This window comes from Callithrix jacchus, chromosome 3, assembly GCF_049354715.1.
Source record: "Callithrix jacchus isolate 240 chromosome 3, calJac240_pri, whole genome shotgun sequence".
Taxonomy (NCBI): Eukaryota; Metazoa; Chordata; class Mammalia; order Primates; family Cebidae; genus Callithrix; species Callithrix jacchus.
The window spans coordinates 159,457,330-159,745,687 of record NC_133504.1 but is presented as its reverse complement, the minus strand read 5'-3'; the positions used below and the strand labels follow the sequence as shown (position 1 = coordinate 159,745,687).

The 288,358-nt window shown below is 34.0% G+C and overlaps 1 long non-coding RNA gene across 7 annotated transcripts; it reads left to right on the top strand.

The window, feature by feature from the left end:
• Positions 1 to 51,236: 51,236 nt before the first annotated feature.
• LOC118152331 (uncharacterized) lies at positions 51,237 to 270,889 on the top strand. Of its 7 annotated transcripts, none has more exons than XR_004741005.3 (11): positions 51,237 to 51,446; positions 54,258 to 54,332; positions 65,478 to 65,599; positions 79,350 to 79,418; positions 114,613 to 114,666; positions 148,703 to 148,740; positions 165,804 to 166,102; positions 170,384 to 170,548; positions 171,295 to 171,367; positions 174,145 to 174,268; positions 270,623 to 270,889. It is a non-coding gene; the product is annotated as an uncharacterized LOC118152331 (long non-coding RNA). The 7 variants fall into 7 exon arrangements; XR_008480265.2 differs by lacking the exons at positions 114,613 to 114,666; positions 148,703 to 148,740 and adding exons at positions 122,739 to 122,787; positions 134,584 to 134,795 and having other exon boundaries at positions 270,623 to 270,887; XR_004741001.3 differs by lacking the exon at positions 65,478 to 65,599 and having other exon boundaries at positions 270,623 to 270,869.
• The last annotated feature ends 17,469 nt before the right edge of the window (positions 270,890 to 288,358 follow it).

The window sequence follows — 288,358 nt, the reverse complement described above, 5'->3', positions numbered from 1 at the left end:
CTAAGCAAGAGAAATTGGCTGTCACTGACTGCACTAAGTATAAGCCTGGCTAAAGGGGAACCATACAAATGTATGATGGAGGTGACTTTTCTCTGTCTCCTGCCAAATAAAGAATGATACTGGCTCCCTCTAAACATAAAAGGACGAGTGAAGCTGAAAAAGCACCAGAAAAATGTTAATGCTTGCAAGTCAAGAACTCCTTTGAAAAATCTCTCCTAAAGGGGGAAAAATAGACAAAAGATACATATTCACGTTTTTCTATCATTTTTTGCCGCTGAACAGACCCCTGCCTGCAGCAACAATTTACGGACCCTAAGTTAAAACTTTTTTCATATAATAAAGGAAAATGTTAGAAAGGAAAATCTTACATTCTTTACCCCAGTTTTAGATCCCTAGTTAAAGCATAATAAAAGATTGAAAGAAAAAAAAAAATGACCTTCTTGGATGGAATTTTACTGAGTCACAGTAAATTGATATATTTTTTCAAATCTTTAAATTTATTTGTTTATAAAATAATTCAGTAGAAGTACAAATTTAAAGTCAGATTGTTAATTTCACATATAATAAACAATTTTGCTGGTAGAATTTAGAAATTAAAGGTGCAAACCAATTTGCACTTATCCTCAGCTAGGATTTAGGCTACTCTTGTCTTATCTATCCAAACTGCCTTTCTGTATGAGAGGAATTAGGTTACAAATCTCATATTCATGCATCATGCATATGTTAGGCAGAGAAGCCACCTGCTTATTTTAAACAATAGAGTCATGCACTACATAATGACTTTTCAGTCAATGACAAAATGCATATACAACAGTGGTCTGATAAGCTTATAATAGTGTATTTTTATGTAGCTTTTCTATGTTTAAATATGCTTAGATACACAAATACTTACCAGTGTGCTCAAATTGCCTGCAGTATTCAGTTCAGTAACATGTCGCACAGGTTCGTAGCCTTGAGGAATAGCCTAGGTGTGTATCAGGCTATACCACTGAGTTTTGTATAAGTATTTTCGATGATGGTGACACATTGACAAAATCACCTAATGGCACGATTTTTAGAACGTATTCCCTTAGTTAAATACTGCATGCATATATATTTTATATCTTATATATTATTTTTTTTCAAACTTGTTTACAACTCATTATTTATGTGATAGTACCAGTGAAGAAGTTTTATCATTATTGTTTCTTCTTGGCTTCTTTACACAGAAGACTATATGTGCTAAAGAAAAAAATACACAACTTTTATTATACAATTAAAAATATCCTTTATATAAGATCTCTAGTCAGTTAGAATGTACATAAATTCTAAAAAAAGAAAAAAAACCTTTATAAAATAAAACCAATTTGGTTGGTCCTGTTAAGTGGAAACATGACTTATGAAATGAAAACTCCATAAGAAAAAGGAACTCTCCCACTTGGAGTGATTTTTTTACACTGATGCCATTAATGATCTTACAATAACTAACGCTTATTATTTTGGCACTAAGTTTCTGGCTTCCTCAGAAATAAAAGCTTATGATCCCTCGGGGACATGGACTCAACACAGGAGTTCAACTCCACAGCCGCTCAGTGGGCAGAATGTGTCAGAATGCCAGACTGTGAACTTGAAGTAAGAATAGAAGAGAGGGAGATCACCAGTCTTTGTGAATTTGTTGCCATAGAGTCACATTTAGTATGAGAGTTGTGTTTACAAATTATATATGACACTCAGAAATATCCTGACTAAAAAAGAAGTCACCCTTCTATCAGATTAAAGTTTTTCAACTTCAGTTTTTAAAATACATTTAACTTTTCCTAGGAGCCTTCATAAACACTTCTTTTTCCAAGTAATTGCCTTCCATTAAATTTTAATATGACAATTATACTGTATATTTATTTACTATATTTGCATCTATACTTCATACAAAAAAGAGTATAATCTTATTATTGCTATTATTTTACATAGTCAATTTTGGTTCCTGGGGGACAATATAGCTTCCATTACTCAACTGTTGCTTGACAGAAAGAGAAATTATCCCTTATAGGAGTAATACTTTTTTCTCTAGATTCTGGATACCCACTGTTTTCTTCACTTTTTCTTAGCCAAGGACAACTTTTATTGAAAATCTGTTTCTCAAAACAATCATTTCTAGTTAAATATTATATAGTTACTCTAAATTCAGTAGAGTTTGACTACTAACTGTGCATTGAAAATTGCTAATTCTATACCTGTAGCTTAGAATCTTGTTAATTCTATACCTGTATCCTAGAATTTTTCTGTATATTTTAGTGAACACTAAACATCTCTACTTGAAGAACCATCAGCTACATTAAGGCAAAATATGCACTGTACTTTTTTCCTATAAAACTGATCTTTGCCAGAACTACTTCTTCTCATTTATTCACTACTTCTATTTGTCCTATAATGTGTACACTGACACCAGGTTTATAATCTCTAAAAGTTTTTATGATTTCTTATATTTATTCTTTCCTCATAATTTACAATATACCTGTATTAAATCGACTCTCCTCCTCCCATATCTACACTATTGAATTATTCTGTTATCGCTCTGACTCCAGTTTTGACTACATGAACTCAGTCATCTTCACTGTTTCTTGGATAATTTCACTAATAGACAACTATTTATGATTTCTCTTTTTTGAAATGACCCCCATTTCTCAAGAAACAATGTTAAATCACTTCAGCTGAACATATGGACCTGACCCTGGTCTGACACGTCCAGCTTCATATTTAACCATTTCTTTTAAATTTTAAAGCAATATTAAATTAATTAACTATGTCAATTTCTGCAATTATTCCATGTGGTTACACTTTTCTGAGGCTTTGTATATGACTGCCAACCCCTGGTCTCCTTAAGTCAGCCTTTACAACCTTCAAAGTCCAGTTTATGCCCTATTTATATGAAGCCTTCCTCTACACTCTAACTGGAATTTAAGCTCAAATTGTGCTGCTTTGATATTTATCAGTGACTTCAACTATAACAATTATAACATTTGTCAAATATTTTTATGTCTGTCTCAATTATGCTTGATGGCAAAAAAAATTTAATTCATTTTCATGTCTATATCAAGTAGTCCATTCAACGTTTACTTACATACGAAGAAAATGAATTAATTAATAAATGTATTATCAATAAATGAATGACAAAATTGGGAGGAGAAAATATGGCTAGAATGAAGAAACTTAACAAAAATCACAACAACAACAAAACCAAAATAGCAAAAAGTCACTAAGCAATTTAAATAAAATTATTTCTATACTAATAAAATTCAAAGCAATATTATATTGCCTCTCTAAGTTCATATAATCTCTGGGCTTTCAAAAAAAAGCCAAATTATTCTTGTCATTGATAAATGAATTATGCTTTCTTAATGGGGGATATAGTAACCTTGTAAATGTTTAAATCCATAAGCCAATGAGGCTTTTCACAAAATTTAACAGTCTGTTTGCTAATGTGCTGAATACTTTTACCGTATGCTTAGCACTTATAAAAAATATGTGCCTTAAAAAATGAAATGTCCCAAAAGATGTACTGGAAATATTCAAGCAAAATAAAAGTATTTTTTGTTTTCTAGAGTTAATTCTAGTATCTCATGTTATCCCAAAGATAAATGAGCCAATTTTCTATAAAATCTATTATTAGGCCTACCAATTATATATAAAATACCAAATGTCTGATATCATGTATTACCTATTTAAGCTAGAATAAGGAACTCATTAGACTAAAAGGATTTGCATTTACAATTGATACTTGTCCCTGGAGTACTTGGACCCAAGGATTTGTTAGTTTTATTTTTTTTCCTCTTAGTCACTGTGTGTCTTAAACATATTTCCCATCTAAGCTTCATTTTGATAGTTATGAGACATTTTGATTATTCTTTTGAAAATAAAACATATCTAGAGCCTGTCAAATCTCTAAAGCTTTAGTCTGACATGGGTTTTTAAAAGGAACTGAATTTTTAGGTGTACAGATGATTAATGAGAGAAGTCTGTGCACTGAAGCACAAAGAAGGAGGTTAATGGCACATACATGCTTAACTGGAACGTTATGGAGGAACTGGAAAATGTCACATATGGAACAGATACAGCATTCATCCAAGTTTCCCTGAAAGTTATTCATATAACAACTTTAAGGTAATAAAAGAAAAACAGAAGGCATAAATTGAAAATATAGAGATGAAGTTTAAAAATTAGTAAGATTAGTGATTAAGAAAAAGAAGAAAACTTCCATTAGCAGTAGTATATATCCAGAGTTTGTGTAGCTAGATAATACAAGGAGATCAACTGTTATTTAGTGTCATCTATTCTTCTGTCAGCTCTGAATTCAGAGCAAGAAGAAATCTGAAAAATAAAAAGAATTATGAGAGCACACTATGTATGCAGTTTGTGGTCTAATTTTATTAAATTATTTGTACTCCAACTGAATGTCAAAATTTCTCACTCACCCAAATTGCAAGTTTACATATCAAGCATGCTTTCATCATTATCTATATCACCATGTCCTATATTGTTGAGATTTAATATCTTGATGCTAATTATCCTTATTTTATGTCTCTCCTCTTTTGAAAGTCTATGTCTTCTCTCAATTCAGGTCCTATTTTTGTTGACCTCAACTTTTCTGTTCTATGTTTAGAAGTGAATACAAAAAAAATGAATACGGTCAAGTTGCAAGCCAAATTTCAAAGCAGAAAAAAAGCCTGAGATGTATAAACAATTTATTACACTTGATATAGATTCGTTATTTTTTCATGAATTTCATGTATTTTAACTATTTCTCCCAATTCTTTTCTTGCTAGGACTGCATGTGAAGCCTTTAAGCTGTAGCTTATTTTTTAAAATATTAAACCAAATATATTTTCTTCTGGAACACCTTGACTTACTTTATCCATTTTCAATATAAAAATAGTTTTACTTAATATACAGCAAGCTATGATGGGACATATGGTTGAGATGTATGTGGAAAGGGTTAATCAAAATCACCAATGTATGTAAGGATGAAAATGTATTCAAGAAAAAACAGGAAGATTGTCAGTAATTAGGCAGCCCAGGGTTGATTTCCTTCCTGTACCAAACAATCTAGATGATTTCTAAAATCTCCACAGCAAATGTGAACAAAATTATGAGGCAGAAAAAAACATACGAAATAATTAGGCAAACACATCTGCTAGTGACTGCCAGATAAAGTACCTTAAAGAAGTTGGGAGAAACTGTAGTCACATGTATACTTAACTTTGAAATTTTAAAATATGAAAAAATATTCACATGAAAAATATAAATGTATCACTACATTAACTAAATAAAGTCAATTATATTGAGATTCATTTTCTCTATTGACTACCTACTGAGTTAAGTTGCTTCCAGTTTTACAATATTTTGTACAGTCATTCCTAGACTCATATCTGGACTGTTTCACAGTATTGACTTTAGAGAATATAGAGGGGTAATCTTCGAAATACAGAAACAACATTATTCATTGATTTTAAAATAAGATATATATCCAAATAGTCAAAAAGTCATTTTAACTAAAATGAATCCATGCCAATGAAAATAACAAAATGATACCATCAATCAAAAAGAGATGAGAGAATGGGGGAAATGAATACTGGAAAAGAGACTCACTGACATAATTGTTGGATTCCTCATGAAGCAGGTAAATAAACTAAATTATTTTCTATAGAGTTATCCTATCTAGGGCCATATGTCTTTAACCTGATGCCAACAAAATACTAAATTCATATACAAAACATTGTTTTATTGATTCCATATTCATCAAATGATTTTCTGGTATAAATTTGGGTCCTCATGTAACTTTGCCTATTTAGAAAAAATGATTTTGTAATTTTAAAGAAATATTTTAGTTCATACAGCATTTATTTACATTAATTGGTTTTAATACCACTCTCCATTAGTTAATGTTAGTATACCCCTAACAAAAACTGGATTAATAATCAGATATCTGGGTAGGAAATGCTGGGCCTCAGGGTCTACTAGTAGTGAATGAGTAAGAAAATGATTCTTTGTGTCTTTCTGTAGTAAGGCATTCACAGCTTCTGTTTTACAAAGCATAATTATAGCTACCAATATTTTAGAGCCACAGATCATCAGTAGAAGGCTATATTTGTATGCAGAATATTTGATATAAAAAGTCAAGTCTTCTAGTCTTATTTTATTTTCTGTTATGATCACTTTTCTAATTACATGGTATTATATTTTCAGATATGACTACATCCAATGAAAACAATGAAAAAAACAAAATTACCATTCACAGTTTGCCTTATTTTCATCAAATTGGTCTCGTGTCATATAAATGTAGTTTATTTTAGATATGAAGTGTTCCTTTGTATTCATAGCATTATCACTTAAGATGATAATTATTATGGTGAACATTTGGGTCATTAGACTGGCTTACAGTTTAACAGATTGCTATGAAATTGGATCTTAACCTTAAGCTCCAATGTCTGTGTGGCCCTGATAATGTTGAAAATGCAGTCATCATTGCACCTAACCTTAGGAAATAAATAAATGGCTTTTCAGAGTCCTGGCTCTCTTTGTGTTTTTATATTTCTGAGGGCATGATTTTAGAATACTACACTGAATATGTCAAAGACTAATTGTGAAATATTTGAATGTAAGGTGATTTGGATGTTCCTGATTATACAACATCTACATGTAAGATAATAAACTATTTTCAATTATGATTTTGTCAAGTTCTCAAAATACAGGATTGACTTTTAACTGGAACTATTTCTGTGTGCTGGCATAATACAATTTGTGCTATTTTCTTATATTTATTCTGCATATTAAAAAGGGATATTAACTAAAAGATTTCTGTTCTTACTTTAGACAATAACGAAATTTAGTATGAAAGTTTACTCATAAATATGCTGGATAGTCCTTTCATAATATAGTATGACATTCTTTTATTTATGTCTCCCCATGGGTAAAGATCATTCAAGCAGAAACATCTCCTGTAAGAATCAGTATTTATCCACCTAAATAAACTGTTTTGGTTAAATTTTTTTTTTTTTTTTTTTTAGACGGAGTTTCACTCTTGTTACCCAGGCTGGAGTGCAATGGCGTGATCTCGGCTCACCGCAACCTCCGCCTCCCGGGTTCAGGCAATTCTCCTGCCTCAGCCTCCTGTAAAATCTTATTAAAGAGTTATATTACTGCATGATTTTATATATGCATGGATTTTTTGTTGTTCAAAGTAGAGTGGAGATGTAGTTGACATGAAGAGATATCTGCTTAGTTCACAAAAGTATCACCATGAAAATATCATGTCTATGATACCCCCTTATTAGAGAGCTTACACTTTCTCACTCCAATCTTGAAATTCTAGTGTCAGAGATTATAGTACCTGTTTCCATGTGCAGTACTTTTTAATTCAAGTAATAGACCCATGATCTGAGAATAAAGTGCATCTCTTAAGATTATTCAAGAGTTGGAGAGTGTAAAGGTTTCACTTCTGATGGTATACATTGGAAGAATGAGTTTGTATCTGTCAGTGCCAAATTAAATAAGAGGGAATAAGAATAAAGCTGATGCTCAGAGAAGGTTAATGAGAGTTAGAGGAGGTACTATTGACTATTTAAAACCTTTCCCGAGATCAGACTCACAACTCAATTTTTTGTTCTTTTATTTCAATACTGATAAAATCTCCTTTTTTGCTTAATGATTACAAATTAGTTTATTTTTAAATTTCAATTGAAATAACAAGTTCAAAAAAAAAATCACAAAAATACCCTTTTCCCCTTGCAAATGTATTTCTCTGAAGCTACACTGATACTAGAATACTAGAGGTCAATCTAAAATGATCTATATTACTCACACCTTCATTTTTAGTATATTTTCCTTAGATTTTACAAGTGGTAAAAACACTCACACTGGATGTGTTACCTTTTGGATTGCTTTTGCTCTTGCTATCTGGTGTGTGTGTGTGTGTGTGTGTGTGTGTGTGTGTGTGTGTGTCTGGGAGAGTGGAGCATGATGGAAAGACTGAAAATGATTCAATTTCAAAAAGCTGTTCTTACATTTTGAAGCCTAGCCTCAGAGTAAAATGCCAACACTATAATGCAAAAAACTTACTAGATTTGCACCAATTACAAAGAAGTTGGAAAGCTAAAAAGGCTTATGAGGTTCTATAAGAAGAATCTTATTAGTACTTAATACAGGTAAAGGTAAAGTACAACGGTAATAAAATGCAGGAAATCATTGAAAGTCTGTCTTTCAGGTACAGAATACTTCTCCTCTAAAAGTCCTTTCTCAGTCTCATGGACACATCTTATCTGTATATTATGAACCTTCAATATTTGAGCTTAATATAGTAATTTCAGAGAAGTTCAGACAAATCTTTATAACAGGCTCTCTCATACATTGTGGATCACATATAACTCAAGCCAAGCTGTGTAAACCATTAACTTAAACATTCTCAACAATGCAGACAACCTGGAACTAAACTTAAGCAACATGTTATGAATCATTAACTAGCACATGCCATTTTCATCTTGCTTATGGGTCAGTATTACACTTCCAGTGCATCTCCAGATATAAATAACAAGGTGTTCCAATCCAACTGTAAGAGAGTCCTCTCTTATATAGCCACACATTAAAATCTATAAAAATATAAGATGTGTTGAGAATAAAGTATCAAAGGACTGAGAAATCTGCATTAATTTTAAAAATAATTAAGAAAAGGCCAGGCTATATTTAATATCATCAAAAATAAGTCTAGTGCATTGGCATTACTTCTTTACATGCCTTTTCTTTCCTTTCCCCTTTATTGACTCTCTCCTATCTAACTGGTTTTAATCAATTTTATAGAATGACAGTTTGCATATAATGCACATATTATAGTTCAGTTCAATGAATTTTTCAAAGCTAATCGCCACACAATCAAATATAGAATATTCCCTTCCCCCTACACATTTATTGCATGCTAATGAAATTCCTCACTTCAACCCCAGAAAAGTTTAAGGCATCCTGTCTTTACATAGTTTTAAATCTTGACTACCTGAAAGCATACAGTATTTACTCATTAGTATCTGCCATTTTTCCTTCAGTGTAATTATATAATCAAAACTCAATTTTAATGGTTTGTTTTTGTATGAAGGAATGACAACTCTTCAATTGTAAAAAGTAAAGAAGATGCCACCCAACTAATCCCATGGCTTAGGGTATATTGCTGAAAAATAAGATTATATATTTGAAAAGCAACTTTATTAAAACTCATATATATATATGTGTGTGTGTGTGTGTGTGTGTGTGTGTATTTATATATATATATTACACAAATACAATACTAGAAAACAAAAGTATGTTTCCAGAGGTCTTTTTGTTCATCCATCTCAATCCAAAAATGAAAACAGAAACTACTGCCAATAAGTATTTGCCATGTTATATGTTAAGCATTAATTCAAGTGTGGACTTGTTTTTAACTCTGACTTTAAAGTTAAATTACATATAATCTTTGCCATTGAAGAATGACTTGGTCATGATTATAAATGTGTCATTAGTCAATTCGGACTATGGTTATATTTCTTAATATTTTTTCTTCTTAATATTATGCTACCTAGGTTGGGTTATATAAATGTAAATTCAACGTACGGGCAAGTATAATTCCTTTCCCTTTGGCAATACTAACTCAAGCCTGTCTGTCTAAAGCATGTGTCTCTTTATTTATGTAGCTTTCTATTTTCTTGTTCTTTTTACTCAGATTCTGAAGGATCATATGCTAATTGATGAAGCACCCAGTGTTTTGTTTATCTGGTGCATTTATTTTATTTTAAGCTGGAATTTTTATGTCATTTGTATATATTTTTTTTATTGCAAGCATGGCAAGCAACCTAATAAATATGAACTTTCAGTTAACTTATTTTCTAGAAGATACTGGAATTAATAAACATGTATTTATAATATATTTAGCAATAGTTAGTGAGAAGGGTCATAGAGTAACATTATAACTAATCGGAAACTACTGATATGGAGTTATTTCCCAGAGAAGGGAAACTGGTTTTTGCTTGGTGATAAACTAGCAAGATGTGAATATGACACAATTACCAGGTAATAAACTTGCAAAATGTATATACTACAAAATTACCGGTGTCAAATGACATTCAGTAAAGCATAGTGATCTTTTTGGGGTGTTGTGGGAACAGGGTCTTTCTCTGTTTTCCAGGCGGGAGTGCAGTGGTTCAATGTTGGCTCACTGCAGCCTCCATCTCCCAGGCTCAAGTGATCCTCTCATTTCAACCTCCTAAGCAGCTGGGACTACAGGTGTATGCTACTATTCTCAGATAATATTTCTGAATTATTTTTTGTCAAGATGGTGTTTCGTTATGCTACCCAGTCTGATCTTAAACTCCTGGTCTCAAGCGATCCACCTGCCTCACCCTCCCAAGGTGCTGGGCATGAGCCACTGTGCCCAGCCCTGTGTATTTCCATTTCAACTGTAAAATTAACCATAATATACTGTCCAAGCACTCCTCTGGAAATTGAGAGCCTTCAGTAGAGTACAGAGAGAGTTCTGTAATAGATTTTGCTAGTGCAATCATTGTCTAGGTAGGCAAACAGATTCCTGGTGCTTCCTACTCTATCATCTTCCCCGAATCCTGGATCAACGGAAATTTTATTTTTGAAATAGTCATCCTTTAATTCTTTTATAGTTTAACTGCACACCCACTGCCTTACATAAACATACACTGTACCAACACTAGACATATTAATAACAATATTTTAATTATAAATATGGGATGCTAAAAATTTTAAATGTGAGATTATTTTGTACATACCAATGTATGTGTCTTTGCATAGCTAGAAAGACTTTCATATTTTAAAAAATCTTTCAAAATCTCTCTTTATGTACATACATGTATTATTTGTGTGTGTGTGTATGCATATGTGTTACTTTACATTTAAGGTTGTCAATCAATATGGAATTTATTTTGAAATATGGTGTCCAATTGTATTTTCTTTAATATAGAAAATTGTATTTTTAATTAATTATTGAATAGCAGGTAATCTTACAATATAAGAAATTGATCACTTTGTAATTAAAGCAGAACCAAAAATACAAGTAAAATATCTGTAATATAAGACCTTTTATCAATTCAGGACAGAAGCATAAAAAAAGTGAATGAAAATTATAATAAATCAATTTGATAAGATAATATATCTAAATATGTAATTAATAAATTTTTAAAGCTTAACATTTCTAATAGATAAATGCAAATAAAAATAGCAATTGATACTACTTTTAAGTTGGCAAAAGTTAGATTAAAAAAGATTACCCCTACTTCTGGCCAGGAATGATAATAATAGGGTACACTTTTACATTTGGTGAAAAGAACAACTATACCATTTTGGAAGGTGATCTGGCATTTCTACTAAAATGAAATTGTGTTTTTTAACTCTTTAATCTCACTTACACAAAATTACCCTCATAGATACAAGAATACAACAGTATAAGAATATTTTGTACAAACAGGATTATTTCAGTATGATTTGGGGGAAAGAAAAAGGAAAATGAAAGTTCATCAGTACAAGAATGGTTGAATCCTGTTGATATATTACAGTATTAACTGCGAGGCAACCTCAAAGTATAAATTGACTTATAGGCAGTTATGTATTAAAAGATTTAGAACGAGTATGTGATATCACTCATTTTTTCCTAAAGTAAGCAGTAAGAATTCCGCAATTCTGTATTTGCATGTCCAGACATGTTTTTATAACATTAAGAACCTGAAGAATGCTATGGATAAATCGAAGAAATGTAAACTGTGTTTATAGGATGGTTTTATAAATGTATGCATGAGAAGTAAGAGAAACAATGTATGATCTGACTTCATTGGACTAAAGCTGCGCTTGTGTGCATGTGTGTATGCATAAGGAGATACATGAAAAACAGCCATGGAAATTACAATTGTTTATTGTTGAAGTGGGGTTTTAGGGTATTTCTATTTTTTTTCAGGATGTTACATATTTCCAAATGTCTCCAAAAATCCACTTACTTATGTTATCAGAAAAAACTACTCTCATTAGTGAAACGTGAATATATAACGGTTAATAACTGGATACATAAATAGAAAAAACTTAAGGCTACTGCCACAGATAGCTCTAAAAATGAGACAAATTTCTTGTACTTTTATTTCCTTCTATGCAAATCAATAATGACTAATATTTTTAGGTATCAAACATTCTAATAAAGACTGTTTTATTATAATTGTTTTTAATTGTAAAACTTAATTGAAAATGTAGTATTAAAGGATATTTGAACAAGTTTGAAGTTGTAGCTCAATTCCTAATGGGAAAATCATTGGCTAAAATGATTTCAAACAAACAAAAATTTTGTTCACATAAAGCCATATCTTTATTGAGTTTTCCCAAGAACAAGAGAATTAAATTAAAAAAAAAAAGATGGAGAGAGAAAGAGCCCCTGAGTACTAGATTATTAAATCAGTAGCTTAATTGCATTTCCATAAATTGTCTCATGTATTTTTATTGCCCTGGGGTGCTGGCAATATTAATGAAGCTGTGACAGAAGACTTTCCTACGAAGTAGCAAAAGGCACTATAGAAATAAGGTACACATAACATTGTAAAATCTTCTGCATTAATATAATTACATTTTTTCCTGATGAAATACTTAAATTGATAAGACATAGTAATTTAAAAAATTAAGTTTGTCTATGGTCATGTCTAATTCATTCTTTTTCTGATAAGATAAGATAAGTAAATGGATTTGTTGGATAGATGAAAGTGCCTCTTTGGCACTTTAATTAATAAGAAAACAACATATGAAAATGATTAATAGGACATTTCCAGGCATTTCATGGAAACTTGGATGCATTTAGGGAGTGCATTATGCTATGAAATGCAGAAAAAATAGATTATCAGTAATTGTAATTGGTGGGACATACCCACTTTTTCACATTTAGGGGGTAGCTTCCATTGTGAGTGCCCTATGTAACTTAAAAAAATCAATCATCAGAAATGGCAGTGTACCCTACAGTTAGGCTGCATAATGGTCAAGGTTAACCAATCTTGTGTAAAATAATGCTTCAAATTTTGTAATTGCTTTTCATAAATAAAATCTAAATGAGTACCTATATTAATAATAGCCATATGTTTTGTAGGTGTCTCATAAGCAGAACTCGCTTTAATAAAATTAAGCACTTTGATAAATTTATTTGCAAAAACCTATAAAATTAGAAAGTTAGAAAGTCCCCTTGCTCTGATATAGTTGGTGTTTATATTATAATGATGGTACAGGTTAATATTATTTTCAGATATTTATAAACATTTATATTAACATTTGAGGAAAAAGCAATATTGCATGATATAAAATAATCACAATATAAATAAACTGTATTATTACCAATGTATAAGTAAAATAAGTTCATTATTATTTTGTTCAGTCAATTAGGTAACTACTAGTAGTTATTAAACACCTTTTACATACCTGCAATTGTGGCTGATCTCCTCAGCACTATTATGAGGACAATGCTATTAACCATCCAAATTGTAGATGAAGAGATAACTTTTCCAAAGTCACAAATTCAAATCCCAGTTCAGTATAAGGAATTCTGTAGTTCTACACCATGCTGCAATAACTCTCAAAACTACATATTTTAAAGCTTTTAAAATATGTAGTCTAATTAACATATCTCATATGAAATCTAAATAATGTTTATTTCATGTATAAAGATTGTTATGGGAAGAGATATTTCTATAGAACCTTGACTTTCTGTAAATGACAGCAATTATGAACATTATTTAGTCCCTTCAGGTAAAGGAGGACACACACTAAGTCACCTTAGGCTTAACTGTTCTTAGTATGTTAATATTGTATACAGAAAGAAGTATTTATCTATGCAACTTATTCCTTAAATCAATAGGGCATTCCTTGATAGAAGATACCACATCTTAAACTTTAAAAATTTCCCACTAAGGGTTTGCACAGTTTATAAGAGTTAACATTAAATACATAGTTAAATTCAGTTGTTAAAAATATATTTTTTAAATGTACAGTGTGCATATGTTGTTACTTGTATTGTAAACCAGGCAGCTTTTCCTACAAAGGATGGCTCTTTCTAACAGAAAAAGCAGATAGAGTAGGCTCAAGCAGTTTGAAATTTCCAAATGTATATTCCTTATCTCATCCTTTTAAGAATATTAGTTTTAGAATAATTAGATGTACAATAGATACAAGTCAACTTTCTGCATGATATAGCTTTTTCCAGAAGACTCACAATAATCATTGATATATTAATGCTCTGAGAAGTCTTTCACAAATTGGATTCAATGTATTTTTTTCACACTTAAGTTAATTGCAGCAAAAAATTTTCCTTGTTCATATGGTGGAAAATATAATAAGAACTTTGGAAATATTTTCACTAAAATAATTTCATATATAAGAAATATTTATTAATGTAACTTAACAAACATGTGAATCATTATTAGCTGAGTGAATAATGATTTCTCCTTCACTACTTCATTTACTTTGGAGAAAAGTGTCCTGATTTTTCTTTAATTTGAATAATAGGGTTAGATATTACTGGCTTAATGTTTTCAAAAAGTGCCTCAGTCATATTGTCCGTGATTGTTAACAGTTATTTTCCCATTATTAAGGTGAAAAGTGAACCTAAATATATATATGTCAATTACACAGTCAAAAGAAACTACTTACAAAGGGTTTGTTTTGTGCCTCATTTGAAGTATTCACTAAGTTGTCAAAAGTTGAAAAAAAATGTAAAAATGCTGATCAACTTCTTTTTTTTTAGTGAATTGTGGAGAGTTCAATTGTGAAATAAGTTGGAATTTTTGCAATCAATCATCGACAGTGGCAGGCCGATTTTTCATCTTACTTTCCAGTGATAATCTCTGGCAGCCCACGCAGCACCCTATCGAAGAGAGTACACTCCTGAAGTTAATTTGGAGACAAAATTTTAATCTTAGGATCCTAACAATGGTGTGACGTGTTGTTGAGGCTTTGTACATGGTAATATTTTTCCACCAGAAAACATTTATCTTTTCAGTTTTCAATTCACATATCTCCACAATTATTTAAAAACTGTTAAAATCTCCTAGACATATTCATTAGGCAGAAATGTATGAAAATGAGCTATTACACATTTATGCTTATTGAGAATATTTGAAGGTAAGCAACATGGGCAATCACTGTTGTTTTTCCCACAATCCTGTGTGGGAAAAATGCTATTGTAAATTACCTTTCTCATATGCAAACTTTTTTCTACTTTCATAAGCCTTTAACCAACCAGTATCTAACGTATAATGCCAATTGTAAGGGAGAATTGACATACTAATGCTCTGAGGAGTCTTTTCACAAATTTGGTTCAATATATTATTTTTCATGCTTAATTGCAGGAAAAACTCCTTGTTCATATGGTGGAAAATATGGTAAATCCAGTCTCTGATATGTACTTACCTTTTATATTATGACAGTCATAGTTCTTAGAGACTGGTGTTGGGAAAGCTGAACTCACAGGAAGAAATGAGATTAGAGAAATACTGTTTTCTGATCCACTCTTAAGTTCTCTTTGAGAGACATATGTGGCCAAGAGAGCTGCACTCTTCTGGCCAGAGTTAGTCTTTTTTGCAGTGCTAAAAGAAAAGGTATGATGCTCCCATTGGTATAAAACCTACGTCATTCACTTCGCAAAATCACTGCTGTCATCTCTGAACTATCTGGTCATGGTTTGCTTCCTCAAACCATTAGCACTTTTCAGTTTCTAACCCCTCATTGGATAAAAACTCACTTCACATAACTATACTGAAGGACTAGTTGAAGAGCAACCCCTGTCTTAAAGGCATCCCAGGCAACTCTCTGTTAACTTTACCTACCTATTAATTCTAAAATATCTTTTAGCCATAAAAATATGGACATAGCTTACAGAGTTTACCTAAAGAAAAATGTTGTACTAGTGGTATTCTTCTTTTTTATTTTTATTTTTTTAAGACTGTCCCATCTGATGACCCACTATTTATTAGCCAATTCAGTTTACCTGGACTTGACAGAGTACAGCAGTTCAGGTCATTGTGGTGGAGATAGAACAGAAAACCAAAATATAAAATGACAACTGACATGCCATAATAAAACTATATAAACACGTAGTGAAGTGTTAAAAACACTTTGAAAATAGGATAGAAATAGAGGGAAAGATGGCTTTGAAAAATGGAAATACTTTGGCACTGTTCCAAAAGATAATGAATTATTCAGGTAGGTAGGGGGAGTGGGGCTTTTTAGGTGGAGTGAAGAGCTGAGGCTGAAAGAAAATACAGGTGGTTATTGTTAGATGATAGTGTGTTAGAGAAGCAATGCGAGGTGAAACTGAAGAGGTAAGCTTAGACGAAACATGGATATAATACTCAGGAATTTGAAATTCTTACTTTGGGAAAACAAAAATGGCTGGCATGTTTAAGTCAGCAAAGAATATAAAAAAAAATGTATATTTTTCCAGGTTATTCGATGGGTAATGAGAAAGTTACCTAAAATGACTACAACACATGAGACAGTACAACACTTACACAGCTGGTACAATAATAGGTATTATATTCGCATTTATTCTTTCTCTCAGGGATAAGTTTTGAGACATCAAGTTTGTATTTTTTCTTTTAGATAAACATACTAAAATAGAAGGGCCATTATAATAGTACATAAATGATAGCACCCATTCTAAAGATTTTCAGTATGTGATTGTGCTATGTAGACAATTCATGGTGAGAAACTTTGTTATTAATAGCGTCCATGTAATTGAGCACTAGCATTGAGCTGTATTCTATGCATTATTTTCCTGTGTCTGCTTATGTAACCCTCAAAAAAGGCAACATTATGATTATTTAAATTTTACGGATGGGAAAACTGAAGCCCAAATGCAGAAGTTAGATAACTTATTCAAATTCAACAACTATTAAGTATATAAGGATGGCAGGATTTTAACAGTCAAACTTTTTTTTTAGGGGATATATATATATATATATATATTGCATTTTAGGTGTGGGGTACCTGTGAAGAACATGCAAGACAGTGGCAGTGTGATTTGCTGCCTTCCTCCCCTTCACCTATATCTGGCATTTCTCCCCATGTCCCTCCCCTCTCCCCCGCCAACAGACCCCAGTGTGTAGTGCTCCCCTCGCTGTGTCCATGTGTTCTCATTGTTCAATACCCGCCTATGAGTGAGAACATGCGGTATTTCATTTTCTTTTCTTGTGTCAGTTTGCTGAGAATGATGTTCTCCAGGTTCATCCATGTCCCTACAAAAAACACGAACTCATGGTTTTTGATTGCTGCATAATATTCCATCATGTATATGTGCCACATTTTCCCTGTCCAGTCTATCATCAATAGGCATTTGGGTTGATTCCAGGTCTTTGCTATTGTAAACAGTGCTGCAATGAACATTCATGTGCATGTGTCCTTACAGTAGAACGATTTATAGTCCTTTGGATATATACCCAGTACTGGGATTGCTGGGTCAAATGAAATTTCTATTTCTAGGTCCTTAAGGACTTCATGACCAAAACAACAAAAACATTGGCAACAAAAGCCAAAATAGACAAATGGGACCTAATCAAACTCCACAGCTTCTGCACGGCAAAAGAAACAGTCATTAAAGTGAAGCAGCAACCAACAGAATGGGAAAAAATTTTTGCAGTTTATCCATCTGACAAAGGGCTGATATCCAGAATTTACAAATAATTAAAACAGATTCACAAGAAAAAAACAAACAAGCCCATTCTAAAGTGGGCAAAGGATATGAACAGACACTTTACAAAAGAAGACATACATGAGGCCAACAAACATATGAAAAAATGCTCATCATCACTGGTCATAAGAGAAATCCAAATCAAAACCACATTGAGATATCATCTCACGCCAGTTAGAATGGCGATCATTAAAAAATCTGGAGACAGCAGATGCTGGAGAGGATGCGGAAAAATAGGAACACTTTTACACTCTGGTGGGAGTGTAAATTAGTTCAATCATTGTGGAAAACAAGTCAAACTTTTAATCATACTACCCTTCAAATGTTCTATTAGAGAGGTAAACACATTTATAATAACAGGGGTTACTTTCATATCTCAAGTAATGGGATATTTTTCTACCTTTCCAAAACCATATTCATCATCAAGAACTTCAAGGCATCTTTTAAGGCCCAAATCAAGAGTCACTTCTTCTTCTAAGAAGTTTCTTTTGCACTGCTGTCTAAAAATATAAATAATTTATCCTTCTGCATTTCCAAATCACAATTCTTCTATTTGTTTATTCACTCTTTTATGTGTTGCATAGAGTATGCTATTTATTCAAATGGATATTATTTAGACCTTTTCTGCGTGTGTTACTATGGTAGATTTCTACTTTCTGAGGAAGAATTTTATTAACACTATTGAGAGTTTTGTCTTTATCATGAATGTGTAGGTCTTATATGTTATTTATTGTGTTTCGTATTATTTTTAAGAGAAACTTATGTGCAATACTAAATGTATATGCAATAAATTTTATCTAATAAAGTTATTCAGATTCATTAGCTCAATGCCAAGGAGAGTGAAGATAACCTTGAAATGGCCTTGCATTTATCTGTAATATAGGTTCATCACATTCCTATGACAGACTTTTACGGAAAAAAACACTGTAGAGAATTATAGTTGTTTGGCTGTATCTACTTTTTATAAAATGTTGATTTGTTTCTTGAGCCAATTCCTACCTTATCACTTAGGAGGGAGGAACTCTATGCTTTCATGAATCTCTCATTTCCTTTTTATTTTATGGAGAACAGTGAGGTACTATCTGGTATTAAAATGGTGTCTGACACAATCGTAGAAGCATAGCTAGGCATATATACTCTATCATCTACTACCATTGAATCATTATATTATCAGAACAGTGCAAATTCTGACATTTAATTTAAAATGTATATACATGCATATATAAACATAAACATATACATACATTATATTTGTGTGTATGTGAGTATATGTCTGTATATTTCTTTTATTGGCATATACACACATAATTTTAGTGAGCCTTCTATTTTGTGGATAGCTCTCAGAATATAGAGGTACAAGTATTTGAAGGAATTGTTCTTTGTCTACATCCCCACAGAAAAATTTGTTTTCTAATTTGTAAGATTATAGCACTAACTTCATGTAGGTACCCAACTTCTGACTAATAGCTTTGCATAACAGTCAGATGAGGATATTAATTTATTTTGACCTAAATATTTCCCCAAATGTGTGACCAAGCCTGTGAGTGTGCATATATGTATGTTGAGATGAGAAAGAAGAGGTGGGCTGCTTGAAGCTATTGGATAATTTATCCCAGCAGCACTAGAGACTGGGTCTGGGGAGCAATAAAAGAATAAAAATATCAAACTTTTTAAAGCTCAGCTATTACAAGCACAAAGTATTTGAGGTATACTCACTGCATTCAGTTTCACTACCTTCTTCTACTTCAGAAATACTTGTTGGACAGTTATAAAAAGTCAGCTCTATCTCTGTGCTAGATGTGCTACAGTACAGGCAAAAAAATAATAATAATGATAGCATCTGGTATTTTATAGTGAAATTGATAATTAGTCTAAAGTAAACAGAGAGGAGATGAAGGTTGATGCATTAGGATAAAGCTCCAAAGCCATGAGTATATGTCATCGACTTCATCACAAATCAAAGAGGGCACGATACATTTATACTAAGGTATCATGATTATTATTCATTTATTCATCATCACTTTTCAACAACTACTGTATGTTAAATAGTGTAATAATGCTTGTGATACATACAAAAGTAGGACCCGGTTACAGTGATCATGGAGTGTTCCCATTAGAAGAGAAATAATAGACTTTTGTCAAATGCATAGTTTGTGAATATTTTCAATGAATCTGTAGGCTCTTGGTTTACTCTGTTGATATGTCTTTTGCTGTGTAGAGACTCTTTGGTTTAATTATGTCTCACTTGTCAATATTTGTTTTTTGTTGCAATTGCTTTTCAGGACTTAAACATAAATTATTTGCCAAAGTCAATGTTAAGAAAAATATTTTCTAAGTTTTCCTCTGGGATTTCTATAATTAGATATCTAACATTTAAATCTTTAGTCCATCTTGAGTTAATTTTTGTACATGGTGAAAGGTACGGGTTCAGTTTCATTCTGTTTGTGGCTATCTAGTTGTCCCAGCACCAATTATGGGATAGGAAGTCTTTTTCCCACTGCTCACTTTTGTCAACTTTGTTGAAGAACACATGGTTGCAGGTATGTGCCTTCATTTCTGGGTTCTTTATCCTCTTCTATTGGTCTATGTGTCCTTTTTTGTATCAGTAGCGTGCAATTTTGCTTACTGTAGCCTTACAGTATAGTCTAAATTCACATAACGTGATGCCTACAGTTTTGTTTTGTTTTTCTTTTTTTCTGGTTCTATACAAAGTGTAATTTTTTTTTAATTTCTGTGAAAATGTTGTTACTTTTATAGGAATGGTATTGAATCTCTAGATTGCTTTGAATGGTATGGCTGTTTTAATGATAATGATTCTTCCGATCCATGGCATTGAATATTTTTCCATTTATTTGTGACATTTATTTCTTTCAGCAGTGTTTTGTGTGTTGTAGTTCTCTTTTTAGAGCTCTTTCACCTCCTTGGTTAGATGTATTCCTAGACAGTTCATTTTATTTCTCATTGTGGCTATTGTAAATGCCACTGTGCTCTTGAATTAGCTCTCCATTAGATCATTACTAGTGTGCGGAAATGCTACTGATTTTTATACAATGATTTTGCATCCTGAAATTTGACTGAAGTTGTTTCTTGGGTCTAGGAGCCTTTTCGTGGAGTAGTTAAGATTTTGTAGGCAAATAATCATATAATCAACAAAGAGAGATAGTTTGATGTCTTCTTTGTTCATAAAAATTCCATATTTATTTATTTATTTTCCTTTATCTTCAGTGATCTTACAGAACATGCAGGTTTGTTACACAGGTATATGTGTGTCATGGAGATAGGCTGCACCTCTCAACCCGACATCTAGTTTTTAAGCCCAGCATGCATTAGCTATTTGTCTTAATGCTCTTCCTCCCCTCACTCCACCCCCTGACTGGCCCCAGTGTGTGATGTTCTCTTCCCTGTGTCCATGTGTTCTCATTATTGAACTCCCACTTATAAGTAAGAACATGCGCTGTTTGTTTTTCTGTTCCTCTGTTAGTTTGCAGAGGATGCCTTTTATTTTTCTCTTACCCAATTGATTTGGCTAGGACTATGTTAAATAGAAGCAGTGAGAATGGACATCCTTATCTTGCTCCAGTTTTCAAGGATAATGCTTCCAGTTTTTGCCTGGTCAGTATGATGTTTGCTGTGCATTTGTCCTGGTTGCCTATTATTAATTTGATACATGTTCCTTTGACGTCTAATCTGTTTAAAGTTTTTATCATGAAAGAATGCTGGATTTTACCAAAAGCTTAATCTGTGTCTATTTAGATGAACGTATGGTTTTTGGTTTTGACTCTGTTTATATGGTGAAATATATTTATTGATTTGCATATATTGAACCACACTTGCATCCCAAGAATAAAGCTTACTTGATTGTGGTGAATTAACTTTTGGATGTACTTCTGGATTCAACTTATTATTTTGTTGAGGGTTTGGTGTCTACATTTATCTATTGGCCTGTACTTTTCTTTTTTTTTGTCTCTGCCAGAGTGTGGTATCAGGATGATGCTGGCTTTATGGCCTAACATTCAGAATCTATGAGGAACTTCCACAGATCAAAAAGCAGAAAACAAATAATCCAATTAAAAAATGAGCAAAGGACATAAAGAGAAACTTGATGTCTAATCTGTTGAAGATTTTTATCATGAAAGAATGCTGAATTTTACCAAAAGGTATTTAAGGGGCCAACAAGCATATGAGAAATGCTAATCATCACTAATCATCAGAAAGATGCAAATCAAAACCACGATGAGATGCCAACTCACAGCAGGAGAATCACAATCATTAAAAAGTTAAATAATAATAATAATAAAGAAGATGCTAGCAAGGCTATAGAAAAAGGGAATGCTTATCCACTATTGGTGGGAATGTAAATTAGTTCAGCAACCATGGAGGGTAGTCTGGAGATTTTTTCAAAGAACTCTGAATAAAACAGAATCACTATTAGATCCAGCAATCCAATTCGTGGGTATATACACAGATAAAATTAAAATCATTCTACCAAGAAGTCACATGAACTCATATGAGTAAGTGGTAGCAAAGACATACTCTTTGTCAACCTTAATATACATTAATGGTTTATTGGATAAAGTATGTGGTACATACACACCCCATGGGATACTAAACAGCCATAAAAAAGAAGAAAATCATCTTATATGCAGCAACATGAATGCAGCAGGAGGCCATTATCCTAAGTGAATTAACACAGAAAAAGAAAAATAAATTTGTGTTCTCACTTAAAAGTGAGAACTAAATATTGGAGCTAAATATTGGGTACACATTAATGTAAAGGTGGGACCCATAGAGGGTAGAGGGAGGAGGGGGATGTGGGCTGAAAAACTAACTATGTTCACGACCTTAGTGACAGGATCATATGTACTCCAAACCTCTGTGTTACACAATATGCCCATGTAACAAACCTGCACATGTACCCTCTTTATCCAAATAAAAGCTGAAAAAAGTAGATAATACATGTTACTGAGTTTCATGTTGACAGGAATAAGTTTAAATATTTTATTAAAATTTAAATCACCGGATATGACACTTATATAAAGTTACTTTCATATATTTCAGAAAATCTTCTTTGACTGTTATGCATTCATTCATCATGTATTTTAACTACCTATATTACTGCAAAATACTAGAATGAATTTTGTTGACATATTAGAGTTGTAAGAATGTGAAAGTAGGGAATAGCGCAAACTGAAGAAAATGTAAAACATTCAGGATGTCGAGCATTTCAGGTTATTCTTGAAAGATAAGAAATAATTAGAAAAAAAGGAAAATTCCATCTTAAGGGATTATGTAGACAAAAGTACAGAGACTTTCTTGAAAGTTTATGCCATGTTCACTTTATGGAATCAGAAGGTACATAGATGAAAGAAAGTACAGATGATGATACTGGAAAGAAAATTTGGAGCCAAATAATTAAAAACTTTATGATATGGAAATCATTTTCAAGCTTGTTCTGCAGATAAAAATAAACCTAATAAGAAACATGTTCTTCAAATCAAAATAATATTTATTGAGTACTCTGCAGACAAAAGCACAAAGGAATAACAAATAAATTTAAGGATGGAAATTATTGCAAATAATAATGGCATCAGAATATTGGTTGTGGAACTAAGTGACTAAGTACTGAATTTCTGTACCAATATGTTTGGACTTTCATGGATGTATTTTTTAAAAACAAAAACAAAGGAAATGTTCTGGATTTTTTTTTTTTTTTTTTTTTTTTTTGCCAATGTTACCAAAAGGCCAGCATAATAGTATCTATCTGTATATTCTAGGAAGTCTAAAGCATGACTCTCACTTCTGACACTGTTTGACACTGTTGCAAGTTTGGGGACTCCCCAGACTACCCATAGGTTCAATAATATACTTGGGGATTCCCCTGACTACCCATAGGTTCAATAATATACCCTAAGGACTAATAGTTTGCTGGGGGATTATACTCACGTTTATCATTTTCTTAATTATAAAAAGACACATCATAATTAGTCAAGGGAAGAGGTAACTGTGTCAGAATCCATAAGAGTTACAAATGTGAAGCTTTCAGTTTTCCTCTTTTAATTGAGTCCTAGACAACAATAACTTCTCCAAGCCCAGAGGTATAACATTCACAGAGTATTATCAACCAGAGACTCTCACCTAAGTCTTGATGTCCAGTGTTTTTACTGGGGTTCTGTCATGTAGACACAGTTGAGTAATCACATAGCTTATATTTCTAAGTCTTCCAGAGGGTTAGCTAATACAACAGGGCCCAAAGTACTCATTGTAAATTCCAGCTAGCATCAACTATCCGGCCTGGCCAAGGCCCACCAAGTAAATAAAGATACTTCTATCAGGTGGGAAATTTCATGATTTTAGAGATCAGTGTCCCAGAGCTAAGGACAAAAGACACACCTTTCTTTGGGCAAAGTTAATTCTCTACTGCATTAGTTTATTTTTGTTTCTTAGGGCTGTCATAACAAAGTATCACAGACTAGGTGGCTTAGAGTAACAGAAATATATTATCGCTTAGTTCTGGAGGCCAGAAGTATGAAAACAACATATTGGTTGGATCATGGATCATGGTCTTTCTCTGAAGGCACTGGAAGGCCCTCTGTTCTATGCCTCTCTTCTAGATTCTGGTAGCCCCAGGCATTCCTTGGTGTATACATGGCCATATTCTCCTTGTGTCTCTTCAAAACACCTTTCTTCTGTGCATATCTGTGTCCAAATTCTACCTTTTTATAAGGACATCAGATACTGGATTAGAGCTCAACCAAATGGCCTTATTTTAACTTGATTCACACTATAAAGACTCTATTTTAAAATACGTTTATATTCTGAAGCACTGGGCATTAGGATTTCATATTTTTTTCAAGGAGACACAAATGAATCCACCAAAACCTCATTGGCTTGTTGTAATGATTGCATGAATTAATATATGTAATATGCAAATAATAGTACCTGGAAAATAGCTAACAATTTATAATAAAATTAAAACAAATCCAAGATATCTGAGGCCTAAGATGTGTTAGTTTGTCAGATGGTTGAGTGTAACACAGATCAAGATAATAGTCTTTGATAGAGATGTACATATTACTGAGCAGAAGATTATAGACTGATGAAGTAAATTATAATCAGCTTTGAAGATGGTATGAGTACCCTTTAGATCTATAGATGATAATAAGGATATGTCACAGATAGTGTTGAATTAAAAGAAGTCAGATTGTCTTTCAGTAGTACTTATTTATTCAAGTGTATAAACATTTATCATGGTTTGTTGCAATGTCATGAGTGTTTGTTTACCCTGGATAGGTTGTGTTTTAATAAACAGCAGGGATAAGTTCTGTATTGGCAAGTGATGTACCTTCAGTGTATGGTACATGTTGGTCATTCCACTCCATTTTTTTAAAAAATAATTAATTGATTAATTAAAAAATAGTTCTAGAGCTGTAGAAATGGATGACAGTAATCACTTTCTTTCTTTTGTAAGTCAGAATTTAAAAAAATTATTGGTATAGGAAAAGGTGTTAAGGGGAATTATACAAGGTCAAACATGCTATAGCCAAAACATGGAAATGGGTGGATCATTTGTAGAAAAAGATTTAGAGGTACAAAACCACTAAATATATAAGGCAGGATAATATTTTCTGTCCAGTAGGTCAACATTTTTATTTTGTGACTATTAAAATTTTGAAGAGAGTACTTAAGGAATTTGCATGTGTATGTGTGCAAATAATTGGAGATCCAGGAATTACCTGCTCATTTTCAAATAAAAATAACTTATAAATGAGAAAAATGCTTAGAAACAGAGGTTATCCTTACTTTGTGGTATCCACATGCTATTTCCTCTTAACAGTATTCTTTGTTTGCATGGATTATAATCATCATTTTAACTGAGTCACTTGGAGCAAGGTCTCCCTATTAACAATTATCTTTCAGTCTATATAACCTTAAAATCAATATTGCCATAGCAAGTCAGTGAATATTTATTAAGTGTAAATTATCCACAAATATTATGCTGAACTACTTGTTGATGTAATCACAGAGGGAAAGAAAGCCAATTCCTCACTTATATAAATTTAAATACAGTTGTTATATAGAAAGATAACATACCCAAGTTAGATGATTTGCACAATACTGGTCTAAACACAGTGAATAAAGGAAACAAAATATACTTTCAATATGTGTCCAAATCTCCAAAGAGCACATGACCTCGAGCCTATTCCATCATCATTAATTATATATAAGGCAGACTTTTTAAAACTGTATTTGACAGCCTATAAGTCCTGGTACTCTCTGTCTTCACTTAGTCTGGTCTTTTAGATTTTTGAACAAAATAAGCAGTGTTTCCACAGACAAAAAAAAATCATATAGTAGTGTCTGTTAAGAAAATATTCAAGATTAAACAATATAAGGACTTGTTTTGCAGACTGGAAAAGATCACATAATTTGATACAAGTAATTATTTGATGTTCATCCTTATTCTCTAACCTAAACATAGAATTGTCTGATTACATGATGTTCCAAACAAGGATCTACAAAGTCACATTGGGGAGTAGGGGTGTATGTATATCTTAGAATATTATTGGATATAAACAGAAAGAATTTTTAAAAAACTGACTTTTGGCTATTTGACTTTCTACCTAAGAAAAAGCATATAGAATCTTGGCTTACCCTTCCAATATTTCTTTTCACAGTCCCTTTTTCTTTCGTTCACAATATTAAGGCTAATTTTTCATCCCGAATCACATTATATAGCTCTCTCTGGTGATGTTAATGTTTTAAGGAATGAGGGGGAAAAAAAGACAATTTAAAAGTGTCTTGCATTTGACTGAGATACTGGTAAATACAAAAACAATATAACACAAGGATAAATGCTTTTTTTCATCCAAAATTAAACTATTAGTAAATTTCCAGTCTAATTTATTTATTATACTACCTTAGAAATTCATGCAGAAGAAGAAGACAGGGTTATCGAGGGAGTATATAATGTTTAGAAACTTAAAAATGCTGTTAGATATTTTTTTCTAATATAAAGTAAGTCTGGTTTGGCTGCTTGACCAAATTTTTATGACATACTGTTTATTTAAAGCATATACCATGTACATGATGCAATCTGCAAATATTTAAATGTATAATAAAATATTAAACTTCAATGTAAAATGTGTTATGAATTTACCCAAAATTATATTAAGGAGCATAGAAACAGAAATGGTTTGAAAACCACAGACTACAGTTTCTTCTAATATTAAGATGCTGTTATTGCCTGAGGCAGGGAGGGAGTGCTTAAGAAGATCCTCATATTTTTCACATTGAAAAAAGGAGACAGAGCATTATTTGAACCCAAAGACTCTGCTCTATCTCTCTTAGTGTATGTGATCTTCTTCAAGTTTAGAAACTACAGTGAAATGTCCACCTCTTTGGCATCTTTATTTTTATATATTTATATTTTATATTTTTCTTTATATTTTTACTTCACAGGAGATTTAACCAGCTTTCTAGCTTTCAAGATGAACATCTCAGAGCACACAAGAAGAACAGTTATGGTTCAGAAGGCAGACAGAGCCACTTGTGATTTATAATCAAGTAGATCAAGGAGAATAATCACACATGTGACAGAAATCTTCCTTTGGGGAAAGGGAGAGTGGTTTAAAAAGTTTTTGTTAAAGAAGACCAGAACAATCCAAGTGTTAATGAATCTATTTTTTTTTTTCTGAAATGCATTAACAATGTTTATTCAGTTGGTATGGACTTAGACTAAAAGCGATTATATGGAATTTCTATTTGAAGGATTTTGAACTATGCCATGCCAGCTATGTTAATGATAAAGCTATGGCTACTGAGGTAAACTCATTTAACTTACATGGGAGCCTTAATATAAACAGCCTACCAAGAGAGATACACAGACATGCAAATATTTGCGGGGGAATTTATTACATTCTATATGAGAAAACAAATTAAAGTAGAGGAAAATGTACATAAGCCTTTCAACAGTGAGAAACATTACCTAAAAACCAAAGCTGTCAAAAACCATATTCCCAAGAATGTGGAGGATGATTACAGGTTCCCAGAGCTGCAAAGTGAATCAAATACATTTTATTTTGCTATTTAGTTGCTGTGAGTCAAATCTTTCAAGAAGAGCAGGAAATATTTCCTTTCCTTTCTAAATGTTACCTTCACTTTATTTACTTGAAGAGGCTGTTAGGAAACAATGAAACTTGGAGCCTACTTGAAAATACCAGATTTGTATTAATCAGAAATTTATTTGCCTACACTAGTATAATAGGCGTATAAGGGAAATTAGTGGACTAGGAAAGATTGAAGACAAGAAGCATTTGTCTAGGCTAGACAGCCCTGAGAAGGTTCAGTTCTAAATATGGCTCTCAGGTTTATCATTGTTAATAGTCTTGTTAATATAATGACCTAATCTAATTCTGAATTTTTAAGTTAGATGGATAATTTAACTGAGCTCCTCTCTCTCACAGCTCTAAACAACAACCTACTGCTTTTGGTGATCAATGCAACTACAATTTTCTTAAATTCACATTTTCATATAACATCCAATGCTAAGACATGTCTGTACCAGTTTGCTCATTGCGGGACAATAGACAATATTTCAATGCCTAAGTAAAACAGATTTAATTGCTAAACAAGATTTCAAGGAACCGATGTTCATTTTCATCACAAACAAGCTGCAAGGCAATTTTCAATTACAGCAAGCTTTTTATTTTTCTCCAGCTGTGTGTCCCTGCTGATTCCCGAAATTACATGTAAGCTGTCCCAGATTTTGAAGTGGTATACCTACTGAGGTTTTTCTTTTGTCAGTTGATGAAGTATCTGTGATTAGAATTTAAATAAATTGGCATTTATAAGATGCATTACCCCACCCTATATATTTTAGGACATGACAATTGAGCATGAAGGAAGTCTGAGATATCCCCAAGTGAAAAGAGTATTCTTAATTAGTCTGCTGGTATTGCAATTATTCACCTCTTTCTCGGGAACATCAAAAGATAATGTGGGAACAAAGCTCTAGAAAAAGAAATCTATTGGGTATTAGACAACCAGGTTAATAATGCATTATATTTTCAAAGTTCTACAAAGTTCCAGCTTTTCAAGAAATTTGCCATTTGAAGCTTGGTGTTTATATCCTATAATAATTGTTTTGCTACAAAGCCTGAATGGGGGAAAAGTTGATCCAGTTGTACTTAAATTTAAAAGGACCAAAGGAAATCTATCTCTTAAGATAAATCAAAGATAGCATTCTTTAAAGGGACAAGGGAACAATGTTAATGGAAACCAGAACAAAACAATCCAACTTGCAGTTTACTTGGCTTTCCTTCCTAAGGTAATTGCTATTTCTCTGTTGCTTCTCCTTTGCCTTTTTATTTACTCAATAATCACTCACTAAATATGTAATTGATAGTTACATGAGAAGACTTTATGACTTTTGCTATGTGTCAATCTATATAAAGATACTTAAAAGCAAGTGGGAGGCCACCAATAGAAGGTAGGAAGATCAAGACTATCCCAACAAGACAAAGTACACAAAATATCTCAATTAGATAGAGAAAAATAATATTAGCTCACTCTAAGTTAAATTTCTTATCTTTTTGAATAGACATGAAGTAGGTGGTAGTTTATCCTAGAATTGAGGGAATAGCATAAAGGCACAAAAGAAAAAAGAAAACAGCAATTGAATTTCAGGATTTTAAGTAACAACTTTAAGACTCACTGTTGACTACAAATGGTAAGTCAGTGTATAATTATGAAATCACTATGCTCTCAGCAATGAAAATCACTGAGAAGATTTAACAAGAACATTTAAGTTCTGAGAGAAGTAATTAAGTTATAGTATCTATATACATTATGGGAGTTGGAAAACAGGAACAGGAAGGGCACTTGGGAGAAATTTTTCTAAAATTCAAAGTAACTTAATGGTTGATGTAGGTGTTGACTGCAATAGTTAATGGATCTGTAGGTGTTGACTGTGAGACTTCAGGATGAGGGATAAAACTGGAAAGTGTGTAAAGAAATAATTAACTGGAAATATGTGTTGATGGGTTGGAAAACAATGCTAATTAAATTATATTATATATGGCATCACCTTGCATTTGAAACTCCAAAGCCATACTTATATTTCTTATAATAAATTGTCTTGACCAAATATATATTACAGCATACATAAAATATTAAAAAATTGTACAAGTGTGAATTTTCACAAGTTATGACTTTGAAGAAGTAAAAAACGAAGCTATTTTTTCTATAACCTGTGTTGTTTCTCTGTTAAGTTTCCCTACTCATTTCCCTACAGCAACATCACCAACAATATCAACTTAAGAGCTGCCCCTAACAACATGGATATCAAGACTACATGAAGACTTATGAGTTCTAAAGAGGGTTCCTTGACATTGAAGCCAGCTAAACTAACTTTGCAGAAATGCTCAAAATGCTTGTAAATTTTAATTTACACCAAATTTTCTGTCTCAATATGTCCCCCAATCTTCTTGAATGATTGCTGTGTTCTACAGCTTTAACCCAATTTCCAGGTAACTCTGCATCTTATTCATTTCTAATCATAATTTGGACATATGGCTTTATATTCCACTATCTAGTGAATGCCTATTTCTTAATCATTATTTCTAATTCATTTGATATTTTTATTGTAGTCAGATTATTTCAGGATTATCCTTTAAAAATGAATATATGGATGCCAAGTGAAATATACATATATATGGATTTAGGCATGCAACTATATCACTTGTATGTGTGGGTGTGGATGCACTTAAAATCAAAGTGGGATGACATAGGAAGAAATGCCTGAAGAAAGTGAAGAAAGCACTGATCACTCGGCAGACATTTAGATGTCTCAGCTTATCAGAATATCTGTAAGAAAATACCTTATTTTTTTCATTGTCACCCTAGTTACTTCCTTATTGTCTCCCTATATTTTTTAAGTAATCTCAGTTCCTGTGAATTAATTCAGCTTCCAGGAACATTTAAACTGTACGTAAAACCTAATAATTAGCAAATGGTAATGTGAAAAACAGTGCTCATGGATATTTTATTTTTAAAATGTTGTTCATTGATATTACTTTGTGAGAATTATTTCTTTATTTTATGCTAAAAGTCACTCAGTAGTGCATACTCCTGTTTAATTCCTGTTTTTTTGTTGAAAAACCAACAAAAATAATCTAAAACTGTAATTGAATAAATGTATTGCAAATGGAGTACAGGAACTTTTATTCAAAGTATTCTCTTTCCTCATTAATTTCTACTTTCTTAAAATCCATCAATTAGATATTTTATGTTCATATATTACATATAGTAAATGTCAATTTCTGTGTGCCTGTGTGTGTATTATGAAATTAATCTTACAGGAACTAGCTTTAGCATGAAATGAATATCAATTTACTATGTTTTAGAAGTTCATATTTCACTGACAGACCTATTCTGTCAGTGACTATTTTAATAATGAATTTTAATAAGTAATTCTTGATATAACTGACAGTATAATACTTATTTTTGGCATCATAAACTTTCTTATAAACGATAGGGTGAACAATAAATAACCTAAATTGTACGTTAGCTTCTACTAGGTCACAATGCTTTGTAAAATACTCATTAAATATTAGATGTTTAGTGATTTACTTGTATTTTTCTGATATGGTTTGGCTCTGTGTCTTCATCCAAATCTCACATCAAATTGTACTCCCCACGTGTTGGAGGAGGGGCCTGGTGGTAGGTGACTGGTTCACGGGAGCAGCCTTCCCCTTTGCTGTTCTTGTGATAGTGGTTCTCACAAGGTCTGGTTGGTTTAAAAGTTTGTAAGCATGTCTCTCTTTGTTCTCTCTCCTGCTCCAACGTGCACTTTCTTCCCCCTCACCCTCCACCAAGATTCTAAGTGTTCTGAGGCTTCTGAGCCATGCTTCCTGTACAACCTATGAAACCATGAGTCAATTAAACTTTTTTTCTTCATGAATTACTCTATCTTGGGTAGTTCTTTACAGAGAGTAAGAACAGACTATACATATTCCTGTCAGAAAAAGTAAATGAAAGAGTAAAATATCCTATGATATCACAATGAAGATATTATTACAATGGATTTTATGTTTGCAACAAGCAAACACAAATAAACAGTATTAACTTTTAAATATAAATCTCCCTTATCAGTCAGTTCTCATGGTTGTATGCAAGAAAATCTAAGTCTAGTTAGTTTAAGAAGAGAATAAATATTGAATATTGAGGGGAACTGAATAGTTAAAAAATTCAGAGTAGATGGAGGACCAGGCTTGAAAAATATTCAGGATCTGAGGGAAAGTTTACTAACATAAAACAAATAAGAGATCAAGTAAAAATAAATGTTAAAGGCTCTGCAGAGAGCATAGCTACCGTTAGTTTCTCTCCACTTCATTACAAACGGCATCATTTTACAAGGGCTGTGTGATTTCTCTATTTTCCTTGGTATTCAAACCATGGCCTCGAGATTCATAGCACATAAAAGAAGCATCTTACTGCTCAAGCCTAGGACATGTGCCTGTGACCAGGCTAACTAGAAAGAAGAAATACCTATCATTTTTTATTTGAAAAATTCAGTCTTGGAAGAGCACTAAATCAAAAAAAGATATTCCTAGACGGTTTATTAAAATATTAGATAATGAGACACTGTTAAGTACAAAGATGACGAGTGTACCAAAAACAGACATATCACTTTACATTTTAATCAGAGTATTATCAAAAGGGCATGCAAAAACATCTAGTGCCAGCTGCCTTCTAACATGGTAAGAGCTTAGTTGTCATTATTTCTATCCTTACAACATGAAAAGCTGAACACTGAAAATCAATGACTTTTTTAAGCTATAAGAAAATAGGTATTAGAGAAAAATGCCATCCCAAAATCTGAAGAGAATGAATCTACAGAGATGAGAGCTGTTTATCTAGAGGGGAAGCTGCTGAAGCCATAAGTTACTAGAAACAAACAGTAATCTTGACAAATCGATGGAAGCTGAGTGTGGACTGGCATGAGGGTGATAAACTCTTGAGGCTGACATCTTAGGGGGCATTCCTTCTATGCATTTTTGCCTCCAGATACCCCACCAAGTTCTCACAATAAAAAGTCAGAAATACTCCCTCATGGCTCTTGCAGAAGGAGAGGACAAGTAATGATTGTGAAATAAGTCCAGAGCATTTTTCAACTCAAAGATTTAGTCTTCAGAAAAAGACTTTATTACACCTTATCCCACCTCAGGGAAGGGCACTTCTCATGCTTCAACACCATCTAGACTTTCTTTTTCACCTGAGGGGATGGCGGTGACTGGATGCATGTAAAGAAACAGTTATGAAGGTCACAATTCAGGGATCTAAGCCCACTAAAATACTGACATTTCCACATAAGACCCATAGAGCTTCAGTATAATAACAGTGAATTGCAATAGAAATAAAACCAGTATAATAACAGTGAAGTGCAAGACTCAATCTCTCAGAAGTCTTATACTTGGAGAAGGCCAAAGTCAACATAATGGAGAACCCTAGTGGCAATTCAAATTGGCACCTACAGCTACAGCAAACAATTAACACAGTGGGACTCCTGTTCATGTTAGCATAAAACCTCATACCTCATGTCTATTTACCTCTATTTCTATCATCTAATACTCACAATTGACTTTCAACAACAAACAAATATTAGGAATGCTAAAATATGAGGAAAAAATCAAAGTTTGAAGAGGCAAAGTAAGAATCAGATCTAGGGTCAGACATGACAAATTTCCATTATATATCTTAAAATGATCAATATGTTAAGTGCTCTACTAGAAAAAGTAGACCACATTCAAAAACAGACATGTAATATAAGCAAAGAAATAGAGATTCTAAGAAAAGAAATCAAAGGGAAATGAGAAAAATTATTTAAAAAACACTTAAACACAAATAAAGAGAGGCTGGAATGTGCATTTCGGTATTAGGTTGGTGCAAAAGTAATTGTGGTTTTTGTAATGGAATGAACATTACCAGTAAAAGAATCAATGAACCTGAAAATACGTCAACAGAAACTCCCCAAACTAAAATGCAATGAGAGAGAGAAAAAAAAAATACATAGAAACCCCAAAACTATGGGGCAATTTCAAAAAGGGTAAAAACTTATAAGAGTTCCCTTCTCAATGCAGCAATCATTATTGCTTTAGTGAGCAGAATGTCCTCTGAGCCCTCCCACCGAAGAGTGCAAAGATTGGTTTTATTAGAATTTTCATTCTAATATCCGCACTTCTCTGAGCCTTTTGATCCTTTTGTCTACCATATGCCATCCATTTCTAGCATGTCAATTTTACTGAGCAACATTGCCTTCTCCAAGCTTTCAAGAGTTATCTTAGCAGCATGTTAGCACAGCTCCCAGAATCCTTGTCAGGGTGCAAAATCCTGTGTTCTGGCAGAGCAGTACCATATCAAATAGCTTATCCAACCTTATATAACTTCCCAGCATCCTCAGGATCCAATCACAAATATGGCTCCCCAGCTCTTGCCAGAACACTTTGGCTTGGCCCTGCAACTTCCTCAGCTTATAGCCCCTTTCTTCCTCTATCAAGCTGTGTACTAGCTCGTTCAGATTCTGTTGTGTATTGACATCAGTTATTTCCCTGGAAGCCAGAAGGGCAGGAGAAATAGAATAGTTCATATTTTATTTTATGTATTGTTTGTTTGTTTGCAAAAGAGAGACTGTGTACTGTCTCAAATAAGGTGAAAATTAGCCATTAAAACAGGAGTTGACCACTTTGGTACTTTGGTAGACTCAGAGTATTCAGGTTTATCTAAGGTTTCATGATATCTCAATATGTCAGTCCTTATGCCCCATATACCAACTCTTACAGTTTCATTTTTCCCCGTAAAACACCTAATCTTGACATAACAGATTTGCTGGATTTGAGACTTTAAAGTACTTCAGCATTCTGTTACCCTTTTTAAGTAAATCCTAAAACTGATCCTCATTTTCATTCTGCCCTTTTACTGAAACACAGTATTGGCTCTTTATATGGTGCCAATTTGACCCTCTGATTTTCACATTTTGTCATAAATTCGTGATTATTTACCTTCAGCCCTTCATTGCATTTCTCTAATGAATGTATAAACAACAGCTACATTATTATATAGTCCTTATAATCAATATTTCTTATATCTCTTGACATCCTAAACTACTACCTCTGACAACGCATACACTTACACCACTATCTTGTCCCAGTTTGTCCCCATTTACAACTTGTACATTTATACCATTACAACACACCTGGAGCTATCCATAGTCCACCCACTGCCAAAGACAAAGTCCTCATTGCCATCCAGCAGCAAAATACCATTTTAGAGTGTTTCCCCAAATCACAACTGATGTTAAGTGTCACAGTCAGTTGGAGTTTCTCAGAAAACAGACTTTTAGATAGAGATTTGTATGGAAAAAAATTATTTGGAAGTGCTCTTGGAAATAACATCTCAAAAAAAAGTGAAGGAGACAGGTGTTAGTAGAAGTTGAATTGTAATGCTGTTGTAAGAGAAAATTTAACCTCACGGGTAGCCCTAGAGCAAGGATGACCTTTTAGAGTTGATGCAAATAAACACAAGAAGATTTTAGAATATATCCATTGACCAGTTACTGTAAATGAGCTGTATTAATAATGTAATGGCTAAAGACACAACATTTTTTAAAGCTTATTTCCCACTATTAAGACCCTCTATTATAAAGTCTAGAAAATTAAAAAAAAAAAAATAGAATCCTGATCTATAGTGTTTTCAGATTTTAGTGGCATATATATTCCTACCAAAACCAATTTTAAATGTCCAGTATAATGTTGAGAAGAAATGTGCAGTAGCACATGGGTATAGAGATACAAGAAATATAAGTATAAGAGAAAAAGAAGTCTAATCACTAGGAAGCAATGAGTTGTGATTATTTAATACACTTTAACATGTTCTTTATTTAATTGAGCTACATAAATTAATTTTAAAACATAACTGTGTCCAAATACTGCCTCACACATTCTCTGAATATTTAAAAATTGCCTTTTGCAAATGACTAAAAGCTATCTTGAGAGAACTAATGGCTCCCATCATTAGACTCAATGATCATATGTCCCATAGTCAACTCAAATGGAACATATATATTTTTTCTTCCTCCAGATGGCCACTTGTGTTGGAAAACTAACAAAGTATAAAGCCAGGCTAAAGGCACTTTTTTGAATTATTTTAAGTAACTGAGTCCCTCAGTTTTTTTCTCTAAAATAGAGATGACCTGGAAGTGAGTTTGAACACTAAAATTGTTGTCAAAAAATGCATGTTTTAATGTCTTTTCTTCTTATTTCAAGATAACGTATAATTACTGTAACTTTAATTTTGTGTTTTAGAATAGATTAGAACACTTATAGCCCATGGCACACAGAAATAAGCAGCTAGAGATGTGGTCTGTGAAATGGGCATGAAACATGAATGATAGTCCTCTTGTTTGATCTCCCTGACATTGCAACAGCCACATTTTTTAGAAATTAGATGCACCAAAATGATTTGAGCAAATTGCCCCAAATGAGCAGTGGAAGCAAGATTAAATAACAGTTATATCAAAGTAGAAGCTTACCAATTTCATGTATTAATTACTTTAATCAAATGTATTATTTATACAGGTTTTAATCAGCAAGATAAAATGAAAAAAATGTATGTGGTATAATTAACAATAGCACTGATTTCAGTGGTTAAGTTTAAATAGAAACTGCTGTTAGCATATTGCAGCTGCCTTAACATATGGTTTGAAAAAAAATAGTAAATGTAGTGATCAATTGTGCTTCTAAGTATTTACAAATAAAAAAGCAGACAGATTAAGTAGCATTTCACATATTTCAAAACATGCTACATGTGACAAATATGTGAAATTTTATTAGTCAATAAAAATTGATAAATAAGATATCCAAAATATAATAAAATACACATCTTAAAAAATACATAGCATTCTTACATCTGCTATCATGGGAACCAAATAGAAAACACCAAAGTTATTACTGGTGAAGAGTTAGTAAGGTATTTAATAACCAATACCAGGCACATTTTAACTTGGTAACATAAATAAATTCTGGTAGATTCTGTGGTTTAAGGCAATGTTCTTGAAAAGTTGGATCAATATCATTGATCATTTACATAATTGTATACTTTTTGGTGAGTAATCTTGTTCAAAAATTATGTGCAAGTATCAGTAGGAGGGGGAGGTACATCTCTGAAAATAAGACAGACAATACTTATATAATGAGGAATAGCTAGGAATTAATTTTCCCTTGATAGTCTGTTAGTGATCATATTTTCAGGCACTTACAGAAATGTAAATCTTAATTTAAAAAGCAATATATTATCTGTGGGCACATGAAACACCAACACCATTTCATTGTGGTGACTGATAAATGTGGAGAATGACTTTCAAACATGTTAATAACTAAATTAAATGAAAAATCACACCCTAAGGAAAAATATTACAAGTGAAACTTTCCAAGAACACTGTTGACATAACTAAATATTGTTGAGTGCTAAAAATTAAAGAACAATTATAGATTTTAAAAAAGAGAACAGTACTATCTTGTTACATCCCATTTTTTCTCTCCCTAATTCTTTCTATTTATAGTGCTATCAATTGATAAGTGCAAACACGTGTCAATGAAAATTGTCATCATATTAAATACATAAATATCCATATTGTAAAATGTAGATGGTCACATATATTGTCCACATATTTATTTTGAACATGACTTCCAGTACTTTTCTTACTTAAAATAAATTTTGTGTGAGTATTGATAATGAACAACTCTCTGAGCTTTTGTTGCAGCCATAGCTCCCTTACAAGCCACATACTTGTAGGGAACGAGCCCTACATCACCTGTGGATACCCCAAGTTTGGTGGAACAAAGGAGTGAGAAAAAGACAGATTAAGAAAGAAAGTGGGACCAGATGGCCATCATTGTATTACTTTGGAGGAGACAGTGAAAGCCCCGAGCTCTGATCATCCACACTATTTATTGGTTACAATCACTTCGATCTATAAGGTAGACGTGGAGTGATGGTGGGGAGAGAGTGATGTAAGGGAGTGAATCAATGAGCCAGAACTGAATCAGTGAGCTGGAACTGCTGTGTCAGTCTAAGGATTGATAACAGTGGTGGTTTGGGAGTTTCACAAAACAAGAACATGTGGTTATCTTTAGATTATTATGTATGTACAGTTGGTGGAACGTGGACCTTACAAGTCTGGCTACTTATAGTGCTATGAAGGAGTTTTACATCCTTGAGCACAGTGTTTATGGTAACAGAGCCGAGGTTACCCTGCACCGGAACATGAGGCATGGAGAGGCCTTCCTCCACTGAGGACTCCTGCTGTCTTCTGCAGTTTGTTGTTCCTTGTTTATATGTTACTCATATCCTATTTACGTATGCACTCTGTAAGTCCTTTCTCTTTTGCTCCTTCTCCCAACAGTTCTCAGACATGGTTTCTTGCATGTGTTTCATGCCTTAGGATCTGATGACCAAGAGAATTTCTTCAGACCACAGATTGTTGCTTGATCAAAAGTTCATTAAATATAAGGGAAGCCAGTAGCTTTAAGAGGAAGACTGGCATTAAAAATCTTTAAACCTACCCAATCAAATATCTCTTTCTATTAGTTGATTAACATCAGACAAGAAGGCAATTTTTACTGACAGTGTCTGGAGTAAAACTCGTGATATGCAGAGGAAGCACTGCAGAAAAAAAATTACATTTTTCTGTAGAAACCAAGAATAACTAGAAGTGGAAGGGTAGAGCTAGGGCTAAAAAAAAAAAAGAGAGAGAGAGACAGAGAAAAAGAACTGACAAGCAGATACAGTAGACACCACAGAACCAAATTGCATGAGTTTGAGTTGTGAATTATTTTGGTGCCTTTAATCTGGATATAGTATTATAAATAACACTTTATATGAGCTTAATGTTTTCACTTTATTTGTTGGAATGTTTTCTTACCCTTTCTTTCTGTGTAATTTTGTGATAAAAAGCCTACAGTAGTAGCAGTAAACTAAACATTCCCAGTGCTTGATATCTAAGTCAAATCAATACAATATCAATGTAGATACTTAAAAATACATACATATGCATACATGTTTGCAAATGTGTATTAAGGAATTTGCATTCTAAAATTATTACAGAGCACATATGTTACTTCATCTGTTTCTGGGAAGAGATTTAAAAGCTCTTTTTAAAGAGTTGCAGAGACCCCAGTTTTTTACAAATTTAGAAAAAAAGTTGGATAATTACATTTCTTATCACCAGGTCAGCATAGTCATGCAAATATGTAGGTTAGCTCTACAAATCTTTTCATGCATCTCCTAGAACTTGGTATGTTTGCTCAAATTCCTAGGCTGTCTTCTTTGGAGAAAGAAACAATACAGACACCACTAATATCAAGGGATATTATTATCAGGGAATGTTACTGAATTCCATTTCTCCTTCACAGCAAGGAAGAGCAGCTATTGGGTGAGTGAAGGCATAAGCAAAATGAAAGGAAAGATCTAGTTAACCTTATTAGGGTGAACTGGTCCAGGAAATCCGAAAAATTGCTAAGCTTCTGAGAAATTCTTAGAGACCTATCATCTTAATGTTTCCTAACCTAACCAAAGGCTTATGGCTTATCTACACACTTCCGGGCTTAATGGGAACAGCTTCTACTATATCAAACGATATCATGGAAAATGTTCCAAAAACAATTTTTATAAAGCCTAGATTTTGGCAAGTGTTTATGTCATCAGCAATAATTTAGGGCCATATTCTAATTTTTTGGTTGAGAAACATGAAGTCCAGAAATATCTAATAACTAGCTCAAGATCACCAACCTAGCTAAACTGAAGTACAGGAAAACCATGTACATTTCTGGATTTTCATATCAATTTCTATTTCATTGCCCATGTTTTCTTCATCATTGTATAGATTCAACCACTTCTGCCTGATGATACAAAGATACAAATCTTCAACCGATGTTCACAGGTTTATATTTGTATTTGATTTAAAATTTGGTCAGCAAAACCTACTACTGCATAATAGTAAAACTTTCATTTAATGAATGCTATGCTACAATGATGAATACTAGGTTATAGTGCATTGCTTTCATAATCCTATAAAGATCACAAAAACAAGTAACACAAAACAAACCTTAAGAGGCAACTACATTCATTTATATTATTTTATAGAGCAATAACTTACATTTCAAGGAGCTTAAATAAATTGCCCTTTGTAAGAAAGCTGAAAATTTGGAAAAGTGTGACTTGTGTATTTATCTGATTCTTTAGAGCTACCTCAGTTAAATTCAGTTTTTTCCTTGTCTGCATTTTTGTACAAAATTCAATTTCACTTGGTTAGATGCTAAATATTGTCTTGATGGAGACTGACCATAACTTCTTATTTTGAAGATTGCTGTCTTTTATAATCTTTCATTCTTTGAACTTGAGGGTAGTTTAGAGCAACAGAACAATGGAAACTCTTTGTCAGAAATTCTAATCCTTATCACTTGTATTTTTTGCATTTCTCAATCTAGACTCTTTTTTTTTTTTTTTTTGCCATGGAAGAAGGTATGCAGCAATTGTGTTGACGGGATTATAGACTATTTTATGTATTTAATGGCATGCCTTTCTAGGAATAGATAATAAAATTTAGGATATAAATTCATGGGCTATGCTGGAGAAATGATAATCTTATTTGTTTCAAAGCATAAATCCTCCAAGATGATTGAAGGATGAAATTTGTGACCAAAGGAAGAAAAAATTTTTGCTTTAGAGTTTGCAGTATTCTCCTGATTCTCAAAACAAATTTAAAAAATGTATAAACATACATGAATGAATAAAAAGATGGAACAACCAATCAAGGAAACATGCAAATACCCTCATTACTATTTTATTTCCTCAATCATTCACTCAATGAATATTTTCTAAGCTTCAATATATAAATGACAATAGGGTGAATGTTGTAGCATATTTGAGGCAGTGGTGTTGTATACAACTCACTTAGGTTAGAAATATGAATTGTGGCACAGATTCATAAATTATGACACATGAATCATTATAGGTTAATATGTATAATAAGAGGAATGTAATGTTGATGGCTACCCACTAGAGAAACATTACTGGAGCTAGAACAGGTAGTCAGCTATTAAGATCTACCAAAATTTGGAGCATTCTTCAATAGTATACGGAGTCATTTAAAGTAAAACAGTAAAAAAGATCATTTTGAAAAGTAAAGCAGAGTATAAAATCACATTAAGCATTATATCAAAATGACATTTTTCTCCCAATACTCTGCTTTCTAAATGATGCATTTTAGAACTGATAACACCTAAAATGACAAAAAAATATTTGATATGTGCAGATAATAGTACAATAAAAGACTTTGGATTTACCAGTTTATTCATGTGCAACCTGTAACTTAGAGGTGATTTAAACAATTAAAAATAGAACAGTTGTGGTCCTAATTACTTTACAAGTTATAGGCCCTTTAGTGAAAAAAAAAAGATGACTATGCATTGTTAATGTAATTTCTCTGTATCTTCCTAAAACATTTCAGGTATTATTTAAATATAGAAAAAACACTGTAGTTTCCAGAAATAAATGGAGTAAAATGTTTAGATCTTTATTGGAAATATTAAAAATTATTACATAATTAAACTTGTAGAATGGGTCTACATGAGATACTGATTCAAATATTTTATTCAGGATCTTCTGTGTAGTAATAAACATATTCAGCCAAAATTTGTGTCAATGAGATTTTCTAAATTCAATAAATCCTAATTTTCTCAATACCTTACAAAGCATCACATTTTTAATGCTTTTGTATGTAGTTAATTAACTCCCATCAATCGATTAGCAAGTTGAAGCTTCTAAAGCAAGTAAAAACGGTAGTCAAATCGATGTTAATATATTAACAGAATTTCAAATGCCTTCTATATGTTCCATTAACCATTACTCATCCAGTTTTTTTCCCATTTGAAAATACTTTCACTTGTCACTTTATCTCATAAAATTTCTTCTTTCAAACAGTATTATACTACTTGTAATTCCCTCTAAGGATCATAATCAAAGAGAAACATAAGAAATGCAACATGTGTTGGAAACACAAACATATTAAGCATTTAGGCCACATTACAAGGGACACTGCACAAATACATCATTAAGCATAGTAACACCTACATTCATGGTAAAGGAAGAAAGATGAAAAGTAATCCTGGTTACACATTTCATTATTTTCTTTCTAGAACAAATATGAAAGTGATTAGAATTCTGTAGTGTAATTGAATTTTAAAAGTTCCTTTAATTTTAGATCAGCCTAGTTCTTCAGTGATATGTTAATCTATTCACCGATGATAGATTTATTTAGAGGCAACTCTGAATATTTGAGGATGCACTCTTCATAGTTTTGAACATTCATTCATTTATTTATTCAGTATTTTTATTCACTCGTTCATTTAATATGTACCTAATTCTTGACTAGAATGCGTTATTCTAGACATTTGGTATAAATAGGTTTAAAAAAAAAAGAAATAAGACGTGACCTCTAAAATCAAATGAGTCCATTACAGTAAAAAATACTATTTAGAAAAGCTACAAAAATGAACATTACTCTCAAATTTTTTGTTAATGCTTTATAATTTGGTCCTTAATTAATTAAACAATTGAATATTGTTAATCTTCGTTTTTAATAGCTTATAACATCTAGTATTTGGGGTGCCAGATGCCAATATTTTAGCACTGGGAATAATTACTTTGAATAGAAAATTTGCTTCTCAATAGTAATTATGTAAGTAATATATTACAATTTGTTTTCTGTTAAAAAAAGACAAAAGTGAACAGTAAAATCATTCATATAGTTTGAACTGATACTGTAAATTTTATTTGAGTATAGAACGGGAGAACTTTCTATTTTTTTCTTCCAGTAATAATAGTAATGGTGAAAGGAGGAAGAATAAATATTCTCAAATTTACTCCCAAATTTTTTGATGTGCAATATTTTGAATGTCTTGACCCATAGAAGAATAATTCTTCATGTACTTTGAAGGATTTCACAATTTTATATGGATTAGTGGTGGGAGAATAAAAGAGAATTGATCAGCTTTGATAGAGGAGTTTATATGAATAAGTAGAAGATGATTGAAGTGAACATAAAGCTAAGGAGATGAATGTACAGTTATGTGTCATTTTATGACAGGGATTTGTTCTGACAAATGTGTCACTGGCAATTTTGTCCTTGTGCATACACCATAGAGTGTAGTTATACTAACCACATTCTACTATACATCTGGACTATCCAGTATAGCCTAGTGCTACAAACCTGGATAGCATGTTACTGTACTGAGTGCTGTAGGCAATTGGAACACAATGATACGTATTTTTGTATCTAAACATATCTGAACATAGACAAGGCATAGTATAAATATTCTATAAAAGATTTTAAAAAATGGTACATCTGTTTTACAGTTAACTGATTTTTCTTGGTAAGTACAAGGAATATATTCGAAAATTGCAATAAAGAACTATAGTAAATATATACACCATGTATTAGGTCGTTTTCACACAGCTTATAAAGACATACCTGAAAGTGGGAACAAAAGAAGGTTTACTTGGACTTACAGTTCCGCACAGCTGAGGAGGTCTCAGAATCATGGTGGGAGGCAAAAGGCTCTTCTGTTGCGGCAGCAAGAGAAACTGAGGAAGAAGCAAAAGCGGAAACCCCTGACGAACCCGTCAGATCTCGTGAGACTTACTATCACGAGAATAGCAGGGGAAAGACTGGCCCCAGTGATAAATTACCTCCCACAGGCTGCCTCCTACAACACGTGGGAATTCTGGGAGAAACAATTCAAGTTGAGATTTAAATGGGAACACACTAGCATCATATCACATCAGTAACAGTTATATATTATCTTCATCAAGAATTATGTCCTGTATATATGTGCCTGTGCTATACTTGCATGCAACTGACGGGTCAGTAGGTTTGTTCATACCAACGTCACCACAAGTTCCTGAGTAACTTATGGATTGTGCTATGACGGCTAGGATGGCTACATCATCAGCAAATAAAAGGAATTTTCAGCGCTGTTTTAATCTAATGGGACCAGCATCATATATCCAGTTCTTCATTGACAGAAATGTTGTTATGAGATGCAAGACTGTACTTTGACTCCAACTGAAGAACGTGATATAAAGATTATAAAATCTATGAGAATGTTAATGATTCAAAGGCAGAGAGGAAGAGGTAATAATGGTTTAAATAATAAAACAAATTATTTAAATTCAGTAATTTTTAAAGTATAGAAGTTCTATTTGCTTAACTTAGAAATTTTTAAGTAAAAATTATGTAGACAAAAAATAAACATTAGATATTATTCTATTCCTGCAATGTAACCTCCGTTAACATTTTGTGGTTTGTTCCTCCGTGGATATGTCTATTTAGCACAGATTAAGTGATTGTTTTCCTGTATTTTATAAAAGTGGCATCTATCTTTAGCTACATTTTGAGTTCAGATTGTTTCATCATTTTTCTCCAACAAGTATTTTATATGTGGCTTAACTTTGCTGTAACCATCCCTTACAATCTTTCTTATTGGAAGGAAATAACTACATAGCTTTGTGATTTTTGCAGGTTTGTGTATGATGAAAGTTAGACATTAAATCTTAATTTTAAAAAGAGGAACTTGATTTTTATATTCAAATATTAACCCAATAGGTTATGAGATGAGTTGCTTCAAGTTTCTTGGCATTACAACCTAACTACCTAATTTGTTTTTCAGATTTATGATGCCTTTTGAGTGACTATTGGTAGCCTCCAAGAGTTAAAGATAACTAGGAGCTGGATATTTTCTCTTCAAAAACCTTACTATCACTAGCTATGCTACAATAAAACCCAAGTCTCAGATTATGTTCCAATGTATTTGTTAGCAAGCAAACGTGTGTGCTCCATACACGTGTTTGCACACAGCTGTGCAAACTTTTCTGAAATCCTGACGATGTCTCTCATTTCTGCCTTTTTTAAACAGTCAGGCAAATTCTTGGTGTGAAATTTTTCAGCATTTAAGTATCCTTTAAAAAATATCCTACGATAAAATAATTTTCTATGTTTATTTAAGAGAGGGCAGAGTCTAAGCCTAAGACTCCATTCTGAGCAGGACTTCTGGGTCCACTAGACCTTTAACTTTTCTTATCATAATCGATGTTTCTGCAAGTGTTTTTTTGTTATCTGCATATTTTTATACTGATCATTACCAGGGAAAATTATTTCTAACATTCATTATGTTAATATGTAAGCCCTTTAATGTTGAGTGGATATAAAAACAGTTGTAGTCTTTATTTCTGAGCAAAATTTTTAATTAGATATTTTAATACTAAATCAGACTAGTATAGAGATGATCTATATCTATATCTCTCATCTACATCTACATTTTGCCAACATCCTTATCTATACTTGTAGACACATGTATTCCCTATATTGAAACATCTTCAATTAAATTACTTGGAATATAAAAACTGAGAGTTTATTTTCAGTACTTGAGGCTAATTGACACCTTCATTCACAAAGTCCATTGTGGGAATCAAAAATAAGGTGATACTATTCCTAAGATTGCCCAAAGATCTGCTGTAACTTGAATTAAGGGAAATTCTACTTTATAAGATTTTCATGGAATTGTAGCATCTTATGTCTACCCTGAGATAAACATCACACAGTGTGCTCAGAAAAATGTTCAGAAGGACTTTTCTCCAGCTGTTGGATATTTCTTGCAGTGAACTGCCCTCAACGCTTAGTCATTTCAATAATTGTCTCAGTGAAGAAACACATCTTGGCCAATGTCATACTAATTTCCTATGGTGGCCACTTTAAACAAGCATGGAGTATAAAATGATCTGGCCCTCTTTCCCCTACAAGGGCCATTTTAGCTCCAGAGGACCCCAAGGGGTTGGCAGATGCTGCCATTGGGCCTACATTCCTATGCAATTTCTCTACCTGACAAATCATACCACCTTCTCTCTTCTACAAATATTGATTCTGTAATTGATTTCCAAAATCTGATGTCCATGCCAATCTATGTCAGATTTTACTTTTCAGAGAACCCAACACATATTCTAGTCTTAATCATTAACCGTCTGTCAATAAGATCAATAATACACTTCAATTCATAGACTTAAAACACTACACTATCACTTATAGTATATTAATGTCTAGTTTCTCTGTAATGTTCTACGTCACCTCTTGAGATTAACTCAAACTCTTTGAGACCTGGGGTAAAATTATTTTTTCACAGCTCCTGATGCTTAAGGTAAGCCTTTATATTCTTTATATATATAACATTGGTTATAGCAAGGAATGCATTTTCTTACTTAAGGCTAACATCCAAAGTATTATTTATATTTTTTTCTTTTATATTATGCCTATTTTGGAGAAGTATAAAAAGGTTCAATAATTATTTTCAGGTCATCGAGTTAAGTACATATCTGAGCTGGAATAAACACTATGATGTGCAATCAAGGTGGAACTGGAATTTTAAAGCTTACAATACATATAAAACACTCAAAGATTGATAACATGAACTATAAATTTCCCATGTGCTAAAAGCAAAACTTCCATGGAAGTATCAAAAGAGCCTACATATCTTGAAGGATTTAAAAATGTTCTGCTTCAACATTAAAATATTATCTAGGGCCGGGCGCAGTGGCTAACGCCTGTAATCCCAGCACTTTGGGAGGCCGAGGTGGGTGAATCACGAGGTCACGAGATCGAGACCATCCTGGTCAACATGGTGAAACCCCATCTCTACTAAAAATACAAAAATTAGCTGGGCATGGTGGCGCATGCCTGTAATCCCAGCTACTCAGGAGGCTGAGGCAGGAGAATTGCCTGAACCCAGGAGGCGGAGGTTGTGGTGAGCTGAGATTGCGCCATTGCACTCCAGCCTGGGTAACAAGAGTGAAACTCTGTCAAAAAAAAAAAAAAAAAAAAAATTATCTATGTGTTAATCATTGTCTTTGATATATGTCATTTTTAACAGAATGGAAGTATTTAATATTTTAAATGTAAACCGTAAAATGTTTATAGCTAAAAATACCACTCTGTGTTACTTAGACAAATAATTTTCAGTAAAATGGTTTTGCTCAATTTTTTGTTCTCATAGCAAAACGATTTTAGATTTTATATCCTTCTGGGAGAGAATCTTAGTTGGTCTTTTTAATCTACCAAACAGAGCGTTTTTGGAGTGTAACATTCATAATATCATGTTAATAATATATCAAAACCAAGATAGTACCTGGAAAGAACAAGTGTAACAGTACATGCCGAATCAGAATTGGCCATAGAAGGAGAAATTGAAAGCTCAACTGAGGCCAAAGAGAAGAACAGTATTCTGAGAGAAACCTCAAGAAGAAGGGCCAAAATGGGCAACCTGCCAGAGCAACTGCTAGTTTCCACTAACACCTAGAGTTTTGATTTTATTTTTCCAGTGTAGCTATTCCTCAAGGACCTAGAAATAGAAATTCCATGTGACCCAGCAATCGCATTACTGGGTATATATCCAAAGGATTATAAATCATTCTATTATAAGGACACATGCACACAAATGTACATTGCAGCACTGTTTACAATAGCAATGACTTGGAACCAACCCAAATGCCCATCGATGATAAACTGGACAGGGAAAATGTGGCACCTATATACCATGGAATACTATGCAGCCATAACAAAAAATGAGCTCGTGTCCTTTGTAGGGACATGGATGAACCTGGAAAGCATCATTCTCAGCAACCTGACACAAGAACGGAAAATCAAACAGCACATGTTCTCACTCATAGGCTGGCATTGAACAATGAGAACATGTGGACACAGGGAGGGGAGCATTACACACTGGGGTCTGTGTGGGGCAACTAGGTGAGGGACAGTGGGGAACAGGGAGTTGGGGAGAAATAACATGGGGAGAAATGCCAGATATAGGTGATGGGGAGAAGGCAGCAAACCACACTGCCATGTGTGTACCTATGAAACAATTTTACAGGTTTTTCACATGTACCTCAAAACCTAAAATGCCATAAAATATAAAAAAAAGAAAGACAATTAAGATGCAAGGTCTAAGAGACTATGAAGTCAACTAGCTTTATTATTTTGAATTACAGTAGAATGCAGCATAAAATAGAACAGTAACAAGAAAACAAATAACAAACCTTGCACACATTAGAATGGAAAGTTTTGAGTTCCCAGAATAAATTATAAAACCAAAGCGGTATTTTAGTTTTGAATAAAATACATCTTTGTGTTTAAACAATGATAAAATCAACTCATTCAAAGTGTTAGGGTGTATATAAACACATACATTCACACCACACAACTATGTACACAACATGCATACATAAACACATATTTAAGAAACTAGAGGTTTTCAAAGAGCCTTCACTTTTCCCATGTGACTTTTGGGTCAATTGAGAGAGGAATGCAAAATCATGTGAGAGGGAATTTGATTATCTTTTGTATTAGAGGTGAATGTTATATTGAAAGGCATGGCTTACGTGTATGGCAAATGAAGTTGAAAACCCCATAGTAAATAGTGAGGAACAGACCTGGGTACCTATTTTGTTCAGATAGACTTTAGTAAGAAAATGATAGAAGAGCTGATCAATCTGAGCACGCTCACTCTATTTATCCAGTTAAATTAATCACATTGCTCATATCTCACCTAGTCAAAAGAATAAAGGTTGATGACAGGGAAAGACTTATTCCAAATTTCCTTTACATGGACTATGACAATTCCAGAATAAGAGTCCACTCATGTGCATGTATTTGCATGGATTTTTATAAAGAGAAAACTCCTCCCAGTGTTTTCAATGTTCTCTGTTTTGGTTCAGAATTTCTTATTGACAGGGCTTAATGAGTGGATAGTGGAAAAATGTTGTATATATTATTTCTATAAAAACCATCTAATATCTTACTGTTTCTTTTTAGTATTAATCATATGAATTCATGGTATTCATATGACATTACAAGTCACTACTCTCACCTATAAGTAGATTAAAAATTAAATTAATGTCAGTGGGCCTTTTGTTTGTGACTACAGACTTTAGTGTCAAGAAGAAAAGCAATAGATTTTGCCTCATCTTTAACAAGCAAACTTATTTTTCAATAAAAAAGTGGAAAAGGTTTATAGAGAGTTTCAAACTTTAATTATTTTAGCATCAACATAGTTATTTATCTACAACTTATTCAATCGATAAATGTATCTCAATTCATTAATTATCTACTGGGTACCAGATAGTTCAGTAATTACTGAGACTACAAAAAGAGGATACAAGATATGGTATGTAAATTAAGGTGATTGCAATATAATCTAGTGAATGCTGAGAGGAATGGTTATTTTCTTTCTGTGTTATTAAAGGAATATAATCTAGGTCCTTCTATATAAGGGAGATAGGTTTGAAATGGGCATCATCATACTCTTTCCAGCCCCTCACTCTTCCACATAATAGAACTAATATGTTAGTACTAATTGGAATAAGAAAAATCTAGAATATTCACTGGCACATGGCTTTATTAGGAGGTAGAGTCACACTTACTAGTAAGGTCATGTGTTCTAAATCATTAACTCTTACACTGGAAACTGTGTGCCAGTCAAGCACTCAATACTCAAAGGAGCTGGATAGTAGCTATTTGACTTAATCTTTCATATTGATCAAATTCACCCACTTCTGATGGTCTACATTTAGACTTGGAGTAGGAGGCTTTATCATTATTTTTGGTATTTTACCCATTGTGTTAAGAAGTACTGAAGGTTAGGGATTATTGCAAATTTGCCTATAATAAAGCCAATATTTTTAATGTTTATTTTTCTTTATCTTTTTTCACTTTATATTTTATTAATTCAAAGAGAGCAATGTATGATTTGTATCAAATTAAAACATTCTAAGAAACAAACTGAATAGGGTAAATGTAAATTGAAAGTTGTAAATAAAAAATGGAATGTGTGTCTATTATTTCAAGTTAGGCTTTTTGCTGAAGAGTCTCAGGTCTGAGAATCAGAAGTACCTGGAAATGGTCATAGACTATATGGCAGGCAAAGTATTTTTGGCTATGTGGATAATAAGAATTAATATTTGTGCAGTACTTATTGCAGATTACTTCTATGCTAACTGCTTTAAATGTAATATGTCATTTGCACAACCAAATATGTATAACAGTGTTGAAAGTAACATCTTAATAAGTGTTTCAGATGTGCTAAGACTATTCTAAGTAATATAAGGAACGATCACATTTAGTTCCCCAAAGTGCTATGTGAGGTAAGTACAGTTATTATCTGTATTTAACAAGAGAAATATTGAGGCATAGAAATTAAGTAAATTGCCTAAGATTACACAGCTATTACTTCTAAGATGCTCTGATGTCAGAAGGTCTACTATAAAATATGATTTACAAACTCTCATGAACATATAAATGTAGCACAATTGATAATCTTAGCTTTAGAAATGACAGTTAGAAAACCAGAGAAATATCAGAGATTGGAGAAAAATGAAAACCAACTTTGAAATCTTGGAGATCAAACTAGTTTTATGTGAAAGGAAAAAAGAAATACACCCAGAATGATATAGCTGGAACTAACGGCTTTCAAATGTGCAGCTAGGAAGGAGGATATTTTATTCATGACAAAAATCAGTGAGGATTACTAGGGCTCAGAGAACTCTTAACAGAAGAAAAACAGGAAAATCTCAGAGAGTATACAAAAATGTTCCCCTAAAGGGAAACTATATCTAAAAAGTTATTGAGAGGCAGTATCTTAAAGTTAAGATAGGAAGTCAATAACAAAGCAGGCAACTAGAGAATATCTATCGCATGACTAGGATAGTTATATTTGCCACTTCCATCGCATTTGAATGAATCTGTGAAGGGAAAACTGGGAACTCCAGTTAGAATATCTCAGAAAATTGTGATTACAAAAGTTATACAGTTAGTATAGATCAAGTCTCAGATTTAAAAAGTAACAAGACATTTATATATAGCAAGTGACTCTTCATAATAAGTGAGTATCAAACTAAGTTAAAATTTGGACTATTGGAAGGATGCACCCAGTATAGAAGTATCCTACAAAGACAGGTTAAAACATCATAATTAGTTTCCACAATAGACATGTTGGGCTGGCCTACAACTTTTTTACTTTCCATTATATATTGCAGAAGAATTCACTAGGCTATTTTTGACATAGTATACTAACAAAGACTGTACTTTAAAAAGATTTTTCTCTTAAAGCAGAAAGAAAATCAAAGCATCTTCATCTTAAAAGATTTGTGTTATGAATATATATACAAACTGAATAAGGTCTAAGAAAGAAAATAAGGTGGTACTCAAAGACGAAGAATAAATCAAGTTAATCTGATAAAAGTATATAGGTAATAGAGAACTGAAAGCTGTTGGACATAACTGTTTTGCAATAGAACAGGTATGAATCAACTGTTGCCATAGTAACATTGCATAACAAACCATTCCCAAGCTCAGTGATTTACAGCACAATCATTTATTCTTATGCAGTTTGGCAGTCAACTGTGTTTCAGTTGACCTAGGATTAGTTTGGGTGATTCCTCTTCAGATTGTGGATCAATTACCTCTGCACTAGGCTGTGATTCGTTTTATTTTGGGTTCTAGATTGAAGGGAATGTGTCTACCTAAGGCACATGCCTCTCAGAATATAAAACCAGATCGCAAGTCTAGGTAAGAACTCTGTTTTGAAAAGAACCGTTAACTTTTCATTACCCAAAGCTGGTCAAATATTCAAAGTCAATATCAATGGTACAGTAATATATATTCCACTCTCAGTAGGATCAGAAATGAATAGATACTTGCTCAGTAATAATTTAGACTATTATAAGACAATAAAAGTTTACAGAAGGATAAAATTTCAAGGATTCTAAAACTAAGATTCTTTCAGATTGAATATCTATTCTGGATTAGATGAACCTTAGTCTCAGAAGACAGAGTTGATAGAGCCATTACGAAACACATGAATCTGGCAAATGGAGTCACAGATAGATACAAGGCTCACTGATATATTTAGAAACAAATGTGGTCAAAAGGACTAAGTCTTGGATCTCTTGTATTTAGAAAATAAATCCCAGAGCCATGGAGAAAAATCTGTGTTTAAATAGATCTAATCGTCTAGCTCAGTGGACTTTAAATTTCACTGAAGTGCTTTGATTAGATGAATGGAACTTACTCTACAGAGAATGAAACTATTGGGTCAAGGAGACAGTGGGTGCTGTGGGAATTAAATAAGGATATTCAAAGACAATTCAAGTGACAAATGAGAGTGGGGTAACATTGAGTAGATATTGGAGAGCGTAAAATTAACAGCTTTAGGCAGTCTGAAGTAATGAATTATAAACATATATTGACCTCATAGACAATACAAACAGAAGTTGTTAGAGGTTAGGTGATGACACTGTCAAAAGTATGTAGGACTATAGGAGAAAATAAATGAAGGAAGGAAGAGAGGATAGAAATGGGCATGAAAGGAAGAAAGAATAGAAAAAAAGGAATAAAAAAGCCAGGAAAACTGATGGAAAATTTAGTTAACTCTAAAGATAGGTTAAAGGTAGACCTTTTTAGTTTTTTAACACTAAGTTGACAAAAAAGTATATAACTTAAAAATGGTAAGTGTGTGCATATGTAAATATATATATAGGAAGAGAGTAAACTGATAACTTCCAACTTCTTAAAATCTACTAAACTGAAAAAAAAGTGTTTTCCTTTGTAAAAGTGATCCAAAATCAGTAACTGTAAAAAGATTATTTATAAATATGCTCATATTTAAAATAACTTTTACTCATTAAATGTGCATATAAAGAATAGAAAGATAAAGAGTGGAAGAAAATAATATTTGTAATGTGTATATCTGTTTATAATATGGAAAAAACCCTAATACCTAGAAAATATAAAGCTATATTTAAGAAGAAAAAGCTTCTCCTGATCCTGGTTTAAGAAGGAAAAAAAAAAGGAGAAAAAGCTAGACTATCAAAAAAAAGATAAAAAAAATACTTGAGCAGGCAACTCATGTACACATTTGTGCACACACGCATTAAAGAAAATAAATGTCTACATGAAAAGACATCCAATTCATTAGAAATAAGAAAAATACAAATTAACATAAAAAAATAATATTTTACTCCCATCAGGGTGGGGAAAATGTAAAATCCTAAAAATGCCAAGTGCTGGCAAGCATGTTATATACTAGAAAATTCCAAATATTGATAGAAAAAATTTTGCATCAGTTTTGAAAAATTACATAATTTTATTTATGAAATTTAAAGGTTAACATAGCATGTAACTCAGCAATTTAACTTCTATGTATATGTCATAAACTTGTACTACTCAATAAAGTAGCCAATAGCTGCATGTGACAATTTAAATCAAATCAAATTAAAAATTTAATTACTTAACTTGGTTACACTTACCACATTTTCAGCACTTGTTAGTGACATATGGTTTGTGGTTACCATTTTTGACTGCACAAATAAAATTATTTTTAACATATGAACACTGAGACATTTACAAGAATAGTCTTTGCAATATTATTTATGACACACATAAATGGAAATAACACAAAGGTACAACAATTTTAGAATGTATGAGATTGTTGTAGTATATCCATACAATTCCATACTCCATAAAAAAAATGTAAGATAGTGCTACACACGAGAGTGGATAAATATTTAATGAATACAATTGTTAAAATTGCATTCATATAAAAGTCAACCAAAGGACAAAACAAAACAAAACAAAATTCTGTTTTATTGATTGGCATGGAACACATGGATGGAAAATTACCTAAAAACTTAAGAAATGATATACCTAGACCTGCACACACACACACACACACACACACACAGAGAGAGAGAGAGAGAGAGAGAGAGAGAGAAAGTAAGAGAGGGAGGGAGAGAGAGAGAGAATAAATATGAATATATGAACAGAGAAAAAAGATAATTAATATGAATATATATAAATGGTTGTATAGTGATTATGAGAGGGATCCATATTATCCCAAACTTTCCAATCTCAGATAACTGTCTGGAATTGTGATAGAGGAAAAAGTAAGGTTTTTTTTTTTTTCAGATATATTAAGTTTAAGGAAAGATTAGGATATACAAGTCAAAATACTCATCAGGCAGCTGTAAATTTAAAGCTGGAATCACAGAGATTGGTTTGGACTGAAATGGTAGATTTAAGTAAGGGATCAGCCATAAGTGATAACAGTTGATTCTGTGAGATTAGGTGAAAGTCTTAAAAACTACGGTCTAGGAAGAACAAGTCATAAAAGGAGACAGAATGGAAAGACAAATCCTCTTAATGGACTTGTAACAGGCTGCCCAGAGACGTTAACTCTGCGTGTATTCAGTGCACCAGTGCCATAGCTTTCCCACGTTGCAATGAAATAAATGAATCTGAATCTCCTCAGCTTCTGGGAAGAAAAATTGACATTGAACTCTGCATGTTCATGTTCAATTCTTCTTTTTTTTTTTTTTTTAGCGACAAGAGAAATAATTCCTAATATTTCAAAGTCAGCTAAAACTTCATTTTCCAGTGCCCCCTGGTCTAATTCAGGTATGTTAATAATTCTCTTTTACTTCTTGGTAGCAATAAGCATAGATTGAAATAAGAAATCTACAGTATGAACATTATGGCTTTACTATGATTGCCTCCATTAAATTCTACAAAAGCGAGGAAAGTATCATTTTATCTCACCATTTTATCACTGGCTTCCATGCAAAAGAGATGCAAAATATGTACTTGTTGAACCACCATTCAACAGAATAAATTATTAGTTAGAACCTTGCCTATTGTCATGTGTGGCACAGCTATGTAAAAATTTCTTTCGGTCATGTATTGACTACTTGACAAAGAAATGTGTATAAAGAAAAGCAGGGATCCAATAAAATAAATCCTCTTTTTACTTCTGAGGTATTTCTGGACATTTTCTATAATCATGAATATATGTACATACAACTCTTATTTCTACAGGGTGCCGACACAGGATATAAATGCACACGTAAAAAAAGAGGAGATTCAGGTCTAGGTAAAAATGTAGACTATAAATAAATTGAATTCAGAAGTCCTTGTCTTCTCTTTCATGTTTTTCCGCCTTTAAAGGCTGGAGCTATCACTCATAAGAGCGTTTTACCTTATCTTTTTAATTGTAGAACAGGTGGTGATAAAATAATTGAGCATCTCTGAGAAGTGGGCTTTAAGTTCCAGGAAGGTTTCCTAGGGATGAGATATATATATAAAACACGATTTTCTTTGGAAGAAGGGAATGTATTGTGGATACGTTTCAATTCATTCCTTATTTTGTGGATATCAATTCTGAAAAGAAAAAAGACTGCTTTTAGAATTTTGGAAATATTATTCATTTTTTTCCTTTGTAATTGCAGGGTAACTGTTGATAATTGTTGTACTAAGCCCGTCATTAAAGGTTTACAAAATTAAATGTGAAGATTAGGCGTTTACCAATTCCCAGGCTTAGAAATAATCCAGTATGTACATAAATTGAAATTGGCATATACATGCTTTCTACTCCACCAGATGTTCTGAGAAGTCTTTGGAAACTTGGGGATTATCACCATAATATTGATTTGGTAAAACTCATTTGGCTAGATTTGTTAGAATAAAAAGGTTTGTTCAGGATTTTTTGACAAGGAAATTTAGAAAAACTTGTATAAGTGACACTGTATGTCTTTTAAGGTATTTTGTGTTCTTTCTGCTAAAATCCGATGATACAGGGTAGTATATTTCTGACTTTCATTTTGCATAAAAATTACAATTTTCTCAAACATTATTTAATATTATATATAAATTAAATTTAAAGAAAGAACAGTGTTCAAAGTTCTATAACCAAGTTGATCAGAAGATATTTATACTTTTATAAATATCTATGTAAGATTAGGCCTGGATGGACAGATTTTTGTAGAAACACTCTGGGTTTCTACAAATTCTGATATAATGTGACAGTTGTGTAATGACTGATGCAAGAATTACACAAAGAGAAAATATTTGAGATAGGATAATCGATTGTTGTATTTTCTTGTTGTGATGTTAGAGATGAGTAACTGAATATTATCTTAGATATTGATGAAGATAATAAAGCTAAATCATGCGTTGTAATTTTATTTTCTAAAGAGGAATTATATAAAAACTGTGGGCAATGGCCTGGATAATTTGCTTGTAGGAGCCAGTCTTCAAATCAGTGAATTCAGTTTTACATCCTTTTAATACTGAAATTTCTTGTTCCTTGGTTACCAATGGTAGTGAGAAATTGCAAAATAACCAGAGACATGTTCCTTGACTAAGTATTCAGACTCTTTTCTAATCACAGACATCTATGTCTGACCTAATGGGCTATGCTATTACTAAAAGTGAATGTCACAATAAAGGCCTTCTACTAATCCTGCTGTTTTATACGGTTTGTTTGCTTGCTTTGCCTATTTTTTTTATATCTATCATATCTATTCATTTATGCAATGATTTGAGGTAGCATAAATTTCAATAAAAGCAACTTTATCAAATAAGAAATATAAAGGACAACAGGAAACTCAGTTAAAGTACTTATTTTGAGCTTTATCGTGTACAAGTTAAGATGAAAACATAGCTTTGTGTCACAGGAGAAAGTTTGTCAGCTATTTATGAAACTATTATTTTCCAGAGATGCTAAAGAAAAACATCTCATGTAAATATTTACGTTTCAGCAATTTTAACGGGATACTTTTAGCAATACAGATATAAATTTCAATTATTTAAATAGTCTCAATATGTGAAATTCACTGAAACCAATTTTATAATGTATGTAGATTTATCTATGCACATTTGCAATGCCTTTTTTATTGCAAGTCAGTTAGAGAAAAAATATGCATCGTTTTTCTTTATTCTATCTTCAGACTACAAGTTGTATTGGGAATATTAGGTGTGAATATACAGCCTAGAATTACAGCCCTGAAGAACATGCTAAAGTGACTGAAAGTGCTTATTGTTTTAGTATCCTAGCTGTTGGAAACTCTTTACAAACTACTTATGACTGCCTTCTTGTGGATATGCTAAATTATTGGTTATGTAGTATTTTATGCAAAAACTAGATTATATTCTTTGAGTACCAGAAGATGTTTATTAGCAGAAGGTAAACAGGGTTGAAATTAAAATCAAAATTTTATAAGAAGTTATGAAGAAAGACCAATTTATAATTATTAACAGCAGGACCCAGCAACTTCTTAAAATTTCAAGTAAATTATTTTAGGGCCTTAATATATCTGGAATATTTATCAATTTAGTTTACTTAGGTACTTATATAATTTTTAGTATTGGACACAAAATTGATACTTGCTTTTAAATATAAATGAACACACTTTATATGTAGAACAGTTTTAGAGTTATAAAAAATATTACAGGTACTAAAAAAAGTTTCTATATAAAAATATGAGAATTTCGTTGATTTTTCTCAAACTTCATTTTGAGTAATCATCGAAGGCATTCCTGGAGGTGAAACCCACAAAAATATGAATGGTAACATCTAGACGTTCATTTATGAGTATTTGATTTTATTCACTCTTTTGCTTTCTTCTTAACTGAGCACATGAGGAATTTATAAATATATTTTTTGTTGTAAAGACTATATTTTTGACTTAGTCATCCTTTCTATTATTTTTTATTATTTCCTATTTCTTTAATTTTAAATTTTAACAAAATTATTTCTTCCTTTTTACCATCTTGGCTACTGCAGTAGCCTTTTTACTAATTCCTTAAAATTAATATTAAGATTTTTTTATTAAGTTATGTGTTTCTATTGAACAATTATTATTTTTTTTAATTCTTTAATTGCAGCTTTTGCTGAGAGCCATAGATTCATAGATTTTGGTTTTAAATGTTCTGATTTTGATGTGTTTTTTTGATACTTGATAATTGCCTCTTTATTCATAGGTTCTTTGATCCATGAGTTATTTACTATATATTTTAAATTTTAATATAGAATAATTCCTTCAGTTTTATTACCCATTTTATATTCTATTGAACAATATTTAGTGATTATGTCCTACAGCTTTTGTATTTGTAAAATGTATTAGAATTTTATCTGTGATTAAGTGGGTGACTTTTATTTAATATTCCCAAGATATTTTAAAAGTATTTCTTTTTTTATTTGAAATATGTATACATATAAATTTATTAGATAGAGCTGGTTACATAATTTATTTACTTTCATTTCGATAGCTCTAGTTGTGAGCCAAGTATGTGAGAATCTCTGTATAACTGCGTACTCCTCACATTTTAATTCTGTTTTTATCCTTTCATCATTAGTTAGTTGTTCTATCTTCCTTAAGAATAGTGACTTTATATTTTAATTTTTCAAACTCTTTATTGTGAAATGAACACAGATTCAGAGATTCACTTAACAAAAATGTATATCTTAATGAATTATTATAAGGTGAGCCCTTGTGGAATTATAACCAAAAAAGAAATAACGTGTTGCTGACTATCCAACAATGATCTCCCTTCCCTCAAAATTGATCACTATCCTGAATTATATAGAAACTACTTCCTCATATTAATATAATGCAAGGAAGCTTAGAAGCGTCCATTGGGAAGGAAAAAAAAAAGATTTGTCTGTCATCTCTTCATTCTATATATCAGTATCTATCACATTAATTTTCTTAATATTTATCTGTTGCATTATCCATTTGACCTGGGGAGATTTTTATAGGCCAGATGTTGCTGAGTGCAAATTCACAGTGCAGTTCAGTTTGTAGCTCAGACCTCTGTGTCTCCTGAAATCAACAGCTAAATCTAGATCATTGGTCTAATTACAGTCCCTCTGTCAAGACATTGGGAAAATGATTTTCATCAGAAAAATAATTCTAATTATCCTCATGTTTTTAATATCAGCAAACCATTGAAGCTCAATGCCTAGATATATTAATTCATTAGGGTTTTCAATATAGTGATATTATAATTGAACTATTCCTTTTTCATTCATTAGTTGAATTTAGTTAATACATAGTCACAATTCCTATACTATATGGTTACAGAGTGATATAGAAATACAGACTAAATGATTCATTGATTTTCTTTTTTTTTATTGCAAGTTCAGTTTCAGACTACCACAATAAAGCAAATATTGCCATAAAGTGAGTGATTTTCTTTACTAACTTTTAAGATAATAATTGATTCCCTATTATCCAAATATAGGCTTTTAAAAATCATTGGCAGAGAGCACAATTAAGCATATTAGATTGGTTTCAGTCCATTATAACCATTATTGTTCTTGAAGCATTTTGATCAGTGGAGCCTGTTCAATACAGGAGTTTATATATATTTATTCATTTCTGCTTTATTCCTAATCTTGATATCTTATTGTTTTTAAAAATTATAATTTTTACTCAAGTTCTGTAATGTTCTGTGAATTTGCCTCACTCTTACTTCTGTGAACTCTGTGAGTTTGTCTCCCAAAGTTACTCTTTTCATGTCTTCTTTATTTTATTCAGATTTGTTAGCCTGTGATGAAATAGCAGGTAATGTTACCTACATGCTTTGCACAGGCCTCTGGTGTATTCTCGTCTGTAGGGATGCTCTTCTGTTTCTTTTCTTGGGATCTTGGTGTTTGTTTGCTCTTCCTCAGGACCTTGGTGTTTGTTTGCTGTTCCTCATGTATGCTGAAGCTGCCCAACTCTTTTGTGTCTTATTGCCCAGCAGCATCTAGAGTGTGCCAGGTCTTGTCAGCAATCAGAGACAGGCAAGACAGATGCTAGTACTCTGAGCAGCCCTCTTGAAATGTCAGAACATTACATCTATAATACTGTCTTTTTTTCTACCTCCCCAGGAAAAATCCAGGAACTAGGGGTTTCTTCCCAGTCATGTGGCATCCTGCTAGGAATCAAGACTATTGTGAGAGAGTGTCACAGATTTTCCTACCAGACTTGATGTGACTGATTTCACACTTGCTTTGCTTTAAAAGCCTCTTAAATCTTTTCTGGATTTTCACAAAGGATATCGGTCCATGTATTGCTGTTGAATCAATATCTCCCTTCAGGGAGGATGTCAGATCTGGGGTTTCCTATTCTGCCAACTTGCTGACATCCAAAACTTTCAAAAGTTCTTTTTTTTGATTCCTTATTTTGTTAAAATTAATTTTTAGCCTTGAAGAAGATTCACATATATCTGATTTCATGGTTTTCTTTATTAAAAAAAATTTTTTTGAGACAATCTTACTCTTGCACAGGCTGGAGTGCAGTAGTGTGATCTTAGCTCACTGCAATCTTCGCCTCCCGAGTTCAAGTGATTCTCATGCCCCTGCCTCCTAAATAGCTGGAACTCCTAAGTAGCTGGACACACACTACCACATCTGGCTAGTTTTTTTTTTTTTTTTTTCTCTCTTTTTCATAGATACAGGTTTTTATCATGTTGGCCAGGCTGGTCTTGAATACCTGACCTCAAGCTATTCACTTGCCTCGGCTTCCCAAAGTGCTGGGATTATAGGTGTGTGCCATCGTGCCTGGCCTGATTTCATGGTTTTCTAGGAGAAGGAGCTTTTAGTATTTTAATTCCATAGTGGCAAATGATAATATTACCAAATAAGTGAAAAAGGGTCTATTAGAGGAAAAATGCCCTGAAGATAAAATGTAAAAAGTTAATTAATATGTTTAACATCCAAAGAAGACTTGTAAATTAATCTGAAATGCATGCTACTTAATATTAAGAGGTTGAGTAAAGAACAGAAATAAGGAATATATGGCAGTGCAAATGTGGATAGCTAATGTTGAAAAGATACTGAACTTTCCTATAAGTTAGGGAAACTTAAATTGAAGGAACGGTTATAATCCCTACTTCAAAGGATTGTTTTGTTTGAAACAAAATAGTTTAGATCTTTCAGTTTAGACTGAATTTCATTTTATGCAACCACTACATGATGTTAAAGTAAATAATGATTTTGCTTTCCTCATGAAAAAAATCCCTTGTTGTTTGCTAATTCAGAGTTAGTACAACTGCTTCATTGGTGCTATATATTAAAATACCTTGTATACGTATACTTGTATATGTATATGTAAACTATATATATATATATTTATATGTAAACTATAAAATACCTTGTATATGTAAACTATAAAATACCTTGTATTTGTATAAAATACCTTGTATATGTATAATATTTGTATAATACATACATTATATGTATATTTATATATACATATATGTATATAAATACATATATTAAGATGTATTTTTATGTTGTAAAAAGGTAAAAGAAAATGAGCAGTAGAGCATGATTTTAGAAATGTTGCTCAAGTCTAGTTTCAATTACATATTTGATTTTTTAGAACTGGATCTCAGAATCATTACAAGTTTCAAAGGAATCTAAGATCAATGTTTTCAACTAGGTATGATGTTGCTCCTCAAAATATTGGAGTATTATTACGATTACAGGATGTAATGCATATATATTTGTTAAAAAGCAATGTTTGCTTCCTTGTGTTATTTTAAGGTTTCACATTTTAGCTGCATACTTCTGAAAAGCAAATGTTGGATCTTATATTGTACTTTTCAAGCTAAGCAATAATCACTTAAATTTCTGTGGTCAAATTTCAGACAAGATAGCTATAGTCATTTTTATATGTAGTACAGATACTATCAGTGAAATAAATTATAGAGCATAATATAAAAAAGAAGATGATCCACTGTTGATACTTGGGAAGGGAGGATACATTAACATTGGTGAATAATTTCCAAGATGAATGAGAACAGTTTTGTAAAATGTAATTTTAGGTAAGTAGAGATATATTTTGCTTTTGTGCATAAGTTTCTTTTGCATAAATATTGCATATTTGAGAAGTCACTAATATATGCAGAAATTTGTTGGCATTTTTAATGATTTTAATTATGATAAAATGTGATCGAATTATTCTTGACTATAATAATATTGTTATGCTTAATAATTACTAGGTAGAGGTGAATCAGCTGCAGCTGACATGATACCTACTGGAGAAAATTAAAAAAAAATATGAGGATGAAGACATTTCTGTAATTTAGCTGGGCTCAGTGATAGGCTAATGTGTAACCAATACATTCTTTCAGAATGGCTAAGAAACAGATAGAAACAAACATAGGCTGAAAAGCACTATCTTTCACTATGTCTTCATTTATTTGTCCTCTTAAAAAGCATTTGCACATTTAGTATAGACTTTTAAAGTATTGACAGAATTGCAAAGTGGATCATTTTGGTTTTGGTATGCACCTATCTTCCATTTTCATTACATTTTACCCACAGGAATTCAGATAGGAAGTAGAGATAAAAACTGTGTCATCCTTATAAGGATATTCGTCAAGACTCGTTTCTCCATCTTAGCATTGCCAAACCTGGATAAAAGTGTACGCTATGGTATCAACTCTCAGAGAATTAACAAGCAGAAACAAGCTCTGTATTAGTCCATTTTCCACTGCTGATAAAGACATATCTGAGACGGGGAAGAAAAAGAGGTTTAATTGGACTTATGTTACCACATGGGTTGGGAAGCCTCAGAATCATGGCAGGAGGCAAAAGACATTTCTTATATGGCAGCAGCAAGAGAAAATGAGGAAGAAGCAAAAGCAGAAACCCCTGATAAACCCATCGGATCTCATGAGACTGAATCACTGTCATGAGAATAGCATGGGAAAGATCGGTCCGGTAATTCAGTTACCTCCCATCTGGGTCCCTCCCACAACATGTGGGAATTCTGGGAGATAAAATTAAAGTTGATATTTTGGTGGGGACACAGCCAAACCATATAATTTCACTCCTGGCTCCTCCAAATCTCATGTCTTCACATTTCAAAACCAATCATGTCTTCCCAACAGTCCCCCAAAGTTTCATCTCCTTTCAGCATTAACTCAAGAGTCTGCAGTCCAAAGTCGCATCCAAGACAAGGCAAATTCTTTTCACCTCTGCGCCTGTAAAATCAAAAGCAGGTTAGTTACTTCCTGGATACAGTGGGGGAACAGAAATTAGGTAAATACAGCTATTTCAATTGGGATAAATTGGCCAAAAGAGGCTATAGGTCCCATGCATGTCCAAAGTCCCATGGAGCAGTTAAATCTTAAAGCTCCAGAATGATCCCTTTTGACTTCATGCATCACATTCAGGTCAAGCTGATGTAAGAAGTAGGTGACCACGGTCTTGGGCAGCTCCACCCCTGTGGCTCTGTAGGGTACAGTCTCCTTCCTGGCTGCTTTTATTTACTCATGTTGAATGTCTGCGACTTTTTCAGGTGCATCGTGCAATCTGTCAGTGGATTTACCATTATGGTCTGGGGAATGGTGGGGTCTTCACACACCTCCATTAGGCAGTGCCCCATGAGGGACTCTGTGCATGGGTTCCGACCCCATATTTTCCTTCTGTACCATCCTAGCAGGACATCCTAATCCATGAGGGATCCACCCCTGCAGCTAACTTTTGCCTTGACATCCAGGCATTTCTATACAATTTCTGAAATTTAGGCAGAGGCTCCCAAACCTCAATTCTTGATGCTGTGCATGCACAGGCTCAACATCACATGGAAGCTGCAAAGGCTTGAGGCATCTACCCTCTGAAGCCACAGCCCAGGCTATACATTGTCCACTTTCAGCCATGGCTGGAGCGGCTGGGACACAGGCACCGAGTCCCTAAGCTGCACACAGCACAGGAACGTGGGCCTGGCCCACAAAACCACTTTTTCCTCCTAGGCCTCCAGGCCTGTAATGTGAGGGGCTGCCATGAAGTTCTCTGATATGGCCTGGAGACATTTTCCTCATGATCTCAGGGACTAACATTAGCCTCTTTGCTACTTATGCAAATTTCTGCAGCCTCTTTAATTTCTCCTGAGAAAAATGGATTTTTATTTTCTACCACATTGTCAGGCTGCAGATTTTCCAAACTTTAATGCTCTACTTTGCATTTAAAATGGAATGCTTTTAATAACACCCAAGTCACATTTTGAATGCTTTGGTGCTTAAAAATTTCTTCTGTCAGATAACCTAAATCATCTCTCTCAAGTTCAAAGTCCTACAGCTCTCTAAGGCTGGGAACAAACAGCACCAGTCTCTTTTCTAAAACATAACAAGAGTCACATTTGCTCCAGTTCCCAAGTTCCTCATCCCCATCTGAGACCACTTTAGCCTGGACGTTATTGTTCATATCACTATCAGCATTTTTTTGTCAAAGCCATTCAACAAGTCTTTTGGAGGTTCCAAACTTTCCCACATTTCCCTTTATTCTTCTGAGCCCTCCAAACTGTTCCAACCTCTGCCTGTTACCCAGTTCCAAAGTCATTTCCACATTTTTGGGTAACTTTTCAACAATTCCCCACCCTACTGCATTTTCATGCTACTGATAAAGACATACCTGAGACTGGGAAGAAAATGAGGTTTAATTGGACTTACAGTTCCACATGGCTGGGGAGGCCTCAGAATAATGGCAGGAGGTGAAAGGTACTACTTACATGACAGTAGCAAAAGAAAATGAGAAAGCAGCAAAAGCAGAAACTGGTAAGAAACCCATCAGATCTCATGTGGCTTATTTGCTATCACGAGAATAGCAGGGGAAAGACCACCCCTCATGATTCAATTACCTCCCCCTTAGCTCCTTCCCAAACAAGTGGGAATTCTGGGAGACACAATTCAAGTTAAAATTTGGGTGGGGACACAGCAAAATGATATCGAGTTCTTAATTTGTAAAAACAAGAGTGGCCATTTACACCATATCAGATTATACATTCTTTATACACCACGTCTATTGAACTATATTCACAACAAGTTATAAAACATTGCAGACAGTGTTTTTCTTTTGAGCACAGAGAAATAACAAAGATCTCTTTTTGTCACCACATTTCCACTTGCAAAACAGTAGGTTAAAAAAAAAAAACTTTTGTGTTATTTTGTTATACTCTATGACTCTAGTATAGCTGTGGTTGTATTTACTATTTTTTTCTGTCTACTCTTGTTTAAAGGCCAGTAGTTAGCAGATTTTATTTGAGCTAAGGCCTTAGTAATAAAGTGTCTTTGGCTGATACCCTTTTTGACATTTATGACATGCCAAATCAAACTGGAGTTTTATTAAAGCTTTCATACTCACTGCTTTTATTTTATTCAATTGATCCTTTTTTATAATTTTGATATTTGCAAAACACACCTATTCAGTAGTATTTATTGATCCATATCTAAACTGTTCAATTTCAGTTTTAAAATTTTGACTTTATGTATTTTATGGTCTAGGTTCAGGTGACAAATCATAAGAAGTTGTGCCAAACTCCATTAGGGTTTCGATTTTATGTAATTTTGATAGACTAGAGTTACTTTCTGTTATTCTGAAGATGCCCAGCCATTTAGCATCCCATGGATTTTGCCAAGAAACAACAGCCCATCTATAGTTTTCTGGTTATGCAATTTTGGGAAAATCACTCTCACACAGCAGGAATATGCTGTTATTATTTGTACTTTTGACTTGGTTCCTATAGAAATAATTGGCGTCACTTTCTTCCTCATCCCTTGAATTATAGTTGTACAAATGCAGTTGGATATCAGAAGTTTAAAATTAGATGCCCTACAAACCTAGCACAAGCTTCTCCAAAAAACTTAAGTTAAAACTCATTTTATTAAGCATTTATAAGTCTGTTTCTAATCCTGTGTCTTTCTCTTTCTGTTAAAGGATACAATGCTTCTGAGTTAAAATATCTGCACTAACCTTGACTTCTTTCTTTACAGAATTTTAAATCATCTCTGATTTTATCTTCCACCATCCTCATAACTTCATCTTCTCACAGCATGAGTTTTACCCAGTTAAAACCTACAACATATAATACATGTACAGGGGCATAGAGACAATTGTGAGTTTTTAGTAAAACAGCAGGTTTGAATATAAATTTTGTCATTTATTTCCATTGTGATAAAAATATATTTACTTTGATTATATAAGAAAAACCTATCACATTTAAAAAATTATTTTGGTATCAAATATTTATTTAATAACCTGTTATGCACCAGACCTATGATCTATTTAGACCTATGATCTATTTAGCATTCAACAAGTAATGAATAAACAAGATTACCACTTTCATGGGCTACAGAGTTAATGAGTAGAAAAATGCTAAATAATCTGAGCAAACAACACAATTACAAAGAATAAGTGTGCTGTGAATTTTAAGCATAGATGCAATGAACATATATGACATTAAGGTTTGTCCTAATTTTGGAAGAGGTAGTTTAAGATCAGGATAACTGGGTTGTGGTTATCCAGTCATAACAGAACATAAAAAGGCCCAGAAGTGAGAAAATTCTTGGCATCTTTAATGGCTGAAAGGTCTTGTGCTTTTGACAAAGAGAAAGAGTGTGGTGTGCTCCTCTTTTAGGACTTTTTTGTTTATTTTTGTTTTCTTAGATGTTTGAGCTTTGGTGTAACGAGTTCAAATCCTCTTGTATGATTTTTTTCTAACGATAGAATGGAGCCCATCTCAACAAAATAATTATTAATCTAAAAAGATTGTACTTAAAATATGTGCAGGTATACCGCACTGCTTTAGATTTTTAAATAATATTAAATAATTCAATGTAGTTTACAGAGATTTCATTAAGTGTATATTTGTCTGAGTACCTAGCAATGTGTCAGGATTCTTTTACAGTAACTAAATAAATTTTAAATTAGTGTGGTTTGCTGTACTACATACATTTCAAAGAAATAAATTTTAAAAAATACTTATGGAACTGTGATTTTAAAATAACTAGTTCTGTGTATTTATCTTTGTCAAACAATTGGATAGTTCAGTGCTAAATAAAAATCTCTGATTATTTTAATCTGTTTTGTCAAAATCACCAGTATAAATGACACATTAAATATAAGTATTAAAAAAAAAGAACTATTGCAGGCTCACACTCATAAGCACTATGTTTAGTTAACAATGGAGTCTGGGTGTGGTGGCTCATGCCTGTAATCCCAGAACTTTAGGAGGCTAAGGGCTAAGGTGGGCTGGTCACTTGAGGTCAGGAGCTCAAGACCAGCATGGCCAATACAGCAAAACCTTGTCTCTACTACAAATACAAAAATTAGTGGGGTGTGGTGGCAGGTGCCTGTAATCCCAGCTATTCAAGAGGCTGAGGCTGGAGAATCTTTTGAACCTGGGGGGTGGAGTTTGCAATGAGCAGAGGTTGCAGCACTGCACTCCAGCTTGGGCAACAAAGAGTGAGACTCACCTCAAAAAAAAAGTCATGATGATTAACTATTATGACTAATAGCTTTGGAAACAAAAGCAAATGGATTAGTAAATCATCAGGTACTCTCCACTGTAAAAATTATATTCAGACTAATGAAATTCTCACTCTTTTCCTTTGGTTTCTTCATTTGCCTACATATGGTTCCTGTGATAATGACTCAGACTCTGCTGTATATTTGATATGATTACATATATTAATGACTCATTTTGACATATCTAAATCTATTGAATCTCAATATTTACATTTGCTTGCTAAAAATCTATAAACTATCTTGAGCTATGCAAATTTTAGGTATAATTTCATGACTTTTAATAAATCAATGTTCTAATTAATATCAAAAATTTTAGATTTCTACATGTGTCTATTAGTATCATTGATGCCTTAAGTATGATTCCATTTTACAAATATTATATGAACAAATCAGCTATCAAAATTTTATTTCTAAATATTATGTTTTTAGTATAATTTATGAGCAAATACATTTCTTTTAGATGTCAACTAGAATTATATGCAAAGATCAGGGAAAGGCATAATGTGATAACTTCCAAGTCTATCTATCCATATGTGTATGTATGTGTATGTGTGTGTGTGTGTTCTGTATATTTTTCCTGAGGCAAATATATTTAATTAATGTAATTTAAATTTAATGTATTTTTTTTAAATGCAGTGATTCAATAATCTGTTTATCTGAATTTACATGCTCACTTAAAAAAGTAAACTTGAAACATGCTATCTGTTAGTATTATCTTTAGTTCAATTTGCTGAAAGTCTGGTATTCTTTTATTTTTTTTTTTTAAAAAAAGGTTTAACAAGATGAAAAGAGAGTAATGGGGAAGTTATGTCTTTTTCCCTTTGCTCATGCAATTATCCAGGAGAATTCAATGCCCACAGATCTGTAGAGTGCTAAGCCATTCGTATTTTTGTCTTTCATGCCAGATCAATTACATAAGCCAGCATAACATAAGCTCCCACAGAATTAGCCAAGTTCTTCAAAAGTTGCACGTTTCGCTATACAGAGTAGTGGATTAAGTCTGAAGCCGCTCTGGTCTTCATCCTGGATTTGTCATTCTTGCACTTTGTGTGATCCAGGTCAAATCACAATGTATGCCTACTTGAGCATTTACGGCTGTGGAGAGAAACTGCTCTTATAGATGCTTCACACACTGCATGAACATTTTGAGCTGAAAATAATTGAAGTTAGCACATATCTTTGCAAGATATTATTTAACAGGAGATTAAAACTTCTGATAGAAGTTTCTTATAAACTGTTTCTAATATTTAGATACAATCTAAAAGGAGAATTGTGTTTATTAATATCAAATGCGAATCTAAAGTGACTTTCTAGTGAAGCATATTAAAGTTATTAAAAAGATAATAGGCTTTATATATTTTTTGATAGTTGGATGGAAAACTGTATTGATTTCTTTTTGCCAGGTATTAACAGTTTAAGTATTGAATACTTGATTTTTCTGTTTTTCTTATTTTGAGAAAAGCTAGAAGCACTTGTATAATATTCCCATCGTCTCCATAGGTGGTATGGTATACAGGGCAGAATTAAAATCCAACACTTTCTAAATTGTGCACTTACCCCCAAAATCTACTAGTTTGGGTTGATTGAACTTGGACAGACTTTGTTACTTCTCCAATTTAATCCATTCTTACCCTATTCTGTAGTAGATAGTATAAATCTTAGCATAGATTTACAAGATCTATCTGACACATAATTCAGTAAGTATGTGCCTTTCACATTTCACTATTAACTTCATATTTATGATCATGAATATACATTTCAAAGTAGCAAAACAACATCTTTTATAATTTCTTCTCTTCCCATATGTTGATTTTCATCTTTAACACAGGACCTATGGGTGGTCAAAACTGCCAAATAATATCAAATTGAGACCGTATGCTGCTATTAGACATGCTAATATTAAGTTTAAACAAGATAAGAGTTTAGTAAATAAGGCTAATTAGAAGCTTCCCTTTATACCCATTTTATGTGTTTTCAATTATTCCCATAGCTTGCAGAATAAAATTCCATCTCTTCTGTATCATTTATTAATAACGTAGAGTCTGTCTTTCCATCTTTACATCTGCCAACTTCTATTTTGCCATACAATCTAATAAGCGTAAACTACATATACTTTCTCAAATATTCTAATAGGGTTTCTATTTGCTGATTTAATTTGCCTCACTGGTGTACCTTTCCCTCTTCACTCACTTTCTTCAGTTGGAAGACATCGGCTCCTCTGGAATGGTAACTCGGCCTTTTAGACTGAGACAAGTGCCCTTCTATCCTCCTTCTTAATATCTCTTCCAGCATTGTATTAAAGTCATCTCCTTATATGTCTCTCATACTGGAATATAGACTTTGTATGGATTATATCATCCTATACCTACTAGCTCCCTGGTAATTAACTCTAAATGGACATGAGTTGATTGGTTGCAAGACTAGTCTAATGAATGCCTTTCAGCACATGGAATAAAAATACATAGACTGTTACAAAGTCAAAATTAGCCAAAAAATGTTCTATTAATTGAATTAGCTGGTATATTGGTAAAAGTTAATTGAACAACTCATGGTTTCAACCTTTTTAACAAAAAAAATTCTAAAATGCATGTTATTAATGTGTATGTCTGTGTGTGAATACATAATGGACATGGTAATGCCTTTCAGGTGATTTATTATCAATATTCTGTCACTTAATACATGCACATTCTGTAGATTTTAAAAACATGTGATTTTGAGTTAGTTGTTTTGTTCTTAATTTTCTCTGTCCAACAACTTATAGATGTGTAATGGTATAAGTGCCTCCTATATCAGTCCTTCAGTTAGTCAGCAGTCTTGGTCAGAATGGGCTCACTATCATTAAGAGATATAAGGGGAATAAGAATTAAAAGAGTATGTACTGTCCTTTTAGAGACTTGATAAAATAATACATTTCACTGCTACTCATATTTTTTTTTTGCCAGGATTTGGTAACATCACTCTTCAAAAGATATTTGAAAACATTATATTTAAATGGAAAATAATTTTTAAGTCATGAATGAAGGCAATAACACACGCTAGGCATCTACAAGCAGATATCATGAGTAGCGTCCAAATACACAGCAAGTACCAACTAATCAACATTGGTATCAATATGACTTATTGTATCACTATTCAATTGTAGCCTAACAAATTACCACAATATTTGGGGCTACAAACAAAACAAATTCATAGAGGAAAATCTTATTTATTTTCTATAAATGTTTATAAAACTATGTTTTTGTGATGGTTATATTTTTCTAAAAGTTAACTTTTTTTCATAAATTCAATTATTTATGTGCTAGTCTCAAAAAATGCACTTCTTTTCAAATACTTTAAATAGCTGTGAAGCTGTTAATTATGTAGCATGTCCTCCTCTTTTCACACAATGAAGCATTTCAAAAGTAAAAACAGATCAGATACATTAAAATCTTTAATTGTGCATGTATGTTTTCTAACTCTAAAGAAATGGCTACAGATTTATGTATTTTGTTATGTCAATTGAATGTATATTAAGTGTTGATGTCTCATTTCAAACATCAAAATGAAACCCAATGAATATTTCAAAGTTTCAACCTCTAATATTTGTTAATTCTAAAAATATTTCCATCTTTTGCTCTTTCTCCAGAAATCGAAGGATGTGGTTGTGATAATATATAAAATACAAGTTACTATTAAAGTGTTCGCCTATATAAACACCCATATTAATGTGGATTTCAATTTAATAAAATAAAGTGTTTTCCTAGGTAAAAGAACTCCATTGAAATTTAAATAATAATTTTAGCTCAAATATAGAAAACATTACAAACACAAAGGAAACACTATTTTACAGTTCATAAAGAACAATGATAGCTGCCTCTAGCTTGTATCACTAAATAATACTGTAGAATATCTGTTTCAGTGGGTAGCGGGTCAGACATAAACAGGACAGGAGAGGCCCCCCACCATCAACCACCAGGAATGCCAGGTGACAATCAGGTGACTGTAAGGTGGTTTGTTAACTGTCTCTTTAAAATAATAATAGGTTGCAGCCACCACCAGCGAAAGGCAGTCTTCCAATAGCTAGGAAAAACATGAAACTGGTAATCCATAGTTTCCCAATAAGATCTTAATAGTTGGTGTTTTTTAGTAGAGACGAGGTTTCACTATATTGGTCAGGATGGTCTCGATCTCTTGACCTCGTGATTTGGCCACCTCAGCCTCCCAGAGTGCTCACATAGGCACACTAACATGCAAAATGGAAGAGTTTAACGGATATACAATCTTCTAGGAACATTTGGCTGGTAAGGAAAGAATACCTCAAGTGAGCATGTGTATAACTCCAGTAAACACACTGTGCATGCTCATCTCCCAATTGCTAAGATGCCACTGCACATATGGACAGCACATCCCAAAGGGAAGAATCGGGGGAAAAGGGACCCAAAACCTCAGCAATATGTAAACATATGAAACCCCAAGTCAAAAGGTCAAAGCATGCACTTGTCCTTCAAGTCACCCACTTGGCCCTCTTCCAAATATACTTTCCTTTCTTTTGTTCCTGCGTTAAAGATTTTTTACACACTTTCTCTGCTGCTCTAACACTTGCCTCAGTCTCTATTTCTGCTTTATTCCCCTCCATTGAATTCTTTCTTCTGAGGAGGCAAGAACTGAGATTGCTGCAGACCTGTGTGGATCTGCCACCATTAACATGTTTTGGTTCCGTGTGACTCAGATACTTCCCACCATTAACATGTCCAGGAAAGATGCATTAATGCTCTCTACGAGAAGTGTGCTGGATGATCACAAGTATATTTCCTGTGATTATATACAGACGTGGCCCTGGTCACATTGATTTGTAATGCAAACAGCCATTTTAGATCAAATTGGAGTACAATGGTGCTAAATATGTTAAATTTAGCCAGTTAATATGATATATGGACTAGATATTCTGAGCTCACAGCATCCAATGCTGAGTTATTTTTTTTCTCATCAGCCTTTGAGGAGAAGATTTTGACTGTCTGATCACAAGATCAGAAATATTAAATAAACAGCATTTATTAAGCATTTGTTATAAGCCAGGAATATATTAGTGCTTTTCGTGCATGGTTTCAATAATCCACAAAATACCTTAAGGACTGTAGTGTAACTTTCCTGTGGGTAAGGGTTGTAATGTAACAAAGGATCATTTAGCTGGTGTTAGAGTTGGCGTTGGAACTGAGTATCATCTCCTTTTCAAAAGGAGATGGCTTGACCTATTGCAATAAGGGCATTGGTGAGAAGCAATAATAAGAGAAAGTTCAGCTATAATGTTTAATCCCACTGAAAAAGGACAAATCCTGATGCATATCTTCCCTGCTGGGATCAAATTTCTTTCAGTCAGATACAACGGAAATCCTAAGCATCATGGGGGCTTCATCACTTTCCCAAAATAACACATAGATTGAGGATCACAACAGATTTTGTTTCAGTTGGATCAGAAGAGATCCCTAAACCTTGGAAAAAGAAACACCTCCATAGCCTGTGTTTGTTCTGTTCTAAATGGTGTATTCAATATTGGTTCTTATCTTCTGGAGTTTCTTTGGACTGTTTTGGAGTTGCCTACCAACTTTCCTACACCTTCCATTCATATTGGGCTTGTCTGAAATAGTATTCCAGTTTATTGTGGAATAGTCAGTGTGGTGTTGTACTTTTGTTGTTGTTCCTGTCATTCAGATATGCGAGTAATCTAGCAAACTTTACAGAGTATATTTATATAAGGCTTTTTTTAAAGGTAAAACATACAGAACAGCAATAAAAGTAGAATTCAGAGAAGTATCAAAAGTCTTAAGGGATAATCTTTACACACCTGAATTGTGCTGAAGCTCTGGCTGAGCTTCCAAGTCTGTGTCAGGAATCTCTGCTTCAGGAAACATCTTGGAAAAGCTCTCAGTAGTTCTTTAAGTGGTCAATCTAGGCTGGGCAAAGAATTTGAGCCAGTTGCAAACCAGTAAAGAAACTAGCCTTGCTGGGGCAGGATTGTCAGGAGAATTTCTGAGGTGAAACAGCACACTGTAAATTCTTCTGCCTTTATCTTGGGTATAAGTCACATAAGCCAGCATCTAGGTATCTCTAGAGACAGTGAGAGCTTTACTACTTCAGCCATAAATCAGCTATTCTAAGGCACACAGACCTATATTCTGGAGCTTATATATATGTCATATATATATATGTATATGACATATATATATGACATATATATATATATATGACATATATATATATATGACACTAGTAAAGTTTGCAGAAGTTGTTTAAATTCAATCATCTGTATTTTGTTTTTATTTTTAAATTTTTTATAGAGGAAGGGTCTTGCTAGGATGTCCAGGCTTGTCTCCTGGCCTCAAGTGACACTACTGCCGACCTGAGCCTCCCAAAGCACTGGGATTAGAGGTTTCAGCCACTATTCTCAGCCTGCGCTACTTTAAATATCCATGAAAATTCAACGTCTGAGCCTAAAAAATCCTTGGCTCACCTAGTTAACAGTGACAGATAAACATGTAAACAGTTCTTGTGAATCTGATGGGCCAAATTGATATTGGCTTACTTATTTTAAATATGGATCACATATGTACACTCTGCCATGATTCTAAAATGCCACATATAACCTCAAGGTTTTGTAGGCCAATTAGACATTTATCCAATTCTAGTTAAGCATAAGAGCCAGAAATACCATCTTGAAAGACACGTCGGAAGAAACACTTGGCTGAAGTTCTGAATAACCCTTTTTAATATCCAATACAAATTCCAAAATTAAGTCCAATTATTTAATGTGTCATCAACTTCTTGTTTTGTGTATATTGTTCTTCCATTATAAACTTTAAACATAATATTAGTGATATTGTTTTGTGATTATGTTGGCCAAAAGCCAGTACAACTCTACAAATCAACAGGAAATATTCAAAAGCAACCAAAATTATTACTTTGTCTCACAATGTGAGATTAATACTACCAGGTACAATGAATAATCTCATTGCTAATTTGAATAAGATTAAATTTTAGATCAGTCTTCACAAGATATTAATAAGCCCACAGTTAAATCAGGGTTCACGAACACCAAAGAAGGGAGTTACAAATGTGGAAAGGGGAAGAACTAGAATAACCTCTGTGTTCTGTGATTTGCTTTGAACAGATCATTTACAAACTTGTAGGCTTTAAATATAATTGGTAGATATCACTAGCTGTATCTGCTAAGAGCATATAGAAACAAAGGAACTCTGATACCATGGTCATATGTAGCCCACAGATCTTGGTTTGTATGTTCCATTCTCCAGGGCTCCTCGGAGAAAGGGTTGACATGAAATAAGTACACAAATGTAAATTTATTTTATAAAGGAAGAAATAAAGGATTGGAGAGGTTATGTCACTTACACAAAGTTACAGGCATCAGTAAGCATCAAGGAGAGCATGGATTTCTCATTAAAACAGCACACCGTGGGCCCGTGTCTGGGTTAAGATCTCCATATTCTTCACTTGCCAGTTTTGACACCTTGCTCAACTTTCATCTACCAGTCCTCAATTTTCTTAGAAGAAAATCTGTCTAAAAATAATGATATCTGTCTCATAAGTAGAGTTGTTGTTAGGAGCCAATTGATATAATAATATATGTGAAGTACTAAAAACACAGAACACTGTAATTAATACATAGGGATTGACATTTTGTTGTCACTATAATTTTTCTTATTATGGTAACAGTTTTATTATATGAAACCATGACTACCTGAATTAACAGTATATTCACATTCTATGAAAAAAATCCCACTGGATTAAAGCAAGCACATTACCAATGAGTATTAGCAAATGGATTTAAATGTCTCATGTAATGTTAGTGAGAAATTAAACAGGACTGACCTAAATAGTATGGAGTTTAAGAATTGAAGAGGTGTGGGAAGACTGGTTTGACAGACAAGTTGGGACCAGAATATACTGACCTGTGAGAATGAACTATCTATGACTATTGCAAGAGCATTTTTAGATAGTTTAGCTTCATATCAATATGCAAGATATTTCGTTGTGTGGTGGGAAAGGAACTGCCTTTATGCTATATATGAATAAAAAATAGTCATTGAATAATTAATAATAACTAAACAGAACTGAAAAAACTCGAAGAAGGCCTCATAAATTCAAAATCATTGGCAGTGAATTCAAATACAAAATAGGAACATGTCAGAACTGTAGAATATATAAATGTTTTAATTTTAACTTTATATAGTAATTTAAATTGATCTAATAAATGATTTCATGTGGAGGCCCTGTAGGGTGTGACTTTAATTGATATGTGACTAATTTGCATGATTAGAAATCCTTTGTTTTATATAAATAATTGATGTGCTAAAATTATTGCAAGTTTCTCCTACTGGGTATTTTTAATTGTCTCCTTTGGAATCTTTATGCTGTTAAATGACTTGGCCATTTTTTCCCTAGTGCAATGCAAGAAAAAAATTTACAAAGACAAAGTAAGAGAACAAAAATTACTGTAACTATTTAAATATAGTTTCATTTTTAAAAAGCTAGTAATGACAACATAATATTTATTTATATTTTATATTTCATTGTTTTTCCTTTTCATTTTCTGCTGGCACACAGCCAAGTATCAAAATGTTAGGACAGGAAAAAAGGGAGAAGAATTAAAGGTTTGGAATAATGAGGAAAATGGACAATCACTACTAGAAAATTGAGAGTGAACTTTATATCACTGCTAAAAGTAAAGCAACATCATTATCCCTATACTTCTGCAAAAATATGCGTGGGTCACTTAGAGGTATTTCTATTCTTACTTATTAAAGCATGGACCACTGATCTCTAGAAGAGAATAGCTAGATTTGGGGGTTTAATGAAGGTTTAAATGAGAGAAATTAAGGAATGAAACTTACCAAACCTTGCATGTGAAACTTCATTTGACCTAGAAGCACTACTTGTAATTCTGCAAAGTCAGAAAAAAGCATGTAAATTGGAAGGAGTGTATTACTAAACATAATTTGGTCCATTTTATTTTGAAATTCTTGTTCTCTTATTTTAAACTTCTTTTTTATAGTAAATGTAAAAGTCAAACGTTTCGCTAGTTAAAAGATACAGTGGTGGCCAGATCCCCCCAAAACAACAGCATAAAATTTAGGATTTAAAAAAATAACACAATAAGGTATAGATAGTCTAATAAAAAGAGTTTCTATTTCTCAAAAATATATACATTTTTTCTTTCTAAATAGAAATCTAATAATACAGCCATTCCTAAGTATTATTATGGTTTCTTAAGAATGGGGACTTCTATGATGCCCCCATGTCCTAGTCTCTTATTTTCACTCTGTGGCAGTCATCAGGAAAATAAGATTAACCAAATGCTATAGTTCCAAACACAATACAGTGTAAATACAAATACAAGGAAACAGATAACTGGGCTTCTAAAAATTTTTGACAGGCTGTAGAGCTACTCATAAAGTAATTTGATTTTGTCACAATTTTCATCTGTGGTCGTGGTTGTGTGTGTACTTACAGTTAGGGTGATATAACATCTATTACATTCTAAGTCTCTTCAGGTATTCTTTGTTCTGCTTTCAAGTTTTTCTTTTGTTATCTTTAGTAGGAAAAATCATAAGAACTGTGGACATTTTTGAAAGAAGCCATTAGAAATACAGAGCGGGGTTTGACTAACTCTGACTAAGATGTTGAGGAAAACAATATCTATACTTTTGAAGTAATGTTGAAAAACTCAATCTTGGAGGAATCGGTTTTTATAATTTTGGTAGAAATTAGATGCATTTTTACTTGTTAGTTATCTTAAGTCATGTCCTGTGATCCAACTGCTTTTGAAAAATTCAGTCCAGTCCATAAACCCCCTTCTGTCTATTCCACTGTACTCCTTCCTACATAACCCAGATGCAGGGCTAGGTTTGGGAATATCAACAAAATGAATAAGGGCCCAGTCGCTCATTATTCAAATGAATAAGGGCCCAGGCGCCAGTAATCTCAGTGCTTTGGGAGGCTGATGTAGGAGGATTGCTTGAGGCCAGGAATTGTGTTGAGTGTGAAACAAAGTGAGATCTGTCTTTACAACAAAATAAAACAAAAACACATTAGCTGGAAGGTTGAGGTGGGAGGATCACTTGAGTACAGGAGTTTGAGTCTGCAGTGAGATACAATTATGTCCCTGCACTCCGGTCTGGGCGACAGCATGAGGTCCTGTCTTAAAACAAACTAACAAATACACAAACAATAATTATAGCTTTCCTTTTTTACTTTATTTATTATTATTATTACTTTTATTTTTATTGTACTTTAGGTTCTGGCCTACATGTGCAGATCATACAAGATTGTTGCATAGGTACATACATGGCAAGGTGTTTTGCTGCTTCCATCCCGCCATCACCTATATCTGGCATTTCTTCTCATGTTATCTCTCAAATAACAATCTTGTAGAGTCATCTGAAAACAAAACAAATCAAAACAACAAAGAAAAAAACCCAGATAATTACAAAACTGTTGGATAAATGTGATGATACTCTTAATTACAGAGTTTCAGGAGAGTGCTGGGGGTGTGAGTGTTCGGTGTTAACTGAGGTGCTAGAGACCTGGGAAAGAATAGAACTGAAACATGGTGGGCAAGTAAAGTCAAAAGATGGGAGGAAAACAGGCAGGAATTTTAGGCACAACAGTGTGGATGCAACAGACCTGAGACATGAGAAAACATGATGCACTGGGAGCATGTAAAATGAATTCACTTAGCTGGAGAATAGAATGTTTTCAGAAGTATATGAACATACAAGTAACAATCACATATATGATTTAAAAAAAAAACTTGCTAAGCAGAAAGGATGTATTACTTTGATCCACATTTTATTTAATAAAACAGTCACTCTAAGAGGGATTTGAATGTTTTATAAGTCTTCAACCATATTGCTAGGTTTTGAACTCATTTTCTTCTATTGCCATAGAAAACAAGTTAAGTATAGTAATAAATACTGAAAGATATTGAAGAAGTTTTAAAGCATGAAACATAGTAATAAAACCTGATGCTTACATGGTGATTATTTCATGCCAGATGCTGATAAGAGCTTTCCATATATTATTAAACTCATCTCATCCTCACCACCTAAGAAATAGTTATCACCATCTTGTGGATTAGGAAACCAAGACATAGAGAGATAAACCCTCACTAATTTATTCTACCTAATGATTAGTGAACTAAGGCATGAATCCAAACAGTTTAGCTCCAAACCCCACACTCTTAGTTCCTGAACTACTGCTTGTCTATTTTACCATATCATTTGTGTATAGAAGTCAGTGATTACAAAACAGTGTAAGGTAATCACAATTAAGGAGAGTACTTTTATATGGCCTCAACCTGTAAAATTTAGAGAGGAGAGTCTTAGTATTTGGGATTGAAACAGTTGGTATTGAAAATAGAGGGGTTAGCAGAATAATTGGCATTCATAAGCAATGTGGTGTTCTGCCTTGATCCTCCCTCTGAACGGAAGTATTATCCCACCTTCCACTGTTGGGAATGCTGTCTGCTGAAGGTTGGAAACTAACTACGTCCTTTGGAATTGTCCATGTCTGAAGGGAGCTGCATCACTCAGAGTTAGACAAAGTTATACCTCTTCTTATATAGCAGACCACAAATGATGATTGATTGATGAGGTATACAGTCAAGTTAAGGAACTTAGCCAAGGTCACAAAAACTCAAAATGGACGAATTTGATCCCATGCTGGGTTAACTCAAAGTCCAAGACATTTCCCTTTTACTATATTTTCTCCTATAACTAAACTTTACGGATGAAAGTAGTTATTTTATAGGGACTAACAAATTTATGTACATCCATTTTATGCAATCTTTAGACCTCTGTCATTTCAATGTGGTTTCATAAATAAGTTTTCTTTAATCTTTAACATAGACCCCAAATATAAAGGAAACAAGGAGTGATATAAAAGGATGAAACTATTTGACATTGAAACATGGGATCATAAATAGTATCCTGTGTTGTATATTAAAAAATATATATATAATATACATAAAGGTACATATATTTTGTAGCTTAATATGTGTTTTTGATATTGAACATAAAATGTTGTGAATCTATGTGTCACAGAGATGAGAAGAATCTTTTTGAGCATCTAAGCTATACTTGGTAAATAGTAAGAATTAGTAGCATTGCAATCTAAGTTTTTATGTGTCACTGGATCTTTTATAGTTGTTGAAAGAACTGGAATATCTATTATTTGAAATACTGTATGTAGAAGAAAGTATATCAGTTGTGCTTCAACTGCTTCTACTAGAAAATCTTTAGAATATTGCTAAGTCTTTAAACAAAGTTTTTTTGGTTTTTTTTCAGAATTTTTCCTGCTGTTGAATCAAGACATTTCCTTGTTCTATTCAACAACAACTAGTTAGGCTCAATAAGGTAAGAGTTAGAGCAATTGAGAAACTCCATATGGTGTGTTTCTAGCTGACAGCATGAATTCTAGCTTGAGGGCTCTGATCTACGAAACCACATGTTCCGATCAAAGCAGTGTTCGCTGGCAATCATGATGGGAATCCCTGTTTATAGAATTGCAGCCTTGTGAAATACTTGCATAGGTCAAAGAAAATTAAAAGAACTAATTCCAGTGAGGGCTACCTTGCAAGGCCCACATAAATAGAACTGTTACTGCAGCAATTATTTGCCCCTCTATCAAAGGCACTGCAGCCCTGGGCTCCAGGTTTGTGGAAAACTACATATGTCATGAAACAGCTGCTCTTTCAGATGCATGTTCAGTTACAAAGGAGTACTTTTAATGGTGAAGTAATTCAGTGAACACTGACTTTAAAATACTCATGAACTGCCCCCTGGCATCAGTAAATTTTGGAAACTTTTTAACAAGTCACATATTAATTTGATATATTGATTATATTTAAAAAATGAATAAATAGCAATCTGTCCCTCAAAAATCTAGAAAACTTTGAAATATTCTCTAGTAGTAAAAATTATGTTTTGAATTTTTGAAGTTATGTTACATTTAGTCATATAAGCTAAGAAAATACTGTGTATTATTGTCCTTAAAATGCCCAATTATTTCAATGAGTGCTATTGTGAGTATCACTTTTCTTATTTGCAGAAAAGATTATATGTATGACTGTACTATGATTGTCTTTTAAACACAATTTGCATAAATAATTATTGTTTTAACTCTGAGTTTGATTCTCGTGACAGCACTTCCTTAGAGGAGATACCATAATGGGCATAATTAAATCAATTATAGTTTCCTTGGCATTAAATGTTATAGTTGCTAATAGCAATCAACCAATGCTTATGCAGTTTGAACTCACCTCTGTAAAAATTAAATTAGTTCATGTGTTGGAAATGGGCATCACTAATTTATAGACACACATTATCATATAAAATATATTCTATATCTACCTATATATACAACATAGCAACAAAGATTCTTAGTAATGTGATGAATTTAGTGAATATCTAAAAAATAACAGTAACTGGCACTTATTAACATTCATACAATGTGTCAGGTCCAAATATTTTATATGAGTTAACTTGATTAATCTTCACTTCAAATCTATGAAGTGAATATTATTTTCCAGTTTTGTAGAGATGACTAAGATTCAGGATGGTTGAGTACCTTGTTCTAAAGACTAAGTGAGGGTTAACAAGTAAGAAAGGGAGGGTTGAAATGTGGCATTCTCTCACTAAAGTGGTGTTCTTATCCTCTATATTAAGGCGTTTGCTGATCCTCAAACCTAAAAGCAGGAGGCCCATGTTTTGCTACGGCCTCTACTGAATTGTTTCTAGGTACCCGGAATAAGTCAGTAGCCTATCAGGCCTCAGTTTCATCAGATGTCAAATGAGGGGATCAGACTCGGCAGTTTACCAGGTTTCTTTGTCTCCCTATATCCTGGAATTTAGAAACGTAATTCTCTCTGACTATGTGATAATCTATGGCTAAGGCAAATATGACAAGAAAGTCTCACTATGTTTTAGACATTCACAGGAGAAATTCATGGTTAGTTCTCAGTATATATTGAATCAGCATCCTGGGGAGAGAAAAACAAAAATGTAAATAAGTTATTATATTGTATCATAGAAGTTGTTAATTTTAGTGGAGGAAAACAAGATAAAGAAGGGATGGAGAAGTGTGGGGGTGGAGATGAGGGTTAAAATAGGGAAAAATGAACTGTGGGAGTGCTATTTGAAGAAAAACTTGAAGAACCTGAAGAAGGAAGCCATGGAAAACATCTGCAAGGAAAGCATGCTAGATATAAGGAAGAAGAACTCAACTCAAAACAGGAGTGTGGCCAGTGTGTTACATGAACACTAAGGAAGTCAATACAGGTACAACTTGACTTACAATAAGGTTGTGTTCCAATAAATGCGTCGTAAAGTGAACATACTGTATGTTGAAAATGCATTTAATATACTTAACCTGTTGAACACCATAACTTAGCCAAGTCTACCTTCATGAGCTCACAACACGTATATTAGCCTAAAATTGAGCAAAATCATTTAATGCCAAGCCTATTATGTAACAAAGTGTTAAACATCTGATGTAATTTATTTAATGTTGAACCAAAAGTGAAAAACACAATTTTGGTATGAGTACTAACTCTTTATGTACACAGCTGAAAGCACACTGAGCCTGAAGAATGTCTGAAATATTGAATCAAAATCAACTGCTGGATGTTGAATACATTATAGTGACAAGGTCTTCAGTTTCTCCCTGCTGTGATAAAGTTCAAGAATGGCTGGTAGAAGTCACTGGAGCCTCAATACCTGTTGATGGTTTAGCATGCAAAGATTTAGGAAGATATCAAGTATTGGTTGTTTATGCTCGAGATTGTGTGGCTAAGAGCTGCAGCTTCACTGTCACTTCCCAATATTGCAAGAGAGTATCATACTGCATATTGCTAGCCCAGGAAAAGATCAGAATTATACATCTGAAATACAGTTTTTATTGAATGCATGTAGCTCTCTCACCATCGTGAAGTTGAGAAATCATAAGTCAAACCCTTGTAAGCCTGGAACTATATGTATAGTTAGAGTGGTGAGAGACAGAAAGCAGTAAGAGTTGAATTCAGGGAAGTAACAGGGGCAAGATTGAGTTAAGCCTTGGAAGTGAAGGAAATGGGAAGCCATTGGTAGGTTTGGATTAGAGGAATAAAATTTTCTGACTTAAGTTTTGACAATATTATTCTGACCATATGTTGAGAATTGATAAACTCTTTTGTAGGCAGAGCCACCATAAAGCCAACATAACTCATCTCTAGAGCATGAGTGGGCAGAGGATGTGGCCCAGATTAAAAGAAATAAACCTCTGGTTTCTGTAAGAATGTGGACCATTGCGATATTCTATCCAAAACATCTGCTTCATTACAAGAAATATAATTTATGTAAAACATGCAATATAATTGTGCAGATACTGTCAACTCTGTATAATTTGACATCACTTGCAGAATCCTCAGCACACTGTACTTTCAAATATTTACTTAGAATAACATCAGTAACTGTTATAGACCATGTAAAATATAAAACCTGAAATGATTTCTTTCACTACAAGAGAGGGCACTTATACTCTGGGAAAAGTGCCTTGTGAACTCTTGTTTGGATTAACCAGGCCACAAAAGAATTCCAACAGTATTTGGGCATTTCAAAAACTGTGTTTAAGGCAGATCATTTGGAAACAATGAGTTACCAATGATTAATGGCTACTAATAATATAATCAATTTGTACTTATGGAAGAAATAGAAAAGAGATATGATAAGGGCCAAAAAAATTTTTAAAGTTTGTATAAAAGAGAATGACTAAGTTAGCTTTCTTTCTTTTTTTTTTTTTTACATGGAGTCTCGCTCTGTCACCCAGGCTGGCTGGAGTGCAGTGTCACAATCTTGGCTCACTACAACCTCTGCCTCCTGGGTTCAAGTGATTCTCCTGCCTCAGCCTCCCAAGTAGCTGGGACTACAGATGCATGCCACCACGCCTGGCTAATTTTTGTATTTTTAGTAGAGATGGGTTTCAACATGTTGGCCAGGCTGGTCTTGAACTCCTGACCTCAGGTGATCACTCGCCTCAGCCTCCCAAAGTGCTGGGATTACAGGTGTGAGCCACCACGCCTGGCCAAAGATTAGCTTTGTTTCTGAATGAACTTTGCCTTTAGCCTTGTTAGCTCAAAACCACCCTGGCTTTCTTTGTGACACCATCATTTAACTGCAACAAATCAAATTTGTCTGATAGCACTGCTTGACAGGAACCATAAGTAACTGCCAGGAGGTCTGACTACAGCTGTTGCTCTCCTAGAGTACACAGTTGTGCTGTGTCATTTGAATTTTTGCTTCAATGCATCCTTAAAACATTTCAGTGGAGTAACGCGATTAAAGTTGTGTCCTGACTATTCACTTGACTGCTGATGCTTAAGCCTCCTACTGCTAGACACAACCCACAAGTATTAATCCCAGAAGAAATATTTTTCGGAACAAAATGCTTATAAAAATGCATTTCTAACAGTCTTCATTTCATTAATCCCCCAAATTTTTATCACCGATATCCGAGCGTTTCTGTCTACTCACTTTGGATTAAATGCAGCCTATTTGCCAAACAAAATCTGTCCTCTTAATAAGCTTTTGTTCATTGAATTACCCCCTGATTCTTTATTTGCTATCCTCATTCTTTGTCATTATGCCTTTTGTAATAGTTTCACTCACAGTCTTTGCATGGTCTCCTTGGGATATTTCAAGCACTTCCAGTATGTATTTTCAGCTAGGCTGTCAAAGTCCTCACAGGAGAGTATAACACAGTTATATGTGTGTTTCACATAATGATGGGGATATGTTCTAAGAAATGCACTGACAGGCAATTTTGTTTTTGTGTGAACCTCATAGACTGTACTTGCACAAACCTACATGATGTAGTCTACTATACACCTAAGCTACATGGTATAGCCTATTGCTCCCAAGGTGCAAACCTGTATAGCATGGTACTGTACTGTACTGAGTACTGTAAGCAATTTTAACACAATGGTAAGTATTTGTGTGTCTAAACATATCTGAACATAGAAAACAGATAGTAAAAATATGGCATAAAAGATTTTTTTGGTACCTATCTAGGTCACTTAACCCTGATTGGAGGTTTTAGGACTGAAAGTTGCTTTTGGGTGAGTCAGCGAGTGAGTGGGAGGTGAATGTGAATGCTTAGGATATTACTGTACACTACTATAGACTTTATAAACACTGTATACTTACACTGCCCTACAGTTATCAAAGAATATATTTCTTCAGTAAAAACCTCAGCTTTCTGTACTTTTTAAATTTATAAACTTTTGATTTTTTGAATACGTTTTATTCTTTTGCAATAATACTTAAAACACAAACACATTGTACAAATGATATAAGTTTTTGTCTTTATATTCTTAGTGTAAGTTTTCCATGTTTGAATTATCTTTATTTTTTAGTTTTATGGTTTAATGTTTTTGGTTCAACACTAAGACACAAACACACACATTAGCTTAGGTCTGCACAGTGTCAGGATTACAGATACCACTGACTCCCACATCCACATTTTGTTCCACTGGAAGGTCTTCAAGGGCAGTAAAGCACATGGAGCTGTCTTCTGCTTTGAGGACAATGTCTTCTTCTGGAAAACCTGTTGATCTGCCTGGGGCTGTTTTAGAGTTAACTGCTTTTATTTTTTAGTTATCATTATCAAGTATTATGTTCTATACATAGTTGCATGTGCCAGATTTTATTCGACCATCAGTGCAGTAGGTTAGTTTACTAAATCAAATCACCATGAATACATGAGTATTGTGTTGCACTGTGACATTACAACGGCTACAATATTGCTAGGTGTCAAGAATTTTTTATCTCCATCACAACCTTATGGGATCACCATCAGTCTGTTATTGACTAAAATGGCATTATGTGGCATATATATATATATGTATATATCTACGTATATATACATATATATATGTATATATCTATGTATATATACATATATATGTATGTGTTTATATATATGTGTATATATATATATATAAACATTCAGAAAATATTTTCAGGGTTGAATATATTTTGGGAATCACAAAATAACTTTATCTGGTATGTATCACCACTGTCTTATAGATTGGCTGCAGAATTGGTATAACCTCATATTTTGTGTATTACATGGAGAATTAATATTTCATAGAGAACATCTCACCAAAAAAACGCTGTCTTTCTTCTAGGGTGTCCCTCTTTTTTATGTTGGTATTGGCAATTCTCCCCATCATCACTCATTCTAGCTATAAGTAGCTCTTAACTTTTCTGAGCCTTCACTTATCATTTCAAAATATTTTCCTTTTACTGTGCTAAACAATTTAGCATATTTTAAAAATTTAGGCACTCATTCAGATTTGTTCCACCACACTTGCTAAATTATTATTTTTTTTTCAAAGCTCTACTGCTTGCAATGACCTTTTCTTGGTCAAATTGAAGTTCCAGACATTATAAAACCTGTGTTTTAGAAAGAAAAAAAAAAATTTCAAAGGCTTCTTGAGATGAGACAAACACATTTAGAGAAGTTTCATGACATAGCTGAATTAAATAAAGTAAATAGTAAAGACAACAAAATAGGTAAAATCTTTAATATTTTTTTGTAATGAAGTTAATTATAGAGTAATATAAAAGTAGTATTTGTACATAAAGATAACCATATTTGGAAAGCCATTTGGTAAAATAGTTGAATAATCTACTGCACATGAGCAAAAACACCTTCACACCTGGGTCTTCCAGGACCCTGAAGAAAAATGCATTATGAGAAAACTATGAAAGCAGCATTTAGAGAAACTGTACCTCCCTTAAGGACTGCCTGAAATAGTCTAAATTAAACATAATGCATATATTTGAAGGAATATAAAATAAATAATTATTCCATATTTCTATACTAAAACAGAAAAGAAAATGACAAATGTTTGGTTTGCTAAAAATAGTGAAGATCAACTATAACATTGTCTAAAAGCTGGGTAACTACTGTAAAACTGAAAAAAGTGATAGCATCTGAATTTTATTTGAGAGGTTGCTGAGTTAGAAGTTCTGTCTGTTCACTAGTGAGTCAATCTATTATCAAAGATCTTTACTTACAGAACAAGTGTCTGGGACAAATTCAGCTACTCAAATCCAGTTTTGATTTTCCAATTATTCTTACTGACTGGATGGCAGAGATTTTCTCAAAAGACAAGAATAGACAGTAAAATCATTCTGAAAAAGACAAAGTACAGAGAGGTAAAGATACTTGCAGTAAAATAATTATCATAGAATTAATATCACAAATATATAAAGAACACGTAAAAATAAATCATAAGGCAAAAGCAATTGGATAAATAATATATGTATTTAAATAAATTTTGTATCTGTATCTTTTCAGATAATTGCAAATTGAACTAGCCATAAGATTAATTAAAATGAATGTCTTTTAACATCAAGCACAAATATTCCAATAATTCAACTTAGAGAGAAACACTAACATAAGTGCACAGAAAAGATGCTCATAGTAGCACTGTTTGAAATATTGAAAATGTGGGAAAAAGTTACTGCCTCCTAGTAGATAACAAGGTCAATAAATCTGTAATTGACTCACAAAATGGAAAATTTCATAGCAGTCAAATGAACAAATTAGGGCTATAGGTCTCAGAATATATTATTTTTCAGTTAAATGTCACAAAAAACCACAAATTACAAGAAAAATACTATAATGTATAATATCATATTAAATTTTAAAATATATATTTTATGTTATTCACATTTAAATACAAAGAAAGTAAACATTCTAAAATATGAAAAAGGTTGATAGTATAGAAGACAGCAGAGTAGAAAGAACTTAAGACAGCATATTTAGTATCACAGTTATTCCAGAGCTGAAAGGAGAAAAAGATAGTTGAATGTGGTTAACAGTGGTTTACTCTTGGTGGTAAGACAAACAATAGATATACTAAAAAAACATAAAGACAGGATAAATGCACCAAAAAATTTTAAGAGAGCAAATGGATGGGGTAATTGAATAGGCATCTGGTATTCAGAGAGAGCCCATAAGGAGGAATATTTCCACAAAGGTCAGAGTGAACTGGATATTCTGGGAAAATAAAATAAGTCAGAGTAAAGACAAGTGAAGTTGTAAGCTTTCTCTTTCTTTCTTTCTTTAGCTTTCTCTTCCCTCCCTCCCTTCCTTCTTTCCTTCCTTATTTTTGAGACAGAATCTCACTCTGTTGCCCAGGTTGGAGTGCAGTGACACAATTTCTGCTCAACGCAACCTCTGCCTCCCAGGTTAAGTGATTCTCCTGCCTCAGCCTCCCAAGTTGCTGGGGCTACAGGCATGAGCCACCATGCCCGGCTATTATTTGTAGTTTTAGCAGAGATGGGGTTTCACCATGTTGGCCAGAGTGGTCTCAAACTCCTGACCTCAAGTAATCCTCCCACCTCCACCTCCCAAAGTGCTGGGATTACAGGTGTGAGCCACCACTCCAGGCAGTAAGATTTCCTAATATTGTTTGAGGAACATCAAGCATGGATATCTGAGTAAGGTGAGCATTAAGACAAATGAAGCCCTCCTGACTATAACTATTTGGGATTTTGTTCAAAATGTTATAGGTTATCTATTTCTCAAGTGAGTTTTAACAGCCTGTGGTATTAAAAAACTGTTCTATTTCATACAGGTTACAAAATACGTGGGCATAGATTTATTTGCAGTTTTTTCTTACCATCATTTTAATATTAATATAATCAGTAGTCATGACATCTTTTGTTTTAATTTTTAATACTGGTTGTTTGTATCATCTCTCTTTTTTCCTAAGGTTAGCCTCATAGAACTTTATCAATTTTATTGATCTTTTTCTCAAAGAACCATTTTATTGTTTTGTTAATTAACCATTTTTTTGTTTTGTTTTGTTTTTTCTTTTACTGTATTTTCTGTTTTCAATTTAATCAATTTGTGCTATATGTTTATTACTTTTACTCAGCTTGAGTTAGGTTTAATTTCCTCTTCTTCCTCTAGTTTCTTGGTATATAAATTTAATTATTTTATATCCCCCACCTTCCCTAATATAGGATCATAATGCTGTAAATTTCAGTTTAGAGACATTTTTAGTTCCATCTCATAAATGTTGATGTTATTTTTCATTTTCATATGATTTTCATTTTAAAAATAATTCTTTAGATTCGTCTGACTTATGAATTATTTAAAAGTGTCTTATTAAATTTTTATATATTTTGAAGGTTTTTCATTATCTTATTAATTTCTAGTTTATTTCTGTTATGAGATCATTAACTTTGTATGATTTATATTATTTACGAATTTTTAAGGTGTACTTTATGCCTCAGAATGTGGTTTGTCTTAGCGAAGGTTCTATGTGAGTGTGAAAAGTTTGTACAGTCAGCTGTTGTAGGATGGAGTGTTTCATAAAATTTGTTAGACGTCTAGTTTCTGTTCCAACACATAAAGGCTTTGGAAGTTGTCACATGCATTCTTACAAGAAGCAAAAAGATAAACAAACTGAAAATCAACAACCCTCACTATATTAATGAAAGAACTATATTTGTCAAAGAATTGAAAATTGGGGCAAACTGCTGCTTGCCCTAAGAAGTGGAGAGATAAGCAGATACAAAGCATTATAATGTACTAGGAGCAGAAGCTTATAGGCAGATCTAGTGTCAATACAAACACTTTAAACTGAAACTGATGAAAGGCTAGAGGCTCTGTGAGGACTAACATGAGTGTTTAAAAACTCTGACTTACTGCAGCCAAAATAAGGCACATACAGGTTTTCAATCTTAAGCCCTGGGAATTGTACTATGTGCTCCTGGGTGGAGGAGGGGTTTTTCACTATGCTCTCCCTAACAAGATCTTTCCTCAAGGGAATCTATTCTACCAGAACCTAACTGAGGGGTTTTGCCAAAGCCTAGCTGATTTCTTTTAAAATTTGAAAGAGGGCTTGTTATCAAACAAGTAACCACTTAAGAGAACTAAGTTGCAGAACTAAGAACTAAGAGCCAGGATAGAACTTGAGCCCAGAGCTATCCAAACCAAAGAAAAGGGAGTATTATCACATTGTTCTAGGTACTTATTGTGGTGTAACAATCTACTCCAAAATATAGTGCCTTCACAGAATCATTTTATTTCTAAATGGATATATTGAGATGTAGTTGACATACAATAAACTGGACACATTTAAAGTGTACAATTTGTTATATTTTAACATGTGTATATTCTGTGAAAACATCACTGCAAGGATGAAAAAATCTCTATAACCTGCAATGTTTTCTTGTGCCACTTATAAATTTTCAAATATTAAACCAAATTTCTATATATTATTGGACTCAACTTGAGAAATTATTGACCAGAAGTTTTTACATCTACAAGAGAGATATGGATCTGGAAAAATTTGTGTAGAATTGAAATTATTTCTTTCTTATAGGTTTGGTATAACCCGTCAATGAATCCGTCAAAGCTGAGTTTGCTTCCTGCTTAAGTATATTTTCGCTAAGGGTTCAATGTCTTTAATAGATATCAGCCTAGTCAGAGTCTTTATTTCTTCTTCAGTGAGTTTTTGTAGTTTGTATCTTTCAAGAAATTTGTCTAGTTCATCTAACTTATTAAATATATTGATATGAAATTGTTCAAAATTTTGTTTTGAGTCAGACTCTGGAATAATTCAAATAAGCAAAAGTTAAAGCAGGGAGACTTATTGGAGATTTCTATCTGGGAAAAGTTCATGACGGATCAGATTAAAAAGAATCACTAAGGTGTCATTTGATATTGTTATTAGTAATAGAGAGCAGTCATTAATAAATGGATAAATTATATTAGTATACTGTTTTGAAGAGAGTAAGGCATTAATTCAGTCGAGATTTACTAGCACATTATTATTAAAGATATTAACAAATTTTTAGCTAATTATATTGAAAATTAATTTATTATTTACTTACACATCTTACATTTTTTAATTGGGTCTTCCAAGAAGTCATACATACATACACAAATAAGTAGTTAGAAGACCAACTTCAAACATGTAGTTAGAGAATAATTATGAATTAGACACAATATCACTTAAAAATAAAGGGTTTCTAAGGAGAGTGTGGCAATTCCTCAAGGCCTTAGAGAAATATTATGCAGCAATCAGAAATGATGAGTTCCTGTAGTTTGTAGGGACTTGGATGAATCTGGAGAACATCATTCTCAGCAAACTGACACAAGAACAGAAAATGAAATACAGCATATTCTCACTCATAGGCAGGTGATGAAAAATGAGAACACATGGACACAGGGAGGGGAGTACTAAACACTGGGGTCTAATGGGGGGGAAAGGGGAGGGCCAGTGGGGCGGGAGCAGGGGAGGGATAGCCTGGGGAGAAATGCCAAATGTGGGTGAATGGGAGAAAGGAAGCAAAACACACTGCCATGTGTGTACCTATGCAACTGTCTTGCATGTTCTGTACATGTACCCCAAAACCTAAAATGCAATAAAAAATTAAGAAAAAAAAAGAAAACCAAATGCAAAAAAATAAATAAAATAAAGGAGACAGAGTATAGGACTAGTCAGGGGAAGACTTCTGACTGCTATACAGGTCTGCATTCTGTGAAAGGAGGTTACAAAGGATAAAAGGTTGACTAGGAATAGCCCCAGAAAATGATGCAGCATTGAAAACAATCCTAGCTAACCCAACAGGGAACTACAGTGCTAACATGTTTTTGGAAGATTCCCACAAATTCAGAAATGCTGAACTCTGGTATCATGGTGATGCTAAGTCACTGGATGGGCACAGTCATTCTGTTGTGTGCCAGGAAACAAAAGCTGAGATATAGCCGGAAAGAATCTGCAACCGGAGGCTGTCAGCTAACTGTCCTTTTGGTAAGCCCCAATGAGTAGAGGTCAGAATAACACATAACAGAAGGGTTGCCCTATGAAGTTTTCTAATATCATAAGACAAAATTGATGTGGAAAGATACAAAATTTATTTCCTAAAATAATAAAATGAAGTCCCTATAGAATGTTACATTAAGTATCATACTACTTAAAAGAATATTAAATAAGAACACTGGATTCAAATATTATTTTAATCCTTATTAACTATTTGTTCTGATTTATTCTACTATATTCTTCTGTATGTAAAGCCTAGTATTATTAGAAATAGCAATTGACATTTACTGTTTTTAAAGCTTTACTTACCAACCCCACATTTATTTTGAGGTAAAACTTGAAGACTATATTTTTATGGACATGTTATAAACAAAATATTTCTTGGGCTTGTTCACTATCTTAATGTTCACAACATGCTTATGATCAGACCCTTAGATTTTTACTATATTATAGACTTAGAGAATTTTGTCTTTGTATTTATCAAAACAATTCAGCAACACTAAATTTTTAAAATATAGTTTCTATAAAATGAAAAATTATATATTTTACAAAATTAGTATTGGCATAAACAAAGTATTTTGGATAACACGCAGAATTGGGATGGCAAAAAATTTAAGAAAGTTTTGTTTTAATAAGAAATAACACAAGTTTTCCAAAAGTTTTATGTTGAAAATTAAATACTTAATAAAACATTGTTTCACAGTAAAATTACATTAAGTTTTTATGAGGTTTCCAGCTGTTTTCAAAAGAGGTAGATAGCATGTAAACTAGATTTAAGTGTGTGTGTGTGTGCACGAGTGTGTGTATTTTCATATTGGCCTACTTTTGAAGATGGATTATTTTCTTTTAGGATTATTCTTTAATTATTGATGTCTCTTTATATTTTGATTACAGTTTCTCAGATCTCTGTTTGCTAATTAATAGGCTCTTGAACAGAAATACAAGATGGTTTTTCTTTCATCCCTGGGTTCTGTCAAGTAGTAACTGATCTCTAAATAAACAATGAAGTGCACTGATGGGAGAGCAGTACTTAGTATTTAGAAGAAAACCTTTAACTTATTATTTTGAGCTTTAATTTTGTGTATCATTATTTTTACTATGACATTCTGAATCATATGTTTTTAAAATTTGCATTTAGGTCAGGTGTGGTGGCTCATGCCTGTAATTCCAGCACACTGGGAAGCCCAGGGGGCAGATCACCTGAGGTCAGGGGTTTGAGATCAGCTCAGACAACATGGTGAAACCCTGTCTCTACTGAAAATACAAAACTTAGCTGGACGTGGTTACATGCACCTGTAATCCCAGCTACTTACTCAAGAGGCCAAGGCAGGATAATCACTTGAATCCAGGAAGTGGAGGTTGCAGTGAGTTGAGATTGTGCCACTGCATTCCAGCCTGGGTGACAGAGCAAGACACCTCTAAAAAAAAAAATGAATTCCAAGTTAACAGAATTTTATATTTTAGCAGTAAAATTATTACACAATTATTTAAGAACCCACAAAACAAAACAAAAAAAATACAAAGCACAATTAAGATTTTTAACACAAATTTTGGAAGATGTTAGCAATTTTACTTATCAGATTCATAGCATTTTGTGTGTGTGTGTGTGAAAAGCCCAGTTTCTGGCCAAGTTCCATAGGTTACTTCTCTTTCTATGGCACTAACCTCTATTTAGTGTGAACATTCAGATATATTAGATCTAGTCTGTACATATATATATAATTGCTCACATATTCATACAGAAATAACCTAAGGGATTGGTTTTGTGTATTTATAAAAGTCAAATAATGACATTTCTTTACCTTTATAAAGCATTCTTCCTTTCTCGTTTAACATGATGGTTTTGAGAATTACATAGCTCTAGTGCATTAATCAGTTAATCAATTACTGTGCAATATTCCCTAATATGAATTAGCTGCGTTGATTTTTCTTTTACCACCGAATTGAATTTTTAGGATGTTTTAGCATTTTCACAATTACACACAAGTGTTGCCTAATCACTAGTGGCTATATTTCCTTCTGTACAAATACAAGCATTTTTTTCCGAGTAAATTATTGAGAATAATTTCTGTCCATTTTTAATTTTGTTAGGCATTGCCCATTTCTCTTGAACTTATACTATCAGAAAGTAGTATAGTGTTCTTCTTGCCCCATTTTTCGTATTTAAAATTTTTAATACCATATTAGCCAAATTTTAAAAAATTTATAATCCTATGGGTGTAAATTATTTTTCAGTGTTGTTTTAAGAAAGTTTTGAAAATAAATGATTAGTTCGAGTATCTTTCATTTGTTTATTGGTCATTCAAATTTTCTCTTAACAGACTTTCTAATATTTATCTTGGTATATTTTATTGTTCTCATTGATATAAGAATCTGTTTTACATATTCTGGAGTAAAATCCTCTTTCGGTTATGTATGTACTATATACCTTCTTTCAGTGTATAATTTGTTTTTCTATTTTGTTTGTAGTATCTCATATCATTTAAAATTTTGATTATGCTGTGTAACATTGTGTACTGCATTCATTTGATTGTATGTGTATTGTTAAACCCATGAGACTCTAAGCCACATGACAGAGGAATATTTGTCGGTAATATTTATTATTGTATGCTAAGCATCTAGAAAAATGTATGTCAATTAAGGTGAATTAGAAAAAGTTTGTTAATTAAAATTTTAATTAGAATTTTGCCTGTATTATATATAATAACATATTTAACAGATAAACAGCAGTTTAAAGTTATTATCTTATGTATCTTTAATACACCTGAAATTAAATTTTTAATATGAGCACCGTGTTGAATTTTTTTTTGTTTGTGAGTGTAGTATGTATGAATGTATGTATAGATATACACACAGATGGACAGATACATATCGATCAATACTTAGCTAATTTTTGAAGATTAAAAAACTTTTTTCAATATACCTGCATTTTATCTCCCCTATTTTCTCTTATGGTTTTCGTATGCACCTCTCTATGTGCAATAGACATGACAACTCAATGTTATAATTGCTTTATATAACCTTGTAATGGTAAAAGAAGCTAAGAGAAAATATATTTAAAAATAATTTTAAATTTACCAAAATTTCTAGCTGCTTTTATTTCTTCCTATGAGTGTGAGTTAGCTGCCAGTATTATTTCTTTTCAGTTTGAAGGACTTCCTTAAGAATTTATTCAAAGACATATTATGCTAGTAATTAATTCTCTTTATCATCATGTTTCTAGGAATGCGTTCATTTCACCATGTGTTTTTCCATAGCAGTTTTCCTAGTTATAGAATTCGTGCTTGTTTGCTTGCTTTTCTCTTTCAGCATTTGAAACTTAATGCAATTTCAATACATTGTAACTTCCTTTGCTTTATATCAAAAATAAGTGTTAATTGTATAGATTTCTCTCCTTACATAATGAGTCATTTTCTCTTACTGCTTTCAAGATGGTCTGCTTGTCTTTGCTCTCAACAGTTTGACTATGTTGTATCCAGGTATGGTTGTCTTTCTGGTTGTCTTATTTGTAATTCATTAAAGTTGGAAATGTGTATAATTTTTTTCCATTAAATTTCAGAAGGTTTAGGCAACATATGATTAAATATTTTTTTCTCTTATCTTTTTATTCTCCTGGGACTCACATTACATATATATCAGTAGGCTTAATATTGCTTTTCTGTACAGTTTTATCTTTACTTCTCTCCCTGGATAGCTTCTATTAATCTACATTTATATTTGCTTAATTCTTCATTTGTAAGCTCAAATATGTTGTTGTGTCACTCTAGTAAACTTTATTTCGGTTATTTAGTTTTTTAACTTCAGAATAACTATTTGATTATCACATGTAATCACTATTCATTTGTTGATATTTTCTATTTTTTAAATAACTATCATTATACTTTCTCTAATACATAAATTATTTAATAGGTGCTTTGAATTTGTTGCATACTATAATAAATCCAACATCTGAGTACATTCAGAGAGATTTGTATTGACAGACTGCCCCTTCCACATTGTGACTAACTTTTCTATTTTCGTGTCTCTTGATTAGAAAAACAAAACATTTTCAATATTATATTGTAGGAATTCTAGATTCTCAATGTTTCTCCCAAAGTTTATGCTATTTTTGTTTTATTTCATTATTTATTTAGTAAGTTGTTACTTTTTAAGCTAAATCTGTACAATCTGATTCCATTCTGGTGTGTGACTGCTGATGTTTCTGCTTTTTTTTTTTTTTTTTTTTTTGACAGGTTCTTTCTCTGTCACCTAGTCAAGAGTACAGTGGCACAATCTTGGCTGGACTCTTTCTCTCCTCTATGCATCATCACAGTTTTTTTGACAGCCAAAATAATATGTAGAGAGCTTAACAGCTTGGGTCGTCTGTTTTGGTCTTCACTTGCTGCAGCAATCAAGTCAGTCAGGGAACTATAGATACATTATCAAGCCACTCTGCCTCATCTATAAAATCTTCCTTTAAAAAATTCAGCAATTTTAGTGTACCATTGCTCCTCCTGGCTAGAATACAAGAATAAACTGGCTTGTCTACTAAACTTTCTCTCTTCATTTGCTACTGAAATTGATAATTTCATGGACATAACTGCTGGGAGTGAATATGCTATTTTCTGTTCCTAATTAAGTTATTTCCTTCAGCGAGTAGGGTGCTGCCTTATAGAATTGCTGACCAATTTGTGGGTGATAGTAATAGCCTGGGTAGGAACACCAACAATCATTGTGAATAAATGCTTCTCAATTTATTGTATGCATTTGGTTAATTCCCAGATGCCTGCAACATGTGGGTGCTTTTCTTAATTTTTCCCCCAGTTTTAAAATTGCTTTTTGAGATGACCTCCTATTCTACAATAACAAAGGTCACTCTGCCTGTGACATTGTAAAAAAAAATTAATTTCTTATCTTGAATTTACTGAGCCATGTAAGTGAAATACATTGCACTCTAAGTAAACATGAAATACTATACCAGAATATTTATCCTTAAAAGATGCATTTTCCCATCATAAATTCTGTAAGTAACAAGTGTGTTTGTCTCTTGCTGGAGAACTGATTTACCTGTCTGAGTTTACAATGGCTTTGTTATTTTCTGTATAATCTCACCACTAATCATGCTTTTACAATTTCCTCACTCTATAATGTAACATTTGCATATATTATCACTCAGCCTGTAAAATTTTCAAGATGTCTTCTTGATAATTTCTTTATTAACTAGTTTTTGCTCAAAAGGCATCATTTTGATGAGGCCTATTCTGATCACCCCATAGTATTGTAACTAGTCTCTGATAACTTACTTTTTGTTCATGCATGGGCATTAAAATTTATGCTTCCTTCTAGAGCAAACTCAACATTTTACTGATTTCTTAGGATCTCTCATCTCCTTAACTTCAGGAACATGGGGAACTATCATAGGCTTATAAGCATAGTCCAGTTCCTTTTAATAAAATTTGTTAAACTTTACTAACATTTCTAAATGTTGTGAGTCATATTCCTACAACACAAATTTCATAATACTGTTTTTTCACTTGGCCTAAGTAACAGGATACATCACAGACCATATTTTTAAAGATTTCCCTGGGTGTAAGTTATAAAATTTTACCTGTCAAAAAGAAGAGTAAAGAAAATAGCTAATGGAGGATATATATCTCCCCATGTTTTAAATTCAGGTGACAAAATACTTTAAGTTATATTGGGATTACAACTGGTATCTGCCAATCAACTACCAATTAATAATTTATATGATTATATTTTCTGAGTTATAGTTTTCCAGTTTTCAAGTTAAAATTTTTAATTGTTCAGGGCACAGTGGCTCACACCCAGAATTCCAGCACTTTGGGAGGCCGAGGTGGGTGGATAACTTAAGGTCAGAAGTTTGAGACCAGCCAGGCCAACATGGTGAAAACCTGTCTCTACCAAAAATACAAAAAATTAGCCAGAGGTGGTGGTGCATGCCTGTAGTCTCAGCTCGTTGGGAGGCTGAGGCAGGAGTATCACTGGAACTGTGGAGGCAGAGGTTGCAGTGAGCTGAGATTGTGCCACTATACTCCAGCTTTGGAGACAGAATGAGATAACTTTTAATCTAGTAATCATTATAGGTTATCCAAAAAGATAAATTATTATAACTGACTCTGCACAAAACTTTAATCCAAAAGATAAAAATGATGAAAAAGAGGATAGGAAGAAGAAAGCTCACTCATTTTTGGATATAACATGGTGTTTGTACATGTGAAATACTGAGTGTAATTTTGGTTGCAGTATCTCAAAAGCATAATACCAAATGTTTAATGTATTAGAATGACTTTTTAATGATGTTCAATTACACTTAGCCTTAGCTATGTAAAGGAAGTCTGTGAAGTTGTTAAGAGTATTTAAATTGTATTCTTTACCTAACTATAACATATCAAGTACATTTTAAAACAATTAAAATAGTATAGTTGGACTGGATATGACACACAAGATAATTGCTTGAGGAAATGGAAACTCCACACTCCATTATTTTATTATTACTTATTGCATGACTTTATCAAAACATCTCATGTACCCCATAAATACACATGCTATGTACCTAAAAATTAAAAATTAAAAACATTAAATAAAACCCAACTTCCCCCATACCAGATACAAATGCTAACTTTTAAAACAGAGAAATCTAAGGAATACTATAAAGAGAAGTGGATTAAAAAAGCAAGAGACTTATTATATTTTAGGCATTAATGATTTTCCATTGATTTTTGAATAACAAAGACCAAAGACCTATTTGATGATTATATGTCTTTGATTCTAGCATTGAGAGTGTGACATTAGATGAATGAAATGGATAACATCATTAGTGAAATGTGGGGCATAGGCTTCCTACCTGAGAATGTATGTAGAGAAAAGGTTTAAACCGATAGTCCGTTTTTACTGTTAGTGGAAGAATTATTGGAAGTTCAGTCAGTATTTTTCTGTTTTCTTTGGTTATTATATTTGAGGTCTTCCACCTGTATTCCAGATCAAATGTGAAAGCAATTATAACAGGCATTATTGTTTACTTATTTTCAATATATTATCAGTGTCAACACTAGTATTAAAATTATAATTCCATCACTTTTAAAATCATAAACGTTTTGAAATAATCTCAAAAAATTAACAGAACATTAATATAGATATCAAACAAAAATTTATTCTGCCATTGTAAGCATATAAAAGTTATATATTAATGGAGAGGGTATGAATTGCTTATATGTACTTTAATTTTGAAAATTGCGTTTTTCATAATTAAAATACTCTTCTGATAATATTTCACACTGCTTTATGTTAAATATAAAACTGTATGAGAACAGAGCCAGTGCGTCATTAGATAACCACTCTACCTCTTAGCTGATGTAACCCTAAGACATATTACTTTTATTAAAATACTTAAAAGAACAACATCCTGTGAACTTCAATAGAATCAACACATTTTTGTGGGAAATGAGGGTTGCTTATCTGGTTTTGCATTTTGTACTGAATAAACAGTAAGATACTTTTAATAAAAAGGTACATGCATTAATACTATATTCACTAAAATGATGTATACATGCAAAATACCTAAATCAATAATGGAAGTTCTTTTCCTTTGTCTAATTTGAACAATTTGATGTATATTTGAAAAGAAAAAAACAGATACATTTCTGATGTATCTTCAGTACAAAGTAGCACATGGTTTGAACATCTCAGCCAAAATTAAGCCCATGTATTCCAACTAAGACCATATCTAGAAATGTACAAACAGATAATGTTATAATCCTCTACTGCTTTTTATTCTCTTGTCTCCTGACAAACTCAAAATAATTTTGATTTAGTTTTTGTAATTGCCATTCAATTCCTTAAAACTACTGCATAGAGGCCCGGAGATGATTTTCTCTTCATGCAGTTTTCAAATTTTTCAGTAATTCCTTTCTAAAAAGAGTGAAATAAAAGAAGTTTTGCTAGTTCTATATTTACCCAGAGCTTAGTCTGAAGATAGATATAAAGTAACTTCATCATGTGATAATCAAAAAGTAGAATATATTACTTTTGGACCAAGTTAGGTAGGAGAGAGTTTGCATTGCATCAATTACAAATTTCTTATTATAAGCTGTATTACTTGAACTTGGTCTGCACTGGTTGCTTAGACAGGAAGACTTAATGATTAAACAGAAAATGATTTGGTTTCCTGTCAGTGAGTTATAAGTTAAAAAAAAAAAAAGATACATTTTCAAAAAGATTATCTGCATGCTAAAAGATCTTAGGTTACTTATGAAACACTGAATATTGAAATAGAACATATAAGGAAAATAAAAGACAACGACAATTATAATAGTCATAACAGTAATTAAAAGGATACATTTATAAGGATATTGGTTTTCAGATTTATTTTCTTGTAGTGTCTGTCTGTCTTTGGTATGAGGGTAATGCTGGCCTTGTGAATTTAGAAATGTCCTTTACTTTTTAGTTTTTTTGCAAGAATTTGAAAAGAATTGATATTAATTTTCCTTTACATCTTTGGTAGAATTCAGTCATGAATAAATCTGGTCATGACTCTTCTTCGATGGGAAATTTTATAACTCATTCAGTTTTCTAACTCATTTTTGGTTAATTTGGATTTTTGATTTATTTATAATTCTGTCTTGGTAGGTTATATATTTTTAGAATTATATCCATTCTACATTTTCTAATTTTTTAGCATTTAATTGTCCACAGTAATCTCTTACGATTTTTGGACATATGCGTTATCAGTTGTCATGTCTCCATTTATTTCTGATTTCATTTATTTGAGTCTTCTCTCTTTTCTTCTTAATAAATGTAGCTAAGGGTTACTCAATTTTGTTAAGCTTTTCTGGAAAACTAACTCTTAATTTTTTTTGATCTTGTATTTCTGGAGGCAACCCACTACCTGAAATAAAGTACAAAGCTCTAGTAATCAAAACAACCTTATACTGGCATAAAAACACAAACATTGACAAATGGAATAAGAGGGCTAGGCATAGTGGCTGACACAATCCCAGCACTTTGGGAGGCCAAAGCGGGCAGATCATGAGGTCAAGAGATCGAGACCATCCTGGTCAACATGGTGAAACCCTGTCTCTACTAAAAATACAAAAAAATTAGCTGGGCATGGTGGCGCATGCCTGTAATCCCAGCTACTCAGGAGGCTGAGAAGGAGAATTGCCTGAACCCAGGAGGTGGAGGTTGCAGTGAGCCGAGATTGTGCCATTGCACTCCAGCCTGAATAACAAGAGCGAAACTCCGTCTCAAAAAAAAAAAAAAAAAAAAAAAAGGAATAAGACAGTGAGCCCAGAAATAAACTAACATATATACTGTCAATTTATTTTTGGCAAAGGTGCCAAGAACACACAATAGGGAAAGATGAGTCTCTTTAATAAATGGTGTTGGGAAAATTGGCTATTCACATGCAAAAGAATACAATTTGAAGCTCATTTTACTGCTAAGAATTAACTTAAAATTGATTAAAATATAAGACCTGAAACTCTAAAACTACTAGAAGAAAACAGAGAAAATGCTCCACAAAGTTGGTTTCACCAATGATTTCCTGGATATCACCCAAGAAGCACAGGCAGCAAAAGTAGGGATAGACAAATTATGTCACGCTAAAATGCTTCTGCATAGCAACAGAAACAACTAACAAAGTGAAGAAACAAACTATATATTTGGGAGAATATATTTGAAAATCATACATCAGATAATGGTCTAATATTGAAAATACGTAAAGGACACAAAGTACCCAATAACAAGAAACAAAATAACCAAATTTAAAAATGATCAAGGGACCTGCATAGAAATTTCTCAAAAGAAGACATATATATGGCTAGTAGAGACATGAAAAGATGCTCCAAATCACCAGTTACTAGGAAAATTCAAATTAAAACCATTATGAGCTACTACTTCTTACTTGTTAGAGTGGCTGCGATCAAAAATATGTAAACCACTATAGACATTTTTTTGTTTTTTGAGATAGAGTTTCACTCTTTTTGCCCAGGCTGGAGTGCAATGGTGCAATTTCTGCTCACTGTAACCTCTGCCTCCTGTGTTCAAGTGATTCTTCTGTCTCAGTATTCCAAGTAACTGGGATTACAGGTGTCCACCACCGTGCCCAGCTGATTTTTGATATTTTTAGTAGAGATAATGTTTCACCATATTGGCTAGCCTGGTCTTGAACTCCTGACCTTAGGTAATCCACCCACCTCGGCCTCCCAAAAACAGTATGGAGGTTTCTCAAAAACTAAGCAGAGAATCAGCATATGATACAGCACTCTCACTTTTGGGTACATAGCCAAAAAACTGAAATCAGTACATCGAAAACATCCCCATGTTCATTGCAGCACTACTCACAGCAGTGAAAATATGGAAACAATCTAAATACCCATCAATGGATAAATGGATAAGTTTCACAAGGAATATCTTCAGCCTTTTTAGAAAAGAGGAAATTCTGTCAATTACAACAACATGGATGTATTTAAGGCCATAGTGCTAAGTGGTATAAAACAAGCACAGAAGACAAGTACCATGTTTATCTCATTTACATGTGAAATCTAAGGAAGTAGTAGTAGAAAGACAATTACCATAGGGATTGGGAGGATAGAAGAAAAGGAGACATGTCCAGCTAAAGGGTACAAAGTTTCAATTAGACAGGAGGAATAAGTTCCAGTGATCTATCACGTAGCATGGAAACTATAGTTAATAACAATATATATTTCAAACTTACTGAAAAAGGAGATTTTTAAATGTTCTCACTACAAGGAAAAGCTAAAGATGTGAGGCAGTGGTTGCATTAATTTGCTCGATTTAATCATGCCACAATGAATACATGTATCATAACATCACATTGTAGTCCATAAATGTATGCAAATATAATTTTCTTTTATATTTCTTTTTAATTTTGTGGGTACATGATAGGTGCCTCTATGATGGGATTCATGAGATGTTTTGATACAGGCATGCAATGTGTAACAATCACATCTTGGAGAATGGAGTATTCATCCCCTCAGGCATTTATTGTTTGTGTTACAAACAATCCAATTATCCTCTTTCAGTTATTTTAAAATGTACTATAAAGGTATTATTGATTATGGTAACCCTATTGTGCTATCAAATAGTAGATCTGATGAAATTATTATTTTCAATTTAAAATAAAATAAAAATTTAAAAAGGATATTTTTATAAAGCCCTGAATAAGTATATCAACACATTTCCCCAAAAAGAAATATTTACAAAACCCTACATAACTTTATAAACATATTTCTGGATTCCTTAATTTTCAGAACCTTTCAGTTTTTTTCTTAATAAACAAATGTCAAAATAAAATATTCATTTCATTAAGAAAGTTATTTTGTCTTTTTGATAAGAGTAATTTTATACTAGAGTGAGGTGATATTTTATTGTGGTTTTAATTTGCATTTCCCTGATGTTGTAATGTTGAAGTGTTTTTTAATATCCTTTTTGGCCATTTGTATGTCCTCAATAGATAAGTATCTATGCAGGTTTTTTTGCTCCTTTTTAAAATCAGGTTTTTTTTTTTTTTTTTTTTGTCTACTGAGTTGAGTTTCCCACATATTTTGTTGTCAGATTTATGGTTTGTGAATATTTTCTCCCATTCTGTATGTTGCCTCTTCACTCTGTTGATTATTTTTACTGCTTTTTAGTTTCAGGCAATCCTATTTATTCAATTTCACTTTTGTTGCCTGTAGTTTTGAGGTCTTATCCAACAAATTTTTTTTTTTAATTGTACTTTAGGTTCTAGGATACATGTGCAGATCATGCAGGGTTGTTAAAATTCTTGCCTATACCAATGTAATGAAGCATTTTCCTTATGTTTTCTTCCAGTAGTTTCATAGTTTCAGAACTCAAAAGCTAAGAGTTGTTGAAGTTGTAGAAAAGAAAACTCTTACATGTTGTTGGTGGAAATGTAAAGTACGAATCTCCTCCTCTGCTTCAATGAATTCTCATCAATTATTAAGCTGAATTGATTCTGTAATTTATTTACTTATTCTTTTGTTCATGCGTCACAAATATATTGATCGGACTAAAACATGGTATATGAAAAACACTGACAAAATTTTGGATAAATTGGTTGTGAAAAAATATACACAAACATATTTTTTCCTTTTTATTTTTTAAGATGGTGTCTTACTCTGTCACCCAGGCTGAAGTGTACTGGTGCCATCTTGCCTCACTGCAACCTCCGACTTCAGGAATTAAGTGATTCTCCTGCCTCAGCCTCTCAAGTAACTGGGATTACAGGTGCTCACAACTGTGCCTGGCTCATTTTGTTGTATTTTTCATAGAGATAGGGTTTCACCAAGTTGAATGAGGCTGGTCTTGAACTCCTGTCCTCAGGTGATCTGCCCGTCTTGGCCTCCCAGAATGCTGAGATTACAGGCATGAGTCACTGTACCCAGTCTATTTTTCTCTTTTTGAAGGTATAAGGCCTTATAGCCCCAAATAAGTAATAGATAACTGCTGTACATTGGACAGACTGACAAAACCATCAGTTAGTAATATCACAACGACAAGTCTCTATGGACAGTTTACAGCAGAATTCATACTTTCTTGTCTCTCTAAGCTTATACCAACTGACTTCTGTGTAAACTTGGTTACACACTTATCAAATGGAAATATGAATTTCTTTGGGTTGATGTGAGGAGTAAATTCAGTAATGCTGGTATGTGCTTACTCGGTGGTAGTTACCATGACTCATCTAAATTAAAAACAGGCTCTTTCTGTCTTGTTCCTGTATGTTCTGTCATGTCTCAATTTCATATTTTGATCCAGTATTATTAGCTATTATGTCACCAACAGCGTTATGAATATGTAATTTATTATCTATGTATGCATACTTTTGACTATGAAAAGGAATAATAAATATACAAATAGATAATTTTTGAATCTTTTGTTTATAGAATGACTTACTGTTCATAGAGCATAAATTTATAAAATTTAAAATGAAAACCCATCAAAAGATTGTTTCCACAAGTTCACATATTTTTAAAAACTCTTGTAAAATTTTAAAATCAAATATTGTACACCACTTGATCCCTGTCATTATTTAATGTATTTCATCCTCCTTATTTGAAAGAATAGATTTTTATGTCCTTCTGTTTCAGGAGACTTATTTTAAATAATTTCAATTGTCTGAAAACTTCAAAGGTGATTTTGTTTTTGTTATTGCTTCTAATTCATTATTCACTATGAAGAGCCATTTCCAACTACTTCAGAAATGTAATCATAATTTATAAGACTAAACTACGATACTAGTTTAGTATCATAGGAGGGCTCTTACTTTGATAATTAAATAGTTCCTCAGAAGCACAGATGTTTTAAATTGATAAGCTGTGAAAAGAATAGCTGCATATTGCTATGCTTGAAATATTTTTCGCATTCAACATCAGATTTGTATGTGTCTGTGTGTAATCTATAAATAAAATGCACTTATTTTGTGAATATTTTAAAATATTTGAAAATTTGAAAAGTATAGAGTCCAATATATATTATATTTTCACCACAACCAATTCCATGTATATCCCTGCTTGACAGATGTTTAATCAGAATGTTGCTTTAACTGTGATACCGTGCTTTGGTCAAATTTATATACATAGTAATTTATAAACCTAGGTAATTTAATCTAGAATATTGATTTATGAAACTGAATTATAATTGCAAATTTATTTTCATGTCAGATGTTTCATCTTTGGCAGGATGAACTTCTAAGTTTATTTTAAGTCATGAATTTGGTGAAAAACTTTGAGCCATCATTGGCAGTAAGTGAATTACTACAGAAGTAATTGATGACATCCTCTTGCGTAATTTAACGATTTTGACTTTGTATTTCTGTTAACAGATCTTATACACTAATACATTCTAGTTCAATTTTTAAATATCCAGAAGAAAACTTGAAATTAAAAATTAGCAAAAGTAATTTAGAGGAATCGCTTGATCTGAATAAAAAGTTCACGAGTAACAAAGTCATATATAAAAACAGCTCTTGCAGCTGAACATTTTCATTATCTTTGTTTTAAAATGACTAACTTTTGAAATATTACTGATGTTTCTTTAACAGATATGTGTCTTCATTTTCATATATTTATGTTGCTTGCAATACTATCATAAATTTCTTGTCGTATAATAAATATTTGTTAACCCGGGCGCGGTGGCTCACGCCTGTAATCCCAGCACTTTGGGAGGCCAAGGCGGGTGGATCACGAGATCAAGAGATCGAGACCATCCTGGTCAACATGGTGAAACCCCGTCTTTACTAAAGATACAAATAATTAGCTGGGCATGGTGGCACGTGCCTGTAATCCCAGCTACTCAGGAGGCTGAGGCAGGAGAATTGCCTGAACCCAGGAGGCGGAGGTTGCGGTGAGCTGAGATTGCGCCATTACACTCCAGCCTGGGTAACAAGAGCGAAACTCCGTCTCAAAATAAAATAAAATAAAAATAATAATAAATATTTGTTAACACTTTATTGGAATAATTAGTCCATTAAATATACATATTAATTATTTTGTGCTAATTGATATTAAAATATTTCATTACAAAATTTCAAATGTACTTAAAGAAAAGTTTGTATCTTTATAATATTTTATAAATGGCAAATATCCACAACAGCTATTACTAAATAACTTTCTATAAAATGCACCACAATCAATTGAGGGATTGATCTCAATTACTAACACATATTTCCTAGATATCGAAACTATATTCTACACCATATAAAATGATTATATGTAGAAATTTCTTAAATTTAGAAAATACATGATTCAATATCTAACTCCTGATTATAAACTAATATATTTTTTCTCTACTCCATCAATTCCCTATAATTCCTGATTTCAGACCAAATTAAAATGAATTTTTACTTAATATATATTTTCTTTAAAGATTAAGTCTATTTCCCTCCTTCCCTATTTTAACCTGCCCATTATCTATCACATAAGCCTTATCTCTTTCACTATTATTTCTATGTAGGCAAACCTGACTCTGAGCTCAACAATACCATATGACTTTCCTTTTGTACAGAAAACACTGATCACTGCTATTAAAAAAAAAATACACTTTGAACTGCAATAACATCTGAATACTGTCTTGAAATTTTCATATTTTCCTAAAAAAATTCCTATTTCTAGCTTCCAGGTTTATTCTTATAACTCATTTCTCAAAATATATATTCATGTTCTAATTCCCTTGCAAAACAGAGCGTTGAGAAACTTCACCTTACTGCTGTCTACACCTCAAAATTTTACCTACATGTTTCATCATGCTTCCTTGCTTACAATTTAGTGGAAACAGAGTTCCTTGTCTTATTGAAGGTCTGTATCTACTCTCTGACCTAACTGGTTTCTGTTTCCTCAGGGAATTTCTTCATCTGCTCTTTCATTTTTTCTTCTGTTTTGGACAAGAAAGAGTAAAAGCAAAATAATAATAAATATAGCCACAGTGAATGTCTTACCGTCAACTCTAGTTCTGAGTATCTAGCTATTACTCATATCAACCTTCCATTTAGTGCCTAGCTTTCAAATCAATTTGTCCACATTTACTGTATTTACTTGTTAATTTTCCACTTATCTATCCCAGCAGATCCCTGACACTAACCTGTGGTGTTCACTAATGACATATTAGTCAAGTATTTTCCATCATCCCTTGGCATGTTTAGCAACTGACATTGTCAACTTTTCCAAGTTTTTGCAACTTTAGATTTCCTGGGTGGCTTCATTCTCTGATTACTCATTAGTAATTGCCTTTGCAGAATCTTTTTTATTTTTATTTCTAACAGTGGAAATTCTGAAAATTTGAAAAGAAATCAAATTATAAAAGGAGGGCTAAAAATGGTTATTAGATTTGTTATAAGAGTGATGTTAATACCTTTGACAGGTGCATTTTCACTAGTAGTGATTAGAAAATTACATAGAAATCATTGAGGGGTGAATGCAAGGTAAAGGTATATTTTTCTCTTACTATAAATTGTAAGAGAAAAATATACCTTTAGATAATAAGTATACAGGGTCAAATATCTTTTTTAAAATTCATATATATATATATTTTGGTATATATATGTGTGTAATTTTAAAATTTATATATATATATATATATATATATATATATATATATATACCTGTTTTATAATTAGAATCATTTTGGAATGCTTAAATCCCTAAAAGAACTAAAAACTACATCAAGATTTCAATTCAGAATGGCATGGATAATCTTAGATTTTCTACTTTCTTTTACCATCCGTTGTCTTTTGATTTCTAACACTAATTAACGTTTCAAATCTTGCTACTTCTAACATATTTAGTACCTTAGTATCTAAAACATGTACCTTTCCAAATTAAAATTATAACATCTGACATTTAGTTCCGATTTACTTTAGAATAAAATCCAAACTCCTTAGTATAGAATAAAGCATCCTTCATTAATTGGCTTTTTTTTTTTTTTTTTTTTTTTTTTTCAGTGGTGTGATCTTGGCTCACGGAAACCTCCATCTCCCGGGTTGAAGCAATTCTGGCTCAACCTCTCAAGTAGCTGGGATTACAGGTGTGTGCTACCACGCCCAGATAATTTTTTTTTTTTTTTTTTTTGAGACAGAGTTTCGCTCTTGTTACCCAGGCTGCAGTGCAATGGCGCGATCTCGGCTCACCGCAACCTCCGCCTCCTGGGTTCAGGCAATTCTCCTGCCTCAGCCTCCCGAGTAGCTGGAATTACAGGCACGCGCCACCATGCCCAGCTAATATTTTGTATTTTTAGTAGAGATGGGGTCTCACCATGTCGACCAAAATAGTCTCGATCTCTTGACCTCATGATCCACCCGCCTTGGCCTCCCAAGGTGCTGGGATTACAGGCTTGAGCCACCGCGCCGGCCACGCCCAGATAATTTTTGTATTTTTAGGCAAGACAGTGTTTCACCATGTTGGCCAGCATAGTCTCCACCTCTTGACCTTGTGATCCACCTTCCTCGGCCTCCCAAAGTGCTGCGATTACAGTCGTGAGCCACCCGCGCCCGGCCCAATGAGCACTTTGCTAACACTCAGATCCACATTTTACTACTCATGCTTTCTGTATCTATTTACAGATATTTGTATCCATAATCTTCAGAAATGTTGATATAAGCACTTTTTCTTTCTGAAGTGTCTCTTCCTCTTTTTACCAGTTTAGTTTATTCTGCATACTTTGGAACATTTATTTATTTTACAAAGATTTGTTGTGAGTGTATGAAAATATTAGGTGTTGATGACTGGTGAAGAAAAACGTAAGAATAGAAAGATAGTGATATGCCTGCATGTTGCTGAGATTCTGGTGCAGACTGCTTATAACTGATAACTATAACATAAATATGTAATACAACAAGCATTACTATTATGGGGAAAATTACAAAATACTATGCAATGTATTAGCCTTAGCCTTTTGGAAAGGTTTGCAAAGAGTATGTAGTCTAAATTTTATTTATTAGAATTAATGAATTAATAAGATAATGAAGACTTGAGACATGATAATTCAGTAGCAAAATCAGAGTGGGAAGGATTTACTAAAAGTGCAAGAAGAAAAAAAAGCTGTACACTTCAATGATTTAACTGGAACTTTGAGCATTAGCAAAGTAGACGGAAAGCCAGAGTGGTTGGAAAGAAATTTGGTAGGGAGAAAAAAATAATGTGAGCTTAGTCTAGAAATAAAAACCAGAGTGTAATTTTGCAGGAGCTTACAGACCATAATAAAAATAAAAATAAAGTTTTTTTAATCAGAGGAAGTATTTTCATATGTTTTAACACAAATTTGTGCTATGATCACATATAAATGTTTAAAAGACAATTTGAGATATTGCCTATAGACCAGATAGATGGCGTGTATGCCAGAGTCAGTGCAGGGAGACATTAAGAGACTACCGTATACTTCATATAAAAATTATGATGAGTTGACTAGGATACCGGAAGTGGAGATGAAAAGAAGGAGCTGACTGAAGTATTTTAATACAAGAGTTTTATAATTCATTCAATAATGGAAATAGAGAGGAAATAAGATTTTAATTTTATCAGAATATGTACTAGAACCCTCTAGTATAGGTGAGTGCTAATTTATATGCATTTTGGGTTTACCTCACTTTTAGAATTGACTTCATGTAATTGTCATTATTTATCTTTCTTCTCTTGAGACAATAAGCTATTAAGAGTAAAAATGTATCCTCCTTTTATTGCTATATTTTGAGTGCCAAATATAATGTCTACATTATTTTTTGTTTAATAAATGTAAAAATTTGGGGGTAGGAGGCCATTTTGGAAATTATAGGTACCTTTGATTTTCTGGGTGCTCCTAACAATCACCTTGCCCCCTGCTCTTCTTTGTTCTTGGACAAGTCTGCATGTGTATGTACAAAGACTGAGAACCTATAATTTTTAAAACCCATATGAATAGCTCAAGTCAAATTGACTCAGGAAAATTATTGTCTCTGTAAACTCCCACTTGGAGAGAGAGTGACTTAGATAATAGCAATGATGATGTTTAGCAGAAATGCCTTCAAATAACAATGCTGTGGGTTATAGAAAAGAAACCCTATATTGATAATCAATAAACCTTGGTCCAATACTGAGCAGTTGTGAGTTTTTGAATAAGATGAAGGAATTAACATTTGCAAAGAAAATTTTACATTTCCTTGTTCTTCATCTTACATATGCAACTGTTCTGCCTCTTTCCTTACCTCTCCTATGCTATTCCTATGGCTACCGTCCACAGAGAGTTCCTAGGCACCTCCCAGACATGAATAAGAGAATCAATTTCCATAAATGATACATCCAGAGGAGTAAATTCAAAGACTTGGAAAACAGCCAGTTCTCTAGGTTTGCAGCAATGCTTCTTGCATTGCAAATCTGCTGGTGCTGAGAGCATGTGGAGATGTGAAAACAGCAGGCCTCTTAGTCATCTGCAGACTGCAGGGCTGTGGTGAGCCTACCACAGGCTGTATGGCTAGAAGGTGCCCTTTAAAAGACCCTGATGTACTTGAAACCATATGGCAAAGCTGTGAATATTGGGAAATAGGAACAGCAGCAGAGCTACCTGTTGTGCCCCAGTTAGAAACCCAGTGATTTCTGCATTATCTAAAAGGCTCAGAAATAAACGCTATTAACCTAAACAAACAAAAAAAGTTAATATTTATAGATAAATATTAATGTGCTAGTTAGTTTCACTTTAAATTTTATGTATTTTAACTTTTTCTCTGATCAGATGTGTGGCCGGCCTCTTCATGGACCAATAAAGGATCATTTACATATCCACTATATGGAGAAAAAAATTATCAATCTACTATATGCAATTAAACAGCAGTTTACAACAAGTAAATATCATTCACTATCTTACCCAAGCACCATATATTAAACACATTAGAAATTATGTACTGATGTTACCATTGTCACTATTAATAATGGAAAATAATAGACATAGAAAAACATATTTTCAATTACTTATTTAGAAGGATGTTTATTTTGATTGTTCCTTTTGTTTTGTTTAATTCTTTCTGTAACCTAATTAGCTCTGCCATCTGCAAGACCTAAGTTTATGCCTTAGAGTAATGATAAAGAGAAATTCAAATGTTGAATTTCTCAAACACTTGAGTTTGTATTGTCACAAAAGCTAAGCTTAATTGCTTCTAGCTTAGTTTTAAGGCTCACTTGATAACTCTGGTTGATGGTATATCTCAACACTTCTTCCCATAGAAACCCTGTGCTAATATTTCTGAAATAAGCTCATAAATTCATTAGAACGTCAGCCAAAAAAAGTAGGAAATGTTTATATGCACACACCTGTTTTTATGAATTTGGGTAGATTGATTTTAGGGCCAGATTTTTAGGTAGGTTATCCATTTTTATTATTGAAAAATATCCTCTTTTATTAATACATCACAATTTTCTTACCCATTTTTCCATGTATTGACTGTTGGGAGGTTTATAGTTTTTTTTAAAAAAAATCCTGATATGAATCCATGAATTTTATAATACATGTTATACCTGAGTTTAAAATAAACTGGATGACAGTCTATTTTTTTATTGAGGTATAACATGTATTATAATATTTAGCCTTGTAATAGTACAGTTTTTACTATCATGAGATGTATAAGTAAGCCACATATATGTAAAATACAAAGAACAGTTCCATCACCTCTCAAAATGCTAAAAACTTTGCCTAAGCCAAAATCATGGACATTTTAGTCTAGTTATTTTATAAAAGTTTTATAGTCTTTCATTGTACATTTTGGTTTATAATTCATTTTAAGATATTCATTATGGTATGAGATATAGATCAAGATCCTTTTTTGCATAGAGATATCAATTATTTCAGTATGATTTGCTTCAGCACCAACTTTTCCAAATGCTATTTGTCGTTACCGATTTGCCTTTGTATCTCTATTAAAATTAAATGACTGGACACGTGGACTTATTTCTTGATGCTCTAATATATTACATTGAAACTTGTGTCTACATAGTTTTTCAATACTGCAATTCCATTACTTATTGTAGTTATGTCATAAGTCTTGAAAGTAGGTCATATGAGTCTTTAACCAGTGTTATTTTTTCACAATTTCTTTGACAATTTTAGATCCTGTTGCCTTCTATATAAATTTTTTAAATCAAGTTACAAATTTCCACTAAAATTCTCCATTTAGTCTTCAAAAATTAAGTATAATTTTGTTTATAGTGTTTTGTAGTTTTCTTTTATCACATTGAGAAAAAAATTCTCTTTTAGTACAAATTTCCTGAAAATTTTATCCTGAGTGGATATTGAGTTTATCCAAGCATTTTTTTTTTCTGTTAAAATGACCATGTTGTTTTTCACTTTATTCTATATATGGTGAACTACATTGTTTTTTAACTGTTAACTATTATAGCTTTTCTACCAGAGAGCCCACTTAATCATGATATATTAACATTTTTTAAATTTTGACGAATTTATTTTGATTATATTTTGTTCAGGATTTTTGTGACTATGGGAGGTATTAGTCTATCATTTTCTTTTCTTTCAATATTTTTGTCTAGTTTTGTAGACATTAATGCTTTTAAATATTCCTTTTCTCTCTGATGCATATCTTTCACATACTGCCTGTATTCTATTTATCACCGGTAAGTGCATACTAAATGTCCATTATTGGCACTGCTATTTTAACCACTAAAGATAAAATGATAAAGAAAATACAGAGTTTCTGTATTCATGAAGCTTATACTTTCCTGTAGTTAGATTGGAATCAAATACAAGAACAAGATGACTTTTAACAATGGTAAGCAGTATTATTAAGATAAAAAATACTTGTATAGAAAGAATGAGGAGGATGGGTGCTCTCTGAGTGCTTGATCTTTGTTTTAAAAGTGTCTTAACCTTGTAAATATTTAGATGTATAGCATATCCTCACCACCCCAAAACAAGCAGCAACTGCAAAGCCATGAATGTGTTGTGTAGCATGAATTAAAGAGGATTACAAAATACTTCCAGTTAGGTTGCAGAAAGTTTAAGTGGGGTTTTTAATGTGCGTTACTGAGCTTTACCTATATAACAAACCTACACATGTACCCTTGAACTTAAAAGTTAAATAAAAAGAAATAAAAAATAAAAGGAGCAAAGGAAGAAAGGAAAGAAGGAAAAAAGGGAGGGAGGAAGGGAGGGGACGGGAGGGAGGGAGGAAGGAAGGAAGGAAGGAAAGAAGGAAGGAAGAAAGAAGGAAGGAAGGAGGAAGAAAGGAGGGAGAGAAGAAAAGGAAGGAAGGAGGAAGGAAGGAAAATAAACTAGTCACTGGATATTTTAGTTCTAATCATAAGAATTCATTCATTTAGCATAAAAACATCTATGCTATGCATGTCTATTCATTATCTCCATATTGTAATCACACATTACATTTTAAATTTTATTAAATTTTTTTTACTAGTAACAACAAAAAAGAAAGTTGCAAAAGAGTTCCTCCCACCCAAATCAATCAGAAAAAGTCAGACTATCTACACAATCATATTTATAGCAGATAAAAGGGCCAAAGTTACAAAGGAAAAAGGTGAACTAGTCCCATTTAGTAGCACCACCCTGTAGCTAGATGAGAATAATTTCCTTGAATAGTTTTAAGAGATCAGTAGAAAAAGCAGAGGAGAGAATCAGTTAAACTTACAAATTAATCAATAGAAGGGATTCAGACTACACTACGCACAAGTAAAAATTTTAAAAATGAAAGAGAAAACATTAGAGCAATCAAAATGTGGAACAATATGAACATTTCTAACCAATATATACTTTGATTCCCAGAAGAACAGTAGAGGATAATGGAGCTGAAGCAGCAATTTAAAAGGCAATAAAATATGAGTTGAATTTAAAAATGAGGTAAAAGTTAAGCAATGTGAAAATACATCAAGAAGGTCCAACATTACTTAATGGAAGCTCCAGAAAAAGTCAACAGAGAAAATGGAAAAAAAAAACATGAAAAATATAGAGGTTTATTTTCCTAACACTATATTTTAAAAAAGTAAGAAATTACCATGTATTGAACAGAACTTTCAGAAAAAAATACTAGATATGCCTATTCATAAAAAAAAATCTGGAGACCAGTTAAATTTCCTTAAAGGTACTTAAAAATTAAGAACTCTTTGTTATCCTTTGCTAATAGCTGTGATCGCGTTTTGTTTGTTTGTTTTTTTGAATAAGAAGTCCTGTTGAAAAGGAAATTTTAGTGAGATCATTTTTTTTTTTTTGCCAGCATTCAAAAGATAAAGAGGGAATTGTTTACAGACTTTTGGTTACCTTTTTATACCAAATAAGGTTTCCAAAGAGACAGGTGGAATAAAAACCCATGAGGAGAGAAGTTTAGAAGGGGAGGGAAAGCAATTAATTATGAGATAGGAGCGAAGGAAGGAAGGATGAGTCCAGATGTTAGACTTATTTTAAGATTGTCTCACACCATGTGCAATATTAATAATGTGACGTTATGTGGTGAGATAAATTTTACTTCACACAGGAATTTGGTATATTTGTAGTGTTCACTGAATCACTGAAACTAAATTTATTACATTAACTTCAGTCTGTGGAATAGGTTATTAGTGATACAATTTTGATTTAAAATACTTTTAGGAAGTATGACAATAGATGAGACATTTCTATTTATAAAATTGATTTCAAAAATTACTAAATGTTTTAGACCATTCAGTCCATATCGTGTACATGAATGTAGATGTATATACATAAATAATGACGTTTATTCATTCATTCTGTGGTTAACATTATAAAATAATTGTTATTGGCATGAGAGAAGCATCATTATTCAAAGAACTCTATAGTGGTACCACGGTAATGGTCTGGCAGCTGAGGAGCTTGGGTAGAGATAATGGATGCCCAACTAAAGAAGGAATACTGCAAGAGCAGGTTTCTCGCTATTCTCTCAGGCATAATTTTGCATAGGGCCTTTAGAGTCCTTAGTTTTTAGTACTCTAGCCCCAGCTTGTGGAGTAGCATCAGTACAGGAACATGTTTGGTAGTTCTGGAAATAGTAGCAGGTATTTTATTATTACCACCATAGAGGGAAGTCACTGCCAAAATGAAAGTCAAAGGGCTAAGTGAGGAGATTGATGTTTTCATATAATAATAAATGACCTTATCAGTGTTTATAATCATATAATAATAAATGACCTTATCAGTGTTTATAATAATAAATGACCAATCCTTCGGATTTGAGAAACACTAATAAAATCATTTATTACTATACTTAGACATTGGAGTTGCTGTTCGTACAATCCAGGTGGTGGTATCAAGGAAATATTATGGTATGTATACTTTGTAAATAGCCTTACTAAATATATACTTGAACTCTTTTAACTTCAGGAAATACATATTTAATATATTTTCCACTTAATAAGAAGTTAATTGTAGCACTTATAAAGGTAACTAATTAAACATAGGCTATTGGGATATATAAATTAAATTCACTAAGAATTTTCTATTATTATTCCTGCCTTTGTTCTAGTAAAAATAAAATATTACGTATTCTCTCAACCATTTGCAAGGCAAATATTTTAATCCTTCCCTTCAGTAGCTCTACCCACTTACTTAAAAATTAATTTATATGTTTTTATATATTTTTGTTGAGCCACAAACCATGCTCATAATAGTCTTATGTGCTATAGAAGTAATAAAGGTACAGAAAACATAGACTCTGTTCCAAATGACTTGCAGTCTAAATGAAACAAAATGAAAATTCCAGAAAACAAACTCGGATGCATCAAAGGAGAAGTGGAGTTGCATTTTGATTGAATTGCTATTTATAGACATTAGGAAAGTATCTCATGAAGTAAAACTTGTTTTTGGAAATCCGTTAGCAAGGCATCGCATTGGGCACTATAATAACAATTCTTAACTAAATTAAACAGCCACTTTCCTCATAATTTTTTTGAGTTGAGCACTAAATGAAGATGTTGGCTTGCTTGTATTCGAGGGCCAAGGAATTAAGAAGACCGTATATTTTCTCTTCAAACAAACACTTCTTCTGATGTGAGTAGTATTTGAAGATAAAATACACGACGATTAAATGTATGGTCTTCTTAATAGAGAAGACCACTCAATAGAGAGTACCACTATTTGGTACTAAAACTGGCCAAATAAATAGCATACTAACTCATTCTCTCTCCTTTTCTCTCTGCCTTTCTTTCTTTTCACTCTATCATAATTAACCTCCAATAGGTTAAAAATACATGCATGCTGGTTCTTTAGTGTTATTTTAAAAATAGATCTAAGACATTTATGTGGATGAAACAAATCTATATGTCACATTAGGGAAACATAGATATATAAAAATAGTATCTGTAAGAGATTAAAATTTTGTTGGAAAAGAAGACACTTTGACATCAAACAATCACCACAAATCCATACCTACGAGAATTAGCACTGATATTTTTGAAATAATTTATCTTATTCTTAGTATACATTAATAAATAAAAACTTCATTGATAATTTTAAGATAAGAACAATATGAGACTTTAGTAATAATAAACATCAAAGAGATCATATAGAGAGGCAAATGTACTATTAAAACAGAATTCAAAGACACCCTTCCAATACAAACTTGATATTTACCCAGTTAATATATTTTCTGATGGTGTTCCATGGTATCTCAATGTTGATAGTGACCTTTGAAGGTCATCTTTCAATTCTCTTCTGTTAGGAGTATGATTCTTAATTCGGACAAAGACATTCGAATAAAAATATACAGTGCAAGAAAAAGACAAAGTAGTAGAGAGATGACAAAAAAGACAGTTTTACGAGAGAAGAGATGAATGGACAAGAAGCAATTAATAAGAATCCAAGTTCCCTGTCCTTGCAAAACATCAACAGACTCTACTCAGACTGCTTACAGAAGCTTTTTACTCATTTTGCACCTCGGGAATTTCTTAAGAGAAGGAATATGTGGAAGAAGATGCAGGGAAGGAGGAGAAAGAGGAGAGAAAGAAGACTACCTGGGACACTCATCCACACATACTGAGAAGTAGATTTTGGTGCTAATACCATCTTAATTTATTGATTTGCTATCAATACTCCACAGTAGAAATAGACATTTGATAGACATTGCATAAGAAACACCAAATATTAATAAGAGAAAGATCTTACACATTAAACAAGATTTATCTATTCATCCCCAGAGGGAAGTAGGTTGATATGCTCCAAAACATTAAAACTCACAATCCATCCACTCTTGGAATAATAGTAATTTTTTATTTTTTTATTTTTTTGAAGACAGAATCTCACTGTGTCACCCAGGCTGGAGTGCAGTGGTGCAATCTTGGCTCACTGCGACCTCTACTTTCCAGGCTCAAGCAATCCTTCTGCCTCAGCCTGCTGAGTAGCTGGGAGGGACTACAGGCATGCCTTACCATAGCCAATTAATTTCTGTACTTTTTGTAGAGAGGAGGTTTCACCATGTTGTCCAGACTGGTCTCGAACTCCTGGGCTCAAGTGATCCACCTGCCTCAACCTCCCAAAGCGCTTGGATTACAGGCACAAGCCACCCCGCCTTGCCGGAAAAATAGCAGTTTCAGTATCTACAATTAGGTCCCTGTTTATTCAAATTTTAATCACTTAAAATACAAATACCTAAATATGGATGGTTCAAAAATTTTAATCTCATGTGTATAACATTTCTAGATATACAAGCACATTTGTATTATATTTTAAGAATCCATGGCCTATATACTTAAATAGAATATAGTTAATGAAGCAACAACAGATATCACATTGTATAGATTTTAGTAAAATCTCCCCTTCTAATACAAAAACATAAGAGATCAAATATCATTGGATCTAATTTTATGTTTTGGGTATAGTTATTAGAAGCTGTATCTTAAGAGAGTAACTCTGCCTTTAACAGTGTTAGTTTCCTTGGTGTGACATGAGATATAGCACAGAGTTGTTATTGAGATGGTGAGGATCAATGTAAGTTGAGGATCCTGTAAATGTGAGTTGAGACACAGGTGTTATTGAGATGCCAAGAATGATTCATATTTTTTTAAATTTAACTATAAAATCTGGGTAAATATGTTATTAAAAATGAAATACCAGAGAGTAATGATTTAAATGATATTCTTCTGTTCCCCAAATGGGTTTGGATTGCCTTGATTTTGCCATCATAATAATTGAAGTTTGTTGGTTAAAAAATTGGGTAGTTAATTCTGTTTATTTCCTCAGAATCTTGTGTATGTGATTCGGGAAGTGAAATTTCACTTTACAAATGCAGAAACCTATTTTGTTAGGAGAATGAGCATCTTGTACCTGTTCAATTTCCTGATATAGAGCAGTAGTTCACAAATAAAAGAATAAAATGAACAAAATCCCAGTTTGATATTTTTTAACAAAACCATTTTTCATTATTTCAATTAAAACATTCTCAAAGTACTGATTAAATTTAAAACAGAAGAACATGACGGGATTAGAATCATCAGATTTTTTGTTGAGATGTCCCTCCATCTAAATAATGCAGTTGTGGCTACCTGGTCTTCATTCTATCTGGTAGCATGAAAGGTGTTTCCATGACTAATACCTTCTCAAGTAAAGTCATGTGCAAAGAAATGAGGGAGGTTCAAGTCACTAGAATACAGACTAGCATACTTGAATGACAGTGATCATAATGGAAAAATGGAACATTTTAAAAACTTCCTGCCAATGAAAGACACAACTGTCTCATAATTAAAACAGTATTCTGAGGTACAAAATTAAATTCCAAATGGTTGCACTTACCAGCAGGCATGGATTATCTCAAACTAATGCATTCAATGTAATTTAATATAAATCTTAAAGAGTTCTTTGCAGATGTCTAAAACTGAACATCATTCTTTAAAAAACATTTTTTTTTACTCTTTGCCCTTGAAGTTCTTCCTAGAAGTGACCTGAAAACAAGCTTTTTTTGTGCATATAAATAATCAGTGTGGTGAAGCAATAGTATTGCATTGCAAATTTTTCCAATTCATCCTAGAATAAATTTAACTGCATCCTATTGGAAAATATCTCTCTGTCTCTACACAGACACACACACAAACACACACATATACACAATTTATATGTATGTGATTGTGTATGTGTATATATATATATATACACACACACTTTGCTTCTCTGAGTCTCAATTTCATCATTATTAATTGTAGGATATAATATGTATTAATGGTGATTATTATGACTCAAAAAGGTGTATAATTATAATATTTAACATAATGCACATGGCAAATGAGATAAACTTTGATTACACATGTATATATATACACATGCACAAACATATATATACAATTTATATTGTATATATATTTCTATTGTCTAAAAATAAGTAAAGTCAGATAAAATTTTAAATTTAGTATCTATTCCAAATAACACACAGACATACACAAGTACAGGTGTATATCTACACACATATGTATATACTTACATGAAATATCACTCTGTAAACCCACCTTATGAATTTAAATTTTTTTAATGATCTACATATTTTAATGTTTCTTAAGTCTAATACATGCATGTAAGTACATGCAGTGAGGAATTTTTTAAAAAGTATTTACACCATATATTATGTCTTATTTTATTAACAAATATTCCAATCTAATATTGCCACAATACCAACTACAGTGAACAATAAAAAATATTGTTCTCCATCTTAAATTTTTAGATTAAATGTAGAAGGAAGAGAAAAGTGATATTATTTCTACTTTAAGAATTATCAATGAGCTTATTTGTTGTAAAATTTTTTATATTATACAGTCTTCATTGTATTTTTACATATAGGAAATGACTCACTAACCAGAGCAACATGTAGATAATATTTCTTTTGAGAAAAGTAGCAGTGAGATACTTTTGACAGCTTGGTGATTTCCTTTTAGGTGACCTTGAATTGATAATGGTATCTGATGTTTAAGAAGCATCATCAATCTTGGAGCATCTTAGTGACAATCTTAGTGTCAGTTTCTTTATCACAGTGGATATATATCTGAAGTGCTAGCACTTATGCTAAATTAAGAAATCCTGGTGGGTTACATAAATAAACAGGAGCATAGAGTGAAGTCATTCATTCTTTAAGGAAATAAAGGTAATTTGTCTCAATTTATGTAAGAATGTGAAACAAACTAGTGGAAAAAAATGAAACCAAATGATGCATTTTACTTTAAATCACACAAAGTCAGGATATCTGTTACTTCATTGCCTATTCCAAAAACAATATTGTGTGAAACTTCCCAATAGTAAAATATTTCTCAAAAGCCAAGTTATAGTTTCTATCACTGTAATAGACATAACTTTGATCAATGTGTTAAATTTTTTAATTATGTAGTGCTATATCTTAATTATAATACTAAAGAAAATGACTGTAGACTGTGATATTAGATTGTGATATTAGACATTAAAATTTATCTGTGAACATTTCCATAGATTTGAATTCACAGATTTGCAAAATTTATCTCTGATGAAATTTCAGATTATATTGCATGATACTATTTTTAAAGTCAACCTTAATGATTAACTGAAAATAAGAACCGTTTTAAAATCTGAAAAGTATTGTTTTCTACTTTGCTTTAGAATAACGTGATATAGGCTGGGAACGGTGGCTCAAGCCTGTAATCCCAGCACTTTGGGAGGCCGAGGCGGGTGGATCACAAGGTCAAGAGATCGAGACCATCCTGGTCAACATGGTGAAACCCCGTCTCTACTAAAAATACAAAAAATTAGCTGGGCATGGTGGCTCATGCCTGTAATCCCAGTTACTCAGGAGGCTGAGGCAGGAGAATTGCCTGAACCCAGGAGGCGGAGGTTGCGGTGAGCCGAGATCGCGCCATTGCACTCCAGCCTGGGTAACAAGAGGGAAACTCGGTCTCAAAAAAAAAAAAAAAAAAAAAAAAAAGAATAACGTGATATTAGAAGAGAAAGTGGGGTGGATTCATAAAAGAAAGGATCAATTAATAGTTCTAATATTTTATAATTAGATGATTTTTTTTAAAAAAATACCTTCTCTGAGTCTCAATTTCACCATTATTAATTGTAGAATATAATATGTATTAAGGGTGATTATGATGAGTCAAAAAAGGTATATAATTATAATATTGAACATTGTGTACACGGCTAATGAGATAAACTTTGATTACCCTGTCTGTTTTGGAGGATCCCTGGGACTAAATATTTTCTATCACCCTCAGATGGGTTTTAGATCACAGGAGTGAGTCTAATACTTTATACAGTTTAACAAAGTGCATTGTTTTGCTTAATAAATTTTGAAGTCATTCCACTGAACTCTATCCAATGTTTATTGGATGAAGATTTCTGGTCAGTTTCAGTTTATTCCTTGATGTTCAGAAAGACAAAAAGAGTAAACCCTGTGTTGCACAGCATGGGCAGTGTTCTGTAATCTCCCTTGTTCATCCTTAATAATGATGATTTTTATAGTAATAGAATCTAGCTAAATTTCAAATGCTATCTGAAACTTAAATTAAATCCATTGAAGAGATATCTTAATGTTTTAATCAGAATTCACTATTGACAAAAGCAGTTATACTTAAATCATATACAAAATCATTGTCAGTTGCAAAATAAGTAGTTAAAATTAACATATTTTCATAGATAAAAATATTTTAGTAATATAAAGTTATGAAAACCTCAGCTGACATATCTTTAACCTTCCTTTAACTTCTATGCAGTCTTTTTTTTTTTTTTTGATATTTTTAACTATTTCTGTAGCAAGATTTAATTCAACATTATTGAATTACTATGTACTTTACCAGGGGTTGGGGTAAAATTATTTTTAATACTTTTTTCTCATAAAGAATTTAGTTTTTACCTTAATAGGAAACAGTATAATTTAAACTATATTACCCTCCCTGTCTCTTCAGTTAAAAAAGAAAAGAGAAAATGAGCAAACAAAACAAAACAAAAAATATAAGGAAAAAATTGAAGAAAAACAGGATTAAATAAAAAATGGTGAGTTACTATCACCATGTTGTCAGCATGTGTATCACTAGTGCTATAAATAGGTCATTTATAATGTCTACAAAATTTAATATTTTCCATTAATTTTCTTTATGTTATCATTATAGTCTGTTGCATCTTATACCATTAAATCAAATTTATAAAGAGAATATTACTGGTACAGTGTCACAATTCAGTAATACTGGAGTGGTTGTATTAACGTGTGTATTTGTGTCTATCTCTCATATTACAAGTTATCACTGGAGTTAATATGACTGAGGCAGAGCTGAAAATGGATATTCTTGTCCATTCCTACATAAACATAAACTGTATCTGTTCTTTTTCTAAAATTAGAATGGAGAATAAAATACTCCCTAAATAAATTACTACATAACAAAAGTATCTGGCACAACAGCTGAAATTGTGGCCACTACATGTTTAAGTTTGAGGTAGATTGTCAATAATTTTTCTCCTGGACATTTCAGAAGTTTTATTTAACCTTCCGTACTATGATAACTCATCCCTGAGATAATGTTCAGGTTATTTCAATTTCTCAGTAAATATTCAAAATACACTTCAAGGCCACTGGTGGTTCTAAAAGAACCATGATTTCACATGTAACACTTCAGATAGGAATTTTAGTTCGCCCCCTCTTAGTTTTCATTTTAATAGAAGGCATGATATTGTGAGACTCAGGGTATCAGTATCAACTCATACCCTATATACACAGTCCTTGAAAGGTCAGGGTATTTTCTTTTCAGTATTCAATACTTTTAGAGCAGATGGATAAAGCCATTTTCTATAGGTGCTTGTCATGGTGTTATGCGGTTCTTCCTCCGACAGATCCAACTTCCTTTTAAGTCACTGGGATTCTGATCTAAAAATGGCCAGGTCAAGGTGCTCAACAAATGATTGTGGCTTTTTATTGGGATAACAGCCCTCAGTCTCCTGTTCCTTAATTCTCATCCTTACTTGATTGTATATGTTTAGTAGCACCCTTGCTGACTGCCAAATTACTTTGTCTAGAAATGGTAAATCAACCATCTCTACAACTTCACAGGAGTAATGTCTCATCATTTCCTCCAGGTGTACTGGTTATTACAGTAGTTTTGACCTCTCATGTTTTAGGAACCATTAATCTCAATGACTATTAATGAGCCTCATTTTAGGACTGTTTCTCTTATTTTCAAACTGGACCTGCAGAGAGCAGTCACTGCTGAACTTCTTAATGATGTCGATATCCTTATAAGGTGTATTACTGATAGTCATAGTACAGGGTGTATTTTTGAAGCCTATCCTGTAAAAATGTATTCATCATTTTTTTCTTTTTTTCTTTTTTTAGCTTTGCATTATATGCATTTTCTACATGACCACGTCTTTGTGTTTCTATTTTTCTTCCTTTGTCTTCCAGATCACCTTACACAGTTCTACCTCACTCAGCTTCTGAGACTCACCTGATAGTAAGTTTGTCCCAATCTCTGGAGTTTCCGCTTTGATAAATTGTCCCCTGGTCAATTACTTACTAATTCTTATTTGTCAAGTTTGACATTCTGGTCCCCTGATTAAACGCTCTAAAAAATCCAATCTCAGAATAACTATCTCGGCCCTTGCCAGCTCATGATATCTAATTCCAACTTCTCCTTTTGTTTATCATTTCTTTCTTCATTTATCAGGCTCAGCATGCTCCTAGCCAGGTTATGCTGGAATTAATTCTAAGTTTCCTGGGTGCAGCTTCTGAGAAAAGCAATTATTTCCTAGTGATAAAAAGGTGTCTTCTCTACAATGTACTGTTGGGGCCTAATAGGGACTGATGAGGTACGTCTTCAAGCTCTGAGGGCTCAAGGAAATTTGCAAAGTCGATATCCTCAGGAGTTACATACAGATATCCCCAGATCAGGTGTTATGGTCAGATTTTTATACAAAGACCTGACTTTTTCATAACAGATCTTGTTTGGCTGGGCATAAAAATGTACCTGAAGGTCTGCAAACACCACCAGTTTGTCAGTCTGATAGTCAGTAGTTTCTGCTCTTGACCAAGTATATTTTTTGCTTGTCACAGCAATTAATTCCTTGTTAAGCAACATAACTTCCTACCCTCTTCAATAAGTTTATTCAAACGAGCAGCAAGCAACCAGTATTACTGTCCTGTTATGACTTGTCAGCCCTCAAATATGTAAAATGCCTGAATCATTGCACCTGAAAAGGTGAGGACTTCCACCATTTCTCCCAGTATCTGAAAGATAAATCCTTGATAGTTAAGACGCCATCTTGTGTCATGCTTTATCGGTGATCCTCCTACTATTAAAGATAATGTCTTCATTTTCTGCCAGTCAATGAATAACACCCATAACTTCATTTTTCCACCTTTTTTCTTAAATATATCAGTATTATTTGCATTAGTTTAGGGCCACCAAGTGGCAGACAGCAAGAAACAATTAGACATTCAAGGCATTCATTTTAGGAGGAAGCAAGAAAAGGACAGTAGGGTCTTTATATCATAGTGTTGATCTGATACACATGGAAGGAGAAAGGGAAGAAAAAAAAAGGATTACTAGGAAAATTCTCTGCTGTAGCATGATTACAACAGAGGTTTGGATTCCAAAAAAGGAGTCCTTAAGCCAGTCTCCTGGTAGAAAACTCTCATATCTTCCAATAATGAGTCTATTGTGTATCAATGTTGCACTGAGTCATTGACTTAGAGAAACCTGGGGAAAGTATAATTTCAGCGGGAATGTAGTTGTGGATCCAAAGATAGAGCATCTGGAGTGTCCAGTAAAATATAGATCCCAAAGGAGACGCAAAAGACATATTAACACAGCTGTCACCTATCTGATTTCACATTTTGTATTTTAAGTTTATGGGCTCTCCATGTGTCTCCACTTAAAGCTGTTAAGCAACTTGTGCATTAAGAGTGAGGCTGGAGAATTTCAGGACGATAAATTAGCATGAAATAAAAACATGCAAGGAAGAAAACTTAGGAAGAAGAGACCATACCTTATCTCAAACACATTTCTCTTACCTCACAATATTTCCTAGAATCAACTTTGCCTACATCTGAAAGTCATCTACCTGTTTAAAATGTAACACAAAAGAGCAATTTGTTACCCTGAAATATTTTCTGTGAGGATTGGGAGAGAAATAACACACAGTATGAAATAAAATCATCAAATTTAATCTCAGTGCATATATGTGTGTATATATACATATGCATTTTCCCCTTAGGAGTCATGTAGCCCTTAGTCTTTTAATATTTTACCTTTGCTTGTCTGATTCTACCATTCCAGGGAGTTATTTTAATTCCCTGTTTCCTTCTTTATTCTGTTGTTCCTTTTTTTCCCCTGCAAACTTACCTTTCTATATTCTACAAGTCTTTGGAGTATTAGCAAGAACAGTGCAATATATATTAATCCTGCAAAATGGAATCATAAGATTCAGGTACTTATGAACAACATCATTTTCCATGATGTTGATAAAATACCAAACTGTGACTGGCTAATGACTTTTGGGATTGTGCTTATGTTCACATACCTAGAGTATACATGGTTGTGGAGATCAATCTTTTGTGGTAAGTTTTTATAGTTCATGATAAAAAGAAAAAAGAAACCATAGCACCCAGGGTTGCCAAATGCAAATATTCTGATTCTTACTGGAACATATTTTGTTGTTGTTTTGTTGTTGTTGTTGAGGATAATTTCTCATTTTGGAGAAAAACAAATCCTGGGTCTTGTCACTGTCTGAAATTAAGAGAAACACATCGGTAAGATCAAATTCCTTACATACCAAAAGTTATATTTTAATTGATGCTAAAATTGTATCTTTCCACAGAGATGTTTAGTGTATGGGTTTTAAAATGAACTTTTTCTTTACTAGAAATATATAGTCAGCTTCATTGACAGGAGTAAAAAACAATCGTGTATAGCTTAGCAGCTTAGTTATAAGGTATATTAGGCTACAGGCAGTAGCTCAGATCACAACACCATAGAAGGTTAGAGTCAGAGGTTATATGATAACTGCCCCTTCCCTGAATGTGAGGGTATTCTAAGCCTGGGTTATAAGTGGACTGGAATCATGTCCAGCTGGTGAATTCAGCCCAGAAGTGCAGGAGAGAAAAGTACTTAATACTCTAAACATAAGTATTTAGAACATAAATACTGTTCTAACGAACAGTATTTAAAACATTAAGGATGTTTCTGAAATTGGTAGGAAAACGATTCTAAATGAAAACAGGCAAAATGATGGGACAGGCTTGGCTATAGAGTGTGAATTAATAGACTTCTATGAATTCAGGGCAAAGCTGAATGAAAGTTTACTATAGCTTTATAGTAAAACTGATAGTTTCCTTTAGTTTTATATTGTAGTTCAATAAGTTGGAAAGCAATAGGGTTACTGGAAAGAGGTGCAAGAGATAGAGGCAGTCATTCAGAGAATTTGCTTCTGGGTAGAAAACTGCTTTTGTTTGGTATAGCAGCTGTGTGTATTGTCTTGAACATTTCTGTTATTAATAGAAAGCTGCAGTGATGCTTGATCTACCTGCTCCACACCACTCCCACCTCTGTGGCCTCCTTAAACCAGAATGATATACAGTAGGCAACATGCTCCGTGTGGTTTCCAGAATTGCTGGAGGGATGCACAGTTTAACTCAACTGCAATATTGAATATTTTTTTGAGTCTTAACTTTAGTCCGTTTAAGATTCCCTAAATAGATTTCTTCTGGAATCTCTTCTACTTTCTATGCCAATCAGTTTTTTCAGATGTAGCAAGACACATTATTGATTCTTTCTATTCTTGTCTGATTTAGTAAAACTTATCATAACCAAATTAACATGAAAATTAACATAACTGAAATATAACTTCTGATTTTTTCCTCCCATCAAATCTATTTTCCCCCAATCTTTCCTATTTCTGGAAATGGGATCATCATGTGCCCAGTTGATTAAGCCTTTATTTTCTAATCACACATATATTATCATCAGAAACTCTTGTAGCTCCATCATCAAAATAAATTTAAAAACCCATACTCCACCACTAATGTCCTCTCTTTGCCATCATCTCTCACTTGTACTACGGAAGTAGCAGACTAGCCAATATTTGTACTGCTGGTCTTCCCCTCTTGCAATCTGTTCTCTAAATAGCAGCCAGCTATCTGTTTAAAATGCTTATCAGTGCACATCCTTTCTTAATTAAATATATCTAGTAGTCTACTTCATACTACTCTTAGAATTCAAAACTCTCTTTAATGGTCAACATCAGCCTGTCTGATCTGCTATTGCTTAAGCCTCTGACCTTATCTATTCTACTTTTTTTCCTCACTAAACGTATGCCTCTCTAATCTTTCAATTGCTCCTGCACAATTATCATATTATTTATTGTTTTATAGTCATTTCTTATTCCCTTTGCCTAGAATATTTTGCTCCACATCCTATGGAAGTAGCATCCTTGATGGCGAATTGTTTCTCAGAAAGTAGCCTTCTTCCCATATGTCAGTCCTTGACTATTTCATCTAGAATAAGCCCCACCCATTTCAGTTACGGTCTATTACTTTTTATGCTTTTTTTCTTGACAACTGCATCTTATCTGATTCTACCAAATTCATTTGTCCCTGAACATATCATTTATCTGACTATGTTGAGACAAATCCATTGAGATTTCATTTTTTAAAAATCATCTTATATGGCTCTGCACGGTGGCTCAAGCCTAGGTTGGTGGATCATCTAAGGTCAGGAGTATGAGACCAGTCTGACCAACATGAAGAAACCCTGTCTGTACTAAAGCCACACATGGTGGCATACGCCTGTAATCCCAGCTACTCGGGAGGCTGAGGCAGGAGAATTGCTTGTACCCGGGAGGCAGAGGTTGCAGAGGAGTCAGAGGTTCCAGAGATCACACCATTACACTCCAGCCTGGGCAACAAAAGTGAAACTCCATCTCAAAAATAAACAAACAAAAAAAAATCATCTTATATTAATCAGGGTCCTGGGAGGAAATAAAAGCACATTCAAAATTGACAATTTGAGAGAGTTTGAGTTTAAGAAAATCAACGAAGGGCAGTCCCATGTGCCAGGAATAATGAGAGCTAGAGCACTTCCCACCCCCGAGTCTGAAGGAACAAAGAGTAGAGTAGAAATTTGTATCATAATAGTATACATACAGAAACGGTCACTAGAGAATTGTGACTTCAGGTCAATAGACAGCAAACTCCACTAGACCTAGTAAATAGGAGGCAATAAACACTTCAGCTTTCTTTCATTCCATATTCCTTTTCATTCTCAGAATACAATTTAAATTCATGTTGTTTATTTGATAAAATAGAAATATCTTTCACTATTAAGCTACCTACTTTTTTTTTGTTAGGTCGATTACACTGTAACAATTTTTGCCAGAATATCACTTTTACGTTGTCAAATATAATGGCTACTTCCTTCTTATTCTCAAGCTCTCAGTGACACTTTTTCTAGACTAAGAAGGGGATCCTGGAGACCTGGTAGAAATACATCATAAAAATCCTGGCAAGTTGATAGTTTAGAGTATTAGTAAATATCACTAGAAGTTTCAAGAAAATAATGGATAGTGACTTATGTGAAGACTATCTTAGAAAGTGCTGTTAGAAAGAGGTGCAGTCAAAAAGGGGAGGAGAATGTGAGACAAGTCATAAAGTAGTATTTTTTTCAGGCAGTGTCCTAAATGCTTTACAGGTGTTAATTAATTTAATCTTCACTATAACAACATGAAATAGGGACTATCAATAGCTCCCCATTTTTGGGGGGCTGGGAACCCAACTGGCACAGAAAACTTAAGGAACTCCACCAATAATACTAGTGTTTTTCAATATTCATCTATTAGCATTCAAGATGTGCTCCTAGGGTACAATGTAATGTTGGAGGTATTACAGAAATGAATTATTCTATTCAATTGTTATTTAAGAAAAAATGTCATAGAAAATCTAAATGGAAGTATTTAGTAAAAGTGGTTTTAGATATATAGTAGTGTATTGTCATAACTTTTCTCTGTGAAAAATAATATTTAGTAGCATGATAAATATCAATTACAAAAAAATAAAATAAATTTCTATTACATTTTAAAATATTCTAATAGGTTTGGCTCAGTGGCTCATATAAGTTCAGCACTTTAGGAGGAAAACCTGGGAGAATTGTTTAGGGCCAAGAGTTCAAAACCAGCTTGGATTACATAGTGAGACCCTGTCTCCAGAAAAAAAAAATAAAAAATTAACAAATAAAATTAGCTGAGTGTCAGGAGGATTATTTGAGCCCAGGAAGATGAGGTGAAATGGACTATGACTATGACACTGTACTTCAGCCTGTGTCACAGAGCAAGGCTCTGCCTCAAAAAACAATATTAAAAACTTAAAATACTCTAATATTTTTACTGCAATTTTTCAAGGAGTATTTGCATATTTCATTTATTTCAGAATAAACATTTATTTTTTTCTATAGGTAGACAGGATTTTATGGAAAGGAAAGGTATACAAATCATGTATGCCAATATGTGCTATTGAGGTAGCACATAGTAAATTTTCTACTTTATATTAAAACCTGTATAGCTTTATCATTCCACATTTGGCTTCTAAAACAAAAGACTTGATTTTCCCTTATCTTGAACATAGTTTTTTATTCATTTCACTTATTTTCTCATAGTTAAATGGCATTTACTTAAACCAAAAATCTAGGGTTTCTTTATAATTGCAGTAAGGCTAAGAAAACAGAGGAACCAAAAAAATAAGAAAATTTTTCAAAATTATGCTAAATTAGCAGGAAGACAGTACTCAAATTTTACAAATTATACTTGGAAAAACTATAGATTCCTATTTCATTGAGAAATATTCGTCTTTCACAATATTAAGATGTCTAGATCTCTCTGTATATTTGTTAGCATAAAGATATTTCTCTTGAATACTTTCTCTGATTTACGTAATACTATTAGTATAAAAGTAACTGTGATTGTTATTGTTTTATTTTGATTATTACTGTATTATTGTTACACTTACTAGATCAAGATTCTAGTTACTTCAAGCACATCAGGACCTCAAACAATAAATCAGCTTTTGGGTACTGTAAGAAAAAAAAAATTAAAAGAAACATATATGTCCATCAGTGTATTATAGGTAGTATTTAGAGTTGTAGTAATTAATTAGGTCACTAATACCTTGAGGGAAGATAAAGAACAAATTAATGACAAGGACCAAATAATTCAATTAGTAAGAAGAAAAGCAAAGAAGCTCAAGTTGCTAACTAAGAGCTGGAATTGTGGTGTTCAAAACTATATTAATAACTTAGTGAGCATCTGTCTAAATCTCTTCATGCTCTTCAAATCATGTATAAATATGAGCATATACTTTTATCTATACAAACACATGGGTGTTTATGTATGAATAATCTGTATGCATTGTTCCTTAAAAATGGTATCTATAAGTGGATTTGAGCAACTTTTTATATTATATGTCACTTGATTAGCTGCAAATTACTTGTTTTTACTATTGTTACAATTTAAATAATTATATATTTTATTTAAGAACACTTATCTCTATCATGTTTATGAATTTTATAGTTTGACATAATTTGGACCTCTGGTTTGTATGGAATGTTGATAAAATGCTTCCACCTTGCAATTAAATAAATCTGAAAAGAGACATCAAAACTAGCCTTTTTTATGAATAGTAATTTTTTAATCATGATTTGTTTATTTAATAAGAATAGTAGTATACTGTGTATTATAAAATTAAGAAGTTAAGATTTAGTAATATTTGAATACAAATAGATAACAGGGACTCAGATAATGGTAGTATAATTGTTAATAATGAAAAAATATAGTCAGTTATTTTATTTCTTAAAATTAATTGGATATTTGAATTAAAAAAACAGAAAATCTAAGGGTATTACTACAATTGATGTCAGAGCTAAGTATAAATCAATTTGAGTTGCCTCAGAATCGTTAAGAAATTGTACATCACATTAAACAATGGCCTGAACACTGGAACTTATCTGAAATGCTGCATTAAAATTTAAAATTTCAATATTCATAATTAAATCATCACAGTTACTTTACATATGTAAATGATTTTGGCAAGTAAGCAATTGCTCCTTATTAATTTTCATCCATTCTTCCGTGGCTATTCCTTTCATCATTAGAGGAAGTAGGCGTCAACTATTCTAATTCTGGTTGCTTTTCAACTCTGAATTTACAAAGATTTGTACTATGCCATCCTCTTCTAAGTCACTTCTAGCTAAATACTCACTATTTTATCTAATTGTTGCAACAATTATAGCTAATATCTCTAAATTTAATGTTTATGTCTACACTTACATAGTTGTATGTTTTTTTCAGTTCACACAAAGTCATGTAGTCTTACAAACATATCTAGTACACGACTATTTTATATAACCAATATTGTATATTTGATCTGAGTAAAAATACATTAAACATGATAATTTTTGGCTCCTGCTTCCTAGATATCATGAAGTTATAAGGGGAATATTCTCATCGTTAAGGTCATATATCATCAAATTATTACTTTTACCGAAGTCAGTGGGTAGAATACAATTCATAAAGCTGTGCTTCTCAGTTGGGAGATGAAAGAGTAAGAGCATTTTCCAATAGATGGATGTCTTACACAGATTTCCTAGAAAGCAGAAACTGGGGCAAAATCTTGTGAGCTACTACTTTATAAAAAGTGCAATTCTGAGGACCACCAAAACAAAAGAAAAGTGAAGCCTGGAGATAGAGCAAATATAAGAGAGCTAGAGACAAATACAACTGGGGGCTGTGTCTTACAGGGATGTCCCTAGAGACCCAAATGAAACAAATCAATCTTGGGACAGTTTTCAGGCCTGAAGGTCAAAACCATTGATATCATAGCTCCTTCTCGTCGGCTGTATCTTATTGATCAAAGATTACTCAACAAGACAATAAGTCTTTCGCATTTCTAAGTCCGAACAGTCTCTCTGGACCTCACTGGGAAAGTCATAGTTCTAGCGAGTCCAATGTTGCCATTGAGCAACTTCAGCAGTCTTTTTTTGCCAGTTTTTCTTAAGTGTGGAGCTTTTTGGATCTGCAGAGAAGATGGTTTAGATTTTACAAAGTAGGAAAGTTACTGTGAGGTTCCAGGGCATTAGGAAGGTAATGCTAACCATTCTAAGAAGCCAAAAAGAGGCCTGAGAAGCTGGTGGGAATAAGCAGAGCTAAGGAGGTCAAAATCTTGGTTCTAACACAGTGAATATGTTTGTCTGTAGAAACAGGTATACCTTGAAAATGATTGTCCAAAATAGTTGTTTTTGAAATAGAAGCACTGTAAGTAATATTCAACTAAATCTTGCTGTAAGAAAAGATTTAATTTAATAGCAATTAAAGGGGAGGTAGAAAAAAATCCCTCCAGCAATTGTTCCAAATGCAGGAACACCAAATCCAACAACAGTCCAAACAAGAAACCACTTTCATAAGAGCCAAAATGAAGTAGAGTGATCACAGTATCGAATTTTCACATCATATCAAGGAGAGGCACTGAACAGAGTGCAGAGTCACTGCCCTACAGGGTTGTGGGCTGTCCCCTATCCCTGTGCTGAGGTGCTGGATCTGAGAAGTAAAGAGACAGGACACAGAAGGACTGGAAAAGACAGCTGGGCTCGGGGGGCCATGCCACTTACAAGTGGAGACTGGCAAGGCCCCGAATGGTCAGAAGCATCTGCATTTATTAGGTACAGGACAAAGGGAAGGGTCGGGAATGAGGTCATCTACAGGCTTAATTATAGGGCATGCATAATCACATGAGTAGCAAGCAAGGGAGCCACGCTATTATTAGGTTACCTAGTCAGAGAAGTGGGCCTTGGGCAGTAGGGGGCTGTGCCATGTGCAGTAATAGAGGGTCGTGTACAAAAAAGGGAGTCCACCCCTATTAAGTCACTGAGGCAAGGAGGTGAGCTGTGTGCAATAAGTGCCATGCACAACACTTCTTATCTGAGGTCTTGAGACTTTAAAGGATTCCTAGAGAAAGATGCTGTAAACCAATGCAGTGGGAACTGACAGAGTGTGCTCTTCTCTAAGATATTTTATAGGAGGATAATTTGAGCCAGCACAGTGGCGAGAAACGCCGACAGGGTATAGAGCCGCCGTGGCATTATTACACCAGAGGTTTCTTCTCCCTCAGTTATTTGCAGGATCTCAGGCCTGAAGTCTACTTTCCACAAGAACTGAATGCAAGGTACTGCAACTCCTTTTCAGGAGGAATAACTCTTGCCCCAAGCTGGCCACTAAGAGGGTACTGAGTGCTGCCATCTAGGCCCTGACCTGACATATAGTGTATGCCCTTTCAGGCAGGGGTGCTACTGCCTGGCTCATTGGTTCTTGTCCTGGTCTGGCTGTTTTTCCCATGTACTTGCTTCTGCTTTGTGACTGCTCTAGGCATTCCTCCTACTAGAAACTACTATATGATTATATAGAAGGATTATATAAATCGGCACTAAATGTGTCTGTACAGCTCCAACTACAATCCATCATATGATTATAGAGGAAGATTATATGGAACTAAGTATGATTTTTTATATATATATATAAAAGCTAGATATAAGTGAGCAGTAAGTTATACTTCAGGCACTGATTGTGCCTGGTGTCTGCCCAGCTCTCCTTCCTCGGGGCTCATGTGGGTGGTTACCCACACAGAATAAGATAGTTTTGAATTGTCTATATCATCTGTCCCCCAACCCAATAGTGCTGCATGATGCAAAGAAGGAATGTTTGTGCTTGGGAGAGAGAGAGAGAGAACACCATCATTGTGGGATTTTGCATTGGAACTTAGTGTTCCCGTGTCACAGTGGAAAGGGACCCAGGGCAGAATTTACCTAGCACCTTAGCCAGAGAATCGTCACCTATGTCAGTGGTCAGAACCTGACCTGACTTGAACCTGAGTTCTGGCTAAGCCCAACATTCTGGGCTAAAGCACTCTCAGATCCTAAATAAATTTGAAAGGCAATCTAGGCCACAAAAACTTCAATTCCTGTGCAAATCCTGGTACTCTGCTAATCTCAGAGCCAGTAAACTTGAAGTGCATGCAACCTAGTAAGAAACCTGTGGTAGGTCAGTCAGGTTGGTGGCAAAAATATTAAGGGAAAAATTTTAGGGTTGATTATAGGAGACAGTCACAAAATCCCCTTGGAAGGCCGGTGGTTTACATAGCTTCACATGAGAGAATGGGTCAAAGGCTGCTAGTTCTTTTATCTTGAGGCTTGAAACATAGGGCAGTTAACAGCGAAATGCAAAGGAATTCATCTAAATGGTTTTTTGTCCTTAGACCAACATTTGCATATCTGCGCTTGACTACCTCCTACTCAAGGGGACCAGATTTATCACCCTCAGATGGTGATAAATGCTTTAGGCCTTGGAACCTGACCTTTAATCATTATCCATAAGTGTGAGAGTCAGAGCCTCTGTTATTAAACAGAGGAATGGCAGATCCACCAACAGCTTGAAACTTGCACCTGCAAAAGCTGCAGATACTCAATGCCAGCCCATTAAAGCAGTTTGGAGAGGGGCTGTACCATGTAAAGCCACAGGGGCAGAGCTGCCCAAGACCATAAGAACCCACCTCTTACATCAGTGTGACCTGGATATGAGACCTGCAGTCAACAGAGATCATCTTGGAGTTTTAAAGTTTTACTGCCCCGCTGGATTTCGGACTTGCAGGGCCCCTGCAATACCTTTGTTTTGGCCAATTTCTCCCATTTGGAGTGTTTCTGTTTACCTCCATTGTATCTAGGAAGTAACTAGCTTGCTTTTGATTTTACACGCTCATAGTTGGAAGGGACTTGCCTTGTCTCAAATGACACTTTGAACTGTGGACTTTGGGTTAATCCTGAGATGAGTTACGAGTGTGGAGGACTGCTAGGAAGGCATGATTGGTTTTGAAATGTGAGGACATGAGATTTGGAGGGGCCAGGAGTGGAATGATATGGTTTGGCTGTGTCCCCACGCAAACCTTAACTTGAATTGTATCTTCCAGAATTCCCACATGTTGTGGGAGGGACCCAGAGGGAGGTGATTGAATTATAAGGGCCAGTCTTTCACATGCTTTCCCATGATGGTGAATAAATCTCACAAATTCTGATGGGTTTATCAGGGGTTTCTGCTTTGCTTCTTTCTCATTTTCTCTTGCCAACATCATGTAAGAAGTGCCTTTTACTTCCCACCATGATTCTGAGACCTCCTCAGTCATGTGGAGCTATAAGTCCAATTAAACCTCTTTTTTTTCCCAGTCTCAGGTATGTCTTGATTAGCAGCATGAAAACGGACTAATACACTCTGGCAGCAGAAGGAAGAGTAAAAAGGACTTTGTCTTTCAACATGGCTACCAGCTCAGGCACAGAACATAAAAAACCAAGCAGAGTCCTAAATTCCCCATTCTAGGCCATAGCTCCCAGACAATTCTAGACCCACCCTGGCCAAAAGGGAATCAACTGCCCTGAAGGTAAGTCCTGGCAGAATTTGCCACCGGCTGACTACAGAACCCTTGGTCCTTCTTGGTCCTTGAATGAACATGAGTAGCAGCTAGGTAGCAGTCAGCAGGGCCCTTAGGCAAGGCGCAGTAGTATGCTGACTTCACATGTGACCTAGTACATTCCCAGCCTTTGTATATCCAATGGGTTTGCTGTGATGTCACCTTTGTTCTTTCTGATTCTATCTATTTAAATCTCTCTCTCTTTAATTAGCTGGCAGTCTTATCAATCTTGTTTAGCCTTTCAAAACCCAACTAATTTTTTTAATACTTTGTATGGATTTAGGGGCCTCAATTTCATTCAGTTCTGCTCTGATTTCAGTTATTTATTTTCTTCTGCTAGTTTTTAGGTTAGTTGGCTCTTGTTTTTCTGTTTTTTTTTTTTCCAGGTGTGATGTTAGATCACTAACCTGAAATTTTTCTGACATTTTGACGTAGGGATTTAGCTCTATAAAAATTCTTCTTGACACTGCTTTTGCTACATGTCATGTATTTTGGTATATTATGTCTCTATTTTCATTTATTTCAAAGAATTTTTTTCTGCCTTGATTTCATTTCATACTTATATATCATTCAGCAGCAAGTTACTTAGTGTCCATGATTTTGTGTTGTTTTGAGAGACCTTCTTGTTATTTTTTTTTTTTCATTTTTATTCTGCTGTTGTCCAAGAATGTTGCTGTTATGATTTTGACACTTCATTGAATCTATTGAGAATTGCTTCATGGCTGAGAATATTGCCAGTCTTGGAGTATGCTCCATGTACAAATGAGGGAAGTTTCTGTAGATGTATATTAGATTGAATGGTCTAATTGGTCAAATTTAATTCCAGAATTGCTTGTTTGTTTGTTTTCTGCTTTCATGATTTGTCTAATTGCTGTCATTGGGATGTTAAAGATCCTCCCTATTCTAGTGTGGCTGTCTGAGTCTTTTTGTAGGTTTAGAAATGCTTGTTTTATGAATGTGGTTACTCCAATATTGGATGCGTATATATTTAGGATTGGTACTTCACGCAAAATTGAACACTTTGTCATTGTGTAACGCCCTTCTTTGCCCCTTTTTACGGTCGTTGGTTCAAAGTCTGTTTTATCTGATACAAAAATAATGACCCCGAACTCTTGTGATTTCTGTTTGCATAGTAGGTCTTTCTAGAACCCTTTACTTTGAGCCTACGTCAGATGGGTCTCTTGAAGACAACAGATTGATGGCCTTTTTGAAAAAAAATCAATTGGCAACTCTATTTCTTTTTATTAGGGGCAATTAGACTATTTGAGATTCAGGGTTAATATTGATATGTGAAGCTTTGATCCTATCCTGCAAAAATACAAGCTATTTGCTTTTCAGCTTCTATTGTGCTTTTGGTTTATAGTGTCTATGGTCTCTGTTTTTAAGTGTGTTTTTGTGGTAGCATGCATTTTCTTTTCCATGTTTAGAACTCCCTAAGGGATCGCTTATAAGGTGGGGTTAATGTAATGCATTTCTTTTTGCTCTTTCTTGTCTGAAAAACATTTTATTTACCCTACAATTATGAAGCTTAGTTTTGGGGGGATATAATATTCTGGGTTGATTTTTTTTTTTTTCTTTACAAATGTTAGAAGTAGGCCCTTTATCTCTCCTGGCTTGTAATATTTCTGCTAAAAAGTTCACTGTTAGCCTGATGTGGTTCCCCTTATATGTAATTGAGGTCAAGAATGAAGGGTGTGGCTAAACCTTTTTTACTTGAAAGTGCCTATGCAGTTATAGTAAAATGTCTTCTGGGCTTCAATCACTGAAGGCAGAACAAGCCTGGTGATTCAGAATGGTTTATTCATATGCCTATCAGTTAATGCAGCTGTTGTCTGAGAGTTCAGTTTAGTAATGTTTACCAGAGAAAGAGCCTGTGGCCTCTTCCAACATCGTTCTATACTTGTAATAAATACTTCTTGCTGTCACACACTTCTGTTGGCATAATTTCTTTCTATGCCTAATAAGCTATTGCCATAAGGTGGGCAAAATGACCAGGTAGCAGTAATATTTTCTATGTATTGAAATTCTAACTATGCCTTCTGAAGAAAGCTTCTCTTTGTTTTTTGTACCCAGAGGATTCATAATTACAGAGCCTAAAGCTATAGGAACAGAGAACTCCAATTTCCCAGGAGTGGAGGAATTCAGAATCATTCCTATTTGAAGTGTTGAAAGACATCTAACCATGTCTCATATCTCTTTCTTCTCAAAATCTTGACTTTGGCTTGGGAGTCTTTCCCTCTCTGATAATTGAACGTTATTTGAAGTTATGACCACCGTGCTTACACTTAGGTCTTCAACTCTGTCTGCCCTCTGGTGGCAAAAGATGAATGCCTCCTTAAAAATTGTCCAAGAGTCTCTCTGGCTCTCATACTTTGATAATTAACAGATTGCTTCATGCATCATTGTTACCTAGCAATAACCACCCAAATCCTTAGCCTATTTGTTTGAAATTCCCTTTTATCTTTCAAATGCTAACAGTAATGTACTAGGTTGTCATCACATTCATCTGATTCCCATCTCCATTTACCATAGCTACAAATCTTCTTATAAGTCTCACTGCAATACTCTACCTCATTCCAGTAAAGGGGGTCTTCATTTGCTACCAGAGTTTGAGATTCGAGTTCTGAGAGGAGATAATTTGTTGAGAAAATTCTCTTAGAAAAGGAAGATTAAGAGAAGCAAGGCAGTACAAGAGAAGAAAGCTGAGGATAAATTCTAATAAAATAACTTCCAGTGTTTGAACACACAAGGGAATGCAGAAAACTGAATACTGACAAAGAATTTTATTCTTCAGAAATATATAAATAAATATACTTTATTTAATTTGGCATAAAAATGCAGATGTGTAAAATGAATAGAATACAAGCCAATAAGAATGCAAAGGATCACCACTATGCACTTAAAAATATGACATCCTTGAGGCAGGCATGGTGGCTTATGCCTGTAATACCAGCACTTTAGGAGGCTGTGGTGGGCAGATCACGAGATCAAGAGATCAAGACCATCCTGGCCAACATGTTGAAACCCAGTCTCTACTAATAACACAAAAATTAGCCAGGCATAGTGGTAGGCACCTGTGGTTCCAGCTACTTGGGAGGCTAAGGCAGGAGAATGGCTTGAACCAGGGGTGCAGAGGTTGCAGTGAGCCAAGATCATGCCACTGCACTCCAGCCTGGCGACAGAAAGACCTTGTCTCAAAACAATGATGATAATAGTAACAACAATAAAAAGGAAAAGTAAAACAAAACAAAAATATAAAGAAAGAAGATTCCTAAATGCTATCAGTATAGATATGGGTAAATCAATTGCGTATTATTCATGTTATAACATATGATAAAGCAGTTAAGAAGAATAATGTGTATTCAAATAACTGATGTAGAAAAATTCAGTAGATACGTTATTATTAAACAGAAAAATCAAATTATATACAAAATGTGCAGTAGAATGGTCTCTGTAAAGTTATTTTACAATAACTTTACATTTGTTATTGTTATACATTTGTATCTATAAATGTATAACAAAATGTTATACATTTGTATCTATATTTATATTTATGTCTATTAGCATATTTATCTAATTAAATCAATGTTTGTGGCTATTTCTGGAATAGCACTGATATTGAAAGTGATTGTTAAAGGATCATATGCAATATTTGAATTTTTATTTTAATAAGTGCAATATATGTATGTATAAATTCTATAATCAGAATGAGTTTTTAAATAAGAGAAAAATTTGAGTGAATTGCCCATGATAAAAAAGCTAATCAGTGCTCAAGACAATATTAAAACGTTGAAATTCTAAAAATTATGATACTCACTAATTTTCTATTGCTACATTCTTGCAAATGACCAATTTTCATTAAGCATTTCAACCAAAAAGAGTTAAATATTAATTACATCCTAGTTAAATAGGGGTCTTCCCCTATTTAACACAGTCTTCCATCTATGCCATATTTTATATTAATTAAACGATTTTGCTGTTATTAAAACTGGTTTTAGGAAGAAGGTTAATGAGCCATTCTTAGAAAATTTGTAATGAGCACAAGACAGGTAGCTTCAATCTTCCTCTAGGCTATTGGTTTTATATTATTAATATGAGTAAAATCATTGTAAATGCTAAAATTAGAGATTCCCAAATCCATTCATATAAAGTCTGAAGAAGTCAATCTCGGCATTTCAAAGAAGGTTAAAGATTATTAAATATTCTAGATGATTCTAGTATGGCTGACTAAGGGCCCTACTCCCAGATAGGATCAGAATTCCAAAATGCTGCAAACTGAATGAAAGGGGAAAGTTTGCTTCCCAATAGAAACTAATCAGTATTGAAGAAATAAAGGACTAGAGAGGAGGCCAAGAATAAAATTCCTTAATAATGAATGAGTCCTACTGATCCCAAATGATTTTTCAGTATATACTGCATATAAAGTAGCCTATCCCCTTTTTATGGGATCAGTCTTATGTTAAGAACTTCTCATATTACCATGTCTTAACAAGAAACAAAAATAATACCTTTGCAGAGGAACTCAACTGTCTTTTATTTTTTTTTTTTTAATATTTCTCACAGTTGGTGACACTTTGTGAAATAGTGTTTTCTCAATTTGTAAATATTTTTAAAACGAAAATTCAATAAAATGAGATCGTTAAGAGCTTCAAATTAGTAATTAGTAGAACTGTAAAATAACCTGCTCCAAAGTATTTCTTTTAGATATAAATATGTTAAGCAAGGATTGCTGCAAAAGAATGTTTCCTTTGCCATTTATTATTTTCAATGATCATTTGTTACAAAAGGTAGTTTCTGAAGAAATTCTTTTTACTTTCATTTTCTCCCTTTTGTCTTTGCAAAATAAATCATTTTGTTTCAGATCACTTATTATTCTTTTTAGTGTAGCAATTGAATCTAACTCTTAGTACACTTAGAAAGAGATAAAAAGATCATTAGATTTTTGTAACCTGTTTGGTAGGTATAAAAAGAAAAATGTGCTCTCTTGATTTTTGCATGGTAAGTGTAACTTTTTCATGAGTCATCTTAGTTTATACACATTTCTTGCTCAGATTTTGTGCAACAAAATTATAGCCTTTTTTGTAAATTCATTTAAATTAATCGTCTAGATGAATATGTTTTGTTACAGCACAGATTACCATATACTTCCCAAAGACTTATCGATTTCCCTGTGTTAAAAAAAGAGTCAACTCCATTTCCCAAAGCACTTGACTATAATAATGCCAATGCTGACTTAATTATGTGCAGTAAAGCTCTGTTGGCTACAGCTTGTTGCTGGCTTTTCTAAGCTCTGCATGTATTTGTCTGGAAGGCAAATCCAACAATCATTTTTATCACTGTCTGATTATGTCGCCATTATATGTACTTAAATTTACTACAGTAATTCAGACCAAAATAATAGAAAAATTTACAATAGATTTATATACAGCAAAAAATCTTTGAGGAACTTGGACAAGAAATAAAATGACTGCATCTGCATATTTAGAAATATAATTATTGAAAGATATAATAAAACATATTTTCAGTGTTAATTTATATATGTATGAAAGTGCTACCAAAGCATATCACTTACAAACTTTCTTATTCATTGTTTTCTGATAAGTTTACTTAAAGGCAATTAGTTCCTTTTGTTCCTATATCTTGTTTTTTTTTATTTTTATTTTTTTATTGCATCTTAGGTTTTGGAGTACATGTGAAGAACATGCAAGATAGTTGCATACGTACACATGTGACAGTGTGATTTGCTGCCTTCCTCCCCTTCACCTATATCTGGCATTTCTACCCATGCTATCTCCCCAACTCCCTACCCCCCACTGTCCCTCCTCTATTCCCCGCAACAGACCCCAGTGTGTAGTTTTCCCCTCCCTGTGTCCATGTGTTCTCATTGTTCAACACCCACCTATGAGTGAGAACATGTGGTATTTCATTTTCTGTTCTTGTGTCAGTTTGCTGAGAATGATGGTCTCCAGGTTCATCCATGAACCTACAAAGGACATGAACTCATCGTTTTTGATGGCTGTATAATATTCCATGGTGTATATGTGCCACATTTTCCCTGTCCAGTCTATCATCAATGGGCATTTGGGTTGGTTCCAGGTCTTTGCTATTGTAAACAGTGCTGCAATGAACATTCGTGTGCATGTGTCCTTATAGTAGAACAATTTATAATCCTCTGGATATATGCCCAGTAATGGGATTGCTGGGTCAAATGGAATTTCTATTTCTAGGTCCTTGAGGAATTGCCATACTGTCTTTCACAATGGTTGAACTAATTTACACTCCCACCAGCAGTGTAAAAGTGTTCCTATTTCTCCACACCCTCTCCAGCATCTGTTGTCTCCAAATTTTTTAATGATCGCCATTCTAACTGGCGTGAGATGGTATCTCAATATGGTTTTGATTTGCATTTCTCTAATGACCAATGATGATGAGCATTTTTTCATATGTTTGTTGGCCTCCTGTATGTCTTCTTTTGTAAAGTGTCTGTTCATATCCTTTCCCTCTTTTGAATGGGCTTGTTTGTTTTGTTCTTGTAAATCTGTTTTAGTTCTTTGTAAATTCTGGATATCAGCCCTTTGTCAGATGGGTAAACTGAAAAAATTTTTTCCCATTCTGTTGGTTGCTGATTCACCCTAATGACTGTTTCTTTTGCCGTGCAGAAGCTGTGGAGTTTGCTTAGGTCCCATTTGTCTATTTTGGCTTTTGTTGCCAATGCTTTTGGTGTTTTGTTCATGAAGTCCTTGCCTACTCCTATGTCCTGAATGGTTTTGCCTAGATTTTCTTCTAGGGTTTTTATGGTGTTAGGTCATATATTTAAGTCTTTAATCCATCTGGAGTTAATTTTAGTGTAAGGTGTCAGGAAGGGGTCCAGTTTCTGCTTTCTACACATGGCTAGCCAGTTTTCCCAACACAATTTATTAAACAGGGAATCCCTCCCCCATTACTTGTTTTTGTCAGGTTTGTCAAAGATCAGATGGTTGTAGATATGTCGTGTTGCCTACTAGGTCTCTGTTCTGTTCCATTGGTATATGTCTCTGTTTTGGTACCAGTGTCATGCTGTTTTGGTTACTGCAGCCTTGTAGTATAGTTTGAAGTCCAGTAGTGTGTTTCCTCCTGCTGTGTTCTTTTTGCTTAGAATTGACTTGGCTATGCAGGCACTCTTTTGGTTCCATATAAAGTTTAAGGTGGTTTTTTCCAGTTCTGTGAAGAAGGTCATTGGTAGCTTGATGAGAATAGCGTTGAATCTATAAATTACTTTGGGCTGTATGGCCATTTTCATGATATTGATTCTTCCTAACCATGAGCATGGAATGTTTCTTTATCTGTTTGTGCCCCCTCTTATTTTGTTGAGCAGTTGTTCCTATGTCTTAACATCATGCCCAGTCTTTTATTCATAATGTATCATATATAGTGCAGTTTCAAAAATGCAAAAAATACTTGTTCAAAATTGTCAAATAAAGACATACAAATGTTGAAGAGGTATGTAAAAATGTGTTCCATATTACTAATCATCAGGGAAATGTGAACCAAACTACAATAAGATATTGTCACATACCAGTTGGTATGGCTATTATCAAAAATTCAAAATATTACAGTTTAAGCAAGGATATGCAGAAAAGAAAACCTTTATACATCGTTGGTGAGAATGTAAATTTGAACAACTGTGGAAGACATCATGGAGGTTTCTTGAAAAAATCAGAGCTACCATATGATCCAGCAATCCGATTTGGGGTATATATCCATAAGAAATGAAATCAGTAAGTTGAACAGATATCTACATTCCCACATTCATTACAGGATTATTCACAGGATCTGGAATAAACCCGTGTCCATTCACAAACAAATGAATAAAGAAAATGTAATGCTTAGGTCAAAAATGCAAAGATGCAGTTATATAGGATAAATAAATACAGAAATCTAATATACAGTGTGAGGATAATTAATAATATTATGTTGTATGCTCAATATTTTCTGAGAGGTTTTATATGTTCTTACAATACAAACACACACACACACACACACACACATGAATTATGTGAATTGATGGATATGTTAACTGACTTGACTGTAATAACAGAACTATGTATGTGTATATAAAAAACATCATGTTGAGCACCTCAAATAGATACAAAAATGCAAAATTCTCTTAATATAAAAGAATAAAAACAAAGCAAAAAACACTTCACAGCATGGATTAATTACATTATGGTCACATTCAATTCAGCTTAAATAAAAGTGTTCTCAACATAGTTTTCAGGTAGCACTCTTAGAATTATCTTTTATTTTAAAATGATAAAATATTATTATTCAGCCTTAAAAAGGAAATAAATCCTGTCATTTTCAACTACACGGATGAAACTGTAGGATGCTATGCTAAGCAAAATAAACCAGGCACAGAAAGACAAATATCAAGTGATCTCACTTATATATGGAATATAAACATGTAGAATTCATAAAAGTAAAAGACAGAATGGTGTTTCCAGGAGCTGGGGATTGAGCAAAATGAAAAGTTGTTGATCAAAGGGAACAAAGCTCTTGTTATTCAGGATAAATAACTTATGTGAATAATTACTAAAATACATAGTAAAATATCTAGTGTATAGCACAGTGACTATAGTTATTAATATTGTATTGTATATTTGAAATTCACTCAGAGTAGATCTTAAATTTTCTCATCACAAAACAAACCAATAAAAATAACTATGTGAGATTGTAAATATGTTAATTAGCTTTATTGTGGCAGTAATTTCAGAATGTATATCTGTATCAAAGCACCACGTTGTATATCTTAAAAATATATACGTGTCGTATTCATCAATAAATGTTGAAAAACAAAACCAAAATGTTTCACTGTACTTACTGTTTTAGATGGACATTTTTCTTTTATTTTGAAACATTAATTTGTTTCATATTAAACAAAATATGTTTAATTCAGTTTAATATGAAACATACACATATAGAATGTATATGCAGAATATATAATATATACAAATATACACTGAATATATACTTGAGTATATATACACTTAAATACTTAGTATGTTTACATGCACACATGCACACAAATGCACAAACACACACAAACTAAATGCACATATATATTGAGTATGGTTCTGGAAAAAATTGACCTCCAGTTGGTCGTTTGAAATTGACAATAGTAAGAATATTTATATCAGAGAAACAAAATAATTTATTTTACAAAGACAAAAGGGAGAAAATGGAGGAAACTTTGAAATTCAGAGTTTTATGGGATTTCTAGTTTGTTCTTGTCTTCTCAGAAAGCTAGCAATTAAACATTACCAGCATGCCACTGTACATATTAAATTGTGTATGTTAAATTGATATAAATTGAGTATGTCTGTGTGTATTTCTGGTCATGCAAATTGAGTCTTGCATGAAATCTTTAGGGAATTCACTACTTTTCTGCTTGCAAACATTTTGCAAGTAGTAACTCTAGGACCTGTCCTGAAACGTAGTGCACAATGGATGTTGGATTGTACTTTTCCTATGCAGAGCCACCTCCGGTTACTTAGTAACATTAGTTTTCTCCAACCCCCTTGTCAGGGAATACTGGTGTTTTATTAGGCATTCTTTCAGATGAATTCATTATGTTGTGGCTTATTTCAAAAACCACAGAAATTATTCAAGTCATTAAGTCTCATTTTCTGATTAGGATATTTGGCTGCTCATACATTATTCCTGGTACACAATGTTCCTTGTTTTATTATTTTTTTTCTGGACAAATTAGTGAATGCACAAAGCAGTTTTAAGCATGGGCAGAATCTTTCCAGATCAATGTTGCAGAGAAATGCCTATCAAACTGCCATATATATATATATATATCTTTCCTACCTATTTTTCTTTCCCCACACCTATAAGCATGGTTTGATTTCAAATGATTGATCATACAATGCTCTAACAAAGAAACATTAACTTTTCTGCCTTTACGAAGCACACAATCTATTGTGGATGTAGTGATCATATTGAATCAGACAGGATGTGGTATCAGACAGAATGGGTCATTTATTTGGTGTTCCAAGACCTAGGAAAAGGGAGCTCTCAAACTAACACTATTGGTTCTGTCACATGAAAGCAGGTCCAGACTTAAGTAAAAGAGCGACTTTATTGGAAAAGACTATTACACAAGGGGAAAGTAAGTCTTCTAATGTGGGGATAAGTACTATTGCTATCAAAAGAAAGGGCCAGCTTACCCTGAGATCTAGAGTAATATTAAAATGAGGCAAAAAAAAAAAAAAAGAACTTTTATGAGAAGTAAACAAGGCTAGAAAGAACTGGGTGTGGGGAAATGAAATGAGGAAGTGGAGTTATTGGACAGCTGGCCTGGTATATACCAGTATATACCAGTATATTTATCCCTGGTATCAGCAGATTCTCAGCAGGGACATTTGAGGAATGGTTAAGTTCCACTGCAAGAATTTTGTCCAGATCCATTGCTCAAGACAAGTATTAATAATTCAACCAAACATTTATAAGACATAGAATGAGTATTTGAAAGTCTGTGTCTGACCTTGTCAGAGGTAAACAAAGAAGTATTCATGATTGGCCTCTCTAAGTCAGATAGGGAGAGAGATTCTTTTAAATAAAAAAAAAGTTTGGGGTAAGGAATGTGGCTTTTGTCACCATAACTGTTTTCCAAGAGCATGAGGCTCAGGTAACGTTCATTGTAGTTGGTTCCATTTTTGCAAATTTTATGTCAAGTCAAAATTTTTGTTTCTGCCTTAAGATTTTGATTCTTCACATGATAAAAAAGGGCCTCACATGTCTGACATTTCCATGTATAAACTGGGTAGGAAATGGACTTTTAGTGAAAATGATGGCAGATGTGGAGATTCCCTTACAGAGTTTTACAATGAAAAGTAATGCATTGATCATGGAATTTTAACATCTGAATTTATTTCTATGGCTATTTATTTACCTTACTGAAAGTTTGAAAAATATTTTTCTTACTTCAACTATTCTGGGTATTTGTTGCTGAGAAACAAACTACCTCAGTATTTAGCAACTTAAAATAACATTTAACTATTTTGCTCACAAATGCATACTTTGGACATAGCATAGGTCAAAGACCTGTCTATTCCACTCAGCATCAGCTGAAGCAACTCGATTGAACACTGTAGATCTACTTCCAAGATAGTTTGCTTATTGCGATGGCAGGTTGGTGTTGGCCATGAGCTAAGATCTCAGCTGGGGCTAAGGTCCTGGAGTTTTGGTTCCAATCCATGTTGCTTGAAACACCGCCGCCCCCACCTCCATCCAAGTGAGCTTAGGGTATAGTAGCTGTGTTCCTAGGGCAATTATTCCAAGACAGAGAGAAGGTGAGGTGGGAACTATAGTGGCTTTAAGAACCGAGGTTTGGAAATTATATAACCAACTTTTGCCAGACTCTTCTTGTAGTATCACAAAACTTGGCCCAGGTTCAAGGGGAAGGAACATAAGCTTCAGCTCTTATTCATGCAGTGGCAAGTTTTCAAAAGATCATATAAAACCAGAAATACTTTAGGGACTATTTTGATAGATCATAAATTAACATACATAATTATGTCTTAAATTTTTTAATAGAAAAATATGATTACAGCACTAAACATTCCATAGTAAAAACAAGGTTAGATGTGAAGGGCACAAGGTAGATGTGGGAATATCCTTGCAAAACTTTATTTTCTGGCATGCATTTTACGGTTTAGACTGACATACGAGTCATAGTTTGTTTCCTCCAAATATGCTAAGTTGTCAAAAAGTTATGCACAGCTACAGCGATCTACATATCCCTGAATATCATGAGATTGTTACTGAAATAATTTCAAATCAGTAATATGCATGAAGAAGGTAAGAATAGAAAACCTTTGTTATTGTTTCTATCTAAAATTTCCATTCCATAGGGGGTAAAACAAATTTTCTTTATCATTATGGTTTGAGAGCAGGATGGAATGTTTCCCATCCTTGAGTCGGAGCTTTTACTTACTTTCTACTTATCTCATCATCTTCCCTACAATTTTATAAGCTGAAAAATGAAACCCTCCCAAAAATAAAACACAGCTGTGGTGATTACATTCAGAAAGTCCAAAATAGATATTACCACATTCATTTACTGTAAAGACTCAGCAATGCTTCCAAGAAAGCCATAAGTAGAAAAGAAAAAGGAACTAGTGTTAAGATGATGAAAAGTCGGTATTACAGAATACATTTTACAAAAATGATTGACATGTGTATTAATTAATGCAAATGCTAGTAATGTATTACTAGCATTTGCATTAAGTTAAATATGAGAATAATGAATGTGTATTTTGCTGAATTAATAATTATTTAGACCATTTATTTATTACATTAATTTATTACTGGGCACCTATTATGTTTAAATAAATCATGGTTGAGAGGACTTCTATGAATAAAATTTAGAACATATTTTAGACTAGTCAACTACCAATATACTTTAAAAGATTGTAAAAGACACCATTTAGAGTTTGAAGAGTACTTTCAAATCTTCTGTAAGAGTACAGCTTTCTTGACTTTTAAGACGCATTTAGAATAGAAAAAATATAATAGTTTTTTAACTTATTGATAGTTATTGATAGATCATGAATTAACATAAACAATTATGCACAAATATGCCCCAATTTTTTGATGGAAAATATATGATTAAAATTGCTAAAATGAAAATTAAAACTTCCAAAAAAACAAAGGAAAAAAGAATACTATGGACCAGTAAAATGTATGACTGCATATATATACACATACACACATACATATATATTCCATTCATAAATAACTTACAAAAAGAATCTTATATAACAAAATAATTTTCAACCATAACAATTGGAGTCATTTTAAAAATCCAAAATTGACTCATTATTAAAATATCCATTAATTCATCATACAAATATATAACAGAAGTTTGAATTTTGTCATAGATATTGATGCAGATCACATAGAAAAATATGACCTATATAGATTTCCAAGGATCTTATTTTTTAATTCATAAAAGCATTAAGAAGAAAGTCAAATGAAGAAGTTTAGAAGTTAAATTATATCATAGTACTTACTTATTAAAATGTTAAAGCCAGAAACTGCAAGTGAAAATATTAATACCTTAGAAAATATAAACTTATTTTATTGAAAAAACACTCCATAATTAATATTTTAGATGAACAACCAACTTGGAAAACTGCTGCAGCTTGGAGAAAATTCCAAATCAATGCATTAATATTTAAAATGGTTTTAAAGATCTGTTTTCAAAAAAAAAGAAAAAAAAAAACTACAGAAGAACTAAACGAATCAACATGAAGTAAAATGTACAAAAAACAGAATAATATTAATAATATTAAATGAAAGTACAGATTTTATACAGACAATAATAATTAATATTATAACTACTACTTCTAAGACATTTTTAACATAATTTAATGCTTACTGTCTGGCAAGTGTATTGCTAATATTTTAATATTTTAGAGGTTTTTTATTTTACTCACAAATGATCCTGTGATGTAGCACTATTATTATCTTTATTTCTAATTTTAAGTTAATGAAAAAATAGGCATAGGGGTTAAATAGATTATCCAAGTCGTTCATCCTGTAATTAGAGGGACTAGAATTTAAACCAAGGAGGGCTGGCTCCAGAGCTGTTTGTAATCCGTGTGTATATAAGGGATAGCCATCTCACTCATAAACAAATAAATGAAATTCAAACCAATGAGAAATCAGTTTTGAACTTTCAGATTAAACTCCAAAAAAGAACTCACAACATATAATGTTTATAACCATATGCTTAAACTGATCTCCACATATCCAAAATTGGTAGAATAAAAATAAATGTACTATCTCAAGTGAAATGTATTTAAAATAATAAATTTACATCCCAATAGGGCAGAAAAGGCCACTTCTAAGAACTGATTCTACAAAAGTAAGTACAGACATGTATGAGAGGTGAGTGAGGTTTGTAGGTGTTAATGGGGGTAGTGTAATAAATTATGGTACAATGAAATGATGGGTAATTACACTGCCTCTTGAACTCCCTGTCTTTTGTTTTTCACACAGCTGTCTCCCTCTTATCTTTCAGGTTCTCTACTCACCAAGGTCACAGAAGCCTTCCAAATTCTCAGCTTGTGTTAGCCCTTCCTACCTCATTATAGTGCATATCCATCCCCTCCTTAGCCTTTTGACATGTATTACAATCATTCTTTATTATCATGAGCTTCTTCATTTTAATTTGTCTCTTCTCATTAAAATGTAAGCTTAAAGAGGATTAGCTAGTGTTATATCTCTATAATTGAGAACAATACCTATCATAGAGTAGGTACTCAAGACATATATATCTATTATATGTAGAAAAAACTGAATAAATGAGTATTTGCTCACGTGTGTGCATATAGAAAGGTATGCATACAGCAAAATGTGTTAACTGGGGATATCTTTAAGTTTTGACACAAAAGGTGTTTTTCTCTTAATAGTCTCACCTTCTTTAGACCATTTTAGGTTTTTTGTTTTTCTTTATGTATACAATGATACATACACCTTTTTTTTGAGAGAGAGAGAGTCTCTTTATGTTGCTCAGGCTGATCAAGAACTCCTCAGCTAAAGTTGTTCTCCTTCTTTAGCCTACCGAATAGCTGGAATGACAAGGGCGCACAATTGTACTTAGATACATACCAGTTTTATAAACAGAAAAACAAATGTAAAGTTACTGGCAACTTGAGAATGAACAAATATATCAGTACTAGTATGAAAAAATTCAAAGTGCTTCAAAATTCTAATAAGAAATTATTGACTACTAAGACAATTCATATTGTTTCAAGGTACAATAGTATAGAGATATTTAAAAGTTTATTTGTATATTTATACGTATCTATAAGATTTACCTTATTTTTAACAATGAACAGTAGTAATTATATCATCCTCAAGTTTAGTTAAATCTTCTCAAATTCACAATTTGAAAAAATAATGGAATGTGGATATAGCATCTTATTCCCTTCAGGCTGCAACAATATATGGGAATAGGCTATTAATAAATACAATATAAACATAATTTTATATTATCACAGTTCTGAAGGCTGAGATGTACAAAATCAAGGCACCGACAGATTCAATGTCTGGAGAGGGCTGCTCTCTGCTTCAAAGTTAAAGCCTGGTTACTGTGTCCTCCTATGGCAGAAGATGCAAAAAAATGGCACCAGAGTAAATCCTTCAACCCCTTTTGCAGAGCACTAGTCCATTCATGATGGTAGGGCTCTCCCTATTTAATCACTTCCCAAAAGGCACCACCTCTTCGTGATATATATGTATGATTGTATTTCAACATATAAATTTTAAAGGGACACATATACTGAAATTACAACATTGTTCATAATTTAATTTACATTAATTAAAAAGTTGCTTTTCCTATAAATAAAAAATAAATTTGTAAAGTAACCTAAGTTCATGTGAAAAGGCCCTGATTTAAAATTGTAAGTGCCAAATATCAAAAAGTTTGTAGGGAGGAAAAATATTGGTACAAAATAAGAAAAGATAATTACTTAATTAAAATTTATTTTACTGTAATTGCCTAATGGATGAATATAATAAAAAATGTCTCAGAATAAACAAATAAGCTTACATGTTATAATTTTTTGTGGGCTAAAATATAAATTAATACATCATATATAAAAATTTATAAATATATCCTAAATTTGTTGATTTTACATACACGGCATGTAAGAGAGTTTTAAAAGGGAATAAAATTTGAAAGATTAAAGGTGTGTGTCAGTATATATATACATATATATAATCTTTGACATAATATATAAATACACAGTTTATAATCATGTATTATACATAGCTTAGGAATAAATTGAACATAAAAAACAAAACAAAATTTCCTATATACTGCCTATAATTTATGAAAAAATAAAAATATAATACTGAAACATAATTTTCAATCAAAATAATTTATAATAAAAAACGTCAAAAATTTTATTTGAAATTATTGATGAAATATGTGGACTGATAGTCCCATTTTATTTTTTCAACTATTCAGTTATCTCCTATCATTAGGAGTTAAATATTCAAAATTACATTATATATTTGGATATGAATGCTCACTTCTCACAAAATATAACTACAAATATATTACATTTTACCAAAATGTGGAATGCATCTGTGCTATTTTACTTGACTGTTTCTACATTGGATTTCCTTAAGTTTCTCAGAGCCCCTTTATTTTAGATTTTATGGAATAATTTCAATTTAACAAATCTATTATTAGGTTTAATAAATGTATATTTATATCATAGACACTAAGTCATGAATTTTGCAAGTGTGCCTTTCCCTTTAAATCATCTTCTTTCAAAGTTATCTTTACAGGATAAACATGACTTAGTGTATACAGATACAAAGATTTCCCAGTGTTTTATAATTGACATTTCTTTGTGATGTTTTAATCCAGTTTCATTATGTTTTTCTTGACTTTTTTTTTACTTCAACACAATATTTTCGGAGTAGCTACATCCATAGTTGATATTTTTAATATTGAATAATCACTAGAATGTAATGTGTACCACAAGTTTGAATACATTTTAGTTCTAAACAATGAGAACCACTTTAACACTATACTAAATGAATTTCAGCACCGTGAATTAGAGCATTTTAAATATTTTCATATCTGTACCTATACTTAGGATCAACTGATAAGAGAATTATAAAACAATGTCCTCAAATAATAGCTTAAATCCTTGAATGAATTAATGTGTATTGTTCATTGATATTGATGACAAGAAAATAGTTTAAAATAATTGAAAATAAGATAGATGATTTTCCCCTTTCTGGTATGTCATGTATTCTAAAAGGAAGAAGAAGAAAATAAATACATTTGAAATGAAATAAACATTATTTTTGGCCATAATGGAGAGGCTTTTGTCAGACATAACCCTTTATCTTAGGCCATTTTAACTGCTACAACAAAATACCACAAACTGAATGATATATAAACAACAAAAACTTATCTCTCAAAATTTGGGAGGAGGGAATGTCCAAGATGAAGAGGCTGACAGATTTTGGGTCTAATGATGATTCACTTCCTCACAGGTGGCCATCATCTCATTATAACTTGGCATGATAGAAGGGCAAAGGAACTCTCTAAGGTCTTTTTTATAAGACACTGATCCCACTCATGCAAGCTCTGTCCTCACTATCTAATCACCTCCCAAATGCTTTACCTCCAAATTTCCCACCTCCTAATTACATTGAGGATTAGACTTCAACATAGAAATTTTGTTAAATATTTAGACCATAGTAATTCCCTAGGTAAACACCTGTGAAAATGGAAAAAATACATAGAATAATTTCAGGAATTGAGCAATGGACAGTGAAGATTAAGAATAAAAAAAATATTTAAATAGGAATGAATACATATTTAAAGAGATAATTTCCATTTTTTTCAAAATGAGTGAAAAATAAAAACGCATAAGTCCAAGAAACTCAGTACAGTTCAAGAAAAATAAATATGGAGGACGTACTTGAGCAAAGAGTTAAGTTGCTTAATAGAAAAATAAAAAGACTTCTGAAGAACTCAGGCTGTTCTTATGCTACTATGCCACAGTTCCACATGACTGGTGACGCCTCAGGAAACTTAACAATCCTGGCAAAAGGCACCTCTTTACAGGGTGGCAGGAGAGAAAATGAGTGCTGAGCAAGGGGGAAAGCCCTTATAAAACCATCAGATCTTGTGAGAACTCACTTACTATCATGGAAACAGTATGAGGGAAACCACCTCCACGATTCAATTATTTTCACCTGGTTCCACTCCTGACATATGGAGATTATAACAATTCAAGGTGAGATTTGCTTGGGAACCTAGAGACAAACCACGTCAGAAACCTCTTCCAAAAAAAAGGCATTATACTCACAGGGACAAAATGTTATGTATGAACTATGACTCTCATCAAAAATAATACAGGTCCCAAAAATAAACAGCATATTAGTGCCAAAGAGAAAAGTCAACTTTGACATCCAGATTTAGTAAAAAATTTCTCCCAAATTTAATTAGAAATTGTTAATGTGTAAAAAGAAAATTTAGATTAAATGGAAATATTCACAGCTGAAAAGTTTAGATCTCATTAAAAAATGAAGAGAATTACAAACAGTTGTTAAGTTAGTAAACACAAATGTCCATCACAAGGATTTTAAAAATAAGGAGTTAAAAAATAATGTTAAATGTTTCAAAGAAAACAAATGTAATGTCACGAATGCAAAAATAACAGTAATGCACTAAATATGAGGTACAACAATGACATAAAATGGGCAGCAAAATGAATAAAATGCAGTACTAGTTTTACAAGCCGAAACTGAGCAGCATGACCTTAAAAAGCAATGGAAAAAAAAGTAACTATTCTCTCACCATTAGAAATTGTGTCAAAATATTAAAAATGTGCTTAGGACCAGATATGCATATAGAAATCAAACATTTTAAATAAAAATATTTGGTACACTGTGATATGAAACACTAAAGTGTTTTAATTCTTTGTAAGAAACAAATATATCAAGGAGAGTATCAATATTGCTTATCTTCTGGTCATATATCTTATTAATATAGGACATGAAAATCTTTCCTACATCTTGGCAAATTGTCATACTCTTTTCCTAAGTGTGGATCAGCCTTCAACATTGTAATCTTTTCCTGTCTACTATCATAAGCCATCTCCAACAATTTCTTTAATGTAAGGATTAGAAAAAATTTTTTTGCAACTATCCCTTCTTCTGAGATACCTTTTCCTTTTTGTTTCAAACACTTTTCTTTATTTTTGTTAATAAATTCACTTTCAGGTTTCTCTGATTGGACCGAGACTCTTAAACAGTAGCAATGTCAACATCCCCACAGCTGGCTGTTACTTCTATGATTTTATTTTTGTTTTATTCAAGCTGTATTTGCAACATTATAACATTTGTTTCTCTGTTGCCTTTTCAACTTGTTAATCACATGACTCTTTGGATTATTTGGGCTTATTGCAAGGATATAAGTAGACATTACAACCATAAGCTTTGCTGCCTGTGAATTAACTGAATAAGAGTTGCATAGTGACCAACACAAACAGAATTTGAAAAAACTGAAAAGACTGATTACCAAGTATGAAGCACATATACTATTTGTGTACTGGTTTCTGAAACAAAGAGCTAGCTAATGTGTAGCTTACTCATAGTCAATATATTATAATATCTAAAATATTAAATGTGTAGTTAATGTCACCTGATATCAATTAAATTGTGGGGACAAATTCTTACATACCGGAAATCTGCAAAACAAGAACTGTCTGTATGCTCTTATTCATTGTATTGTTTCTGTCCCTGAGAAACAGCAGAGTATTAAATTAAGACAGATAAGTTAAGAATGTGTATTATAATCCTTTGATCTACCATTAACATGTAATAAAAAGGGTGACAACTAAAGATATCAAATAAGAGTTAACAGCCTACACTGTTAGTCCACCTGACCTGCCCTCCGTCCCTGAAACCCAAATTTAAAAAAAAATTTATTTATTTATTTATTTATTTTTATTGCATTTTAGGTTTTGGGGTACATGTGCAGAACATGCAGGATAGTTGCATACGTACATACATGGCAGTGTGTTTTGCTGCCTTCCTCTCCTTCACCCACATTTGGCATTTCTCCCCATGCTATCCCTCTCCAGCTCCCCCCCGCCACTGTCCCTCCCCTATTCCCCCCAATAGACCCCAGTGTATAGTACTCCCTTCCCTGTGTCCATGTGTTCTCATTTTTCATCCCCCGCCTATGAGTGAGAATATGCGGTATTTCATTTTCTGTTCTTGGGTCAGTTTGCTGAAAATCATATTCTCCAGATTCATCCATGTCCCTACAAAGGAAATGAACTTATCATTTTTTATTGCTGTATAATATTCCATGGTGTATATGTGCCACATTTTCCCAGTCCAGTCTATTATTGATGGGCATTTGGGTTGGTTCCAGGTCTTTGCTATTATAAACAGTGCTGCAATAAACATTTGTGTACATGTGTCCTTATAGTAGAACGATTTATAGTCCTTTGGATATATACCCAGTAATGGGATTGCTGGGTCAAATGGAATTTCTATTTCTAAGGCCTTGAGGAATCGCCACACTGTCTTCCACGATGGTTGAACTAATTTACACTCCCACCCGCAGTGTAAAAGTGTTCCTATTTCTCCACATCCTCTCTAGCATCTGTTGTCTCCAGATTTTTTAATGATCACCATTCTAACTGGGGTGAGATGGTATCTCAATGTGGTTTTGATTTGCATCTCTCTAATGACCAGTGATGATGAGCATTTTTTCATGTTTGTTGGCCTCATGTATGTCTTCTTTTGTAAAGTGTCTGTTCATATCCTTTGCCCATTTTTGAATGGGCTTGTTTGTTTTTTTCCTGTAAATCTGAAACCCAAATTTTAACAACTAACTGCACACAAGAAGGCACCATCACAAGAACCAAAAGTCAGGTGAGCAATTTCAGTACCTGGTTTTAATTTTATATCACTGAAACAGGCATTGAGGAGAACAAGAGAGACAGTCTTTAATCACCGACACCACCCCTACTCCATGCCCCACCAGTGGCCACGCTACATGAAGACAGAATTTTTGGACATTGGAGAGGAAGAGCACAATGACTGGGGGACCTTACATTGAACTCAGCGCTGCCCTGTCGCAGAAGAGAATAAAGCCAAGTTGGACTCAGTTAGCAACTGTGAATGGGGAGGACCATTTGGACTGGCCCTAGCCAGAAGGAATCATCCATCCTAGCAGTTGGAATTTGAGGTTTGTAGCAAGCCTCACCCCTGTGATTTAAAGTGCACTGGGGTCCTAGATACCTAGCTTTGCCAGAATGGCAGAGAGCAACAAGTTAAGCCCCCTCAGTTTCGGCCTGGAGTCTGACAGCACTTCTGGATTGGCCCTTGGCCAGAGAGCCCACTGACCTGAACGGTGAGTCCCAGATGTGACAGCATTCACCACAGCTGACAGAAGAGCCCTTGATCTTTAAGTGAACATCAGTGGTGGCCTGGCAGAACCACCCATGAACTGGTGGTGGTGGTGGCCACAGGGAGGGGCTCCTTTTCTTGTGGAAAAGGGAAGGCAGGAAAGAGCAAGAATGACTTCATACTGTGACTTGAGTGCCAGCCTAGCTTAAGTAGTATATAACTTCAAGTAAATTGCTAAGGTTTTGTCTCTAATTCCTCACTCCCAGAAAATGTCTCTGAACATGCCTGGAGAAACTGGGGTAACTTACAACACTGGAGGAAATGTGTCGAGCAAGGACCAGTGCTGTGCTGGCATCAGGTCTAACCTAGCATAGTCTCAGTGTTGGTGACCACAGGGGTACTTGAATTACCACACCCTCAGTTCCAGGTTTAGCACAGACAGAGAGTCTTTGTTTAGCGGAAAACAAGGGAAAATAACAAGAGTCTTTGCCTGATATTCCAGAGAATACTTGCAGATCTTATCCAAGACCACCAAGGCAGTATCTCTACAAGTCTGCAAAAAACACAGTTTTTTGCAAGTCTCTTTGCATAGCTGAAAAGCCTTAAAAAGAAGGAGAGTTACAAAAAGGCTACACTCTGAAGACTGTAACAAATAAATATGGAACTTTTCAATGACAAACACCTACAAGGATCTACAAACATCAACATCATCCAGGAAAACATGAGCCCACAAAATGAACTAGATAAAGCACCAGGGACCAATTCTGGAGAAAAAGAGATACATACTCTTTCAGACAAATATTTCAAAAGAGCTGTGTTGAGGAAATGCTACAAAACTCAAGATAACACACTGAAGATATTCAGATAAATTTAACAAAGAGATTAAAAAGAATCAAGAGGAAATTTTAGAGGAGAAAAATGCAATTAACACGTGGAGAATTCAACAAAACCTCACAATAGCAAAATCTATCAAGCAAAAGAAATAATTAGTGAACTTGGAGACAGGCTATTTGAAAATACATGGTCAGAGGAGACAAAAGAAAACAGAATACAAAAAAATGAAGCATATCTAAAAGATACAGAAAACAATTTCAAAGGGACAAATCTAAGAGTTATTGGCCTAAAATAGGAAGTAGAGAAAGAGATAGGAGAAGGGAGTTTGTTCAGAGGGATAATATGAAAGAACTTCCCAAACCTAGAGAAAGATATCAACATTCAAGAGCAAGGAGGTTATAGAACACGAAGCAGATTTAACCCAAAGAAGACTGCTTCAAGGCGTTTAATAATCAAACTCCCAAAGGTCAAGGATAAAGAAAGGCTCTTATAAGCAGAAGACCAAAGATATAAATAGCATACAATGGAGCTCTAATATGTGTGGCAGAAGACTTTTCAGTGGAAAGGTTTACAGGCCAGGAGAGAATGACATGATATATATTTGAAGTGCTGAGGAATTAAAAACTTTTACCGTAGAATAGTACATCTGTTAGAAATATTTTTTAAGCATGAAAAAGAAATAAAGAACTTCCCAGGCCAACCAAACCTGAAGGATTTCATCAATAGCAGAACTATTCAATAAGAAATGCTAAAAAGAATTCTTCAATCTGAAAGAAAAGAATGTTTTGTTTTTTATTTTTTTGAAGTCAACATATATTTTTAATAGAGGTACCAAAAATTACATTTTTCCAGTTGAATTATTATTTTTTTAATTATACTTTAAGTTCTGGAGTACATGTGCAGATCTTGCTGGACTGTTGCATAGGTATGTACAGGCCATGTCGGTTTGCTTCCTCCATTCCCCCATCACCTACATCAGGCATTTCTTCCAATGTTATCCCTCCCCAACCTTCCTCCCTACTGCTATCCCTCCCCTAGGCCCCCAAACCCCAACAGAACCCATTGTGTGATGTCCCCTCCCTGTATCCATGTGTTCTTATTGTTCAGCACCCACCTGTGAGTGAGAACAGGCAGCATTTGGTTTTCTGTTCTTGTGTCAATTTGCTGATAATGATGATTTCCAGATTCATCCACGTCCCTACAAAGGACATGAACTCATCTTTTTTTATGGCTGCTTAGTATTCCATGGTGTATATGTGCCACATTTTCTTTATCCAGCCTATCATTGATGGGCATTTGGGTTGGTTCCAGGTCTTTGAGATTGTAAACAGTACCACAATGAACATACATGTGCTTGTGTCTTTATAATAGAATGACTTACAATCTTTTGGGTATATATCCAGTAATGGGATTGCTGGGTCAAATGGTATTTCTATTACTAGATCCTTTAAAATATATATATATATATATATATATATATATATATATATATAATTCACAATGATTCCAATTCAATTGTTTAAAGACACACTTAACACTACATAAGCATAATGTCAAATTACATTGCAAAATTACATCATTTGTCCTGATGGTTTAAAAACTTTTTTTTCCTTGGGCAAATATATGTTAAATATGAATATACACTTGGTTTCTCTTTTATTTTTATGTGGGTAAGCATTTGGTTTCACTAAAATGAACACAGGATATTGTGATTAATTTAGAGCATCTGTGGGCAGCTTCATTTAGAATATTGCTTAGACTTAGTCATCTTTGATCCTGCTTGCCTAATAAAATCATCATAGCTGGAATCTAGACGTTAACTGATGTCCTAGCAGATGTTCATCTCTTTTGTCCTTTTAAGACTAGGTTAAATACAGCTGGTTAACTTTATTTATCCCATAGTTTGACAGTGTTATCATTTATTCACATGTTTTATCTGCCCCTAATTAAGGAAACAGATTTTTGCCCAAAATGTATTCTTGAAAGTTTAAGTGGTACTATGTAGAAATGCAAAAATCTCACTTTTTTTTCTCATATAAAAAGCCTCTAATTTTCTGTAGAGTCTTTTTGGAAACACTCCTATTCTTCCACTTTCTAGCAGCAGATGACTTGGTGGCTAAATTTTTGGAATAAAAGGTTTTTTTTCTTTCAAATTTGAATTTTGGAAATTAGTCCCAGCTAGCAAGCTCTTTGTTTTCTATTTTACTGCTTTCCTTCTGCTTTTATTCTTTTTACCCTTCATTCCACAATGTGAGATGCATCTATAATGAATTGTATATGAATATACACAATTCTATCATAGCTTGGTTTCATTGTCTTTCACTATTCACATTTAATAATTTTGAGTAATAATAAGTGATTAGAATATCAGTATCTTACATAAATAATGACTAGGAAGCCTGCGATAGAAATAACAGTTTGCTTTGCCATCACTGTGCTTGTCTTCTGCTATGTGACAGTTCATCGACTAGAGCATTCATCACATCCCTCTTTCTGTGCTCCTCTGCAGTGGTTAAGGATAATAAAGAATCATCAAGTGAGGGCTGGTCATTTGAATCCTCAATGTGAAATATAAAAGCCAAATATTCTGAATGATAAAATGTGATTATCAAATTCTTGTGAAAAGCACGGCCCTCTGATGGAAGTGTACTATATTATTTTAGGCCACAGAACATTGTCCCGCATACAAGGAGACATCAAGATATAACATATAATATATATACCTGGGGAAATAAGTATCCATTTTAGTGGGCTGTTCTTCTAAACTCAATTTTCTGCAGTAATGACCACCTAGATCCTTTGACTGAGATACAGCTCTGCTCATGATAATCTCTTCGAAAAGTCCAATTGAATAGACTTTCCGTTTCTTTTTTAAATGAATTCTCCTTTGGAATCTGATTTCCAGAGAGCATTGCAGTTCGCATGTCTACAACTGTTTATGACTTTAACAGATATTACTGTCCAAAATGTCTTGTCAATACTGAACTTAAGTATGTGTTCATCATTGAAGAAGGAAGGTAACTGCTGTTTTTAATTATTTCTAAGGCAAAAAAGAAAGAATGAAAAAGTTGCTCTCTTTTCTCTGTTCAGCAAGATTAACTAATGTAACTAGCAAAAATGGACTAAATAAATAGTAACTCACTGAATATTAGTCCAGAATAATGTGAATTGATAATTTATGCTTATTTTACAAACATCTAAGTGAGTGCTTTGTTTTTCCTGAAAACTATTGTATGGCATTAAGTGGTATTCCCTAAATATCTATTTACTTTGTAGCCCATAGAATTTAAACTCCTAATTTTTAGCTGGGCACATAGGGAAACCAACAAACATCACATTGTCCAGCTTTCTTGCAAACAAGTGTATTGTGTGACCAAATTTTGGTCACTGAGATATGTGAAGTTGGGCAGAAGTCACATGGACCTTTCCAGGAAGCTTTCTTAAAAGACAGTAGTTGTGGATCCTTTGTCCTGTTTCCTTACCCTCTTCCTGTAATCTGATGTGTGGACACAGAGGCAGAAGGAGTAGATGTATGCACCATGATTTGTTCCTGAGTAAAAAGCCTGGATAGACAAGTAGTTTATGAAGCAGACTGTCATATCAGCACCGGACTGCCAGATTCCACTTGATTTCCAGCTTCTACATGAAAGATAAATGAACTTTTTGTGTGTTGGCTTGTTTACATTGCTTAAGTCACTGTTATTCTGTACGTAGGACTGCTAAGCTTAGTCCCAGGTTATATTATACATATAACATCACATTTAATGCTCAAAACTTACCCAGGAAGTAGGAACCATTATAATACCCAGTCTAGAGTTGAAGAGACTGAAGTATAGAAAATGAATAATCTTACCTGGTATCTTACAGTTAGTGAATGGAACAGTCAAGTCTATATCCTGACAATTTGATTCCGGAGATTCTAAACTAGTGTGAACACATTAATATTGTTAAAATGGCCATACTGCCCAAATTACAGATTCAATACTACTCCTATCAAACTATCAATAGCATTTTTCACAAAGAAAAAAAAAACTTCTGAAATTAATATGGAACCAAAATAAATCCAAATAGTAAAGCAATCCTAAGCAAACAGAACAAAACTGGAGTCATTACATTACCTGACTTCAAACTGTACTAAAAGGCTATAGTAACCAAAATAGCATAGTATTGGTACACACACAGACACTTTTACAAAGCAAGAGAATATAGAGTCAAAAATACAACTGTACCCCTAAACCATTTGGTCTTCAACAAAGTAGAAAAAAAAAAAAAACAAGCATAGATAAAAGATACTCTATTCAATAAATTAGGCTAGAATAACTGGCAGAACAATGAAATTGGACCCTTTCCTTAGACCATATACAAAAATTAACTTGAAATTGATTGAAACCTTAACTGTACAAACTAAAACTATAGAAACACTAGAAAAAAATTTAGAAAATACCATTCTGGACATAGGTCCTGGCAAAGATTTTATGATGAAGACACCAAAAGCAATTTCAACAACAACAAAACTTGACAAATGGGCCTAATTAAATTAAAGAGCTTCTGCACAACAGAAGAAAAGACTATCAACAGAGTAAATAGACAGTCTACAGAATATGAGAAAAATTTTGCATCTGACGAAGATCTAATAATAAAAATCTATAAGGAACTTAAATAAATTAACAAGCAAAAACAACTTCATTTAAAATTGGGTAATTTACATGAACAGACAGTTCAAAAGAACACATACATGTGGCTAACAAACATACAAAAAAATGCTGAACATCACTAATCATTAGAAAAATGCAAATCAAAACCACAATGAGATACCATCTCATACTAGTCATGATGGCAGTTATTAAAAAGTTAAAAAAAAACCAGACACTACTGTGATTGCAGAGAAAAGAGAACACTTATACACTGTTGTTAGGAGTGTAAGTTAGTTCAACTATTGTGGAAAGCAGTATGGTGATTCTTGAGAGAGCTAAAAGCACGACTACCATTTGAGCTAGCAATCCCATTTCTGGGTATACACCCAGAGGAATATACATCATTCTAGCATAAGGACACATGCACATGTATGTTCACTTCAGCACTCTCCACAATAACAAAGATATAGAATCAACCTAAATGCCCATCAACAGTAGACTGGATAAAAACAAAAAATGTGGTATACATGCACAATGGAATACTATGCAGCCATAAAAAAGGATGAGGTTATATCCTTTGCAGCAACATTGACAGAGCTAGAGAACTTTACCCTAAATGAACTAACGCAGGAACAGAAAACCAAATACTACATGTTCTCACTTCTAAGTGAGAGTTAAACATTGTGTATCTATGGACACAAAAATGGGAACAACAGTCACTGAGGCCTACTTGAGGGTGGAGGGTGAGAGGGGGGTGATGATTGAGAAATCATCTCTAGAGTACAAGGCTTATCACCTGGATGGCATAATTATAATCTGTACACCATACCCTAGTGACATACAAATTACCTACATAACAAACCTTCACATGCACCCTGAACCTAAATAGAAGTTAAATAAAAAGTAAATAAATTAAATTAAGAATGAAATAGTTTCCTGTGAATGAGCTTACACTTCAACTTCACTCTCCCTCCATCTAGCTCTAATTATTGCCTGCTCCTAAACAATTTCCACCTGTTTGCATAATATCTTCAAAATAAAATAACTTATTTATTTTTCTATTGTGCCTGAATATTACACTCGGAATATGAAAAGGAAATTTCCCCTGCAAAACCCACAAAAACCTCCAGTACTAGAACTCTCATTTCGCAACAATTCCATTAGACATAGGTATGAATTGCTATTTACTATTCAGGAGCCTAGATTCTAATCAAAACAAATGCTTTAGACAAACATCTTCATGCTTGCGATTATTTTTTTTTTCAGTGCCTGCAATTGTTTTTTGTTTTTTGTTTTCAGTCTCTTAGAGATTAACAAGGGCATACACTTGAGAGCAAAGGAAATAAGTTAAAGTTAGTGTGACCAGGAAAGGAGCTCTTGGAAGGGGACTATTTAATTAGGAAGTAAAAGCTCAAATTATGTTTTTACTTATGTATGTGTATTTTGACAATTATGAAAAATTTGCAACTTCTACTTCATAAATTCTTCTTGAAAATTTCAATTACTGTATTACAAGTATTCTCTTTACTCATGCAGTGTGATGGTATAACCACAGATTTAACTAAAAACAATTGTGAAGGAAAGGAATAGTATTTTACCACCAAAACAAATACATTATTCAAATAAATGCATCATCTAAGTGAATAGGTTGCAATGCAATGAAATGAGAAAATCCTGTAATATATGTCATCATAGTATTATAGATGTGAATTAGAAGTTCTTCACCCCTTTCTATACTGGTCCTTTCTGCACTGAAGAAACTGTTGCAATATATTCAGCTGTGTTCTCTTGTGGATGCTAAGGGATAGGTTTTCATTGCAATATTATAGTTATGTAGAATATGTCCTGAGGTTGGTGACATTCAAAACCTCACATTTAATTTGAGTAAATTCCAGCAGGAATTCTCATTTGTTCCCAATATTCTTATGAAACTCCGTTATTTGTTCTGATCTTGAATGAGTGACTTATCCTAAGCTCTGCCTATCAGGTTAGAGGGGAAAAAGTCTAGGTATCCTATTTAATTTGAAATTTTGAATGTAACCCAAATAAACTGCCATACGGGAAACTTTACGCTTTAGGTGGAATGTACATAGATCTTACATTTGGACTGGTCACATCTATTATTTTGTGCCATAAAACCAGGCTCGGTTTGTGTTGTGATTTATTGTTTCCTCACTAACCAAAGACATACCTGAAAACACCAACCATCTTAATTCTCCTCAAACTGGACATTGCCATTCCTCAGTATTGCACTTCATTAATGGCACGTTATTTTCTATAGACCCACGACAAAAATATGACTGCCTGGGAGATAAACAGGTAGTTCTCCCCCTTGAATGCCTGTGGCTCTGGATCAGCTCACTGGGAAACTCTTTATTTCATTTTGGCTCAGGTGATGACTACTGAATATGCAAAATTTTCTTCCTTAGAAACAACCCAAACTTTGCATCACACTGCAACAGGTGTAGGTATTTTTAATATAATTGTATAAAAATATGTATTTTTTAAATTAGATATAAATCTGTTATAGTGAAATAACTCCAATTTACTGTACGTGAATCCGGTCAGAAAGGGACAATTGACCCAATGGCTGAAGACCACCATGCAACAAATTCTGAAATTATGGGCAGCTATTGTAGCCAGCCACCATTCTCTATCATTTATCTTATCTCTACTAAACATAGATACATAGACATACAGATGGATATATAGATAGACAGATAGTAGGTATAACATAACTTGTAATAGATTTATCTTTTTATATTTATATGAAGTCTGTCCTTACTTAAAAGGGCATCCTTAACCTATACTTCAAAGGTTGTCAGTACTAGCTCAGTTTTTGAAGAACAACAGAAATCTAAAAATGAGTTAGAATTTTGAATAAATGTTCATAGCCTGACAATCTTATTTCTGCTGAGGGGGAGAAAATTTATACTCCATGGTGAAAAGTATTGTAAAAACTCTTCAGTATCTACTCTAATCCTTCAGTTGATCCAACCAAGAAGAGAAATGAGTTGTTCTCATGATGAGTATGGGAGAATAAATAGAACATGCTCAACTCAGCCTATCTGTGTACTCTCATTCAGACTGCATTGACCCTCTGGTATTTTATATATACTCACTGCTATTAGGAAATCTGTATTTTCATTCTGTTTCAAATTGCAAGGGGAAATAAAATTATGTTTTTTATTGATTTCGTGAAATTCAAACACGCGAATCCCAATTGAAATGACTCAGATTGCATATATTCTTCAACATGCAGGAATTAAAAAATTTTAAACAGAAGCAGCAATAGCTAAATCAAGACTTTGAAATTAGGAAATTTATTGATGCTGAAAATGCTAATCATTAGATTTTGCCCCAGTTATTGCACACAAAATTTTAATTGTCAAAATAGTTACCAGTAGACAAAAGTGGATTATTTAATAAACCTAAAATATAACATCATAGGTTGTAAAATGTTGCACTTCTAACCATGTGGTGTTTTAAAGAAAGGATTGATGATCAAAACAGAAATATACTTAAAAATTTTTTATGACTTCAGTTTTTTTTTATTATGGAAATAGTGGTAGCATAAATATCAAATTCTAGAACCAGGGCTTGTGGAATTGCTATGTAATTATATAGCTCTTTGACTTTTGAATGTCAGGTTTTGGTACATTTCTCCATTTATGAAATGACAATGATAATTTATTTTTGCATTTAATAAATAATCTTACTTCGTATTTATGAATATCAAACACACTAATTGTATACAACTCTAATAATAATACATAGAACATAATATTTGCTCAAAAAATTTCAACAATTATTAACATTCACTGAAGATTTATGGGAAACTTATAAGTAATATTGGCTATTCTTTCAAATGAATGAAAACAAATATAGCTTATGAAGTCAGTTTCTCCTTTTCTATGTCAGCAGTAGATAGGTTTTTTATAGTATCCACTCTTTAACTCAATACTGAATAAAAATGGCCACAAACAGCTCAACGCATATTGAATTGAAGGCATCTGACACCAATCTATTTTAATGCAATTATTTAAATAGTGATAATTTAAACTCATTTTTATATCCTGAATTTATTCAAATTTCTTTGATAAAGCAACCTGAAAGTTTTGTCATTTTTGTAACATTTTAGTTAGTTGTCATATTTTAATTTGAGAATGTTATCTTACTATCAATTTCCCAGAAAAGGTAGGAACCATCTAATTATACTCTATGTTGTTCAAAAGAAACCATATCCACTTATTTAGAGACAGGAATATATGACACCTGGACTTAAAGCTTCTGCCTCATTTCTTTTTCTACTACATTATCATTAAAGGATTGCCAAAATTGAAGTTCTCATATCCGAATTTGGGAGATTTTATCATTGAAGTATTTTACACAAAAAAATTAGAGGTTATATATGAACATATACTTTGTGTTTTTCTCTGCAATTAAGGACACAAGCTTTAAATTTCAAGTTCACTGTGAAGGTAGCTTTTTGTTTCCTAACCATCCTTCATTTCCTAATCCATAATTGAGTGAAACCTGGTAAACATTTCTTTTTTTCTAGGTGACATGATGTTGAATTTTGTCAATAGAGGACTCTGCAGGGGCACTGTGGATAGAAGGGTCTACTCTTCTTCACTCCAGGACACGTCTCTGGACATGCTCTTCTAGTCCCTGACAACCAACAGTATATCACAGCCAGCAGTGAAAGACTGCCTAAAATATAATCTACTTCTCAGTAGGCAATTTCTCCCAGTACCTTTGAAGAAAGCTTTTAAGATATTTTCTTTATACAGCATCTAGGGAAACTTCATACTCTGGCGGGCCATAGTTGAGAACCTTCGGCATCTCAGCCCTTGGCAGGTAGGGGATTCTTCCAGATCTGTTCCTTCTTTTAATGGTCTGCCTCAGCCTCAGAGGTTGTGGCTGCTTATTCCATATGCTATTCCTGAATCCTTTAGAGTTGTCTCTTTCCCGTAAAAGCTAATCTTCCATGAGAGTTTATAATTCCTTATATTAAACTTCCTGTGTTCAAATTATTCTGTGGTTTCTGGCTCTTGATGGAATGTTGACTAATAACAATTGTCTTATGAAGAAGTAGAGTGGTTCCTTGAGAAAGATCTGAAAACATGATATTTGGACATTGGTTTACCCATGCCCTTGGGCTTGAGCGTATTGGTGAGACCCTTGCCAAAAGGAAACAGAGGGCTAAGTAATCTATGGCACATAGTGACATATCAATTAATCTAGACATCACCTGTGCGTGATTGTGATCAAGTGCTGACTGAATCAAGTCTTATGGGAACGCATTGGTTACCACAATTTTATGTACATAAAGTGAATATAAAGACTATGCTGTGACCAGAATTTCCTGAATGGCCTGGAATGCTTACAGCAATAAGTGATAAGCTCAGAAATATAGATTTCAACTTATCTAATCCAGAGTGATTTCCTAACAGTCCTGAATTACTATCTTATTTATTAGGGTCACAAGGCTGATACTGTCAAAAACCAAATGCAAAATTTAATTACAGCAATCATGAATAGCAAACTCCATGGTGTCACCATCCCTGAGTGTTAAGTTTTAAACATTGATTATGAATGATTGTTCAGTTGTGGAAATAAGGATTTCCTTGGCTAGTCTCATTTCCTTCATGTTTTGTTTCTATATATTTACAAGTACTCAATTTCCTTTTTTTTTCTTCTCTGTTCTTACTCCTTTACAATAGAATGCTGATGGCTATTAAAATGAAAATTCATTGGTATTTATTGTACAAGGTCAAGATGGATTGTAATTGAGGAGGAGTGAACATTACTCAGAAATGGAGCCAGTACTTAAGAGCTTTACTTGTTCCTTTACATGAGGGTGAGCATGTTGTTTATGTTAGGATCATCGTGTTGTGTTACACAGGGGCATTTTTTGTTTGTTTCTTACTGCTGTTTGGAGGCTTGAGAATGGAAAGAAAATGTGAGTGAGGGATAATATATTTGGATTGGTTTGCTCAACATCCATTCAAACCTGCTTATTGTGTACTTTCTTATATTGCAGAGGGTAAAAAGCTAAAAAACAAAAAGCAACCCCCTACATAGTTTTCCAGGTTCTCTTGACATATCTAGATGTGATTTTGGTTTATGTCATTCATTTCACTTCTGGGAAATAGTGGCTGCTTCAGAGAAAAGCAGAGGTGGCTAGACTCAGGATCTGGCCAGCAGTGCAGTAACTTTCATATTCAGCAGGCCATTTCCTGATTGCAGCAGAAGCACTGGCTGTCTCAGTGTCCTGAATGTGTACTATGAGTTTTGGAAGTCATTAATGGAAGAAGGTCAGCCTAAGGTCTGTTGTTACTCATTCTAAATAATTTTAAAGGTCATCAGTAAATGTATTAGTCTGTTTTCACACTGCTGATAAAGGCATACCTAAAACTGGGTAATTTATATATTTTAAAAAGGGGGGGTTTACTGGACTCACAGTTCTATGTGGCTGGGGAGGCCTCACAATCATGATGGAAGGCAAAAGGCTCATCTTACATGGTGGCAGGCAAGAGAGAATGAAAGCCAAGTGAAAGGAGAAACCCCTTATAAAAATAGCAGATCTCATGAGACTTATTCATTATCAGGAGAACAGTGCAGGGAAAACCTCCTTCACGATTCAGTTATTTCCCATCAAATCCCTCCCACAACATGTGGGAATTATGGGAGCTATAATTCAACATAAGAGTTGGGTGAGGGACACAGCCAAACTGTATCAATATCCTATTATAAATCCACAGCAACATAAATAACCCTGAGTCAGGGAAGAAACTATTCCTGTAAATGATTTGAGAACAATAGACAGGACTTAGGAATATATGTGCCACAACAGTTAAGTCTTCTTTTATGTTCTAGGCTATGCTTGGTGTATTCTTGGCAGTTTATGTTTTCTCAGCATGTCTTTCCCCCAGCAATCCTCCAAGTCATGTCGGAGCTAATTCCTCCTTTATCTGGATTGCTCTAGCATTGGGTCTATAGGCCTTATGAAATACTTCGGGCACATTATGTCTATGCCATATTACTTTGGAAGCTCTTGGTTCTACAGAATCATTCTTTTTATCATTAAACCCTGCAATTCACCCATCAAGATGTTTGCTTTCACAATTCTCATATATGATGTAGACTGCAAGGTGCTGTCTGAAGTCAGTAATTTATAAGAAAGTATAGAGAATATAAATGTTCAGTTTGATACATTTTTAACAATTGTATACACCTATGTAAACACCATTAAAAGATGAAACTTTTCTATCATAGGGAAGAATGCTTCCCTGAGCCCTTTCTCTTCATACCACCACACTACCACTGCCTCTGTGGTCACTATTTTGAGTTTATCCATTTTATATATCCTAAGCTTAACATAAATACAGTCATACGATGTGATATATTCTTTTGTCTCTGGCTTCTTCTGCTCAATATGATATTTTAGAGATTTATTCATGTGGTGGCATATGTCAATTGTGTGTTTGTTTTTTGTTAAATAATATTCAATTTATCAACATGCCACAATTTGTTTATTTTATTCTGCTGATGAAGTTTGGGTATTACAGTTTTGGGATGTTACAAATAAAGATACTATAAATAGCTTTGTGAAAATTTTTCTAGATTAAACGTCTCTAGAAGACAGTTTAAAATGTCCTCTGGGGCGGGGAGCGGTGGCTCACGCCTATAATCCCAGCACTTTGGGAGGCCGAGGCGGGTGAATCACGAGGTCAAGAGATTGAGACCAACCTGGTCAACATGGTGAAACCCTGTCTCTACTAAAAATACAAAAATTGGCTGGGCGTGGTGGCGTGTGCCTGTAATCCCCGCTACTCAGGAGGCTGAGGCAGGAGAATCGCCTGAACCCAGGCGGCAGAGGTTGCGGTGAGCCGAGATCGCGCCATTGCACTCCAGCCTGGGTGACAATAGTGAAACTCCGTCTCAAATAAATAAATAAAATGTCCTCTGAAATACTTTAGGTTTCATCTAGGGCTTGGTAAAGGACAGCTACAGGTTGGTCAAGGCATTAGGGAGAGAGCTTGCCTGAGGCACCAAAAGCTATGAGTACAGCAGATGATCAGGGGAATTCCTCATTGTGATACTGGTGTCCTGGCTGTAAATCACAGAGATGTCCAGAGTCTTTTCCATGCTCATGCCCCAAGCTCTCCTAGAAGGGAAGCTGCAATGCTACCTTCATTGTGTTTTACTAAATTTCAAAGAGGAAAATGAGTGGAAATAAAATAGAACGTATTTCATTTTTTCCGCCTGGTAGTCATCACTTGCACTCAGTGAAGACACACTGAGATGCCTTGTAGGAAATTACTGAGATTTCCTACCTTGCACTAAGTTTCAATAGCTGCAACTTTGCAACAGAACAGCAATACGGTTGAAAACAAGTTCTTCCTCTCTTTTTAAGAACAGCTTTATTGAGGTATAACCAATATGCAAAAACTGTGCATATTTAATATATAAATTTTATGAGTTTGGCCATAGGCATACACTCATGATACCATCACCACAATCAAGGTAGTAGACATATTCATCATGTCTAAAAGACTCCTTGTTATATCCTTAGTTGTCATTGTTGCTCTTTGTTTTGTTGGTTTGCTTTTGTGGTAAGAACACTTTACAAGAGATCTATTTACTCAGCAAATTTTCAAATGCATCATGCAGAATTGTTGATTTTAGGCACTGTGCTGTACAGAAGATCCCTGTCATCTTGTATAAACTGAAACTTTGTATCAGTTGAAAAACTCTCATCTCCCTCTTCTCTCAGCTCATTTTAAACACAATTCTAGTCTCTTCTTCTATGTGTTTGACTATTTTAGATACTTTATATAAGTGGAATCATGCAGCATTTGTCCTTCTGTGACTGGTTTTTTTTTTTTCACTTAGTATAATGTCCTTCAAGTTCAATAAAACTTTAAAAACAACAACAGAAAAACAATTTCTCTCATCTGTTCTGGGCCTTCCCGAGGCTTTAGTTAATACCACTCAGTTAAAGGCCATCATTCCTAAGAAAGCTTTCCCTCATTTCTCCTGTCCCACTCCCAGCATTTTACTGCAGCTTCTTTGCTGTGTTTTAAGGTGGCATTTCCTTGTGTAATTTTGTATCCTTCTGTCCTATTTCTTAAGCCTTCAACAGGCCACAGCCTTCCACTTGAAAAGGCTGTGCAACCCTAGGAAGGGTCTCTCAGCTTCCCTTCTCACACTCTGACTGACCTCTGCATGCTACTGCCACCTATCAAGCAGGCTCATCAAAAAATCTGCAAGGGAATGCAAACTTTGTGGCTGGACTCCGTAAGTTTCAAAGCCATTAATAACAGCCTATATAATGAAGTGCTGTTAAAGAGATCTTAGTGGTATGGCTGGCTTCTTTACTGTTATTTACACTAGGTTTTCTTCTCCTTCCACCACTGGACCAGAAATGAATGCAACAAAAGAAAGAACACTAAAGGTGTTCTCTCTCCTAGTAAGCATATGTCAGTTTCTGGACTTGTTTCATTTAGTTAACTTCTTATTATTTTCGTTATATCTTCAGTTCCATTATAGGATAAAAATTTTAAAAAATATAAATTTTGTCTCATTCATCTTATTGGTATGAGTCATATGGTGAAATTATTAATAATTTCTTGTGACTTTCTACATTCCCACCAGAAGCAGGTGTCTCTTTATATGTCATGTTAGCCTTTCTATAGTAATTCATTGTAAATAACAGACTAGACTAATTGCTTTGTATAATTACTACCACATGGCAGATATTCAATAAAATTATTTTGAATGTCAAATGAATTCATCAGATCAACCCTACATTGTCATACATTTCTTTTTTTAAACAATTGTCATCATTTCTCTATTAATTCTTGTTGTTCTGAATAATTATCTTTAAAACACACTTCTGAGTCAGTTTTTAAGTCACTTTATATTTCAGTACAGTTAATATCAATGGTAAAAAGAACAGCATCCCTCTATCACTTCGGGTATTCTGAATAAAAGTAATTTATTTTATTCTGCAAACTCAATTTTTTTCCACAATTGTACTTCAGCCAGGCCTTCCGATTGACATTTATGAGGACTATTCCCTCCTCAACCTGTTCCCTGTTGTCATACAAAAACAAGGTAAGTATCAGCAATTTTCTTTTTCTCATCTCTCTCTTTCATTAAGATGTGTTTAAGACTAATAGTACTAGTTAAATGTTAAAGTACTATATTAACCTAGGAAAAAGCTTTAGTGCCCCATTCTCAGGTCAGACCTAAGCTTCTAAATATAGTTGGTGTGTCCATATCTACAAGTTCTGTATCTGCATTTTCAACCAACCATGAATTAAAAATATTTTAAAAACAATATAAATAATAATACAGTTAAAATAATATGAATTTTAAAACAATATAATATAACTATGGTTTACATATCACTGATACTGTATGAGATATTGTAAGAAATCTAGAGATAGTTTAAAGTACAATCGAGGATGTGCATAGGTTATATGTCAATAATCCTACATTTGTATAAGAGACTTAAGCATTGAGAATTTTGGTATCCTCAGGGGTCCTGGAATGAATTCCTTTTGGATACTGAAGGACAACTGTATGTTAGGTTTCTGTTCCTGCTGAAAAGCTTTATTATCATTGAATCTCTCAAATGAGATTTCTTATTACCAAATATCACTAAAATGTTATTAATATAATAAATAGTTCATTATCACCGAATAACATTAAGTGTGCTTATATAAATAAAGCTAGAAATTAATGGCATAAGTTTGCCAGAGGCTTTTGCTTTACTTATATAAACTAAGTAATTCTCACAAACTTATGAAACATGCTATTATTATTCCAATTTTACAAATGAAGAACCTCAGGCAAAGGAACTTAATAGATTTGACCAAGGTTTCAGAGTAAGTTACAATTAGGATTAAACCAAGGCACTCTGATTTCAAAGTCCATAATCATAAATTCTATACTTATTTGCTTTATTTATTAACAAGATTACCTTCTACAATCGAAAGTGAAATTACAGTTACCCCATTGTCAAACATTATGACATTACCTCAGTTCTCATTCAATATCATTTCTTTACTTCATTCAACTAGAGACAACAGTTTCCCTTATGTTCCTCCTGTATCTTATTCTCAACATGAGCAAAATCGAGCTCACTATATCTTCTTTTATTTCAGAGTTCGTAAACATTTTCCATAAAGCGCTAGAGAGTAAGATCTGTGGGCCATGTGGTCCTTGTCACCACTGCTCAATTCGGCTGTTACAGTGAGGAAGCAGCTGTAGAAGTTATGTGAATGAATCTGTGTTCCAGTAATACTTTATTTAGAAAAACAGACTGGAGCTGTATTTGGCCACAAATTCAGTGGGTTTGCCTACCCTAGCATTACTCCATACTCAATTGAAAAATGTGCATTAGAGTGGTCTTTAGGACTCTACTCTCCCAGGGTTGTTATTTCCCTTTACTGTCTCTCGTTGATAATGTATCTATAAGCTATCTATAGTAGTTACTAATCGCTGAATGAATAGTATAACCCCTTTACATATCTGTTGTAGCACAATCATACAGAGTGTCACTTGTGACACTAACCACACGTGGAATATTTAGGACTTGAAGTATTACTGAAATTCATGTTTGGATATGCTATGCTGCCTCCCTGACTTTATTCTTTATTACTTATAATTCCATACTTAATTTTAAATTAATGTTTTAAAATTATTTTTAAAAGGAAAGTGATTCTTGTACTTATTTATGTGAGAACCAGGCATGTGAAGTAAAGCTGAACATTATAGAAAATCAAATAATACTAATAATAACTAGTATTGATTGAGTGCTTACTATAACCTCACTAAATATTTTCCTGTGTTACTGCAGTTAATAATCAGAACAATCTTCTCTGGGAGTGGCTACTATTTTCCTTACTTAATAACTGATATAAGACTTTGAAAAACCAAGTAATTTGAAAATATAAATTAGCTAACATGGCATACTACCAATATTGAAATTCAGACAATGTTATTTTGAGTCCCATATTCTGAACATTTTTGCAATATCAACAAAGAAAATAGTAGTTTTGTAAAGCTGATGAGACTACCAGGAGACTTTTTTGGAGGGACAATGTTTGTGCAAGAGAAGGTGCATGATATACTAGTCAGGTGCATAATACACTGACTCAGATTGCTCATGACCCCATAAGTATCCTTCATGCCTATTACCTTTTCCATGAGAAGCAGCTATAGATGTTTTGTAGTGTAAATTATTTATAATTCATGTTACAGTTGAAACTGTGCTCCACTCAACTGATAGAGTATAAATGAATTACAGTGGCAGATATGAGAATTGTGCATAAAATGGTCATTGAATAGTGGTAGAATTTCTGGATTCTTACTTAGGGATCTATTAAGAAGAAGGTGCAAAGAGGGAACAAAATCACAAAGAAGAGTAGAATAGTGGTATGAATAAAGATAAGAGATAGAACCTAAGTCACAAACATGATTAGATAGAATTACATGCTCTCTCTCATAAAACAGTATGTTAACAATACTGCTAAACTGGCAGTGACTTCAAAGAATGTTGAACGTTCTATATGAGTTGATGTCAATCCCAGACATTGCTTTACCATGAAGTCTGACTTTCGTGGCTGCTAAGTATTTCACATGTGCCTACATTATTTCTTCAGTTGTCTCACACACAAAAAAAAATCTTGACTATGCACAGTAATCCACACAGGGAATTTTCATTTATTTGATAACTTAGAAGATATTTCTGGAAATGCTGAAGTGTAATAGTACATACAAAAAATCCAGCTGTTATCATTTCTTTAGTACTATGCAAGTAACTGTATGTATGCTTCAGAATTTCCATTAAAATCATGTTTTATTCTATTATTACTATTTTTCAGAGCGTGAGTCCCACTCTGTCACTCAGGATGTTGTGCAGTGGCATCATCCTGACACACTGCACCCTCAGCATCCCTGACTCAAGCAGTCCTCCTGCCTCAGCCTCCCAATTAGCTGGGACTACAGGTACTGATATGGTTTGGATCTGTGTCCTTGCTAAATATCTTATCAAATTGTCATTCTCAGTGTTGTAGTTGGGGCCTGGTGGCAGGTGACTGGATCACGGGAGTGGATCCTTCATAAATGATTTAGCTTCATCTCCTCGGTGCTATTCTCATTATAATTATAAGTCAATTATTGTGAGATCTGGCTGCTTAAAGGTATGTAGCACCTCCTCCCTCTCTTGTTCCTATTCTGGCCATGTCAGATGACTGCTTTACCTCTACCTTCCATCATAATTGTAAGTTTCCCAAGGCCACCCTAGAAGCAGAAGCTGATATGCTTCCTCTACAGCCTGCAGAAATGTAAGCCAGTTAAACCTCATTTCTTTATAAATTACCCAGTCTCAGGTATTTCTTCATAGTAGTGCAAGAACAAACTAATACAAAAAAACTGGTACCCAGGGGTGGGGCAGTGCTTATTATAAAGATACATTAATATGTCAAAGTGGCTTTGGAATTAGGTAACAGGCACAGGTTGAAACAGTTTAGAAGGCTAATGAGAAGACAGGAAGGTAAGGGAATGCCTGGAACTTTCTAGAAACTTGTTAAATGGTTATGACCGAAATGCTGATAGTGATATGGACAATGAAGTCCAGGATGAGGAGGTCTCAGATGAAAATGAGAAACTTGTTGGGAGCTGGAGTAAAGATCACTTTTGCTATGCTTTAGCAAAGAACTTGGAAGCATTGTGCCTCTGCCGTAGAGATCTTTGGAACTTTGAACTTGAGAGTGATTATTTAGGGTATTTGGAGGAAGAATTTCTAAGTAGCAAAACATTCAAGATTTTCTAACAGCATGTGGTTATACATGAGCAAATAAAAGATGTAAAAGTGGAAATTATATTTAAAGGACAAAGAGATCATTAGGATTTGGAAAATTTGCAGCCTGACCATGGGGTAGAAAAGAAAAACCACATTTTCTGAGCAGGGATTGAAGCATGCTGCAGAAATTTACATAAGTAAAAAGGAGACAAAAACAATGGGGAAAAAGCCTTGAAGGCATTTCAGAGACCTTTGCGGCAGCTCTTCTCATCACAGGCAGGTAGACCTAAAGGAAAAACTGGTTTGGTGGGCCAGGCCCAGAGATCCACTGCCCTGAATAACCTTAGGGGCCCCTGTTCCCTGGATGATGGCCACTCCAGCTCTAGACCTGGCACAAAGGAGCTCAGGTACAGCTCAGGCTGCTGTTTCAGAGGGTCCAAGCCATAAGCCTTGGTGTCTTCTACGTGATATTAAGCCTGTGGATACATGGAGTGCAAGAATCGAGACTTAGGAGCCTCTACCCAGATTACACAGAATGTCTGGAAAAGCCTGAATGTCCAGACAGAAGAGAAGCCTGCTGCAGGGGCAAAGCCCTAATGAAGAACATTTACTAGGGCAGTGCAGAGGGGAAATTTGTTGAAGTTTGCACACAAGAGTCCTCATTGGGCACTGCATAGTGGAGCTGTGAGAAGAGGGCCACCATCATCCAGGCCACAAAACGGTACAGACACCAAAAGCTTGTGCCATGTACCACAATGCCAGTTCATGAGAACTACTACAGGGGCTGATCCCTGCAAAGCTACAGGAGCAGAGCTGTCAAAGACCTTGGGAGCTCAACCCTTGTACCAGTATGCCCTAAATGTGAAAATATGGAGTAAAAAAAAATTATTTTGGAGCGTTAAGATTTATTGACTGTCCTATTGTGTTTCAGACTCATGGGGAGCCTATAGTCCCTTCCTTTTGGCTGATTTTTCTCTTTTGGAAAGGAAGCATTTACCCACTGCCTATGCCCCCATTGTATCTTGGAAGTAACTGGTTTGTTTTTGATTTTACAGTCTTATAGGTGGAAGGGACTAGCCTTGTATCAGATTAGACTTTGGTCTTTGGAATTAATGCTGAAATGAGTTAAGAGTTTGGGGGACTGTTGTGAAGTCATGATTTTATTTTGAAATGTGAGAAGGACATAACATTTGGGAGAGTCCAAGGACATAATAATAAGGTTTGGGTCTGTGTACTATCTAAATATCATGTCAAATTGTAATCCCCACTGTTGGAGGTGGGCCTGGTGGGAGGTGACTGAATCATGAAGTTGGATCCTTTATGAATAGTTTAGTAGCATTCTCTCAATTCTGTTCTCATGATAGTGAGTTATCATGACAGCTGGTGTTTAAAAGTGTTGTAACACCTCCTCTTTCTCTCTCTTGCTCCTGCTCCAGCCATGTAAGGCATTCCTGCTTCTTCTTCACCATTTACCATGGTTGTAAGTTTCCTGAATCCTTCCCAGAAGTGAAATCTGCTATGCTTCCATACAGCCTACAAAACCATGAGCCCGTTAAACTTCTTTTCTTTATAAATTACCCAATTTCAGGTATTCCTTTATAGCAGTGTAAGAACAGACTAATACAGTGCACACCACCATGCCTAGCTATTTTTTTTAATTATATTTTGTTGTTGAGAACAGTTCTAGCTATGTTGCCCAGATTGGTCTCAAACTCCTGGCTATAGCAATTTGCCCTGGCCTCCCAAAGTCCTGAAATTAGAGGCATGTGTCATGCTTCCCAGTGAAGTTTCATTAAAATTTTAATATACCCTCTTGGATATTCATCACCTTTTCTGTACATTGCTTTGGTATCTGTAAAATGAAGCACATGACTTAAATTATCTCTGACTTTGTTGTAAGTTCTAGCATTCCATTAGTCCACCTCTTCTTCCTCCTGTAATTAAATCTGTTTTTTCTTCAATCTCTAGAACCTAACATTGATGAAAACTATAAGCACATAGCCTAGTCTGAAAACGTTCAAATATTGGATCTCAAAAGCTAGGCATATATATTTATTGGGCTGCAAAGCTAGATGAAGAATATATCTCTGAGAGGCCTCGAAGTGACCATGTTCTCCCCAACTCATTTGTATTTGTTGAGAATATCTGTAGATTGTGATAAGAATGCAACATCTAGAGATGAGGTTGAATTGGCTGGAACAACCTAAGTTTTGTTTCTGTTCCCTCCAAGTGAAGAGTATCTATGACATTCTAGCTCAATGAGTTCAGTAATTCTGGGGTATGCAATCCCTGTGGGCTGCTTTTCAGGGTCCTTCAGCAGTGTATTTTATTTTAAAGCATGACATGTTTTTTTATAATTAACTGTTGAAATATTCCTCTGATAATACTGACAATAGCAAAGATATTTAATTATATTTCTTACAAATGTATAATGTGAAGTATAGTTATAGTAACAATAACAAAATTCATTTAAAAAAATTTAAGTTTCAGTAGCAATTAGCATGTATTTTATATTTGAATAGAATTTTTTAAAGAAAACATTTAAGACTCTCTAGTACCAGGGACTTAAATGTTTTCTACCAGAGATACAGCATAGTATGCCATGATATACACAGTACCATGGTGAAAATAATGCCGCGTTTTCCAGTAGCAAATGTTCCTGTAATATGGAGGTGTTTTGAATGATATATAGTTGGAATCGCATTTCATATAAAAGGAATCCCAGAACATCATCGGGAAGAATGTATGATTTAAAATAAATTCATTTTAATGTAAAAACTATGAGTTGGAAAAATACCCTTCACACTTTGGGTAAGACCACAGTCATATCACCACTTTGCTCCATTTAGAGAAGAGCTATGTTATCTGGAAAATTGTGGAAGAAAAGTTTAAAAATAATTAATGGGAAGAGTTTTGTGTATAGTGAATTATTAAAACTCAGAGCATATGAAGGATTTACAGATTACCAAGGATGTTGTAGCCCCGCCAGCACTAGTATTCAACAATCTTTGTTTTCTCTTCTGTGCTTTGCCACTTTACTTTCTACTTTGTTTGTACTTTATCATTTGACTTTATTTTCCACTTTACCATTTGTCTTCCTATTAATGTATGTCTTCAGGCAACTATTCCTGGTTGTTCATTCCTTAATCTAGTGACTACCATCTATAAGATCTGGAGAAGGCTGTTGTCATTGCTATCACTGTTCTTGCCATCATAATCAAGCTATTCTTCACAACTTGACAACTGGACAATGGAATATAAGGTCTAGCACCTTGAAATATTGACGCATGTGGAGGCCTGTCCATTTGCCTTCATTGCTATAGTAAGAATGGTCAGCCCTCATTGTTCTGTCCAAGTGCATCTCATTAGCTTACCCTATATTGCTGGAAGAATATCCACAAGTATGTAAAAGAAATGTCTTTGTTATCATTCAAACCCTGCATATAGGTGGCAACAGAGGAAAGAAAGAAACTGCTGTAATATGGATATTATCTTGAAAGTTCATACTAGGAAACAAAGTAAAAATAACATAAAAATAGTCTAATCTAGTCCTAAGAGTCACAATAAAAATAAATATTGGAGAAAGTACAATTTTATACAAGACATAATCAAGAATATGCTAAAACCATCTTTGGGCAGTACTATAAGCAAAAAAATGTATATTTATAAAATATGAATGATAAGAGATTTAGCAATAAACTATGGAATAGTTATAGCATGGAATAACTATGGAATTATTTGGCAATAGATTACGGAACAAACTATAGAATATGGTAGGTAAAATGTTACAGGATATCAAGAGTTGGCTAATCATAAATGGCTATGAAACATCTAAGGCAGGGCTTTACTCTTGGTCACATAGTTTAAGAATAATCACTAATTTCTTTGTGATATGGTAATATTTATGTATAATCTAGAATATATATTGCCTTTTACAACAAAAGTTTATTTTTGTAACATAGGTAACAAATTAAACAATGAATGAAAATATTTTATATATGAAACAGGGAGCAAGAGGACACTACAGACTTTTCCTACCATAGTTGAGATGTTAGAAGTATGCATACTCAACAAAACAGCTATCATAATATTTTGCCAGTAAAATCATGAATAGATTGTCCTCTCTAGTGGTAGAGATAGGTGCTACAATCAATTACTCCTTATACATACGTTTTAGGCTCACAGCCTGGCTATTACATGCTTTTCATAAAAAATATTGCTCAAAAAGGCATAAGCTGAGGCATCATTTATTCGGATACTATTTACTCTACTGTCTTCTCTATCTGTGCAACAGAATATTAGTCTAATTGTCATCACAGAAACACCCAGACTACCTATACATATTTAATGAAAATTAGAAGAATGTTTTGCTTTAATGTGATTTGTACTCATATTTTTTAATTTTGAAGAAGAAAGGAAATGTGAGCTGTCATATCTATATCTATGGATTTATTTATCTAGAGTTGTCCAAATTTATTATTACATATATTCAGAGCTTTCATTTTCAAAGCTATCCAACAGTCGCTAGCTTTTCTTCTATTGTAGAGAAAACATTCTTGTTTGCTTTAAAGTATCTTAAACCAACCTTCCTTCAGAATATTTATTAGAACAACATTGATATGTCATCCTTTTATGTCCATAACTGTGTATATACACACAGACTAAAAACATGGTTGGGGAAAATCAATCAAAATTAAAGAAGTGAAAAACAGAGAGAAAAACAATATCTGATATAGCATATATGAGACATTTGAAAACAAGCCCTCTGGATAGGAATCCAAGACACACTTATTTCTTACATAGGAACAAACAAGTGTTCAAAGTTTGATAGGACTAGGTTCAGACCCACATCTCTTACAATTTTTTGGCAGCAAATGGGTTTCAAAATTCAGAACTTTTGGATTCTAGAAAGGTAATATGGTGCATATGCTATATAACATGTAACACACATTAATACTGCAACGAAACATAAATATTTCATAGTGAAGAAAAAGAAAGACCACATATAGAATAGTAAGGTCATATTTTGTTTTTAAACTCATTATAAAGAAAACAAACAAATAAAATGAAAATGTGTTTTTTGGGGGTCAGCAGATAAGGTGTGCTGAACTTTTGTCTGTGACAGTGTTGAAGGGTAGTGCTCAATACAGGAGGCAAGGCTGAAGCGTTCTAAAATCATTAGAATGCCAGATTTCCTGCCTCATTCTCATCTAGATAATTAATCTTTCCTATGTTGAAGAAGATTGAAAATATATTTTCTAGAGAGGATACATTGGTGGCATTCTGTATTGAAATGCTAGGAATACCTGAGATTGGAGGAATCGTACTGATACTAGGAAATGAGTGAGGAGTTGAAAGTTAAGCAATGCATTCAAAATTCACAGAGAAAATGATTTTCAGTAATATACCCACCTAAGCTGTCCATGTAAGAATAGGGGTAAAGTGAAGACCCCTATTATTACCTGATATCAGGTATAGATATCAAAATATTGTCCATTTTGGGGAAGGTACAGAAGAAAATATGCAACAAAATGAGACAGTATAAAAAGAAACTACATGAGTTATGAAATCAGGGGATGAAATATACAAGGCCAGCAGAAGCAATCACCAAGTTGATATAAGGAGTTTAAACCCTGAGAGTTGTGTAAGAAACTGAGAGAGCAGCCTGTCCAGAGAGCCAGAAAATTCTAGAGATGCCTCCAAGCTTACAAAACCGATAATAATAAAATGTTACAAAAGTGATTTTTTAATGCTTTTGATTTTATTATTGAAGTGGGATTATGAAGTGCTGGGATGTGACTTAGTGTTACTTGTGGATAAATATTATACATGCCTCTTATGTGAACAGTCATAATATGGAGAATATGTAATCATAAATTATGATACAACTATTTCTGTGGAAATAGGTGAACAGTATTGTGTTGAATAGTGATGGCAGCAGAATGCAGGTTGTGAAGGAGTGCTGCATCATTATCTTCCCAGGTATGAAAGTAAGCAAAAAATAAGTATGTTATTCTAAACTGGAGATGTAACATAACACAAAGAGTAAATCTAAATTGTTCAAAGCACTTGCTTCTGGTTAATAGGAAATGGGGGAAGGATCACGGGAGATTGCTACTTTCAATTAAAATCCTTGTATAGTTTCGATTCTTTAAATATTGAGCATCTATACTATTGTTAAATGTATCCTAAATTTAAAAAATGAGGAGACTTTAAATTAAGAAAATGGGGCATAAAGATGTAAAAAACTTGTCAAGCCCATTGTAGTGAAGTAGACACAGGGTTTATGAGAGGAATAATCAGAAGGAAATTCAGAAAGACTGGTTGGGGCCTTACTGTATGAAATATGTGTCAATGTTAGAACAGTTTGTTTTAAATGCTGTAGGCAATGGATATCATTGAAGGCCTTTAATGGAATGTATTTTCACTTCCCAAGCCTCCTATACACTCCCCAAAGAGAAGAAACACTGTTCTCTCAAGGCAGAAAGTATTTATTAAACAAGCACAATTTTTCATTTATACATTAAGATTATTTTTCTGGTTACTAATAAATTTAAAAGATGAGGATGGGAGGACATAAATATATTTATTTATGTGTCTGTATATGTAAGAGATACCATTATGACTAAACTATTTACCTTAAGGTTTTGGAAATTTCCTCAGTAAGACACCACATGGTGTCTCCATTTAATTCTTTAGTCTTTGATTATGCAAGTGCTTAAAGTACTATAAGCACAGAATCAATTATCAGTCTTTGTTAACTCAGAACATGTTCTGCAAATTACAGCTGCCTACTTCAATTAAACCCCTTCTCTGGACCTGCAAAAATGATGTCCATGAATATTCTCTTTAACTAAGAGGTTCTCAAACATTAAAGCACATAGGAATCAATTGAAAATCTTATTTAAAAAGCAAATTGCAGAATTGCAGAGCCCTATCTCAAGAGATTCTGATTCAGTACTTCTACTCTGATATTCAAGAATCAATGCGTCTCTCATTCTCTCTCTCCCCACAAGCCACTATATTTTTCAGGTGGATTGAAAACAATATTTTAGGGGAAAAAAAGAACACAAAACAATTCTAGATTCCTGTTATGTGTTTATACTCTTTTTGAAAGCTGCATTCTCTCTGGCAAATTCTTGTTCTACATTGAGAACAGGAGTAATATTTTTAGTAACTTTAGGCAGATAGATTACCTACTTTGAATTTGAAATGAAGCTAGATAGGCTGTTGGGCGGAAGTATCCCTAAAATAAGGGATATACCTTTAAAGAAGTCCAAAAAAACCAGCACCAAATGTATTATACAGTTTGGTGGCTCCTTTCCCATTATCTAGTTTAGAATTACACACCAATGTCCTGTTCATGAAAACAGGCACAGAACTTTTAGGGAGAGACTGGTTCTGTGATACCTTCAGCCATAATATTCTTTCATATTATAAAATTCTTACAGTATACCCAAATTACAGAAATCATAATTTGTGAAGTTTTTCATGTATTTTGGAAAATCCTAATAATTCCATCACTCTGTGAAAAAATTAACATGAACATATTATTTTTTCTCATGAAAAATATCTAACAGTTGCAAAGATAATATTAGAATATTTCTAAAATATTTTTAGCAGAAAAAGAAACTTGAGAACATTAAGAGAACCTAAGGAAAATCAATCTATTGGGAAAAAATAAAAGAGTTTGAAAAGTGCTTCTTTGCAAAATAAAATAGGACATTTTCTTGTTAAAATAGAAAACAAATAAAAAAAGCAGTCATCAAACAATGCAGAGTATTCCAGATAATTTGGGGTCAGCTAATTAATTTGCTAATGAGTAACTTATTTGCAAATTCCAGTCCCACCTTGGCTTTGTTTCTTAGCAGTTGTCAAAACAGTATCCCACAAATGAACCACAATGTAGTGCACAGCCATGGGGAAATAGCGCCATAATCTCTCTTTAGTTTCTAATAGGAGAACCAGTAGCTACATGTGGCTTACTGAGCAAAGACATGTGGCTAGTCCACACTGAGATGCGCCTCAGGTATAAAACACATGACAACTTTAGATGACATGTTATGCAAAAAATAAAAAAAGGAATGTAAACTATCTCATTAATAATTTGCATTATATGCTGAAAAGATAGTATTTTGAGTTTTATTAAATTAAACATGATTATTAAAATTAATTTCTTAGATTTCCTTTTTTTTTTTACTTTTTTATTATAGCTACTAGAAAACATGAAGTTACCTATGTGGCTTGCATTAAATTTTGGTGATGGTTGTTTTTCTTATCCTTGTTGAGGAATAATTGAGAAGCAAAAATTGCATATATTTAAGCTATAGAAGTTGACGTTTTCATGTCATGTTGTGAAATGAATATTACAGTCAAGCTTATTAGCATATCATCTCGCATAGTTACTATTTATTTATTTGTGGTGAGAAGACTTAAGATCTACCCTCTTAGCAAATCTCAAGCATACAGAACACTATTGTTAACTATCATCACCATGCTGTGCAATTCATACTCAGAACTCATTCATCCTGCACAACTAAAACCTCGTAGCTGTGGCTCTGTAAGGATTATGCCAGATATGAGTCCCTTTGATGTTATACTGTAATTTGAAAGGATATTAACAGCACCTCCAGTCACGTTTCTTCATCCCTCCTATCATTCTATCACTGACAATGCAATTTTGGAGACAGCAGCTGTGGTGGAGATGTAGGCAGAAGCTTTTCTGGCTCCTCTGTTATGGGTCGGTCCCTGCCCTCCTCACCCTGGAGAGCTGGCCTTTTCTTTGTCTCTGCCTTCAGAAGTGGTGTCTCTGTCCTGGCTTCTAATCTCAAACGATTCTTCATTTTGGATGATCTGCAGCAACTACTTCCCCAACTTCAAGTATAGAAATTAGATCAACTTGGTTTATGTTTTACCTTAAGCCAAGTTCAAATTAAAAGGCAAAAAAAAAAAAAAAAAAATTAGCCATTCTCATTCATAACTGCAGCAAATTGATATATAGTTTGCCCATCTTCTTTTGGCTCATAGATAAGTGTATCAGGATAAACTGAATTGGCATAGAATCTAAAATTACTAATTCCAGAGAAAAAGAGTTGAAAGATTGAAAATATTTTTTTCCCCCTAGGAAGAAATGGCTTGCCAAGCAAATTAATAATGTAAAAGTTTTTCAGAGCTAATTACAACCCTTTCTTATTTGATCATTAAAGCAGTTTTCCTCTGTTAGGCAGTATGTTGTTAACCTAGTTTAGTCAGAGCGTGCATTAATGAAAATGAATTTTTTCAAAATATGGTATGTTACTTGGTCATTATTTTCCTACTCAGAATAAACTTTATTAGAATTATTAAAAATAGATAAGACTTTAAAAATTACCTTAATTTTTGCAGAGTGCTGTTTCTTTTAATATTTCTTTAAAAGTTCAGAATGAAATTATAATTTACAAATTTTGTTGGGTACTTTCCCAAAGATTGATTACCTTGGCCTGGGAAATAGCTTGACGATTAGACAAAATATGATTTCAAAATGCAAACCTAGTCTGAATAATTAAGACTTAAATGCACTTTTACCTTAAATAGATAATATAAAAAAAATTGACTCTGGATTAGCATACGTTTTCTTGAATCTTTTTTCAGCTATAATCCAGACCATTATGTGAACAACATATATAAATATGAAATAACATTTTAACACATACAATATTATTTCTGACATTATAATTGCTAATTCTACAATAATTCTAGCAGCCAGGAAGAAGCTCTCTAGAATCTCCCAAAACTGCTCATAACAAAGTGATATGTTCATAGAGAGCTGCAGAGAGAAGCATGTCTCTGGTTTGACTTGAGTCAGACTAGTAATTTAGCATCAAAGGGTGGCTGAGAGCTGAAACCAGATGATGTCAAGCCACGTACTGTATTGAAGGAAAGCTACCACTGAGGGCATCACATTTACCAGTGCACAGTGTTACAAGGGCATGCAAACTTGTCAAATCAATTGTTGCAGAGCTTGGCTGCAAGAGATCCAAGTTCTGTAGTTGGTGGCACTGCGGTGGGCCCAAGGAATCACTCTGCTCAGACTTGGCTAGCTCATTACAAAGCTAGAGAATGGGACTTAGTTACCAAGAAAAATTCACTGGCAAATACTCAGCAGGCAAATTGCTTAAGTCCTGTCCAATCCAATTGTCCATTGAGTACACACTGTGTTCGCTTGGGCTAACTTTAATCATGCTTCTCTCCTCACAGGCCACTGAACCTAAACTTGGTTCAACCCCAAGTATAAGCAAGCTCTAAAGTACAGCACATGCCCCATTAACAGCTCATTCCAACAACTACCACACAAAGATCAATATTTTTGGTTGAACCACCCCAATCATGCTGTCTGCCTACCACCACCCAGATGTCCAATTTATTTTCAAGTTTCTGCTATCCTTACTTATCCTTCCATATAAAAGAAAGCTATTTTTTTCTGTTTTTGTATAAGACATTTGCAGATTATAAGATTGCTGTTTCCTCCCTATTGCAAGCCTTCTGGGGTAAATCCTCACCTACATCTGGATTTTTTTTTGACGCTCCCAGTGATGGGCCTGTCTCTTTCTTTTCTTCACCTTCCATTCTTTTGTCTCCCTTGCCTTTTTGCTGTGCACCTGGATTTACCGCTTAATCAGGATAATGTACAGCAATGGGTCAGATCTTCATGTAAGAACTTCATTGTTGGATAATTACCCGATTAAGCGGTAAATCCAACAATGAAGTTCTTACATGAAGATCTGACCCATTGCTGTACATTCTGGAACTCTTCCTGGAATGTTCTCAACTCATTTCTCCTTTTCCTCCTGCAAAATTTCTTCTACTGCAGTCTTCAACATGTATACTTTAGAAAGAGTCCTCTGATGCATGTGATGTAATTAGATGTCTGGTTTTTTCCCTTTACACAGCTAACACAGCTTTTTATGCCTAGCCTGATTGTAGTTATTCTGACACTGCAGTATAAAAGCCTGTTTCATTACATCTACATTATTAATCTCCCTAAGGGACAGGTCATTATCATCTCCTAGTATCTAGCATAGAGCTTACCACATATTAGTTGTTTATTAATATTTTCTTAGCATATTACCAAATAAGTGAAATAATGAATGCCCAGGCCCCTGTACTCACTAGGAAATAGCATGCCCTGTTAACCAAAGCAGAAGACAAATTGTATTAGAAAAACCGGTACAGCTTAGGAATGTCTGAAAAGGAACCTGGTGCTGCACTTATGGGCAACACCACAAAATTGTGTTGAGATGGAAATGGTAATGTGATTTGACTGATGTCATTAAAGCATTCACTGCCCAGGTCAAGAATAATGGCTTAGAAACTGAGCAGAGCTGCAGCTCAGCTGGGTATGTGTGCTAGCAGCAGGTACGCAAGTCAAAGGAGGCACGGAGGTAGGAAAGTCCAGCCCTGCTTATTGCCATTAGTCACAAGATTGTGTTTCATGCTATTTTTACAAGCCTGATTACAATTCTGTCCAACATTAATTCATACCCGTGCCTTTTAATTTCCTATTTTTATATCCCCAGTTCTCCACCTACCTTTAATCAATTCAAAATTGTATGACAATTTCTTAATTCTTACTGCATTCTTTCTATCATATCTAAATGGAACACTCAGCCTGTGCTTTTTCCTTTTGCAAATTACCCTAACAAAATTCTAGCACTGAGAAACATGGCCAGAATTTAGCCTCCTGAATAAAAACTTGAGGTTTTAATAAACTTCACTACCCAAGAGACTGTTTTTACTGTAGTATCAAAATAATGCAGATTGCGAAGATAGATAATAAGATTGGCAGAAAACTCTGGATGAGTTCTTGAAGCTGATTAAACTGGGCCACCTGTTTTACAGAGTTCATTTTGCATTGGTATGTATGTGATCTATTTAGTCAGGTAACAATTGCCTGGCTTAATTGCATGAGTATGTGACTTTTCCAACCAGGGCAATTAGGATACGCTTTCTGAGAGAAAAATGTCTCAAAATGTCTGTTTATTCTATTTAATGTTCAAGTCTATTAAAAGACAATATATGTGAAGTATTAATATGATGACCAACAAAATTTTTTTTCAAAAAGCTAACTAGATATTTGGTCATTATTACATTTAATGAACTGTCATATATTTTGTTGAAAGCAACGTTAAACTATTCTAAAAAGATACTACAAATTATAGAGCCATAATGAAATACCAAAAAAGAATAAATTTATGATACATTTTTAGCTATCAGTCATAGTTTAGATTGCTTACCATGAGCTTTATTTTGTTCTTAAAGGCTTTTGCTGTACTGTTGCTGTTGTTGCTTCTGTTATCATGGGAGAAAATACTCTTCCCACAAATAAGTGTGGTATGACTGTATTATTAAACATTTTTATGATCTGGGTTTTAAATACCAATCATTTATATTATTAACATTTATCTTTTTTATTCCTATGTATCAGCTTACAATGATTTTATTCAAAAAAATAAAAGTAGATTTCTGCATGGTATCTGCCTTCTTTTCTCTTCTAACGATACCTTTAGGAGTAAGTTAATGGGTGTAGTGCATATACTTTGGTGGAAGTGGGTGGTAAAAATATAGGGAATAATGCCTGATTACTTGCTTAGCTTGCATTTGGCAGTCAAAGCTAGTATTCCTACACAACCCTGGGCTAGATGAGGAAGAGGCACTTACTGCAGGAAAAGAGCAGGGAGATACTGCTGAAAACAGGTAAGCACAGTTTATCATGTTTTTTGTTTTATTGCTTGGTTATTCCTACAAGAACAAATCAGAGTGGACCTATAATATAGTCTATACCTGTTATTCATTTATTTAACTATTATGCATTGATTGCCAATAATAGAAAAAGCATTGGTTTAGGCACTAGGAATCTAGCAAAAAAAGAAACATAACTTATGTCTCACAAACACTGGTTTTCCCATCTTAAGGAAGCCACACAATTGAAGGCTTGCAAAGCAGCACTTGCCTAATCCAGCTCTGAAGCTTTACTGTGATGAGACACAATGAATGCATAACTTCACACCATGTGCCTTTATAAGTTTGCCTTATGGTTCCACTTAAAAATGTGCAGTTCACATGGCAAATTAGCATATTTATATATCTATAATATATTATGAGTATTTATGCTACATACTGTCTCTTTGTAATTCCAAGTTTTATATCACATAAGATGACCTGATTTCCAGTCATACATCTAGCAGTTATCTTGAGCTACTTGACTTAATGCTCTTTAGTTCTTGCATCTTTAAAATGTGAATGGTAATATAGTAAAATTTATTTTCTACTGAGTGAGTCAGGATGAATATTATTTCATAAAAGTGGATCTTCCCCAAGTGTGGAACTACATATGAACCACTTAACTAAAGAATTATACACAGGGGAAGGGGTGTGGCAGGGAGAGGAAATCCTCTATTCTACTTAAATAAAGGGAATAATGCCAGTTTTTTTCTTTTTTTTATTATACTTTCCATGAATGAATTATAATGCAAAACTCCTCAATTAAAAGAACTAAATTAAAAATCCACAGTAGTCCTAAATGCTGCTGTCTGGTCACATGTATTGTCAAGCTGTTCTTTCCAGTGTGAGAGTTGACAGGTATATAAGGACCAGTTCTGTTTCTTGTTCTCCCCTCCCTTCCTCCTCCATGAGTATTCTACTTTCTGTTAATACTGTAGGCTCTTGAGAGACCTCAGGCTCCCTGAGCCAAATTTCATGAGACACCTTTTAAAAGGTTTTTCCTTCAAATCCCTGGGAAAGGGGAAAAGGCCTACAGGCCACATTCTGTTGTAATTCAACGATGTCTGAAACACGAAAGGATTTTAAAATATGAGTTTCCAAAGTGAATTTAGCAAATCAGTTAATCAATATTGATATGGTTTAGCATGTTTTTACCCAAATCTCATCTTGGGTTTTAGTTCCCATAATTCCCACATGTCATGAGAGGACCCAGTGGGAGGTAACTGAATCATGGGGGCAGTTCCCCCATGCTATTCTCATGACAGTGAGTGAGTTCTCATGACATCTGATGGCTTTATAAGTCTTTGGCATTCCCCCTGTTGGCATTCATTCTCTCTCCTCCTACCCCATGAAGTGGGCCCTCTGCAACAATTGTAAGTTTCCTGAGGCCTCACCAGCCCTGTAGAACTGTGAGTCAATTAAACCTCTTTCCTTTCATAAATTACCCAGTCTTGGGTATGTTTTTATAGCAGCATGAGAACAGACTAATACAGTAAATTGGTACCAGGATTGAAGTGCTATTATAAGGATACCTGGAACTTGGAAGAAACTTTGGAATTGGGTGACAGGCAGAGTTTGGAAGAGTTTTCAGAGCTCAGAAGTTAGGAAGATGTTGGAAAGTTTGTAACTTCCTAGAGACTGGTTGAATGACTGCCCAAAATGCTGATCTTGATATGGACAGTTAAGCCCAGGCTGATGTGGTCTCAGATGGAGATGAGAAACTTGGTGGGAACTGTAATAAAGGTGATTCTTGCTATGCATTAGCAAAAAGACTGAAGCATTTTGCCCCTGCCCTAGAGATATGTAGAACTTCAAACTTGAGAGAAATGATAAAGGGGATCTGGTGGAAAAAAAAATTTTAAGCAAAAAAGCATTCAATAAAAGCAGAGCATGAAAGTTTGAAAAGTTTGTAGCCTTGTGAGGCAATAGAAAAGAAAAACCCATTTTCTGGGGAGAAATTCAAGCCTGGTTTAGAAACTTGCATAAATAATGAGAAGCAGAATGTTAATCACCAAGACAAGGGAAAAACATCTTCAAGGCATGTCAGAAACTTTCAAGAAAGCCCCTCCCATCACAGTCCCAGAAGCCTACGAGGAAAAGATTGTTATGTGGGCCGGGCCCTAAGGCCCCCTGCTCTGTGAAGCCTCAGGACATAGTGCCCTTTGACTAGCCCGTTCAGCTCTAATCATGACTAAAAGGGCCAAGGTATACCTTGGGCCGTTGCTACAGAGGGTGAAATCTCCAAGGCTTGATGACTTCTACGTGGTGTTCGGTCTGTGGATAGACAGAAGTCAAGAATTGAGGTTTGGTAACCTCCACTTAGACTTTAGATTATATATTGCAGTGCTAGGATGTCCAGGCAGATCTTTACTATGGGGAAGAGCCCTCATAAGTGGAGCTGTGAGAAGAGAGCCACCATCCTCCAAACCACAGAATAATTAGATCCATCAACAGCTTTCCCTGTATGCCTAGAAAAGCTGTAGACACTAAATACCAGCCTGGGAAAGCAGCCGGGAGGAAGGTTGTATCCTGCAAAACCAAAGGCATGTAGCTGCCTTAGCTTGTGAGAGCCCACCTGTGGCATGAGCATGACCTGGATGTTAGACATGGAGTCAAAGGAGATCATTTTCAAACCTTACATTTTAATGACTACCCTATTGGATTTTGGAGTTGACCAGGGCCTGTAGCTGCTTGGTTTTGACCAGTTTCTTCCATTTGGAATGCTTATATGTATTCAATGCCTGTATGTCCATTGTATCTCAGAAGTAACTAACTTGTTTTTTATTTTAAAGGCTCCTAGGTAGAAGGGTTTGGCCATGTCTTAGATGAGACTTTGGACTTGGAGCTTTAGCTAATGCTGGAATGAGTTAAAACTTTGGAGGACTGTTGGCAAGGCATGATTATGTTTTGAAATGTGAGGACATAAGATTTGGAATAAACCAGGGGTGGAATGATATGGTTTGACTGTGTCCCTACCCAGTTTGCATCTTGAACTGTAGTTCCCATAATTCCCATCTGTTGTGGGAGAGACCCATTGCGAGGCAATTGAACCATGGGGCAATTATCCTCATGCTGTTCTAGTAATAGTGAGTTCTCACGAGATCTAATGGTTTAATGAGTCTGACATTTCACTGCTGGCACTCATCCTGTTTCCTGCTGCCCTGTGAAGAGGCGCCTTTTGCCATTATTGTAAGTTTCCTGAGGCTTCCACAGCTCTGTGGAATTGTGAATCAATTAAACCTCTTTCCTTTATAAATTACCCAGTCTTGGGAATGCCCTTATAATAGCATCAAAATAGACTAATATAAAATATATAAAAAGGCTTTTCTGTAGGAGTATATTGTCCTAATAGAAGTCAGCACTAATGCATCTTCGTCATTAATTACTCATGTTCCTAAGGACATGTTGTTTTTTTTTTAATCATGTACTCTAATCAAAATATATTTTGTAAATTTGTTAAAAATTCCAAAATTTTTTAAGAAGACTGTTATCTTTGGATTCCTGACACAGCATTTAATTAGAAGGTAATAAACTCAGTATTGATGGAACATATCTCAAAATAATAAAAGCTATTTATGACAAACCAACAGCCAATATCATACTGAATGGGCAAAAACTGGAAGCATTCCCTTTGAAATCTGGCACTGTACAAGGATGCCCTCTCTCACCACTCATATTCAATATAATACTGGAAGTTCTAGCCAGAGCAATCAGGCAAGAAAAAAAAAATAAAGCGTATTCAAATAGGAAAGGAGGAAGTCAAATTGTCTCTATTTGCAGACGACATGATAGTATATCTAGAAGACCCCATCATCTCAGCCCAAACATCCTGAAACTGATAAGCAACTTCAGCAAAGTCTCAGGATACAAAATCAATGTGCAAAAATCACAAGCATTCCTATACACAAATAACAGACTGAAAGAGAGCCAAATGAAGAATGAACTGCCATTCACAATTGCTACAAAGAGAATAAAATACCTAGGAATACAACTAACAAGGAACGTAGAGGACCTCTTCAAGGAGAACTACAAAACACTGCTCAACGAAATAAGAGAGGACACAAACAGATGGAGAAGCATTCCATGTTCATGGCTAGGAACAATCAATATTGTGAAAATGGTCATACTGCCCAAAGTAATTTACATACTCAATGCTATCCCCATCAAGCTACCAATGACCTTCTTTACAGAACTGCAAAAAAAAAAAAAAAAAAAAAAACACCTTAAACTTCATATGAAATCAAAAGAGAGCCCTCATAGCCAAGTCAATTCTAAGCAAAAAGAACACAGCAGGAGGCATCACACTACTGGACTTCAAACTATACTACAAGGCTACAGTAATCCAAACAGCATGGTACTGGTACCAAAACAGAGATATAGACCAATGGAACAGAACAGAGGCATCAGAGGCAACACAACATATCTACTACCATACAATCTTTGATAAACCTGACAAAAACAAGCAATGGGGAAAGGATTTCCTGTTTAATAAATGGCATTGGAAAAACTGGCTAGCCATGTGCAGAAAGCAGAAACTGGACCCCTTCTTGACACCTTACACTAAAATTAATTCCAGATGGTTTAAAGACTTAAACATAAGACCTGGCACCATAAAAAACCTAGAAGAAAATCTAGGCAAAACCATTCAGGACATAGGAATAGGCAAGGACTTCATGACCAAAACACCAAAAGCATTGGCAACAAAAGCCAAAATAGACAAATGGGACCTAATCAAACTCCACAGCTTCTGCACGGCAAAAGAAACAGTAATTAGAGTGAATCGGCAACCAATAGAATGGGAAAAAAATTTTGCAGTTTACCCATCTGACAAAGGGCTGATATCCAGAATTTCAAAGAACTCAAACAGATTTACAAGAAAAAAACAAACAAGCCCATTCAAAAATGGGCAAAGGATATGAACGGACACTTTACAAAAGAAGACATACATGAGGCCAACAAACATATGAAAAAATGCTCATCATCATTGGTCATTAGAGAAATGCAAATCAAAACTACATTGAGATACCATCTCACACCAGTTAGAATGGCAATCATTAAAAAATCTGGAGATAACAGATGCTGGAGAGGATGTGGAGAAATAGGAACACTTTTACACTTCTGGTGGGAGTGTAAATTAGTTCAACCATTGTGGAAGACAGTGTGGTGATTCCTCAAGGACCTAGAAATAGAAATTCCATTTGACCGAGCAATCCCATTACTGGGTATATATCCAAAGAACTATAAATTATTCTACTTTAAGGACACATGCATATGAATGTTCATTGTGGCACTGTTTATAATAGCAAAGACCTGGAACCAACCCAAATTCCCATTGATGATAGACTGGACAGGGAAAATGTGGCACATATACACGATGAAATATTATGCAGCAATCAAAAACGATGAGTTCGTGTCCTTTGTAGGGACATGGATGAATCTGGAGAACATCATTCTCAGCAATCTGACACAAGAACAGAAAATAAAATACCACATGTTCTCACTCATAGGCGGGTGATGAACAATGAGAACACATGGACACAGGGAGGAGAGCACTACACACTGGGGTCTATTGGGGGGAATAGGGGAGGGACAGTGGGGCAGGGAGCTGGGGAGGAATAGCATGCAGAGAAATGCCAGATGTGGGTCAAGGGGAGGAAGACAGCAAATCACACTGCCACATGTATACCTATGCAACTATCTTGCATGTTCTGCACATGTACCCCAAAACCTAAAACACAATTTAAAAAATTAGAAGGTAAAAAACAAGAAGAGAAAAATACGATTGCCATGAAGGGTTGATATATTAGGATAAAAAGGACCATACCCCCACCATATACATATACCATACACATACACACACACACATACACATACACATGCAAAAATCCAGAAAGTCAGTAGAAATTAAGTAGACAGTAGGAAAATGGGAAGTTTACAGTCTACGCATGCTTGTCAATCGTGCTGGTGAATAGCAACATTAAAGAATTATAATCTGATAACAAAACTGATAATTCAGATAAAAATAAGGTTAGTATGGGTTTGTTTTGTAAAAATAATATAAGTATGGGTTTTTTTTATATTTCATTATAAAGATAATGTAAGTATGGGTAGGTAAGTAAACTATTTGCCATAGCTCCTCTGTAAACAGAATAGAGCCACTTAGCATGCCAAAAGGTTAGCAATTCAGTGATTTTGTTGTTTCTTGTAATAACAAAGCTGGCTCCATATATATTTTTGTATGGATAAGTGACATGGAAATAAGAGTACTTCCATCATTTATTTCAGTTGTTCTCTCAGATCCACTATTTAGTAATGGGCTTTGTAAACACATTAGGATTCAATTTGGACATTCTGTTAAAATGCTAGTCTTGAAAAAAAATAAAACGTTATAGTTTACAGTATCACAATTTATTCTATTTGTAATTATCACAATAAATACATGTCAGTAGCACCAGTGTTGAATAAGAACTTACGTTTATTGCTCTCTGATGACATTAAAGGTGTCATCTCTAAAACTATGTAGAATATTCGTTTCTAAAATACAAAATATTTAAATATTATTAGCCTTTTTGAAAGTAAGAGATTGACTATCATTTCCTTGTCTCAACTTGTGTTTTTTGTGCTTACTTTCCTAGGGCACTATTTTAAAAAAATGGCCCTGACTAAATTATAATGTGAAATATTTAAATGCTATTATTTGCAAACTATGTTATTAGAATCTTAAATATAGTTTTGTCCTAGATTTTATTTTTTAAAATGCTTACTTAAATGTAGTAAATATTTCTGTTGTGTTTTTTTAAGGTAACTTTTTAAAATTTATTCATTCAGTTACTGGGTTTCAGTAACTGTAGGAAAAATAAACTACTTTGGTATTTCAAAATTTGAAAACCAGAGAGAAAATAGACCCCTTATTTGTTTAGTATTTTTCCTCTTGATTCATTCTCATATGTATATTTTGGGTAGCTTTCTATAAAGTTGTAAGATCTTTTTAAGAAGGAAGCTTGCTATCACTTACTTATAGACTTCATAAATAATCTCGGACTCATCTAATTCCATAGCAAGGATTTAACCAGCATAGCTTCACTTGATTCCTGAAAGTATTTTATTCTCTTTGTTCAAATAGGTGTACATAGTAGGAAAGTATAATGGAATTGCAAATAAGTTTTACTAAAGCAAACCACACAGTTTATTTTAAAGATGGCACACCCATTTTTGAGAGATTAATTTTATTTTATTTTATTATTATTTTTAAATATATATATTTTATTGTGTTTTAGGTTTTGAGGTACATGCGAAGAACCTGCAGGATTATTACATAAGTACATACACGGCAATGTGGTTTGCTGCCTTCCTCCCCATCACCTATATCTGGCATTTCTCCCCATGTATCCCTCCCCAACTCCCCACTCCCTGCTGTCCTTCCTCTAATTCTCCCACCACAGACCTTAGTGTGTGATGCTCCCCTCCCTGTATCCATGTGTTCTCATTGTTCAACACCCACCTATCAGTGAGAACATGTGGTGTTTGATTTTCTGCTCTTATGGCAGTTTGCTGAGAATGATGGGTTCTAGGTTCATCCATGCCCCTACAAAGGACACATACTCATTGTTTTTTATGGTTGCATAGTACTCCATGGTGTATACGTGTGACATTTCCCCTGTCCAGTCTATCACTGATGGGCATTTGGGTTGGTTCCAAGTCTTTGCTATTGTAAACAGTGCTGCAATGAACATTTGTGTGCATGTGTCCTTATAACAGAACAATTTATAATCCCTTGGGTATATACCCAGTAATGGGATTGCTCGGTCAAATGGAATTTCTATTTCTAAGTCTTGAGGATTTGACACACTGTCTTCCACAATGGTTGAACTAATTTACACCCCATCAACAGTGTAAAAGTATTCCTATTTCTCCACATTCTCTTCAGCATTTGTTGTCTGCAGATTTTTTAATGATTGCCATTCTAACTGGAATGAGATGCTATCTCAGTGTAGTTTTGATTTGCATTTCTCTAATGACCAATGATGATGAGCATTTTTCCATATGTTTGTTGACCTCATGTATGTCTTCTTTTGAAAAGTGTCTGGTCATAGCCTTTGCCCACTTTTGAATGGGTTTGTTTGTTTGTTTCTTGTAAATCTGTTTTAGTTATTTGCAGATTCTAGATATTCGGCCTTTGTCAGATGGGTAGATTGCGAAAATTTTTTCCCATTCTGTTAGTTGCCAGTTCACTCTAATTATTGTTTCTTTTGATGTGTAGAAGCTCTGGAATTTAATTAGGTCCCATTTGTCTATTTTGTCGTTTGTTGCCAATGCTTTTGGTGTTTTAGTCATGAAATCCTTGCCTATACCTATGTCCTGATCTGGAGTGAATTTTAGTGTAAGGTGTCAGGAAGGGATCCAGTTTCTGCTTTCTGCACATGGCTAGCCAGTTTTTCCAACACCATTTATTAAACAGGGAATCCTTTCCCCATTGCTTGTTTTTGTCAGTTTTGTTAGATATCAGATGGTTGTATATGTGAGGCATTGCCTCCGAGGCCTCTGTTCTGTTCCATGGGTCTATATCTCTGTTTTGGTACCAGTATCATGCTGTTTTGATTACTGTAGCCTTGTAGTATAGTTTGAAGTCCAGTAGTGTGATGCCTCCTGCTGTGTTCTTTTTGCTTAGAATTGACATGGCTATGCAGGCTCTCTTTTGGTTCCATATGAAGTTTAAGGTGTTTTTTTGCAGTTCTGTGAAGAAGGTCAATGGTAGCTTGATTGGGATAGCATTGAATCTATAAATTACTATGGGCAGTATGTCCATTTTTATGATATTGATTCTTTCTAACCATGAGCATGGAATGTTCCCCCATCTGTTTTTGTCCTCTCTTATTTCGTTGAGCAGTGTTTTCTGAGATGAAGTCTTGCCCTGTTGCCAGACTGGAGTTCAGTGATGCGATTTTGGCTCACTGCAACCTCTGCCTCTTGGTTCAAGTGATTCTCCTGCCTCAGCCTCCTGAGTAGCTGCCACCACACCCAGCTAATTTTTGTATATTTAGTAGAGATGGGTTTTCAGCATGTTGGACAGGATGGGCTTGATCTCTTGACCTCATGATCCATCCACCTCTAGGTGTGTTTTAGAAGAAAGCCTTCTTACTTTCAGGCATGCATTCCTTTCTTCTATGACACTAAAATGTTGCAATGTAACTTTTTGCTTTATACAAATGCATATATGTATATGTGTATTGCCATGGTTAATATTGAATGTCAACTTGATTGGATTGAAAGATGCAAAGCATCATTCCTAGTTGTGTCTGTGAGGGTGTAACCACAGAAGATTAACATTTGAGTCAGTGGACTGGGAGAGGCAGACCCACCCTCAATCCGGGTAGGCACCATCTAATCAGCTGCCAGCATGGCTAGAATAAAGCTGGTAGAAGAAAGTGGAATGATCAGACTCATGAGACTTCCAGCCTTGTTTTTTCTTTCATGCTGGATGCTTTCTACTGTTGGACATCAGACTTCAAGCTCTTCAATTTTTGGACTCTGGGACATCCACCAGTGATTTGCCAAGGGCCCTTAAGCCTTCAACCATAAACTGAAGGCTCCACTATGAGCTTCCCTGTTTCTGTGGTTTTAGGACTCAGACAGGCTTTCTTTCTCCTCAACTTGCAGATGGCCTATTGTGACTTCACCTTGTGATTGTGTGAGTCAATACTCCCTAATGAACTCTCTTTTATATATACCTATCTGTTCTATTAGCTCTGTCCCTCTATGGAACCCTGATTGACATCTGTATGACATCTGTATGTAACATAATATATATTACAATATTATTATTTAGATTTTTTCTAGATTTTTTCTTTATTTTAGCGAAAGAACCACTGTAAGTAGTCCAAATGCTCATTTTTTAAAAAACTTCATTGAAATTCTACTGTTTCTTATTACCTCATTTCTCTATGCCAAAGAACATTTTTAATTAAGGTTATATGCATCCAGGGTCATTAATAATCTGCTGATTAATTGCCACCACATGATTGTAAGATGGTTTCTTTGGAAAGGTTATAAATTATGTTTAAGCTCTAAATGCTAGGCCATTCAAAATGAATTAAAAAAACAGTAAGGTCTGATTAACTGAGAAAATGAAAGGAAATTGAAGACAAGAAAATAAATAGTTAAATAAGGAATGTTATTGATAGAATGCTAGGTTAACTATTCAATTTTAGCTATTGTTGTGAACTTGTAGTTGAGAAACTTAGTAAGTAAAAAAGAGATTTTGAAAGTTGTCATTACAAAAAATGATATACCTTTAGAGTGATGAATGTAATTATTCTGATTTATCATTATACTATGTATACATGCACTGAAACATCACATTGTACCCCATCAATATCTACAATAATTATGTGTTAGTTAGAAACTTAAATAATTTAATAATGAGTCAACTGACCTGATTTTATGAATATCTAGATGTACAAATAGAGATAATACTATGATGTTTTATTCTGAATCATTCATAAATTCTTATAACTAATTAGCCCATTTTTACATTAATGGGGGTCTTTTCATAAATTATGACTGTTAAATAGAGCTTCTCTAAATTCTGTCTTCTACTTCTGTCAGCTAGACAGTGCTGTGTGGGATATTTTGCTATAAACACAGGGAGGGGAGCATCACACATTGAGGACTGTGGGTGGTGGAAATAGGGGAGGGACAGTGGGGCGTGGGGAGTTGAGGAGGAATAACATGGGGAGAAATGCCAGATATAGGTGATGGGGAGGAAGGCAGCAAACCTCACTGCCATGTGTGTACCTATGCAATAATCTTACATGTTCTTCACATGTACCCCCAAACCAAAAATGCAATTAAAAATAATGTTTTAACAGTTCCAGAGCTAACTTCAATCTGAGTTCACCATATTACAAAATTAACTTCACTTGAATATTATTATTATGTACATCAGAAATCTGCTACCTTTTTACCTTGATCAGAAATGCTGGTCTTCAAAATGTCCAGACCACATGTTCATAGAAGGTATACAAGGAAAGTCAAAGCAATTTATAATAACCTAATGAAGACTGGATTCTTTTTATGCCCTTTAATTTTCATATGACTTCTAATTTTAAAAGAATGTCATTACGTATAAAAATAAAATAAAAAACAAAGCAGAAATATTTCACCCATTAAGAAATCTGAAGGACGATATTGAAAATGTTTAGAAGGGACAGTGATAAACATAGGGATTAATAGTAAGGTGCAAATTACCAAGTCAGTTAAAGTTGAAATGTTATTCTATACGTGCATAAATACATACTTATTGAAGAAAGTGATAAAGAGATAAAAAGCAATAAAAATGGGCCATTTATAATGTTTTAATAGTCAAAAACAGAATATTTGTGTAGCATTATTGAGATATTGTTAATTACCACAAAATTTACCCATGAAATGTGCACAAATAGATCAATGGTTTTCAGTATCTTCAGAGTTGCTCAGCCATCACTAAAATCTAATTTTAGATTATTTAAACAGCTTCAAAAGAAAATCTGAGCAGATTGGCAGTCATTCCTCACCTTCAATCCCATTCCAAATTTTCCTTTTACCCACCATTAGCTCTTGGCAAACACTCATCTACTTTCTTTCTCCATACATTTGCCTATTTTAGAAATTTCACACAAGTAAATTAATGCATTATGAAATATTTTGTGACTGGCTTCTTTCACTTACCATAATATTTCAAGGTTCACCCATGAGGTAGAATGTACTGACACTTTATTTTTTTTATTGCCTAATATTGTTTCTTTATGTATATATACTAAATATTGTTATCCATTCATGAATTGATAGACATTTAGGTTATCTTCTTTTTTGGCTATTATGAATAATGCCATTATAAACATTCGTGTACATTTCTTTGTAGACATATGTTTTCATTTCTCTTTGGGAACTAGAAATTTATTTTCGGAGTCATAAGGTAACTATCTCTATGTTTAGTATTTTGAGTGAATGTCACACTTTTTTAAAAACAATGCACCATTTTAAATTCTTTCAACAAATTCTCAGGTTTCCAAAATTTGTTGTCTGCATTTTTTAGTATAGCCATTGTAATGACTGTGAAGTGCTATGTCATTATGGTTTTGATTTGCATTTACTTAACGACTAATGATGTTGAAGATCTATTCAGGTATTTGTTGGCAATGTATATATACCTTTGGAGAAAAATTCTACTTAAATAATGTTCTCATTAAAATTTCTTTTGTTGAGTTCTAAGAGTTCTTCATAAATTCTCAATGTTAAGTCCTTTACTAGATATGTGATTTTAAAAAATAATTCTCTCATTCTCCCTTCTTTTTAACTTTCTTAATAATGCCCTTTGATGCACAAAACATTTTAACTTTGATAAAGTCCAATTTACCTCTTTTTTCTTTTGTTGCTTGTCCTCTTGATGCCCTGTCAAAGAAACCATTTCCTAATTCAAGAACATGAAGCTACACTCCTATGTTTTCTTTGAAGAAAGTTATAGCTTTAGCATTACATTTTTTCCCTTTAAATTTCATTATTATTTCTGGAGTACATGTACAGGATATGCATTTATCAACTCATCACCTAGGTATTAAGCTGAACATGCATTAACTATTTTGCCTAATGCTCTCCCTCCCCTAACCCCACCCCCAACTGGCTGCAGCATGTGTTATTCCCCTCCCTGTGTCCATTTGTTCTCACTGTTCAGCCCTCACTCCTAAATGAGAATATGTGGTGTCTGCTTTTCTGTTTTTGTGCTAGTTTGCTGAGGATAATGGCTTCCGACTTTATCTATATCACTGCAAAAAACATAATTTCATTCCTTTTTATGGCTGCATAGTATTCCATGGTTTATATGTGCCACATTTTCTTTATCCAGTCTATCACTGATGGACATTTGGGTTGATTCCATATCTTTGTTATTGTGAATAGTGCTGCAGTGAACATACATGAGCATGTATCTCTGTAATAGAATGATTTATATTTTGGGGGTATATACCCAGTAATTAAACTGCTGGGTCAATGGTATTTCTTGTTCTAGATCTTTGAGGAATTGCCACACTGTCTTCCACAATAATTGAACTATTTTGACCTTTCAGAAACCTGACAAACCAACCAATGTGGAAAGGATTACCTATGTAATAAATGGTGCTGGGAGAGCCAGCTGTTCATATGCAGAATATTGAAACTGGACCCTTTCCTCAAACTTTGTACAAAGATTAACTCAAGATGGGTTAACAACTTAAATGTAAAATCCAAAACTATAAATTTATAGAAGAAAATCTAGGCAATACCATTCAGGTCAGAGGCATGAATAAATATTTTATTATGAAATTGCCAAAAGCAATTGCAACAAAAGCCAGAATTGACAAATGAGATCTAATTAAACTAGAGAGATTCTGCAAAGCAAAAGAAACTATCATCAGACCAAACAGGCAATCTACAGAGTGGAAGAAAATTTTTGCAATCTATCCATCTGACAAAGGTTTAATATCCAGAATCTACAAGGACCTCAAACAATTTACAAAAAAAGAGAACAATTCCAGTAAAAAGTGGGCAAAAGACAGGAACAGATGCTTCACAAAAGAAGGCACTCATGCAGCCAACAAACATGAAAAAAAATCTCAGCATCACTGATCATTAGAGAAATGCAAATCAAATTCACAGTGAGGTGCTATCTCACACCAGTCATAATGGGAATTATTAAAAAGTCAAGAAACAACAGATGCTAGCCAGTTTGTGAAGAAACAGGAATATTTTTACATTGTTTGTGGGGGATATAGCACTTACATTTTAATATATGATTAATTTTAAGTAATTTTTTATGAATAGTGTAAGAAAGGGTTTCAACTTCATTTTCTTGCATATGACTATCTAGTTTCTCCAGTACCATTTGGTGAAGAGACTATTCTTTCATTGAATTGTCTTGGTATTCTTATGTAAAGTGAATTTATCAATCTGAAGGTCAAATTCTGAAGTCTCAATTGTTTTTCATATGCCTATATGTCTATTTTTATGTCAGTAAACTTCTCAATTATGTAGGTTTGTAGTAACTTTTCAATTGAGAATTGTGAGTCCCAAAGCTTGTCCCTTTTCAAGATTGTTTTGTCTATACTGGATCCAGAATGATGTTTTAATCTTACTCTACTACTTAATGGCTGTATATTTTTCATTAAGGGACTATGATTTGTGGAAAATTTTAAGAGTAAAAATAAGTAAAATATGTGCTTTGGCTCTATTACAGTACATATGTAAAAATTAAGATAAGTGAAACACATTTTTTACTCCTGGTACTAAGTTAAGATTGCTTTAATGTGATCTGTACTGATATTTTTTAATTTTGAAGAAAAAATGAAATATGAGCATCTATCTATATCTATGGATTTATCTATCTGGAGTTGTCCAAATTTATTAATACATATATTCAGAGCTTTCATCTTCAAAGCTATCCAACAGTTGCTAGCTTGTCTTCTATTGTAGAGAAAACATTCTTGTTTGCTTTAAAGTATCTTTAACCAAACTTTCTTCAGAATATTTACTAGAACAACATTGAAATGTTTTTCTTTTATGTCAATAAGTGTGTATATACACACAGACTAAAAAATGGTTGGGGAAAAATCAATTAAAATTAAAGAAGTGAAAAACAGAGAGATAAACAATATCTGATATAGATTGTTGATATTCCTAATGTCACAATTTTTTCTAAAATATTATATAAATATTATCGAATTAATGCAAACAAAAGAAAAGATGTTTAAAAAACAGTTGATAGAAAAAAATAGCCATTTGTTATTATACCTAATGAATTTCTTAATTTCTCTAGGTTATTCATGGCAATACCTCAGAACTGAGTGGGTAAAAGTAAAAGTATTTGTCATGTTAAATATATATTATATAGACATCCATACTCCTTCCATAGCAGACATTTATTTTCATTTCTTTCCCAGCTATAACAACTTGAAGTCATCATTATAAATATTTTTAGGTTTTTCTTATAATTTAATTGGTTATCATTTGGTTCATTCATAGCTTTACTCCCATATAGCTCTAAATTTTAATTAATGTTACATGATATTTAATGAACATACACAGATGCAGATGATCTGTATCTGTCTTTTCTGAAATCAAATAAAGTCTTAGTTATAACAAACAGAATAAGAATATCTATAAGTGGGAATATTCAGAAGGCCCTGATGGAAAGAAAATACTCCATTGCTGATATATCAAACCCAAGTGACATTGTGATAAATAATTTATTTGACACGTACTAACCACAAATATCAGCTTCCCGTTAACTTGAATGTAAAAACTCTAGAACTAATATTAATAACAATACAAATAATGTCAACCATTTTGCACTACTCTTATGTTCCAAGTGTAATAATATACATATATTTTATATATATATATATATTATATATATAATTTTATTTAACTCACCATGAACACATGAAGGGATACTATGATTATTATCACTTTATTAGAAGGGTGAAATTGAGGTAATTTATATAATTAATCTGGAATTTACCTAACTCTGAAGCACATGCACTTTACTGTTACACCATGACTTGTTTTAAAAGTGATGAGAATTTATTTCCTTGTTGGTTTATTACCTTTTCTTTTATACATAAATAACTTCTTTTTCAACACAAGCATCAGTTTGTCTGAACTCTGACCCCACATTCAACTAATCAACTTATTCATTGCTCTCTCTCTCTCTTTTTCTTTTCTTTCTTTCTTTTTTTTTTTTTTTTTTCAGTGGATGTCTCTCCCAGGCTGGAGTGCAGTGGTGGAATCATAGCTCACTGCAGCCTTGACCTCCAGGGCTCAAAGGATCCTTTGGGCTGTTTTTTTTTTTTTTTAATCTATTTTATATCTTTCCATCACTACAAAATCTTTACTTAATTAAAATAATATATAATAAATCCCTCTATTTTAATTCCTTGAAATCTAACATAGCTTGCTGCATCTCTACATAAGGAGGAATTAAGAAAGTCAGTCCCTAACTAAAATTTAGTGGAAGTGTTCCCATGCAAAGCAAACAAAAACATAAAGTGGGAATGAACATCCTTTTCAACAAATGGTGCTGGGATAATTGGCTAGTCACAAGTAGGAGAATGAAAGTGAACCCTCATCTCTCACCTAATACAAAAATGAACTCAGGATGGATTAAGAACTTAAACCTAAGACATGAAACTATAAAAATTCTAGAAGATAATTTTGGAAACACCTTTCTAGACATTGGCATAAGCAAGAACTACACAACCAAGAACCCAAAAGCAAATGCAGTAAAAACAAAAATAACTATCTTGGTTCCAATTAAACTAAAGAGCTCTTGCACAGCAAAAGAAACAGTCAGCAGAGTAATCAGACAACCCTCACAATGGGAGAAGATCTTCACAATGTATCAATCTGACAAAGGATAAATATCTAGAATCTCCAATAAATACAAACAAATTAGTGAGAAAAAAAATCCCATCAAAAAGTGGTCTAAGGACAAGAATAGACAATTCTCAAAAAAAAAAAGATATACAAATGGCCAACAAACATGTGAAAAAACTACTCAACATCACTAATGATCAGGGAAATGAATATCAAAACCAAAATGCAATACCACCTAACTCCTGATTCACAGTTATAAAAAACAATTCTAAAATTCATATGGAACCAAAAAAAGAGCCCACATAGCCAAAGCAAGACAAAGCAAAAATAATAAATCTGAAGGCATCACACAATTGATTTCAAACTATACTATAAGGCCATAGTCACCAAAACAGCATGGTACTGATATAAAAATAGGCACATAGACATAATAAAAGAATGGACACAATTTTTTTTAAAAAGCAGACATTGGCATGAATGTGTTGAACAGGAACACTTCTACACTGCTAATTTACATTGTAAATTAGTACAGCTGCTATGTAAATTAGTACAGCTGCTATGGAAAACAGTGTGGAGATTTCTTATAGAACTAAATGTATAGCTACCACTTGATCCAGCAATCCCACTACTGGGTATCTAACCAGAGGAAAAGAAGTCATTATTCAAAAAAGATACTTGCACTTGCACGTTTATAGCTGCACGATTCAGAACTGCAAAATCTTGGAACCAACCTAAAAGGCCATCACTATATATACATATATATATATGTATTAGTGTATATATAATAAAATACTATCTAGACATAAAAAAGGAATAAATTAGCAGCATTTGCAATGACCTGGAGGAGACTGAAGACTATTACTCAAACTGAAGTAACTCAGGAATGGAATACCAAACATCGTATGTTCTCATTGATATGTGGGAACTAAGCTTTCAGGATGTAAAAGCATAAGAATGATACAATAGACTTTGGGGACTTGGGAGAAGTGTGGGGAGTGGATAAAAGACTATAAATACGGTACAGTGTACACTGCTTGGGTCATGGGTGAACCAAAATCTCACAAATCACCACTAAATAACTTATTCATGTAACCAAACACCATGTGTATCCCAATAACTTATGGAAAAAATAAAATTTAAAAAATTTCTCTGAAATGCATCACAAAAGAAGTTGGTTTTATGGGTTGAAGTGTTCCTCGCCACACCTCCCACAGTATGTTGACGTTCTAACCTCTGACATCACCAGAATAAATTCAAATCCAATGTGACTAGTGTCCTTATTAAAACAAGAAACTTGGACACAGAGACAAACTTAGAAGACTGTGAGGAGACACAGGGAAAAGACAACCATCTATGGAAGTGGGAGATGCTGTAACAGATCTTGTCTTACAGCCCTCAGAAGGGACCAACCCTGCTGGCTTCTTAAATTTGGACTTCTAGCCTCCGTAACTGAGATAAAATTTTCTGTTGTTTTAGCTACCCAATTTACAAAAAGTACCATTAACTTTACCCAATTTATGGTACTTTGTTACAGCAACCAGGAAACTAATGCAGCTGGTTGGATGGATGGTTGGAGGTTTGGATAGACACATAGATATGTATTAAAACAAGTATAATAAAGTGTTAATGATAGGTAGAATCAAAGTTCTGGGTTTATGAGTGTTCATTGTAAAATTCTTTCAACTTTGCTGTATGTTTGAAATCTTTTAAATGTTGGCAGGAAAAGAAAGAATTCCAAAATGTCCTCTTAGAGCGAAGAATGTCAACTCTTACAAACAGTTGCTCCATTCCTAGAAGTTCCATGACGCTATCATTCCACAGAAGAAAGCAAATAGCTTCAGATTAACTGGCACAGTAACAACGGCATTTAACATGCACAGATGCCTCCCTACATGTTGACTCAGAAATTGCAATTTGAACACTTTTTTATAAAAATATAAATACCAGTATATAAGTAAAAAATGTATTCACATTATTTTCATCTTGTAACTAGGATGGCAAAGAAAATGTGATAGGATTATGAAATTTTAAATTATATATCTTTTCTCCAAAGATAAAGAATGGGGTCATTCAGATTTGCTTCTTGCATATTATCTCTGTTGAAAGGGACATCTTAAGTATTAGCCTTTATTTTACTACTCCTTAAAGGAAAGCATAGTTTTCTAAAGTTAAAACTAACCTTTAGAAGTGACCTTATTTTAAAAACGACGAATAATAACTGTTCTATTCATTATTTTCCCAAATTAACATTGTTTTATACAATGAATGTCAATGGATGCTAAAGATAGACATTTTTAGTTTAGAAAAATTAGCCTTCTCTTAATTAATAAATCACAAAGGAAAACATGAGTCATAATTTGGAAAGTGTTTGCATGTTGAGCAAGAATATTAAAGATATATTATTTGCCTCTCTATTAATTATAGTAAAGAAACCTGACAAGACATATGAAAATTTTAAGTTTTATATTTAAAAATGCTTATGTATGTAATGTATGTATGTTCTTTGGGTTTCATAAGATAGTGTTCAAACATGAACTGATGATTTAAGCACCACACTTAAAAAGCAAATAAAAATAGGAAGATAGGAAGAAGAGGGAGGAAGAAAGAAAACAAAGATAGCCTCTGGGTTTGCAAAGTACACCAGATGCCATTTTCAATGTTGTCTTTGAATATTGTATCTTTTTTAGTTTTCTTTGTTTTAGAAAATGTCATGTACCATGAGCTGCAGCTTCACTCTAGTTTTACTGCCTGTCATAGTCACAGTTGACAAAGCCAGTCTTTTTGCCATCAGTCTGAGTTCAACTATACTGCTGACTACCTCACAGAGTGTAGAAAATTTATTGCAAAGCAAGGTCCACTTTATGCTTACAGCTATTGCAGCAGTGTCATTAATAATATACTGACATAACCCCAAGCGACTGCTGTAAGTGACAGAGGAGAGTAAATTCCTAAAACACAGTATATCCCACAGTGTATATGAGAGTATGGTTTAGTAAGCAGCCCTCCATTTCTACTCTGAAACTTTCCACTAGCAACCACCATTATCGCAATGCTCACTTTAACAAGAAGCAAACAAAGATTTCGTGCATGTATGATTTGGAATGTATATCTAAATGCTTAAAACATGATCAGAGTACAAGAGTTTTGCAAGTTTAGGGCTCACATATAGTAAACTGAATGTATATTTCAGGTTTCAGTCTTAGGGAGAAAAAATATCATTTGTTTTAACTGAAGGGAGTGAAAACATTTTTAATGTTTTTGAGTTTCTGTTAAGAAAGACACAGGTAATTTAAAGTTTCTTTCATTTGAAGCAAGAAACGATGTTTAAAACTACATTGCTTTAGGTGTAACTCTTTGATTTCAAATCCTCACTCTCAAACAAAACATGCTGCCTGTTTGACCACGGGCAAGTTGCTCATCAGCTCTGCACTACATTCCCTAGAGAGTACAATGAAATAAATGATAATACCTATTCTCTAGGGTGGTGGCAGGATTAAAAGAATTTAGTATGTATAAAAATTATAGAAATGTATGTCACGTAATAAATAACACACTTAGCTTTTGTGATTATACTTGTTTGTCTATTCTTTTAGTATCCTCTAAAATCTGACTTCATATTTTCTCTTCAAAGGTATTTGAATCAAAGTCCCTGACTCTGGCATTTAACATCCTCTGTGACTCAAACATTATTAGTTTCTAGTCATGAAAGAGTTGAACCACTCTTGGGAGACTGAGGTTAGTCCTAATCTCACCTTCTATCTTGTAACTTTGACCACTAAGGAAAGGGAAGCATCATCTCCAGCTTTCTCTATTTATTATTCACTAGCGCAATCTGGCCACCTAACTTCCGTGATTTATTCAGCCCAGATTCATTAACCATTTATACTTACTCCTATTCTTTTCATCTAAACCCTGTGGGAACTTCATGATAGTGTCAACACAAGAGTCTGTATCTCCGTTATGTTGTAGAAGGCTTTCCCCACTTTAGAGTTGTAATTGAAAATTAGTCACCCGAGAATGAGAATGGACTATTTAGGCTTCTCACTGTTGTACTGGTTTCTCCTTCTCCGGCAGATCCAAAACCTAAAGTTACTCCTTAATTTGACGCATGGGAATATGAATAGCATGCTTTCTATCTTTTTCTCCATCCCCATCCCTGCCAGAACTTGCCTCAGAAATTATACAGTTTCAATTTTTTTTGTTTTGTTTTTATTTTTAATTTGTGTGGGTACATAGTAGGTGTATATATTTTGGGGTCACATGAGATATTTTGATAAAGGCATACAATGCTTACTAATCACATCAAGGTAAATGGGCCATCACCTCAAGCATTTACCCTTTCTTTGTATCACAAATAATCCAATTATACTTTTTTACTTATTTTTAATTATAGAATAAATTATTGTGAACTATAGCCATTCTGTTCTGCTGTCAAATACTAGCTCCTATTCATTCTATCTAAATATATTTATGTACTCATTAACCATCCCCATTCCCCAATCTCCACTATGCTTCCAAGCATCTGGTACCATCCTTCTACTCTCCTTTCATGAATTCAACGTTTAATTTTTAGCTCTTACAAATGAGTGAGAACACTGAAGTTTGTCTTTTCATGCCTGGCTTATTTCACTTGACATAATGACTTATAGATCCATCTATGCTGTTGCAAATGACAGAATCTTATTCTTATAATACTTCATTATGTATATTTTCTATATTTTCTTTATTCATTCATCTACTCGTGGAAACTCAGGTTGATTCTAAATATTGCCTATTGTGAATAGTGGCACAATAATCACAGAAGGGCAGATACCTCTTCAATATATTTTTATTGGGTATATGCCTAGCAGTGGGACTGCTGGGTCATCTGGCAGTTCTATTTGTAGTTTCCTGGGGAACCTCCAAACTGTTCCTCATAGTGGTTGTACTAACATATGTTCCAACCAACAGTGTATGAGAGCACCTTTTTCTCCACATCCTGGCCAGCATTTGCTATTGCCTATCTTTCGGATAAAAGCCATTTTCTACTGGGGTAGGATTATATCTGATTGTAGTTTTGATTTGCATTTCCCTGTTGCTGAATGTTGTTGAGCATATTGTCATATACGTGCTTGCCATTTATATGCCTTCTTTTGAGAAATGTCTACTCAAATATTTAGCCCATTTTTTAATTGAATTATTATTTTTTTTTTCCTAATCCAGTATCCTGGAGAATTTTTCCAATATCTTATTTTACTAGGTCATAAATTAAACTCTCAAATCTAAGTCTTTGATTTATTTTAATTTAATGTTTGTATATGGTGAGACATAGAGGTCTAGCTTTATTTTTCTGCATATAGATATCCAGTACTATTTATTTAAGAGACTGGCCTTTTTCCAATGTATGTTGTTGTAATTATGTGGTTTGGCTCTATGTCTCCACCCAAATCTCATCTTGAATTGTACTTCGATAATTTCCATGTGTTTTGGGAGGGACCCAGTGGGAGATAATATGAATCATGGGGGCAGTTTTCCCCATACTGTTCTCATGGTAATGAATAAGTCTCACGAGATCTGTTGGTTTTATCAGGGGTTTCTGCTTTTGCATCTTCCTCATTTTCTTTTGTGGCCACCATGTAAGAAGTGCCTTTCACCTCCCATCAAGATTCTGAGGCCTGCCCGGTCATGTGGAACTCTAAGTCCAATTAAACATCTTCTTCTTCCCAGTCTCAGGTATTCCTTTACAAGCAGCCTGAAACCAGACTAATATAGTAAATGCCCCACCTGTAGAGTGGGGCACTGGTGAAAAGATAGCTGACAACGTGTAAGTAACTTTGGAACTGAGTAACAGGGAGAGGTTGGAAGAGTTTGGAGGGCTCAGAAGAAGACGGGAAAATGTGGGAAAGTTTGGAACTTCCTAGAGACTCACTGAATGGCTTTGACCAAAAGCCTAATAGTGATACAGAAAATATAGTGCAGGCTGAGGTGGTCTCAGCTGGAGATGAGGAACTTGTTGGAAACTGGAGTAAAGGTGACTCTTCTTATGTTTTAGTAAAGAGATTGGTGGCATTTTGCCCCTGCCCTAGGGATTTGTTGAACTTCGAAGTTGAGAGAGATGAATTATAGTATCTGGCAGAAGACAATTCTAAGCAGCAAAGCATTCAAGATGTAAATTGGGTGCTGCTAAAGGCATTCAGTTTTATAAGGGAAGCAGAACATAAAAGTTTAAAAAAATTGCAGCCTGACAATATGATAGAAAAGTAGAACCCATTTTCTGAATGGAAATTCAAGCCAGATGCAGAAATTTGCATAAGTAACAAGGAGCAGAATGTAATCCCCAAGACAATGGAAGAAATGTCTCCAGGGGATGCCAGAGATTTTCATAGCAGCCTTTCCAATCACAGGCCCAGAGTCCTAGAAGAAAATAGTTTTCTGGGCTGGGCCCAGGGTCCCGGTGTTGAGTGCAGCCTAGGGACTTGGTTTCCTGGGTCAAACCTGCTCCAGCCATGTCTGAAAGGGGCCAATGAAGAGTTAGGCTGTGGCTTCAGAGGGTGCAATCCCCAGGTCTTGGCAGCTTCCATGTGGTGTTGATCCTGAAAGTGCACAAAAGTCAATATTTGAGGTCTGGGAACCTGAAATAGATTTCAGAAGATGTTTGAAAACACCTGGATGCCCATGCAGAAGTTTGTTGAAGGGGTGGGATGCTCATGGAGAACCTCTGTTAGGGCAGTGCAGAAGGGAAATGTAGGGTCAGAACCCCAAAGCAGAGTCCCCACTGGGACACTACGTAGTGCAGCTGTGAGAAGACGACCAATGTCCACCCCACTATCATCCACCAACAGCTTGTACCAAGCTACACACATGCAATGACAGCCCATAAAAGCAGCTGGGAGGGAGAATGCCCCTTCACATCCAAGGGGCAAAGCTGCCGAAGACCTTGAGAACCCACCTCTTCCATCAGTGTGCCCTGGATGTGAGACTTGGAGTAAAGGAGATCATTTTGGAGCTTTAAAATTTGACTGTCCCAGTGGATTTCAGACTTGCATGGGCTCTGTAACCACTTTGATTTGGCCAATTATTTCCATTTTGAATGTCTGTGTTTACAGATACAATACCTGTACCCCTATTGTATCTAGGAAGTAACTAGCTTGCTTTTGATTTTACAGGCTCATAAGCAAAAAGGAGTTTCCATGTCTCAGATAAAACTTTGGACTGTAGACTTTTGGGTTAATGCTAAAATGAGTTAAGACGTTGAGGGCCTGTTGGGAAGGCATAATTGGCTTTGAAATGTGAGGACATGTAATTTGGAGGGGCCTGGGGAAGAATGATATGGTTTGACTCTGTTTCAACCTAAATCTCATCTTGAGTTGTGCTCCCACAATTTCCACCTTTTGTGGGAGAGACTTGGTGGGAGATAATTTGATTCATGAGGGTGGTTTTCCCCATGCTGTTCTCATGGTAGTCTCATGAGAACTTACGGCTTTAGCAGGAATTTCCACTTTTGAATCTTCCTCATTTTCTCTTGCCACTGCCATGTAAGAAGTGCTTTTTGTTTCTTTCCTTAATTCTGAGGTCTCCTCAGCCATATGGAAAGGTAGGTTCAATTAAACCTCTTTTTCTTTTGAGTCTCAGATATGTCTTTACTAGCAGCATGAAAACAGACTAATATAGCACCTTTGTTGAAAGTGAGTTCACTGTAGATGTATGTATTTATCTCTCAGTTCTATATTCTATTGCATTGGTCTATGTGCCTTTTTTTTTTTTTTATCAGAGCACCATGCCATATTGGTAACAATAGCTCTGTAGTATAATGTGAATGGAGTTAGACAATGTGATTTATTCAGTTTTGTTCTATTTTTTCAGGATAGCTTTGGTTCTTTTGTGTTCTGTACAAATTTTATAATCTTTTTTTCTAATTCTGCAAATTCAACAGCCCTTATGCTAAAAACTCTTAATAAACTAGACATCCATGGAATGTATCTCAAAATAATAAAAGCTATCTGTGACAAACCCACAGCCAATAGCATACTGAATGGACAAGAACTGGAAACATTCCTTTTGAAAACAGGCACTAGACAAGGATGCCCTCTCTCACCACCTTATTCAATATAGTTTTGGAAGTTCCATCCAGAGCAATCAGGCAAGAAAAAGAAATAAAGGGTATTCAATTAGGAAAGGAGGAAGTCAAATTGTCTCTATTTGCAGATGACATGATTGTGTATTTAGAAGTCCCCATCATCTCAGCCCAAAAATCTCCTTAAGGTGATAAGCAACTTCAGCAAAGTCTCAGGATATAAGGTCAGTGTGTAGAAATCACAAGCATTCCTATAGACCAATAACAGACTAACAGAGAGCCAAATCAAGAGCGAACTCCCATCCACAGTTGCTACAAAGAGAATAAAATACCTAGGAATACAGCTAACAAAGAATGTAAAGGACCTCTTCAAGGAGAACTACAAAACACTGCTCAAGGAAATAAGAGAGGACAAAAACAGATGGAAAAACAATTCATGCTCATGGTTACGAAGAATAGATATTGTGAAAATTGTCATATTGCCCAAAGTAATTTAGAGATTCAATGCTATCCCCATCAAGCTACCTATGACCCTCTTCACAGAACTAGAAAAAACAAAAAACAAAAAAACCTTAAATTTCATATGGAATCAAAAGAGAGCCCACATAGCTCAGACAATCCTCAGCAAAAAGAACAAAGCTGGAAGTATCATGCTACCTGACTTCAAACTATACTACAAGGCTACAGTAATCAAAACAGCATGGTACTGGTACCAAAAGAGAGATATAGATAAATAGAACAGAACAGAGGCCTTGGAAGTAACATCACATATCTACAACCATCTGATATTTTACAAACCTGACAAAAAGAAGCAATGGGGAAAGGACTCCCTGTTTAATAAATGATGTTGGGATAACTGGCTAGCCATGTGCAGAAGACAGAAACTGAACCCGTTCCTGACACCCTACACTAAAATTACCTCTAAATGTATTAAAGACTTAAACATAAGACCTAACAACACAGAAACCTTAGAAGAAAACCTAGGCAAAACCATTTAGGACATATGCATAGCAAGGACTTCATGACTAAAACACCAAAAACATTGGCAACAAAAGCCAAAATAGACAAATGGGATCTACTTAAACTTCAGAGCTTCTGTACAGCAAAAGAAACAGTCATTAGAGTGAACTGGCAACGAACAAAATGGAAAAAATTTTTGCAGTCTATCCACCTGACAAAGGGGTAATATCTAGTATCAACAAAGAAGTAAAACCGATGTACAAGAAAAAAAAACAAATAAACCCATTCAAAAGGGGAACAAGGATATGAACAGATACTTTTCAAAAGAAAAGATATATGAGGCCAAAAAACATATGAAAAAAATGCTCATCATCACTGTTCATTAGAGAAATGCAAATCAAGACCAAATTGGGATACCATCTCAGGCCAGTTAGAATGGCCATCATTAAAATATCTGGAGACAACAGATGCTGGAGAGGATGTGGAGACATAGGAACACTTTTACACTGTTAGTAGGAAAGTAAATTAGTTCAACCATTGTGGAAGATAGTGTGGTGATTCCTATAGGACCTAGAAATAAAAATTCCTGGGTATATATCCAAAGGATTATAAATTATTCCATTATAAGGACACATGCACATGTCTGTTCATAGTGGCATTGTTTACAATAGCAAAGACCTGGAACCAACCCAAATGCCCATCAGTGATAGACTAGACAGGGAAAATGTGGCACATATGCATCACGGAATACTATTAAGCCATAAAAAATGATGAATGTGTGTCCTTTGAAGGGACATGGATAAGTCTGGAAACCATTATTCTCAGCAAACTGACACAAGAACAGAAAATTAAACACCCCATGTTCTCACAAGTGGTGTTGAACAATGAGAACACATGGACACAGGGTGGGGAGCAACACACACTGGGGTCTGTTGAGAGGGACTAGGGAATGAACAGAGTGGGGTGGGGAGGTTGGGGAGGGATAATATGATGAGAAATGTCAGATATAGGTGATGGAGGAATGGAGGTAGCAAACCACATTGCCGTGTATGTACCTATGCAACAGTCCTGCATGATCTGCACATGTACCCCAAATCTTAAAGTACAGTTAAATATATATATATATACATGATATATATATCATAAAAAATAAAGAATGCAATTGTCATTTTAACAGGGATTGCATTTAATTTAAAGGTTGCTTTGTATAGTATGAATATTTTGACAATATTGATTCTTCCAATCAATTAATGCAAAAAATGTTTCCTTTGTGTTTGTGTGTGTGTGTGTGTGTGTGTGTGTGTGTGTCCACTTTTTGTTGTAGAGAATTTTTGTTTCTCTGGTTAAGTTTTTTTCTAGGCATTTAATTTTATTTATGGCTAATGTAAATAAAATTACTTTTTTGATTTCTTTTTCTGTTTATTCATTGTAAGTATATAGAAATATTACTGACATTTGTATATTGATTTTGTGTTCTAGAATTTTCCTGAATTCAGTTATCATTTCTATTAATTTTTAGTTGAGTCTTTAGGATTCCTCTTCAAGCATATGACTTCTTCCTTTCCAACTTGGATGCCTTTTGTTTCTTTCTCTATTCTGATTATCTTAGCTAGTACCATTAGTAATATGTTGAATAATAGTGGTGAAAGTAGGCATCCTTGTGTTGTTCCAGATCCTAGAGAAAAGACTTTCAATTCTTCCCCTTTCAGTGTGATACTAGCTGTGGGTCTGTCATACACGACTTCAATACATATATGTATTATTGAAGTCTGTTCCTTCCATATCTATATTTGTGGGATTTTATACTGAAGGGATGTTGAATTTTACCAAAATCTTTTTCAGCATTAATTGAAATGATCATATAATTTTGTCCTTCATTCTGCTGATATGAAGTATCCCATTGATTAATTTGCATATGTTGAAACATCCTTGAATCCCTGGTGTAAATTCCACTGGATCACCTTGAAGGAGGGATCTTTGTAACACAATGTCAAATTGGCTTTGCTGGCATTTTGTTCAATGTTCTTGTTTCAGTGTTCATCAGTAATATTGGCCTTCAGTTTTCTTTTTTTTTTTTTTTTTTATGTGTCTTTTTCTGTTTTTCATATGAGGGTAATAATGGCCTTCTAGATTGAGTTTGGAAGTATTCTCTCCTCTACTTTTCTGAATAGATTGAATAAGATTGATATTTTTTAAAATGTCTGGTAAAATTAAACAGACATATAAAAAGCTATTGGATCCTAGCCTTTTTTTTTTTTTTAACTAGGAGACTTTTTATTAGAACCTTATTCTCATTATTTGTGATTAATCTTTTCAGATTTTGGTTTTCTTCTTTGTTTAATATTGGTAGGTTTTATGTGTTTAGGAATTTACCCATTTCTTCTAGGTTTTTCAATTTATTGACCTATAGCTGCTCACAGTAACCTATAATGAGCCTTTGTATTTTTGTAGTATCACTACTAGTGTCTCCTTTTCATTTCTGATTTTATTTGTTTGAATCTTCATTTCTTTCTTAGTTGAACTAAATGTTGATTTTGCTTATATTTTCTAAAATACAAATTTGCATTTCATTTATTTTCCCTGATATTTATTATTTCTTTTTCTCTACCAATTTTGGGTTTGATTCACTCATGCTTTTCTAGTTGAGATGCATATTTAGGTTGTTTATTTGAGGTTTTTCTAATTTTTTGTTGTACATACTTATTGATGTAACTTTCCTATTAGTACTGCTTTCTTATATCCCAAAGGTTTTTGTATGTCATATTTCTATTTTCATTTGTTTCAACAATTTTTTAAATTTTCTTCTTGATTTCTTAACCCATTGCTTTCTTAAGAGCATATTGTTTACTCTTCATGTGTTTGCATAGTTTCCAAATTTTCTTTTGTTACTGATTTCTAACTTTATTCCTCTGTGTTCAGAAAAGATGCTTCATATTATTTTAATTATTTTTTACTATTTAAAGACTTGTTTTCTGGCTTTACATATAATCAATTCTTGAGAATGATTCAGGTGCTGAGGAGAAGTATGTGTATTCCGCAGCTGCTGGATATAATGTTCTTTAAATATCTGTTAGTTCCATTTGGTCTATAGTGCAGATTCAGCCTGACATTTGTTGATTTTCTGTGTAGATAATATGTTCAATGCTGAAAGTCAGGTGTTGAAGTCTTCAGATATTATTATATTGAGATGTATCTCTCTCTAGCTCCAATAATATTTGCTTTTTATATCTGAGTGCTCCAGTATTTAGAAAATATGTATTTATGAATATTATATTCTTTTGATGTATTGGCTACTTTATCATTGTTTAATGACCTTCTTTGCCTCTTTTTGTAGTTTTTATCTTGAAATCTATTTGTCTAATAAAAGTATAGCTATTCCTTCTCTGTTTCAGTTTCCACTGACATGGAGTATCTTTTTCCATTCCTTTATCATTAGTCTATGGGTGTGTTTATAAGTGAAGTCTGTTTCCTGCAGGCAAGAGATCTTTGGATCTTATTTTTATCATTTAGCCATGCTATATCTTTTGAATATAGAGTTTAGTTCATTTTCGTTCGATGTTATTGACAAGTAAGAACTTACTGCTGCCATTTTGCTGCTTGTTTTCTGGTTTTCTCTCCTTCTTTCCTTCCTTCCTTCCTGTTTTCCTTTTAGTGAAGATTTTCTCTGGTGGTATATTTTAATTTACTGCTCTTTATCCTTTGTGTATTTGATGTATGTTTTTTGATGTGAGGTTGCATTAAGGCTTGCAAATAACAACCTATAAACCATTAAGTTAAAATTATGACAGCGTAACACTGATTGCATAAACAAATTAATAAGCTAACACCCAAAGAGAAAACTCATAAAACTGTACTTGTTAGTTTCCCCCTGAATTTTAACTTTTTTTGTTTCTATTCATATTTTATCATACTGCCTATGTCTTGTAAATTTATTCCAGTTATTTTTTTGATAGGTTTCTCTTTTGCTGTTCCCATTCAAAGTATTAGTAGTTTACACACCACAATTAGAATTTTATAATATTCTGTATATGTCTATATACTTATTTATACCAAAGTGATTTCTTGTTGCTCATTAATTATCTTTTCTTTCAAATTGATGAACTCCCTTCAACATTTCTTATAGAACAGGTCTGGTGTTGATGAAATCCCTCAGCTTTTGTCTATCTGGACAAATCTTATCAGTTCTTCATGTATTAAAGATGTTTTTATTGGATCTACTATTATACCATAGCACTTTTTTTTCTTTTCAGCATTTTAAATATGTCATGCCGATCTCTCCTGGCCCATCAGGTAGGAGACACAGAGTCAAAGGAGAGTATTTCAAAGGTTTCAGATTTAATGACTGCCCTGATGGGTTTTGGACTTGCATGAGGCATGTAGACTCTTCCTTTTGCCCAATTTCTCCAATTTGGAATGAAAGCATTTACTCGATACCTGAACCCCCATTATATCTTGGAACTAACTAACTTGCTTTTGATGTTACAGGCTCATAGGCAGAAGGGATTTGCCTCACATAAGACTTTGGACTGGACTTTTGGATTAATGCTAGAATGAGTTAAGATTTGGGGGACCTTTGGGAAGGCATGATTTTGTTTTGTAATGTGTGAAAGAGATTCAGGAGGGTCAAGGGCAAAATAATATAATTTGACTCTTTTTCCCAACCAAATCTCATCTTGAATTATAATTCCTATCTGTCATGGGAGGGTCCTGGCGGGAGGTGACTGGATCATGGGGGTGGCTCCCCATGCTGTTCTCATGATAGTGAGTGAGTTCTCATGAGATCTGATGGTTTAAAAGTTGTGGCAGTTCCACTCGCTCTTTCTCCCATCGTAATGTAAGAGGTGCTTTGCTTCGCCTTCACCTTCCATCATGATTGTAAGATTCCCAAGGCTTTCTCAGCCATGCTGAGTCAACTAAACTGTTTTTCTTTATAAATTACTCAGTTAAGTAGTTCTTTATAGCAGTGTGAAAATGAACTAATCAGTAGGTTTCCACCAAAAAATGTGCAACCAGATATATTGGCGCTCATTTACGTGTTATTTGTTTCTTTTCCCTTTCTAGTTTCCTCTAGCTCCTTTAGAATCCTAAAGTAAGGATGCTTTCTTTATCCATCATCTTTAGAAAGCTTCATTATTAAATATCTTGAGGTAGTCATATTTGGATCAAATCTCCTTGGTATTTTATAACTTTTTTTCTGCTTGAATATTGCTATCTTTCTCTAGGTTTGGAAAGTTCCTTGCTACTATTGCTTTAAATAAACTTCTACTTCTGCCCCCATCTCTCTCTGTCTCCACTTTAAGAAGAATAACTCTTGTATTTCCCGTTAACACTTTTTTTTAAGTCCTTCAGGCATGCCTCATAATTTTTAATACTTTTTTCTTTTGTTACCTCTGTGTATTTTTAAATAGCCTATCTTCAAGCTTACTAATTATTTATCCTGCTTGATCAATTCTACTGTTAAGACACTCAGATACATTCTTCAGTATGTCAATTGCTTTTCTCGGCTCTAGAATCATTTTTTTCTTTACTTTTTTTTTTTCTTTTTTTGAGACAGTATGCCAATCCCTTGCCCAGGCTTGCATGCAATAGTGCAGTCTTGGTGCACTGCAACCTCTGTCTCCCTGGTTCAATGATTCTCCTACGTCAGCCTCCCATCTAGCTGGGATTACAGGTGTGCACTACCATGCCTGGCTAATTTTTGTATTTTTAGTAGAGATGAGTTGTTGGTCAGTCTGGTCTCAAACTCCTGACCTCAGCCAATCCAACTGCCTTGAACTCCCACAATGTTCTGGGATTACAAGCATGAGCCACCATGGCCTGGTCTTAGCTCCAGGATTTCGGACTGATTTTTAAAAAATATTTTAATCTCTTTGTTACATCTACCTGATAGGATTTTAAATTCCTTCTCTGTGTTATCTTGGATTTCACTGACCTTCTGCCCCTGATTTGAATCGTCTATCACATATCTCTGTCTCTCTAGGATTGGGCCCTGGTGACTTATTTAGTACATTTGGTGAAATCATATTTTCCTGGATGGTTTTCATGCTTTTGGATGTTCACCAGTGGCTGGACATTGAAGAATTAAGTATTTATTGAAGTCTTCAAAGTCTGAACAATGTGCAAATTTATCTTTGTAATCCATTTGTGAATATCTATGCTATGTTCCCTTTCTGTAATAGTACTATTTATTTCACTTTAATTATATATGTTTGTCTACTTTTTCTGACAAATAGCTTTATTATGAGAGACTCACTGTAGTGTGTCTTCATTTTTCATATTCATTCATGAGCACAGAAACCCTGCTAATGAAGAAAAAGGAATATAACTGAAATTGGGGATACAAGTAAGGTGAGCAAGAGACTGATTTAAGAGCTTGTTCAGAAAGGCTATTTTAGAAGATGGCCACAAAATGTGAGAGAGTTAAAATAGTATAAAAATATAAATAGTTTCTTAATTGAGCATGTGACTGGAGGATTATTTACGTTTGTTGTCCCTGCTTCATCCTTTTACTTTTCCACTCTATCAGAGAGGAAAAGAGGAGGCAACTTTGACCTATGGACAGTCTATTGTTTAAACACACTATAGACTGACTAAAGCCAACTTAAAATTTCCTAGTTCCTGGTTAATGTTCCTCCTGATCTCTTTTTTCTTGGAGCATTTACTTTAAAAATCTTCCAATTAAAAATTCCATTCCTGCCTCTTTGAGATGTAAATCTTCCAAATCTCAGAAATATATTTCTCAAGGGCCCAAGAGCCATCTCTTTGAAATGTAATAATCAAGAAAGATAGGGCCCCTATCTCCTGGTCTCTGTAGAAGTGTAGGAGCCTAATGGCCTAATTATGTTAAACAAACTTCTCCTAACATACCCCAGACCTTTTTTATGAACTCACTCAGTGTTTAAAAATCATCCTGCCTTTTGTTTCAGTGGAGATGAATTTAATCTCTCTCACCAATTATAGCAAGTGTTAAATAAAACCTTCCTTTCTCATTTAACTGGTGAGGTATAATCTTTCTTTGAGCATTCTTAGGAGATAGCAGGTCTATAGTCCAAAAATATACAAAATTCTGTCACCATTCCTACACTGTTTCCTACTTTATTTTTTTCCTAATTTGGAATTAGTATTCAGATTGTCTCATTTCAGTTTCAAGTAAAATATGTGGAATAGAAAACCCTCTCTCTCTTCTTTTTAATTCATCATTATTTTAAATGAAGTTTTTTTTTTTAAAAAAAATGTTGATCCTTAAATAAAGCTATGGGATGTGTAAAATTTATCAGGAAATACATATGACTACATGCCTGAAGTCAGTTTAAATAAGGAAAGCCATTTGAGTTCCTCAGACCTGACCTAAAATGTATTATATAAAATACAAATTAGTTAACCCACCAAGAACTCATTCAAACATTGAGTCTGAGAGGCATGTATTTGGAAGTGTCCTTAGGGTAAGGCCCTGCCTCAGGGAGGGATCTTGGTTAGAGTTGTCTACCAAAACCAGGATCTTCCCTAGGCCAAAATGTGAAGTGGTTGAAGACTGATCTCAGCCTCTCTTATTTCAAGACTATTCCTTCATTTCCTCTTCCTTTTCATAATCCCTGGTGTAAGCCTTTATTTCAAGATCTTTCATATAAACATTTTACACGGACTTACCATCTTCTGCCATCACCAAACTTTTTATTTTCATCAAACCGCTCTCCCACCAAACTATGTCTTACTTGTTCCATAGGTCCTACTTATTGGTGATTCAATATAATAAGTTATATAAACAAGTGAGCTAATTAGAGCATATCTGCCTGTCCTCATGCTGTTAATAAAGACATAGCTGATACTGGATAATTTATAAAGAAAGAGGTTTAATGGATTCACAGTTCCACATGGCTGGGAGGCCTCACAATCATGGCAGAAGGCAAAGGAAAAGCAAAGGTACATCTTATATGGGCAGCAAGTGGGCTTGTGCAGGGGAACTCCCATTTATACAACCATCAGATCTTATAAGACTTATACACTACCATTAGAACAGTATAGGTGAAACCACTCACGTGATTCAATTATCTCCACTTGGCCCCACCCTAGACATGGGGGTATTATTATAATTCAACATGAGATCTGAGTGCTGACACAGCCAAACTCTATCATAGGTGGTCCTTACATGTGTCATATTTGTGTTTTAACAAATCTATTTGGAGAGAGAGACTTAATTCTATCGTGACATCTCAAAATAAAGATAGGATAGTTAATAGTCACAGTTGGGCCAGAATAACAATTCACAATATACCCTTTTATATGCACAACTGTTCCAGTCTAGAAAAAGTAAAAATCGTCACCCTGTGGATTCCCAAAAATGGTATTAGTGATGGAAGTTTGAGAACAAAAGCAAGTTGTTGTAAGAGAGAAGAAGAATGCCAAATTCCAGAGGATCTTGGAGGTTACTTATGGTTGCTCACATCTACATTATTTCAGTCCTGTGGAATTTAATATTCTGGGGATCTATTTTCTTAAAGTTATCTTTCTTATTTTTTAAAAAAACAACAGACAGCACTACTTCTTACCTGAAATAATTACCTTAGTAGCAAATTTTAGAGTATTTCTCATGAATATTCAGAAACCCAAATATTAGGGAGGATAGAAATGAACCTGGACATTTTACAGAGAGGAAAATTGAGGCAAGTAGAGGTTATGTGCTCCCCATACTTACTAAGCAGCAGTGAAACTGGAATATAAATACAGGTAGTTTTACTTCAAAGTTGCATGATCTAAAACACAATTCTGTAGTTACTCTCAGAAGAGGAGAGCGAGATGAAAAAACACAGAGTGAGAAAGAAAGAGAGGGAGAGCGAGATGGATTCTGTATAATAGGCCTCTGCATGTTTCTTTGTGTTGCCGATGTCTACTCTGTTGTCTTGCTACCTCTCTTCTCCTAACCAAGAGATACTCTAGCCTTTTCTGTTCTTGAACTTTACACTTTCACTCCCCAACGAGCTCCAGTTTTCATCTTATCTCAAGCACAGTCTCCAGGGAAAAATGTCAAATCTGTCAGTTTGTTTGATGCTCCACTGACAGATGGGGCTCCCTGACTTTAAATGCTCTGGCGAAAGGAAGGGTGATGAGATCATCTTAAGGGTATGGCCACATAGTAGACTATCACAGGATGATGCATATGTGCCAATTACTATTACTTCTATGTATCATTTTAATGACAATTTTGTCATCTCTTCTGACATGAATTCATTTTAAAAAATGTTTTCTGTGAATCTATTTGGACTTTCTGGAGGCTTTGGGGAAGGAGTGATGTGTGTATGGAGAGAGGATGTAGTGGACACATGACATTCAAACTCTTAGAAACCACCTCACAAACTCTAACATGTTCTCTCAAGTAAGGCTAGAGTAATCTATGCTTTCTCACATGTATTAGTTCATTTTCACACTACTGTAAAGAACTGCCAAAGACTGGGTAATTTAAAAGGGTAAAGGGTGTAATTGACTTACAGTTTATTATGGTTGGGAAGGCCTCAGCAAGACAAAGGGGAAGCAAGGCATCTTCTTCACAAGGCAGAAGGAAAGAGAATGTATGCAGGAGGAACTACCAAACACTTATAAACCATCGGTTCTTGTGAGAAATCACTCACTGTCGTAAGAAAATCGTGGGGAAAACCACACCCATGATTCAATTACCTCCACCTGGTCCCTTTCTTGACACATGGGGAGTACATGGATTAAGGGGATTATAATTCAAGATGAGATTTTTGGTGTTGACACAGTCAAATCAAATTACCACAGAATGAGTGAGTTTGCCTTAATATAGCCATCTCTCTAATCCTTCTATTGTATTTTTAGTATAAATTGACAATTTATTTGCATAATAACTGTAATATAGTAACAATATATATCTGTAGCTATATAAGATAAGGCACATGTGCTCTGTGAACAAACTGAAATCAAGGATAATTCAAGGTAAAATATTTCTAAAAATTTATTTCTATAAATCACACATTAGTAGTCTACATTTTTTCTTATTTGACATAGGTATAAACACAGATGTGTCACATCAATTATTGATGTTCTTGCTCTTTAGTTAATTCACCAAAGTGCAAACTGTAAAGGCTGAGAATTTTTTCCCTCTTGTACCTAATCACATTGGACATCAGAATTTTCAGCCAAATGAATTATGACTGGCACTTCAAGTAACTGCTTCTAAAGTTGTCAAGTTATCCAAGATGCTAGTGGATGTCAGGAAAGTTTCAGAGCAGTGTCCATCAGAAGGAAGGTCATCTACTGAAGAATAACAGTACTTGGAAGTCTAATTTTAAGAAGTCAAAAATCGAAACCTGGAACAATGAGATTGTAAACCTGAAGTAGTCAAAGAGTCCATATAAAAGCAACATGAAGTCATGAGGCAAAGAATGATCAATAAATACAATGAAAACGAAAAATATTTCAACTTGAAGCAACTGACAACTTCTTATATTTAAAAAATATATATTAAAAGTTAGACTGTAGAAATGTAATCTAGCTCAATAGAGCTTTAGAGATCAGTGAACAAAAACATAAATTAATTAGGATAAGTATTTTAGCCTCTGAATTTTAACCTCCTCATAAAACAATTTGAATGGGGTATAAATACCAATACAGTAAAATGAGTGGTAAGGTTTAGGCTCTGAAAATATGACAGACTTCAGTCTGAACTCTAGGTTGCATCACATACTAGCTAATTAAGCATTAATTTCTGTATGTTTAGAATGGAATTAATAATAGAAGTTATTTTGGAGGTTCTTTGCAAGGTTAAATAACAATATATTCAACCAAGAACAACATAAACTGTGTTGTTCTTTTTATAATAAATTATTTTATATATGTTAATAGATAACCTTAAACTATTGATAAGTTAATATTATTGCTATTGCTATCAAAACACTTAGGCTTAAAGAACATTATCATTCACTCAGCTCACAGGAGTACTTTATTCTTTCTGTTCCTACCAATTCCTCCCGCATCTTTCTTGAACATATCACATCTTTGCTAAGACTGCAGCGTTTTATGTTTCTTTTATATTATTTCTCACTAAAATTTAACAGGGGTTTTTAAAGTTTTCTTCTTGAACATCTCCTCCTCCCACACACACTTCTTCCATCACTAATTATTTTTCTTGCATTTTATTAAACAATAATTGTGTTGCTTTTGTCAAGAGGGCATCTTTGGTTTATAATTATGTAAATTGTGCTAGTATATACTATAAAGCTATGTATGATACATACTCAACATTCTGGTAGAAATTAAATATGTTATCTCAATTTCATTTGATATGGTTTAAGTTTGTCACCACCCAAATCTCATTTTGAATTTTAGTTCTCATAATCCCCATGTGTCATGGGAGGGACTCAGTGAGATGTAATTTAATCACAGGGACAGTTTTCCCAATGCTCTTCTCATAGTAGTTAGTGAGTTCTCGTGAGATCTCATGGTTTTATAAGGGGCTTTTCCCCCTTTGCTCAGCACCTCTTGTTGATTCTACCATGTGAAGAAGGATGTGTTTGATTTCCCTTCCACCATGATTGTGTTTCCTGAGGCCTCCCCAGCCCTGTGGAACTGGGAGTCAATTAAACCTCTTTCCTTCACAAGTTATACTCAGGTATTTACTCATAGCAGTGTGAGAAGAGACTATACGTAATTTTAAAAACAAACTAATGATTTCATAATATTAGTTCCAAATACAGATAATACTTAGTATGTAACTGACACTGTGTATTGGAGGAAACTAAAACTCCCAAAATCCATTTCTATGATGGACTATTATAAATCTGGACACTTTTGCCTTCAGATGTTTATCCCCAAATCAAGTATTATCTCTAGCCATATGGAATATCATGCATTTCCTAGACTATCTCAAGGATATTCACATTCTTATGTCTTTGAATGTCAGATAATTTCTCTACTTTTTGTCTTTGGAAAATTTCATGTTGTGTTGGAAGAATCAGAAGAGTTCTCAGTGCATTGCACAGTGCATACACATTGGCCATAACACATAGGCAGAGTGTGTGTGCATATGTTCGAGTATTTCTGTGTATTTGTTTTTCAAGTTTCTGACCCAGTAGAACAAAGCCTCCTTAAACATAGCCAAATCCAAGTTAATGTACATTTTTTGGTTATTTTTTTTTTTTTTTTACAGTTCCTGGAAGAATTTCAGGTATGCAATAGATGTTCAAAAATGCTGGCTTAAATGGATGAAAAAATATATAACACTTTATAATGTAGATATTTAGCATTATATAGTCATATTCAACAATAAGGAGAATAATTCAGATCTGTGTTTTCCTAATGGATTTTCAGAATTTAACTTTAGCCACAAAAATAGTAGCAAATATTAAAATAAAAGGTTTTTTTCTTAATACTTTTTTATTCTCTCTCCCATAGTATTTTTTGGCAGATGATCTTTATGGAATAAAAATGGTGTGAATCTAATAATAAAATGTAAGCTAGCCAACTCTATTTCCTACAGAATACTCTATAAAATAAATTATAATAAACCAAACTCTTCTAGACAGTGATGATGGATAATTTTAATTTATCTTATTTCATGAATAAAAATATACCTATCATAAATCTTTTCTTTTAACATAAATGACTACCGTTAAATTTCTGATGATGCTACCTCCCACAAATTATAACCTGATAATCCTTAAAAAAGAAGCTGAAATATATTATAGATGATTTTATTCCTAGCATTCATAATGATCCATAGACTACACCTGATATATTGAAACCATTTGTCCTTCTAAAATATATTTTATTCAATAATCTGATACTTATTATTAATTTATCATCTTGCTGCAAATGCCATGCACATTTAAATATAAAACAACTGTATTCATCCCTCAGCAATAAACATCTCTTAGTCTGAAGGATATAGAAAATTTGTGTCCACAAAACATAAAGGGCAAAGAAAACTTATTTTAGTTGATACATATATCAATAACTGTATTTCTCCTCTTTTTTTATTCTCTCTTTTTACCTCTCTGTGATATGCTTTCTTCAATATCCTCATTACTTATATCATTATCTTTATTGTTATTAGTAAATGTATATGTAATAATTAAAAATAAGGAAAGTTATACTTTTTTGCTATTTAATATTTTAAAAGCAGATTATTTGGTAATTTGCATACATTATAACATTTGTATAATGAATGATATTTTCTTCATTTCTTATAAGAGAAAACAGATATGATAATATGTGTCCAATGTCTAGAGTGTCATAAAGGCAAAGCCATTATGAAAGGCTGACTTAAGAGCATGCTTCATGAAAGAAGCAAGGCGATGGAGAGAGCATGACACATTAGAACCTATGATATCTCTAGTGTAGAATTTGCTTAAGAAAAGGTCAGGTGATAAACATAAATTAATGATATACTGGATTATGAAAAATACCAAATGTCAGATAGGAGTATGGTATTTATTATATAATAATTGGGAAGACTTTGATGGTCTTACATTACAGTTTAGCATGTTTTCAATTGTGTTTTACAAATGTTATCCTGATAATCATAGAAAAACTGTTGAAATAAGAAGAGATGAGTGTCAATTTGACAAGTTAGAAAATTTTGCAACAGACCAAGAAAGATAAAAAAAGTCAGTGAAGGGATGAGATATTGATAATAAAATAAAAATATACATAGATCTAAGAAGATGAGAATGATTGATAGATTAAACACAAAAGTTATCCAGAAATAAGTAGGGAAGCAATTGGAGTCAAAGATGAATTTAGGTTTCTGAAATGAAAGAAAGGAAGAATCATGGTGTCTTTGGCATAACAGGAAAAAGGTCTGTAGAAGAAGATGGTGAACTTGGTTTAACAAGACAAATTTCAGATGATACAGCAACCTTCTGGATCAGATTCTTGGAAGTTGATCAGAAATACTCAGAATCTAACTTTAATTTCTGTTTCCCTGTAACAAAGCTATGATATTATTTAAGCTCTCAGAGAGAATGAACAATATCTTTTTCATCACATTGTCACTTAGAGGAAAACTAATGATAAGAAAGGAAAGAAAATGAAATGACACTGTTTCATTACAGAAACAAAAAAAGTTTACAAATTAAAAACGTGTTTATACAACTGCAATAATAATACCCACTTGGCAACCTTCTGAGCACTCACTATTCTTTACATGTGGTTTTATATGCATTACAGTTATTTAATAAAACAATTCCATAAAATGAATAATGGTTATTATTATTGCCACTTTGGCTAGAGAAAACCAAAACATAGAGTAATTACATAGCTTGACCAACATGAAAAATAAACATTAATTATAATAGTGTCAACTTCCAAATCTGTATCTGTCTGATTCTACTCATAATGACTCTGAATATTAGGTGAAACACTTATTAATCTTAAAGCATAGACATTTGATAACTCACCTTCCTGGCTTATCTTCCTGCTATGTATCCTCAATCAATTAATACCAAAGTGAAAGGGGTGCATTAGCTTACTGATAAATCGGGAGAGTAAACTGGACATGTGCAGTCTGCCTTTCTGCTTGCCTGAGGAGAGAACGTGTGCTGCTGAGCCGCGCTGGCCTTGCAGTAATCATAGCAGGCTAACTTTTGAGATGGGCTAAATTCAATTCAAATAGTGTCGGAAAGTTCGTTTGACATTAAAACTAAACAAAATTTGTTCTAAGCACGTTTTCACAAGAAAAACTAATAAAGGTTTATCTCTGTCTGTCATATTTATCTCTGTTTTATTCAACTTGGGCATAGAGGAGAGGAGACATGATTACAATTGCTTACCTCACTATTTCCCATGTACGATATCCTGTAATAGACTATATCTGTGGCACCTTAATCACCCCAGTCTTCCTGATTATCACTCACTATTTGCTAGAAAACAATACAGAGGCCACTTCCTTAAGATATATTTACTACCCTGTGCAGGGCAAAGGGGATTTACCCGGTCTTCATATGTAGCAGTTATACCCTAAGATGACCCCAGTGAGTTAGACTGTCATGGAATCTCCTGCCCTTGAGTGCCAGTGAAACCTGTGACTCAAACTTAACTAAAATACTATTATGAGGCCGGGCGCGGTGGCTCAAGCCTGTAATCCCAGCACTTTGGGAGGCCAAGGCGGGTGGATCACGAGGTCGAGAGAGATCGAGACCAACCTGGTCAACATGGTGAAACCCCGTCTCTACTAAAAATACAAAAGATTAGCTGGTCATGGTGGCGCGTGCCTGTAATCCCAGCTACTCGGGAGGCTGAGGCAGGAGAATTGCCTGAACCCAGGAGGCGGAGGTTGCGGTGAGCCGAGATCGCGCCATTGCACTCCAGCCTGGGTAACAAGAGCGAAACTCCGTCTCAAAAAAAAAAAAAAAAAAAAAAAAAAAATACTATTATGAAAGTGATGAGTTCTCACTCCTTTCATTAGGTTATGCTATATAGCAAAGGCAATAGGATGTTATTCCCATTCTGTCAGAGTAGAGAGAGGCAAACTCGCCTGCCAGCTTTGTAGAAGTAAACTCAACCTTATAAGAGGGCTTATGCGGTGGCCAGTGAGTGAGGAGACTGTCCCTGGCTAATGTTAAAAAAGAAAACAGGGACCTCAGTCCTAAACCATAAAGAAATGAATTTTGCAAGCAACCTGGAGAGCTTGGAAATAGATTCCTCCTCAGGCAAGCCTTCGGATGAGAATGAAGTATGACTTACACCTTGATTGCAGCCTTATGAGAGCCTGAACAAAAATTTGAGCTAAGTTGTTTCTGAAAATCTAACACATAATAACTGTTAGATAATACTTGTGCATTTTCTTAAACACTAAGTTTGGTATAATTTCTGATATGGCAATAGGAAACAAATATACCGCATATATAATTGGTATAACCATCATTCACACTGCCAGTTGCATGATTGTATTGTGGCATAAGGTTATCATTTTGGTGAAAGTCAAGTGATAACCTCAAAAACAACCCGTTTAGAACTCAAGACAGAAAATACAAAAGAAATTGCATTCTGGAGTTGTGGGAAGGAATTATTAAAATAGTGCTACCCTTAAGTATATGAAGAACACAAAGCTGAGGATTCCTCTGATATCTACACATAACTCACTAGGCTGGTTCCTGCAATAAGGCTCTAAATCCTATGTGACAACAGATTTTCTCAAATTCAACTTAGAAGCATCAAATTCTCACTCTATATCAAATGTGATATCTTTGTTACAGCAGATTTACATGATCTCCAAGACATGGTATGAAGACATTGGTTTGGTGAACAGTTTATATTCAGATTCGCATAGAACAGAAAACAATCTACATTTATAGCTTACCTCTATGACTATGTCAATTCTTTGGTTATGTCTTATAACATTGTCCAAAGCGATGTTGACCATCTCAATGTCCTACAGAACATTAAAACGACTCATTAATTGATAACATTATGCTAATTGGTCTAACTGAGCAAGAAATGCCTAGCATATTGGAAGACTTGGCTGATACATCCACTCTAGAGAGTGGAAGATATACCGTGGGAAAATCACTATATCACATTACATCATTAACCTGTTTAGGGGTTCTGTGGTAATGGGTATATTAGGACATGACATCTAAAATAAAAAAGTGATTGCACCTTTGCTCATAACTGCAAAGAAGTTAGCACATAATATGATGTTAAATCCAGAGGACTGTTACTCTATATGTATACATTATATCGAAATCAGTGGTAATGGAGATGTGAAATACTGATAAAGTAATTTTTAGTTAAAATCTGTAATTTGGATAAGACATTAGGAAAAGATTGGTTGTCTTAGTCTTGGGTGGCGTATTTAAGAATGAATATTTTATTCAATATTCTCTAGTAATAAGCAAATTCAGTCATTGACATTGACAGATAAAAGAAAAATATGGCAATTAGTCATATTTATATGTATTTGTAAAACCAAGTTAAATTTTTGCTTTATTCTTACTAGGATATTCAACATAGATTTGAAAATCTTCCATTTTTTAATTACAGCCTGCAAAGAGTGATGATACCTCCTAAAAATTAAATGAGGTTGAGATTATATAAAGACATTTTATGTGAAGTTTAGAAGCTTAAGATACGTGTGTGCCCGGAAGAAATCTCATGATTAGATGCCTTTGAAATTCCTTATTTGTATTTCACTCTGTCTTGATATGTCTTTAGTTTCTTTAATCAATGAACACACTGCTCCACACAGCCCCTAAGGCAAAAGTTACCAAAAACAGTTTCAGTGTAAGAAAAAAAACAAACTGAAAAGAGTATTCCAAAATATGTTTACTAGCATCTCTAACAGAAGTTTTCAATCTCCCTACAGCCACTATACATTATGAATGGCAAAATGTATCTTGTCAATAGAGTCAGTGTCTTTCTATACACTCTGGAAATTACAGTCCAGTGTCAATTTTTAAAAAGTAAATGTTGCGTTTAAAAATATCTGATTGGTCAGATATGCACGACAAAAAATTCCTAACAAAGGAAAGGTGTTTACATATTGTTGTGAATTTGTATAGGTTTTCTCTATCTAGAAGTTAGGTAATAAAACTAAAAAGTGAATACATTTTCCCTTTTTGTAACCTATCAAACAAAACCTACAAAGACTAGAGGAAGAGCCTGATATAGAAGAAATATTTATAGAACTGTATAATAATTCTCTATGTGTCAATGAACTCTTGACATTATAGTATCTAACTTAAGAATGTAGGCTTTTGAATTAGGCAGATCTGTGTTCTACCATTAGGTAACCTGATTAATTACTAAACCATACAAATTTCCATTATTTCTTTCATAAGGTAGCTATATTAATGGTACTTATCTCTTGAAGCTGTTTAAAGTATTAAAAAAATGCACATAATGGAGTTGACGCAGTTTGCATATTATTCATATTAGCTGCATCCTCCTTGTTCTTCTTTGTGGTTGATCATTGTTACTGTTGTCAGGCTTTATGATAGAACTATAAATCTGCAATGTTAGCATCTTGTTTTATTTTAAGCTTCTTTGACCTTGTTATTATCCTCAAATCTACCTACCCAGAGAAGCCTTTCTGTACTATTAATCTAAATTAGTCCCAACAAGCAATTCTATCTCATTACCCTATTTTATTTTTTCTAGCATTCATAATCATTATCTTATTTATCTATTTACTATTTTATAATTAGTTCCCAACACTTGATCTACTTGGCACTTAGTAGGTGCCCTGTAAGTACTCATTAGGTTAATGAATATGAATGTTCTCATTATTTTGTTTCTTCATCGAAAATCGTTTATTTCCAAAAAGACAACCAGAAAAACCTGTTGATAAGACATAACACAGCTTATTAGACTTATTGAAGCGACGTAAAGAAGTATCTCAACAAAAATCTTAGTAGTGTCTCAAAATGGAAAGTTTAGGCATGGTTTAATTGCAGTTTGAGGGCTCCAGTTGAAGGATTTTGAGATGGCTGTTCCAGGGTTGAAAAATAGATGGGTTACCATTATGGCAATTGTTTGAATGAAGGGTACAGCAAGATGATATTTAAATAAGCCATAAGTAGGCTGTTGAGTTGTTTTGGCTTCTTACCTTCTAGGAACTGGTATTTCCTGCAGTAAGCATTGAAGTTATTTTTGTTGCTCTCAGTGTTGCTTAGCAAGAACAGGAAATTATGCTTCATCCAAGAATTGTTTAACATAGGGGCCAAGAAATATATCTTGTTCCAATATTGTTTAACACATGGACAGAAAATTATATGGCTTCAGATTGTAAATGTTTATTTGCATTTGACACATGGATTCCTTTCTCATTTCTGCATAGCTATCACTTGTGTATGTTATACATGATTTGGTTTCTATTCTAGTTTACACTTGTGCTTTTGCATTATATTTTTCTAGAGCTCCTCTTAATTGCATTTTTTCCTGTCTCATTAACTGAATAAACCTTTGTAATTCTCACCCATTCAATGTGGATGTGCATCAAAATTCAGTTCTAGGCATACTTGCACTTTTTAGTCTTCCCTTATTTATTCAGATATACTACTCATTATCATATCTTCAAATATAATGCTTACACTTGATTCTAAATGTTAAATTTTTATTACATTCTCCGATTTTCTGTCTCCTCTCACATACAGACTGGATCACATTTGTAAGATATTGTCCCACCTTTACATCCCTATCTCTGTAAACATCTACTTGTATGCATAAGCATCTCTATAGATGTCTATTTTAACATCTACTAGTGGGCATCTCTTATAGTGCTTTGGAAAAATCCCATCAGGGAGTCTATCATGTGGATAATTTTGATGCCTTGAAAATAAATTTAACACTCTCTTGTCCATTGACTTCCCATCGACCAAGCTATCACAGTTTTTAGCTGTTAATAGCATCAATAGTTGCAGCATCTTTCATGAAAACAGTTCTGCTTCATTTCCCTGACCAGTAATGAAGCTGAGTCTTTTAGTAATTGATGCCTCTTATTAACAGGCTTTTGTATTGTCTTTTTTTTTTTTTTTTTTTTTTTTTGAGACTGAGTTTCGCTCTTGTTACCCAGGCTGGAGTGCAATGGCGCGATCTTGGCTCGCCGCAACCTCCGCCTCCTGGGTTCAGGCAATTCTCCTGCCTCAGCTTCCTGAGTAGCTGGGATTACAGGCACGCGCCACGGTGCCCAGCTAATTTTTTGTATTTTTAATAGAGACGGGGTTTCACCATGTTGACCAGGATGGTCTCGATCTTTCGTGATCCACCCGCCCCGGCCTCCCAAAGTGCTGGGATTACAGGCTTGAGCCACCACGCCCAGCCTTGTATTGTCTTTAACTATTATTTCTTCAATACCAAAATTCATATAGCACAGATTAAATTTCCTAAAAATCTACTTTGACCTTGTTATGTAAATACCTTCAGTTATACAGAACTACCTATAATATAACATCTATTCAGCTTCGCTTTATATTTATGGCAACTTACAATCAATCTCTGGAAAGCCTAAGATAATTTATAGAAAAAAGTATTTTCTACTGTTTTTCTATAACACTGAAGGAGCCATGCTAGTCCACCTGCTATGCCTTCAATGTGCCATGCATTTTTCTCCACCTTTGAATATGTATTCTCCCTGCTTAAAATACTATTCTGTCAGTCCTGTTTCTCTTTCAATCCCCACTTCAATTTCCCTTTTCATGAAACCTTACCAAAGTGGTATAATCCACAGAAATAGCTAAATCTTGGAAGGTTAGAGATGCAATGAGAGTGCTCATTTATAATGCACAATATATATTACCCTGACTTTGACTGGAATTTCACAGTATTTATTTGTGTTTGTTTTTTCTCCTCATATTAAATATGCAAAATCTCATTATTAAAGTATTTGTAACATATGCATTTAGATGCTCTGGAAACTCTAATATGCATGCATATTTCTTAAAACAAATATCATAGATATTCAGTGGTCTCATTTTAGAGATCTGATATTTAGTAGGTACAATGGACTGAATGGTTGTGTCCCTTCTTAGAAACAGATGTTGAAATCCAAATCCCAACACAGTGGCATTAGGAGGTGGCACCTTTGGGAGGTAATTAGGTCATGAGGGTGGAACCCTCATGGGTAAGACTGGTGCCATTCCAAAGAAATCCTAGAGGGCTCTCTTGCCATCTTCTGCCATGTGAGGATACAATGGGAAGATGGCAATCTGCAACCTGAAAGAGAGTCTTCTCTAGAACCTGATCAGGCTGCACTCTGATCTTGGACTTGCAGCCTTTAAAACTGTGAAAAATATATTTCCATTTTTTATAAGTCACTCAGTTTATAGGCCTTTGTTTGAGCAGCCTAAATGAATGGAGACAGTAAGGCATGGGTGTAATGCCTAGAAAGATTAAATCTAAATTCTGAGGAATTAGAGCCATGAGTAAGAAATGCAGAATTATTTGGTTCACTGGTAGATAACAGAAAGGCGAATCAAATAAACAAGCTGGTACTTCAGAGAATTATTCTGAGATAAAAAGTACCTTCAGGCTCTTCGGGCAAGACTGAAAACATCCTTATTCAATAGGCTATAGTATTGCACAGTCTTTTCTTATGTAAGGTAGTGTCTTTGTTTCTATCCTATTAAATGTGTGAAATATGTTGAAGTCAACTTGCTTCTAGTCTCATGAAAAGAAATATATATAGTTTATTATCTTCTAGGACTCTTCAAAGTTATAAAAGCCAAAGAAACTACATTTTCAAATATTTTGTACATAAAACTGCCTCTGAAATAAAACACAGAATATTTTGCATTAGCAATTGGGTTTCCCTCAAGGAAGGTTGTAAGCATGTTTACTACTTTAATTTTTGCTCTTGGAATAGATGCTACCTAAGAATAAAAGCTGACACATAGTAAGTCTTCAACAAGCTTGTAATTATTGAATTTAAAGATACAAGGTAATCATATTTAGCTTTTTCTTGTGTATTTTCATGCTTTCCTTATTGTTTAATCGACTAAATAGAGTATTTCCTTTCCTAGTACTTAATTCATTCTTTCTCTAGAAAATTTAGCACTTAGAGAATTTCTGGTAGATGCTTACTGCATGTCTATGTACTAACTAAAATGCCATTTCTTATACATCCACTAATTATTTTTGAAAAAGTATTTTCCATGGGTTTTGAAGAATTTTAGTTACATCATGAGATGCTGAATTAGAAAAAAATATATAATGTGCAAATAAGTTTTAAAACACTATGCAACTTTTCAAAAAATTTCAACTTTTAATTTAGTTACAGGGGTACTAGTACATGTTTGTTACATGCAAATACTAAATGATGCTGAGGTTTGGGGAATGAATCCCATCACAGGAAGTGAGCATAGTATCTGATAGGTCTTCTTTTAAAATCATCCTCCTCCCTCCCTTCCCACTCTAGCAGTCCAGGGTCTATTGTTCCTGTATTTACGTCCATGTATGCTCATCAATAATTACCTTCCATTTGCAAGTAAGCCAATGCAGAATTTGATTTCAGGTCCTGCACTAATTCCCTTATGATTATGGTCTCTGGTTCCATTCATGTTGCTGCAAAGAATATGGTTTTATTGTTTTGTGTGTGTGTGTGTGTGTGTGTGTGTGTGTGAGACCGTGTAGTATTCAATGGCATATATGAGATAGCATCTCACACCAATCAGATTGACTGTTATCAAAAAGTCAAAAATCAGCAGATGCTGATGAGACTGTGGAGAAAAATGAATGCTTATATACTGTTGGTGGGAATGTAAATTAGTCCAGCCACTTTGGAAAGCAGTCTGGAGATTTCTCAGAAAACCTAAAACAGAGCTACCATTTGACCCAGCAACCTCATTACTGGGTGTATACCCAAAAGAAAATAAACCATTCTATTATCTTTTATCTGGAGATTCACACTGTGCATTTCTATTTAAAGAGTCAGTAAAGTCCTGCAAGAAATAAACATGTTTCTTTTTATTTAACTTAGAGTTTTCCTACCATTTTACATAATGTTCTTTAAATCAGTTATTTTCAAAACTTCTCCGTTAAGTATTCATTTTATATTTTCTAAGCCATCATGGCATAATACCTTTATAAAGTACAATAAAAAATGTGTCATTAAAAACATAAAATTAAAAAAAAGTCAACCCAAATTTTTATTTGTAACTTCAATAGATATAAAATAATTCTTCCATATTTATATGAAATTCCAAAAGGTTTCAGTTTATGTTATTGGATTGATCATGGTTTATATATCAGATTGATTAGCACAGTTATAGAATACATAGATTACCAGATTTCTAAAAGATTACATTACTTTAAAGAGTGAGCATACCATATATAAAATTAAGGACTTTAATAATTTTTGGTAAGTTTTACTCACTCAGAATATATTATATTCATTATATTCCGTATTAAGAGGAAAATAACTCCTGATGTACCTGGTTCCATACTTTTTCTCTAGTCAGCATTTCTTGTCTTTCCTTACATTTAAGTTTGTTTGTGCAAAGCAATGGAGCCCATACTTTTTATTATTGCCACGCTTATTGCAATTTATAGATGGACTTTTTTCTGCATCACAGTTTGTTAAATTTCTGTGGGTAAAATTCATTTTGCAACAGACAGTTGGTTTTGGCCATTAGGGATTAAGGATGTAACAAAGGACGGACAAGGATCAGGGATTAGCTAAAGTGAAGGATAGAAGAGACACTATATAATATCTTGAGCATCTTCTTAAAGGATGCTGGCTTCCACGTTTGTGGTCACTTTGTAATATTGGGGTTCAGGGGTTCAGCATGCCCTCAGCTCCCCTTAGAGGACGTTTCTCCAGGTTCTTGGTCTTCTGCCCTTTTAAGAATGAGAGGGGAGGATTCCTCCCTTGGATCACTCCCATGGCAGCGTGGGAGCTCTCTCTCCTTCTCTCTCTCTCTCTCTCTCTCTCTCTCTCTCTCCTCTCTGCCTAATAAATAGCTCTTTGTAAAAAAAAAAAAAAAAAAAAAAAAAGAATGAGAGGGGACCACAGCTCATTGCACAGTAAATGTCGGACTCAAAAGTGTTTGTAGAAAGTGATTTATTTAGAGACAGAGATAAACCGGAGAAGGAGAGAGAAACAGCTAACTCTCACACTGAGTGAGAGAATCCAGAAAGATGGAATCCAGGAGAGGAAAGCAACTTCCACATTGAGTGGAAGGGAATAGAGAGAGAAATGGAGTTTAGGAGGGAAGACAGGCTTCCACAAGAGAGTGTGGACGGAGACTCCAGAGGGGAAATGCAGGAGAGAGAAAGATGGCTTCCACGTTTGTGGAAGGGGATCCAAACATGGAGTCTGAAGAAGGGGACTTTTAACCTGGGAGGAATCCCGACCTTCTCTAAGATCCCTGGCCAATGAAAGGAGTTCCTTAGAACTTCCGCTGGAGCGATTGACTTTTGACCCTTTCCCGTGAAAATTAAAACAGAAACCCTTGAATCTCCTGGATGGAGAGAGATGGGAGGGGGACATGGTGCTGGGAAGTTCTTGCCCTTAAAGCTACACCCCCTTGTGGACCCGGAAAGAGAACAACTTCCCTCAACTTTATGACTCATCACATACTGACTCTGTTAGAATACAGCAATACTGAGATCTTAACAGTTAACTCTCTTAGTGTCAGGACGCCAAACGTATTGAGATAATTTAATTGGGCATAGAAGTTATCTACCTCCAGTAGCCAGTCTTACCGCTGGTGATTTCCCTTACCGTGAATCACAGGGGCTAAGTGGTCTGCCCGAGTTGTTGCTGATCTGGATTGCAGCATATGATTTGGCTGGATTATTGGGAGAGATTTGAAAGAACTTACATAAGCCTCAGACCTCACCAACATCCTAGTTTAGGCACTGAAGACATCAGGGTGCAGAGCTCTGTATCACTATGTTACCAGCACTAAATCCATATATGGGTTGACAGCAAACTTCATTCTTGCCTCCTAAGAGGAAAGGATTTGGCCAAAATGCAGCAGTTGTTTTAAGGTAGATGGAAAGACACAGGCAAATTTTAGAGCAGGAGTGAGCGTTTCTTAAAAAGTTTTAAAGCAGAAGCAAAAGGAAGCAAAGTACACTTGGAAGAAGGCCAAGTGGGTGACTTGCGAGAATCCAGTGCCCCATTCATTTCATGACTTTGAGTTTTTTATATGGGCATGATTCCATGGTTTTCTTTTCTTTTCTCTTGATTCTTTCTCCGGGCCAGGCTGTTGCTTAACTGCTGCATGCACAGTGTTGGTCAGCATTTTGGAGGGTGACTACATCCACAGTATGGTTACTGAGGTTGTGCTCATGCTTTCTAGGGGCAATTTTCCTTTCCTGGTTGAACACCTGCAGAGGAAGGTCATTCATCTGCCGTTTTGCCTCTTAGTGTTCATGCTAGAGTCTGCTCATCCATCTCTCTTTAGATCTATGGGAAAGCCACCCATCCAGCTCCAGCTCCAGATGTTTTCTATCTATTGGGAAACTGTCTTCCCCTGACACAGGCTGTGAAGAATTATTACCTCAGGGAGACAGTTTAACAACTGCCTGACCATCACCTGATGTATGTCTGACATTTCTGGGGTGTCTTCTCCTGCCCTGTTTATGTTTTTCTCACCACTTACTCTAACAATTGCAAATTCTTAACATCATTTTTACGGGTAGCCAGTCTGGGAAATTAATTCACTATGGAATAAACCTTTTGATAAATGGGATGACACAGTACAGGGTACTGTCTTTTTCAGTCTAGATTTTTACATTCTAAGGAGTGTTATAAGAGGAGAGAAAGAAGAGGAAGACTTTAAAGGCCCAGATCCAGCAAAAAAGCTACATTTTAGTAATTACCAGAAAAGTAAATGCTGCATAGTATGTGAATGATTCCTTCAGGTTTGAGTAACCACATGTGTGAGTACAGCCCGTAGAGTTCCCTCAAAAGACACAGAGAGTCTAGCAGCACCTACTATTAATGAAACAAAAATCATTGCAAGGATGTGTGCAGATTATTGAAGGCCTCATCATGCAAGTGTCAGATCTTCTAGTTCCATATTTATCTATCTCTGCATAATCTACTGTCTTTAAAGTGCTGAAAATTTTGTCTTTTGAGTTATGTCTAACTCTAATTTATTGAACTACTAGTTCTTTTTCTAATCAGAACTGACTCCTGGAGTCCGCCACCAGCCTGGCCCTGTCTAGCCTTCACTACAAGCTCCTTTATGCCTTGTCTGTATTTTCCAACATGTTCTCAGAGTTGCTATCGATTTGTGATGCTTTTCCTAACAGTTACCTATCTTTAGATCAATAAGGGATTCCTGAAGAAAAATGTCACTTTCATACTACCTAGACTACCAAGAGGGTTCAGTCTGACTGCACTTAGGGAAGCTTCTTCCAGTCTATATCACCTGACTTCCCTTTTCTTTAGAAAACTCTTAATTACAAATTTCTTCTCTGCTTCCTTGAAATGTAGATATTTATAAAAGCTTGTTGTCAGATTTGCCACCCAGGACTGTCTCACCAGACCTGGGAGCCATCCTTTTGATACATAATCATCAAGGAAGACAGCACCTCTACCTCCCAGCCTCTGTGGTAGAGTAGGAATCTGACTTCAATGGGTTACATGTTCTGAGTTGTAAAACTACTTCTAGTCATGACGATATCAGCAAGTTTACTTTTCTTTTGGGTAACACCAGTTAACAAACGTAAATGGCCTATGGTCCACCCCTTTCCACACTACATTGCAATAATTTAAAAAGTCTTTCTTGCCTGTTTAACTGTATCCTGTATAATTTTTGCTCTGATGTCCAATGTTTTCATCATATGTTAATCTGAATTCAGTAATTATTAAGATATTTCATTGTTAATTCAATAATTCTTAATTGGAACCATTTTCAAAATTACTAAAGAAATACAAAAAGGATGTTTTCCTTAGAATTGTTTATATTTTTAGTGCTGTTGCATTATTTTGTATTTGATATCATGTCACCTTCTACCATTAAATATAAACATTTTATAATAATTTATATGAAACTACAGAATATTATTTTTATAATTCTAAATCACTCTTATTTATACACATGATAAAATACAATGAAGTTTATATGTAAATTAAATAATATTCCAGATATTTTTCTAAGCCATCTGTTCTCCCTTTTAAATACTCAAATGTTCAGCTTAACAGAGCATGTCTTGAATCTTCCTTTTTCATATTTGCTATATTATATTGCATTAGTTTTTGCCACATGATTAATCTGAAATGATAATCATCATTACTTTCTTATTTGCTATAATTTTATAAATATATCTGACTATTTTTGTTTCAATGGTTCGGCTCAATTAATAATGACCATGACTTATCTCGCTGAGTGTCATTTCAGGATATTAACGTTCTTTTATATTTTCTAAAGTAATAATTAAAGAAAATCATCACCTTTTTACATAGTTCTTCTTGGTATTTTCTTATTTGTGACAGTGTATACTTTTTATTGTTCTTATTTTTTTAAAGAGAGTGTTCATTGTTAAATAAGATAGAATAGTAAGATGATTCCTGGACTTTTCAATAAGTACATAGTGAGTAATAGGAGCATTTTATAACATTCAAGAGAAATTATAATTGTATCAGTTATCTTGGCATATTCTTAATGATTTGCCACCAGAATGTTTTAAGGATCATCCTGACTTTTAATTTGAAATAGTAAGATTTAAATGTTACATTTTAAAGCCTTAAGATAAGAATAAAAGATAATTCAACTGGATTTGATTTTTAGGTTAAAGATATAGAAGCACTGAGATATTAAGTTACCCAAAGTGAAATTGCTGGAAGATGGAGTAGCCAGGACCTAACTCAAGGTTGCTATGCACCAAGCTTCAAGCTTTTAACCAGTAGGCTAAACTGACTTCTATGTACACTCCTTTGAGAAATGAATGTGCCTTTTGCTTCTCTGCTCTCTAAAACATTATCTGGCACACCTTCATGATTCAAGGTCTGAGTTACTCTATCCTTTTGATCCTTTCTACTACAAAATCCATCGATCTTAGAAATACTTTGTGTGAAAGACAAAGCTATAACTAAATGGAAAATGTCATTATTCAGTAATCTGGGATCAAAATTAGATATTCCATTGTAAATTTCAAAATGTGTGTATACACGCAAGTGACTGTATGCCGAGGTTCTGAAGTAATATACTTTTTATATTTTGAACACTGTTTTTCTCTATTCCCAGTTTCCCCTTAATTTTACATTGCTTGATGTGCTTTCTGCAGCCCTTTCACCCCATCTCAACATAGAGTGGAGGGCAAGCATCCCCCGGAGCTAGCTGTATTCCCATTCTCTAAATTAGCTGATTATGGGCTGAGGTAGATGTCATTCTCTCTGAGGTGTGGAACTTCTTTATCTAAAATGACCAGTCTCTACAGACCAATTAAGCAAAAGAATGCTGAGCCGGCTTCTGACAGGTAAAGCTCTCAAAACACACAGCGACTGTCAGGCTATGTACCTCTAAGCAATTTCTGTGAGAGAATTTTTTCTGAAAGGTTGAGCTAATGGGTTTGAGTACAGCTGTGCACAATGTTTTGCAGAGCCAGCAAAACTAGGGAAATGTTAGTTTTTGCCAGTTTCCTACAATAGTGGTTCTCTGCTTTCATAAACAAGGTTCTGTAGACATGCAAAGGAGTCCTTCACTACTAAAGACTGCTTTTCATTTGGAATAAGCACCAGTTTTGAACTCAGACCACCTGGTGGCCTTCATCTGCTTAAACATAAAAAAGACATGTCAAGTTTTATCGAGTAGATTTGGCTATGCTTGTACTTTCATCTGTTCCCTGAGCTTTTATCTTCTTTCCGGGGGAATTTCTCAGCAGCCTTTTCTGCATAATGATATCTGAAATGCTGTCACCACTAATCGATCTCAAACTTGTTTGAAGGAGTATCATATATTACTGAGGAATCAAACTACATACATTTTCCTTATTTAACATGAACTTTATTATAATAAGGGAAAGTGGGAAAGACTTAGGCTTCAGAATCCAACAGACTTGGATTAGAACTCTGGGTTTAATCACCTAACAGTCTGTGTTCCTGGGTAAGTTAGTTAACCCCTTCCTATTAGCCTTATCATTGTCAATTCATGTCACATATTATGCCGATTAAATCTGTTCATGTATCTGCAATGTTTCCAGGGAGTGCCTGGTACATTGTGTGTGCTCACTGAGTGAATCTTCCTCACTTATACTCTACATATTTTGAAAGAACAAAATTAATATTGAATTTTTTATACTTTAAGTTTTATTAATTAATTAATTCATTCATTTAGTAAAGGATGGAGTCTCACTGTGTTGCCCAGGCTGGAGTGTAGGCTATTCATAGGTGTGGTCATAGCACACTATATCCTTAAGCTCCTGAACTCAAGGGATCCTTCCACTTTAGCCTCCTATGTAGCTGAGACTATAGAAACACACCATTATGCACAGATAGTCTTGAAGTTTTTATTTTTAAAGAATATCACATTTTTAGTGGATGACACCATTGAGGTTTCCAACCTTATTTCTATGTTTATCAATATTACGATTATGTTTTACTCAAAAAAAGCAGACTGGTATAGTGGACCAGTGTGATCTATTACCTATTTTTACATGGTAAATAAGCTAATAATGATTTTTTCAATTTTAATTCTTAAAAAAAGAGAATATTTTGTGACACATGAAAATTATATGAAATCAATATTTGAGTGCCTTTTACGACAGCTCATATGCTTAAGTTTTGTGTGTGCCTGCTTTAGTGCAACAATGGCCCAGTTGAGTAGTTTCCAACAGAGACCATATTCTTCAAAGTCATATACTTTATACTATCTGGCTCTTTACTAAAAAAGTTTACAGAACCATGATCCAGAATATTGGATATGGTCTTATCAACCTATTGAGAATGATTTCACTCATTATATCACTGCTCAAAAAATGTCAATCCATATATTATGTTTAGTATGGAACTAAACAAAATGTGAGCACTGACTGGTATTATTATTTCTTGCTTCTTTGTTTTTTTTTTTTTTTTTTTCTGGGATGTAAATTACGCAGATGGCAAATGAAATCTGAACAAGTACTTTATTCCAAAGAACAAACCCTGGAGTGAGGAGGCTTTAAAGCTCTAGTTATTCTAGAAAACTCTTTCTGTAACTGTAAATAACTTTGCTGACTAGAAACACATTTGTTTTCTATTTGTATTCAAATAACCACCACCCTTAAGATAAAATCTAAAATTTTAGAAATCAAATTCAGGATATTTTTAATTTTCTTACCAAAGGTTTCCTCATCATCTTAAACTTAGTATTTTATTCAATGTCAAAATTTTAAAAATGGTTGCTAAATATTAATATATAAATATTTTTAAGAGCTTAGTCTTCAACTTTTTAGAAGTAGTCTTTATGATTTTTAAATTTAGTTGACCAGAATTTGCTTTAAAAGATAATCGAAACACAGTAATGATTTTTTGACACTGGCCTCCTGGCTAGGAATACGGTAAATAAAAAGTATAGCTTTTTTCTTTATACTTCAGGGCTTCTTTTTATATTCTAAATATTCCTAAAGTTACTATACTTTATTGAAAGCTGTCTGAATTTAGTGATTTTGTTTTCGTAATGTAATTGGAGAAATGTTGAAAAAAACAAGGAGAAACAAAGTACACAGTGCCTTACTTTTCTTTGTGTCCTTGTAGACATTTCTTCGTTCTTTTCAATTTTTGATCCCAAAATAAATTTTTCCAGGTGCATATATATTTAAGTAAAAAGATAGATGAAGGACAAAAGGATTTGAATCCAAAGAAACAGGACAGTGAAATAAATTGTTAAAAATTAGGGCAGTACGGGAGGCAGGAAACATTAGGGCACTGCAATTCAGAGATAGGGAGAAGTAGAGGGCAAGGAATAGCATGCTATGACAGGTGAAGAATGAGCTGGGTCTCCACATTACAGAGGAGGAAGATGGAGCATGTGAATAGGAGGAAAAATCATATGAACATCTACTGACTCAAAATAAGTTGTCAATACCCCAGAGGTGAGATATGAAACAAAACGGGAAAAGCAGTAGATAAAGGCTTCCAGATTGTTTATGAGAAATTCAAGGGATTTTAGGAAGATGGAAGAAATTTAACTTTTCCTGAAAGAATAGACCTAGTTTGAGTGCTTCCTTCTTTGATATGTTCCCAAGGCCTTAATTTATCTGAATAAAATTATAACAGATTTCTTAAAAAACAAACTGTTAACACACTGGACTTTATTTTGTAACTACTATAGTTTAAGTCTACATAAGTATTATTCAAAAAGAAGTTCATATTACTTTATAAAGTAATCCCTGATTACTTAAATATATATATATTGACACACTGCTACAAGATTAAATATTCAAATACTTCCAATATAATAGTGTAAACATTTATACATATAAATGTAAAATTTGAGGCCCTTAATTAAAATTTGAATTGTCACAACTCACATTTACTTTATTTTTCTAAAATTCATATTTCAAAATATGTTGACAATATTAAACAAACAAGCAAACAACAATCAACTCTCTCCCGCAAAACAACAACTACCACTACAGAAAGAGGGGCTGAGTGTACCAGGTAATGTAGGATTTTTCCCAACAGCAATATCCATATAAATACTTAAGCACTACATGAGAAACAGCAGTTTGAAGGAATATACATTTTCTCAGTGTGAGACAAATATCATTTACCAAATCCCAACCGACTTCATAGCTATTGAGAAGAAAACCAATAGAAACCAGCAAATAGTATCTATTACCATGTCCTGTTATAGCACAGTGTGCTCTGAATGTTGTCGTTTACTTAGAATAGTTTGTGCTCACATTCCTGGCAGCTACTGGATAACAGGAAGGTACCTCTTTGTTCTTACTAGACACAAAGTCTTTACTACTTCTGGAGGAACATTGATCCATAGTTTAAATGTGCGATTTGGCTTCAAATATTTATACTCGATTACCCATGGGTACAGCGTTGCATTTTTTAAAAGAAATAGTGACAATCACAGGGATATTATACAACTAAGATCAAAGAATAAGTTGTTATAATATAGAAAATTAAGAGATATAGCAAAGAGATTTCATAATGTCTCTTGTGAAAATGGAAATTCACTCTGTTTTTGTTGCTCAAGGGTAAGCACAGAGATAAATTCACTGATTGCGTATCCTCAGGTGCATCTATCAAATATATACTGTAGGTAGTAATAGTAGGTTTGGTTTCAATATTTCTTAACTACTGTTAATATCTATGTTTAGTGTAAGCCGTCCTTCCCATCTCTGTCATGATTTTTTTTTAAATTTTTTTGTCAGAACTTCTCTTTTTGTACCCACTTATTTGATACAATTTATTCTTAAAATTTAATCTTAATTGCATGTCAGGGACAAAAAATATCCAAGAGAGTATTAACATTACATAACAGTTGTAAACACTGTATGTAGTGTTTGTTCTGTCACTGAAACTCCCCATAGAGTTGGAAGTTAATCTTCTTGGAGGAAAATGCAGGAAACTTTTTCATGAATCACTGAATTTATGTACTTCATTACAGAGAAAACAAGGATATTATTAAAAATTTAGTTATTATTATTAAAAATGTTAATTTTCTCTAGATTTTGAATCAACAGCATTTTTAAAAATCAGCTGTTCTATTTACTATTTGTGATCAAATCATATTCTATTATAGATACTAACTGACAATGTATTAATTTCCTTTTAAAAGACCATAATCTGTTAAAGTGATAAGTAAGCACTTGATTTCATAGGTGGCTAAATTTTATGCAATCTCTTTTAAGTATATTTTTGTCTTTCTATCCCAGGAACCCAGCTATATTTTAAAACCAAGTACCAAAGCCACCTACACAAACCACCTGCTCATAACCAGATTCACAGGCTCAGCTCTCTTCTCCTTTTCTGGCCAAGCAGCTATATTGTATGTCTTACTATGATCAAGATTATGTATTTATTGTCATTATCAAAAACACACATTCCTTATTGGTTCTAAACTAGATATCAAAGAACAGATTAAGCAAAATGCCGATATTCTTGAATCTATTCACAGTTCAGAATCACCACTTTAATCAACAAAGACTTTCCCTTCTCCTCTCAGAATCATGGACATAGTGACACAGCTGTTCAAGAAACATTATCCTTACCTTTGGTGTCTGATCCTTTTATGATTTCTGGTTTGAAATTTAAGCTCTGATGACATTCATTAATTTCTTTATTCTAGTCACTTGTTCAGTTAAGAAAACTATTTCCAGTGTCCTCTATGTACCAAACATTCTCATGGTTCCCAAAATATAACAACATAGCCGAATTTATTGAGTGCTTAGTATAGGAACTAAAAACTTTAAAGTTATGTGTCATGATATACCTTGCAAAATCATATTATGTATACACATTAATATTATGTCGATTTTAGAGTGCTCGAATTGAGGCTTAATGAAGTAAAAAACTTAAGCAGGACTATACAGTAGAATTAGCATCAAGATACTAGAACTCCAGAGACCATACTCTTAACCCTAAAATAAATATCTAAATAATAATAATCATAAAAACTAGCTATAGGAATTCCTATATTTAGTAGTAGTAGTCAACAATCGTTAATTGCATTGTAATTAGGCTGGCATAGAGCTATGCATGTGTTGTTGTTGTCAGACATAAAATATGGGATAGCACATTTTGAGGAAAAAGTATTTCTAGATTGGTCACATGACTTCATTGTCTTGTTGCCTCCAGTATCTTTGAATTATGCAAGATTATTATGCAAGATAATAAATGTATGGATTATTATGCAAGATAATAGCTGTACAAGGTCCATTTTATCCATTAACTTATTTATGTGTGTGGTGCACTATTTGTTTTTTTATGACTATCTATACTAATGGCTGGGATGTTCCACTACCTATTCACTTCTCAATTTTCCTTTTGTAACAAAGTAGAAGAATGTAATGTCCTTTATTAATTAACATAATTAAAAATTTTTTTCTTCCATCTTTATTTGACTTAAATAGTTTAATTATTATAAAATCAAGACATAATTTCCATTAACTTACAACATGTTCTATGTCTCCAATCTATATTTTTAGAAGCTTCTTTTGACCTCCTATCTGCCTTCAGGTACTGCCCTATTTTTTGTCACTTTTCACATGAAAACTCAAACAGTTGACTATAATCCATTTCAAGTTTCTGAATTTCTTTTCTTTGCTGAACTTGTGCCCCTAGAACTCCACTGAAGCTGTTCATGTATATATCACCACTGACCTCCTATTACAAAGAACAAAAGCCCTTTGTCTCTCCACATCTTACATGCTCTCTCAGAATCACTCAGAAAAATTGAACAGCACCTCCTTCTTTAAACACTAGATTCCCTTGACTTCTGTGGTATATGGATTCCTGATTTTCTTCCTGTTTTATTGATGTGTCTTTCTGCATTCCATTTTATGGATCCTTCCCCTTTTTTCAACTCGTAAATATAGTATATTTCAGGGATGTATTGTTCTTATTTTTCTTTTTTGTAACTGTACTTAGTACATTCTATCTCATGGGGATTGCATCCTGGATGTAAAGATGAATATTGTTGTCCTGTGATATTTGTTGGGGATGGGTTCTAGGATTTCCCAGGAATAGCAAAATCTGCAGAGGCTCCTGTCTCTTATAGAAAGTAGTGCAGTATTTGCATATAAATTAATGTACATCTTCCTATATTCTTTCATCTCTAGATTACTTATATTACCAATAAAATGTAAATGCTATGGAAAAAGTTGTTATATAGTATTGTTTAGAAAAGAATTCCAAGAAGAAAGTCTGTACACATTCAGTCCAGGTGGATTTTAATATATATTCTATCTGCTGGTGGTTGAATCCATAGATGTAAAAGCCACGGATATAAAGGGCTGACTGTATACCTATCTATATACCCATGATTCATATTATTTGTCTTCAGCCTTAAATTTTATGCTGAATTTCAAACTCATGAATGCTCATACTCTTGATTCACTCATTTATTCATTATTCATTAATTTGATCATTATTTTAGCAAATATTCATAATACTATAATTCAAACACTTTCATAGGTATTTAGTTTTGAATAAGCCAGGCAAGTTCTCCACACAGTTTCTTTTTTCTGAAGTATTTCTGAAGAAATGAGTCAATATATGTGTTTGTATGTGTGAATATGTGTACACTTGTGCATATATGTATATATATGTATGTATACATACATATGAATATTTGATGATGATATGAAACTTCAGGCAATACAAAATATTAGATTCTCTGAAGGGCACTTTTGATGCACTATGTCTATATTCTCCTTTTAGAAAATATTTAAAATACTGCAACTAGAGAAAGATGTCATCAAGATGACTGACTAGAGATACCCAGCACTCACCTATTCCACAAAGGAAGCAGCAGGTAGATAGTAACATGTTGGATAGCGTACTAAGGGAGAGCAATGAAATTTCGCAAGGAAGTGAAAAGTATCATCTAAGATACATGAACTTAAAATTGAAGCAAAGAGAGGGAAACAAAGCAACCAGGTTGCATCGACAAGAAAAACATTCTATTGTGGAGATAATGTAGCAGGAGATCCCTAGAAATCCACATACCCTACAATCTTAGGTATGGAAGATACCCTCAGTCCTCATAGTACCAAATTCTAGTAGAGAGCTCCCTGGAACTCATGTGACTGCATTAGTCCAGAGAGGGAATTCACAATGTAATCTCTCCACACTCAGTCCCATGAAATTTCCTGCTGCAGCACAGTCCTATTTTGATAGTAGATCACCTCCAGACTACTTTCTTCCCTCAAGATCAAGAGCCTTTGAATCACCACATTCCTGGAGCCCCACCAAAATCCCCTCACATCCACTCAGAGATCTGCAAAGGCACAATGCCAGCTGAACCCAGCAGTGAAGCCACATTCCTGAACACATACAGTACCTTACATCCTGGGGAACAGGCAGTCCAGCACATGAGGGAAGCTGCTCCTAGGATATAAGAAACCAAAGAACCCACTTCACAGAACATGTGAGCCATATGCTGGGACCCAGTGCTGGTAATAGCAACCTCTTGTACTCCAGTGGTGGGGTCACTACATGCCCATGACTGTTGCCCAGGAACTTGAGGATCAGCCTGCACAGGCTACCACTGCTACTGGCAGCAACTGTGCATATGCCCACACCTGTTGTCACTGGCAACCATGTGCATGCACACCACTGCCATCACTGATGCCCATGTGCGCCACCCAGAGGAGTAATAGCTAGCTTTCCCAGGGACACTGCTCCAGTGTTATTGCCCACATATGCCACTCAGAAACCTGAGGACCTGTCTGTAAGGCTTTTTCCATCCTCAGAAAATTCATACCACACCTTCCAGAAACAGTAAAAGCCCAAGCCAATGAGGAACTTACAGATACCATTGACATAGATTACAGCAGAATAAATCATATAAAGGATCCATTTCTGTGTTTACCCATAACCAAAGCCAAAACATGAAACTCAATCAACACTATAGTTACATCTACAGAAAAAAGTCTTACCCTCTGTTAGTCCATTCTTATGCTGCTAATAAAGATATACCCAATACTAGGTAATTTGTAAAGGAGAGAGATTTAATTGACTCACATTTCTGCAGTGATAATGAAAACTTAGGTAGGAAATTTACAATCACGGCAGAAAGAAATGCAAACACACCCTTCTTTACATGGCAGCAGCAAGGAGAAGTACAAAGTAAAAGAAGGAAAAGCTCCTTATAAAATCATCAGATCTCATGAGAAATCACACACTACCATAAGAACAGCATGAGGGTAACTGCCACCATGATTTCATTAACTCCCACTAAGACCCTCCCACTACACATCAGGAATATAGTAACTACAATTGAAGATATTTGTTGGGAACACAGCCAAATCATATCATTCCACCCCTGGCCCCTCCCAAATCCCATATTCTGTCACTTCAAAACACAATTGTTCCCTTTTGACAGTCTTCCAAAGTCTTAACTCATTCTAGTATTAACTCAAAAGTCCAAGTCCAAAAGTCTCATCTGAAATATGGCAAGTCCTTTTCTGCCTATGTGCCTGTAAAAGCAAAAGCAGGTTAGTTACTTCATGAATACAATGGGTGTACAGGCATACCTAAATACACCTATTCCAAATGGGAGAAATTGGCCAAAACAAAGGGGCTACAGGCCATATGTAAGTCCAAAATCCAATAGGGCCATCATTAAACCCTAGAATTTCACAATGGACTCCTTTGATCCCATGTCTCAAATCCAGGTCATGCTGATACAAGAGGTGGGCTCCCACTTTGGTCAGCTTTACCCTTTGGCTTTGCAGGGTACAGCCCCACTCCTGGCTACCTTTACAGACTGGTATTGAGTGGAGTGTCCGCATCTTTTCCAGGGTCATGGTGCAGGCTGTCAGTCCATCTACCAGTCTGGAATCTACAGGGTGGTGGATCTCTTCTCAGGCTCCACTAGACAGTGTCCCCATGAGGACTCTGTGTGGAGTTCCAACCCATATTTCCTTTCCGCACTGCCCTGATAGAGGTTCTCTATGAGGGTTCCACCCCTGCAGCAAACTTCTGCCTGGACATCCAGACTTTTTTATGCATCCTCTGAAATCTAGGTGGAGGTTCCCAAACAATAATTTTTGACTTCTGGGTACAGGACCAACACCACATGTAAGCTGCCAAGGCTTGGGGCTTGCACCCTTGGCAGCAATGCCTGAGCTGTACATATGCACCTTTCAGCCATGGCTGAAGTTGAAATAGCTGGAATGCATGTTCCAACCATGTTCCAAGGCTGCATATGGCAGGGGGTCCTGGAACTGACCCAGGAAACCATTTTTTCCTCCTAGGCCTCCAGGCTTGTGATGGGAGGGGCTGCCCTTGAAGGTCTCTGACATGCCCTGGAGACATTTTCCCCATTGCCTTGGTAGTTAACATTCAGCTCCTAAATTTCTGCAGCTGGCTTGAATTTCTCCTTAAAATTAAGTTGTCTTTTCAATCACGTCATCAGGCTGCAAATTTTCCTAATTTTATTCTCTGTTTTCTTTTGAATGTTTCATTGCTTAAAAATTTGTTCTGGCTGGGTGCTGTGGCTCATGCCTATAATCTCAGAACTTTGGGAGCCTGAGGCAGGTGGATCGCCAGGTTAAGAGGTTGAGACCCTCCTGGTCAACATGGCAAAACCCTGTCTCTACCAAAAATACAAAAATTAGCTGGTCATGGTGGTGCACACCTGTAGTCCCAGCTACTCGAGAGGCTTAGGCAGGAGAATTGTTTGAACTCAGAAGATGGAGGTCATGGTGAGTCAAGATTGAGCCATTGCACTCCAGCCTGGGTAACAAGAGTGAAACTCTGTCTCAAAAAAAAATAAAATAAAATAAAAATATTCCCCCAGATACCTAAGTCATCTCTCTCAAGTTTAAAGAACTACAGATCTTTAGGGTAGGGGCAAAATGTCAAAAGTCTCTTTGCATAGCAAGAGGGACCTTAACTCCAGTTACCGACAAGTTCCTCATCTCCATCTGAGACCATCTCAGCCTGGACCTTACTGTCCATATCACTATCAGCATTTTGATCAAATCAAATGTTGATCCTTCAACAAGTCTGTAGGAGATTCCAAACTCTCCCATATCTTCCTGTCTTCTGAGTCCTCCAAGTCTCTAGGAAATTCCAAAATTTCCCGGGTTGTTCTATCCTCTTCCAAGCCCTCCAAACTGTTAAAACTTCTGCTTGCTACCCAGTTACAAAGTAGCGTCCACATTTTCAGGTATCTTTTTCAGTAGCTCTCCACTATTCAGTACTAATTACTCTATTTGTCTGTTCTCATGCTGCTAACAAAGACATATCTGAGAATGGATAATTTATAAAGGAAAAAGGTTTCATTAACTCACCGTTCTGCAGGGCTGGGGAGGCCTCAGAAAACTTACAACCATGGAGGAAAAAGAAAGCAAACACATCCTTCTTCAAAAGATGTCAGCAAGGAGAAGTGACAAGCAAAAGTGGGGAAAGCTCCTTATGAATCCATCAGCTCTCATGAAAACTTGCTATCACAAGAAAAGCCTGAGGGTAACCGTCCTTATGATTTAATTACTTCTCACCAGCTCCTTCCCATGACACGTGGGAATTATGGTAACTAAAATTTAAGATGAAATTTGGATGGGAAGATAACAAAGCCATATTATACCCTATGAAAGCTATTCCATAAAATTAAAAGAACCAACCATTACATCAAATGCATAGTTATAAACATAGGGACTCAAGATTCATTAAAAACAAAAAGACATGAAACATGTAAAGTAATGCAAAAATTCTCTAGTAATATACCTTGATGAAAGGAATTTTTTTAATGCTTGAAAGGAAATGCAAAAGAAAGATTTTAATGAAACTCAGATACAAAAGAATATAGCAAGACAATGCAAAGAAATCAGGAAATCAATTCATAAACTAAATGAGAAACTCAACAAAGAGATAGATATCATATGGAAAAACAAAATGACAATTCTGGAAGTGAATAATTTAATAAATGAAATAAAAATGCACTTGAGAGTTTCAATAGACTAGTGCAAACAAAAGAAAAAAAATTCTGTGAAGACAGGTCTTTTGCCATAACACACTCAGGCCAGAAAAAAAGAAAGGATATGAGAACAAAAAGAATACAGAAATTCTACATGACATATGAGACACCATTAAGTGCAAAACTTTACAATTTGAATGTTCCAAATGTGAAGAGATGAAAAAAATGCATAGAAAATCTATTTAATGAAATAATAGCTACGAACTTAAATCCTGAGAGAGAAATAGAGACCCAGATACAAGAATTTCAACCCAAAGGTCATCTTTCAGGCACATTGAAGTCAAACTGCCAAACTTCAAATACACATAGAAAAACTTCAAAAAATAGCAAAATGTTAAGTCACATATAAGAAAATTCATATTAGACTAACAGCAGATTTCTCAGCAGAAACTTTATAAGCCAGAAGACCATGGGCTGATATATTTGACATTCTTGAGGGTAAAGGAAAATATCTGTCAGCCAGTCCAGGTGCAGTGGCTCATGCCTGTAATCCTAGTACTTTGGGAGGCCGAGGTGGGTGGATCACCTGAAACTGGGAGTTCTAGACCAGCCTGACAAACATGGAGAAACCCCACTCCTACTAAAAATACAAAAATTGCTGGGCATGGTGGCACACACCTATAATCCCAGGTACTTGGGAGGCTGAGACAGGAGAATCACTTAAACCTTGGAGGTGGAGGTTGTGTTGAGCAGAGATTGCATCATTGCACCCCAGCCTAGGCAACAAGAGCAAATACTCTGTCTCAAAACAAAACAAAAACAAAAACAAACAGAAAAAAAAAAAACAAACAAAAACACCTGTCAGCCAAGAATACCATGTGCAGACAGCTATGCCTCATAAAGGAGGAGAAAAAAGTCTTTCTGGGACAAGCAAAACTGGAGAGATCTTACTGCCACTAGGCTAGCTCTAAAAGAGCCTCGCTTCTGGTAGCAAAAGAATGATATCTACTATGATAAAAACACACAAATATATAAAACTCATTGGTAAGGCAGATCACAAATGAGAAAGAGAAAGGTCTTAAACACTATCAACTGCAGAAAGTAACCAAACTGCAAAAGTAGATATTAACAGATGAAGAAAAACAAAGTATATACAAGCAGAGAGAGAGAGAGAGAGAGAGAGAGAGAGAGAGAGAGAGAGAGAGAAAGCATTAACATAAATAGCTAATGCATGTGGGCTTAATACCTAGGTGATGGGTTGATAGGTGTGGCAAACCATGATGGCACAAGTTTACTTGTGTAACTAAGCTGCACATTCTGCCCATGTGCCCTGGGCCTAAAAGTATAATTACATTTTTTAAAAAAGAAGAAAGAAAGAAAGAAGGAAAGAAAGAAAGAAAGAAAGAAAGAAAGAAAGAAAGAAAGAAAGAAAGAAAGAAAGAAAGAAGGAAAGAAGGGAGGGAGGGAGGGAGGGAGGGAGGGAGGGAGGGAGGGAGGGAGGGAGGAAGGAAGATAGGAAGGAAATAGAGAAGGAAGAAAGGAAGGAAGGTAAAGAAAAGAATTAGCAATATGATAGGCATAAGTCCCTCCTATTAATAACAACCTTGAATAAAATGGTTTAAATCCTCCAATTAAAAGTTGTAGATTTACTGAATCTATAAACAAGACCCAACTATATCTTGCCTATAAGCCACTCACTTCATCTATAAAAAGCAAACAAAGGGATAAGAGATGGAACATGATACTTGACACAAATAGAAACTAAAAGTGCATAAAAATAGCTACATTTATATCTGACAAAGTAGACTTACTGAAAAATGAAACATGAGAGACGAAAATGATCATTATATAATTTGAAAGTAGTGAACTCACGAAGAGGATGTAACAATTACAAATATATATATATATATATATATATATATATATATATATATATGTACCCTATACCAGAACATCTAAGTATTTAAAGCAAATACTATTAAAGCTAACAAAAATGATCAAACTCAGTAATTTGTTTTTGTTTGAGACAAAGACTTTCTCTGTCACTGAGGCTGGGATGCAGTGGCATGATACAGGCTCACGACAACCCCCGCCTCCCAGGTTCAAGTGATTCTTCTGCCTCAGCCTCCCGAGAAACTGGGATTACAGATGCCTACCACCATGACTGGCTATTTTTTTTTCTTTCTTTCTTTTTTGTAGTTTTAGTAGATATGGGGTTTCACCATGTTGATCAGGCTGTTCTCAAACTCCTGATCTCTGGTGATCTGCCTGCCTCAGTCTCCCAAAGTGCTGGGATTACAGGTGTGTGAGCCACTGTGCTTAGCCCCAGTAAAATATTAATGGGAGAATTCAACTGCTCACTTTTAGCATTGGACAGATCATCTCTTCATGCATTTATATGTACTCAAAGTAACAATAAAGCTGCCCCCACTCCACCTTTTTTTCTTGAGATGGAGTTTTGCTCTTGTTTCCCAGGCTGGAGTGCAATGGTGTGATCTCAGCTCACTGCAACCTTCATCTCCCAGGCTCAAACAAATCTCCTACATCAGTCTTCCAAGTAGCTTTAGAGGCATGTGCCACCATGCCTAGCTACTTTTTTGTGTTTTTAGTTGAGAAGGGGTTTCTCTGTATTGGTCAGGCTGTTCTCAAACTCCTGATATCAGGTGACCCACTCACCTGGGCCTTCCAAGAGGTGATTACAGGCATGAGCCACTGCACCCAGCCAAAGCTGCCCCTTTAATGGATAAGGGAACATTTAGATTTTGGTTTTCTCTATAGGGTTAATACACAGAGTCTAAATCTGCTTGAAATTTATATCTTAGAGCAGTCTTTTCAAAAAGCTTGATTGTACGTTGTGATTATGGAGAAAACAAAATAGTATTTTTGTCCAAACCTAGTTGTAAAAATTCTGATTTAATTAATCTGAGATTATGGCTTAGAATCTTTAAAAAAGTATATATTTTTAAATCTGTATAACTTTGAAGCTTCCCAAATGTTTTAATAGCAGACATGCTTAGGAATCACCAATCAAGTACAGTTACATCAGCCAAGGTCCTGATGAAAATAGGTGAAATATTTAAAGGGTTAATTGAAAAGCTCAATTTTTACATATAAAGTAATGGGCAGTGCTCGGGGAATCAAAAAAGTCAGAATCAACAACACTAGGAAATTGTTTGTTCACCAGGTGTAAGGTAAAAGGAGTGAATGGCATTAATAAAACCTGTCAAGCACTGTAGCCACGGAAAGGGGGCTTCTGAGGAGGAACATTGGCCACATGTAAAAAGAAACAAATAAAAACACCCAGCCACCACAGAAAGTAAGACCCTGTGGAAAGGCAACACTTGGGCTGTTCTATCTCTCTATAAGCCACACAAAACATTTAATAAATGCCCTTCAAATTATCCCAAGACAATTTTATTTCATTCAACATGAGATTGTTTCAATACAGTAACTGAGTACTGTATTAGTCTGTATTCACACTGCTATAAGCAAATACAGCTGGGAGCTGTGGCTCATGCCTATAATCCCAGCACTTTGAGGGGCTGAGGTGGGCAGATTACGAGGTCAAGAGATCAAGACCATCCTGGCCAACATGGTGAAACCCCACCTCTATTAAAAATACAAACATTAGATGGGCATGGTGGTGTGTGCCTGTAGTCCCAGCTACTCAGGAGGCTAGAGGCAGGAGTATCTCTTGAACCCAGGAAGTGCAGTTTGCAGTGAGCCAACATCGCATCCCTGCACTCCAGCCTGGTGATAGAGCAATACTCCGTCTAAAAAAAAATACCCAAGAGATTGGGTAATTCATAAAGGAAAGAAGTTTTAATTGACTCACAGCTGCATTTGGATGGGAAGGCCTCAGGAAACATACAATTATGGTGGAAGATGAAGGGGAAGTAGGCACCTTCTTTACCAGGCCGAGAGAGAGAGAGAGAAAGAGGAGAGAGAGAGAGAGAGAAAATGAAGAGAAAGAGCCTCTTATAAAACCATCCGTTTTTATGAGAACTCACTCATATCACATGAAGAGCAAGGGGGAAATCTGCCCCCATGATTCAATCACTTTCCACCAGGTCCCTCCCAGGACACCTGGGGATTACAGTTCAGATTACAATAGGAGATGAGATTTGGGTAGGGACGCAGCCAAATCATATCAAGTAGTCACAGGCAACAGAGTTTCATAGAGATGCAAACGTGGAGTTTCTTATGTCTTATGTTAAATTCAAAGGCATATGATGCTATGCCAACAGCATAGGCAGGACCACTGGCTAGTCTGAAGTCAGTAGTAGAGAATCCATCATTTACATTGTGACCTGTGGATTATTTGGAATAATGCTGCCCTTGAAAGCAAGATTGGAAAAGTGAGGGAGAATCTTGATAAATCATCATCATAATAATGAGCTAAAAGGTTGCCTATTTCTAACTGTACTGAAGTTATAAGAAAGAATTTGATAAGTTCAGTATTATAAAGACTCAACTAAGATAGGTAAAAATGATCAGAGAGCTCCATTGCAGTGACCATATCTCTTAGCTCTGTTGGCTGACACAAGCACAGAAACAGAGTGATCATATGCGTAACTGAATGACATATAGAGAAAATTCATAATCATGCCAGAAATTGTATGAGAAATTGCAAGCAATGACTAGGAAACCAGGAGCATTCAGTAATTGCCAATGTTAATTTAGGTAAATTTAGATGTTGAACTCTCTCTTGCAACGAAACGCAGTCCATTTATTACTATCTGAGAAGGCTAAGGAGCTTGTGAAGATGTAATTCTACATATGAAACACTTTGCTTCATGATTTTCAGAACTATGACTTATAATAAAGGCCTCAAATGCAGCTGCAGGGAAAGGGCTAAATACAACTTTCAATCCAGAAAGAAATAGCTTAATCTTGAAACAATGTCACAGTTTATGACTATATTTATGTCAGAATGTAATATTTGTACATGTTTTCATGAGCTGTAAAGTAAATAAGAAACGATAGGTAAAGAACTAAGTGAAAGTACAAATCTAATAGTTTAGGAGGTATTGAAGCTGGCTTTTACTTTGAAGGCTCTTTGAATTTCCTAGTTAATTAATAATCACTTCTCAAAATCTATTTGATTTTAAGAATAGAATATAAAATTCAAAGTCCACCTAAGACTGTGAGCTTAATAACTAACTCCCCATTCAAACTTTGACAACCGAAGTTCTATAAGTGTAATGTAAAGAGAAATTATAAATACAGAAAACCCTGTGACTTTCTTCACCATTTTCCAGACTTCATGCAGTTTCTCTTGTCTCAAAATTTAGGACTGAATGAATGTAAAATAAAGTTTCTATTGAAAATCAGCACCCATAGGAAATCCAAATGTAGATTTCAGCCCAAAATTACAATAGCTTTTTAGTCAGTTTTGGCTGTTATAAAAAAATACCATAAATTGGGTGACTTAAACACAAAAATTTATTACAGTCTGAAGGCTGGAAATCTGAGATCATAGTGTTCTGGGAGTTTTATACTTTCAAGGGGTTCTATTCTCGTGCATTTCTACCTGTTGTGTCAAGATTTAGAACTCCTTTTAGCATTTCATGTAGAGCTATTCTGGTAGTGAAAAATTCTCTCAGCATTTGCTTGTCTGAAAAAGATTTTATTTCTCCTTCACTTCTGGAATTTAGTTTTTCTGGATAAAAAATTATTGGCTGACAGTTATTAAGTTTAAGGAGACTAAAGATATAATCTCAATAACACCTGGCTTATAAGGTTCCTGCTGAAAAGTCTTCTGATAGTCTGATAGGTTTTTTTTTTTTTTTTTTTTTTTTTGGTTAGGTTACATGATGGCTTTGTTTCACCCCTTAGAATTCCTGCCTTTATGTTGACTTTAGATAGCTCAATAACTGTATGATTTGGTGGTATCATTTTTGCTATGAGTCTCCCAGGAATTCGTTGAGCTTCTTCTGTTTAGACATCTAAATCTCTAGCAAGACCAAGCAACTTTTTCTTAATTATTATTTCAAATAATTTTTCCAAAATTTGTGCCTTCTCTTCTGCCTTAGAAACACCAATTATTTTTAGGTTTGGCCATTTTTAAATAACCTTCTATTTCTTGGATACTTTATTTCTTTGATTTTTTTTTCTTTTTATCTGACTGAGTTAATTTAAAAGATTTTTCTTTTTGCTCTGCAAATATTTCTTCTACTTAGTCTTGGACATTGTTAAATTTTTCCACTGTATTTTGTAATTCTATGAATGTGTTTTTCATTTTCAGAAGTTCTAATGGGTTTTTCTTTAAATACCTATATCTTTAGAAAAACATTTATTCATGTTTTGAATTATTTTTCAAATGTCTTTATCTTGGTTTTCCCCTTTCTCTTATATCTCCTTGAGTAGCTCAATAATCAGTCTTTTTTATTCTTTGCCTAGTATTTCAAATATTTTATCTTGGTTTTGGAGCCATGGCTAAAGAGCTAGCTTGATCTTTTGGGGGAGTTATAGAACGCTGTTTCTTCATATTTCTAGATTTTTTTTTCTTATTTATTTTCATTTGGGTAGACTATTCTAATTATTCTTGAATTTATTTTTGATTTAACTGTTTTTTTAAAATTATGATTTCTTTATCTCTCTTTTGAGAATGTGACCTCAATCTTTAGTTTACTAAAGCCTAATTGGATTATTGGTCCTTATATTATTGTTGAAGACTCTGTATGAGATTCCTGGTTATCAGGAGTCTTTGTGTGATGGCTTTCTCAGATGCTGGTTGTAGTAGCAGTGTCCTTGGTATGTGAATAAATGCACAGTCTTCTGTGGGGTTAAAGTGGCAAAAGTCTTTTGAAGCTAATCTCATTCTCTAGTGGTGTGCACATTTTATTTAATGTTTCCCTAGTATTTTACTTACTGGGAAGAACAGTTCAGGCTTCAGGCCAGTAGGGGAGGTTTCTGTGGGTAAAAATCAACTTTGGGTAACTCATACAGGTAAATGCAATACCCAGTGGTTGGCAGAGGTCCTAACTGTGTGAGAGGCAGCTGGGGAGCTCTCAGTGAAGCACACTGAAGTCTTTTAAAGGGGAAGGGAGGGAGCCACCTCAGTTCCCTTGCCAGACCAGCAGAAAAGTGTTCCACTTCTCAGGCACACTCCTGACCTACTGTTCTGGCTGTTCAATCAGACAGGCACCTCTTCATCTGCAGGAATGTTCATGTTCCATGTAGATAGGAATCGTGACTCTTCTTATGCAAGCCTGGACCTAGGATCACTCCTCCTGTGAGAATGCAGTTATCTTGAAATATTCCAGAAAGACTGTACACAAATATACCTATTCTGAACTTCTATAAAAGAAGCTCCAGTGTGTCTGCAGTGATGGATGAAAGATAAAAGAAGTCTATTTCTCCAAGACCCTTCAGGAGCACCAGGACTGTCTGCCTGTTGGAGTTGAGTCACACACTTTCCTGGATCAGTCCAACTCTGCACCTGTGTTTCTGCTGAGACATACTTCCCATAAGTGGAAAGTTCTGAGACTGAAGACCTGCTATCTGGATTATTTTGTCCCACAGCATGTGCCATTGATGTAATGCAGTCCTTCTTCCCCTATGAGTAGGAGTTTATGAAAGCCAGACTGCTATGCATGCTGCTAATGCTCTGGATTTAACCACCCAGAAGAACTGCCATACTCCAGGTTGATATGGGGAATGCCTGGAAGAAATCCAGTAATGTGACCTGTTCTCAAGTCTCCCAGAAGTGGATACCAGCACCAGCTCAGATGGGGGTGGCAAGTCTATAAACAAGCTTAGCGTGCTGGTTTCCTCAAATACCAGTTGTAGTAGCAATTAACTGGTTATGTGGATAGACTCAGGACTTCCTCGTTAGCCAGAATGATGCAGGCAATGGTGACAGCTGAAGTCACAAACCAGTTTTCTCTTTCTTGGGCATTGTGTTATTCTACCTGGAGATGCTGTAGCAGACTGTTTCAGTTGGCATCTAGCCAGGAGGGGGTACTTAAAGTGATAGCAGTGGGATTTGTGCTTGCCTTATGTTATCCAGGGGAGGTACTAAGGTGTCACAATCAATGAGTAGGACCATAGAGCTCCCAAAAGTCTCTAACCTTTGTATTAAGCTACCGGGTTAGGCAGAGGAGCAAAGCCAAGTGGAAGCTAGGTCAGGAAAGTCTGTGCTCTGGCTGTCCACATGCAGGGCAAGCAGTGGCCCCAGCGGGGATCAGAAAGCAGTTCTCTGGACACTGGGGTAATGTTCCATTGAGGAGCACAGCTGCCTCTGCCATACAGAAGAGTCTGTATGGAGAGTGGGGAGTAACAGGCAGCAATAAGCTTCACCCAGCTCCACACACTTGGAAGGGCAGCTAGCTGGTTTTGAGGCAGTCTATGCTCAGAACTCAAAACAGCCACAGACCATAAGCCCTCCCCATGGAGATAGCAACCTCAGCTTTCAGGTTGCTACCCCTGCCCCTCTTGGTCTGCTAGCTCCTACACTCATGGCTGCAGTATAGTTCCCACTTGACTCTCAGTTCTGGCCAAGAGAGTTTGTTCCTACTCGAGATAATATTGCAAATCTCAATTGAGAGCTCTTCGTTTTTCTTTTTTTTTCTTTTTTTAATTTTTTATTGGATTATAGGTTTTGGGGTACATGAGCAGGGCATGCAAGACAGTTGCGTAGGTACACACATGGCAGTGTGCTTTGCTTTTCTTCTCCCCTTCACCCATATTTGGCATTTCTCCCCAGGCTATCCCTCCCCACCTCCCCCTCCCACTGGCCCTCCCCTTTTCCCCCCAATAGACCCCAGTGTTTAGTACTCCCCTTTCTGTGTCCATGTGTTCTCATTTTCATCACCCACCTATGAGTGAGAATATGCGGTGTTTCATTTTCTGTTCTTGTGTCAGTTTGCTGAGGAAGATGTTCTCCAGATTCATCCATGTCCCTACAAACGACACGAACTCATCATTTCTGATTGCTGCATAATAGTCCATGGTGTATATGTGCCACATTTTTCCTCTTCTTAACTTGTGGCTACTACGTCTGTTAACTAGCAGACTTCCAGGAGGTCCTCTTTGAAGTAGAATCAGGGATGGCTTTCCTTCATCCTCGTTGGAGACTGGTAATGCATGCAAAGCATGTGCCAATGCTACTCCTTCTCATATACTTTCCACTGCTCTCTAAATCAGGTTGAGTGCTGAGTAGGGTGAAGGCCTTCCCCCATGACCTGAATAGCTAGGATCCCCAGTGGAAGTGTACAATAACAAAGGCAGTTTTCTACCTCTCACACTCTGGAAACCTACAGTTTTCCACCTGGTTCATGGAATAGGCTGTAGCATGCCACTTCTTTCAAAGGGTCAGTGTTTTGTTTGTTTGTTTGTTTGTTTTAGTTTTTCAGCTAAATGCCTTCATGGAAAGGCATGAAAAAAGGTCATGGAAAAAAGGTCAGTGTGAGTCTGTAAACAACTGGGAGAAGCATGCTAACAATGCCAAAATCTGCTGTCGTGGAAGTAGTGAGGGTAAAGATTAAAATATTTTGATAACTCTTAAAGACCTTTAACAATAGCATCTATTAATGAAGAATAATGCAATAAAGTATATCTATAAACCAGAGATATTAATATACCTAATGATTGAAATGTCAAAAACACTTTAAGATTTGAAAACAGACAATAATCTACCAAACTACTAAATCTATTTATATTTTATCTAAAGCTTTGTCCAATACACTGTGATAATAGAAAAAAAGTTGAAAATTTAAAATAGAAGTTAAATCCTCATTAATTTCATGTGCTATACCTGTCTACATGGAAAAAAGGAGGAGAAAAAGCTATAAAATAGTTGAACCTAATATATTTGTTTATATATGTATTCTAGTCTAAGAAAAATATAATTCAATATGTGCAAGATATCAGAAAGAAAATATGCAATAAATTTTATGATTAAAAAAATAAGCAAATGTAGAAATATACATTTTGAATGAGAAGTTTCATTATTATCAGATGTCTGACTTGTAAAAGCAATCTTTAGAGTAATTGCAATTTTAAACAGAAGCATAATAGCAATTATCAAGAGAACAGAAACTAAATTTTATATAGAAGAACAGAGTTGAGTATGCTTGACACACTTCTAAAAATAAATATGATGGCTAGACTTTAAAGTGGTTATTAAAACTCACCATAAAGTGTTAGTAATAAAGGTTGTATAATCTTTTCCCAGTATAAATAGACAAATGAATATCCAAAATTATTTCTTGGTACATATGGCAACTAGAATTTTGAAAGACAGCACGGCAGATTATGAATAAAATGATTAGTTGAAAAATTATTCTGGAATAAATGATTAAAATATGAAAAAAATAAAACTGATTTTTTATATCTTACCATACAGAAAAATAAATTCCAGGAGGATTAAAGGCTAAAGCTTAAAGTCTACAATAATACTTAGAAGTTAATGCAATGTCCTTATGATTGTGGAGTAAAGAAAACATTCTTTAAGAAGACACAAAATGCAAATGATTAAAAATACCTGATTCATTTACATTATGATAAGAGTCGCTATTGATAAAAAGTCAAGCCACATAAGGGAGAAAGGTATAAACAGCCTAAAATTTGAAAGGATTTGTATATAAAACATGTGAAAGAGTAATTTTAATAAATAAAAAATACACTAAAAATTCAAAATAACTAATATGACACTTCACAAGAGAGGAAAAACAATTGACACATAATATATAAAAATATACTCAATGTATTCATAGTAAAACATTACAATTGAATCCTCAATATAAGTGACATGCCATTTCTCGCCTGTAGCAGAAGTATTAGAATTTCCAACATCAGAGGCTGCATAAAATGTAAAGTAACTATAAATTGAGTTCACACTTTGGTGATAACCAGTAGAATTAAAAATGCTGAATTCTATAATTCAACAATTACATTCTTAGGTTATTTATTCATTATATAACAGGTGCTAGCTATTTTTTTCGTAACAGGTGTTATAAAAGTGCACATGTTATCTAACCAAAATGGATAAAAGTATGGTGAAATACACACACACACACAGAGACACACAACCCACATATGTAATGAAATAAAACAGATTAAAATAAATGAATATAGCTATACTTATTAATAAGAACAATCTTATTAATGTAAAAAATTATAGAATATATGTATGGTAGTTTCCATTACATACAGGGTAAAAATAAATCCTTTATATGGGATTGTGAAACATGATATTACTCAAAATTTCATAAAAACTTGCAACAAACTGATTATGGAAGAAATTTGGCTCAGCATAATAAAATCCAGTGAAAAATGAACAGTTTTTCTCTATGACCAGGAACAAGACAAAGATGCCCATTCTAACCACTTCTATTCAACATAAATTTGGAAGTTCTAGTCATAGCAATTAGGCAATAATTAATTAATTAAAATAAAATAAAATGACATCTAAATCAGAAAAAGGAAGCTAAATTTTCTCTGTGGATTATGTGATTACATATAGAGAAAACCCTAAAAACTCCACCAAAAAACTTCTAAAAATAAGAAATGAATTCAGTAAAGTCTCAGGATACAAAATCAACATACAAGAATTCATTGCTTTTTATACATCAACAACCAAATATCTGATAAATAATTAATAATTCAATTTACAGTAGCATCAAAAAATACTTAGGAATAAACTTAACTGAGATAAAAACATGCACACTGAAAACTATAAAAAACTGATGGAGAAATGGAAGGACACAAATAAATGGAAGATACCCTGTGTTTATGAACTAGAAAATTTGATACTGTTAAAATGTTCACAGTGCTCAAAGCTATCTATAGAGTCCCTGAAATGCTTATCATTGTTATAATGACCTTTTTTCATAAATAGATAATGCAATTCTAAAATTCATATAGAACCAGGAAAGACTTCAATTAGCCAAACCAATCTTGAAAAACAACAAAGATGGAAGCATCAAACACCCTGATTTTGAAATACATAATAAAGAACTAGTAATTTAAGCAGTATAATACTAGTATTAAGACAAACATTCTTCTAGCTCTTCCATTGCATTCGGGTAGGGCAAAGTTTTGCTCTCTTAGACCTGTAGAGTTGAGGGATTCTTCAAGTTCTAAAAATAAATTCCACATATTTAAAAGAGTAGATAAACTTTGTAAGGCATCAGTACAATTATAGCAGGGCTGTATATCCCCCCCCTTTTTTTTTTAAACAGTCTCATTCTGGCACTCAGGCTGGAGTTCAGTGGTGTGATCTCGGCTCATTGCAACCTCTGCCTCCTAGGTTCAAGCAATTCTCCTGTCTCCTGAGTAGCTGGGATTATAGGTGTGCACTACCATATCAGCTATTGTGTGTGTGTGTGTGTGTGTGTGTGTGTGTGTGTGGTTTTAGTAGAGACAGGGTTTCACCATGTTGACCAGGCTGGTCTTGAACTCTGGATATCATGTGATCCACCAATCTCGGTCTGCTAAAGTGCTGGGATTATAAGCATGAGCCCCGGCATCGGGCCCCTATTATGTTTTTATGTTGCAAAGAAATCTCATATTCCAAAGTAATTGCATATAAAATGATAAAATTTCATTTTGCAGTATTTACTATCATGTCCCAAAATAACACTATTTTTAAGTTGCATTTGAATTTTTAAAGTAATTTGCCAAACCTTGCAGTTATACATAAATTATGGTGATCTGAGTTAAGTAGCTTATTCTGTAGCTGTATCTACATATTTGATTATCACAAGTATTGGCTCAGACCTAGAAACACCCAATGGAGTTAATAATGACAATTGGCAATTGTTCCCCTTTGATTTCTGGCCACTTCATCTATTTCTCGCAATCTCATTCTTTGCATATCTATCACATTGCTCCATTAGAAGAAAGAGGAATAATTTCTTATGAGGTTATTTATGAATGAATGAAATGGGGACCGGGCGCGGTGGCTCACGCCTGTAATCCCAGCACTTTGGGAGGCTGAGGAGGGTGGATCACGAGGTCAAGAGATCGAGACCATCCTGGTCAACATGGTGAAACCCCGTCCCTACTAAAAATACAAAAAGTTAGCTGGGCACGGTGGTGCGTGCCTGTAATCCCAGCTACTCAGGAGGCTGAGGCAGGAGAATTGCCTGAACCCAGGAGGCGGAGGTTGTGGTGAGCCAAAATTGGGCCATTGCACTCCAGCCTGGGTAACAAGAGCGAAACTCCGTCTCAAAAAAAAAAAAAAAAAGAAGAAATGGAGAATTTGCTGTGAAATGTAGTAAAAATGGTAACTCATGTCTACACCCAGATTGTGGCCAAAGGTTATTTCCACTAGATTCTATTACTGTTACTTAACTTACAGTCTTCTGTATTTTGTAAGTCACAATGAAATGGCTTTAAAAGTTAGTGATCTCAATGCAAGTCTCATGTTTGATGCTTATTTCAAACACATCTACACAAACACCACCAAAACAAAATGGCTCTTGATAATCAAACATTACAGCTTGAAAGACACTCTATTATTAAACTCTATTATTAATAAACAATAGTTTGTTTGGTTGCTATAAATAATGCCCAGTAATTATTATCTTTGATGGTTTATGGGATGAGCTTAAATGATTTAAATATGCCTTTCTACTAAAAATGTTAGAACAAAAACATTCCTTTCACCCTGTAAAATAAGCAAAAGAAGAGATAAAATGGTTGGACATATTGTACTTTGTAATATCTCTGCAAATAAAGGGAGAATAGCAGAATTAAATTTTCATATTTAATAAGGGTTTTACAGTTTATATTCATCTTCTGAATTATTATTACCCTCTAGAAAATACAGCAGGAGTATGAGATACAATCACGTGTATTATGCAGTAATAAGCACCATCTGGATATATTCAGAACACAAAAACTTAGTTATCTGAATACTGTTGACTAACTGTGTCTGATTCAGTTAATTTCTGAAATATTTATGTAAGCTAATTCAGACAACGCATGCACTATAACTGAAAGGTAATTTTAAAATTAAAATTCTAAATAAATATTTCATAAATTATTTTGTTAAACAATTGTCCTATTATTCCTTGTTTGATCCTTTACCTAATTTTTATACTTAAAAAAGTTCAATGACATAATATGAATAACTACAGATAAATTAAGCAAATATAGTATAATTTATTTTGTCTTAAATTTATTTACTGAAAAAAATGATTTGATATATTTTACGCATTTCAAAAGCAACAGATTAAAATAAAGTAAAAATGCCTAGCATCTTAAAATTTTATGCCATACTGTCATTTATGGAGACATGGATTTATTACTTTGACTTTAATTTCTGACACTTTTCCAAAATAAACATTTTAATGACAAACTGTGATTACTAATGTCAGCATTTTCAAACTGTCATTGACAAGAAAATGATAATTACAACCGTAACAGTTTTATAAGAGGACAGAATTTTTGAATTAGTCAGAAAATTAAATAAGAAAATAATTGTGGTCGTGGCTTATTCAGTCTGCAGTGCATTATGTTAAATCAAAGTTGTTTTTGTGAAAGGTTTTTCCCAGGGCTAAAAAACTTAAATGTATATTTTAAATGAAATAATAATGGCAACTACTTCTATATTCATTGCCACATTCCCTATATTGTTATAGTGTTGTAATTGTTTTTACTTAATCTATACAGCAGCCCTATGTCATAGCTACTGTTATTGTTCCTATTTTAGCGATAAGAAAGCTAAAGTTCAAGAACATAATTTACAATTTTCCCAAGAAGACATGGTGCAACTTGCATCAAATCGAAGTGGTCCACTTCAAAGGCTTTCTTCAAAGAATGATGATGTACTGCCTCCCTTAAGATCAAAATATTATTTAATAGCAAACAGTATAGCAGTGCATATAGCATTATGGCACTGAGGAAATTGCAGTTGCAGGATAAATTCTCCTTCAGTCTTCACAGGTCTCACAAATGAAGGAGAAGTCGCCAAAACTATGCCCTCTTCTAAAATTATGTGCAGAAACTACTTCAGTAGGAGCCAAGTTTAATTCAGAAGAATTACCTTGAGGTGAACTGCCAAGGCAGTACTGCGGTGGGGACAGAGCCTAGGGCCAGCAGGTGAAGAATTTGATGTCAGCATATCTCTTCGAATTTAAGGAACTCAACCAGGGCAAAGAGGCTCTTGGCAGGAGCACAAGGGGCATGTTTGAGGTGTTGTTATTTTCTTATTTATTTCATTGCCTGTGTGACAATTATGCTGTGTACTAGATTTGAGCTTATTCTTCATAGTGAATGCCTCTGAAATATGCATTTTATCACTGTATACTTTATTCCCTGAAAAAAGAAGGAAGAAAGAGAGGGAAAGAGGAAATAAGAAAGAGTGGGAAATGTGTGCAGTCACACACACACAAACACACACACACACACACAGAGTTTAAAAAGTAAAGATGTTGGGTCTTTGAGGACAAATATATAATACATTAAAAGAATGATCATGAATCAATGAGAAGAAGAGAGGTTGGCATACCCTTAACAGCATAGTAGAACTAAAAGCATGCTAGAGTCAGATATTATTTAAAAGACTAAAGTATTACAAACAACTAGATACCAATATTTTTTTAAAAACCTACACAAGATTGTCAAATCCTAAAGAAAGTATAAATTACAAAGTGACTCAAGAAAAATCAGAAAACTGAATGATTTCATAAATATTTAAACTTTATATATATAAATAATCTATTTCTAAAACAGTAGACTAAAATTTAAAAACTGGGTTTTTTAATAAGACCCACTCACAGTACAAAGAATTTAAGTAATTGAGAATAATTTTGGCAAAATGTATGTAAGATTTCTTTGCAGAAATTGGTAACATTTTATTGAAAAAATTAAATAGAACAAATAATTGGAGATCTATATTGTGTTCATTCATAGGAAATGTCTTTATTATACAGGCATGTATTCCTTTCAAACTAGCCTATAGATTTACTATAATTTCAAATAAATATTCAATAGGTTGTATGAGAAATGTGGCAAGCTGAAACTAAGACAGTAATTGCAAGTACAAATAAACAACAATAGCCAAAGTTTATTGAATAAATAAGAATGGTTAATAATATATGAAAGTATCCTGAATAAATAAGAATGATAAACAGTTCTAGCATGTCCCTCAAATTCTTATTTTCAAAAAAATATTGATAAATTTTATAGCAAAATTTTAAAAAATTGCTAATTTGAAAAATACCATAATAAAAGTGAAAAGACAAGCTACTTGGAGGAAGTTAATAGGAATACAAAAAGGACATAGATGAGTATGTAGATTAATCTTTAAAAATGTTTAAAATAAAATAACAATAAGACAGAATATGATAAGATGTGCAGAAATTTTACAGAAGACTAAGTACCTAACTCAATATATACAGAAAATTATGCTTGTTACAGAATCTGGAAAATATAAATTAATGACAAAATAAGAACTACATTTTACTTATTGATTGGCAAAAATGTTAGACACAATATCGATTAAAAATGTGTACAATATATTGCTTATGACAGTGTACATTAATTAACCATCATTGGAAAACTATTTGATGTTGTCCAGGTAAAACAAAAATTATCTAGTAAACAAGTATTTCTGTTTCTCACTATCATCTCTGGAAAAACTGTTGAATTTGTGTACCCAGAGATCTGTACAAGAATATACATGAATATACATAGTAGTTTGGTTTGTTTTAGTTTTTAAAAATGTATGCATACACAAAGTCTTTCTGAATGAGAAATGGATACATTGTGATAAAATTACCATGATAATATGCAGTAGTCCAAATGGAAGAATTACGTCTAGAACCAATAACATGGATAGATTTTTTAAATTATGTTGGAAGTTCTAGGAGACTACCTGTATAATTATGTCATTCTTATAAAACTCAAAAACAAACAAACCAAATAGTTTTGTAACTTGCATGTTTTATATATAATCTTCATTTTGTATTAAACATTGCTTTAAAAAATAACACAATCCTGAAACATAATTGTTAATTATTTGTGTTTTTCAATATTATGGGTAATTTAAATGCATTTTATTAAATGTCTTAAAAGTGCTCATATCAAATATTATCACTGTCTCTTTAAACTATCTACCCCAAGTTCTCATTTCAGCTGACATATTTAGATTCTATTCTCTAAAATAAATTGCTTATTTTCCCTTTAAAATAATAATTAAAATTCATCTTTTTGACTGCATAAAACTTTTTGTTGGTAGTTTGTGCTTTAACAAAAACCATATTTAGTTTTTTGCAAACTAAAATGTAACAATATGTTTTATCTCATTTAATTTTCAAAACAAACTTTTAAGGTAGATGTATTGATTATTCGAAACTAACTCATGTGTATTTAAATAAAAATAAAACTCAACTTGATTAAACCAAAAAAAAAATAAGAGAAAAATAAATCTATCATTTCAGTTTTCTTTTTTTTTTTTTTTTTCTGGGCTAACATCACTGTGAGGTAAGCGTATCCATATGGTATACAAGATGTCCTTAGCAGATCCAAAATTACATGGTCTTTTCATGTGGGTTGTAGAAATAAAGATTTTGTTTTTAAGATTTATATGTTTCTTATAATTTACACACTCATGGTTGGAACAGTTTTCCTTGATATTTAGTAGGCTCGATTTTCAAAAATTACATTTTTAAAATTTTGTTTCTGGATGTAGACTGGATAGACATATATGTGAAATGAGGAAATATGTTCAATGTTTCTGGTTTCTGAGGGCCTTGCATGTTTCTAGTCAAGGAGAAGTGAATGGTATCCTCATAGCGAATCTCAGAAAAAGATACCTTTGCTCTGTCAGCATGGGTACATCAAACCTCATCAAAGTCTTTAGCCCCAGCAGGACATTGCTGAATTATAAAGAGCAGTTTCTTTAGAGGTATGGGACTGGAGCCAGACTCTTTGTAGATCTATGAGTGCATGGGAGGAAGTAGAGACGTTGAGAGGGCAGTAGAGTCTACTCTCTCAAGAGAAGTGGAACAGAAGAGAAACAAGTTTAGAGAGGGATATGAGGTTAAGGGCATTGCTAAAAAAAAAAAAAAAAAAAATAGAAAAAAGAAAAGGAGGACAGTGTTAAGATTGGAAATAATATATTTCTTAGCTATTGTGCTTCCAAGTTAGATGGTTATACAGCAATTACTTAATCAGCTAGAAATTAGATGAGATAACTGAATACGGAACTGATTTTAGGCTTAGGTCAACAAAGTGACAAAAAAAAGAAAAGAAAAAAGAAATTAAGAAGGTCATGGATTTGGTTATTTAGAACAAAGAGGTTGAAGTTATACATTTCATGTTCTTGGTCACTTTAGGTATTAAATTAAGCAAGAAAGTAAAGATTGACAGACTGAGAGACAATATAAATTGTAAGAGATGTTATAGTGATTATACAAGAATGAATATTTTATAATAGTTACTTATTTTATTTTACTTACTAGATTCAAGAAAAAAGTGTTTTAGATGAATGGCATGACCCTCAAAACAAGAAGATGTGCTGCTTAATTAATTGTCTGCAAAACAGTGGAAAAATAGATGAAATAAAAGATGGAAAGCCTCCTTTCTCTCTCTGATGTTGTATTCTTTCTGTTCTATTAAAGTATGAGAGAATGAATAGCCTATAGATAATACTGCTAAAGGGAAAATTGTCCTCAAATAAAATTTACATTAAACAATAAAGGTGTGTGGTAAGGAGAAAGACAATTATTTTTCTTAAATATTCTCTGATACTTTCCCCAGCATTCTATCCTAGACTCTGTTTTCACTTTTTGAATCATCTCTGCAGATATCATTCACTACAGTGACAATATTTGTAATCTTTGTTTTGTAACTTTCAACTAATTATCTCAGGCCAGATGTCTCTCCAAAGTCCAGGTCTATTTTTCGAATATCTCCCTGCTATCTAGAAAGTTTCAAGAGGCACCCAAACTCCACAGTTCCAACATCAAATTCATAATACTATATTGTTTCCAACTTGTTCCTCTCATTTATCATAATCATAATGATTGATACCACAATCCCTTACTCTGAACAAATGAGACATGCATTTATGTAACTCCTCCATCATACCCTTCTCACATATCTCCAAAAGCTAAAAATTCCATATAATTAAATGTGAATAATATATTGTTTTTCCATTTCTGCCAACATTAACTCTGCCCAGGCCATGATTTTTCACCTGGTTTATAATACAGTTTGACTTTTAGTGGGTATTTCTGGCTTTCCACTGTCAGTCCTCTGTGGCTTACTTTTATGCTGAAGTTTTAAAGGTATTAAAAAACCTTATTTGTAACTAAAGTCATCAAGCAATGACTTTCAATTATCCCCAGGATAAATCTTAGAAGCTATATCTTGGTGAAGGAGGATTTACATTTCTATTACCTGCTTGCTTCACTTTTAGAATTTGTCTTCTCAGACTTTTCATAGTCAAATTTCCTGACACATTATACAAGCTGAGTTATTAGAAAATTTCTTACCTTAGCTGTTTACACATTCTGTTCCCTCATATAGAATCACATACAACATTTATTCACCATAATAATCATAATTTCTATAGCCAATATGTTTTACTTTTGTCTTTGCATTTGTCTTATCTTTGTGTCTGTCTTCTGTATGTGTGCATTCATATAGAATACTTATTGCCACTGAATTATAAACTCTTAATAAAAGTTATCTTGCCTTTGTATTCTCAGTATCTAAGGTGTTGGTGATTCTTTGACATTTATTTAAAACATACTTAGATTTTCAAAAATAGAGTAGAAATGTTTAGTATGAGAGAAAAATCAGTACAAAAGCACAAGAAGTAACAGAATAAAATTATTTAAAAAGGGAGAGAATTTTGGTGTTTTTTGGAAAAGTTACATTTAGATCTATTCTGAAGCTGTTCGTTTTTAACAAATAAAATGTTACAGGTTTCACATGAAAAAAAAAAGGGAGAGAATAGAAATTTAGTAGTCTTGTAACTACACCATTGTTTAATACGAATACTTGTCTTTCTTTACTGTTATGTTTGTTGATGGAGAATCTAAGATATGAATCTGATGAATCCATGAATTTATATAATCTTTATTTAATATTCCAGAAATAAATGTTGTTAGGTTTTATTTAAGACTTCACATCCATAGCATTTAATTTAAGCTAGTTATAAAGATGCTGACCTCCTAACGGAAATAAACACCTTAAGTGATGAACATTAAATAGTCAAGTGTGGATGCAAATTCAAATAAAATGTCAAGATTTTATTTTTTAATAACTTAGTAGATGATGATGCCCAGGCAAAGAGGAGGAAAAGAGGAGAAGAAGCAGAAGGTGGAGAGATAAAAAAGAGGATCAAGAGGAAGGTGAGTGTATTAGTCCATTTTCACACTGTTGTGAAGACATATCTGAGGCAGGGTAATTTATAAAGAAAAGTAGTTTAATTGACTCACAGTTCTGCCTGGCTGGGGAGGCATCAGAAAACTTGCAATCATAACAGAAAAGGAAGAGGCGCACCTTACGTTGTGGCAGACGAGAGAGTGTGTGTCAGTGCAGGAAAAACTACCATTTATAAAGCCATCAGATCTCGTGAGAATTCACTAACTATCATGAGAACAGCATGAGGGGAAATGCACTCCATGATCTAATTACTTCCCACCAAGTATCTCACTAAACACCTGGGGATTACCATTCAAGATGAGATTTTGGCAGAGACACAAACCTAACCATATCAATGAGAAACAGTAGGAGGAGGAGAATAATAGAGAGGAGGACAAGAAAAAAGCTTCTGATGAAACCATTGAAGTTGATTTTGAAGTAGAATGTGTAAACAATATATTGTAAACTATTAAAAACACAGGAAGCTGTCAGAACAAATTATTCCTAAGAATTTATATTTGAGAATCATTTGTTTGAAATGTTTATTGATGTCCAAAGGCTATGATAAATTAATGTGTATTTTTAATAGGTGTTATCTTTTACTTCAGTTAAAAATAAAGTACATGACAACAGATTTTCAAATTCTCTTTGGAAGTAGGTAATTCCAGTACATACTTTTTTGTAATATTTCTAAATATTATTAGATATAAATTAAGATAATTATATGTACACAATGTCATAATTCTAACAATAACATTTGTTTAATAACTATACTGTGTATTGATCATTCTGCTCACTGCACATTTTACTCTATTTATTCTTACAAGTCTCAACAATCCTACAAGCCATATAGGCATAGTTAAATTAACTAAATGTCCGTTGACATGAAGCTAGCAAGTGGTGGGGTGACAATCTGAACTTGAATAAATTTTCTGTAGAGCTGCTGTAGTAACGGCATTCATAGTGAAATGCCATTTTTGGACTCCGTTTTCTTCATTCAGGTACATTTCTCTCAGTGTACTTTGATACGATGAATGTAATGGAAAAAGCAATGATAAACAGTCCTACATACTAAGTACCTGGGAGAAGAAATTCTTGGAGACACAGAACATATTTAATTCAAAGAAATGACAAGAACTATTTTAGAATAAAATAATTCAACAAATAGTAAAACAAATGGGTTTTATGTTTTATTGAGTAAGGTCCTCAGGAAGCAGAGAATGAATTCCAAAAATCTTTTGTTAAAAGTTGTACTTACTGGTTAGTATGTCTACCAAAGGGCAAAACCTAGGACTGAATAGTTCATAAAATTCAATAAATTTATTAATAAAATAAGATTTCCACAGAGATAATTCTTGGTGTAATAATACATTATTGATTTGTCATTTCCTATTGTTCTTCTGTTTACTGGCTAATTGACTTGGAACAAGATTCCAAGTATTTGTCACATATATATTAGATATAGATATATAGATATATAGCACTGCCCTCATGTGTGTGTGTGTTTATGTATATGTGTGTGTGTGTGTGTGTGTGTGTGTGTATAGTATCTGTGGTATAGAGTTATTTGTGGGAATTAGGTTACACTACGCATATACTATGTGTTATATTCCTTATCACTCGGTAAATGCATAATAAATATTGATTTGATTGTTATTTTAAATGCTTATGTTTGACACTTTGCAATTTCTGATCTAAAAGGCATCAATTCTGCAAACATCTAAAGGCCTTGGCTTGGGCCTGGGCTTCTTCTCACACTGATGTTATGACATGATTGGCAAAAGCATATATTTGCTCTAAGTCTCAGTTTACTCATTTCTAAATGGAGAAAAGTTGTTTTACCTGTCAGTATTATTGGAAATGTGTTTTAATGTAGAAATAGGAATGAAAGAGTTAAAGCAGTATCATTATCATTTTGTCATCATTATCATTTTCCTAGAAGTAGTTAACTGGAGTGAAGCAAGTAATTGACTTTTAATGCAAAGCAGGTTGTGCTCTCTTCCAGTTGTCTGACACTTAAATCACAACTAGATAGTCTCAGTAAAATGAGGACAGGTTTTAAGTGGTATGGTGAGAATAAATGGACTTTCTAGTGGTCTTATAGGTCAATTAAGTTTTTAAAGATCTAAGAAGAAATGTGACTAGATACTGCGAAGACTTCTCTCTAGATCATTTCTAACCATATATTTCAATAAGATTGATTACTTAAGCTCTTATTACAAAAACCTGTATTGTAAAATGCTTTTCAATATTCCACCATCACAGGGATATTTAAAGTGTGTTTTTAGCTTTCTTACTTGTAGTTTTAGATGTGCAGCCATGTGCACATTTGTGGGTAACATGAGAACATGTGTGTAATAATGCTTGATGATACTTACAATGTCATCATGTGCTAAAATGCTTCTGGTTCATGTACCACAAAATCACAGATGGGAAAATTTGGGTAATCTCTATTGGTAATCAAGATATTGAGAAAAAATTTAGTCTCAATTTTGGGAAAAAAAATTGCGCTGGTATTTGTTGGCTTTTAGCAATTTTATTTGAATCAAAAATTACATAACAGACTTGGATTTAGACTATGAAAAATATGAAAATGATCTTGTTCTGCAAATGTTTTTTTTTTTTGTCCTAGCTCTTAAAAACTTAAGAGAAGGATTAATATGAAAACACCAAAGTACTACAAAAAATTTCCTAAACTTTTTTCTGTTATACAAATAAGACTAAATTCAATTGCATGTATTTTCATTTACTAAACATTCAAAACTTAATTTATTATGACTGGATGAATGCTTTCATTATCTATTAAATTATTAAACATTTTTATTATTAAAATTTTTATAATTTCTTTCAACATGCCAATCATCTTTACTGAAAAAACTGTTTGTCTGAATATTATTAAGACAAAAACACAAACTTGGAACAATTTCAATGACATCTGAACAACAAACTCCTTTTATTAGGATGACTGAATGAAAGCATCTTTGGTTGGGAAGAAATTTCATGGATTTTTATTTTTTTGTTACTTTTAAATTATATGTTTCAGCACATGGTAGCCCAACACTTCATGAATGTGCTACTGAATTATGATCAATAATTAAATATATTTTTGCTACCAGTGAATACATATTTATGTGGCTTTGTGTCATCAGGACTATTAAGATGAGGGGACCATAGGACAAGCTGCAGATGGGGTTCAGCTTGTGCAAGCACCTCATATAAGTGGTATGTGGATGAGAAAATAAGCTGGTCAGAAAATAACAAGGTGGATGTATTAGTCCATGTAAAGTCAGGAAATGGTTCTTTATGGTAAAATCCTGGCACTGAAATAATCACAACAATTATTTGAAAACACAGTTTACTTCTATAGCCTACTAAAGGAAACTGGCACTAATCAATGTCACACAAATGTAACATCTCAAACCATAATAAGGGATAAAAGGAAATAAGCAGCATATTATAAGCATGTATAAGAAGGACATCTGAAATGGTCTGAGAATTTGGTAAACTTATTCTAGAGTGAGCGATCTGAGTTGAAATATGAACAAATACCATATGTATACAGAGAACATTTCTGATATGTTTTGTTTCTTTCAGGGAATGTTCATTTTATTTGAACCTTATGCCTCCCCTATGTTGTGCTCTAAAGTTTTCGTACAAATAGAAACTCCCACCCTCAGGAACGTTAACTTTCTGTCCACACTGTAAAGTTCCTAACTTGAGGAATGTCTGTCATCCATGAGAAACATTTCTTTCAGTTTACTTTTAGACTTAAACAATGTTATGCACTCAGTATCAGGTGCAGATCCCCTGTCACATGATTAAGAAAAACATTACTTTTGTGACATTGTGAGTTTTGTCTTTATCTGTTTCCCACAAGCCAGCTGAAATGCTGCTTCCTGTCTTTCTTTCTTCATACCTTGACCTTTCCAAGCAGAGTGTACTTTATCTTTGTCCTCTTGTTTCTTGAATAACATTGTTGCTGGCCTCCTCTGTTGCATACTTTGGCTAATTGTTTTCTATTATCTGCCTGATTGTTACTGAACTTTATATATATATAAAACCCACTTTCCTGCTACTGAAGTTGTCATTCTCTGATTCCTACAAATGAACTAAGATCTGTGTAAGATAATCTATTAACACTCACTCTGGTCTGGATTCTGTTCTACATGGTGGCAATTTAACATCAAATGCCACATACTAGCTGAAGTTTTCAGAATAATTTATAAGAAAAATGTCTATAAATATTTTCTTATTGAAATTCCCAAAACACATCGCAGAAATATAAAATGATTAGGAATACATATTTTCTAAACGGATTTGATTTTTTAAAAACATCTGTAAAAATACTTCAGGTGAGATGACTTCAAGAATTGAGGCAATGAGAACTCTCACTCTCCTACATAAAGCAATTATAACTAATAAAAAAATAATTAAAAAAATAAATATTTGAAGTCTTAAAAATTTTTAAGGGACCATAGATGATAAATGATTTTTATCCAAGAAAATCCACTGAATTTTTTCTTTTTTTTGAGAAAGAGCCTTGCTTTGTTGCCCAGTCTAGAGTGCAGAGGTTGGATCTTGGCTTACTGTAACCTCTGCCTCCTGGATTCTAGCAATGTTCCTGTTTCAGCCTCTCAAGTAGCTGGGACCACAGGCATGCACCACCACGCCTGGTTAATTTTTGTTCGTTTAGTAAAGAAGGAAATTCGCTATGCTTTTTAGGCTGGTCTCAAACTCCTGGCCTCAGGTGGTCCACCTGCCTTAGCCATCCAAAGTGCTGGGATTTCATTCATGAGCCACCGTGCCAGGCCCAATCTACTGAGTTTTAATAAAAGCAGCTGTAGTCATTGGCATGAGCTGTGACCTGCTCCCCAAATCCAGCTCAGTAATGCAGAGGCACTAAGCAGGTCTTCCTCTCCTCTCAGATCTCAGTCAAGGTCTGTGGCATTTCCCATTCCCACACACAGAAAGGCTGCACATGTTCTTCGTCTTTTCCTGTTGCATAACCCAGAAGTTCTACTCCAAAGAAGAGTAGGTGAGAGGTCTAGGGTTCTCTTCATCCACACAGCTTTACTATGAAAGCAGAAGCTCTACCCCAGGCATGGTAGTTATTTAGGTTAAAAAAGATATGGCAGACATATATTCACTAGGTTACAGAAAACACTAAATATAAATTAAATTAAATAATTTAATTTAATATTAAGCTGAAAATAGAAGGTGCCTGTGCCACAGCTCCTTCAGGAATAACAATGTAATACCCTGACAAGGGACAAGTCTTCAAAGGACAGAAATTTGGGCAGTGCACCTTATGTCCACTTTGTGTGGAAGATAAAGTAGTGCAAGTTTGGAACACATCCAAATGCACAGACTGTTGCAAACACTTGGCCTGTTGGTCAGAGGCCTGGAAGAAAAAGATTGGAAGATAGAAAATGAAAATATTAGATATAAGCTTGTAGGAGGATGGGCCAGTAATGGTCACAAAACATAAAGATAGCTGCATTGCATCTAAATGCCTACCAGAGTTCAACCATTTTTGGAAGAGACACTAAATTATCAAATAAAATGACTCAGTAAATTTTTATCAACCGACTTCTGTTATTGATCACACAGAGCAGGAATGCTAGGTAGATGAAATGATACAAAGGGGCAATGCTTGATTAGACTTGTCTTATGTAGTCTCTACATAAGCAATGGACACTTTCAAGTGTCCAATCTTCCAGAATGAGAAATGGACATTGAATAACGAATATAGCACTGTTCCTCAAAGATATAAGCCAGATTTTGGTGATAAAAATGATCAAATTTGAACTTTCCCACATTGAAATAAGATAGAAATTTATTTTCACTGAAATCACTTCTTACTTTGCACTTGAGTTTGTTTTTCTTGCTTAAAATCCCTTAACCAGCACCCCCAACTGAGGACTCACAGGTTGTTTGATTCACCAAAACAGCTTCTCCCATGATATTGCGTCAGATCAAGGCACTCATTTTACATTTAAAAATATTGACAACAGAGTCATGATCAAGAAAATAATGGAACAGCCAAAGACAGTGGTGAACAGCCTATTGAAGTCATAGCACATTTCCTCAAGTTAGGGACCCCGCAGTGTAGACAGAGAGTGGATGTTTCTTTAGCTTTCCTGAGGGTGGATGTTTCTACAGCTGAGTGTTCGGTTTTGTAACAATGTTCTATGATGAGGGTCATCATTGTCTGGAAGGCTGTGTATGTACTAAATCAATTGCATTATGCACTCCTATATTCTGATATGTATATACATAAGTCCAGTAACCAAGACACGGATGCAGAAATTGTCCCACTTGCGATCATTTCCTTTGACTTGCTGGAGGAATCTGTGATTTTATCTTTATAACTTTGTGCTCTGTAGAAAAAGAATCCTGTTTCTCAAAAGAGGAACATTTCCATTAGGGACCAATGCAAGAGACAATCCTACTGAATTGTAAGCTCTTATAGCTCTTGTCTGGTCACTTTGCATATCTTGTGGCAAGAATTCAGCAAGCAAGTCAATGAATCATCAAGCTGAATGGTTAATTAATTGCAATCATTAGGAGGAGAGGAGGTAAGACAGGGATAAATTTATTTGCTAATCATCCCTAAAAATTACTGATACTGTTTGAATATTTATCCTCTCCAAATCTCATGCTGAAACACGATTCTTAATTTTGTAGGTGCGGTCTGGTGAGAGATGTTTAGGCAATGGAAGTAGATCCCTTATGAATGGCTCAATGGCTTCCCAGGAGTAATGAGTGAGTGTTCAGTCTATTGTTCACATGAGAACTGATGTTAAAAAGAACTTGACACTTTTTCCTCTCTCTTTTCCTTGCTCCCTCTCTTGCCATATGATATGCCTGCTTCCTTTTGCCTTCTCCCATGATTGAATGCTTCCTGAGGTCTTATAAAAAGCAGAGTGGATATTGGCACCATGTATCTTATAGAACCTGCAGAACTGTGAGCCAAATGAAACTCTTTTCTTTACAAATTACCCAGCCTCAGGTGTTGCATTATAGCAAGGCAAAATGACCTAACACAATTTTCTTCCCCAATTTTGGTGGTAAATGAAAACGCACAGCCCCATTGACTTGAAAAAGGCACATTAAACAGAGGGTTGAAACTCTCAAGGATGAGTCTTGATCATCCCACCAGGTGAGCCATTTTGATCACAGAAGAGTGGCTAGCTAAGGATAAAGGGAATTTCCAGAGGCAGAGAAGGAAAACAATGTGTTGCCTTCTGTAAAGTTTCCTGCAGTTTCAGCTGCAGGGAATATAGAGTGTCACTTGTTTCACCAATATTTCTTACAGAATTTTTCTGCAGGAAAAGGGGATCACTGTATTAAGATAGGTGTACCTATGAATCAAATGAAGTAAGTGGATCTAAGTAGCACAAGGAAGGGACTTCATATACACTTTGCTGTTCAAGTCGGACAGCAAAGCCTCCTCTCATTTAGTACTGATTTCTTATTCTGTCTGGTCAGAAGGTTGTCATCTGAAGGCTGAGCCTTCTTCAGGAATTGTTTTTGCTGAAGAGTGTTACCTGCCCATTGTTCATGTTCCCTTTCTCAATTAACCAATATTCAGTGACTTCTGGACACCAGGATATAAAGACCCAACCTTCTCCCTGAAAGTTGGTCAAACTCTAAAAGGCCCTATTACCTTCAAACATTCTCATGTTGGCAGAGGAATTGCTTTAACTGCAGGACTACACAATGTCTCCTTCAATTCATTTTATTTTCTTTCAATGTGTTGATATCAAGAGAATCCATAATAAATTTCCTGCATATATAAATTTATTTCAGCACCTGTTTCCAGGAGATACAGGAAGACAGGTCCCCAGATGGGCTTGACCACTCAGCTCTCTCACTCTTCCTTTCAGTTCTTGGGCAGATATCTACTGAGAATGCAGCAACTTGCAATAAAGAGGAAATGCAGAAAACTACCCATGGTGAGTCCTCTTTACTCAAAAAGCTGGGTGTTCTGCAACCCTTGAGCTTAGTGTGCCAAGCTGCATTCAAGATACTAAAGCCAGAGCATATTACTTTTGGAGTTTCTTAGTCAAGCACACTTTTCTTGCTTATAAATTATTCAGTCTCAAAATTATGTTACAGCAACACAGAACAGACTCAGACAGAACCCTTGCAAGAGAACCTGTGACACTTTCCAAAATTAGCATCTTCTTTTAATCAGAAATCCCATAATGCATAAAAATAGGCAGTGTGCCTTTAAAGCTGATCCATGCAGCATGCCATGAAGATCAGTGAAGGGGTTTATCTATCTGTGTTGAAAGTAAAGATGCAAAGTGTGCATACTGAACCAGACCCTTCCTGATGGCTATGAGAGATGCATAACAAAGAAGGCTTCTCTATCTGAATCATAATCACTTCAATACAGAAATGTTATAACTCTCTTTGCTATTATTATATTATTTTCTTGCTTTAACTAACATTTGAGTCTTTAGAGATTGGACAATGGACTACTGAAGGGTGTTGAGTTATTGTATTTTGACCAACAGTCATACTTGTCTACTATTCTTATTTACCAATTTGCTGATTTGGCAATTATATGTTAATTGAAAATTATTTCAATAAACATCCCATTTTTTATTACACATGTATACATCTGTTTTGGTAATCTACAGAGAAAGATAGTCATAAATTAATAAAACTTAAACCCTAGTGAATAATTATTCTTTGATCAGGTTATTAAATATTATTTCACGATGAAATGACTTTTGGTATTATTTATGAGAAACACTTGCATTTATGTGAAATATTTTCCATCTGATTTTATGTATTTAAAATATTTAACTTGACACGTCAAAGAATTTACTATTTATTTTGAAAAAACCTACTTCCTCAGAATTTTCTGTTTGAACTATTTTTCTTTTTGTTACTAACAAGGATTGCATTACTGCCATTATAAATCAGTTAATAAAGAATACATGCATAGGAGTTATTTGCTAGATGTTACAGTTTGTAGGTCTTATCTTGAATGCAGATAGTACTTGGAGAAATTATCCAGAGGACAGTGAATAAATGAGTGTTTGGGCTCTTTAATCTGCAAGATTACTTTGCAATCCATAAGCTTACTGTGTAGGTGGTTTAATTATTTCTTTAAAAATAGTATTATAATATCATTTGTACAAAATTTTACTGTCTTCTGCCATAACTGTTTTTTTTTTCTATTAACCTTTATTGTTCACATGATAAAGACAAAAGAGGAAAAATGAACCTCATAAACTAATGCATACTATAAAATCCCTCTGAAGACTCTGGACTCCATACTGAGTCTAATATAAGGCTCAGAAGAATCTATACTAGCACAGTGTTTACTAGGAGTATATTCTCTTACAAAACAGACGATTTTGCCCTGGAAAAGATTTATAGATGGATGCAAGTATGAGGAAATGTGATATTGTTAAATATCATAGAACATTTATATGTTATAGAATAACAACAATAGACTTTATGTTATTTATCTAAATATGTGCTAGTGTTTCATATAAATTATTTTACATCTTTTCTAGTAAACAATTGAGTTGGGTACTTTAAATTTTTTCATTTTACAAATGTAGGACAATGGAGTTTAGAAATATTATAAGATATATTGCCCAAGGCATGTCTCTAAGTGGCTGCATAGAGAATTAAATTCTATTACTCTGACTTCAAGTTAATGTTCTATTCTGAATTGGCTGATAAGTACAAATATAATTGAGTGTAAAACAAATTCTTAAACATGTGGAAAGAAATTACAAAAAACAAAACAGGGGTAAGTGAGGGAGAAAGATAAAAGGAGAAAAGAAGGAAGATGAGATGGTTGGAAGGAAGATTGAAAAATGAATGGAACAAAGGAGAGAGTGAGGGAAAGAAAAAATGTGAAATAAAATGACCAAAATTCCATGAGCATAAAAGTGAATTTAAGGACTTATAAATGTTGAATGAAAATATTCTTGCACTGACAATTTGGATTTTTTTTCATAACCTGAGCATATTTTAAAGCATATATGGAATGCTGTGAATTACATTTAATTTTTTTCACCATCTTCCATTTACTATGAAAACATTATTTCATTAGTTCTCAGAACTCTAAACCAAATTTTGGCAATTTGGTTGAGTGTGGTCCTTCAAATATTGTTTTTGCTGCTACATATTCATAAAAATCTCGGGTTTCTTGGTTTTTTTTTTTTGCTTGTTATTATTATTATACTTTAAGTTCTGGGTACATATGCATAATGTGCAGCTTTGTTACATAGGTATACACACGCCATGGTGGTTTGCTGCATCCATCACCCCATAATCTACATTAGGTATTTCTCTTATGCTGTCCCTCCCCTAGCTCCCCATCCCCCAACAGGCCCCAGGGTGTAATGTATTCCTCCCTGTGTCCATGTGTTCTCATTGTTCAGCTCCCACTTATGGGTGAGAATATGCAGTGTTTGGTTTTCTGTTCTTGGGTCAGTTTGCTGAGAATGATAGTTTCCAGCTACATCCATGTCCCTGCAAAAGATTCATCCTTTTAATGGCTACATGGTGTTCCATGGTATATATGTGCCACATTTTCTTTATCCAGTCTATCATTGATGGGCATTTGGATTGATTCCAAGTATTTGCTATTGTAAACAATGCTGCAATAAACACACCTGTGCATGTGTCTTTATAATAGAGGGATTTATAATCCTTTTGGTATATACCCAGTAGTGGGATTGCTGGGTCAAATGGAATTTCTATTTCTAGATCCTTGAGGAATCGCTATGCTGTCTTCCACAATGGTTGAACTAATTTACACTCCCACCAACAGTGTAAAAGCTTCACTATTTCTCCACATTCTCTCCAGCATCTGTTGCCTCCTTAATTTTTAATGATCACCATTTTAACTGGCATGAGACAGCATCTCAATGTGGTTTTGATTTGCATTTTTCTAATGACTTGGGATGATGAGCTTTTTTTCATGTTTGTTAGGTGCATAAAAGTCTTCTTTTGAGAAGTGTTTGTTCATATCCTTTGCCCACTTTTTGATGGAATTGCACTTTTTTTTCTTGTAAATGTAAGTTCTTTGTAGATTCTGAATATTAGCCCTTAGTCAGATGGGTATATTGCAAAATTTTTTCCCCACTCTGTTGGTTTCAGGTTGGCGCTAATGGTAGTTTCTTTTGTAGTGCAGAAGTTCTTAAATTTAATTGGATCCCATTTGCCAATTTTGGCTTTTGTTGCCATTGTTTTGGTGTTTTAGTCATGAAGTCCTTGCCCATGCCAATGTCCTAAATGGTATTGCCTAGGCTTTCATCTAGGGTTTTTATGGTGTTAAGTCCTATGTTTAAATTGTCAAACCATTTTGAGGTAATTTTTTATAAGGTATAAGGAAGGGATCCAGTTTAGGCTTTCAAAGATAAATGGTCACAAATTGTACCACAAATTCTATTTGCTGTTGTGTTGTTCATACTTCATGCCAAGGTTTTCCATAGAAGTGTATGTACTCTTTTTATGACCCATAAGAAATCTTAATTCATGATGCCACATATTAAATACTGGAAGCCATTTGTTATGTCTCACTTGAGTTTTCTCTTAAAACCAGTTTATATTTGCAACAATTTTACTTACAAATGGTTTTTGTTTGTTTCTTCTTGTTGTTTTAAGTTTCCAATAAACATAATGAGCTTACTGATTGCAGAAACCTCTCTGGTTCTATTATAGAAAATGTTCAAGAGACTTTTAGAAAACAAAGTATATTTTTCCTTATATACATGAAACATCATTGTGGAATAGTTTAAACCCTTCAGATTGAGAGAACGTGCACATGAGAATCTGCATTAAAGGAATCACAGTGGGAAATTCCTCTACAATTGGACATAATTAGACAATGCAAGTCTAGAATTTGAACTGATACTCTAACAAATCAGACTTTTTTAGTACTTGAGGGGAGAGTAAATTGTGATGTGGAAGAGATGTGAATGTAGCAGTCCAGAAAGCAGAGTGTGGTTTCTAGTCTCCAGGATGGCCCCTTATGATCTTTGCCACTTGGTATTTATGCCCCTCAAATAGTCTCATCTCATATTTTATCAAGGTTGGTCTGTGTGACCAATAGAATATGGCACAACTGAGAGTATGTGACTTCCAAGGCTGGATTATAAAAGACATTGCACCTTCTGCAGCACACTCAAGTGGATCACTTTGGTGAAAGCCAGCTGCCATGTCAGGAAGATACTCCAGCAGAGAATGAACAGTTCCACATGATGAGGCACTAAAGCCTCTGACCACCATCAGCACTGACTTCCCTGGTGTGTGAGGCAGCTACGCTGCAGTGAATACCTCAGGTTTTCAGTTAAGCTCTGAGTTGGCTTCAGATCCAGCTGATATCTTAACTGCCCCCTTCTAAGAAACCCGAAGCCCAAACCACCTCACTCAATTATCTCCAATTCCTGGCCCTCAGACTGTTTTAGATAATATAAGCTGCATGCTTTGTAACATTTTATTGCACGGCAATAGAAAACTGAGATAGATGTGGAAGGTCTAAAGAGACTGAGGCAGTGGGAATGCTAGATTGGATTCAATATGTAAGGTTAAAATATATTCTTCACCTAGGCCATTGGGAATGCATCAATGAGAAGAGTACCGCTACTTAGCACCACTAAGAAGTCTTTTACTGACTCCCTCTGCTGGCTTGGACTGACAGCAGGTCACATATCCGGGTCATTTATATGCATGGAGAATGATGTCCATCCCCCAACTCTCCCGACAAGTAATAGCAGCCAAATGCAGGTGTCTAACTGCTAAAAAGCAGAAAGTTTCAATGACCATACTGTCTGGCAAGACTAGAGAGCAGCCAAAGCATCCTGACCCGCAGAGAGTTTTAAAGATGATTATTAGAGAATAAACGTGTCTGGGACGAAAGGCTGCCAATACAGTCTCTTCTTAATATCTCTAACCAGGAAGAAAAAAAAAATAAAAAAAAAAAAACAGAATAATCAGAAGTCAAATATGTGCTGTAAAATTTCCCCAATACTTCTCCAAATTACTTTACAGCTCTTTGCACAAGGGGGGAAAATATACCCCACCAAGGACCTTTTACGTTTCCTGAATACAAGACTGTGCTGACATTTATTTTTTACATCATATTAATTATGTTATTTTATGACATTATTTATGTTTTTATTGAGATAGGGTCTTGCTCTTTCCCAGGCTAGAGTGCAGTGGTGCAATCTTGGCTCACTGCAATCTCTGCCTCCTGAGCTTAAGCAATCCTCCTGCCTCAGCCTCCCAAGTAGCTGGGACCACAGATGTGCACCACCACACACTGCTAATTTTTTGTATGTTTTATAGAGACAGGGTCTCGCTTTGTTGCCCAGGCTGGTCTTGAACTCCTGGGCTCAAGAAATTCACCTGCCTTGGCCTCCCAAAGTGCTGGAACTACAGGCATGAGCCACTGTGTCCAGTCTGTGCAGACATTTAAAGCCAGAGTACCTAAACATCACATTGACGCACCCCTCCCCTTGTTCGAGTGGTGGCTTATCAAATCTAGGCAATAAACAAAGCTGTGGCTAACATTTGACTCATTGTTCATGTGGGGTGAGTAGAATCACTCGGTATATATAATTATGGTATATATAATTATGATTAATATACTTGGCAGTTAGAATAACTTGCATATTGGGTCCTTTGTTTATGGGGTAATGCATGTCATAGTGGAGAATAACAAGTGGCAATCTCTGAAAATGCCCTTCTCAATCCAATATAGAAATTAAAAAATACAACTTTTTAGTAGTAAAGGGTGGCACTCATAGAGACCTGTGAAAATATTAAATACTTAAATAACATGGCTTGTGGTGTTTGGTTATTGATTATCACCCTGGAAACAGCATGATATACACATGAACAAAGTGACTGCATAGAATGGTAGAAGGAAGGGGCTATTGCATGAGCACAATTCCCAGTCAGCAAGCCTTTCTAAGGCTTATATCCCCAAATAGTCAAACATTCAACTACAGAGAAAATTACTTATTCTGCAATGTGGCAGTGTTCTTTGTGAGACAAGATAGCTACGTTGAGACTTTATATCCTGGGAATTTGTAGCAACTTATTCTCATAGGTAGAGCTATCTATACCTGGTACGGTAACTTATTTTGATCTGTAAAATAAAACCTCAATTATGCTTGTATTTATACATATTATAAAATTATTTATATTTTAATAACATACATATTAAATAAGTTAACTTTAATAACATACATATTAAAACTAAAACTGATGTATTTCTAAGTATTATATATTAGTTCCATAAATATTATATTATATACTAGTATTTCTAAATATTATATACTAGTTTCAGATGTTAATCTGGACAATTCATGATCATAATTTTATGATCATATATACACTTGGTACATTCAATCCAACAGCATGGACTATAGTAAAATGAGACCAGGGAGACGTGAACATGAATGTCTTACTTAAGAAACTATAGTTCTTTAAATGTTTATTTAAGCAAATAAAATAAAGAATTTAGAGCTAAAGAAAACAAGCAATTTTGTAATAATCTTTCCATTTATTATTACTATGCAGATATCTGTAAAATCCAAAATTCTCCAAGGTTATAACAATGATATATTTACCAATTCCCTGTCCAAACTATCTTATGGGCAACCCATCAGTCAGGACCAAGATCTGAATAACACATCTTGATCCCTTTTAGAGACTAGTATTTAGCATTTGTGGGCTTGCTAATAGAAAAAAGACAGACTTTAACTTTAGACAAACCTGAACCTTACTACATATTAATTTCATGACCTAGAATAAGACAAATAGACTCTCTCAGGCTCTTAGACCTCATCTATACAGTAATGCAAATGCCTATCCTAGATAGCTTGGGGAAGAATAGATATAATTCTCCTGGCATGCAGCAGGAACTTAATAGGTATTATCATTTGCCTTTATAGCTCTTGTCAACCCAGCCATAAAGAGTAATGCAGAAATGATGTGTACAACAGCTTACAAAAGTACATTTTTAAATAAAGTATTACTAACAAATAATTTACTCTTATATTTAGTTAGAAAAGCATGAAAAACATTATCTTAAATATATAAAGACACGAAACTTTTAACCTTTTTTTCCACAAATGTTTCAAGATTAAGTTTTAAAGGGTAAAATTGTATTGTAGCCTTTTTTTGTCATAGATATATAGAATAAAGTGTATAGTAAAATATAACTTTATCAGTGAATCTCTAGAACTTGTCACAAACCATCAACTAATTTCTTCATGTTTTATTAACAACATCCCAACCTAGACATACTGGCACTTAATCTTTTGAATTAACTACCTTTGGCTTTTTTGAGGAGAACGAGAAAGGTTAATAAAAGAGAAAGATTAGTAAAGAGAATATTATATGAAAATAGAAATAGTAAATGTGCTCCAATTGAATTATGCATTACCTATTTTTTCTTATTTAAGTAAAATAGGTATGTGATTTTGTAAATATATTTCTATGAATAATACATTTAAAATGAGCCAAGACTGAGTAAAAAGCACTAGAGGTTTATTCAAACCACTGACTCACAAATATGTAGCATATGTTCTGTGATATCTCTTAGGAGAATGTTTCAATGTGTTCTCATTTTATTCGTATATCATCTCTGTTTGGAAGAAAATAGTGCTATTCTGCATATTTTTTGCTTTGTCCAAGAAATTATGATTACAAAATGAATCTTACGACTCAGAACAAAAACAAATAAGTGAAAAGCATTTTCTTTTCTGTGTGAGAGCAGTAATTGTCTCTTATCTCTTCACAAACTGAAATAACCCGGGCAATAACAGCACTTT